General features: G+C 44.0%; 11 protein-coding genes and 1 non-coding gene across 13 annotated transcripts in view; 5 read left to right on the forward strand and 7 right to left on the reverse strand.

Moving 5' to 3' along the window:
* Window positions 1-18,165, forward strand: part of LOC120041005 — a 220,468-nt gene extending 202,303 nt beyond the window's left edge. Inside the window, exon 4 of the mRNA XM_038985972.1 lies at window positions 17,644-18,165. Within this exon, the coding sequence (XP_038841900.1) occupies window positions 17,644-18,150 (507 nt within the window). The 3' untranslated portion in view covers window positions 18,151-18,165. The remainder of the gene's footprint in view (window positions 1-17,643) is intronic.
* Window positions 2,415-13,009, reverse strand: LOC120041023 (tripartite motif-containing protein 16-like). Of its 2 annotated transcripts, XM_038985992.1 has the most exons (6): window positions 12,340-13,009; window positions 11,821-11,916; window positions 4,529-4,762; window positions 3,423-3,582; window positions 3,238-3,297; window positions 2,415-3,006 (listed from the first exon to the last, which is right to left on the reverse strand). In XM_038985992.1, the coding sequence occupies exons 1-6, from the start codon at window positions 12,934-12,936 to the stop codon at window positions 2,486-2,488; spliced, it is 1,668 nt and encodes a 555-aa protein (XP_038841920.1). In that variant the 5' UTR covers window positions 12,937-13,009; the 3' UTR covers window positions 2,415-2,485. The 2 variants fall into 2 exon arrangements, 1 of the variants encoding a protein (XP_038841920.1); XR_005475812.1 differs by lacking the exons at window positions 2,415-3,006; window positions 3,238-3,297; window positions 3,423-3,582; window positions 11,821-11,916; window positions 12,340-13,009 and adding an exon at window positions 9,790-10,290 and having other exon boundaries at window positions 4,713-4,762.
* An 11,755-nt stretch (window positions 18,166-29,920) lies between the features above and the next one.
* Window positions 29,921-41,759, reverse strand: LOC120040993 (tripartite motif-containing protein 16-like). The gene is made up of 6 exons (XM_038985958.1): window positions 41,084-41,759; window positions 40,357-40,452; window positions 32,864-33,097; window positions 30,914-31,073; window positions 30,729-30,788; window positions 29,921-30,492 (listed from the first exon to the last, which is right to left on the reverse strand). Exons 1-6 carry the CDS (start codon window positions 41,678-41,680, stop codon window positions 29,969-29,971), a joined length of 1,671 nt encoding a protein of 556 aa, XP_038841886.1. The 5' UTR covers window positions 41,681-41,759; the 3' UTR covers window positions 29,921-29,968.
* Window positions 41,760-62,763: 21,004 nt separating this feature from the next.
* LOC120041019 (tripartite motif-containing protein 16-like) lies at window positions 62,764-83,772 on the reverse strand. Its single transcript, XM_038985987.1, has 7 exons — window positions 83,326-83,772; window positions 74,008-74,172; window positions 71,954-72,049; window positions 64,187-64,420; window positions 63,703-63,862; window positions 63,518-63,577; window positions 62,764-63,281 (listed from the first exon to the last, which is right to left on the reverse strand). Exons 1-7 carry the CDS (start codon window positions 83,755-83,757, stop codon window positions 62,764-62,766), a joined length of 1,665 nt encoding a protein of 554 aa, XP_038841915.1. The 5' UTR covers window positions 83,758-83,772.
* Window positions 83,773-108,217: 24,445 nt separating this feature from the next.
* LOC120041018 (tripartite motif-containing protein 16-like) lies at window positions 108,218-127,098 on the forward strand. Its single transcript, XM_038985986.1, has 6 exons — window positions 108,218-108,841; window positions 110,925-111,020; window positions 119,557-119,790; window positions 125,932-126,091; window positions 126,217-126,276; window positions 126,513-127,098. Exons 1-6 carry the CDS (start codon window positions 108,245-108,247, stop codon window positions 127,019-127,021), a joined length of 1,656 nt encoding a protein of 551 aa, XP_038841914.1. The 5' UTR covers window positions 108,218-108,244; the 3' UTR covers window positions 127,022-127,098.
* Window positions 127,099-138,322: 11,224 nt separating this feature from the next.
* LOC120041021 (tripartite motif-containing protein 16-like) lies at window positions 138,323-145,156 on the reverse strand. Its single transcript, XM_038985990.1, has 6 exons — window positions 144,533-145,156; window positions 144,021-144,116; window positions 140,131-140,364; window positions 139,339-139,429; window positions 139,154-139,213; window positions 138,323-138,917 (listed from the first exon to the last, which is right to left on the reverse strand). The coding sequence occupies exons 1-6, from the start codon at window positions 145,127-145,129 to the stop codon at window positions 138,400-138,402; spliced, it is 1,596 nt and encodes a 531-aa protein (XP_038841918.1). The 5' UTR covers window positions 145,130-145,156; the 3' UTR covers window positions 138,323-138,399.
* Window positions 145,157-151,754: 6,598 nt separating this feature from the next.
* Window positions 151,755-157,495, reverse strand: LOC120041004. Its single transcript, XM_038985971.1, has 4 exons — window positions 157,451-157,495; window positions 153,158-153,231; window positions 152,857-152,916; window positions 151,755-152,757 (listed from the first exon to the last, which is right to left on the reverse strand). The coding sequence occupies exons 2-4, from the start codon at window positions 153,164-153,166 to the stop codon at window positions 151,864-151,866; spliced, it is 963 nt and encodes a 320-aa protein (XP_038841899.1). The 5' UTR covers window positions 153,167-153,231; window positions 157,451-157,495; the 3' UTR covers window positions 151,755-151,863.
* A 2,321-nt stretch (window positions 157,496-159,816) lies between these two features.
* On the forward strand, window positions 159,817-170,205 carry LOC120041010 (tripartite motif-containing protein 16-like). The gene is made up of 6 exons (XM_038985978.1): window positions 159,817-160,440; window positions 160,872-160,967; window positions 167,684-167,917; window positions 169,060-169,219; window positions 169,345-169,404; window positions 169,641-170,205. Exons 1-6 carry the CDS (start codon window positions 159,844-159,846, stop codon window positions 170,156-170,158), a joined length of 1,665 nt encoding a protein of 554 aa, XP_038841906.1. The 5' UTR covers window positions 159,817-159,843; the 3' UTR covers window positions 170,159-170,205.
* Window positions 170,206-182,726: 12,521 nt separating this feature from the next.
* On the forward strand, window positions 182,727-205,809 carry LOC120041027 (tripartite motif-containing protein 16-like). The gene is made up of 7 exons (XM_038985995.1): window positions 182,727-183,325; window positions 183,749-183,844; window positions 198,244-198,477; window positions 198,794-198,953; window positions 199,079-199,138; window positions 205,131-205,671; window positions 205,719-205,809. The coding sequence occupies exons 1-6, from the start codon at window positions 182,729-182,731 to the stop codon at window positions 205,640-205,642; spliced, it is 1,659 nt and encodes a 552-aa protein (XP_038841923.1). The 5' UTR covers window positions 182,727-182,728; the 3' UTR covers window positions 205,643-205,671; window positions 205,719-205,809.
* trnae-uuc lies at window positions 188,782-188,858 on the reverse strand. The gene has a single exon. It is a non-coding gene; the product is annotated as a tRNA-Glu (tRNA).
* A 20,928-nt stretch (window positions 205,810-226,737) lies between the features above and the next one.
* LOC120040989 (tripartite motif-containing protein 16-like) lies at window positions 226,738-234,809 on the forward strand. The gene is made up of 6 exons (XM_038985956.1): window positions 226,738-227,384; window positions 227,808-227,903; window positions 232,433-232,666; window positions 233,050-233,209; window positions 233,335-233,394; window positions 233,631-234,809. Exons 1-6 carry the CDS (start codon window positions 226,788-226,790, stop codon window positions 234,158-234,160), a joined length of 1,677 nt encoding a protein of 558 aa, XP_038841884.1. The 5' UTR covers window positions 226,738-226,787; the 3' UTR covers window positions 234,161-234,809.
* A 22,535-nt stretch (window positions 234,810-257,344) lies between these two features.
* On the reverse strand, window positions 257,345-276,099 carry LOC120041017 (tripartite motif-containing protein 16-like). Its single transcript, XM_038985985.1, has 6 exons — window positions 275,460-276,099; window positions 274,941-275,036; window positions 263,878-264,111; window positions 258,354-258,513; window positions 258,169-258,228; window positions 257,345-257,932 (listed from the first exon to the last, which is right to left on the reverse strand). Exons 1-6 carry the CDS (start codon window positions 276,054-276,056, stop codon window positions 257,421-257,423), a joined length of 1,659 nt encoding a protein of 552 aa, XP_038841913.1. The 5' UTR covers window positions 276,057-276,099; the 3' UTR covers window positions 257,345-257,420.
* Between the last annotated feature and the right edge of the window lie 12,259 nt (window positions 276,100-288,358).

The following is a 288,358-nucleotide window of genomic DNA, read 5'->3' on the forward strand; positions in this document are numbered from 1 at the left end:
GTGTCCTGCAGGTAAACAAGACACCACTGAATCCTCTGGTCTTCTAGAACCAAGAGGGTGACCTGCAGGTAACAATTACAGAGACAGTAATTCCCCTGAACATCTTCCTCTTCCTCATCTGGTTTCTTGAACAGCCCTTCACTCCTCCCCTCTTCCTCCCCTCCTCCATTTTCATTCTATTCTATCAGCCACACCACTAGCTCACCTCCACACAATACATTTACAAGTTAAAGACACACCTTGGAATAAATAACAAAGGAAAACTATTACTAGATGAAGTTTAGTGTTTTTTATTATTTCCCATCACCATAAATCATATTTAATCACTGAACAGTAGCAGACCTAACTTCATCTGTTCCTGACTCTGGATAGTGGATTAAAAAGACCATCAATCTCCAATGATATTAAAGTACTATTCTGAACATTACTGATATACTGAGTGGCAAGTCAAGATATCTGCTGGTTTTATTGTTTGGTCAATAGCACCACCTGCTGGACAGGTTTAATGTTGCTGGACTGAGCAGTATGGGAGGATGAAAGATGACACATTTAGGGACGGTTTCCTGGACATCTACATTGAACATACTTTTTAGTCCAGGACGAGGATTAATCTGTGTCTGGGAAACCAGTCCATATAGTTTAGTAGAAAGTAAGTGATACCAGCTTGTAGTGGGCTGACTAGTCCTGAATTGTCCTTTAGTTCCTGGACCATTTTCCATGCAGCTCCAGGTGACAGAGAACACATCAATTAGGACCAACAAGCTGATCAATGATACTGAGGAGAATTACATAGAGACAGAGAACCAACTGAGAAAACATATCAATGGTTCTGAATGACAACCAATATACATCAACACCAGACATCATGATTCATGGAAATGTACAAGATTAAAACATTGCAATTACAAAAATATGAAAACATTACATTTTAATCTCTTAAATCAGTTAAATCATTGTAGATAAAACATATAAAACAAAATCATTGAACATAAAACAGAATTAAACCATCACATCTGTGGACCATCACCACCAGCATGACTAGTATCTATGTGGACCCTACTACAGTTTAACCAGCTCAGCTATAGACTACACCAGCATGACTAGTATCTATGTGGACCCTACCACAGTTTAACCAGCTCAGCTATAGACTACACCAGCATGACTAGTATCTATGTGGACCCTACTACAGTTTAACCAGCTCAGCTATAGACTACACCAGCATGACTAGTATCTATGTGGACCCTACTACAGTTTAACCAGCTCAGCTATAGACTACACCAGCATGACTAGTATCTATGTGGACCCTACTACAGTTTAACCAGCTCAGCTATAGACTACACCAGCATGACTAGTATCTATGTGGACCCTACTACAGTTTAACCAGCTCAGCTATAGACTACACCAGCATGACTAGTATCTATGTGGACCCTACTACAGTTTAACCAGCTCAGCTATAGACTACACCAGCATGACTAGTATCTATGTGGACCCTACTACAGTTTAACCAGCTCAGCTATAGACTACACCAGCATGACTAGTATCTATGTGGACCCTACTACAGTTTAACCAGCTCAGCTATAGACTACACCAGCATGACTAGTATCTATGTGGACCCTACTACAGTTTAACCAGCTCAGCTATAGACTACACCAGCATGACTAGTATCTATGTGGACCCTACCACAGTTTAACCAGCTCAGCTATAGACTACACCAGCATGACTAGTATCTATGTGGACCCTACTACAGTTTAACCAGCTCAGCTATAGACTACACCAGCATGACTAGTATCTATGTGGACCCTACTACAGTTTAACCAGCTCAGCTATAGACTACACCAGCATGACTAGTATCTATGTGGACCCTACTACAGTTTAACCAGCTCAGCTATAGACTACACCAGCATGACTAGTATCTATGTGGACCCTACTACAGTTTAACCAGCTCAGCTATAGACTACACCAGCATGACTAGTATCTATGTGGACCCTACCACAGTTTAACCAGCTCAGCTATAGACTACACCAGCATGACTAGTATCTATGTGGACCCTACTACAGTTTAACCAGCTCAGCTATAGACTACACCAGCATGACTAGTATCTATGTGGACCCTACTACAGTTTAACCAGCTCAGCTATAGACTACACCAGCATGACTAGTATCTATGTGGACCCTACTACAGTTTAACCAGCTCAGCTATAGACTACACCAGCATGACTAGTATCTATGTGGACCCTACTACAGTTTAACCAGCTCAGCTATAGACTACACCAGCATGACTAGTATCTATGTGGACCCTACTACAGTTTAACCAGCTCAGCTATAGACTACACCAGCATGACTAGTATCTATGTGGACCCTACTACAGTTTAACCAGCTCAGCTATAGACTACACCAGCATGACTAGTATCTATGTGGACCCTACTACAGTTTAACCAGCTCAGCTATAGACTACACCAGCATGACTAGTATCTATGTGGACCCTACTACAGTTTAACCAGCTCAGCAGTACCATCGAGACAAAACCCAGGATAGAGGGGCTGAGTGAATGTGGTCTGGACTCTGTGGAGGAGGGTCATTGTGTCAGAGACACTGTAGAAGGACAGAGTACCTGCCTTGTGATCCAGGTACACTCCTACTCTGGAGGACTGAGGGCCTGATACTTTAGTCCCAAAATTATTGTGTATGAAACAATAATCACTTCTAGAGCACTTTAAACTCCAGGACTTGTTATTGTATCCAAATATATTACCGTTTCCTGTCTCTGTTCTGCTGATGTCTTTATATGAGACTGCTGTAATAACCCACTCCCCAGTCCACTCCACCTCCCAGTAACAGCGTCCAGACAGACCCTCTCTACACAGAACCTGACAGTAGTTGTTGGTGAATCTGTCTGGATGGTCAGGATATGGTTGGACTTGGCGTGTACGTTTCACCTTTCTGTTCCCTTCAGACAGAGAGAGGTGTGTGTGTGCTGTGTTTGGGTCCAGTGTGAGCTGACAGGAATCTGGGAGAAGAGCAGAGACCAATGAGGGGAGTCAGAACAATAAGTTAAGTCAGATACTGTATCTACCCTGTCTTTGATTAGAGCACAGCAGAGATCAAATCAGAGAAATATGAGGAGTCAGATAGATACCCAGTCTTTGATTAGATCTACTATTGCTATATATTTCTAGAGGGATTGTTAGGAGTGTCAGTAAAAAGAGACTGTTAGTTACTTCACAATAAAGAGACTCACATTGTAACAACTGTTCTCTGGTCTTGGGCTCTGGAGGCAGTACAACATCCACTAGATTCACTACAGACACACAAACACATTGACAGAGAGAGGGAATGTTATCATCAGACCATATTCCACATGTATATGACTAGTAGGGAACTTTCAATGGTCTAAAGTTGATGTTCTTATTGTTTTCAACACACCTGTAGTGGAGATCTTGGTCCATTCTCCTTTAAGGAAGTCTTCTAGGTTCTCTCTCAGTTCAGACACAGTCTTACTCACATCTCCAAAGTACTGAAGAGGACGGACAACGATGCTGGGTAAGTCTGAAGATACACTGATACTGGAGAGAGACTGATAACTCTGGAGAGAGAGAGAGAGAGAGAGAGAGAGGGGGAGAGAGAGAGAGAGAGAGAGAGAGGGACAGAGAGAGAGAGAGGGACAGAGAGAGAGGGAGAGCGAGGGACAGAGAGGGAGAGGGACAGAGACATAAAGAGAGAGAGAGAGAGGGACAGAGAGATAGAGAGGGAGAGCGAGAGAGGGACAGAGAGAGAGAGAGGGGGACAGAGAAGGACAAAGAGGGGGAGGGACAGAGACGGACAGAGGGACAGAGGTAGAGAAAATTTGTGACCTGTTGCCACAAGAAAAGGGCAACCAGTGAAGAACAAACACCATTGTAAATACAACCCATATTTATGTTTATTTATTTTAACTTGTGTGCTTTAACCATTTGTACATTGTTACAACACTGCATATATATAATATGACATTTGTAATGTCTTTATTGTTTTGAAACTTCTGTATGTGTAATGTTTACTGTTCATTTTTATTGTTTATTTGACTTTTGTATATTATCTACCTCACTTGCTTTGGCAATGTTAACACATGTTTCCCATGCCAATAAAGCCCCTTGAATTGAATTGAATTGAATTGAATTGAATTGAATTGAATTGACAGAGGGACAGAGGTAGAGAAAGAGAGAGACAGAGGGAGAGAGTGGGACGGAGAGAGAGAGAGAGAGGCTCGGACAGAGAGAGAGAGAGAGGGACGGACAGAGAGAGAGAGAGGGACGGACAGAGAGAGAGAGAGGGACGGACAGAGAGAGAGAGAGGGACGGACAGAGAGAGAGAGAGGGACGGACAGAGAGAGATAGGGACGGACAGAGAGAGATAGGGACGGACAGAGAGAGAGAGAGAGAGAGAGAGAGAGAGACAGGGACAGAGAGAGAGACAGGACAACTTAATGATGTAGATGAATAGTTTCACATGAAGTTAATTTCATATCACATGTAACAAGACAGTTTAGTTACCTGGAGGAAATGGATGTGATCCTCTGTGTGTGAGAGCTTCTCCAGCTCAGTGCTTCTCTTCCTCAGCTCAGCTATCTCCTGCTTCAGTTGCTCCAGGAGTCCTTCAGCTTGACTCACTTGAGCCTTCTCTTGGGCTCTGATCAGCTCCTTCACCTCAGAGCTCCTTCTCTCAATGGAGCAGATCAGCTCAGTAAAGATCTGATCACTGTCCTCCACTGCTGCCTGTGCAGAGCGCTGTTGAGAGAGAGAGAGACAGAGAGAGAGAGAGAGAGAGAGAGAGAGAGACAGAGAGAGAGAGACAAAGAGAGAGAGACAGAGAGAGAGAAAAAGAGAGAGACAGAGACAGAGATAGAGAGAGAGAGAGAGAGACAGAGAGAGAGAGAGACAGTAGGTACAGTAGCCTCTCTGCACCTCATTGAGTCAGAACGCCTTGTCCCCCCTCCTGGACAGACGGGTACAGAACACCTCTTGGTCCTGCTCTACTCTCCCCCCTCCTGGACAGGCAGGTACAGAACACCTCTTGGTCCTGCTCTACTCTCCTCCCTCCTGGACAGACAGGTACAGAACACCTCTTGGTCCTGCTCTACTCTCCCCCCTCCTGGACAGGCAGGTACAGAACACCTCTTGGTCCTGCTCTACTCTCCTCCCTCCTGGACAGACAGGTACAGAACACCTCTTGGTCCTGCTCTACTCTCCCCCCTCCTGGACAGGCAGGTACAGAACACCTCTTGGTCCTGCTCTACTCTCCTCCCTCCTGGACAGACAGGTACAGAACACCTCTTGGTCCTGCTCTACTCTCCTCCCTCCTGGACAGGCAGGTACAGAACACCTCTTGGTCCTGCTCTACTCTCCTCCCTCCTGGACAGACAGGTACTTAACACCTCTTGGTCCTGCTCTACTCTCCCCCCTCCTGGACAGACAGGTACTTAACACCTCTTGGTCCTGCTCTACTCTCCTCCCTCCTGGACAGGCAGGTACAGAACACCTCTTGGTCCTGCTCTACTCTCCTCCCTCCTGGACAGACAGGTACAGAACACCTCTTGGTCCTGCTCTACTCTCCTCCCTCCTGGACAGACAGGTACAGAACACCTCTTGGTCCTGCTCTACTCTCCCCCCTCCTGGACAGACAGGTACAGAACACCTCTTGGTCCTGCTCTACTCTCCTCCCTCCTGGACAGGCAGGTACAGAACACCTCTTGGTCCTGCTCTACTCTCCTCCCTCCTGGACAGGCAGGTACAGAACACCTCTTGGTCCTGCTCTACTCTCCTCCCTCCTGGACAGGCAGGTACAGAACACCTCTTCTCACTCCTCTCTCAGATAGTAAAACTACATTAAATACAACGTTAACTAGATATCATTTGTGTCATTTATAGCCTGGCACAGATAGTAAAACTACATTAAATACAACGTTATCTAGATATAATTTGTCTCATTTCTAGCCTGGCACAGATAGTAAAACTACATCAAATACAACGTTAACTAGATATCATTTGTGTCATTTATAGCCTGGCACAGATAGTAAAACTACATTAAATACAAAGTTAACTAGATATCATTTGTGTCATTTATAGCCTGGCACAGATAGTAAAACTACATTAAATACAAAGTTAACTAGATAGTTGTACATAGTTGTCTTTGCTGTCCTTGTATCCAAGATAATTGTGTAGTTTAGAGAAATTTAGAGAAATTATCGAGGTTACCTAGCCAGCTACACTTTCAACAACGCAGCCACTGCTAGCCAGCCTACTTCACCAGCCAGCAGTACTATATCATTTTAGTCAATAAGATTTTTTATTTTTTTTTGCAACGTAAGCTTAACTTTCTGAACATTCGAGACGTGTAGTCCACTTGTCATTCTAATCTCCTTTGCATTAGCGTAGCCTCTTCTGTAGCCTGTCAACTATGTGTCTGTCTATCCCTGTTCTCTCCTCTCTGCACAGACCATACAAACGCTTCACACCGCGTGGCCGCGGCCACCCTAACCTGGTGGTCCCAGCCCGCACGACCCACGTGGAGTTCCAGGTCTCCGGTAGCCTCTGGAACTGCCGATCTGCGGCCAACAAGGCAGAGCTCATCTCAGCCTATGCTTCCCTCCAGTCCCTCGACTTCTTGGCACTGACGGAAACATGGCTCACCACAGATAACACTGCTACTCCTACTGCTCTCTCTTCGTCTGCCCACGTGTTCTCGCACACCCCGAGAGCTTCTGGTCAGCGGGGTGGTGGCACCGGGATCCTCATCTCTCCCAAGTGGTCATTCTCTCTTTCTCCCCTTACCCATCTGTCTATCGCCTCCTTTGAATTCCATGCTGTCACAGTTACCAGCCCTTTCAAGCTTAACATCCTTATCATTTATCGCCCTCCAGGTTCCCTCGGAGAGTTCATCAATGAGCTTGATGCCTTGATAAGCTCCTTTCCTGAGGACGGCTCACCTCTCACAGTTCTGGGTGACTTTAACCTCCCCACGTCTACCTTTGACTCATTCCTCTCTGCCTCCTTCTTTCCACTCCTCTCCTCTTTTGACCTCACCCTCTCACCTTCCCCCCCTACTCACAAGGCAGGCAATACGCTTGACCTCATCTTTACCAGATGCTGTTCTTCCACTAACCTCATTGCAACTCCCCTCCAAGTCTCCGACCACTACCTTGTATCCTTTTCCCTCTCGCTCTCATCCAACACTTCCCACACTGCCCCTACTCGGATGGTATCGCGCCGTCCCAACCTTCGCTCTCTCTCCCCCGCTACTCTCTCCTCTTCCATCCTATCATCTCTTCCCTCTGCTCAAACCTTCTCCAACCTATCTCCTGATTCTGCCTCCTCAACCCTCCTCTCCTCCCTTTCTGCATCCTTTGACTCTCTATGTCCCCTATCCTCCAGGCCGGCTCGGTCCTCCCCTCCCGCTCCGTGGCTCGACGACTCATTGCGAGCTCACAGAACAGGGCTCCGGGCAGCCGAGCGGAAATGGAGGAAAACTCGCCTCCCTGCGGACCTGGCATCCTTTCACTCCCTCCTCTCTACATTTTCCTCTTCTGTCTCTGCTGCTAAAGCCACTTTCTACCACTCTAAATTCCAAGCATCTGCCTCTAACCCTAGGAAGCTCTTTGCCACCTTCTCCTCCCTCCTGAATCCTCCTCCCCCTCCCCCCCCCTCCTCCCTCTCTGCAGACGACTTCGTCAACCATTTCGAAAAGAAGGTCGACGACATCCGATCCTCGTTTGCTAAGTCAAACGACACCGCTGGTTCTGCTCACACTGCCCTACCCTGTGCTCTGACCTCTTTCTCCCCTCTCTCTCCAGATGAAATCTCGCGTCTTGTGACGGCCGGCCGCCCAACAACCTGCCCGCTTGACCCTATCCCCTCCTCTCTTCTCCAGACCATTTCCGGAGACCTTCTCCCTTACCTCACCTCGCTCATCAACTCATCCTTGACCGCTGGCTACGTCCCTTCCGTCTTCAAGAGAGCGAGAGTTGCACCCCTTCTGAAAAAACCTACACTCGATCCCTCCGATGTCAACAACTACAGACCAGTATCCCTTCTTTCTTTTCTCTCCAAAACTCTTGAACGTGCCGTCCTTGGCCAGCTCTCCTGCTATCTCTCTCAGAATGACCTTCTTGATCCAAATCAGTCAGGTTTCAAGACTAGTCATTCAACTGAGACTGCTCTTCTCTGTATCACGGAGGCGCTCCGCACTGCTAAAGCTAACTCTCTCTCCTCTGCTCTCATCCTTCTAGACCTATCGGCTGCCTTCGATACTGTGAACCATCAGATCCTCCTCTCCACCCTCTCCGAGTTGGGCATCTCCGGCGCGGCCCACGCTTGGATTGCGTCCTACCTGACAGGTCGCTCCTACCAGGTGGCGTGGCGAGAATCTGTCTCCTCACCACGCGCTCTCACCACTGGTGTCCCCCAGGGCTCTGTTCTAGGCCCTCTCCTATTCTCGCTATACACCAAGTCACTTGGCTCTGTCATAACCTCACATGGTCTCTCCTATCATTGCTATGCAGACGACACACAATTAATCTTCTCCTTTCCCCCTTCTGATGACCAGGTGGCGAATCGCATCTCTGCATGTCTGGCAGACATATCAGTGTGGATGACGGATCACCACCTCAAGCTGAACCTCGGCAAGACGGAGCTGCTCTTCCTCCCGGGGAAGGACTGCCCGTTCCATGATCTCGCCATCACGGTTGACAACTCCATTGTGTCCTCCTCCCAGAGCGCTAAGAACCTTGGCGTGATCCTGGACAACACCCTGTCGTTCTCAACTAACATCAAGGCGGTGGCCAGTTCCTGTAGGTTCATGCTCTACAACATCCGCAGAGTACGACCCTGCCTCACACAGGAAGCGGCGCAGGTCCTAATCCAGGCACTTGTCATCTCCCGTCTGGATTACTGCAACTCGCTGTTGGCTGGGCTCCCTGCCTGTGCCATTAAACCCCTACAACTCATCCAGAACGCCGCAGCCCGTCTGGTGTTCAACCTTCCCAAGTTCTCTCACGTCACCCCGCTCCTCCGCTCTCTCCACTGGCTTCCAGTTGAAGCTCGCATCCGCTACAAGACCATGGTGCTTGCCTACGGAGCTGTGAGGGGAACGGCACCTCCGTACCTTCAGGCTCTGATCAGGCCCTACACCCAAACAAGGGCACTGCGTTCATCCACCTCTGGCCTGCTCGCCTCCCTACCACTGAGGAAGTACAGTTCCCGCTCAGCCCAGTCAAAACTGTTCGCTGCTCTGGCACCCCAATGGTGGAACAAACTCCCTCACGACGCCAGGACAGCGGAGTCAATCACCACCTTCCGGAGACACCTGAAACCCCACCTCTTCAAGGAATACCTAGGATAGGATAAAGCAATCCTTCTGACCCCCCCCCCCCCCCCCCCCCCCTTAAAAGATTTAGATGCACTATTGTAAAGTGGCTGTTCCACTGGATGTCATAAGGTGAATGCACCAATTTGTAAGTCGCTCTGGATAAGAGCGTCTGCTAAATGACTTAAATGTAATGTAAATGTATATCATTTGTGTCATTTATAGCCTGGCACAGATAGTAAAACTACATTAAGTACAACGTTAACTAGATATCATCGCCACATAACTTATGTTGAATTTAAAAGACACCGTTACCGTTACAGTTAGCTAGCTAACAACGTCTGTTACACTGTAACTTACCGGCAGCCTCACATAAAAACGTATTGGTTAACAAAGCTTTGATTCTGACCAAAGTCTATAGTAGTGAAAAGTCTCTCTCTCTATTGTAACTTACCACAAATTGCCATCATAGCCTATCTACATGAATGTGTCCTGTCAGAGTCTTTTCCTCTCCGTTAACCGTTAGCTAGCAGTCTCGAGCCACAGCTGACGTTGACCACAATGAGCTACAAGTAGGACTGACGTCACTACCGGTGCAGCAGCCTCTGCAGCAGCAGCCTCCCCCGGGTCCTAGTGCCCGCCCGGTAACACGGTTAAGATGCGATGGAACGGTTGACGGGAAAACAACAAATCACAGAGAAAATATATTGACTGATATATTGAATTGTTTAGGGTAGCTTTAGCTTTGGCTTTAATAAATTCTGAAAATACTTGAAAACCAAAATAAAAAAGAATAGTAGCCCTCCTCAGGAACCACAAAACCCTCACAGACCAACTTCTTCTTCTATGATATAATGGCGGTCCACAAACCAACGTTAAAGGTGCATGGCGCCACCTACTGTGCTGGAGTGTGTTCAATCACAGTTTACACCATTTCTAAATCCTCCTACCTAACTCAGTACTTCTGAGAAAATAAAACAAGAGTCCTATTAACTTCTAATAGACCCTCCCCCATCCCCCAAATCCCTTCCAACCCTCCCCAACCCCGTCCAACCTCAATGACCCTACACTTCAATCTTTCCCTCTCTTCAACATCCTTACAACAATATAACAACACATGCTCCACCGTTTCATTGACCATACCCTCCAGACACAAACCATTTACATGCTGCCAACCAGATGTAAGGACCAGTTCAATGTACAATGTCCTAAACACAATCGAGTAAACACCACCTCTTCCTTCCTAATGTGACCTTTGATCCTTGGTCCACCGACCTTTAGAGGACATATAAATGCCGTCCCTTGTGCTCAGAGTCCCATCTCTTCTGCCACACATCTATCAAAATGATCTTACATTTGGCCTCACCTCTACCCAGTGGAACATTAATATCAATTATATCTTGTTTCAAAGCTCTTTTAGCTAACTGGTCTACCATTTAATTTCCTTCCACACCTGAATGTGCTGGAACCCAGCAGAATCTCACTACTACACCCATTCTCTCAATTCTCCATAATAACATTGATACCTACAACTGTCCAACCAAAACCACTGCCTTGTCTACTAGTATATTCCCAACAGTCATCTAGAACAGTAGCAGTGGGATGCTCAACCTCACAGCCTTTCAACCCAATAAGCTAATGACAATTTATTACGCCGTATATCCAAAGACATCTCACCTGCCTCCACTTGTAAGACACATACAGATGTTGATTTAAATGCACCAATACATATCCTTAAAGATATATACTGGATTCTGTCCAGCTTCTGAAGACAAGTCTTTGCTGCGGTTCCAAAAACTATACACCTGTAATCAATTGTTGTCCTGATCAGAGCTCTATAAATATCCATCAACGATTGTCTGTCAGCACCCCATTCATAACCAGAGACCCACACAACCAACTACCACGAAAGTGATGGAATGAGAGAGAGAGAGACATTGTTACAACACTGTACATAGACATAATATAACGTTTCTTCTTCTTTGGAGTTTAACGGTGGTTGGCATCCAATATGTTGCATTACCGCCCCCAACTGGACAATAATATAAATCTATTTTACTTTGTGATACAAAATGGGAAAAGGAGAAATTATGATAATACTAAGTAACACCATTCCAACTAACCCTACACTCATTAAAAACCCACTACCCCATTCCACTACTTTGACCCTATCTGCTCCTGCACCATGAGAACGACCTGGGAGGACGGGACACCACCACTCAACACACCCTGGAACTCTTCTGAAGTCAAATCTCGTATGACCAAATAGTTCTCTACAGCTGCCACCACAACATCTATTTTCTGTGATTTAGGGCGGATCCCTCTCAGTATCCTTCACCCCCATCATCCTCTACTTTCTTCACTGCCTCAGCAGTGACAACCTGTTCCCAACAGTGGGGCAGTGGGATTGGATAGGGACCCCTCTCACTCTCTGATTGGAGGAGAGAAGTGAAATGGTGTGTCTCCTCTGGTCAACAATACTCACCTTGAAAGACTCCACAGCCTGTTGGAGCTCCTTCAGCTCCTTCTCTCTCTCCTGGAATCTCTGCTGGACCTTCTGCTGACTCCTCCCCAGCTGCTTCTGTGGAGAATTACTCTTCAATGAGCTATCAAGCTTTATTAGTCCAGTAGATCAATAGTATAGTAATGTGACATAGGACCCATAGAGAGGAAGGTCTACAATCCTGAGGAAGTCCCTTTACAATATGATATTATGTTGCTATGTGAATGATTATAGTTTTTATGGTAGGCCTACATGTATCAGGGGGTTGAGACTGAACTTTGGACTCATAAAAGGCCATTCAGAATGATAATAGTGTTTGACTTTAGAAAATGGTGATACATTTGGAGAATCTGGGTTAACATATCTATATACTCAAGGTTTGTGTTCATATTTGTGGATCCATTTCATTTGAATGATCTCATATTCAAACAGATTTAGTTCCTACTGTATCTTTAATTATTTGTTTATCAGACAGTCACCAACAAGTTGTTCTGGTCTTACCTGTTTCTCAGTCCTCTCTGCTGCAGCTGACACTGTATCATGGCCTTTATGTTCATCCATCACACACAGCATACAGATACACTGCTGATCGGTACGACAGTAAACCTCCAGCAGTTTGTCATGATGAGAGCAGATCTTCTCCTGTAGTTGTGCGGTGGCTTTGACCAGCTTGTGCTTCTTGAAACCAGGAAATTCATAGTGAGGTTGGAGGTGAGTCTCACAGTAAGAGGCCAGACATGCCAGACAGGACATGAGGGCTTTCTGCTTTCTGGTCCCAGTGCAAAAATCACACGCCACATCTCCAGGTCCAGCATAGCACAGAGCAGGAGGGGGAGCAGCCTGGATTCCTGTCTTCTTCAGTTTCTCAACCACCTCAGCCAACATGTTATTTTTCCTCAGATTAGGCCTTGGAGTGAAGGTCTCTCTGCACTGAGGACAGCTATAGACCCCTTTCAGAACATCCTGATCCCAGCAGCCCTCAATACAGCTCCTACAGTAACTGTGTCCACAGGGGATGGTAACAGGCTCTTTCAGTAGATCCAGACAGACAGAACAACAGAACTGGTCCTGGTCCAGCAGAACTCCTTGCTGAGCCATTTGGACGGTTGTTCACTCTCACACAGACAGACGACCGAGAGAATCAGATCAGTTTCGTTTCCACAGAAGAGAGTTTGTGAAGGGGAGGAACTTCCTGGTTCTGCCAGAGGGCTGGGGTTAGAGGAAGGGAAGGAGGGAGTGAGAGAGGGAGGGGTTAGAGGAAGGGAGGGAGAGAGAGAAAACTGCAGGCAAAGTTGAGGAAACAAATATTTTAGTTCCCAGGTTAGGACCCTTAATATGGAATAAATGCAATAGAGTGGTTAGAATATATAAAGGGTAACAGTTTCTATGAAGTACATATCTATAATGCTTTTAATGAATGTTGTAATGTCTTAAACTGATATGCTGTGATACTAACTATAAGCGTCCATAATAACTCATACGTGGTTGTAAAACTGTACAATGTGTTCTAGATAATTAGCTACAATGGGGGGAGGGGGGACTTGAAATGGATACAATGTACTGTAGGTGAAATGAATACTGGATGTATAGACTGATCATTGAGAATGATGTAACACTTTACGTTACAGTGTGTTTATTGGTGTGTAATTGGTCCTGTTAGTACAGTGGTGTAACAGGTACTATGATGCCTCATTCTTCCACTGTACCAGCACCAGTAACCCTAACCAGTAATAAGGCTACTGTCATGGAAAGTGGTACAGCAAATATAAAGTAAGGATTTATACATGTCATCTAGGAAATACTGTATGTAATGATATGTCTTCTAGATGGTGTTCTGTACTGTATGTAATGATATGTCTTCTAGATGGTGTTCTATACTGTATGTAATGATATGTCTCTGTCTTCTAGATGGTGTTCTATACTGTATGTAATTATATGTCTTCTAGATGGTGTTCTATACTGTATGTAATGATATGTCTTCTCGATGGTGTTCTATACTGTATGTAATGATATGTCTTCTAGATGGTGTTCTATACTGTATGTAATGATATGTCTCTGTCTTCTAGATGGTGTTCTATACTGTATGTAATGATATGTCTCTGAGCTTCGTGAACGGAAAGGCACTGGAGCAACGAACCGCCCTTGCTGTCTCTGCCTGGCCGGTTCCCCTCTCTCCACTGGGATTCTCTGACTCTAACCCTATTACAGGGGCTGAGTCACTGGCTTACTAGTGCTCTTCCATGCCGTTCCTGGGAGGGGTGTGTCACTTGAGTGGGTTGAGTCACTAACGTGGACTTCCTGTCCGTGTTGGCGCCCCCCCTTGGGTTGTGACGTGGCGGAGATCTTTGTGGGCTATACTCGGCCTTGTCTCTGGGTGGTAAGTTGGTGGTTGAAGGTATCCTTTTAGTGGTGTGGGGGCTGTGCTTTGGCAAAGTGGGTGGGGTTATATCCTTCCTATATCCTTCCTGTTTGGCCCTGTCCGGGGGTATCATCGGATCCATGCTTCAGGACTACCTGGCATGATGACTCCTTGCTGTTGCTCCAATTTCAACTGGTTTGCCTGCGGCTATGGAACCCTGACCTGTTCACCAGACGTACTACCTGTCCCAGACCTGCTTTTTTTCAACTCTCTAGAGACAGCAGGAGCGGTAGAGATAATTTTTAAGATCGGCTATGAAAAGCCAACTGACATTTACTCCTGAGGTGCTGACCTGTTGCACCCTCTACAACCACTGTGATTTTTATTATTTGACCATGCTGGTCATCTATGAACATTTGAAAATCTTGGCCATGTTCTGTTATAATCTCCACCCGGCACATCCAGAAGAGGACTGGCCACCCCTCATAGCCTGGTTCCTCTCTAGGTTTCTTCCTAGGTTTTGGCCTTTCTAGGGAGTTTTTCAGCATTGCTTGCTGTTTGGGGTTTTAGGCTGGGTTTCTGTACAGCACTTTGTGACATCAGCTGATGTAAGAAGGGCTTTATAAATACATTTGATTGATTGATTATTGATATTTTTTTATTATTTCATCAAAACTGCTTGCGCGCGTCTGCGTAGCCAGGCGCTAAAATAGAACTTGGTTATATTTTTTTGATGCTCTGCAAGTCCCGCCTCTTCCATCTCCTCATTGGTTATTAGGTACATATACCCACGTGGGTGATTGAAAGCTGAACTGAGGTCCACACTCCAGTTCAGTTGGTGGTGGTAATGCACCTTAAAGTTGGTTGCCAACTGACACACATAAAGTCCACAGAAGAAGAAGAAGAGATTACTAGAAACTACATTTCCCCCGTTTATCTGTGGGTTAATTTTCGGAGTAGAGAACAAGATTTTGTGTGACTCAAAATGGGTCAAAATTCTACAAAAGATCCAGGAAAAAAAGTATCTTGTTTTCAAGTGAAATAACAAACCTAGCAACAGCAATCTAGCTAGCTAAATATAACAAATGACCTAGCAACAGCAATCTAGCTAGCTAAATAGGACAAATGACCTAGCAACAGCAATCTAGCGAGCTAAATAGGACAAAATGAGCTAGCAACAGCAATCTAGCTAGCTAAATAGGACAAAATGAGCTAGCAACAGCAATCTAGCTAGCTAAATAGGACAAATGAGCTAGCAACAGCAAGCTAGCTAGCTAAATAGGACAAATGACCTAGCAACAGCAATCTAGCTAGCTAAATGGGACAAATGAGCTAGCAACAGCAATCTAGCTAGCTAAATGGGACAAATGAGCTAGCAACAGCAATCTAGCGAGCTAAATAGGACAAATGAGCTAGCAACAGCAAGAATGTGTATAATTAGGCGATCACTTTGTGGCTGTGGTAACTAGTGACGACCCAGCTCAGCTGATGCTGCCAGTGAATCTGTGGTGCTGTCACTAAATCGCTGAAGCTGGAGACTCATATCTCCCTCACTAACTTGAAGCATCAGCTATCAGAGCAGCTTACAGATCATTGCACCTGTACATAGCCCATCTGTAAATAGCCCATCCAACTACCTCATCCCCATTTTGTTATTAATTTTATTTATATGTATTTTTCTTCCTTCTCCTTTGCACCCCAGTATCTCTACTTGCACATTCCTCTTCTGCACATCTACCACTCCAGTGTTTATTTGCTAAATTGTAATTATTTTGCCACTGCGGCCTATTTATTGCCTCACCTCCCTAATCTTACTTCATTTGTCATTGACTTGGTTCAAATACTAACACACATTCAGTTAATGGCTTAGTGATTACGGTAGTTGAACAGTTGGGTGTGTACTGGCTGGAATAATGAGCCTGTACACCCAGTAGGACCAGGAATGAAGAACGGTAGTGTAAACTGTAACTGTAACTGTAAACCTATGAGCCAACTGGCCCAGAAGCCCTGTTTCCTAGGTTGAAGAATGTGTGGCATTCTAGCCTTTAACTCACTGGCTATCACACTGGGGTTTTTAGTGTATAAAAACAGAACTTGAAGTAGAAGCTAAGGAAAGACAGGAAGCAGTGAAACCATCGTCCAATCAGAGTTATACGTTCAGAAAAGAGAAATGGTGGTGAAATCTCAACTCTGAATCCTGCTCTTGGTCACTCTGGGAACTCTATGGGTTCAGAATCTACTAGATGGTGAGTTATCAGACTCATTTATAGTTAGTGTTATTGTCTTTAGATATTTGAAATATTCTGTGTCTTGAATGCCTTGAGTAGATATCCAGTTACATAATTAGTATGTTATATAATGTGATAGAATACCACAACAGGTTCTGAGTGGAAGTCCAGTTACATAATTAGTATGTTATATAATGTGATAGAATACCACAACAGGTTCTGAGTGGAAGTCCAGTTACATAATTAGTATGTTATATAATGTGATAGAATACCACAACAGGTTCTGAGTGGAAGTCCAGTTACATAATTAGTATGTTATATAATGTGATAGAATACCACAACAGGTTCTGAGTGGAAGTCCAGTTACATAATTAGTATGTTATATAATGTGATAGAATACCACAACAGGTTCTGAGTGGAAGTCCAGTTACATAATTAGTATGTTATATAATGTGATAGAATACCACAACAGGTTCTGAGTGGAAGTCCAGTTACATAATTAGTATGTTATATAATGTGATAGAATACCACAACAGGTTCTGAGTGGAAGTCCAGTTACATAATTAGTATGTTATATAATGTGATAGAATACCACAACAGGTTCTGAGTGGAAGTTCAGTTTGACAATCTTTATCAATATGTAAATGTTCATATGCAATGGTCCTGAGTGGAACAATATTGTTTTTCTCATAATGAATCATTTAAAAGGAACAACATGTTTCTCTCTCAGACGTGTCTGGTGCCGTACATGGCGATCTTCCTACCCAGGGCCAATCCCTCAGTGATGCCAACCTGATGTTTGAGGTTACACTTCTATTAGCCTGGTCCCAGATCAGTTTGGGCTGTCTTACTGACAACGACCATCAAAGTCAGCAAGAAAACACAAACAGGTCTGGGACCAGGCTACACTTTAATGGGCATGTTGTCTTAAACTCTTTGTTTTTCCTCCGCTCACCCATATCAGCTCACTCCTAAACTTCTTTCTTATACATATTTACATTTACATTTAAGTCATTTAGCAGACGCTCTTATCCAGAGCGACTTACAAATTGGTGCATTCACCTTATGACATCCAGTGGAACAGCCACTTTACAATAGTACATATGTTATTATCTACCCACATTTCACTGATCGTTAGTTCCTTTCCTCTCCATACAGTTCTTGTTAGGTGGAGTAGAGATCGACAAAGACAACAACATCATCTTGCTGGACCTGGAGATGGCATCTATGAGGCAGGGACGGGCCTTCCTGGCTCACATCAACCACAACATCCCCAAGACCCTCTCTTCCATGGAGCAGATGGTGAAGGACCTGGAGATGGCATCTATGAGGCAGGGACGGGCCTTCCTGGCTCGCATCAACCACAACATCCCCAAGACCCTCTCTTCCATGGAGCAGATGGTGAAGGACCTGGAGATGGCATCTATGAGGCAGGGACGGGCCTTCCTGGCTCGCATCAACCACAACATCCCCAAGACCCTCTCTTCCATGGAGCAGATGGTGAAGGACCTGGAGATGGCATCTATGAGGCAGGGACGGGCCTTCCTGGCTCGCATCAACCACAACATCCCCAAGACCCTCTCTTCCATGGAGCAGATGGTGAAGGACCTGGAGGACCAGAGAGGGGCTATCCCTCTGGCTGCACCCCGCTTTGAGAGCCTCATCCTGGGCATAGTCTACTCTGCCCACCAGGCCAAGCTCCAGGAGAGAGAGGACCAATACTGATGACCTTTCTGCGCCTTCCTGAACAAAGGAATTTGGGGTCAGGTCATTCCAAGACCTCTCTTTTCACCATAGATATAGCTAGGAACCCCATTTCACCTCTCACAGCCTATTGACATCTAGTGGAAGGCGTATGAAGTGCATGTATACTAATACATTTCAAGCAAGTTAATAGGGAGGCCCTGGAACAGAGCATCAATTTCAGATTTTCCACTTCCTATCAGGAAGTTTGCTGCAAAATGAGTTCTGTTTTACTCACAGATATAATTCAAACGGTTTTAGAAACTTGAGAGTGTTTTCTATCCAATAGTAATAATAATATGCATATTGTACAAGCAAGAATTGAGTACGAGGCCGTTTGAAATGGGCACCTTTCATCCAAGCTACTCAATACTGCCCCCTATATGTTTTAATAAGGTTAGTATCACACCTCATGTAGCCTAGCCCATAGGCCTATATGTTTTAATAAGGTTAGTATCACACCTCATGTAGCCTAGCCCATAGCCCTATATGTTTTAATAAGAATTAGTATCACACCTCATGTAGCCAAGGCCTATATGTTTTAATAAGGTTAGTATCACACCTCATGTAGCCTAGCCCATAGCCCTATATGTTTTAATAAGAATTAGTATCACACCTCATGTAGCCAAGGCCTATATGTTTTAATAAGGTTAGTATCACACCTCATGTAGCCTAGCCCATAGTCCTATAAGTTTTAATAAGGTTAGTATCACACCTCATGTAGCCTAGCCCATAGTCCTATATGTTTTAATAAGGTTAGTATCACACCTCATGTAGTCTAGTCCATAGTCCTATATGTTTTAATAAGGTTAGTATCACACCTCATGTAGCCTAGCCCATAGTCCTATATGTTTTAATAAGGTTAGTATCACACCTCATGTAGCCTAGCCCATAGTCCTATATGTTTTAATAAGGTTAGTATCACACCTCATGTAGCCTAGCCCATAGTCCTATATGTTTTAATAAGGTTGTATCACACCTCATGTAGCCTAGCCCATAGTCCTATATGTTTTAATAAGGTTAGTATCACACCTCATGTAGCCTAGCCCATAGTCCTATATGTTTTAATAAGGTTAGTATCACACCTCATGTAGCCTAGTCCTATATGTTTTAATAAGGTTAGTATCACACCTCATGTAGCCTAGCCCATAGTCCTATATGTTTTAATAAGGTCTGTACCAAAGTGGCCAAATAACTCCTTCAAATGAAGCACATGAATCCTCTTTACAACCGGTGTAGAGTCTAAGACCCCCATTGTTAGGGCGGAGACATGAGCATCTCATCATTATTTACAGATCTCTGGTTTCAGCTTCTTGTGAAATGGAAAGGAAAGTTAGCTCGTTCACAGTGCACAGTTAGGATGCTGGATTGTCCTAAAGTAACGTGATGTTTCACCAACATTATAGAATTACTCCTCTAAATAACATTATAAAAATACTTCACCAGGGAGCATCTTAGCCACAGAGGAACATTCACTTCATTAAAATAAATGCTGTGGATTGTTTCAAATCCCCCCAGTGTGTTTGGGAAGCCTGCGATTTGGGTAGTGGGCATGGCAGTAGGTGTAGTTGATTGAGTTGTGAATGTCAGTGACAATCGCCTTAAACATGTGTGAAGATAATGTGTCATGAGTATAATTTAACATTTTGCCTCAAGAAGAAGGGGAGGTGGTGAAGTTATGGTGTGTCTCTCTCCAGAAGGCATTCAGATGTAGGAAAGTGCACATTTGGCAATGTCTGATTTCTGATTGTCTTAACTCACCATGTACACCACTGGCCTCACAAGTCAACAAAGTCTGTTTTTACATCCATTGCAAATGATACCAGCCCGCTGGACAACAGCGCAACAGGCAGTTCTGGGAAACAGATGAACATTTCTGAGAAGTCACACCGCTAACGTTGTCTTGACATACAGTACCAGTTAAAAGTTTGAACACACCTTCTCATTCAAGGGTTTTTCTTTATTTTCTACATTGTGGAATAATAGTGAAGACATCATAACTTAGAAATAACATATAATCATGTATTAACCAACAAAAAAAAGTTTGAAAAATAAAAAACATATTTTGATTTGTTTAAGTAGCCACCCTTTGCTCTGATGATGCTCTGCAGGATCTATTAGTTGTACCTATATAACTATATCATAGCTTAATAATAGGAGCATAGAGATGGTAAAGAGCTCTCTGCTTTAAGGAATAAAGAAGGCATATTGCTGTGCACATATGGAGGAGTGAAACTATAGTTTCACCCAGGGGCGCCGTCATGGATTTGGGGCCCCATGAAAAGATATGACATTGGGCCCCACCACCACACCAACCCTGCACAACTGCTGTAACCACACACCTCCAGAACACAATCCACCCATTCAAAGATTTAAATAACTCTACCTTTGCAGGCTTGCAACTCTTGTAGTCCAATATTTACTGTAGGATATTTCCTGACAGTGAGCTGTGAAGGTATAACACAGGCAACATTCTGCATGCAGTGGAATTCACTATTTGATGAAATGTGCTGAAAGTGTAACGGGCCTCCTCCTTCTCTTCATCCGAAGAGGAGTAGCAAGGATTGGACCAACGTGCAGCGGGTTGTGAATACATAATGAACTTTATTAACAAGACGAAACTAAACACACGAAGAACACTTGATAATTTTACAAAACAACAAAACGAAGTAGACAGACCTGAACGAGAGAACTTACATAAAACATGAAGAACGCACGAACAGGAACAGACTATTACAAACGAACGCTACAGTCCCGTGTGGTGCGCAGACACAGACACGGACGACAATCACCCACAAACAAACAGTGAGAACAACCTACCTTAATATGACTCTCAATCAGAGGAAACGTCAAACACCTGCCTCTAATTGAGAGCCATACCAGGCAACCCAAAACCAACATAGAAACAGAAAACATAGACTGCCCACCCAAAACTCACGCCCTGACCAATAAACACATACCAAACAACAGAAAACAGGTCAGGAACGTGACAGAAAGGCATCTTTTACAGTCTAAATATAATTTTAATGGACAAATTCTTGAATGTAAAATGCTCTTAACATTAATGAATAACTTAAAATAAATATAACTTAAATATACATTATAGCCTCTTCAATTAAACTTCTTGAGAATATAGGGGGCGCAGTTTCGCATTAGCATAAATTGCTCTCCAGATTAAACGGCCTCGTACTCAATTCTTGCTCCTACAATATGCATATTATTGTTATTATTGGATAGAAAACACTCTCTAGTTTCTATAGCCGTTTGAATTATGTCTCTGAGTGGAACAGAACTCATTCTACAGCACTTTTCCTGACAGGGAGTGAGATTTCAGAAATCTTGGCCTCTGTTCCCAGGTCAGTTTTAATGTCCCTGTAAATGCTATGAGGATACAAACACTGCCCACGCCTTCCTCTAGATGTCAGTAAGAGGTGACAATTTGAATGGAGTCGATTGCGCAATCAGGGCCTGTATAAAAGACCACAAGGCGGAAGTAGCTTTCTTTTCTTCCTGCGCCTGACGCACGATGGACGTCGGGACTGGCCTCCTTCCAAGCTATGGTTTAGGCACTTCTATATCGCCGGTCATGTTTTTACTCGTTATAGGTGTTAAAAACATCATAAGGTAGTTAATTTAAACCGTTTTATAGCAATTTATATCCGTTTAGTGCGATTTTGAGGCATTTCTTTGTGATGCACTTTGAAGCGCTGGGCACGTTTCCAGTACCGGTCGAACGTTAGTGGCCATTTCGACGGGACAAGAGGACATCTTTCGACCAAAAGACGATTAGACCCGAGAAAGGATACATTGCCCAAGATTCTGATGGAAGAACAGCTCATAGTAAGAACTATTTATGATGATAAATCGCTGTTCTGTTGAAAAATGTTAAACGCATATATCGCCATTTTGTTTTGTGTAGCTTCGCTTTGGCGGACCCGGTATTGCACAGTAAGGATAATTTTAGAAATGTAATTCAGCGATTGCATTAAGAACTAATTTGTCTTTCGATTCCTGTCAACCCTGTATTTTTTAGTCAAGTTTATGATTAGTTATCGATTAGGCTAGATCACTCTCAAAGATGGCGCCCGACATTTTCAGACCAGTTTGGCTACTATTCTCATTGTATAACCACGATTTTTGTGGCTAAATATGCACATTTTCGAACAAACTCTATATGTATGTTGTAATATGATGTTACAGGAGTGTCATCGGAAGAATTCTGAGAAGGTTAGTGAAAAAATTAATATATTTTGGCGATGATAACGATATCGCTCTCTTTGGCTTGAATCAATGCTCGGGTAACGTTTGCATATGTGGTATGCTAATATAACGATTTATTGTGTTTTCGCTGTAAAACACTTAGAAAATCTGAAATATTGTCTGAATTCACAAGATCTGTGTCTTTCCATTGCTGTGAGCTGTGTATTTTTAAGAAATGTTTTATGATGAGTAAATTGGTAATACACGTTGCTCTCTGTAGTAATTCTAGTCGCTTTGGGGAGATTTGTGATGGTGGCTGCAATGGCAAACTATGATTTATACATGAAATATGCACATTTTTCTAACAAAACCTTTGCTATACAATAAATATGTTATCAGACTATCATCTGATTAAGTTTTTTCTTGGTTAGTGGCTATTTATATCTTTATTTGGTCGAATTGGTGATAGCACCTGATGGAGTAAGAAACTGATGGAGTTAGAAAAGTGGTGTCTTTTGCTAACGTGGTTAGCTAATAGATTTACATATTTTGTCTTCCCTGTAAAACATTTTAAAAATCTGAAATGGTGGCTTATTCACAAGATCTATATCTTTCATTTGGTGTCTTGGACTTGTGATTTAATGATATTTAGATGCTACTATTTAATTGTGACGCTATGCTAGCGATGCTAATCAGTGTGGGGGGGTTGGGGGGTGCTCCCGGATCCGGGTTTCTGAGTCGCTAGAAGTTAAAATAAATGAACTTGATCATCTATAGAATGATATAACAAACAAAATAACAAAATCAGCAGCAGATATTTTAACTAAGTATACATACCAACGAGACAATAAGCAGATGTAAAAGTGGAAATGGAAAACAACATGGAAATGAAAAGGCCTGATGGTGGCGCTAGAGGAAAGGTCAAGAGGTCACCAAGTCAACAGGTTTCTTTCACTTGGGGTCTTGATTGTGCACAACATATTTTATGACAATCCAGCCATTACTTTGAGATATATCTTGTTCTCTGCCTGTGGGCCTCATGTGTATAGTGATCCAATATCCATAGCCCTGCCATTTAACAGCTGTCACTGGCCCTTGCTCAGCCTTACTCACCAAGAGCCCAGCTTCCTTGCTAGCAAAGTCACTGATCAGCTTGTTTTTCAGCATCCTCATTTTATCTTTCTGTGCACCTTCTCTCATTTGCTCCATCCTCATTGGTTCTGCCAGAACTGTCTTTCACCTCTTCCTCCACACCCTGACAAAACTGTATCACTTGAAGAGATTCCTGGCTCTGTAGAGTACATGACTCATATGATAATATATCCTATAATATAATACTATTTGTAATAACAACCAACATGTCAGTTACTACCATTCTGTTGACTTAGATTAACTGAATGCACCACAGAAAAAATTAACCAGCACTGAATCCTGCAGAATATTGACCCAAATTACCTGCAGTAGCGTATCACCACCACTAGTTGAGAACAAGTTCTCATTTACAAATGCAACCTGGCCAAGATAAAGCAAAGCAGTGCGACAAACACTGAGTTACACATGGAATAAACAAGCGTACAGTCAATAACACAATATAAAAAAAAGGAAAAAAAAAGAAAGTCTATATACAGTGTGTGCAAATGGCGTGAGGAGGTAAGGCAATAAATAGGCCATAGTAGCGAAGTAATTACAATTTAGCAGATTAACACTGGAATGATAGATGAGCAGATGATGATGAGCAGATGAAGGTGTGTAAGTAGGGATACTGGTGTGCAAAAGAGCAGCAAAGTAAATAAAACAATATGGGGATGAGGTAGGTAGATTGGGTGGGCTATTTACAGATGGGCTACGTACAGCTGCAGCGATCGGTTAGCTGATGTTTAAAGTTAGTGAGGGAAATATAAGTCTCCAGCTTCAGCGATTTTTGCAATTCGTTCCAGTCATTGGCAGCAGAGAACTGGAAGGAAAGGCGGCCAAAAGAGGTGTTGGCTTTGGGGATGACCAGTGAAATATACCTGCTGGAGCGCGTGCTACGGGTGGGTGTTGTTATCGTGACCAGTGAGCTGAGATAAGGCGGGGCTTTACCTAGCATAGACTTGTAGATGACCTGGAGCCAGTGGGTCTGGCGACGAATATGTAGCGAGGGCCAGCCGATTAGAGCATACAGGTCGCAGTGGTGGGTGGTATATGGGGCTTTGGTGACAAAACGGATGGCACTGTGATAGACTACATCCAGTTTGCTGAGTAGAGTGTTGGAGGCTATTTTGTAAATGACATCGCCGAGGTGGAGGATTGGTAGGATAGTCAGTTTTACGAGGGTATGTTTGGCAGCATGAGTGAAGGCGGCTTTGTTGCGAAATAGAAAGCCGATTCTAGATTTAATTTTGGATTGGAGATGTTTAATATGAGTCTGGAAGGAGAGTTTACAGTCTTGCCAGACACCTAGGTATTTGCAGTTGTCCACATATTCTAGGTCAGAACCGTCCAGGGTAGTGATGCTAGTCGTGCGGGTGCGGGCAGCGAACGGTTGAAAAGCATTTAGTTTTACTAGTGTTCAAGAGCAGCTGGAGGCCACAGAAGGAGTGTTGTATGGCATTGAAGCTCGTTTGGAGGTTTGTTAACACGGTGTCCAAAGGGCCAGATGTATACAGAATGGTGTTGTCTGCGTAGAGGTGGATCAGGGAAACACCCGCAGCAAGAGTGACATCGTTGATATATACAGAGATAAGAGTCGGCCCGAGAATTGAACCCTGTGGTTTTAGGGCCTCTGTCACAGGCCCTTATAATCCTCCAAACCCCACCCCCCCAGTTCCCAAACCGGCCGTGCGCAAATTGATTTTGTCCCCCCACACCAAACGCGATCACGACACGCAGGTTAAAATATAAAAACAAACTCTGAACCAATTACATTAATTTGGGGACAGGTCGGAAAGCATTAAACATTCATGGCAATTTAGCTAGCTAGCTTGCTGTTGCTAATTTGTCCTGGGATATAAATGTTGAGTTGTTATTTTACCTGAAATGCACAAGGTCCTCTACTTCGACAATTAAGCCACACATAAAACAGTCAACCAATCGTTTCTGATCATCTCTCCTCCTTCCAGGCTTTTTCTTCTTTGGACTTTATATGGCGATTGGGAACTAACTTTCATAAGGTGTATTACCACCACCGACCTCTGTTTGTCTTTCAGTCACCCGAGTAAGTATAACCAATGAGGAGATGGCACGTGGGTATCAGCTAACAAGTGCACATTAACACGGTAACATGCAAGCCGATACAACAGAGCACAAGTACTCACAAGACCAACGGACTTGGTAACAATAACCGACAAGGACAATGGGGAACAGAGGGCACATATTAATCAGGGGGAATGGGAACCAGGTGTGCGTAATGAGAGAAGACAGTCCTATATACACATACTAATCAGGGGGAATGGGAACCAGGTGTGCGTAATGAGAGAAGACAGTCCTATATACACATACTAATCAGGGGGAATGGGAACCAGGTGTGCGTAATGAGAGAAGACAGTCATTTATACACATACTAATCAGGGGGAATGGGAACCAGGTGTGCGTAATGAGAGAAGACAGTCCTATATACACATACTAATCAGGGGGAATGGGAACCAGGTGTGCGTAATGAGAGAAGACAGTCCTATATACACATACTAATCAGGGGGAATGGGAACCAGGTGTGCGTAATGAGAGAAGACAGTCCTATATACACATACTAATCAGGGGGAATGGGAACCAGGTGTGCGTAATGAGAGAAGACAGTCCTATATACACATACTAATCAGGGGGAATGGGAACCAGGTGTGCGTAATGAGAGAAGACAGTCCGGGGTTGGTGGTAATGATCCAGTTCAGTGATGCCATGAAGACCGGTGACGTAGACCTCCGGAGCTGGTGAACTGAATGAGCAGCAGTACCGGGGGAATCCGTGACACCCCTGGCTATCTGTAAATAACAAATAAAATAAAAATGGTGCCATCTGGTTTGCTTAAAGGAAGCCTTCAACACTGCATCCCTTCATCCAGTCATAGTAAACAACCTGTCTGTCTGTCTGATGGTTGTTGCTATCAGTATTAACCTCTCTTGGGCACGTGAGACGGTAGCGTCCCACCTCTTCAACAGCCAGTGAAACTGCTGGGCGCCAAATTCAAATACTGAAATACTCATAAAAATTCACAGACACTTTGGAGAAGTGTTCCACAGGCAGTAAATCTATTGTAGAATAAATGGAACCTGGATCCATTTCATTCTATTAACATGGTTTATGTGTTATAGCAGTAATGGGGTTAAACTGATATTAAAATGACAACTCCATAGGTGGTACCAGGTCAGGGGAGTTCATCTCTGCTCCTAGCATCCCTGGGACAGTACTGATCAACATAGCTGACCTGATGCAGAGGTGGACCAGTGATGTTTTCCTCTCAGTGGTGAGACTTGCCCTTCCATTTGACACACCTTTACCTGATGAGATCATACAAGACGTTACAGGCTTAATGCACATGGAAACAGACCTGCTTTAAAATAATGTTGAATATTTAATAAGCAGTGTGTGATTGAGTTTGTTGTAATGGAACCAATAGAAACGTCCTAAAAGTACAACCAAAACCCGCCCACCTGGAGAAATAAAGGAAATGCTCAAAGTATTTGTAAGATTTCAAATTTTTTTAGGACCTCATCAATACAGGTACTGTATGTAGAACCATAGTAAAGACCAGTATGGACTATCAATACAGATACTGTATGTAGAACCATAGTAAAGACCAGTATGGACTATCAATACAGGTACTGTATGTAGAACCATAGTAAAGACCAGTATGGACTATCAATACAGGTACTGTATGTAGAACCATAGTAAAGCCCAGTATGGACTATCAATACAGGTACTGTATGTAGAACCATAGTAAAGCCCAGTATGGACTATCAATACAGGTACTGTATGTAGAACCATAGTAAAGCCCAGTATGGACTATCAATACAGGTACTGTATGTAGAACCATAGTAAAGCCCAGTATGGACTATCATTTACATTTACATTTAAGTCATTTAGCAGACGCTCTTATCCAGAGCGACTTACAAATTGGTGCATTCACCTTATGATATCCAGTGGAACAACCACTTTACAATAGTGCATCTAACTCTTTTAAGGGGGAGGGGGGGGTTAGAAGGATTACTTTATCCTATCCTAGGTATTCCTTAAAGAGGGGGGGTTTCAGGTGTCTCCGGAAGGTGGTGATTGACTCCGCTGACCTGGCGTCGTGAGGGAGTTTGTTCCACCATTGGGGTGCCAGAGCAGCGAACAGTTTTGACTGGGCTGAGCGGGAACTGTACTTCCTCAGGAGGTAGGGAGGCGAGCAGGCCAGAGGTGGATGAACGCAGTGCCCTTGTTTGGGTGTAGGGCCTGATCAGAGCCTGAAGGTACGGAGGTGCCGTTCCCCTCACAGCTCCGTAGGCAAGCACCATGGTCTTGTAGCGGATGCGAGCTTCAACTGGAAGCCAGTGGAGAGAGCGGAGGAGCGGGGTGACGTGAGAGAACTTGGGAAGGTTGAACACCAGACGGGCTGCGGCGTTCTGGATGAGTTGTAGGGGTTTAATGGCACAGGCAGGGAGCCCAGCCAACAGCGAGTTGCAGTAATCCAGACGGGATCAATACAGATACTGTATGTAGAACCATAGTAAAGCCCAGTATGGACTATCAATACAGGTACTGTATGTAGAACCATAGTAAAGCCCAGTATGGACTATCAATACAGATACTGTATGTAGAACCATAGTAAAGCCCAGTATGGACTATCAATACAAGGTGACCATTTAGAATGAGGCCCAGTTCAATGAGAGGAAGTCTTAACAGAACTGGGGGATGACAGACAGGAAGTGGGAGGGGTGGAGATCTAATATATTTTTGTGCCAAACACTAAAGCATGATATTGTAATAAATCTGCACCCTATTCCCTACGTAGAACACTACTTTAGACCTGGTCAGAAGCACCGTAGTGCACTACGTAGGGAATAGGGAACCATTTGGAACAGAGACAGTAATTCCCCTGAACATCTTCCTCTTCCTCATCTGGTTTCTTGAACAGCCCTTCACTCCTCCCCTCTTCCTCCCCTCCTCCCTTTTCATTCTATTCTATCAGCCACACCACTAGCTCACCTCCACACAATACATTTACAAGTTAAAGACACACCTTGGAATAAATAACAAAGGAAAACTATTACTAGATGAAGTTTAGTGTTTTTTATTATTTCCCATCACCATAAATCATATTTAATCACTGAACAGTAGCAGACCTAACTTCATCTGTTCCTGACTCTGGATAGTGGATTAAAAAGACCATCAATCTCCAATGATATTAAAGTACTATTCTGAACATTACTGATATACTGAGTGGCAAGTCCAGATATCTGCTGGTTTTATTGTTTGGTCAATAGCACCACCTGCTGGACAGGTTTAATGTTGCTGGACTGAGCAGTATGGGAGGATGAAAGATGACACATTTAGGGACGGTTTCCTGGACATCTACATTGAACATACTTTTTAGTCCAGGACTAGGATTAATCTGTGTCTGGGAAACCAGTCCATATAGTTTAGTAGAAAGTAAGTGATACCAGCTTGTAGTGGGCTGACTAGTCCTGAATTGTCCTTTAGTTCCTGGACCATTTTCCATGCAGCTCCAGGTGACAGAGAACACATCAATTAGGACCAACAAGCTGATCAATGATACTGAGGAGAATTACATAGAGACAGAGAACCAACTGAGAAAACATATCAATGGTTCTGAATGACAACCAATATACATCAACACCAGACATCATGATTCATGGAAATGTACAAGATTTAAACATTGTATTTGATCAAAAAAAGTACATTAACATTTTAATTCAACTATATAGTGAGACAAATTATTGTAAAGAAAAACGGACCTCTGGGGACCATCACCATTCGCATGACTAGTCTCTATGTGGACCCTACTACAGTTTAACCAGCTCAGCTATAGACTACTCCAGCATGACTAGTATCTATGTGGACCCTACTACAGTTTAACCAGCTCAGCTATAGACTACACCAGCATGACTAGTATCTATGTGGACCCTACTACAGTTTAACCAGCTCAGCTATAGACTACACCAGCATGACTAGTATCTATGTGGACCCTACTACAGTTTAACCAGCTCAGCTATAGACTACACCAGCATGACTAGTATCTATGTGGACCCTACTACAGTTTAACCAGCTCAGCTATAGACTACACCAGCAAGACTAGTATCTATGTGGACCCTACTACAGTTTAACCAGCTCAGCTATAGACTACACCAGCATGACTAGTATCTATGTGGACCCTACTACAGTTTAACCAGCTCAGCTATAGACTACACCAGCATGACTAGTATCTATGTGGACCCTACTACAGTTTAACCAGCTCAGCTATAGACTACACCAGCATGACTAGTATCTATGTGGACCCTACTACAGTTTAAACAGCTCAGCTATAGACTACACCAGTATGACTAGTATCTATGTGGACCCTACTACAGTTTAACCAGCTCAGCTATAGACTACACCAGCATGACTAGTATCTATGTGGACCCTACTACAGTTTAACCAGCTCAGCAGTACCATTGAGATGAAATCCAGGATAGAGGGGCTGAGTGAATGTGGTCTGGACTCTGTGGAGGAGGGTCATTGTGTCAGAGACACTGTAGAAGGACAGAGTACCTGCCTTGTGATCCAGGTACACTCCTACTCTGGAGGACTGAGGGCCTGATACTTTAGTCTCAACATTATTGTGTCTGAAACAATAACCATCACTAGAACTCAGTAAACTCCAGGACTTGTTATTGTATCCAAATGCACTATCTGTCCCTATATTACCTTTCTCTGTTCTGCTGATGTCTTTATATGAGACTGCTGTAACAACATAACCAGTCCACTCCACCTCCCAGTAACAGCGTCCAGACAGACCCTCTCTACACAGAAACTGACAGTAGTTGGTGAATCTGTCTGGATGATCAGGATATGGTTGGACTTGGTCTGTATAGGTCACCTTTCTGTTCCCTTTAGACAGAGACAGGCGTGTGTGTGCTGTGTTTGGGTCCAGTGTGAGCTGACAGGAATCTGGGAGAAGAGCAGAGCAGAGACCAATGAGGGGAGTCAGAACAATAAGTTAAGTCAGATACTGTATCTACCCTGTCTTTGATTAGAGCACAGCAGAGATCAAATCAGAGAAATATGAGCAGTCAGATAGATACCCAGTCTTTGATTAGATCTACTATTGCTATATATTTCTAGAGGGATTGTTAGGAGTGTCAGTAAAAAGAGACTGTTAGTTACTTCACAATAAAGAGACTCACATTGTAACAACTGTTCTCTGGTCTTGGGCTCTGGAGGCAGTACAACATCCACTATATTCACTACAGACACACAAACACATTGACAGAGAGAGGGAATGTTATCATCAGACCATATTCCACATGTATATGACTAGTAGGGAACTTTCAATGGTCTAAAGTTGATGTTCTTATTGTTTTCAACACACCTGTAGTGGAGATCTTGGTCCATTCTGCTTTAAGGAAGTCTTCTAGTTTCTCTCTCAGTTCAGACACAGTCTTACTCACATCTCCAAAGTACTGAAGAGGACGGACAACGATGCTGGGTAAGTCTGAAGATACACTGATACTGGAGAGAGACTGATAACTCTGGAGAGAGAGAGAGAGAGAGAGAGAGGGACAGAGAGAGAGAGAGAGAGACAGAGAGAGAGAGAGGGACAGAGAGAGAGAGAGAGAGACAGAGAGAGAGACACACAAGAAAAGGGCAACCAGTGAAGAACAAACACCATTGTAAATACAACCCATATTTATGTTTATCTATTTTAACTTGTGTGCTTTAACCATTTGTACATTGTTACAACACTGTATATATATATAATAAGACATTTGTAATGTCTTTATTGTTTTGAAACTTCTGTATGTGTAATGTTTACTGTTAATTTGTATTGTTTGTTTCACTTTTGTATATTGTCTACCTCACTTGCATTGAAAATGTTAACACATGTTTCCCATGCCAATAAAGCCCCTTGAATTGAATTGAATTGAGAGAGACAGAGAGAGGGACATAGAGAGAGACTGATAACTCTGGAGAGAGAGAGAGAGACAGAGAGAGAGAGAGAGAGACACACAGAGAGAGACACAGAGCGAGAGAGAGAGAGACACAGAGACAGATAGAAAGAGAGAGAGAGGGACAGAGAGAGAGACAGAGGGAGAGAGACAGACAGAGAGAGAGAGGGACAGAGCAAGAGAGAGATAGAGAGGGACAGAGGGAGAGTGAGGGACAGAGGGAGAGTGAGGGACAGAGGGAGAGCGAAGGACAGAGCAAGGGATAGAGGGAGAGACCGAGAGAGAGAGAGGGACAGAGAGAGAGTGAGGGACAGAGGGAGAGCGAGGGACAGAGGGAGAGCGAGGGACAGAGCGAGAGACAGAGGGAGAGAGGGACAGAGCAAGAGAGAGAGGGACAGAGGGAGAGAGAGGGACAGAGGGAGAGTGAGGGACAGAGCGAGGGACAGAGGGAGAGACCGAGAGAGAGAGACGGAGACAGAGAGAGAGGGACAGAGCAAGAGAGAGAGAGGGACAGAGCAAGAGAGAGAGAGAGACAGAGCAAGAGAGAGAGAGGGAGAGAGAGGGACAGAGAGAGAGATGGATAGAGAGAGAGAGGGACAGAGAGAGAGAGAGAGAGGGACAGAAAGAGAGAGAAGGACAGAGAGAGAGGGACAGAGAGAGAGAGACAGAGAGAGAGAGAGAGAGAGAGAGAGAGGGACAAAGAGAGAGAGGGACAAAGGGAGAGAGAGACAGAGAGAGAGGGACAGAGCGAGAGAGAGACAGAGAGAAAGGGGGACAGAGAGAAAGAGGGGCAGAGAGGGAGAGAGACGGACAGAGCAAGAGAGAGAGGATCAGAGAGAGGGACAGAGAGAGAGAGGGACAGAGAGAGAGAGAGGGACAGAGAGAGAGAGGGACAGAGAGAGAGAGGGACAGAGAAGGACAAAGAGGGGGAGGGACAGAGACGGACAGAGACAGAGGGGGGAAGGACAGAGGGAGAGAGAGGGACGGACGGTGGGAGTGAGGGACAGACAGTGGGAGAGAGGGACGGACAGTGGGAGAGAGGGACGGACAAAGGGAGAGAGAGAGGGACAGACAGAGAGAGAGTGGGACGGACGGACAGAGAGGGACGGACAGAGAGAGAGAGAGAGAGAGAGAGGGACGGACAGAGAGAGAGAGAGAGAGAGAGAGGGACGAACAGAGAGAGAAAGAGGGACGGACAGAGAGAGAGGGACGGACAGAGAGAGAGAGAGGGACGTACAGAGAGAGAGAGAGAGGGACGTGCAGAGAGAGAGAGAGAGAGGGACAGAGAGACAGACAGGACAACATAATGATGTAGATGAATAGTTTCACATGAAGTTAATTTCATATCACATGTAACAAGACAGTTTAGTTACCTGGAGGAAATGGATGTGATCCTCTGTGTGTGAGAGCTGCTCCAGCTCAGTGCTTCTCTTCCTCAGCTCAGCTATCTCCTGCTTCAGTTGCTCCAGGAGTCCTTCAGCTTGACTCACATGAGCCTTCTCTTGGGCTCTGATCAGCTCCTTCACCTTAGAGCTCCTTCTCTCAATGGAGCGGATCAGCTCAGTAAAGATCTGATCACTGTCCTCCACTGCTGCCTGTGCAGAGCGCTGGAGAGAGAGAGAGAGACAGAGAGAGAGAGAGAGAGAGAGAGAGAGAGAGAGAGACATACATAGACAGAGAGTTAGCTAGCTCACAACGTCTGTTACACTGTAACTTACCGGCAGCCTCACATAAAAACGTATTGGTTAACAAAGCTTTGATTCTGACCAAAGTCTATAGTAGTGAAAAGTCTCTCTCTCTATTGTAACTTACCACAAATTGCCATCATAGCCTATCTACATGAATGTGTCCTGTCAGAGTCTTTTCCTCTCCGTTAACCGTTAGCTAGCAGTCTCGAGCCACAGCTGACGTTGACCACAATGAGCTACAAGTAGGACTGACGTCACTAGCGGTGCAGCAGCCGCTGCAGCAGCAGCCTCCCCCGGGTCCTAGTGCCCGCCCGGTAACACGGTTAAGATGCGATGGAACGGTTGACGGGAAAACAACAAATCACAGAGAAAATATATTGACTGATATATTGAATTGTTTAGGGTAGCTTTAGCTTTGGCTTTAATAAATTCAGAAAATACTTGAAAACCAAAATAAAAAAGAATAGTAGCCCTCCTCAGGAACCACAAAACCCTCACAGACCAACTTCTTCTTCTATGATATAATGGCGGTCCACAAACCAACGTTAAAGGTGCATGGCGCCACCTACTGTGCTGGAGTGTGTTCAATCACAGTTTACACCATTTCTAAATCCTCCTACCTAACTCAGAACTTCTGAGAAAATAAAAAAGAGTCCTACTAACTTATAATAGACCCTCCCCCATCCCCCAAATCCCTTCCAAACCCCCCCAACCCCATCCAACCTCAATGACCCTACACTTCAATCTTTCCCTCTCTTCAACGTCCTTACAACAATATAACAACACATGCTCCACCGTTTCATTGACCATACCCTCCAGACACAAACCATTCACATGCTGCCAACCAGATGTAAGGACCAGTTCAATGTACAATGTCCTAAACACAATCGAGTAAACACCACCTCTTCCTTCCTAATCTGACCTTTGATCCTTGGTCCACCGACCTTTAGAGGACATATAAATGACGTCCCTTGTTCTCAGAGTCTCATCTCTTCTGCCTCACATCTATCAAAATGTCTCTGATCTTACATTTGGCCTCACCTCTACCCAGTGGAACATTAATATATATTATATCTTGTTTCAAAGCTCTTTTAGCTAACTGGTCTACAATTTAATTTCCTTCCACACCTGAATGTGCTGGGACCCAGCAGAATCTCACTACTACAGCCATTCTCTCAATTCTCCATAATAACATTGATACCTACAACTGTCCAACCAAAACCACTGCCTTGTCTACTAGTATATTCCCAACAGTCATCTAGAACAGTAGCAGTGGGATGCTCAACCTCACAGCCTTTCAACCCAATAAGCTAATGACAATTTATTACGCCGTATATCCAAAGGCATCTCACCTGCCTCCACTAGTAAGACACATACAGATGTTGATTTAAATGCACCAGTACATATCCTTAAAGCTATATACTGGATTCTGTCCAGCTTCTGAAGACAAGTCTTTGCTGCTGTTCCATAAACTATACACCTGTAATCAATTGTTGTCCTGATCAGAGCTCTATAAATATCCATCAACGATTGTCTGTCAGCATCCCATTCATAACCAGAGACCCACACAACCAACTACCACGAAAGTGATGGAATGAGAGAGAGAGAGAAATCGTTACAACACTGTACATAGACATAATATAACGTTTCTTCTTCTTTGGAGTTTAACGGTGGTTGGCATCCAACATCCAAGATGGCAGCATGTCAAGTCGTTTGTCTGTGACTAGTACATTTTAACCTACTAATAGTCTATTTATTTATGGTTGCGTAACTTCGTTGTTGTGTAGTGCAAACTATTTCATTTTTGCTGGTGTAAAGATCACGGGTCCTCCTCAACTCGGCACTTCATTACTTGAAGTTTACCAAAGTAACCCTATCTCTGGCTGGCCTGAGTTCCTCGTTCGTCCGCGGAGTGTCTTGTCCAAGCTGCTCCTTTTTGCTCTTCGCCTGGCTGTCAGTGGCAGCTCAACCCGTTCTCTCTATCGCCCTCAACACCCAATCTACTCACACGCGCAAACACTCACATTGACTCACATACACGCTGTCCCTCTCTCCCCTTACCTTCGTTGGCCTCTTATTTTTTGTCAGAGAAAATTACAATTTACGTGGTCTTGGTTTGTGCACTGACTTTACTGAACTCTGGAGAAAACGAACATTGTCGCAGGGTGAGTACATCTGACAATGTGCTCTCCCGTTCATTAGACATTTTGTCTGCAGGAACTCGCTCTTTTTTACTCGGTCCACTCGTCCAAGTGCCGATGCATTTGTGGCATGATGTGAACAGTACGAATTTGTGTCACTACCAAAGTCTAATGGTTTTAAATGACTGTTTTGTATTGTCTGGAAACTCACTTGTAGAATTCGCTTGCAGTAGGTCTCTTAAAAAAGAGAAGCCGTGCAAGGTTATTAAACAGAGGTGCCTAGTTATTCTTCTGTTGATATCAGGTAACGTGCAACCTAACCCTGGCCCTGAAATGCAATGTCTCCAAACCCCCTCTGATTTTAAATCAAGATCTGGTTTAGGTATTTTTCATTTAAATGTACGCAGCCTGTTGTCAAAAATTGATGGGGTTAGGATTTGGGCTAAATCAACTGATGCTGATGTAATTGTGTTTTCTGAAACCTGGCTCAGCAAGTCTATTTTTGATAAGGATATTTGTATAAGTGGTTACAATGTTTATCGCACTGATCGGGTTAAGAAAGGTGGGGGTGTGGCTATATATGTAAAATCTAAATTCCATGTAAGTGTGGCAAAGTCTGAAACTATTTGTAAACAGTTGGAATTTCTTGCTTTGAATATTGAGGTTTCAAAGGGCCTCTCTATAACTGTGATTGGCTGTTATAGACCTCCCTCTGCTCTCGGTGATGCACTTTCTTCTTTGACGCACCTTATGTCTAAACTTCTTTACAGTGAAATGATCTTGATTGGTGATCTCAACTGGTGTTGGTTAAAGCCGGTGTCTGATGATTTAAAAATGTTTTGTAATTCTATGAATCTTACCCAGTTGATAAACTCACCCACTCGCCCAAATCTTAAATGCCCAGATAAATCTACCCTGATTGATTTGATATTGACAAATGTTCCACATAAATATTCTGCGGTTGGTGTTTTTTGTAATGATTTAAGTGACCATTGTGCTGTTGTTGCTGTTAGAAATACTAAGGTTCCTAAGACAAACCCACGTTTTATTCGTAAGAGAAATTTGAAGTGTTTTAATGAGCAGGCTTTCTTTCATGATTTGTTTTATTTTGACTGGAGCAAGATTGAGCTTATCCCTGATGTGGAAACTGCCTGGATATTCTTTCATGATGGTTTTTTCCAAATAGTAAACAAACATGCCCCATTCCGCAGGTTCAGGGTTAAAGGGCGGGATAATCCATGGTTTTCTTCTGATTTGTCTTGTATTATTCACGACCGTAATCTAGCCTGGGCTAAAGCAAGGACATCTTGTTCTGATGCTGATTGGCTTATTTTTAGGCAGTTACGAAACAAGTGTTCTTTTCTTCTCAGGAAGGCCAAGTCTGAATATTTTATGTCTGTTACCACTGATAACCTGAATGACCCTAGAAAGTTTTGGAATGCTATAAAGTCTATGTCTGGTCACAGTAATGTTAATGAATTACCGTCATGTGTTTTGAAGGACTCTGTTGCTATATATGACAAAACTGAAATGCTGAATTGTTTCAATGAGCACTTTGTATCATCTGGTAGGTTGTTTGATTCAGTGTCCTCTGTCTCTGTACAACCCTGTGTGGATGAACCAGTGTCCTCTGTCTCTGTACAACCCTGTGTGGATGAACCAGTAAGAGCCGGTCAAACTTTTAGCTTTTTGCCATTCTCAGTTCAGGTGGTACATAAAGCCCTGAAATCCTTAGATCAAAGAAAGCCTGCAGGTCCTGATCTTTTGGATCCCTGCTTTTTAAATCTGGCAGCTGATTTCATAGCTGAACCACTTACATATCTGTTCAATCTAACCCTGGAATGTAATGAAATTCCAAAGATCTGGAAATCAGCATTTGTCCTACCACTTTTAAAAGGGGGAGATCCAACTCTTTTAAATAATTATAGGCCAATCTCAAAGCTGTCACCCCTGGTGAAAATACTTGAAACCCTTGTAAGTGAACAGCTAAAAGAGTTTTTATTTACTAACTCTATTTTATCAATGTACCAATCGGGCTTCAGGAAGAAGCATAGCACAATTACAGCAGCCATGAAGGTTTTAAATGATATCACTGAAGCCCTTGACAAAAAACAGCACTGTGTCTCACTTTTTATTGATCTCTCTAAGGCTTTTGATACAGTTGATCATGCTATACTAAGGCAGAGATTGTTGAGTGTAGGTCTTTCGGAGCATGCAGTTGCATGGTTTGCTAACTATCTGTCTGATAGAACTCAGTGCACTCAATTTGATGGGCTTATGTCTGTTAAATTGTCTGTCCTGAATGGTGTGCCCCAAGGCTCTGTACTTGGTCCTCTCTTATTCACTATTTATATAAATGATTTAGACAAAAATGTCCAAAATGCACAACTTCATTTTTATGCTGATGATACTGTTATTTACTGTTGTGCCTCATCTCTTACAAAAGCTTTCCAGAACTTGCAAACTGCTTTTTATACTGTTCAACATACCTTGTGTCAATTGAAGCTTATCCTCAATACTGAAAAAACTAAACTAATGGTGTTTTCTAATGCAAGAAATAGACCTCTGAACCTTTCACCTATTACTACCTGTCAGGGCAAGGAGATTGAGGTTGTAACCTCATATAAATATCTTGGAATTCTAATTGATGATGGCCTCTCTTTTAAATTGCATATTCAACAACTTACAAAAAAATTGAAGCTGAAATTGGGTTTTTATTTTAGGAATAAGGCCTGTTTTTCTTTTGAAGCCAGAAGGAGGCTAGTATCAGCTACATTTATGCCTTTACTAGACTATGGGGATATTTTATATATGAATGCTTCCGCTCAGTGTTTGAGATCAATTGACACTCTTTACCATGGCACTTTGAGATTTATTTTAAACTGCAAAACCTTTACGCACCACTGCACTTTGTATACCAGGGTTGGCTGGCCTTCTTTAGTCACTCGTAGGCTCAGTCACTGGTATACTTTTATTTACAAAGCCATTTTGGGTTTACTACCTTTTTATTTGGGCATTTTTATTGTTCAGAAATGTGGTGGGTACTCTCTTCGTTCGCTAGACTTTATCCTGCTAACTGTTCCAAATGTCCGAACTGAATTTGGTAAAAGGTCTTTTATGTACTCTGCGCCATCGTCTTGGAACACCTTACAAAATCATTTTAAACTGGAAGAACTTGTCCCGATTGGTGTTTTTAAATCACTGATGAAGGATTTTGAGGCTGATTCCCTGACCTGTCAATGTTTTTAATGTGCTGTTTTTTATTTTGTTATACTCTTGTGAATTTAATGGTTTTTACTAGATTACTTGTAGTTTTTCATGTTGTCTGTCTGTAATTTTTGTAATGACTTGGTGCTGCCTATCTTGGCCAGGACGCTCTTGAAAAAGAGATTTTAAATCTCAATGAGCCCTTCCTGGTTAAATAAAGGTTAAATAAATAAATAAAAATAAAAATATGTTGCATTACCGCCCCCAACTGGACAATAATATACATCTATTTTACTTTGTGACACAAAATGGGAAAAGGGGAAATTATGATAATACTAAGTAACACCATTCCAACTAACCCTACACTCATTAAAAACCCACTACCCCATTCCACTACTTTGACCCTATCTGCTCCTGCACCATGCCAACTAACCCTACACTGATTAAAAACCCACTACCCCATTCCACTACTTTGACCCTATCTGCTCCTGCACCATGCCAACTAACCCTACACTCATTAAAAACCCACTACCCCATTCCACTACTTTGACCCTGTCTGCTCCTGCACCATGCCAACTAACCCTACACTCATTAAAAACCCACTACCCCATTCCACTACTTTGACCCTATCTGCTCCTGCACCATGCCAACTAACCCTACACTCATTAAAAACCCACTACCCCATTCCACTACTTTGACCCTATCTGCTCCTGCACCATGCCAACTAACCCTACAGTCATTAAAAACCCACTACCCCATTCCACTACTTTGACACTATCTGCTCCTGCACCATGCCAACTAACCCTACACTCATTAAAAACCCACTACCCCATTCCACTACTTTGACCCTATCTGCTCCTGCCCCATGCCAACTAACCCTACACTCATTAAAAACCCACTACCCCATTCCACTACTTTGACCCTATCTGCTCCTGCACCATGACAACTAACCCTACACTCATTAAAAACCCACTATCCCATTCCACTACTTTGACCCTATCTGCTCCTGCCCCATGCCAACTAACTCTACACTCATTAAAAACCCACTACCCCATTCCACTACTTTGACCCTATCTGCTCCTGCCCCATGCCAACTAACTCCACAGTCATTAAAAACACACTACCCCATTCCACTACTTTGACCCTATCTGCTCCTGCACCATGCCAACGAACTGGGAGGACGGGACACCACCACTCAACACACCCTGTAACTCTTCTGAAGTCAAATCTCGTATGACCAAATACTTCTCTGGTTCTGAACTCTTCACCACACCTTCTACCTCACTTAACTCTCCCTCATTCATTTCCATTTCACCTCCAGAACTCAGTCTGGCGCACGACTCACTCTGTTTGCACTTGAATTATAACATTTGAATTGTCTCTATTCTTTTGAAAATAAATGTTGTTTAATGTTTACTGTTCATTCATGATTGTTTATTATCTACTTCACTTGCTCTGGCATAGTAAAGCTATATTTCCCATGCCAATAAAGATATTTGAATTGAATAGAGAGAGAGCTCCATGTTAATGTATAGGGGACATGAGTCAGTCATGGTTACTCATGGTTATGTGATGAGGTAGCCCCGCCTGCTACTTCTAAATCAGTGTCGGTCCAATAGGGAATGTCCTCTTGGTGTAACGGTCAAGATGTTGGTTTCCCCCACGGTAGACCTGGGTTCATATCCCGTCAGTTACATTAAACAGTCTATTCTCTGAAAGGGGTCAAGACAGCCTGTTCTCAACAGTGGGATTGGATAGGGGTCCCTCTCTCCCTCTCTCTGATTGGAGGACAGAAGTGAAATGGTGTCTCCTCTGGTCAACAATACTCACCTTGAAAGACTCCACAGCCTGTTGGAGCTCCTTCAGCTCCTTCTCTCTCTCCTGGAATCTCTGCTGGACCTTCTGCTGACTCATCCCCAGCTGCCTCTGTGGAGAATCACTCTTCAATGAGCTATCAAGCTTTATTAGTCCAGTAGATCAATAGGATAGTAATGTGACATAGGACCCATAGAGAGGAAGGTCTACAATCCAGAGGAAGTCCCTTTACATTATGATAGTATGTTGCTATGTGAATGATTATAGTTTTTATGGTGGGCCTACATGTATCAAGGGGTTGAGACTGAACTTTGGACTCATAAAAAGGCCATTCAGAATGATAATAGTGGTTTGACTTTAGAAAATGGTGATACATTTGGAGAATCTGGGTTAACATATCTATATACTCAAGGTTTGTGTTCATATTTGTGTATCCATTTCATTTGAATTCTCTCATATTCAAATAGATTTAGTTCCTACTGTATCTTTAATTCTTTGTTTATCAGACAGTCACCAACAAGTTTTTAATAGGTAAGTCAGTTAAGAGCAAATTCTTATTTACAATGACAGCCTAGGAACAGCAGGTTAACTGCCTTGTTCAGGGGCAGAACGACAGATTTTTACCTTGTCAGCTCGGGATTCAATCTTGCAACCTTTCGGTTACTTGCCTAATGCTAGGCTACCTGCCACCTCTACACTCTAACCACTAGGCTACCTGCCGCCCCTGTTGTTCTGGTCTTACCTGTTTCTCAGTCCTCTCTGCTGCAGCTGACACTGTATCATGGCCTTTATGTTCATCCATTGTACACATCAGACAGATACACTGCTGATCGGTACGACAGTAAACCTCCAGCAGTTTGTCATGATGAGAGCAGATCTTCTCCTGTAGTTGTGCGGTGGCTTTGACCAGCTTGTGCTTCTTGAAACCAGGAAATTCATAGTGAGGTTGGAGGTGAGTCTCACAGTAAGAGGCCAGACACGGCAGACAGGACATGAGGGCTTTCTGCTTTCTGGTCCCAGTGCAGAAATCACATGCCACATCTCCAGGTCCAGCATAGCACAGAGCAGGAGGGGGAGCAGCCTGGAGTCCTGTCTTCCTCAGTTTCTCCACCAGCTCAGCCAACATGTTATTTTTCCTCAGAGTTGGCCTTGGAGTGAAGGTCTCTCTGCACTGAGGACAGCTATAGACCCCTTTCAGAACATCCTGATCCCAGCAGCCCTCAATACAGCTCCTACAGTAACTGTGTCCACAGGCAGTAGTGACCGGCTCCTTCAGTAGATCCAGACAGACAGAACAACAGAACTGGTCCTGGTCCAGCAGAACTCCCTGTTGAGCCATTTGGACGGTTGTTCACTCTCACACAGACAGACGACACAGAGACTCAGATCAGTTTTGTTTCCTCAGAAGAGAGTTTGTGGGAGGGTTCTGCCAGAGGGCTGGGGTTAGAAGGAGGGAGGGGTTAGAGGAATGGAGGAAGAGAGAGAGGAACTGCATGAACAGCAAGAGGGAGACAAATAGTTGTGTTCCAAGGTTAGAGCCCTTAACATGGAACAAATGACATAATGAATCTTAAAATGTGAGTTGTTAGAATATCTGAAGGGTAACAGTTTCTATGAATTACGTCTGTATCATTATTTTAATGACCTTTATAATGCCTTATAATCCACCTATGTGTTGTAATTAATCAATAAGGCCTGAGGAGGTGTGGTATATGGTTAATATACAGCACCACGGATAAGGACTGAGGAGGTGTGGTATATGGTTAATATACAGCACCACGGATAAGGACTGAGGAGGTGTGGTATATGGTTAATATACAGCACCACGGATAAGGCCTGAGGAGGTGTGGTATATGGTTAATATACAGTACCACAGATAAGGACTGAGGAGGTGTGGTATATGGTTAATATACAGCACCACGGATAAGGACTGAGGAGGTGTGGTATATGGTTAATATACAGCACCACGGATAAGGACTGAGGAGGTGTGGTATATGGTTAATATACAGTACCACGGATAAGGACTGAGGTGTGGTATATGGTTAATATACAGCACCACAGATAAGGACTGAGCAGGTGTGTTATATGGTTAATATACAGCACCACGGATAAGGACTGAGGAGGTGTGGTATATGGTTAATATACAGCACCACGGATAAGGACTGAGGAGGTGTGGTATATGGTTAATATACAGCACCACGGATAAGGACTGAGGAGGTGTGGTATATGGTTAATATACAGTACCACGGATAAGGACTGAGGAGGTGTGGTATATGGTTAATATACAGTACCACGGATAAGGACTGAGGAGGTGTGGTATATGGTTAATATACAGCACCACGGATAAGGACTGAGGAGGTGTGGTATATGGTTAATATACAGCACCACGGATAAGGACTGAGGAGGTGTGGTATATGGTTAATATACAGCACCACGGATAAGGACTGAGGATGTGTGGTATATGGTTAATATACAGCACCACGGATAAGGACTGAGAAGGTGTGGTATATGGTTAATATACACATATTTATCAGATGTTATTGCAGGTGTAGTGAAATGCTTGTGTTCCTGGCTCCAACAGTGCAGTAATATCTAACAATGCTTGTGTTCCTGGCTCCAACAGTGCAGTAATATCTAACAATGCTTGTGTTCCTGGCTCCAACAGTGCAGTAATATCTAACATTGCTTGTGTTCCTGGCTCCAACAGTGCAGTAATATCTAACATTGCTTGTGTTCCTGGCTCCAACAGTGCAGTAATATCTAACAATGCTTGTGTTCCTGGCTCCAACAGTGCAGTAATATCTAACAATGCTTGTGTTTCTAGCTCCAACAGTGCAGTAATATCTAACATTGCTTGTGTTCCTGGCTCCAACAGTGCAGTAATATCTAACATTGATTGTGTTCCTGGCTCCAACAGTGCAGTAATATCTAACATTGTTTGTGTTCCTGGCTCCAACAGTGCAGTAATATCTAACAATGCTTGTGTTCCTGGCTCCAACAGTGCAGTAATATCTAACAATGCTTGTGTTCCTGGCTCCAACAGTGCAGTAATATCTAACATTGCTTGTGTTCCTGGCTCCAACAGTGCAGTAATATCTAACATTGCTTGTGTTCCTGGCTCCAACAGTGCAGTAATATCTAACAATGCTTGTGTTCCTGGCTCCAACAGTGCAGTAATATCTAACAATGCTTGTGTTTCTAGCTCCAACAGTGCAGTAATATCTAACATTGCTTGTGTTCCTGGCTCCAACAGTGCAGTAATATCTAACATTGATTGTGTTCCTGGCTCCAACAGTGCAGTAATATCTAACATTGTTTGTGTTCCTGGCTCCAACAGTGCAGTAATATCTAACAATGCGCGTGTTCCTGGCTCAAACAGTGCAGTAATATCTAACAATGCTTGTGTTCCTGGCTCCAACAGTGCAGTAATATCTAACAATGCTTGTGTTCCTGGCTCCAACAGTGCAGTAATATCTAACAATGCTTGTGTTCCTGGCACCAACAGGACAGTAATATCTAACAATGCTTGTGTTCCTGGCTCCAACAGTGCAGTAGTATCTAACTAAATGCTTGTGTTCCTGGCTCCAACAGTGCAGTAATATGTAACATTGCTTGTGTTCCTGGCTCCAACAGTGCAGCAATATCTAACAATGCTTGTGTTCCTGGCTCCAACAGTGCAGTAATATCTAACATTGCTTGTGTTCCTGGCTCCAACAGTGCAGTAATATGTAACATTGCTTGTGTTCCTAGCTCCAACAGTGCAGTAATATCTAACAATGCTTGTGTTCCTGGCTCCAACAGTGCAGTAATATCTAACATTGCTTGTGTTCCTGGCTCCAACAGTGCAGTAATATCTAACATTGCTTGTGTTCCTGGCTCCAACAGTGCAGTATTATCGAGCTCACAGAGGGCAAATCTAAAAAGTAAAAGAAAATATTAGGACAAACATTGATATATATATATATACTGTGATGTGATGCAGAGACAATTTGGAGTACATCTGTAGTATATCTGAAGAATAGTATATGTACAGTAGTAGTTAAATAGGATAGGCCTTGACTAGAATACAGTATATACATATGAAGTGGACAGTAGTAGTTAAATAGGACAGGCCTTGACTAGAATACAGTATATACATATGAAGTGGACAGTAGTAGTTAAATAGGATAGGCCTTGACTAGAATACAGTATATACATATGAAGTGGACAGTAGTAGTTAAATAGGACAGGCCTTGACTAGAATACAGTATATACATATGAAGTGGACAGTAGTAGTTAAATAGGACAGGCCTTGACTAGAATACAGTATATACATATGAAGTGGACAGTAGTAGTTATATAGGACAGGCCTTGACTAGAATACAGTATATACATATGAAGTGGACAGTAGTAGTTAAATAGGACAGGCCTTGACTAGAATACAGTATATACATATGAAGTGGACAGTAGTAGTTAAATAGGATGAACCAGGACTAGAATACAGTATATACATATGAAGTGGACAGTAGTAGTTATATAGGATGAACCATGACTAGAATACAGTATATACATATGAAGTGGACAGTAGTAGTTAAATAGGACAGGCCTTGACTAGAATACAGTATATACATATGAAGTGGACAGTCGTAGTTAAATAGGATAGGCCTTGACTAGAATACAGTATATACATACAGAGTGGACAGTAGTAGTTAAATAGGATAGGCCTTGACTAGAATACAGTATATACATATGAAGTGGACAGTAGTAGTTAAATAGGACAGGCCTTGACTAGAATACAGTATATACATATGAAGTGGGTAAAACAGTACACATTATTAAAGTGACCAGTGATTCCATGACTATGTACACAGGGCAGCAGCCTCTAAGGTGACTAAAGTTCAGGACAGGGTAGAGTAACCGGGTGGTAGCCGTCTAGTGACAGTGACTAAAGTTCAGGACAGGGTAGAGTAACCGGGTGGTAGCCGTCTAGTGACAGTGAATAAAGTTCAGGACAGGGTAGAGTAACCGGGTGGTAGCCGTCTAGTAACAGTGAATAAAGTTCAGGACAGGGTAGAGTAACCGGGTGGTAGCCGTCTAGTGACAGTGACTAAAGTTCAGGACAGGGTAGAGTAACCGGGTGGTAGCCGTCTAGTGACAGTGAATAAAGTTCAGGACAGGGTAGAGTAACCGGGTGGTAGCCGTCTAGTGACAGTGACTAAAGTTCAGGACAGGGTAGAGTAACCGGGTGGTAGCCGTCTAGTGACAGTGACTAAAGTTCAGGACAGGGTAGAGTAACCGGGTGGTAGCCGTCTAGTAACAGTGACTAAAGTTCAGGACAGGGTACAGGGCGGGGCTAGCTAGTGGTGACTGTTTCACAGTCTGATGGCCTTGAAATAGAATATGTTTTTTTGTCTCTCAGTCCCAGCTTTGATGCACCTGTACTGACCTCGCCTTCTGGATGGTAGCAGGGTAAACAGGCTGTGGCTCGGGCGGCTGAGGTCCTTGATGACCTTCTTGGCCTTCCTGTGACACGGGGTGTTGTAGATGTCCTGGAGGCATTGTTCCACTTCTTTGAGGAAGTGATGTGTTGGGCTGAACGCACCACCCTCTGGAGAGCCCTGCTTTTAACTAGTCTCTTAGTGATAATGAGACCTTTCTAGGTACATGGATCCCTGGTCTACAGTATCTCTGCTTTTAACTGGTCTCTTAGTGATAATGAGACCTTTCTAGGTACGTGGATCCCTGGTCTACAGTATCTCTGCTTTTAGCTGGTCTCTTAGTGATAATGAGACCTTTCTATGTACATGGATCCCTGGTCTACAGTATCTCTGCTTTTAGCTGGTCACTTAGTGATAATGAGACCTTTCTAGGTACATGGATCCCTGGTCTACAGTATCTCTGCTTTTAGCTGGTCTCTTAGTGATAATGAGATCTTTCTAGGTACATGGATCCCTGGTCTATCTGTCTGTTGTAACTCCATGTTGTGCTGCACCTTGAGTTTTCCTCGTCCCTGAAAAACATCAGCATCTGCATCCTCAACATGAGTCATTTCACCATATGAACCCGTTTCACTAGACCCAGTAAGTCACATGACTTTAACCCAATGATGGCTGTTTTTCCTCCCTTTACTATGACAACCTGAACCTTGTGAGATGTCTCATCTCCCTCCAGCACCAATGTTCATGTCCCTGAAGTGACAACTGCTTCACCACTGTAATCTTTCAGTCTTCTCCTTTGTGTTGTGTTCCCCACTGGTTTTACCTGTAACCGTAACGATTCAGTCTCTGGAATGATGTTGACCTGTGATCCAGGGTCACGTTTGAACACAATGTCAGTTCCATTAGTCTTGTAGGTAGCAGTCCAGTCCTCCTCTGGTCCTGTAAGTGTGACTGTTCCCACAAAGAGGTCACCCAAGGACCCCTCACTGTCTGTGGTCTCCTCCACAGTTGTAACACTGTTGTCTATATGCTGGGTACTGGTGAGGTCTGTGTCCTCCTCCACAGTTGTAACACTGTTTTCTATATGCTGGGTACTGGTGAGGTCTGTGTTCTCCTCCACAGTTGTAACACTGTTTTCTATATGCTGGGTACTGGTGAGGTCTGTGTCCTCCTCCACAGTTGTAACACTGTTTTCTATATGCTGGGTACTGGTGAGGTCTGTGTCCTCCTCCACAGTTGTAACACTGTTTTCTATATGCTGGGTACTGGTGAGGTCTGTGTTCTCCTCCACAGTTGTAACACTGTTGTCTATATGCTGGGTACTGGTGAGGTCTGTGTTCTCCTCCACAGTTGTAACACTGTTTTCTATATGCTGGGTACTGGTGAGGTCTGTGTCCTCCTCCACAGTTGTAACACTGTTGTCTATATGCTGGGTACTGGTGAGGTCTGTGTCCTCCTCCACAGTTGTAACACTGTTTTCTATATGCTGGGTACTGGTGAGGTCTGTGTTCTCCTCCACAGTTTTAACACTGTTTTCTATATGCTGGGTACTGGTGAGGTCTGTGTTCTCCTCCACAGTTGTAACACTGTTTTCTATATGCTGGGTCCTGGTGAGGTCTGTGTCCTCCTCCACAGTTGTAACACTGTTTTCTACATGCTGGGTCCTGGTGAGGTCTGTGTCCTCCTCCACAGTTGTAACACTGTTTTCTACATGCTGGGTCCTGGTGAGGTCTGTGTCCTCCTCCACAGTTGTAACACTGTTTTCTACATGCTGGGTCCTGGTGAGGTCTGTGTCCTCCTCCACAGTTGCTGCAGGAGCGCTGGTTCCCTTTACTGTGCTGCTGTCCTCTGCAGTTGGCCGTTTATCTGTAGCTCTTCCTTTGCTAACATAGTCCACTTTACATACTCTGTCACTAAGAACACCACTGTCCATTGACTGTATGTGACTCTGAGTCACTAAGAACACCACTGTCCATTGACTGTATGTGACTCTGAGTCACTAAGAACACCACTGTCCATTGACTGTATGTGACTCTGAGTCACTAAGAACACCACTGTCCATTGACTGTATGTGACTCTGAGTCACTAAGAACACCACTGTCCATTGACTGTATGTGACTCTGAGTCACTAAGAACACCACTGTCCATTGACTGTATGTGACTCTGAGTCACTAAGAACACCACTGTCCATTGACTGTATGTGACAAAGTAACTTGTCTCTCAGCCCCTTGTCTCTCAGCCCCTTGTCTCTCAGCCCCTTGTCGCTCAGCCCCTTGTCGCTCAGCCCCTTGTCTCTCAGCCCCTTGTCTCTCAGCCCCTTGTCTCTCAGCCCCTTGTCTTCACTTCATGACGATTTACATTTCAGTTTCAAGTCCTACAGTATATAGTACTGTACCTAAATAGTATACAGTATATAGTACTGTACCTGAATAGTATACAGTATATAGTGATGTACCTGAATAGTATACAGTATATAGTGGTGTACCTGAATAGTATACAGTATATAGTGATGTACCTGAATAGTATACAGTATATAGTGATGTACCTGAACCTGAATAGTATACAGTATATAGTGCTGTACCTGAATAGTATACAGTATATAGTGGTGTACCTGAATAGTATACAGTATATAGTGATGTACCTGAATAGTATACAGTATATAGTGATGTACCTGAATAGTATACAGTATATAGTGCTGTACCTGAATAGTATACAGTATATAGTGCTGTACCTGAATAGTATACAGTATATAGTGATGTACCTGAATAGTATACAGTATATAGTGCTGTACCTGAATAGTATACAGTATATAGTGCTGTACCTGAATAGTATACAGTATATAGTGATGTACCTGAATAGTATACAGTATATAGTGCTGTACCTGAATAGTATACAGTATATAGTGATGTACCTGAATAGTATACAGTATATAGTGCTGAACCTGAATAGTATACAGTATATAGTGCTGAACCTGAATAGTATACAGTATATAGTGATGTACCTGAATAGTATACAGTATATAGTGCTGAACCTGAATAGTATACAGTATATAGTGCTGTACCTGAATAGTATACAGTATATAGTGCTGTACCTGAATAGTATACAGTATATAGTGATGTACCTGAATAGTATACAGTATATAGTGATGTACCTGAACCTGAATAGTATACAGTATATAGTGATGTACCTGAATAGTATACAGTATATAGTGATGTACCTGAATAGTATACAGTATATAGTGCTGTACCTGAACCTGAATAGTATACAGTATATAGTGATGTACCTGAATAGTATACAGTATATAGTGCTGTACCTGAATAGTATACAGTATATAGTGATGTACCTGAATAGTATACAGTATATAGTGCTGTACCTGAATAGTATACAGTATATAGTGCTGTACCTGAAACTGAATAGTATACAGTATATAGTGTATATAGATACCTGGTGTCTCTTCAAAAGGAGGGAGATTGATGGTAGGCTGATGGACGACACGTTGGCAAAGGTGTCTTCGTACTCCTCAATGGCCTGCTTTATTTCAGACAGCCGTATGTCATTCCTGACCCTCACCATTTCCTCCACTGTCCACTCCTGCTGGTCAGTATATCATTCCTGTCCCTCACCATTTCCTCCACTGTCCACTGCTGCTGGTCAGTATATAATTCCTGTCCCTCACCATTTCCTCCACTGTCCACTCCTGCTGGTCAGTATGTCATTCCTGTCCCTCACCATTTCCTCCACTGTCCACTCCTGCTGGTCAGTATATCATTCCTGTCCCTCACCATTTCCTCCACTGTCCTCTCCTGCTGGTAAGTATATCATTCCTGTCCCTCACCATTTCCTCCACTGTCCACTCCTGCTGGTCAGTATATCATTCCTGTCCCTCACCATTTCCTCCACTGTCCACTCCTGCTGGTCAGTATATCATTCCTGTCCCTCACCATTTCCTCCACTGTCCACTCCTGCTGGTCAGTATATCATTCCTGTCCCTCACCATTTCCTCCACTGTCCACACCTGCTGGTCAGTATATCATTCCTGTCCCTCACCATTTCCTCCACTGTCCACACCTGCTGGTCAGTATATCATTCCTGTCCCTCACCATTTCCTCCACTGTCCACTCCTGCTGGTCAGTATATCATTCCTGTCCCTCACCATTTCCTCCACTGTCCACACCTGCTGGTCAGTATATCATTCCTGACCCTCACCATTTCCTCCACTGTCCACTCCTGCTGGTCAGTATATCATTCCTGTCCCTCACCATTTCCTCCACTGTCCACTCCTGCTGGTCAGTATATCATTCCTGTCCCTCACCATTTCCTCCACTGTCCACTCCTGCTGGTCAGTATATCATTCCTATCCCTCACCATTTCCTCCACTGTCCACTCCTGCTGGTCAGTATATCATTCCTGTCCCTCACCATTTCCTCCACTGTCCACTCCTGCTGGTCAGTATATTATTCCTGTCCCTCACCATTTCCTCCACTGTCCTCTCCTGCTGGTCAATATATCATTCCTGTCCCTCACCATTTCCTACACTGTCCTCTCCTGCGGGTCAGTATATCATTCCTGTCCCTCACCATTTCCTCCACTGTCCACTCCTGCTGGTCAGTATATCATTCCTGTCCCTCACCATTTCCTCCACTGTCCACTCCTGCTGGTCAGTATTGTCACGTTCCTGACCTGTTTTCTCTTGTTTTGTATGTCTTTATTGGTCAGGGCGTGAGTGTTGGGTGGGCAGTCTATGTTTTCTATTTCTATGTTGGGTTTTGTGTTCGGCCTGGTATGATTCTCAATTAGAGACAGGTGTGTATCGTTTGTCTCTGATTGAGAGTCATACTAAGGCAGCCAGGGTTTCACTGGTGTTTTGTGGGTGTTTGTTCCTGTGTTAGCGTTTGGGCCACACAGGACTGTTGCAGGTTAGTCACGTTTGTTGTTTTGTTTATTTGTAGTGTTTGTTGGTTTGCCATTAAAATCATGAATACCTCCTACTCCGCATCTTGGTCCGATCCATGCTCCTCCTCGTCTGAGGAGGAGAACGACATTGACAGCCGTTACAACTATGTCATTCCTGTCCCTCACCATTTCCTCCACTGTCCACTCCTGCTGGTCAGTATATAATTCCTGTCCCTCACCATTTCCTCCACTGTCCACTCCTGCTGGTCAGTATGTCATTCCTGTCCCTCACCATTTCCTCCACTGTCCACTCCTGCTGGTCAGTATATCATTCCTGTCCCTCACCATTTCCTCCACTGTCCTCTCCTGCTGGTAAGTATATCATTCCTGTCCCTCACCATTTCCTCCACTGTCCACTCCTGCTGGTCAGTACATCATTCCTGTCCCTCACCATTTCCTCCACTGTCCACACCTGCTGGTCAGTATATCATTCCTGTCCCTCACCATTTCCTCCACTGTCCACTCCTGCTGGTCAGTATATCATTCCTGTCCCTCACCATTTCATCCACTGTCCACTCCTGCTGGTCAGTATATCATTCCTGTCCCTCACCATTTCCTCCACTGTCCACTCCTGCTGGTCAGTATATCATTCCTGTCCCTCACCATTTCCTCCACTGTCCACTCCTGCTGGTCAGTATATCATTCCTGTCCCTCACCATTTCCTCCACTGTCCACTCCTGCTGGTCAGTATATTATTCCTGTCCCTCACCATTTCCTCCACTGTCCTCTCCTGCTGGTCAATATATCATTCCTGTCCCTCACCATTTCCTCCACTGTCCTCTCCTGCGGTACAGTATATCATTCCTGTCCCTCACCATTTCCTCCACTGTCCACTCCTGCTGGTCAGTATATCATTCCTGTCCCTCACCATTTCCTCCACTGTCCACTCCTGCTGGTCAGTATATCATTCCTGTCCCTCACCATTTCCTCCACTGTCCTCTCCTGCTGATCAGTATATCATTCCTGTCCCTCACCATTTCCTCCACTGTCCACACCTGCTGGTCAGTATATCATTCCTGTCCCTCACCATTTCCTCCACTGTCCACTCCTGCTGGTCAGTATATCATTCCTGTCCCTCACCATTTCATCCACTGTCCACTCCTGCTGGTCAGTATATCATTCCTGTCCCTCACCATTTCCTCCACTGTCCACTCCTGCTGGTCAGTATATCATTCCTATCCCTCACCATTTCCTCCACTGTCCACTCCTGCTGGTCAGTATATCATTCCTGTCCCTCACCATTTCCTCCACTGTCCACTCCTGCTGGTCAGTATATTATTCCTGTCCCTCACCATTTCCTCCACTGTCCTCTCCTGCTGGTCAATATATCATTCCTGTCCCTCACCATTTCCTCCACTGTCCTCTCCTGCGGTACAGTATATCATTCCTGTCCCTCACCATTTCCTCCACTGTCCACTCCTGCTGGTCAGTATATCATTCCTGTCCCTCACCATTTCCTCCACTGTCCACTCCTGCTGGTCAGTATATCATTCCTGTCCCTCACCATTTCCTCCACTGTCCTCTCCTGCTGATCAGTATATCATTCCTGTCCCTCACCATTTCCTCCACTGTCCACTCCTGCGGGTCAGTATATCATTCCTGTCCCTCACCATTTCCTCCACTGTCCACTCCTGCTGGTCAGTATATCCTTCCTGTCCCTCACCATTTCCTCCACTGTCCACTCCTGCTGGTCAGTATATCCTTCCTGTCCCTCACCATTTCCTCCACTGTCCACTCCTGCTGGTCAGTATATCCTTCCTGTCCCTCACCATTTCCTCCACTGTCCACTCCTGCTGGTCAGTATATCCTTCCTGTCCCTCACCATTTCCTCCACTGTCCACTCCTGCTGGTCAGTATATCATTCCTGTCCCTCACTATTTCCTCCACTGTCCACTCCTGCTGGTCAGTATATCATTCCTGTCACTCACCATTTCCTCCACTGTCCACTCCTGCTGGTCAGTATATCATTCCTGTCCCTCACCATTTCCTCCACTGTCCTCTCCTGCTGATCAGTATATCATTCCTGTCCCTCACCATTTCCTCCACTGTCCTCTCCTGCTGATCAGTATATCATTCCTGTCCCTCACCATTTCCTCCACTATCCACTCCTGCTGGTCAGTATATCATTCCTGTCCCTCACCATTTCCTCCACTGTCCACTCCTGCTGGTCAGTATATCATTTCTGTCCCTCACCATTTCCTCCAATGTCCACTCCTGCTGGTCAGTATATCATTCCTGTCCCTCACCATTTCCTCCACTGTCCACTCCTGCTGGTCAGTATATCATTCCTGTCCCTCACCATTTCCTCCACTGTCCACTCCTGCTGGTCAGTATATCATTCCTGTCCCTCACCATTTCCTCCACTGTCAACTCCTGCTGGTCAGTATATCATTCCTGTCCCTCACCATTTCCTCCACTGTCCACTCCTGCTGGTCAGTATATCATTCCTGTCCCTCACCATTTCCTCCACTGTCCACTCCTGCTGGTCAGTATATCATTCCTGTCCCTCACCATTTCGTCCACTCCTGCTGGTCAGTATATCATTCCTGTCCCTCACCATTTCCTCCACTGTCCACTCCTGCTGGTCAGTATATCATTCCTGTCCCTCACCATTTCCTCCACTGTCCACTCCTGCTGGTCAGTATATCATTCCTGTCCCTCACCATTTCCTCCGCTGTCCACTCCTGCTGGTCAGTATATCATTCCTGTCTCTCACCATTTCCTCCACTGTCCACTCCTGCTGGTCAGTATATCATTCCTGTCCCTCACCATTTCCTCCACTGTCCACTCCTGCTGGTCAGTATATCATTCCTGTCCCTCACCATTTCCTCCACTGTCCTCTCCTGCTGGTCAGTATATCATTCCTGTCCCTCACCATTTCCTCTACGGTCCTCTCCTGCTGGTCAGTATATCATTCCTGTCCCTCACCATTTCCTCCACTGTCCACTCCTGCTGGTCAGTATATCATTCCTGTCCCTCACCATTTCCTCCACTGTCCACTCCTGCTGGTCAGTATATCATTCCTGTCCCTCACCATTTCCTCCACTGTCCTCTCCTGCTGGTCAGTATATCATTCCTGTCCCTCACCATTTCCTCCACTGTCCACTCCTGCTGGTCAGTATATAACTCCTGACCCTCACCATTTCCTCCACTGTCCACTCCTGCTGGTCAGTATATCATTCCTGACCCTCACCATTTCCTCCACTGTCCACTCCTGCTGGTCAGTATATCATTCCTGTCCCTCACCATTTCCTCCACTGTCCACTCCTGCTGGTCAGTATATCATTCCTCTCCCTCACCATTTCCTCCACTGTCCTCTCCTGCTGGTCAGTATATCATTCCTGACCCTCACCATTTCCTCCACTGTCCACTCCTGCTGGTCAGTATATCATTCCTGTCCCTCACCATTTCCTCCACTGTCCACTCCTGCTGGTCAGTATATCATTCCTGTCCCTCACCATTTCCTCCACTGTCCACTACTGCTGGTCAGTATATCATTCCTGACCCTCACCATTTCCTCCACTGTCCACTCCTGCTGGTCAGTATATCATTCCTCTCCCTCACCATTTCCTCCACTGTCCTCTCCTGCTGGTCAGTATATCATTCCTGTCCCTCACCATTTCCTCCACTGTCCACTCCTGCTGGTCAGTATATAATTCCTGTCCCTCACCATTTCCTCCACTGTCCACTCCTGCTGGTCAGTATATCATTCCTGTCCCTCACCATTTCCTCCGCTGTCCACTCCTGCTGGTCAGTATATCATTCCTGACCCTCACCATTTCCTCCACTGTCCACTCCTGCTGGTCAGTATATCATTCCTGACCCTCACCATTTCCTCCACTGTCCACTCCTACTGGTCAGTATATCATTCCTGTCCTTCACCATTTCCTCCACTGTCCACTCCTGCGGGTCAGTATATCATTCCTGACCCTCACCATTTCCTCCACTGTCCACTCCTGCTGGTCAGTATATCATTCCTGACCCTCACCATTTCCTCCACTGTCCACTCCTGCTGGTCAGTATATCAATCTTGTCCCTCACCATTTCCTCCACTGTCCACTCCTACTGGTCAGTATATCATTCCTGTCCCTCACCATTTCCTCCACTGTCCACTCCTGCTGGTCAGTATATCATTCCTGACCATCACCATTTCCTCCGCTGTCCACTCCTGCTGGTCAGTATATCATTCCTGTCCCTCACCATTTCCTCCACTGTCCACTCCTGCTGGTCAGTATATCATTCCTGACCCTCACCATTTCCTCCACTGTCCACTCCTGCTGGTCAGTATATCATTCCTGACCCTCACCATTTCCTCAACTGTCCACTCCTGCTGGTCAGTATATCATTCCTGACCCTCACCATTTCCTCCGCTGTCCACTCCTGCTGGTCAGTATATCATTCCTGTCCCTCACCATTTCCTCCACTGTCCACTCCTTCTGGTCAGTATATCATTCCTGTCCCTCACCATTTCCTCCACTGTCCTCTCCTGCTGGTCAGTATATCATTCCTGTCCCTCACCATTTCCTCCACTGTCCACTCCTGCTGGTCAGTATATAACTCCTGACCCTCACCATTTCCTCCACTGTCCACTCCTGCTGGTCAGTATATCATTCCTGACCCTCACCATTTCCTCCACTGTCCACTCCTGCTGGTCAGTATATCATTCCTGTCCCTCACCATTTCCTCCACTGTCCACTCCTGCTGGTCAGTATATCATTCCTCTCCCTCACCATTTCCTCCACTGTCCTCTCCTGCTGGTCAGTATATCATTCCTGACCCTCACCATTTCCTCCACTGTCCACTCCTGCTGGTCAGTATATCATTCCTGTCCCTCACCATTTCCTCCACTGTCCACTCCTGCTGGTCAGTATATCATTCCTGTCCCTCACCATTTCCTCCACTGTCCACTACTGCTGGTCAGTATATCATTCCTGACCCTCACCATTTCCTCCACTGTCCACTCCTGCTGGTCAGTATATCATTCCTCTCCCTCACCATTTCCTCCACTGTCCTCTCCTGCTGGTCAGTATATCATTCCTGACCCTCACCATTTCCTCCACTGTCCACTCCTGCTGGTCAGTATATAATTCCTGTCCCTCACCATTTCCTCCACTGTCCACTCCTGCTGGTCAGTATATCAATCTTGTCCCTCACCATTTCCTCCACTGTCCACTCCTACTGGTCAGTATATCATTCCTGTCCCTCACCATTTCCTCCACTGTCCACTCCTGCTGGTCAGTATATCATTCCTGTCCCTCACCATTTCCTCCACTGTCCTCTCCTGCTGATCAGTATATCATTCCTGTCCCTCACCATTTCCTCCACTGTCCTCTCCTGCTGATCAGTATATCATTCCTGTCCCTCACCATTTCCTCCACTATCCACTCCTGCTGGTCAGTATATCATTCCTGTCCCTCACAATTTCCTCCACTGTCCACTCCTGCTGGTCAGTATATCATTCCTGTCCCTCACCATTTCCTCCAATGTCCACTCCTGCTGGTCAGTATATCATTCCTGTCCCTCACCATTTCCTCCACTGTCCACTCCTGCTGGTCAGTATATCATTCCTGTCCCTCACCATTTCCTCCACTGTCCACTCCTGCTGGTCAGTATATCATTCCTGTCCCTCACCATTTCCTCCACTGTCAACTCCTGCTGGTCAGTATATCATTCCTGTCCCTCACCATTTCCTCCACTGTCCACTCCTGCTGGTCAGTATATCATTCCTGTCCCTCACCATTTCCTCCACTGTCCACTCCTGCTGGTCAGTATATCATTCCTGTCCCTCACCATTTCGTCCACTCCTGCTGGTCAGTATATCATTCCTGTCCCTCACCATTTCCTCCACTGTCCACTCCTGCTGGTCAGTATATCATTCCTGTCCCTCACCATTTCCTCCACTGTCCACTCCTGCTGGTCAGTATATCATTCCTGTCCCTCACCATTTCCTCCGCTGTCCACTCCTGCTGGTCAGTATATCATTCCTGTCTCTCACCATTTCCTCCACTGTCCACTCCTGCTGGTCAGTATATCATTCCTGTCCCTCACCATTTCCTCCACTGTCCACTCCTGCTGGTCAGTATATCATTCCTGTCCCTCACCATTTCCTCCACTGTCCTCTCCTGCTGGTCAGTATATCATTCCTGTCCCTCACCATTTCCTCTACGGTCCTCTCCTGCTGGTCAGTATATCATTCCTGTCCCTCACCATTTCCTCCACTGTCCACTCCTGCTGGTCAGTATATCATTCCTGTCCCTCACCATTTCCTCCACTGTCCACTCCTGCTGGTCAGTATATCATTCCTGTCCCTCACCATTTCCTCCACTGTCCTCTCCTGCTGGTCAGTATATCATTCCTGTCCCTCACCATTTCCTCCACTGTCCACTCCTGCTGGTCAGTATATAACTCCTGACCCTCACCATTTCCTCCACTGTCCACTCCTGCTGGTCAGTATATCATTCCTGACCCTCACCATTTCCTCCACTGTCCACTCCTGCTGGTCAGTATATCATTCCTGTCCCTCACCATTTCCTCCACTGTCCACTCCTGCTGGTCAGTATATCATTCCTCTCCCTCACCATTTCCTCCACTGTCCTCTCCTGCTGGTCAGTATATCATTCCTGACCCTCACCATTTCCTCCACTGTCCACTCCTGCTGGTCAGTATATCATTCCTGTCCCTCACCATTTCCTCCACTGTCCACTCCTGCTGGTCAGTATATCATTCCTGTCCCTCACCATTTCCTCCACTGTCCACTACTGCTGGTCAGTATATCATTCCTGACCCTCACCATTTCCTCCACTGTCCACTCCTGCTGGTCAGTATATCATTCCTCTCCCTCACCATTTCCTCCACTGTCCTCTCCTGCTGGTCAGTATATCATTCCTGACCCTCACCATTTCCTCCACTGTCCACTCCTGCTGGTCAGTATATAATTCCTGTCCCTCACCATTTCCTCCACTGTCCACTCCTGCTGGTCAGTATATCATTCCTGTCCCTCACCATTTCCTCCGCTGTCCACTCCTGCTGGTCAGTATATCATTCCTGACCCTCACCATTTCCTCCACTGTCCACTCCTGCTGGTCAGTATATCATTCCTGACCCTCACCATTTCCTCCACTGTCCACTCCTACTGGTCAGTATATCATTCCTGTCCCTCACCATTTCCTCCACTGTCCACTCCTGCGGGTCAGTATATCATTCCTGACCCTCACCATTTCCTCCACTGTCCACTCCTGCTGGTCAGTATATCATTCCTGACCCTCACCATTTCCTCCACTGTCCACTCCTGCTGGTCAGTATATCAATCTTGTCCCTCACCATTTCCTCCACTGTCCACTCCTACTGGTCAGTATATCATTCCTGTCCCTCACCATTTCCTCCACTGTCCACTCCTGCTGGTCAGTATATCATTCCTGACCATCACCATTTCCTCCGCTGTCCACTCCTGCTGGTCAGTATATCATTCCTGTCCCTCACCATTTCCTCCACTGTCCACTCCTGCTGGTCAGTATATCATTCCTGACCCTCACCATTTCCTCCACTGTCCACTCCTGCTGGTCAGTATATCATTCCTGACCCTCACCATTTCCTCAACTGTCCACTCCTGCTGGTCAGTATATCATTCCTGACCCTCACCATTTCCTCCGCTGTCCACTCCTGCTGGTCAGTATATCATTCCTGTCCCTCACCATTTCCTCCACTGTCCACTCCTTCTGGTCAGTATATCATTCCTGTCCCTCACCATTTCCTCCACTGTCCTCTCCTGCTGGTCAGTATATCATTCCTGTCCCTCACCATTTCCTCCACTGTCCACTCCTGCTGGTCAGTATATAACTCCTGACCCTCACCATTTCCTCCACTGTCCACTCCTGCTGGTCAGTATATCATTCCTGACCCTCACCATTTCCTCCACTGTCCACTCCTGCTGGTCAGTATATCATTCCTGTCCCTCACCATTTCCTCCACTGTCCACTCCTGCTGGTCAGTATATCATTCCTCTCCCTCACCATTTCCTCCACTGTCCTCTCCTGCTGGTCAGTATATCATTCCTGACCCTCACCATTTCCTCCACTGTCCACTCCTGCTGGTCAGTATATCATTCCTGTCCCTCACCATTTCCTCCACTGTCCACTCCTGCTGGTCAGTATATCATTCCTGTCCCTCACCATTTCCTCCACTGTCCACTACTGCTGGTCAGTATATCATTCCTGACCCTCACCATTTCCTCCACTGTCCACTCCTGCTGGTCAGTATATCATTCCTCTCCCTCACCATTTCCTCCACTGTCCTCTCCTGCTGGTCAGTATATCATTCCTGACCCTCACCATTTCCTCCACTGTCCACTCCTGCTGGTCAGTATATAATTCCTGTCCCTCACCATTTCCTCCACTGTCCACTCCTGCGGGTCAGTATATCATTCCTGACCCTCACCATTTCCTCCACTGTCCACTCCTGCTGGTCAGTATATCATTCCTGACCCTCACCATTTCCTCCACTGTCCACTCCTGCTGGTCAGTATATCAATCCTGTCCCTCACCATTTCCTCCACTGTCCACTCCTACTGGTCAGTATATCATTCCTGTCCCTCACCATTTCCTCCACTGTCCACTCCTGCTGGTCAGTATATCATTCCTGACCATCACCATTTCCTCCGCTGTCCACTCCTGCTGGTCAGTATATCATTCCTGTCCCTCACCATTTCCTCCACTGTCCACTCCTGCTGGTCAGTATATCATTCCTGACCCTCACCATTTCCTCCACTGTCCACTCCTGCTGGTCAGTATATCATTCCTGACCCTCACCATTTCCTCAACTGTCCACTCCTGCTGGTCAGTATATCATTCCTGACCCTCACCATTTCCTCCGCTGTCCACTCCTGCTGGTCAGTATATCATTCCTGTCCCTCACCATTTCCTCCACTGTCCACTCCTGCTGGTCAGTATATCATTCCTGTCCCTCACCATTTCCTCCACTGTCCACTACTGCTGGTCAGTATATCATTCCTGACCCTCACCATTTCCTCCACTGTCCACTCCTGCTGGTCAGTATATCATTCCTCTCCCTCACCATTTCCTCCACTGTCCTCTCCTGCTGGTCAGTATATCATTCCTGACCCTCACCATTTCCTCCACTGTCCACTCCTGCTGGTCAGTATATAATTCCTGTCCCTCACCATTTCCTCCACTGTCCACTCCTGCTGGTCAGTATATCATTCCTGTCCCTCACCATTTCCTCCGCTGTCCACTCCTGCTGGTCAGTATATCATTCCTGACCCTCACCATTTCCTCCACTGTCCACTCCTGCTGGTCAGTATATCATTCCTGACCCTCACCATTTCCTCCACTGTCCACTCCTACTGGTCAGTATATCATTCCTGTCCCTCACCATTTCCTCCACTGTCCACTCCTGCGGGTCAGTATATCATTCCTGACCCTCACCATTTCCTCCACTGTCCACTCCTGCTGGTCAGTATATCATTCCTGACCCTCACCATTTCCTCCACTGTCCACTCCTGCTGGTCAGTATATCAATCCTGTCCCTCACCATTTCCTCCACTGTCCACTCCTACTGGTCAGTATATCATTCCTGTCCCTCACCATTTCCTCCACTGTCCACTCCTGCTGGTCAGTATATCATTCCTGACCATCACCATTTCCTCCGCTGTCCACTCCTGCTGGTCAGTATATCATTCCTGTCCCTCACCATTTCCTCCACTGTCCACTCCTGCTGGTCAGTATATCATTCCTGACCCTCACCATTTCCTCCACTGTCCACTCCTGCTGGTCAGTATATCATTCCTGACCCTCACCATTTCCTCAACTGTCCACTCCTGCTGGTCAGTATATCATTCCTGACCCTCACCATTTCCTCCGCTGTCCACTCCTGCTGGTCAGTATATCATTCCTGTCCCTCACCATTTCCTCCACTGTCCACTCCTGCTGGTCAGTATATCATTCCTGTCCCTCACCATTTCCCCCACTGTCCTCTCCTGCTGGTCAGTATATCATTCCAGTCCCTCACCATTTCCTCCACTGTCCACTCCTGCTGGTCAGTATATCATTCCTGACCCTCACCATTTCCTCCACTGTCCTCTCCTGCTGGTCAGTCAGCACACGACCACCACCATGGGGTCTTCTGTCTATTCTGAGGGTAGAACAGAGTTTACTGTCAATAGATCATACTGGAACAATCCTGGAACATGTTTAGTTGACATGCATTACAATATGTCATTTCCTGTAAATGTAAAGGTAAAGCATAGGTCACATCCTGCTGACTTCCCGTTTGTCTTAGTGAAATGTTCTCATGATGGAATAGACAGTTGATCTTTTCAGATTGGGGTGAACTAATGTGTCGGCCTCTGTCATGGTAAGACCTCTGTTGACCACATGATCAAGGACGATGAACTTCATTAGATACAACAGTTCCCTGCCGCCTGCCTCCATCTCTCTGATGTCCACCTCTCTGAGGGTCCTTAGAGAGGGCTTCATGTTTTGACTTTGTACTAAGAGTTGTGAAATGTAGCTTTCCTTCTCTACTCCTCACAAATGTAAAAGCATTGGATTGGTGTTGACACGGGGTAGAGGGAGTTTACATATACCAGTCATTTCCTTTAAATCCATGAAGGGAAGTGGACAAGTTCACACTTAGAAAGGAGAGATAATTGTTACACACCCCATGTGTTCTGATAACTACAGGAATGAAACCATATTGAGGTTGTCTGCTTTCTATACACACACACACACACACACACACACACAGAGACAGACACACACACACACACACACACACACACAGAGACAGACACACACACACACACACACACACACACACACACACACACACACACACACACACACACACACACACACACACACACGGAGAGAGAGACAGAGAGGCAGAGAGAGAACATCAGGTAAAGTTGTGGAGATGAGGGAATATGTGATCAGAAGCCCTCCAGTCTGGTTAACCACAGTCAGGTCCAGTCAACACCAGACATCATGATTCATGGAAATGTACAAGATTAAAACATTGTAATTACAAAATATTAATACATTGAATTTTAATTCATAACATCTTCTGAAGATCAAATCAGTTAAATCATTGTAGATAAAACAGAGCAGAATGAATCATCACATCTGGGGACCATCACCACCAGCATGACGAGTATCTATGTGGACCCTACTACAGTTTAACCAGCTCAGCTATAGACTACACCAGCATGACTAGTATCTATGTGGACCCTACTACAGTTTAACCAGCTCAGCTATAGACTACACCAGCATGACTAGTCTCTATGTGGACCCTACTACAGTTTAACCAGCTCAGCTATAGACTACACCAGCATGACTAGTATCTATGTGGACTCTGCTACAGTTTAACCAGCTCAGCTATAGACTACACCAGCATGACTAGTATCTATGTGGACCCTACTACAGTTTAACCAGCTCAGCTATAGACTACACCAGCATGACTAGTATCTATGTGGACCCTACTACAGTTTAACCAGCTCAGCTATAGACTACACCAGCATGACTAGTATCTATGTGGACCCTACTACAGTTTAACCAGCTCAGCTATAGACTACACCAGCATGACTAGTATCTATGTGGACCCTACTACAGTTTAACCAGCTCAGCTATAGACTACACCAGCATGACTAGTATCTATGTGGACCCTACTACAGTTTAACCAGCTCAGCTATAGACTACACCAGCATGACTAGTATCTATGTGGACCCTACTACAGTTTAACCAGCTCAGCTATAGACTACACCAGCATGACTAGTATCTATGTGGACCCTACTACAGTTTAACCAGCTCAGCTATAGACTACACCAGCATGACTAGTATCTATGTGGACCCTACTACAGTTTAACCAGCTCAGCTATAGACTACACCAGCATGACTAGTATCTATGTGGACCCTACTACAGTTTAACCAGCTCAGCTATAGACTACACCAGCATGACTAGTATCTATGTGGACCCTACTACAGTTTAACCAGCTCAGCTATAGACTACACCAGCATGACTAGTATCTATGTGGACCCTACTACAGTTTAACCAGCTCAGCAGTACCAAAACAGAGACAAAACCCAGGATAGAGGGGCTGAGTGAATGTGGTCTGGACTCTGTGGAGGAGGGTCATTGTGTCAGAGACACTGTAGAAGGACAGAGTACCTGCCTTGTGATCCAGGTACACTCCTACTCTGGAGGACTGAGGGCCTGATACTTTAGTCACAACATTATTGTGTCTGAAATAATAACCACCACTAGAGCACTCTAAACTCCAGGACTTGTTATTGTCTCCAAATCCACCATCTCTCTCTGTTCTGCTGATGTCTTTATATGAGACTGCTGTAACAACAACCCACTTCCCAGTCCACTCCACCTCCCAGTAACAGCGTCCAGACAGACCCTCTCTACACAGAACCTGCCAGTAGTTGGTGAATCTGTCTGGATGGTCAGGATATGGTTGGACTTGGTCTGTATAGGTCACCTTTCTGTTCCCTTCAGACAGAGAGAGGAGTGTGTTTGCTGTGTTTGGGTCCAGTGTGAGCTGACAGGAATCTGGGAGAAGAGCAGAGCAGAGACCAATGAGGGGAGTCAGAACAATAAGTTAAGTCAGATACTGTATCTACCCTGTCTTTGATTAGAGCACAGCAGAGATCAAATCAGAGAAATATGAGGAGTCAGATAGATACCCAGTCTTTGATTAGATCTACTATTGCTATATATTTCTAGAGGGATTGTTAGGAGTGTCAGTAAAAAGAGACTGTTAGTTACTTCACAATAAAGAGACTCACATTGTAACAACTGTTCTCTGGTCTTGGGCTCTGGAGGCAGTACAACATCCACTATATTCACTACAGACACACAAACACATTGACAGAGAGAGGGAATGTTATCATCAGACCATATTCCACATGTATATGACTAGTAGGGAACTTTCAATGGTCTAAAGTTGATGTTCTTATTGTTTTCAACACACCTGTAGTGGAGATCTTGGTCCATTCTCCTTTAAGGAAGTCTTCTAGTTTCTCTCTCAGTTCAGACACAGTCTTACTCACATCTCCAAAGTACTGAAGAGGACGGACAACGATGCTGGGTAAGTCTGAAGATACACTGATACTGGAGAGAGACTGATAACTCTGGAGAGAGAGAGAGAGAGAGAGGGGGAGAGAGAGACAGAGAGACAGAGAGAGAGAAAGAGAGAGAGAGACAGAAGGAGAGAGAGAGAGAGGGACAGAGAGAGAGAGAGAGGGACAGAGAGAGAGAGAGGGACAGAGAGAGAGAGAGGGAAAGAGAGAGAGAGAGAGAGAGACAGAGAAGGACAAAGAGGGGGAGGGACAGAGACAGACAGAGGTAGAGACAGAGAGAGAGAGAGACAGAGGGACAGGACAACATAATGATGTAGATGAATAGTTTCACATGAAGTTCATTTCATATCACATGTAACAAGACAGTTTAGTTACCTGGAGGAAATGGATGTGATCCTCTGTGTGTGAGAGCTGCTCCAGCTCAGTGCTTCTCTTCCTCAGCTCAGCTATCTCCTGCTTCAGTTGCTCCAGGAGTCCTTCAGCTTGACTCACTTGAGCCTTCTCTTGGGCTCTGATCAGCTCCTTCACCTCAGAGCTCCTTCTCTCAATGGAGCGGATCAGCTCAGTAAAGATCTGATCACTGTCCTCCACTGCTGACTGTGCAGAGCGCTGTTAAGAGAGAGAGAGAGAGACAGTAGGTACAGTATCCTCTCTGCACCTCATTGAGTCAGATCGCTGCCACCCTGCTCTGCAGGTCCACCAGGCCTTGTCCCCCCTCCTGGACAGACAGGTACAGAACACCTCTTGGTCCTGCTCTACTCTCCTCCCTCCTGGACAGACAGGTACAGAACACCTCTTGGTCCTGCTCTACTCTCCTCCCTCCTGGACAGACAGGTACAGAACACCTCTTGGTCCTGCTCTACTCTCCTCCCTCCTGGACAGGCAGGTACAGAACACCTCTTGGTCCTGCTCTACTCTCCTCCCTCCTGGACAGACAGGTACAGAACACCTCTTGGTCCTGCTCTACTCTCCTCCCTCCTGGACAGACAGGTACAGAACACCTCTTGGTCCTGCTCTACTCTCCTCCCTCCTGGACAGACAGGTACAGAACACCTCTTGGTCCTGCTCTACTCTCCTCCCTCCTGGACAGACAGGTACAGAACACCTCTTGGTCCTGCTCTACTCTCCCCCCTCCTGGACAGAAAGGTACAGAACACCTGTTGGTCCTGCTCTACTCTCCTCCCTCCTGGACAGGCAGGTACAGATCACCTCATGGTCCTGCTCTACTCTCCTCCCTCCTGGACAGGCAGGTACAGAACACCTCTTGGTCCTGCTCTACTCTCCTCCCTCCTGGACAGGCAGGTACAGAACACCTCTTGGTCCTGCTCTACTCTCCTCCCTCCTGGACAGGCAGGTACAGAACACCTCTTGGTCCTGCTCTACTCTCCTCCCTCCTGGACAGACAGGTACAGAACACCTCTTGGTCCTGCTCTACCAAAAAATGTCTCCCTTTTTATTTGACCACTAAAACCTGTTCTTAGGACCAAACAGGAAAATAACAACTTGTCTCCCCTCCTGGACCGCTTGGTGTTAAGTAGCAGACTGGGTGAAAAAACTGTAAATCGCCTTTTTTAGGCAGATTTAGTCACTTAACCCTGGTGGCTCTGGATAAGAGTGTCTGCTAAATGACTCACATGTAAACTTAAATACAAAGTTAACTAGATATAATTTGTGTCATTTATAGCCTGGCACAGATAGTAAAACTACATTAAATACAACATTAACTAGATATCATCTGTGTCATTTATAGCCTGGCACAGATAGTAAAACTACATTAAATACAACGTTAACTAGATATCATTTGTGTCATTTATAGCCTGGTACAGATAGTAAAACTACATTAAATACAACGTTATCTAGATATCATCTGTGTCATTTATAGCCTGGCACAGATAGTAAAACTACATTAAATACAACGTTAACTAGATATCATTTGTGTCATTTATAGCCTGGCACAGATAGTAAAACTACATTAAATACAACGTTATCTAGATTTCATCGACACATAACTTATGTGGAATTTAAAAGACACCGTTAACGTTACCGTTAGCTAGCTAACAACGTCTGTTACACTGTAACTTACCGGCAGCCTCACATAAAAACGTATTGGTTAACAAAGCTTTGATTATGACCAAAGTCTATAGTAGTGAAAAGTCTCTCTCTCTATTGTAACTTACCACAAATTGCCATCATATCCTATCTACATGAATGTGTCCTGTCAGAGTCTTTTCCTCTCCGTTAACCGTTAGCTAGCAGTCTCGAGCCACAGCTGACGTTGACCACAATGAGCTACAAGTAGGACTGACGTCACTACCGGTGCAGCAGCCTCTGCAGCAGCAGCCTCCCCCGGGTCCTAGTGCCCGCCCGGTAACACGGTTAAGATGCGATGGAACGGTTGACGGGAAAACAACAAATCACAGAGAAAATATATTGACTGATATATTGAATTGTTTAGGGTAGCTTTAGCTTTGGCTTTAATAAATTCTGAAAATACTTGAAACCAAAATAAAAAAGAATAGTAGCCCTCCTCAGGAACCACAAAACCCTCACAGACCAACTTCTTCTTCTATGATATAATGGCGGTCCGCAAACCAACGTTAAAGGTGCATGGCGCCACCTTTTTATTTTATTTTTATATATATTTTTTTATTTTTTATTAATTGAACCCTTATTTTACCAGGTAAGTTGACTGAGATTCTCATTTACAGCAACACCCTGGGGAATAGTTACAGGGTAGAGGAGGGGAATGAATGAACCAATTGTAATAAATAAACTACCCTACTCCTCCTCAACTCTAACCTATAAACAGTGGAAACTAATAAATAAACTACCCTACTCCCCCTCAACTCTAACCTATAAACAGTGGAAACTAATAAACTACCCTACTCCCCCCTCAACTCTAACCTATAAACAGTGGAAACTAATAAATAAACTACCCTACTCCCCCCTCAACTCTAACCTATAAACAGTGGAAACTAATAAACTACCCTACTCCCCCTCAACTCTAACCTATAAACAGTGGAAACTAATAAATAAACTACCCTACTCCCCCTCAACTCTAACCTATAAACAGTGGAAACTAATAAATAAACTACCCTACTCCCCCTCAACTCTAACCTATAAACAGTGGAAACTAATAAATAAACTACCCTACTCCCCCCTCAACTCTAACCTATAAACAGTGGAAACTAATAAATAAACTACCCTACTCCTCCTCAACTCTAACCTATAAACAGTGGAAACTAATAAATAAACTACCCTACTCCCCCTCAACTCTAACCTATAAACAGTGGAAACTAATAAATAAACTACCCTACTCCCCCTCAACTCTAACCTATAAACAGTGGAAACTAATAAATAAACTACCCTACTCCCCCTCAACTCTAACCTATAAACAGTGGAAACTAATAAATAAACTACCCTACTCCCCCTCAACTCTAACCTATAAACAGGAAACCAATAAATAAACTAACCTACTCCCCCTCAACTCTAACCTATAAACAGTGGAAACTAATAAATAAACTACCCTACTCCCCCCTCAACTCTAACCTATAAACAGTGGAAACTAATAAATAAACTACCCTACTCCTCCTCAACTCTAACCTATAAACAGTGGAAACTAATAAATAAACTACCCTACTCCCCCTCAACTCTAACCTATAAACAGTGGAAACTAATAAATAAACTACCCTACTCCCCCCTCAACTCTAACCTATAAACAGTGGAAACTAATAAATAAACTACCCTACTCCCCCTCAACTCTAACTTATAAACAGGAAACTAATATATAAACTACCCTACTCCCCCTCAACTCTAACCTATAAACAGTGGAAACTAATAAATAAACTACCCTACTCCCCCCTCAACTCTAACCTATAAACAGTGGAAACTAATAAATAAACTACCCTACTCCCCCCTCAACTCTAACCTATAAACAGTGGAAACTAATAAATAAACTACCCTACTCCCCCCTCAACTCTAACCTATAAACAGTGGAAACTAATAAATAAACTACCCTACTCCTCCTCAACTCTAACCTATAAACAGTGGAAACTAATAAATAAACTACCCTACTCCCCCTCAACTCTAACCTATAAACAGTGGAAACTAATAAATAAACGACCCTACTCCCCCCTCAACTCTAACCTATAAACAGTGGAAACTAATAAATAAACTACCCTACTCCTCCTCAACTCTAACCTATAAACAGTGGAAACTAATAAATAAACTACCCAACTCCCCCTCAACTCTAACCTATAAACAGTGGAAACTAATAAACTACCCTACTCCCCCTCAACTCTAACCTATAAACAGTGGAAACTAATAAATAAACTACCCTACTCCCCCTCAACTCTAACCTATAAACAGTGGAAACTAATAAACTACCCTACTCCCCCTCAACTCTAACCTATAAACAGTGGAAACTAATAAATAAACTACCCTACTCCCCCTCAACTCTAACCTATAAACAGTGGAAACTAATAAATAAACTACCCTACTCCTCCTCAACTCTAACCTATAAACAGTGGAAACTAATAAATACACTACCCTACTCCCCCTCAACTCTAACCTATAAACAGTGGAAACTAATAAATAAACTACCCTACTCCCCCCTCAACTCTAACCTATAAACAGTGGAAACTAATAAATAAACTACCCTACTCCTCCTCAACTCTAACCTATAAACAGTGGAAACTAATAAATAAACTACCCTACTCCCCCTCAACTCTAACCTATAAACAGTGGAAACTAATAAACTACCCTACTCCCCCTCAACTCTAACCTATAAACAGTGGAAACTAATAAATAAACTACCCTACTCCCCCCTCAACTCTAACCTATAAACAGTGGAAACTAATAAATAAACTACCCTACTCCCCCCTCAACTCTAACCTATAAACAGTGGAAACTAATAAATAAACTACCCTACTCCCCCTCAACTCTAACCTATAAACAGTGGAAACTAATAAATAAACTACCCTACTCCCCCCTCAACTCTAACCTATAAACAGTGGAAACTAATAAATAAACTACCCTACTCCTCCTCAACTCTAACCTATAAACAGTGGAAACTAATAAATAAACTACCCTACTCCCCCTCAACTCTAACCTATAAACAGTGGAAACCAATAAACAAACCCTCCACCATGAAAAATTAAATTCAGAAAACACTTGAAAATCTAAATAAAAAAGAATAGTAGCCCTCCTCAGGAACCACAAAACCCTCACAGACCAACTTCTTCTTCTATGATATAATGGCGGTCCACAAACCAACGTTAAAGGTGCATGGCGCCACCTACTGTGCTGGAGTGTGTCCAATCACAGTTTACACCATTTCTAAATCCTCCTACCTAACTCAGAACTTCTGAGAAAATAAAAAAGAGCCCTAGTAACTTCTAATAGACCCTCCCCCATCCCCCAAATCCCTTCCAAACCCCCAACCTCGTCCAACCTCAATGACCCTACACTTCAAACTTTCCCTCTCTTCAACATCCTTACAACAATATAACAACACATGCTCCACCGTTTCATTGACCATACCCTCCAGACACAAACCATTCACATGCTGCCAACCAGATGTAAGGACCAGTTCAATGTACAATGTCCTAAACACAATTGAGTAAACACCACCTCTTCCTTCCTAATCTGACCTTTGATCCTTGGTCCACCGACCTTTAGAGGACATATAAATGCCGTCCCTTGTGCTCAGAGTCCCATCTCTTCTGCCACATATCTATCAAAATGTCTCTGATCTTACATTTGGCTTCACTTGTACTCAGTGGAACATTAATATCAATTATATCTTGTTTTAAAGCTCTTTTAGATAACTGGTCTACAATTTAATTTCCTTCCACACCCGGATGGACTGGGACCCACCAGAATCTCACTACTACACCCATTCTCTCATTTCTCCATAATAACATTGATACCTACAACTGTCCAACCAAAGCCACTGCCTTTTCTACTAGTATATTCCCAACAGTCATCTAGAACAGTAGCAGTGGGATGCTCAACCTCACAGCCTTTCAACCCAATAAGCTAATGACAATTTATTACACCGTATATCCAAAGGCATCTCACCTGCCTCCACTAGTTAGACACATACAGATGTTGACTTAAATGCACCAATACATATCCTTAAAGCTATATACTGGATTCTGTCCAGCTCCTGAACACAAGTCTTTGCTGCTGTTCCATAAACTATACACCTGTAATCAATTGTTGTCCTGATCAGAGCTCTATAAATATCCATCAACGATTGTCTGTCAGCACCCCATTCATAACCAGAGACCCACCCAACCAACTACCACGAAAGTGATGGAATGAGAGAGAGAGAGACATCGTTACAACACTGTACATAGACATAATATAACGTTTCTTCTTCTTTGGAGTTTAACGGTGGTTGGCATCCAATATGTTGCATTACCGCCCCCAACTGGACTATAATATAAATCTATTTTACTTTGTGATACAAAATGGGAAAAGGGGAAATTATGATAATACTAAGTAACACCCTTCCAACTAACCCTACACTCGTTAAAAACTCACTTCCCAATTCCACTACTTTGACCCTATCTGCTCCTGCACCATGCCAACTAACCCTACACTCATTAAAAACCCACTACCCCATTCCACTACTTTGACCCTATCTGCTCCTGCACCATGCCAACGACCTGGGAGGACGGGACACCACCACTCAACACACCCTGGAACTCTTCTGAAATCCAATCTCACATGACCAAATACTTCTATGCAGCTGCCACCACAACATCTATTGTCTGTGATTTAGGTTCCATTTCTGTGGGACAGTTGATAACCATTGCTATAAACGCTAAGAAGCCAACCTTACTGAAGCATATATCACTCGTTGGCCTTTCCCTCTGTGGTGCACAGATCTACTACTCACAGGGATCCTCTCAGGATCCCTCACCCTTGACCCATCCTCCTCTACTTTCTTCACTGCCTCAGCATACGACGCCTTCTGCACTACTCTGACTCTAGCCAGCTCAACCTGCCTCTCTCTCACCAGACACTTCTGATCCCCAGCAACATGGACACCCCTACAGTCGACACACACAACTTTATCCACCTAAACTACACAATCCTCTATCCCATGACCTCCTGCACACTTCCCACATCTTGGAGTCTCCCTCCTACAAACTGCTGCAACACGACCATAAACGTTGCACCTGAAACAGCTCAGTGGATTCAACACAAAGACTCTAACAGGATAACTGATATATCCTAACATGACTTTGTCGGGTAAAGACTCAAAACTCAAAAGGACTGACAGTGACTCCTCTGTTTCACCACGCTCACCACCGGGTCTGCGTCTCACCAAACGGCGGGCATCACAAACACCAGGAGTCTTCAACTTCAATTGCTCCACCTCCACACTTAACTACCCCAGAAATCACTCATTTCAATGGTGCCCTGTTCCTGAGAGCAAAGAAACAGATCTTGACTCAAGTTGCGTGACACGGAGCGACCACTCCCTCTGGTCAGAAGAAACACAAACAAATATCACAAGTCCCAACCACCCTGAAACCACAAATAAACTATGTTTTCCAATTGAATTATAACATTTGAAATGTCTCTATTCCTTTGAAACTTTTGTGAGTGTAATGTTTACTGTTCATTTCTGTTCATATGTGAACATATGTTTCCCATGCCAATAAAGCCCTTTGAATTGAATAGAGAGAGAGCTCCATGTTGATGTATAGGGGACATGAGTCAGTCATGGTTACTCATGGTTATGTGATGAGGTAGTCCCACCTGCTACTTCTAAATCAGGGTCGGTCCAATAGAGAATGTCCTCTTGGTGTAACGGTCAAGATGTTGGTTTCTCCCACGGTAGACCTGGGTTCATATCCCGTCAGTTACATTAAACAGTCTATTCTCTGAAAGGGGTCAAGACAGCCTGTTCTCAACAGTGGGGTCAGTGGGATTGGTAAAAGAATGAGAAACAAAATATGAAAATATTCACATATGTACATGGCTAGTTTTCTAACAATAGTTTTTAAATCAAGTAAGCAATATCAACTCCTGGCCACTGTTGACTAAGTAATTTCCTTCCTCTCCCTCTCTCTGAATGGAGAAGAGAAGTGAAATGGTGTGTCTCCTCTGGTCAACAATACTCACCTTGAAAGACTCCACAGCCTGTTGGAGCTCCTTCAGCTCCTTCTCTCTCTCCTGGAATATCTGCTGGACCTTCTGCTGACTCATCCCCAGCTGCATCTGTGGAGAATCACTCTTCAATGAGCTATCAAGCTTTATTAGTCCAGTAGATCAATAGTATAGTAATGTGACATAGGACCCATAGAAGATAGGGATACAAAGTGTCTGTCTGAAATTATATCATTATGTAGTCATGTGAATGATTATAGTTTTAACAGTACACAAAACAGAGAGTTGATTGGGTGTTTGATAACGAATGATAATGGTGTTTGATAACTAATGATAATGGTGTTTGATGACGAATGATAATGGTGTTTGATAACTAATGATAATGGTGTTTGATGACGAATTATAATGGTGTTTGATAACTAATGATAATGCTGTTTGACTTGTTGGATTCTAGCTAGAAATATACTTATTGATGTTACCATACTATAACGTACTAATGACTTTACATGTATAAGGAATGTATATGTTGGGGTCAATGACGGGTGGATAGGAACTGGGTGTATGGAAAGTTACTGAGAGAGACAAGGGGAAGTGCTGAAATATTCTGTTCAAACATGTTATTGTTGAATATCAATGTTCCTAAAGAGGGAGACAAAGGGCAACTAGTTTCAGTCTCTGATAAGGCAGGCCAGCTGCAGAAATAGGGAGGAGTCAGGAATTCAACAGTCTAGTTAGTCTATGATAAGACAGGCCAGCTGCAGAACTAGGGAGGAGACAGGAATTCAACAGACTAGTTAGTCTCTGATAAGGCAGGCCAGCTGCAGAACTAGGGAGGAGCCAGGAATTCAACAGTCTAGTTAGTCTCTGATAAGGCAGGCCAGCTGCATTACTAGGGAGGAGACAGGAATTCAACAGTCTAGTTAATCTATGATAAGACAGGCCAGCTGCAGAACTAGGGAGGAGACAGGAATTCAACAGACTAGTTAGTCTCTGATAAGGCAGGCCAGCTGCATTACTAGGGAGGAGTCAGGAATTCAACAGTCTAGTTAGTCTCTGATAAGGCAGGCCAGCTGCAGAACTAGGGAGGAGTCAGGAATTCAACAGTCTAGTTTCAGTCTCTGATAAGACAGGCCAGCTGCAGAACTAGGGAGGAGCGAGTAATTCGTCTTGAGGTCAAGCCACCACAACGACCCTCCTACTACAGTCCTATCTCACACACATACATTTCCACACCCACGAAGGTTTAAGCATCAGACAGGGCCATGACTACACCAGTGAGAGGAACCAATTCAGTTCCTGCCTAGCAACAGAGATGTATTGGCTGTCTAGATGTGTAAGGAGTTGGTCCTGCCTAGCAACAGAGATGTATTGGCTGTCTAGATGTGTAAGGAGTTGGTCCTGCCTAGCAACAGAGATGTATTGGCTGTCTAGATGTGTAAGGAGTTTATCCCGCCTAGCAACAGAGATGTATTGGCTGTCTAGATGTGTAAGGAGTTGGTCCTGCCTAGCAACAGAGATGTATTGGCTGTCTAGATGTGTAAGGAGTTGATCCTGCCTAGCAACAGAGATGTATTGGCTGTCTAGATGTGTAAGGAGTTGGTCCTGCCTAGCAACAGAGATGTATTGGCTGTCTAGATGTGTAAGGAGTTGGTCCTGCCTAGCAACAGAGATGTATTGGCTGTCTAGATGTGTAAGGAGTTGATCCTGCCTAGCAACAGATATGTATTGGCTGTCTAGATGTGTAAGGAGTTGATCCCGCCTAGTAGGAGGTTATAAATATATGTTATTGTGTAATCATACATTGTCTTTGCAGCTGTATGACCCAGTGGGTGAATAAACTTGGTTTGAGTTTTTACTCTGTCTCTTCAGAACATAACAGGCTTTATAAAATGATGATATATTTGAAGAATCTGGGTTAACATTTCTATACACTCAAGGTTTGTGTTCATATTTGTTCTGCCCTTGATCAATTTAACTTGAATGATCTCATATTCAAACAGATTTAGTTCCTACTGTATCTTTAATTCTTTGTTTATCAGACAGTAACCAACAAGTTGTTCTGGTCTTACCTGTTTCTCAGTCCTCTCTGCTGCAGCTGACACTGTATCATGGCCTTTATGTTCATCCATCACACACAGCAGACAGATACACTGCTGTTCGGTACGACAGTAAACCTCCAGCAGTTTGTCATGATGAGAGCAGATCTTCTCCTGTAGTTGTGCGGTGGCTTTGACCAGTGTTAGTAAAACGTTTACTGTTGACAGGAGAACAAGAGGAGACAATAGGACGAGGTGGATAATTTTATAATAAGGCCGTTTAATCACATGTAAAGATATCTTAGTAAAATCTTGCAGCAAGGCTCTTTCTGTCTGATTCCTATTGAATCGTCCGGGAAAGAGGCCAGTTTCCAGAATTGTACAGTACTACATAGACAACAAGCAAAGTAGGTAGATCTGCGAGTCCGGCCTTCCGATTGGTCGATCTGGGTCTTGGGTAGTCCTGATCAGGCCTGGTGTCCACGTTCCATTGGTTCCTGAGAGTTCTTTGTCCTGAGGTCCAACCATGGGTTGGGTGTGTCTGTGTGATTGTCATGGGGGAGGGGAGTTGTGGGTGTCGTGTATATGTCCAATGTGTCCAGCATATGTCCAAGAGAAAGAGGGGGTGTGTATGTTGTGTCAACTATAGCTAATGTTGAGAAGTTGTTAAAACAAGTTACCAATATCTAATACAATTTCTTACAAATCCCCCTCTTCACGTCTCACAAGAGACGTGACATAAAAGTATATAAAAAGACAAAACTGAAGGATAAAATTTGTCAGAAGACAAATTTTTAATTCCCTCTCTTCACGTCTCACAAGAGACGTGACATAAAAGTATAAAAAGACAAAGCTAAGGGATAAAATTTGTCAGAAGACAAATTTTTAATTCCCTCTCTTCACGTCTCACAAGAGACGTGACATAAAAGTATCTTAGTCCTCAAATATATAGACAGGTCCAGCTTCCCCATCCTCAAGCAATGGGAACATTTGGGCCCTTTCCTGATTAGGGTCTATGGCGGCAGTTATAACACGGCTAGCAAGCGTGCGCGCACATGGAATGCAACAGCATCCACAAAGTACAAGAATGGCCGCAAAAACAGAAATTGATACTAGGATGGAGGAAACCAGCGTCTTATATTTACCAAAAGCATCCATCCATGAGTCCCACATAGTAGTGTCCACTCCAGAATGCTGTTTCATCTTACCATTAAGGGTACGAAGTCCCTCCAATGCTACAGTCAGACTCCCATCCGTGGCTGTGTTATTGGGAATGAAAGTACAACACTGTTCACCAAACATTGCACAGACCCCCCCCCGTTCAGCCAATAACATATCAACCGCGATTCTATTTTGAAATGCCATCAGGGACGTAGCTGCCAATTGTCCATGGACCGCCTCGAAGCCTTGTTGAGTCCAATTGCCCAGTTTCTGGACATTAAAATGAATGTAGTTAATTCTGTCCACATTTTTATTAACTGTACACCACCAACAAAATGATGATTCAAACCCAGCTGTCACTTGGTCCACCAGTTTATATTCATCTGGCACCCCCTAGGGACACCAATAGCATCAATGTAAGTTGAGTCGTAACTGAGCAAGGACCAAAAAGGAGACCACTCCAATAACTACACCTGGAGTGGCCAACCACACATTAGTAAACCAAAAAACGAGAATATGTTAAACCCTCCGGTCCATCCCTCTATACAACCTGTACCAGGTGGGCTCGTCGCCACCCGGGAACTTCAAACCTTCACAACAGGGAGGACAAACATCACTTTTTATTCATTGAACAACATCATCTACAGCAAACCAAGGGTCCTCCTCTGTCAGTCCACTCTCCTGCGGAAGCTCGTTTTCGTATCAGCCTCTCCAACTGGAGCATCAAGCAACGGCATCATACCAGAGGCCCCTTACACATCTGTAACAAACTTCTTCAAACAAGGTATGATACAGACAACACAGAAATGAAAAACGACAACTAGTGTCAGAAATCCAGTAATCATCATTGCAGTGTACTTACCAGAACAACCACCCAGCCAGGGGAACAGTCCACTCTCCTCCACACCTGCAAGACCCTTCATCTCCACTGATAACCTTGCCAACCCACTCAGAGCTTTTGAAATGCTCCCATCCGGACTAGTATTGTTAGGAACAAACGTGCAACACTGTTCTACAATCTTTTTACATACACCTCCCTGGTTGGCCAGACTTATGTCCAGTGTTAGTCTATTGTGTCTACTGGTTTGTGAGGTAGCATCCAATTGTTCAGCCATCCCTGTAAGTCCTGTGTGGGTGTGTTTAACAAATCATCATTAATTATAGTAGATATAATTGATCCAGACCTTTTGTTTTAGCATCAACAATAGCTGGGCCAATGATGGGCATCAGATGCCACAGGCCATCATTCCTGGTTAATGTCTGGAATTCGTGGGGGACCCCTATTGGGACCCCCAACAGGTTGGTGTGCATGTTATCTGTACCCTCGGACCAAGGAGCGTCACGTTTCTGCCGTCTCCTGGGTTGGTCCCAAGCCTCTGTGTCCTGTGTAGCTCCCAGAAGTTGATTAGCTATAATAATAGGCAATGGTGGTATCAGACTGGCCAAAACACATGAGCAACGACAATTTCCTTTCAAAAATGGGGTCAACCGCCTGGCAGGTCCACACATCCACCATACATCAGCAACACCTCTAGTTCCTAGTGGTATTAGTGATGCAGGTAGTAGCAGGGAGCCTTCCATAGTCTATACCTCTACCTGTACCAGTGATACAGCTGTTATATCCCCCATATGCCTTAACTCCCCACGGTACCTTCTGGGGAGGGACTACTGGGAACACAAGACTCAGAGTTTTACACAGGGTTGAATTTGGCTTGAACTTTTCCAATATGCACATCCAACCTTCCCCATTACTTAGGACAAATGGGTGAGCAGCCAGAATAGGTCTGGCATGTCCACATACGACACAGTCCTTTCTATTAAGTGTTTTGTAGGCCAACCACATATTCTCCCTTTCCTCATAACCAGTTTCAGTCCCCAAATGTTCACTATCTGAGATGTCTTTTATATTTATTATCTGTACCAGATTGGAGAGCTTAGGTGATGGCGTGGGACTTGGTCTTGAAGTGGTGGAGGAGGCCGGCTGAACCCTGGTCCGTTGGAACTGGTGGTGGTTCTGGCAGCACTGCGATGGTAACATCCCCATCGTATCCTGATCATACAGCTCAGGACTACAAGCAGTCCTGTAAAACCCCACCCTCTCCCAGAGAACACATCATCAGCCAGAGATCAAGCAACACTTTCACTTCTATGAACGTACACAGGGTTGAGAGGTCAGGGTCAGGGATTCTTCATTAAGGAGTTGATCCCCGAGCTCTATTAGCAACGGTTCTTCTCCTTAACTCTGTGATCATTCGGCAGTGTCAGTGTGTCTCACCCTCCAAGTGCGATATGCCCCCAGGTCGAGTGATTCACCTTCTCCCTTAATTCACCTGCAATGCATAAACTCTTGGACATACAGGTTTGGTTAACTAGAAATGTTTAATTTTAAATACGTTTATTATCCAATAGGCCCCATCCTTTCCTAGACCACAATGTACCCTCCTTCGTTTGATACCTGGCTCTGGCCAGGTATCAACCTTACCTAATCTAAATAATGACTTAGTACATCATATTATAAGAATGTCCCTTTTATTCCCCGCATATCCAATTCTCCCTTGGGCGTACATTCATATCTATTCTTTTCCAATTCTCTGTCAAGTGACTTATCTACTTTGAAATGTATCTGCGCTGCTTATATATGTTAACCCTTTTCTCTCCTATCTTATTTCACAGCCTACCTTGCTCATTTCCTGGTCCACCCTCCCTAACCTGCTCTCAAACCTTCAAGGTCTCAACAGTGCGGGGTAGACCCATCTGTCTGCCTTTTTCTATGTGTTCCTTTACAATATTAACTAAGTGTCTCACTGTTTTGACTTTATCTGCATGGATTTAAAAATAACAACAGGTCTTATAGTGTCAATCTTTAAAGTCCTAACATAACCTTAACTAACCTATCTCTATCTTCTAATGGCCAATACAAATGCTTACCTTATGGTCAAGAGTTATAAACTCTATTATAATCAATTTACCTCAAAACTAGTATCCCAAATGACACAATCTCATTATTCTCACTACATTTCCCCGCGAGTGATCAAGTCGCCGGAAAATGCAATGGAAACAGAAAACAGGTCAAAATGTTACACCTACATTCGTGTTCCATATCTAGACATACCAAAAGAACCCTTTATCTTCTCAAAGTCCCTTGCCTAAATAAAACTCAGAAAGTAAAACTCCTATTCCCATATGAGTGTATTCTTTTAAGATATCTTATCTCTGGGTACACGGAAACCCTTAACCTTAATGTTTACTCCAAAAAACAAAATTATGTCACCAGCATTCAACCAGGCCCCCCCGTCGGCTGGGAGACCATTGGGTGCTGCAATACTGCCATCTTCTGTCCATTCTCTGCACAGCTCTCCACCCACTCTTATTCAACCTTCTCAATTTGAGCAATGTTAGTTCCTTATTTTAACTATTGTTTTCCAAATTTTTAATTTTTTAAATTTTTTAAATCTATTATTATCTAGTTAGACTAGAGTGTCCGTGACATACATCCATGGGGATCCGGTTATAGTTATTCTATTAACCATGTGAAAGTGCCCAGGGACACCCCAAATATCAGTAGGAATATCACAAATAAGGGGCCAGATATCCCTAGCCTTGCCCAGGGAGGGAGAAATATCCCTCTAACTGGGCGAGGTTCCTTTATCAGGGGAGGCGGAGTTTGATTCCGCATCACCTGAGTCAGAAATGTCTTCATTTGGAATCGAATTTAAGCTGTTTAAATCAGCTCTGACTTCTGTCAGTGTTCTAGAAGGGATTGGGGCTGGAGTGCAATGTGTGAGGTGGTGCCAAGGTGCGCCTGATTTACCTTTGACCTGGACTGAGTGTGAAGTAACCTCCCTCACTTCGTACAGTCCAGTCCACCTGGGTTCTAGCCACTTTCTCTTGTGGACATTAACCCCACCCAGTCACCAATTTTCCCTCAGTGGTGCCGGATCTCTCGTCAGCTTCCCTGTTGGACCTTGTGAATCTGTGTGAAGAGAGCTGCAGAAAGTTCCGTCAATTATCAGACATTACAATTTGTTGTACATCAAGGGCGGGCATATGACCTCCCTTCCTTGGTGGACCAAGCATGACTCCTCCAGCCATTGTCTCATGAGGAGAGAGATGGGTGCCTGCACCTGGAGAGGCTCTCATGGCCAGCAACGCCAGGGGCAGGACTTCAACCCAAATCAACTTCAAACCTGCACATACATTTGATTGGCGCGTTCCACGAGACTTATGAGATTGTGGCCTGTACACTAACCCCATCATTAAACAACAATCAGTTGACATTTACACATCCGACCCTATTGGTACATGGAGCGTTTGTCATTAAACAATACACATGAGTTCGGTTTGCAGCCACTTAATGACCTATTTTGCATCCTCCCCTGCTGTTGGTATTGCCTCAACCCATTTAGAGAACCTGTCTACCATAACTAACAGGTACCTTTTTCCATTTGTCACATTGTCTTTCCCCATATCTGTGTGTGTTGGTGAGTGGTTCGTTCCCCAGGTCAGGTCTCCGTTTCAGTTCCTGTGCAGCTCTTTCTGCACAGGAGTGGGGTAGACCTTCAGCATTGAGTGCGTCTGCCATGTTTTTGTCAGTGTTGACAAATGTGATGTGTGATTGTGTGCATTTATTCTGGATTTTCGTTTTCCTTTCAGCGCTGAACGTGAATTCTTTGCTCATCAGATATGCTGCAACCCCATGGTGGGTGTGGATTTCCAATGGATGGCACATTATCATGTGGGCTGTTTTTCCAATAGCTTTTGCCACTGCAGCCACATACCTGGAGCATGTGGTTTGCCCTTCTTCAATGTGGTCCAGTTTGGAGGAGTGATACCTCAACACTCTACTCTCCCCCTCTAGGTTCTGGAAAAGGATGGATGATGTAAATCCTTCTTTTTCAGAAACATCCAGATGGAACTTGTTTTTTTTTAGTCAGGTGCTGTTAGGGCTACTGCCACTTAGAGATCTGTTTTCAAGAGTGTAAAAGCCTTTGATGCTTCAGTAGTCCAGGTCAATGATGAGTGTAGGTTAGTGGTGAGCAGCTTCAGGGCCATGGGGCATATTCGTCAGCCATGCCCTGAAAAGGGGGAGGTGATTGCTGATTCGGGTCTGGATTGGGGTGATTGTATGCGGGTTGAAGGGCCGCACATGGTTGATACATCATTGGCCTGACTCCCCCTTGGTCTAGGGGCGTATCCTCGTCCCCTTTTGGCCAGAAACTGGCTTTGGGCCGGGGTTATTGGGTGCGGACACTGTCGCACCATATGCCCAGCTTGTTTACAATTATGACAGCTTCCATAAGATCCAGAGTATCTCTGGGGCTGTCCCCATGTGGGTGAATAGTTTGATTGTGGTAGTGGGTAGTAGGGTTGTAGTGGTGGTTCCGACGAAGGGTATGGCTGAAGCGGGTAGGCATACGGCAGTTGGAATGGCTGCTCCTGGGGTGGGTGTATAGGTGGTCCCTGCTGGGTGAAGATGGGTAGTTGTTGTTGCTGTATCATTCGGGAAACAGTTTTTTCAATAATTTGTGAGATTTCTTGTTGGTCTTCAGCCACCATCTGTTTCTTGGGTTTCTCTCCTTTCTGGGCCTCTTTCAATTGTAGTTTCAAAAGTTGTACCTGTAGGGACTGGATTTGTGTTTCAGCCCCTCCCTTATCCTTATTGTATTGGGTGATGTGGTGATGCACATGGGAGTTGAACTGAGCCTGGGGAATTGCCATTAACCCCACAGTGCCCCTGAGATGGATTGGGGCCGATGGGGCTGCTGTGGTGGTAGGTGGGGCGTCATTATTGTTGAGCCTGCCCTCTTTGGTGTCAGTTGGTGCTCCAGTGCCCACCCCCATCGTATCAGGTTTCCTGTAAGGGAGAGCTTTCCTAATTTCCTCAATCGCCCATAATCCTATTTTCATCTCAGCCTCTGCCTTTTCCCTTTGCTTTGTTCCTGCCTTTTTAAATAAGTGACTCTTATTCTTATCAACTTCACATTCTATCCCTTGCTTCACTGCTTCCTCCAATTCTTTCTCCATAATGAGGAGTTGCCCTTTTGATGGGGCGACTCCACTAAGGAAACCTGCTTGAGTCCATCTCAGCCTCACTTCTTCCCAAATTCTTTTAACGGGTTTGTAGTGTAATTTCCCGCCTGCTCTGTCTTTCATTCTCTGATCTAAATATTCGTTGAATTTGTGTTTGGGGACGATAGTCGTGGTCATTTTGTCGTTAAGCTATGTCTGGGTCTATTATTATCTTTGTATACTTTAGCCCGTCACTGATCGAAACCAGCGATGTATTTTCTTCCTCTAACCTCCCCCAGTCTCGTGTCCGACTCGCGTGGACAAAGAATTTTATTGCCGTGTATTCGATGAATTATTTTCGTTTTCCAACAATATTTCAGCTATATCTTTTTGAAACAATATACGAATATATTCACGCGCTCCTGTTATAATTGGAATGACAGTTTTAGGTACTTATAATAAAAATATTATTGCTTTTCGCTTATTTAATTAATTAAATACTTTGGCAAAATATTTCAGAAGTTTCCTTTGGGGACAATATACTAGTAATTCAGGCGCTCCTGATATAATTGGAATGGCAATTATAAGATATATAATTCGAAAGATATTATTTCTATTAACTTTTCCGATTAATTTGAACTTTTTCCGATTAATTAAATACTTTGCCAAAACATTTCAGAAATTTCCTTTGGGGACAATATACTAGTAATTCACGCGCTTCTATAATAATTTTCAAATTGATTCCAACCCTTAGGGATTTATCAACAGTAGGAGAGGGAAAAATCCGGTCAACTCATCAGCAGAAAATAGTTGCTTCACAGCAATATATACACATCGACACGGCGGTCACTTTAGCACAGCCTCAACTTAGCATATGGCTAGTTAGTAGCAATTGGTCTCGTGGAACGTTCAATCCCCCACATTGCGACAACACAACTTACACATACAATTACAGCACAACTTACACATGCAATATCACATTAGATTCCTCACGTAACACCTAGCTAAGTATAGCTACTGCACGACTATTTGAATCGTATTATATTAATTATGGATTCTTCACGGTACCCCTATCTGATCGACTGTCAAATATGGCCCGACTGTGTGAATCGTTATATATTTTTATTTTTATTTTTTATGGGTCTTCACGGTAACACTTAGCTGATTTGCCAAATCTAACTACTGCCCGGCTATATGGATCCCATCTTTTAATTGTGGATTCTTCACGGTAACCCCTATCTGATCGACTGTCAAATATGGCCCGACTATGTGAATCGTTATAAAGCTTATCCTTCACTGTACACCTACTCGATCAGCATAGTGGTGCCAGACTATGTGAATAAGTCTTTGACCTATTAATACTTAGATATCTGTACACAATGCCTTAAATTCTAAACAATTCCACATAAATTTAGCAACAATTCACACTCACCACAGTACTCCTGATCATTGAATTTAGATATTGGCTATAATACAATATACAGATTTTGGTTAAACGGGCATCTGCTCACCTCTTTAGTTTCGAGCTCTCTGATCAGTTTCCTGTGTGGGTTGAATCGCGATTCTCCCTCGAAAAGGTCACCTCTCCTCTGGAATCTTTCTCCCTCTCGTCTCCTGTCCGATTAATTTTCTATTGGGCCGAATTCAAAGATGAAACCATCCTCTGCTTACCAAGTCTGTTAGTAAAACGTTTACTGTTGACAGGAGAACAAGAGGAGACAATAGGACGAGGTGGATAATTTTATAATAAGGCCGTTTAATCACATGTAAAGATATCTTAGTAAAATCTTGCAGCAAGGCTCTTTCTGTCTGATTCCTATTGAATCGTCCGGGAAAGAGGCCAGTTTCCAGAATTGTACAGTACTACATAGACAACAAGCAAAGTAGGTAGATCTGCGAGTCCGGCCTTCCGATTGGTCGATCTGGGTCTTGGGTAGTCCTGATCAGGCCTGGTGTCCACGTTCCATTGGTTCCTGAGAGTTCTTTGTCCTGAGGTCCAACCATGGGTTGGGTGTGTCTGTGTGATTGTCATGGGGGAGGGGAGTTGTGGGTGTCGTGTATATGTCCAATGTGTCCAGCATATGTCCAAGAGAAAGAGGGGGTGTGTATGTTGTGTCAACTATAGCTAATGTTGAGAAGTTGTTAAAACAAGTTACCAATATCTAATACAATTTCTTACACCAGCTTGTGCTTCTTCAAAGCAGGAAATTCATAGTGAGGTTGGAGGTGAGTCTCACAGTAAGATACCAGACATGCCAGACAGGACATGAGGGCTTCCTGCTTTCTGGTCCCAGTGCAGAAATCACACGCCACATCTCCAGGTCCAGCATAGCACAGAGCAGGAGGGGGAGCAGCCTGGAGTCCTGTCTTCCTCAGTTTCTCCACCATATCAGCCAACATGTTATTTTTCCTCAGATTAGGCCTTGGAGTGAAGGTCTCTCTGCACTGAGGACAGCTATAGTCCCCTTTCAGAACATCCTGATCCCAGCAGCCCTCAATACAGATCCTACAGTAACTGTGTCCACAGGGGATGGTGACTGGCTCCTTCAGTAGATCCAGACAGACAGAACAACAGAACTGGTCCTGGTCCAGCAGAACTCCCTGCTGAGCCATTTTGACTGTTGTTCACTCTCACACAGACAGACGACACAGAGACTCAGATCAGTTTTGTTTCCACAGAAGAGAGTTTTTGGGAGGTATGGACTTTCTGGTTCTGCCAGATAGGTGAGTTTAGAGGGAGGGAAGGAGGGAGGGAGGGAGGGGTTAGAGAGAGGGAGGGAGGGGTTAGAGAGAGGGAGAGAGAACTGCATGCAACGTCGAGAAGGAGAGACATATTTTAGTTCCTAGGTTAGGACCCTTAATATTAAATATAGTGGTTAGAATATATGAAGGGTAACAGTTTCTATGAAGTACAAATTATAATTATTTTAATGACCTTTATAATGCCTTATAATACACGTATGTGTTATAACACTGATTATAATTGTCTATAATAATTAATACGTGGTTGTAATGAGGAGGGAACTTGATATTGATACAATGTACTGTAGGTGAAATGAATACTGTATGTATTGAGTGATCATTGAGAATGAGGTAATACTTTACATTACAGGGTGGTTATTACTGTTAGGTCTAGGGTCAGGGTTAGAGGTACTACATTCAGCAGTAACCCTAGACATATCTAGGACTAAAAAGAGAAGACGTTTTACAATCAGAGTTCTTTGTATCTCTTCTTAGTCATACAGATCCCCACATCTTATAGGTGGACGGGGTTATGGACATATACAATACATTATTTCTGAAACCAGATGAAATGAAACTGTCTTTCAGCAGGAAAAGCTGCTCTAATAATCCTGACCATGGCTGGGTGTCTTCAGAGACTGAGAGGTAGAGAGACACACTGTCAAGGTGACAGGTATCCTAGTGGTTTAGAGACTGAGAGGTAGAGAGACACACTGTCAAGGTGACAGGTATCCTAGTGGTTTAGAGACTGAGAGGTATAGAGACACACTGTCAAGGTGACAGGTATCCTAGTGGTTTAGAGACTGAGAGGTATAGAGACACACTGTCAAGGTGACAGGTATCCTAGTGGTTTAGAGACTGAGAGGTACAGAGACACACTGTCAAGGTGACAGGTATCCTAGTGGTTTAGAGACTGAGAGGTAGGTCCCGTGTGGCTCAGTTGGTAGAGCATGGCGCTTGCAACGCCAGGGTTGTGGGTTCATTCCCCACGGGGGGACCAGGATGAATATGTATGAACTTTCCAATTTGTAAGTCGCTCTGGATAAGAGCGTCTGCTAAATGACTTAAATGTAAAGGTAGAGAGACACACTGTCAAGGTGACAGGTATCCTAGTGGTTTAGAGACTGAGAGGTATAGAGACAGACTGTCAAGGTGACAGGTATCGTAGTGGTTTAGAGACTGAGAGGTATAGAGACACACTGTCAAGGTGACAGGTATCCTAGTGGTTTAGAGACTGAGAGGTATAGAGACACACTGTCAAGGTGACAGGCATCTTATTATTTTCTAGTCATTATATTATATTGTATTATAAGAGTCTCCACTCAGTATAGTGTTAATGATTACTTTTTGTTGTGTACATTGATTGAATGGTTAGGACTATCTCTCTGTATTCACAGTTTAAATCCCAAGAGACCAGGAGACCTAAAGGAAGCCTTCAACACTGCAGCCCTTCATCCAGTCATAGTAAACAACCTGTCTGTCTGTAGTCTGATTGTTGTTGCTATCAGTATTAAAAAGCCTTACAACTCTATGCACAAGGACGACTTTAAACAATAAAACATTTACTTGAAGAACAGAGCAGATGCAAAGTTTAAGACACCAAGAGGGTGACCTGCAGGTAAACAAGACACCACTGAATCCTCTAGTCTTCTCGAACCAAGAGGGTGTCCTGCAGGTAAACAAGACACCACTGGATCCTCTGATCTTCTAGAACCAAGAGGGTGTCCTGCATTTAAACAAGACACCACTGAATCCTCTGGTCTTCTAGAACCAAGAGGGTGACCTGCAGGTAAACAAGACACCACTGAATCCTCTAGTCTTCTCGAACCAAGAGGGTGTCCTGCAGGTAAACAAGACACCACTGGATCCTCTGATCTTCTAGAACCAAGAGGGTGTCCTGCAGGTAAACAAGACACCACTGAATCCTCTGGTCTTCTAGAACCAAGAGGGTGTCCTGCAGGTAAACAAGACACCACTGAATCCTCTGGTCTTCTAGAACCAAGAGGGTGACCTGCAGGTAAACAAGACACCACTGGATCCTCTGGTCTTCTAGAACCAAGAGGGTGTCCTGCAGGTAAACAAGACACCACTGAATCCTCTGGTCTTCTAGAACCAAGAGGGTGACCTGCAGGTAAACAAGACACCACTGAATCCTCTGGTCTTCTAGAACCAAGAGGGTGGCCTGCAGGTAAACAAGACACCACTGAATCCTCTGGTCTTCTAGAACCAAGAGGGTGGCCTGCAGGTAAACAAGACACCACTGAATCCTCTGGTCTTCTAGAACCAAGAGGGTGGCCTGCAGGTAAACAAGACACCACTGAATCCTCTGGTCTTCTAGAACCAAGAGGGTGGCCTGCAGGTAAACAAGACACCACTGAATCCTCTGGTCTTCTAGAACCAAGAGGGTGGCCTGCAGGTAAACAAGACACCACTGAATCCTCTGGTCTTCTAGAACCAAGAGGGTGTCCTGCAGGTTAACTTGTTAGGGATAGCCCTCCCCATTTTCTCAATTTCCACCTGAAAACATTCCATAATCTAACTGCTTGTAGCTCAGGCCTAGAAGGAAGGATATGCATATTCTTGGTATTATTTGAAAGGAAACACTCTGAAGTTTGTGTAAATGTGAATTGAATGTAGGAGAATATAACACAATAGATCTGGTAGAAGAAAATACAAGGAAATCAACAGATGTGTTTTGTTCTTTTACTGTTGTTGCATATTTAAAATCAACAAGAAAGGCCAAACATTCAGTTATGATACTGGGGATCATTTCAAATCAGAAAATAAGTAGGCAACAGTATTTGACCAAAGTTTCAGACAGATACCTTCAGGAATGAGTGAGGTACATGCCATTGAGCATGAAGTCAACCAGGTGTCCCTCACAAGTTTCCCAAATGTACCCAAGTGGCCGAATTGGTACATTGATACAAATAACTACATACAAAATACAAAACAAGTATTCTAACATACCCCAAAACATATATATTTGAAAAATTCAAGAAAAAAAAAGATATATACAAAAAAAAAAGAATAACAAGGGTAACCATTTACACTTCAATGTTCAATCATGTGAAGACTCTCAGTCCTCTACACAATGTTGCGCTCTTGATGCCATATCCCATATGCATAGCAGTCTCTCTCTGGTGTGAAACAGAGGGTCACAGCACAGGTGGTGCAGGTGACAGGGGACTTCTTATGGCACAGGGCACAACGAAGCCGCCCTACTGAGCCCCTTTTTCCCTGAGGCACATTCCTGCCTGCAATGATGAATTTCAGCATGTGCGTACCGCTGGTTGGAGCAGAAGGGACAGAGGTAGAGGGGACAGAAGGTGCTACAGTGTTCTTGCTGTAGCTAGCAAGCTCCTGGATGAGCAGCTTCCTGAAGGCTAGCTGTGAGATGGGGGGCTCAAAAAAGCTGACTAGCATAGCCTAGCCTAACGCCACAGGGATATCATATAACATATTTTTCATGAAATCACAAGTCCAATACAGCAAATGAAAGATAAACATCTTGTGAATCAAGCCATCATTTCCGATTTTTTTAATGTTTTACAGCGAAAACACAATATGTATTTCTATTAGCTAACCACAATAGCCAAAGACTCAACCGCATATTTTCACCATGTTTCTACCGCATTGGAAGACAACATCAAACATAACTCGGTTTAAAATAACTACATTATGATGTTTTTAACACCTATATCGAATAAAATCAGAGCCGGATATATCTAAGGCCTATAACGTGAGCTTTTCAGAATGCCATCCTGAGGTCTGTCTCGCGTCATGGCGAACGTTGAAAAGGCTGCACCCCGCGTTCCAAGAGCCTTTATACGGCCTCAGATCTACCTAGCAACCCCATTCAAATTCTCACTGCTTACTGACATCTAGGGGAAATCGTATGCAGTGCTTGTCGACCAATAGAATAATGGCAAATTAATTAACTGACCCTGGAACAGAGTGCCCGATTTCAGATTTCTCACTTCCTGACAGGAAGTTTGCTCCAACTTGAGTTCTGTTTTACTCACAGATATAATTCAAACGGTTTTAGAAACTAGAGAGTGTTTTCTATCCAATAGTAATAATAATATGCATATTGTACGAGCAAGAATTGAGTATGAGACAGTTTAATTTGGAAACGTTTTTTTACAAAGTGAAAACAGCGCCCCCATATTGACAAGAAGTTAAGTGTTTTTTCCGTCTTCGTTTAAAATAATAAATAAGTATTTATTCAACCCATGCTGCGTTTTGGTCCGATCCTTGCTCCTCTTCAGACGAGGAGGAAGACGAGCGTTACACTGTTTGTTTGTGGGTGATTGTTCCTGTTCGTGTGTTCATGTATTTTGTGTTCCCATGTTCAGGACTGTAGCTTCTTTGGTTTTCGTCTGTTTATTGTTTTTGTTCGTGTTGAAAAAGTATTCCAATAAATATGGAAACGTACCACGCTGCGCTTTGGTCCTCCTCTCCTTCAACCAACGAAAGCCTTTACAAATAAGCTGTAGATGTGTTCATTGTGTTTCCATGCTTCCAGTTCTTAAGCTTCAATTCTGGATCTTATACTTTTGGTTTTCCGTTTTGTTCCTCTAGATCTCCATCTATGTGTTCATTGGCGTTGATGTCAGTGAAGAAGAATCTGTATTTACCCGCACTGTGGCCCCGCCTGGCTCCTCCCAGAAGGAGGTGGAGAAACGTGGGGGATAATGAAGATGCTGATATTTTATTACATTTGATGTTGTCTTCTTTATTTTTTATTTGAGCCCTCCATCACAAACCCCTTCCATGAATGACAACTTCTTCAATAAATGCAGTTGATCAAAGATAATCCATGCTCACAATTCACTGAGAGATTATTTCAGAAAATGTTGCAGGAAATGTTTTTGAAGAAAAAAAGGTTTTCTTGACTTCCAAAGTTGATGTGTTTGTATTTATTATGGATCCCCATTAGTTCCTGTTGCCAAGGCAGCAGCTACTCTTCCTGGGGTTTATTATGGATCCCCATTAGTTCCTGCCAAGGCAGCAGCTACTCTTCCTGGGGTTTATTATGGATCCCCATTAGTTCCTGACAAGGCAGCAGCTACTCTTCCTGGGGTTTATTATGGAACCCCATTAGTTCCTGTCAAAGCAGCAGCTACTCTTCCTGGGGTTTATTATGGATTCCCATTAGTTCCTGTAGCCAAGGCAGCAGCTACTCTTCCTGGGGTTTACTATGGATCCCCATTAGTTCCTGTCAAGGCAGCAGCTACTCTTCCTGGGGTTTATTATGGAACCCCATTAGTTCCTGTCAAAGCAGCAGCTACTCTTCCTGGGGTTTATTATGGATCCCCATTAGTTCCTGTAGCCAAGGCAGCAGCTACTCTTCCTGGGGTTTACTATGGATCCCCATTAGTTCCTGTTGCCAAGGCAGCAGCTACTCTTTGTGGGGTCCAGCAACATTAAGGCAGTTATATAATTTAGATTATGTCAGTGAGAGCAAGAAAGAATTATAGCTTCCTCGATACCTTATTATCTAATGTACTATATGGGACATGATTTAACTGTCTTCCTTTAATATCAGATACGTTAGGTTTTCCTTCCTGAATAGCAGACTCAATATTGTCTTCATTAATTCTGAGCTCGGTTTTAATATAGAAGTCATTCCTATTCATTAAAGAAATATGATATTATATAGAAACGGGTCTGTAACGTTTTTTAAATGTTCCTTATTTTTACAGAAATACACAATTACGTTAACATAATCATACAAACTAGTGATGTAAATCAGTTGCTTTCTTGAAATATTTTTTTATTTTACAGTATTTTCATCAAAATGACCTATAAAGTCTAATATTTGTATACAATTGTCTTTAGAGAAATCCTGGTAAAATGTTTATCTGTATATATATAATATATATATATCTTACCGTACTTAATATACACATAGATAAAAAAAAAAATCAATATCATTTTCCTCAACATTTACTTTAATGCCAAAATGTTATTTTTCATCTTCATTTTCCTAGAAAATCAAACAAAAACAGAATTAGATGAACCTTGTTTTCACATTATCTAACAGGAAGAGGAAGTGAGTGACATGTTTTTCAATCTTCCCATGCAGTAATATGATGACGAAACACGAGCAGTATCTTTAACAGCACCGTTTCAAGGCAGACAACAGATGATGTTCATGATCTTTTGATAAACAGACTATTATAATTACAATATAGGTTAACAAACATTACCTCTTCTGTAAACTTTCATAAAATTATGCTGAAAATTAGTTAAATAATCATACCCTCATCTCATTTTGTGCTCTATAAGATGTCAATATGAACAGACAAAACATTGTGAAATGTTGTCACGCCCTGGCCTTAGTTATCTTTGTTTTCTTTATTATTTTAGTTAGGTCAGGGTGTGACATGGGGAATGTATGTGTTTTTGGGTTGTCTAGGGGTTTTGTATGTTAAATGGGTCAGTTTCTTGTCGAGGTGTTTGTATGTCTATGGCTGCCTAGATTGGTTCTCAGTTAGAGGCAGCTGTGGTTCATTGTCTCTGATTGAGAGCCATATTTAAGGCAGCCATAGGCATTTGGGTTTTGTGGGTAATTGTCTATGTTCTATGTTGCATGTGTGCACTTAGTCATAGCTTCACGTTTGTTGTTTTGTTTGTTCATCTTCCAAATAAAATAAGATGTATTTTTCACACGCTGCGCCTTGGTCCTCTCTCTCACCGCAAGACGATCGTGACAAATGTACTTTAAACTGATGTTGGGACTTTATTAGATTAATCATGTGATCAAACAGGATGTGCGTGTGTAGTGATTAATTTGGATTATTTACAGATCTCTGGTTTCAGCTTCTTGTGAAATGGAAAGGAAAGTTAGCTCGTTCACAGTGCACAGTTAGGATGCTGGATTGCCCTAAAGTAACGTGATGTTTCACCAACATTATAGAATTACTCCTGTCTAAATAACATTAAGAAATACTTCACCAGGGAGCATCTTAGCCACAGAGGAACATTCACTTCATTAAAACAAATGCTGTGGAATGTTTCAAATCCCCCCAGTGTGTTTGGGAAGCCTATGATTTGGGTAGTGGGCATGGCAGTAGGTGTAGTTGATTGAGTTGTGACTGTCAGTGAAAATCGCCTTAAACATGTGTGAAGATAATGTGTCATGAGTATAATTTAACATTTTGCATCAAGAAGAAGGGGAGGTGGTGAAGATATGGTGTGTCTCTCTCCAGAATGCATTCAGATGTAGGAAATATGTAGGACAGTGCCCATTTGGCAATGTCTGATTTCTGATTGTCTTAACCAACAAAAAGAAGTGTTTGAAAAATAAAAAACATATTTTGATTTGTTAAAGTAGCCACCCTTTGCTCTGATGATGCTCTGCAGGATCTATTAGATGTACCTATATAACTATATCATAGCTTAATAATAGGAGCATAGAGATGGTAAAGAGCTCTCTGCTTTAAGGAATAAAGAAGGCATATTGCTGTGCACATATGGAGGAGTGAAACTATAGTTTCACCCAGGGGCGCCGTCATGGATTTGGGACCCCATGAAAATATATCACATTGGGCCCCACCACCACACCAACCCTGCACAACTGCTGTAACCACACACCTCCAGAACACAATCCACCCATTCAAAGATTTAAATAACTCTACCTTTGCAGGCTTGCAACTCTTGTAGTCCAATATTTACTGTAGGATATTTCCTGACAGTGAGCTGTGAAGGTATAACACAGGCAACATTCTGCATGCAGTGGAATTCACTATTTGATGAAATGTGCTCTGCAGGATCTATTAGATCTATTAGATGTACCCATATCATAGCTTAACTTCTTGTCAATACGGGGGCGCTGTTTCCACTTTGGAAAAAATCGTGCCCAAATTAAACTGCCTCGTACTCTATTCTAGATCATACAATATGCATATTATTATTACTATTGGATAGAAAACACTCAAGTTTCTAAAACTGTTTGAATTATATCTGTGAGTAAAACAGAACTCATTTTGCAGCAAACTTCCATACAGGAAGTGAAAAATCTGAAAATGATGCTCTGTTCCAGGGCCTGCCTATTCAATTGCTTTATATTTATCGATATGCATGCACTTCATACACCTTCCACTAGATGTCAACAGGCAGTGGAAGGTGGAATGGGGTGTCTAGCTTGATCTGAGGTGGAACAAGAGCTTTTGGAGTGGCAGGTCAGGAATTTCCTTTCTCTACCAAGACGCGCGAAGCACCTCCATATTGTCTTCTGATAAGCGTTCGGTTTACATGGCGAATATCTCCGGCTCTGATTTTATTTGATACATGTGATAATATCATCGTAAAGTATCTTTTTTCAACCGAGTTTAATCAGATTATTCAACGTTTATTGGGACTTTTGGAGTTTTCCGTTCTTTGCGTCAAGAGAAGATGGGCATGTTCGCGCCACATGGTTGCTAAATCGACAGGAGAAAAGGACATTCTAAAACCAAACAACAATTTATTCTGGACCAAGGACTCCTTGTACAAGATTCTGATGGAAGCTCAGCAAAAGTAAGAACAATTTATGATGTTATTTCGTATTTCTGTGGAAAATGTTGATTACTATTCTCTGCCGTTTTTGCGTGTGCTGTCTCGCAATAACGCAAGCTGTTTGTTATGGTAAAGGTATTTTTAAAAATCTAACACAGCGGTTGCATTAAGAACCAGTGTATCTTTCATTTGCCATACCACAAGTATTTTTATGTAAAGTTTATGATGAGTTATTTGGTCAGATTAGGTGAGTGTCCAAGATAGCTCCGGACATTCTGGTGAATCGATGCTACGTATTCACAATGTACAACCACGGTTTGCAGCTCTAAATATGCAAATTTTCGAACAAAACATAAGTGTATTGTATAACCTGATGTTATAAGACTGTCATCTGATGAAGTTGGTCAATGTTAGTGATTCATTTTATATATTTTGCTGGTTTTTGCGAATGCTATCTTTGCGGTGAATAAATGCGTTTGTGTGTGTGGCTATTGTGGTAAGCTAATATAATGCTATATTGTGTTTTCGCTGTAAAACACTTAAAAAATGTGGAAATATTGGCTGAATTCACAAGATGTTTATCTTTCATTTGCTGTACACCATGTATTTTTCATAAATGTTTTATGATGAGTATTTATGTATTTCACGTTGCTCTCTGTAATTATTCTGTCTGCTTTGGTAATATTTTTGATGGTAGCTGCAATGTAAAACTATGATTTTTACCTCAAATATGCACATTTTCAAACAAAACATAAATGTACTGTATAACATGTTATAAGACTGTCATCTGATGAAGTTGTTTCTTGGTTAGTGACTAATTATATCTCTAATTGGTCGGTTTTGTGATAGCTACCTATGCGGTAGAAACATGGTGAAAATATGCGGATGAGTCTTTGGCTATTGCGGTTAGCTAATAGAAATACATATTGTGTTTTCGCTGTAAAACATTAAAAAAATCGGAAATGATGGCTGGATTCACAAGATGTTTATCTTTCATTTGCTGTATTGGACTTGTGATTTCATGAAAATTATGTTATATGATATCCCTGTGGCGTTAGGCTAGGCTATGCTAGTCAGCTTTTTTGAGCCCCCCATCTCACAGCTAGCTTTCAGGAAGCTGCTCATCCAGGAGCTTGCTAGCTACAGCAAGAACACTGTAGCACCTTCTGTCCCCTCTACCTCTGTCCCTTCTGCTCCAACCAGCGGTACGCACATGCTGAAATTCATCATTGCAGGCAGGAATGTGCCTCAGAGAAAAAAGGGCTCAGTAGGGCGGCTTCGTTGTGCCCTGTGCCATAAGAAGTCCCCTGTCACCTGCACCACCTGTTCTGTGACCCTCTGTTTCACACCAGAGAGAGACTGCTATGGGATATGGCATCAGGAGAGCAACATTGTGTAGAGGACTGAGAGTCTTCACATGATTGAACATTGAAGTGTAAATGGTTACCCTTGTTATTCTTTTTTTTATTTTTATATATCTTTGTTTTTTTCTTGAATTTTTCAAATATATATGTTTTGGGGTATGTTAGAATACTTGTTTTGTATTTTGTATATAGTTATTTGTATCAATGTACCAATTCGGCCACTTGGGTACATTTGGGAAACTTGTGAGGGACACCTGGGTGACTTCATGCTCAATGGCATGTACCTCACTCATTCCTGAAGGTATCTATCTGAAACTTTGGTCAAATACTGTTGCCTACTTATGTTCTGATTCGAAATGATCCCCAGTATCATAACTGAATGTTTGGCCTTTATTGTTGATTTTAAAGATGCAACAACAGTAAAAGAACAAAAAACATCTGTTGATTTCCTTGTATTTTCTTCTACCAGATCTATTGTGTTATATTCTCCTACATTCAATTCACATTTACACAAACGTCAGAGTGTTTCCTTTCAAATAATACCAAGAATATGCATATCCTTCCTTCTAGGCCTGAGCTACAAGCAGTTAGATTAGGGTATGTTTTCAGGTGGAAATTGAGAAAATGGGGAGGGCTATCCCTAACAAGTTAACCTGCAGGCCACCCTCTTGGTTCTAGAAGACCAGAGGATTCAGTGGTGTCTTGTTTACCTGCAGGCCACCCTCTTGATTCTAGAAGACCAGAGGATTCAGTGGTGTCTTGTTAACCTGCAGGACACCCTCTTGGTTCTAGAAGACCAGAGGATTCAATGGTGTCTTGTTTACCTGCAGGCCACCTTCTTGGTTCTAGAAGACCAGAGGATTCAGTGGTGTCTTGTTTACCTGCAGGACACCCTCTTGGTTCTAGAAGACCAGAGGATCCAGTGGTGTCTTGTTTACCTGCAGGACACCCTCTTGGTTCTAGAAGACCAGAGGATCCAGTGGTGTCTTGTTTACCTGCAGGACACCCTCTTGGTTCTAGAAGACCAGAAGATTCAGTGGTGTCATGTTTAAATGCAGGCCACCCTCTTGGTTCTAGAAGACCAGAAGATCCAGTGGTGTCTTGTTTACCTGCAGGACACCCTCTTGGTTCTAGAAGACCAGAGGATTCAGTGGTGTCTTGTTTACCTGCAGGTCACCCTCTTGGTGTCATAAACTTTGCATCTGCTCTGTTTTTCAAGTAAATGTTTTATTGTTTAAAGTCGTCCTTGTGCATAGAGTTGTAAGGCTTTTTAATACTGATAGCAACAACAATCAGACAGACAGACAGACAGGTTGTTTACTATGACTGGATGAAGGGATGCAGTGTTGAAGGCTTCCTTTAGGTCTCCTGGTCTCTTGGGATTTAAACTGTGAATACAGAGAGATAGTCCTAACCTTTCAATCAATGTACACAACAAAAAGTAATCATTAACACTATACTGAGTGGAGACTCTTATAATATAATACAATATAATGACTAGAATATAATAATATGCCTGTCACCTTGACAGTGTGTCTCTGTACCTCTCAGTCTCTAAACCACTAGGATACCTGTCACCTTGACAGTGTGTCTCTGTACCTCTCAGTCTCTAAACCACTAGGATACCTGTCACCTTGACAGTGTGTCTCTATACCTCTCAGTCTCTAAACCACTAGGATACCTGTCACCTTGACAGTGTGTCTCTCTACCTCTCAGTCTCTAAACCACTAGGATACCTGTCACCTTGACAGTGTGTCTCTATACCTCTCAGTCTCTAAACCACTAGGATACCTGTCACCTTGACAGTGTGTCTCTGTACCTCTCAGTCTCTGAAGACACCCAGCCATGGTTAGGATTATTAGAGCAGCTTTTCCTGCTGAAAGCCAGTTTCATTTCATCTGGTTTCAGAGATAATGTATTGTATATGTCCATAACCCCGTCCACCTATAAGATGTGGGGGATCTGTATGACTAAGAAGAGATACAAATAACTCTGATTGTAAAACGTCTTCTCTTTTTAGTCCTAGATATGTCTAGGGTTACTGCTGAATGTAGTACCTCTAACCCTGACCCTAGACCTAACAGTAATAACCACACTGTAATGTAAAGTATTACCTCATTCTCAATGATCAGTCAATACATACAGTATTCATTTAACCTACAGTACATTGTATCAATATCAAGTTCCCTCCCCATTACAACCACGTATTAATTATTATAGACACTTATAATCAGTGTTATAACACATACGTGTATTATAAGGCATTTTAAAGGTCATTAAATATTAATATTTAGGGTCCTATCCTAGGAACTAAAATATGTGTCTCCTTCTCGACGTTGCATGCAGTTCTTTCTCCCTCTCTCTAACCACTCCCTCCCTCCATGTTTTCTCTTGCTAATCCATGCAGGTTTGTCATCTGATTTCCAAGATAGATACCATACTCCAAGGCACGACATGTTTTCTCTTCCATGCAGGATTGTCATCTGATTTCCAAGATAGATACCATACTCCAAGGCACGACATGTTTTCTCTTCCATGCAGGTTTGTCATCTGATTTCCAAGATAGATACCATACTCCAAGGCACGACATGTTTTCTCTTCCATGCAGGTTTGTCATCTGATTTCCAAGATAGATACCATACTCCAAGGCACGACATGTTTTCTCTTCCATGCAGGTTTGTCATCTGATTTCCAAGATAGATACCATACTCCAAGGCACGACATGTTTTCTCTTCCATGCAGGATTGTCATCTGATTTCCAAGATAGATACCATACTCCAAGGCACGACATGTTTTCTCTTCCAGGCAGGTTTGTCATCTGATTTCCAAGGAGTCTGGTTGTAGCCATCTCCACCAGACTCCAGGATATTTCCCCATATCCTTGTTGAGGCTACCAGCAGGAACACGGAGCACCTCACATGTCCTTGTTGAGGCTACCAGCAGGAACACGGAGCACCTCACATGTCCTTGTTGAGGCTACCAGCAGGAACACGGAGCACCTCACATGTCCTTGTTGAGGCTACCAGCAGGAACACGGAGCACCTCACATGTCCTTGTTGAGGCTACCAGCAGGAACACGGAGCACCTCACATGTCCTTGTTGAGGCTACCAGCAGGAACACGGAGCACCTCACATGTCCTTGTTGAGGCTACCAGCAGGAACACGGAGCACCTCACATGTCCTTGTTGAGGCTACCAGCAGGAACACGGAGCACCTCACATGTCCTTGTTGAGGCTACCAGCAGGAACACGGAGCACCTCACATGTCCTTGTTGAGGCTACCAGCAGGAACACGGAGCACCTCACATGTCCTTGTTGAGGCTACCAGCAGGAACACGGAGCACCTCACATGTCCTTGTTGAGGCTACCAGCAGGAACACGGAGCACCTCACATGTCCTTGTTGAGGCTACCAGCAGGAACACGGAGCACCTCACATGTCTTTCAGAAACAATAGGTTTTTGCCTTACCGCTGCAATATGTCACATCTTTTTTGCAACCTGACCAAATCCACGTAGAAATGTGTGTTTTACATCTGTCATTCTCATTTAAAGCAAGTCTAATAATGTCACGTTCCTGACCTTATTTCCTTTGTTTAGTCTTTGATTAGTTGGTCAGGACGTGAGCTGGGTGGGTGTAGTCTATGTTACGTGTTTCTATGTTTAGGTTGTCATTTGGCCTGATATGGTTCTCAATCAGAGGCTTAAGTTTCACTTCTGGATCTTATACTTTTGGTTTTCCGTTTTGTTCCTCTAGATCTCCATCTATGTGTTCATTGGCGTTGATGTCAGTGAAGAAGAATCTGTATTTACCCGCACTGTGGCCCCGCCTGGCTCCTCCCACAAGGAGGTGGAGAAACGTGGGGGATAATGAAGATGCTGATATTTTATTACATTTGATGTTGTCTTCTTTATTTTTTATTTGAGCCCTCCATCACAAACCCCTTCCATGAATGACAACTTCTTCAATAAATGCAGTTGATCAAAGATAATCCATGCTCACAATTCACTGAGAGATTATTTCAGAAAATGTTGCAGGAAATGTTTTTGAAGAAAAAAAGGTTTTCTTGACTTCCAAAGTTGATGTGTTTGTATTTATTATGGATCCCCATTAGTTCCTGTTGCCAAGGCAGCAGCTACTCTTCCTGGGGTTTATTATGGATCCCCATTAGTTCCTGTTGCCAAGGCAGCAGCTACTCTTCCTGGGGTTTATTATGGATCCCCATTAGTTCCTGTCAAGGCAGCAGCTACTCTTCCTGGGGTTTATTATGGATCCCCATTAGTTCCTGCCAAGGCAGCAGCTACTCTTCCTGGGGTTTATTATGGATCCCCATTAGTTCCTGCCAAGGCAGCAGCTACTCTTCCTGGGGTTTATTATGGATCCCCATTAGTTCCTGCCAAGGCAGCAGCTACTCTTCCTGGGGTTTATTATGGATCCCCATTAGTTCCTGCCAAGGCAGCAGCTACTCTTCCTGGGGTTTATTATGGATCCCCATTAGTTCCTGCCAAGGCAGCAGCTACTCTTCCTGGGGTTTATTATGGATCCCCATTAGTTCCTGTTGCCAAGGCAGCAGCTACTCTTCCTGGGGTTTATTATGGATCCCCATTAGTTCCTGTAGCCAAGGCAGCAGCTACTCTTCCTGGGGTTTACTATGGATCCCCATTAGTTCCTGTCAAGGCAGCAGCTACTCTTCCTGGGGTTTATTATGGAACCCCATTAGTTCCTGTCAAAGCAGCAGCTACTCTTCCTGGGGTTTATTATGGATCCCCATTAGTTCCTGTAGCCAAGGCAGCAGCTACTCTTCCTGGGGTTTACTATGGATCCCCATTAGTTCCTGTTGCCAAGGCAGCAGCTACTCTTTGTGGGGTCCAGCAACATTAAGGCAGTTATATAATTTAGATTATGTCAGTGAGAGCAAGAAAGAATTATAGCTTCCTCGATACCTTATTATCTAATGTACTATATGGGACATGATTTAACTGTCTTCCTTTAATATCAGATACGTTAGGTTTTCCTTCCTGAATAGCAGACTCAATATTGTCTTCATTAATTCTGAGCTCGGTTTTAATATAGAAGTCATTCCTATTCATTAAAGAAATATGATATTATATAGAAACGGGTCTGTAACGTTTTTTAAATGTTCCTTATTTTTACAGAAATACACAATTACGTTAACATAATCATACAAACTAGTGATGTAAATCAGTTGCTTTCTTGAAATATTTTTTTATTTTACAGTATTTTCATCAAAATGACCTATAAAGTCTAATATTTGTATACAATTGTCTTTAGAGAAATCCTGGTAAAATGTTTATCTGTATATATATAATATATATATATCTTACCGTACTTAATATACACATAGATAAAAAAAAAAATCAATATCATTTTCCTCAACATTTACTTTAATGCCAAAATGTTATTTTTCATCTTCATTTTCCTAGAAAATCAAACAAAAACAGAATTAGATGAACCTTGTTTTCACATTATCTAACAGGAAGAGGAAGTGAGTGACATGTTTTTCAATCTTCCCATGCAGTAATATGATGACGAAACACGAGCAGTATCTTTAACAGCACCGTTTCAAGGCAGACAACAGATGATGTTCATGATCTTTTGATAAACAGACTATTATAATTACAATATAGGTTAACAAACATTACCTCTTCTGTAAACTTTCATAAAATTATGCTGAAAATTAGTTAAATAATCATACCCTCATCTCATTTTGTGCTCTATAAGATGTCAATATGAACAGACAAAACATTGTGAAATGTTGTCACGCCCTGGCCTTAGTTATCTTTGTTTTCTTTATTATTTTAGTTAGGTCAGGGTGTGACATGGGGAATGTATGTGTTTTTGTATTGTCTAGGGGTTTTGTATGTTAAATGGGTCAGTTTCTTGTCGAGGTGTTTGTATGTCTATGGCTGCCTAGATTGGTTCTCAATTAGAGGCAGCTGTGGTTCATTGTCTCTGATTGAGAGCCATATTTAAGGCAGCCATAGGCATTTGGGTTTTGTGGGTAATTGTCTATGTTCTATGTTGCATGTGTGCACTTAGTCATAGCTTCACGTTTGTTGTTTTGTTTTGTTTGTTCATCTTCCAAATAAAATAAGATGTATTTTTCACACGCTGCGCCTTGGTCCTCTCTCTCACCGCAAGACGATCGTGACAAATGTACTTTAAACTGATGTTGGGACTTTATTAGATTAATCATGTGATCAAACAGGATGTGCGTGTGTAGTGATTAATTTGGATTATTTACAGATCTCTGGTTTCAGCTTCTTGTGAAATGGAAAGGAAAGTTAGCACGTTCACAGTGCACAGTTAGGATGCTGGATTGCCCTAAAGTAACGTGATGTTTCACCAACATTATAGAATTACTCCTGTCTAAATAACATTAAAAAATACTTCACCAGGGAGCATCTTAGCCACAGAGGAACATTCACTTCATTAAAACAAATGCTGTGGATTGTTTCAAATCCCCCCAGTGTGTTTGGGAAGCCTACGATTTGGTTAGCGGGCATGGCAGTAGGTGTAGTTGATTGAGTTTCGACTGTCAGTGAAAATCGCCGTAAACATGTGTGAAGATAATGGTTCATGAGTATAATTTAACATTTTGCCTCAAGAAGAAGGGGAGGTGGTGAAGTTATGGTGCGTCTCTCTCCAGAATGCATTCAGATGTAGGAAATATGTAGGACAGTGCCCATTTGGCAATGTCTGATTTCTGATTGTCTTAACCAACAAAAAAAAGTGTTTGAAAAATAAAAAACATATTTTGATTTGTTAAAGTATCCACCCTTTGCACTGATGATGCTCTGCAGGATCTATTAGATGTACCCATATCATAGCTTAACTTCTTGTCAATACGGGGGTGCTGTTTCCACTTTGGAAAAAATCGTGCCCAAATTAAACTTAAATTAAACTGCCTCGTACTCTATTCTAGATCATACAATATGCATATTATTATTACTATTGGATAGAAAATACTCAAGTTTCTAAAACTGTTTGAATTATATCTGTGAGTAAAACAGAACTCATTTTGCAGCAAACTTCCATACAGGAAGTGAAAAATCTGAAAACGATGCTCTGTTCCAGGGCCTGCCTATTCAATTGCTTTATATTTATCGATATGCATGCACTTCATACACCTTCCACTAGATGTCAACAGGCAGTGGAAGGTGGAATGGGGTGTCTAGCTTGATCTGAGGTGGAACAAGAGCTTTTGGAGTGGCATGTCAGGAATTTCCTTTCTCTACCAAGACGCGCGAAGCACCTCCATATTGTCTTCTGATAAGCGTTCGGTTTACATGGCGAATATCTCCGGCTCTGATTTTATTTGATACATGTGATAATTACATCGTAAAGTATGTTTTTTCAACCGAGTTTAATCAGATTATTCAACGTTTATTGGGACTTTTGGAGTTTTCCGTTCTTTGCGTCAAGAGAAGATGGGCATGTTCGCGTCACATGGTTGCTAATTCGACAGGAGAAAAGGACATTCTAAAACCAAACAACAATTTATTCTGGACCAAGGACTCCTTGTACAAGATTCTGATGGAAGCTCAGCAAAAGTAAGAACAATTTATGATGTTATTTCGTATTTCTGTGGAAAATGTTGATTACTATTCTCTGCCGTTTTTGCGTGTGCTGTCTCGCAATAACGCAAGCTGTTTGTTATGGTAAAGTTATTTTTAAAAATCTAACACAGCGGTTGCATTAAGAACCAGTGTATCTTTCATTTGCCATACCACAAGTATTTTTATGTAAAGTTTATGATGAGTTATTTGGTCAGATTAGGTGAGTGTCCAAGATAGCTCCGGACATTCTGGTGAATCGATGCTACGTATTCACAATGTATAATCACTGTTTGCAGCTCTAATTATGCACATTTTCGAACAAAACATAAGTGTATTGTATAACCGGATGTTATAAGACTGTCATCTGATGAAGTTGGTCAATGTTAGTGATTCATTTTATATATTTTGCTGGTTTTTGCGAATGCTATCTTTGCGGTGAATAAATGCGTTTGTGTGTGTGGCTATTGTGGTAAGCTAATATAATGCTATATTGTGTTTTCGCTGTAAAACACTTAAAAAATTTGGAAATATTGGCTGAATTCACAAGATGTTTATCTTTCATTTGCTGTACACCATGTATTTTTCATAAATGTTTTATGATGAGTATTTAGGTATTTCACGTTGCTCTCTGTAATTATTCTGTCTGCTCTGGTGATATTTTTGATGGTAGCTGCAATGTAAAACTATGATTTATACCTCAAATATGCACATTTTCAAACACAACATAAATGTACTGTATAACATGTTATAAGACTGTCATCTGATGAAGTTGTTTCTTGGTTAGTGACTAATTATATCTCTATTTGGTCGGTTTTGTGATAGCTACCTATGCGGTAGAAACATGGTGAAAATATGCGGTTGAGTCTTTGGCTATTGTGGTTAGCTAATAGAAATACATATTGTGTTTTCGCTGTAAAACATTTAAAAAATCGGAAATGATGGCTGGATTCACAAGATGTTTATCTTTCATTTGCTGTATTGGACTTGTGATTTCATGAAAATTATGTTATATGATATCCCTGTGGCGTTAGGCTAGGCTATGCTAGTCAGCTTTTTTGAGCCCCCCATCTCACAGCTAGCTTTCAGGAAGCTGCTCATCCAGGAGCTTGCTAGCTACAGCAAGAACACTGTAGCACCTTCTGTCCCCTCTACCTCTGTCCCTTCTGCTCCAACCAGCGGTACGCACATGCTGAAATTCATCATTGCAGGCAGGAATGTGCCTCAGGGAAAAAAGGGCTCAGTAGGGCGGCTTCGTTGTGCCCTGTGCCATAAGAAGTCCCCTGTCACCTGCACCACCTGTTCTGTGACCCTCTGTTTCACACCAGAGAGAGTGTCACGCCCTGGCCTTAGTATTCTTTGTTTCCTTTATTATTTTAGTTAGGTCAGGGTGTGACATGGGGAATGTATGTGTTTTTGTATTGTCTAGGGTGGTTGTATGGTTTAGGGGGTTAAGTAGAGTAGATGGGTTTGTGTTTAGTGTAGGTGTCTAGCTGTGTCTATGGTTGCCTGAATGGTTCTCAATCAGAGACAGATGTCATTAATTGTCTCTGATTGAGAGCCATATTTAAGACAACCATAGGCACTAGATTAATGTGGGTAATTGTCTATGTTGTACGTTTGTAGCTTGTGTGTGCACTTACGTCTTTAGCTTCACGATCGTTTGTTGTTTTGGTTTCAGTTTGTTAAAGTGTTCGTTGCGTGTTTTTTTTCCTTTTCTCTAAAAATAAAAGAGAATGTATTTTGCACACGCTGCGCCTTGGTCCACTCTCTCTCAGCAAGACGATCGTGACAGAATTACCCACCAAAGGACCAAGCAGCTTGTGAAACAGCAACAGGACCCACCTACACAGGATTCATGGACATGGGAGGAGATATTAGATGGAAAGGGACCTTGGGCACAACCGGGAGAATATCGCCTCCCTCGTGAAGAGCTGGAGGCAGCTAAAGCCGAGAGGAGGCGATATGAGGAGGCAGCACGGAAGCAAGGCTGGAAGCCCGTGAGTACAACCCAAAAATGTATTGGGGGGGTTAAAAGGGAGTGTGGCGAAGTCAGGTAGGAGACCTGCGCCTACTCCCTGTACTTACCGTGGAGAGCGAGAGTACGGGCAGACACCGTGTTACGCAGTAGAGCGCATGGTGTCTCCTGTACGTGTTCATAGCCCGGTGCGGGTTATTCCACCTCCCCGCACTGGTAGGGCTAGATTGAGGATTGAGCCGGATGTCATGAAGCCGGACCAACGCATCTGGCCACCAGTGCGTCTCCTCGGGCCGGCTTACATGGCACCAGCCTTACGCATGGTGTCCCCGGTTCGGCTACATAGCCCGGTGCTGGTTATTCCACCACCCCGCACTGGTCGGGCTACGGGGAGCATACAACCAGGTAAGGTTGGGCAGGCTCAGTGCTCAAGGGAGCCAGTACGCCTGCACGGTCCGGTATTTCCGGCGCCACATCCCCGCCCCAGCCCAGTACCACCAGTGCCTTCACCACGCACCAGGCTTCCTGTGCGTCTCCAGAGCCCTGTTCCTCCTCCACGCACTAGCCCTGTGGTGCGTGTCTCCAGCCCATTACCACCTGTGCCTACGCCACGCACCAAGCCTCCTGTGTGTTCCCAGAGTCCTGTGCGTCCTGTTGCTGCTCCCCGCACTAGCCTGAAGGTGCGTGTACTTAGCCCGGTACCTCCAGTTCCGGTACCACGCACCAGGCCTACAGTGCGCCTCAGCCGGCCAGAGTCTGCCGTCTGCCCAGCGCCATCTGAGCCATCCGTCTGCCCAGCGCCATCTGAGCCATCCGTCTGCCCAGCGCCATCTGAGCCATCCGTCTGCCCAGCGCCATCTGAGCCATCCGTCTGCCCAGCGCCATCTGAGCCATCCGTCTGCCCAGCGCCATCTGAGCCATCCGTCTGCCCAGCGCCATCTGAGCCATCCGTCTGCCCAACGCCATCTGAGCCATCCGTCTGTCCCGAGCCATTAGAGCCGCCCGTCTGTCCCGAGCCGTCAGAGCCGTTCGTCAGTCAGGAGCCGTCAGAGCCGCCAGTCAGCCAGGATCCGCCAGAGCATCCAGTCGGCCAGGATCCGCCAGAGCCGCCAGTCGGCCAGGATCCGCCAGAGCCGCCAGTCGGCCAGGATCCGCCAGTCGGCCAGGATCCGCCAGAGCCGCCAGTCGGCCAGGATCCGCCAGAGCCGCCAGTCGGCCAGGATCCGCCAGAGCCGCCAGTCGGCCAGGATCCGCCAGAGCCGCCAGTCGGCCAGGATCCGCCAGAGCCGCCAGTCGGCCAGGATCCGCCAGAGCCGCCAGTCGGCCAGGAGCAGCCAGAGCCGCCAGTCGGCCAGGAGCAGCCAGAGCCGCCAGTCGGCCATGAGCTGCCAGATCCGTCAGCCGGCCATGAGCAGCCAGATCCGTCAGCCAGCCATGAGCTGCCGTCCCTCAGTCCGGAGCTGCCGTCCCTCAGTCCGGAGCTGCCGTCCCTCAGTCCGGAGCTGCCGTCCCTCAGTCCGGAGCTGCCGTCCCTCAGTCTGGAGCTGCCCTCCAGTCATGAGCTGCCCTCCAGTCATGAGCTGCCCTCCAGTCATGAGCTGCCCTTCAGTCATGAGCTGCCCTTCAGTCATGAGCTGCCCTTCAGTCATGAGCTGCCCTTCAGTCATGAGCTGCCCTTCCAGTCATGAGCTGCCCTCCAGTCATGAGCTGCCCTCCAGTCATGAGCTGCCCCTCAGTCCGGAGCTACCCCTCAGTCCGGAGCTACCCATCCGTCCAGTGGCGCCCTCTGGGATGGTCTTCAGTCCGGGACTTGCTACAAGGGTCGCCGCTCCAGAGGCGCCACCAAAGCGGGTATTGACTATGGTGGAGTGGGGGCCTCGTCCCGCGCCCGAGCCGACGCCATGATGGGGGCCACCCCGGACCCTCCCCTTCTGTTTCAGGTACTGCGGCCGGAGTCCGCACCTTTGGGGGGGGGGGGGGTACTGTCACGCCCTGGCCTTAGTATTCTTTGTTTCCTTTATTATTTTAGTTAGGTCAGGGTGTGACATGGGGAATGTATGTGTTTTTGTATTGTCTAGGGTGGTTGTATGGTTTAGGGGGTTAAGTAGAGTAGATGGGTTTGTGTTTAGTGTAGGTGTCTAGCTGTGTCTATGGTTGCCTGAATGGTTCTCAATCAGAGACAGATGTCATTAATTGTCTCTGATTGAGAGCCATATTTAAGACAGCCATAGGCACTAGATTAATGTGGGTAATTGTCTATGTTGTACGTTTGTAGCTTGTGTGTGCACTTACGTCTTTAGCTTCACGATCGTTTGTTGTTTTGGTTTCAGTTTGTTAAAGTGTTCGTTGCGTGTTTTTTTTCTCTAAAAATAAAAGAGAATGTATTTTGCACACGCTGCGCCTTGGTCCACTCTCTCTCAGCAAGACGATCGTGACAGAGAGACTGCTATGGGATATGGCATCAGGAGCGCAACATTGTGTAGAGGACTGAGAGTCTTCACATGATTGAACATTGAAGTGTAAATGGTTACCCTTGTTGTTCTTTTTTTTTTAAATATTCTTTTTTTTTTTTGAATTTTTTAAATATATATGTTTTGGGGTATGTTAGAATAATTGTTTTGTATTTTGTATATAGTTATTTGTATCATTGTACCAATTCGGCCACTTGGGTACATTTGGGAAACTTGAGGGACACCTGGGTGACTTCATGCTCAATGGCATGTACCTCACTCATTCCTGAAGGTATCTATCTGAAACTCTGGTCAAATACTGTTGCCTACTTATGTTCTGATTTGAAATGATCCCCAGTATCATAACTGAATGTTTGGCCTTTCTTGTTGATTTTTAAAGATGCAACAACAGTAAGAGAACAAAAAACATATGTTTATTTCCTTGTATTTTCTTCTACCAGATCTATTGTGTTATATTCTCCTACATTCAATTCACATTTACACAAACTTCAGAGTGTTTCCTTTCAAATAATACCAAGATATACATATCCTTCCTTCTAGGCCTGAGCTACAAGCAGTTAGATTAGGGAATGTTTTCAGGTGGAAATTGAGAAAATGGGGAGGGCTATACCTAACAAGTTATTAACCTGCAGGCCACCCTCTTGGATCTAGAAGACCAGAGGATTCAGTGGTGTCTTGTTTACCTGCAGGCCACCCTCTTGGTTCTAGAAGACCAGAGGATTCAGTGGTGTCTTGTTTACCTGCAGGACACCCTCTTGGTTCTAGTAGACCAGAGGATTCAGTGGTGTCTTGTTAACCTGCAGGACACCATATTGGTTCTAGTAGACCAGAGGATTTAGTGGTGTCTTGTTACCTGCAGGACACCCTCTTGGTTCTAGAAGACCAGAGGATTCAGTGGTGTCTTGTTTACCTGCAGGACACCCTCTTGGTTCTAGTAGACCAGAGGATTCAGTGGTGTCTTGTTAACCTGCAGGACACCCTCTTGGTTCTAGAAGACCAGAGGATTCAGTGGTGTCTTGTTTACCTGCAGGACACCCTCTTGGTTCTAGTAGACCAGAGGATTTAGTGGTGTCTTGTTACCTGCAGGCCACCCTCTTGGTTCTAGTAGACCAGAGGATTCAGTGGTGTCTTGTTTACCTGCAGGCCACCCACTTGGTTCTAGAAGACCAGAGGATTCAGTGGTGTCTTGTTTACCTGCAGGTCACCCTCTTGGTGTCTTAAACTTTGCATCTGCTCTGTTCTTCAAGTAAATGTTTTATTGTTTAAAGTCGTCCTTGTGCATAGAGTTGTAAGGCTTTTTAATACTGATAGCAACAACAATCAGACTACAGACAGACAGGTTGTTTACTATGACTGGATGAAGGGATGCAGTGTTGAAGGCTTCCTTTAGGTCTCCTGGTCTCTTGGGATTTAAACTGTGAATACAGAGAGATAGTCCTAACCATTCAATCAATGTACACAACAAAAAGTAATCATTAACACTATACTGAGTGGAGACTCTTATAATACAATATAATATAATGACTAGAATATAATAAGATGCCTGTCACCTTGACAGTGTGTCTCTGTACCTCTCAGTCTCTAAACCACTAGGATACCTGTCACCTTGACAGTGTGTCTCTCTACCTCTCAGTCTCTAAACCACTAGGATACCTGTCTTCTTGACAGTGTGTCTATATACCTCTCAGTCTCTAAACCACTAGGATACCTGTCACCTTGACAGTGTGTCTCCATACCTCTCAGTCTCTAAACCACTAGGATACCTGTCACCTTGACAGTGTGTCTCTCTACCTCTCAGTCTCTAAACCACTAGGATACCTGTCACCTTGACAGTGTGTCTCTGTACCTCTCAGTCTCTAAACCACTAGGATACCTGTCACCTTGACAGTGTGACTCTCTACCTCTCAGTCTCTAAACCACTAGGATACCTGTCACCTTGACAGTGTGTCTCTATACCTCTCAGTCTCTAAACCACTAGGATAGTAAACACACACAATAAACACACTGTAATGTAAAGTAAATCCTCATTCTCAATGATCACTCAATACATACAGTATTCATTTCACCTACAGTACATTGTATCAATATCAAGTTCCCTCCTCATTACAACCACGTACTAATCATTATAGACACTTATAATCAGTGTTATAACACATAAGTGTATTATAAGGCATTATAAAGGTCATTAAAATAATTATAATATGTACTTCATAGAAACTGTTACCCTTTATATATTCTAACCACTCTATTTAATATTAAGGGTCCTAACCTAGGAACTAAAATATGTGTCTCCTTCTCGACGTTGCATGCAGTTCTCTCTCCCTCTCTCTAACCCCTCCCTCCCTCTAAACTCACCTATCTGGCAGAACCAGAAAGTCCATACCTCCCAAAAACTGTCTTCTGTGGAAACGAAACTGATCTGATTCTCTCTGTCGTCTGTCTGTGTGAGAGTGAACAACCGTCCAAATGGCTCAGCAGGGAGATCTTCTGGACCAGGACCAGTTCTGTTGTTCTGTCTGTCTGGGTCTACTGAAGGAGCCAGTCACCATCCCCTGTGGACACAGTTACTGTAGGAGCTGTATTGAGGGCTGCTGGGATCAGGATGTTCTGAAAGGGGTCTATAGCTGTCCTCAGTGCAGAGAGACCTTCACTCCAAGGCCTAATCTGAGGAAAAATAACATGTTGGCTGAGCTGGAGGAGAAACTGAGGAAGACAGGACTCCAGGCTGCTCCCCCGCATGCTCTGTGCTATGCTGGACCTGGAGATGTGGCGTGTGATTTCTGCACTGGGACCAGAAAGCAGAAAGCCCTCATGTCCTGTCTGGCGTGTCTGGTATCTTACTGTGAGACTCACCTTCAACCTCACTATGAATTTCCTGCTTTGAAGAAGCACAAGCTGGTCAAAGCCACTGCACAACTACAGGAGAAGATCTGCTCTCATCATGACAAACTGCTGGAGGTTTACTGTCGTACCGAACAGCAGTGTATCTGTCTGCTGTGTGTGATGGATGAACATAAAGGCCATGATACAGTGTCAGCTGCAGCAGAGAGGACTGAGAAACAGGTAAGACCAGAACAACTTGTTGGTTACTGTCTGATAAACAAAGAATTAAAGATACAGTAGGAACTAAATCTGTTTGAATATGAGATCATTCAAGTTAAATCGATCCAGGGCAGAACAAATATGAACACAAACCTTGATTGTATAGATATGTTAACCCAGATTCTTCAAATGTATCACCATTTTATAAAGTCTGTTAGGTTCTGAAGAGACAGAGTTAAAAACTCAAACCAAGTTTATTCACCCACTGGGTCATACAGCTGCAAAGACAATGTATGATTACACAAGAACATATATTTATAACCTCATACTAGGCGGGATAAACTCCTTACACATCTAGACAGCCAATGCATCTCTGTTGCTAGGCAGGAACTGAATTGGTTCCTCTCACTGATGCAGTCATGGCCCTGTCTGATGCTTAAACCTTTGTGGGTGTGGACGTGTATGTGTGTGAGATAGGACTGTAGTAGGAGGGTTGGTGTGGTGGCTTGACCTCGAGATGAATTACTCGCTCCTCCCTAGTTCTGCAGCTGGCCTGCCTTATCAGAGACTGAAACTAGTCTGTTGAATTCCTGGCTCCTCCCTAGTTCTGCAGCTGGCCTGCCTTATCAGAGACTAACTAGACTGTTGAATTCCTGGCTCCTCCCTAGTTCTGCAGCTGGCCTACCTTATCAGAGACTAACTAGACTGTTGCATTCCTGGCTCCTCCCTAGTTCTGCAGCTGGCCTGCCTTATCAGAGACTAACTAGACTGTTGCATTCCTGGCTCCTCCCTAGTTCTGCAACTGGCCTACCTTATCAGAGACTAACTAGACTGTTGCATTCCTGGCTCCTCCCTAGTTCTGCAGCTGGCCTGCCTTATCAGAGACTAACTAGACTGTTGCATTCCTGGCTCCTCCCTAGTTCTGCAGCTGGCCTGTCTTATCATAGACTAACTAGACTGTTGAATTCCTGACTCCTCCCTAGTTCTGCAGCTGGCCTGCCTTATCAGAGACTAACTAGACTGTTGAATTCCTGACTCCTCCCTAGTTCTGCAGCTGGCCTGCCTTATCAGAGACTAACTAGACTGTTGAATTCCTGGCTCCTCCCTAGTTCTGCAGCTGGCCTGCCTTATCAGAGACTAACTAGACTGTTGAATTCCTGGCTCCTCCCTAGTTCTGCAGCTGGCCTGCCTTATCAGAGACTAACTAGTCTGTTGAATTCCTGGCTCCTCCCTAGTTCTGCAGCTGGCCTGCCTTATCAGAGACTAACTAGACTGTTGAATTCCTGACTCCTCCCTAGTTCTGCAGCTGGCCTGCCTTATCAGAGACTGAAACTAGTTCCCCTTTGTCTCCCTCTTTAGGAACATTGATATTCAACAATAACATGTTTGAACAGAATATTTCAGCACTTCCCCTTGTCTCTCTCGGTAACTTTCCATACACCCAGTTCCTATCCACCCGTCATTGACCCCAACATATACATTCCTTATACATGTAAAGTCATCAGTACGTTATAGTATGGTAACATGGATAAGTATATTTCTAGCTAGAATCCAACAAGTCAAACACCATTATCATTAGTTATCAAACACCATTATCATTAGTTATCAAACACCATTATCATTCGTTATCAAACACCATTATCATTCGTTATCAAACACCATTATCATTCGTTATCAAACACCATTATCATTCGTGCTCAAACATCATTATCATTAGTTATCAAACACCATTATCATTAGTTATCAAACATCGTTATCATTAGTTATCAAACACCATTATCATTCGTGATCAAACATCATTATCATTAGTTATCAAAAATTGTTAGCATTAGTTATCAAACATCATTATCATTCGTTATCAAACATCATTATCATTAGTTATCAAACAGCATTATCATTAGTAATCAAACACCCAATCAACTCTCTGATTTGTGTACTGTTAAAACTATCATTATTCACATGACAACATGATGATATAATTTCAGACAGACACTTCCTCAATATTTGTATCCCTATCTTCTATGGGTCCTATGTCACATGACTATACTATTGATCTACTGGACTAATAAAGCTTGATAGCTCATTGAAGAGTGATTCTCCACAGAGGCAGCTGGGGATGAGTCAGCAGAAGGTCCAGCAGAGATTCCAGGAGAGAGAGAAGGAGCTGAAGGAGCTCCAACAGGATGTGGAGTCTCTCAAGGTGAGTATTGTTGACCAGAGGAGACACACCATTTAACTTCTCTCCTTCAATCCGAGAGAGGGAGAGAGGGGCCCCTATCCAATCCCACTGACCCCACTGTTGGGAACAGGCTGCACGGACCCCTTTCAGAGAATAGACTGCTTAATGTAACTGACGGGATATGAACCCTGGTCTACCGTGGGAGAAACCAACATCTTGACCGTTACAGCAAGAGGACATTCCCTATTGGACCGACACTGATTTAGAAGTAGCAGGCGGGGCTACCTCATCACATAACCATGAGTAACCATGACTGACTCATGTCCCCTATACATTAACATGGAGCTCTCTCTCTATTCAATTCAAAGGGCTTTATTGGCTTGGGAAACATATGTTTACATATGAACAGAAATGAACAGTAAACATTGCACACACAAAAGTTTCAAAGGAATAGAGACATTTCAAATGTTATAATTAAATTGGAAAACAGTGTTTATTTGTGGTTTTACAGTGTGTTTCTTCTGACCAGAGAGAGTCGCTCCGTGTCACGCAACTTGGGTCAAGATCTGTTTCTTTGCTCTTAGTTCATAGCAATGGTTATCAACTGTACCGCAGAAATGGAATGGAATCCACCGTAAATCACAGACAATAGATGTTGTGGTGGCAGCTGCAGAGAACTATTTGGACAAACGAGATTTGACTTCAGAAGAGTTACAGGGTGTGTTGAGTGGTGGTGTCCCGTCCTCCCAGGTCGTTGGCATGGTGCAGGAGCAGATAGGGTCAAAGTAGTGGAATGGGGTAGTGGGTTTTTAATGAGTGTAGGGTTAGTTGGCATGGTGGAGGAGCAGATAGGGTCAAAGTAGTGGAATGGGGTAGTGGGTTTTTAATGAGTGTAGGGTTAGTTGGCATGGTGCAGGAGCAGATAGGGTCAAAGTAGTGGAATGGGGTAGTGGGTTTTTAATGAGTGTAGGGTTAGTTGGCATGGTGCAGGAGCAGATAGGGTCAAAGTAGTGGAATGGGGTAGTGGGTTTTTAATGACTGTAGGGTTAGTTGGCATGGTGCAGGAGCAGATAGGGTCAAAGTAGTGGAATGGGGTAGTGGGTTTTTAATGAGTGTAGGGTTAGTTGTCATGGTGCAGGAGCAGATAGGGTCAAAGTAGTGGAATGGGGTAGTGGGTTTTTAGTGAGGAGCAGATAGGGTCAAAGTAGTGGAATGGGGTAGTGGGTTTTTAATGAGTGTAGGGTTAGTTGGAAGGGTGTTATGTAGTATTATCATAATTTCCCCTTTTCCCATTTTGTATCACAAAGTAAAATAGATTTATATTATAGTCCAGTTGGGGGCGGTAATGCAACATATTGGATGCCAACCACCGTTAAACTCCAAAGAAGAAGAAACGTTATATTATGTCTATGTACAGTGTTGTAACGATGTCTCTCTCTCTCTCTCATTCCATCACTTTCGTGGTAGTTGGTTGTGTGGGTCTCTGGTTATGAATGGGGTGCTGACAGACAATCGTTGATGGATATTTGTAGAGCTCTGATCAGGACGACAATTGATTACAGGTGTATAGTTTATGGAACAGCAGCAAAGACTTGTCTTCAGAAGCTGGACAGAATCCAGTATATAGCTTTAAGGATATGTATTGGTGCATTTAAATCAACATCTGTATGTGTCTTACTAGTGGAGGCAGGTGAGATGCCTTTGGATATACGGCGTAATAAATTGTCATTAGCTTATTGGGTTGAAAGGCTGTGAGGTTGAGCATCCCACTGCTACTGTTCTAGATGACTGTTGGGAATATACTAGTAGACAAGGCAGTGGCTTTGGTTGGACAGTTGGAAAGCTTGCTGATGAGAGTGGTTTGAGGGAGTTGGAGGTTGGCCCTTCTGTGGTGATAGGGGATGTTCCTCCATGGTTACTCCCAGATCCTGTTGTTGATCTAACCCTGGTAGACAAAAGGAAATTATTGGTCAGAAGTCAGTGATGAAGGGAAACTGGTTGACAATTACATTGGTAGAAGTTTCTATGCTTTTTGACCTCTTTTCCCAGATGGATCCAAGGACCCAGATAGTGGGCACACAGGAGCAGGCGTTTACCTTCCGGAATTTGATGTGCAGATATGTAGAAGACTAACAGATGAACTGTCAGTACCCTCAGTTGAACTGTTGGTGATAATAGTTGCCCTCCAGTGGGTGGAGGACGTACAACCTGTTAGAATTATAGGATGCTCAGATTCTCTGTCTGTATTGAATAGTTTATCATCTGGTAAATCTAGTAGGAGTGACCTACTAAATCAAATCAAATTGTATTAGTCACATGCGCCGAATACAACAGGTGTAGACCTTACAGTGAAATGCTTACTTACGAGATCCTAATCAACAAAAAAGAAATATATGGATAAGAATAAGAATTAAAAGTAACAAGTAATTAAAGAGCAGCAGTAAAATAACAATAGCGAGACAATATACAGGGGCGTACCGATACTGAGTCAATGTGGAGGCTATATACAGGGGGTACCGGTACAGAGTCAATGTGGAGGCTATATACAGGGCGTACCGATACTGAGTCAATGTGGAGGATATATACAGGGGGTACCGATACTGAGTCAATGTGGAGGCTATATACAGGGGGTACCGGTACAGAGTCAATGTGGAGGCTATATACAGGGGGTACCGGTACAGAGTCAATGTGGAGGCTATATACAGGGGTGTACCGGTACAGAGTCAATGTGGGGGCTATATACAGGGGGTACCGGTACAGAGTCAATGTGGAGGCTATATACAGGGTGTACCGGTACAGAGTCAATGTGGAGGCTATATACAGGGGGTACCGGTACAGAGTCAATGTGGAGGCTATATACAGGGGGTACCGGTACAGAGTCAATGTGGAGGCTATATACAGGGGTGTACCGGTACAGAGTCAATGTGGGGGCTATATACAGGGGGTACCGGTACAGAGTCAATGTGGAGGCTATATACAGGGTGTACCGGTACCGAGTCAATGTGGAGGCTATATACAGGGGTGTACCGGTACAGAGTCAATGTGGAGGCTATATACAGGGGTGTACCGGTACAGAGTCAATGTGGAGGCTATATACAGGGGTGTACCGGTACAGAGTCAATGTGGAGGCTATATACAGGGTGTACCGGTACAGAGTCAATGTGGAGGCTATATACAGGGGGTACCGGTACAGAGTCAATGTGGAAGCTATATACAGGGGGTACCGGTACAGACTCAATGTGGAGGCTATATACAGGGGGTACCGATACTGAGTCAATGTGGAGGCTATATACAGGGGGTACCGGTACAGAGTCAATGTGGAGGCTATATACAGGGGGTACCGGTACAGAGTCAATGTGGAGGCTATATACAGGGGTGTACCGGTACAGAGTCAATGTGGGGGCTATATACAGGGGGTACCGGTACAGAGTCAATGTGGAGGCTATATACAGGGTGTACCGGTACCGAGTCAATGTGGAGGCTATATACAGGGGGTACCGGTACAGAGTCAATGTGGAGGCTATATACAGGGGGTACCGGTACAGAGTCAATGTGGAGGCTATATACAGGGGTGTACCGGTACAGAGTCAATGTGGGGGCTATATACAGGGGGTACCGGTACAGAGTCAATGTGGAGGCTATATACAGGGTGTACCGGTACCGAGTCAATGTGGAGGCTATATACAGGGGTGTACCGGTACAGAGTCAATGTGGAGGCTATATACAGGGGTGTACCGGTACAGAGTCAATGTGGAGGCTATATACAGGGGTGTACCGGTACAGAGTCAATGTGGAGGCTATATACAGGGTGTACCGGTACAGAGTCAATGTGGAGGCTATATACAGGGGTGTACCGGTACAGAGTCAATGTGGAGGCTATATACAGGGGTGTACCGGTACAGAGTCAATGTGGAGGCTATATACAGGGGTGTACCGGTACAGAGTCAATGTGGAGGCTATATACAGGGTGTACCGGTACAGAGTCAATGTGGAGGCTATATACAGGGGGTACCGGTACAGAGTCAATGTGGAAGCTATATACAGGGGGTACCGGTACAGAATCAATGTGGAGGCTATATACAGGGGGGTACCGATACAGAGTCAATGTGGAGGCTATATACAGGGGGTACCGATACTGAGTCAATGTGGAGGCTATATACAGGGGCGTACCGATACTGAGTCAATGTGGAGGCTATATACAGGGGGTACCGGTACAGAGTCAATGTGGAGGCTATATACAGGGGGTACTGGTACAGAGTCAATGTGGAGGCTAAATACAGGGGGTACCGGTACAGAGTCAATGTGGAGACTATATACAGGGGGTACCGGTACAGAGTCAATGTGGAGACTATATACAGGGGGTAACCACCCTGGACGGTTCCGACCTAGAATATGTGGACATCTATAAGTACCTAGGTGTCTGGCTAGACTGCAAACTCTCCTTCCAGACTCATATCAAACATCTCCAATCCAAAATCAAATCAAGAATCTGCTTTCTATTCCGCAACAAAGCCTCCTTCACTCACGCCGCCAAACTTACCCTAGTAAAACTGACTATCCTGCCGATCCTCGACTTCGGCGATGTCATCTACAAAATAGCTTGCAACACTCTACTCAGCAAACTGGATGCAGTTTATCACAGTGCCATTCGTTTTGTTACTAAAGCACCTTATACGACCCACCACTGCGACCTGTATGCCCTAGTCGGCTGGCCCTCGCTACATGTTCGTCGTCAGACCCACTGGCTCCAGGTCATCTACAAGGCTATGCTAGGTAAAGTGCCGCCTTATCTCAGTTCACTGGTCACGATGGCTACACCCACCCGCAGCACGCGCTCCAGCAGGTGTATCTCACTGATCATCCCTAAAGCTAAAACCTCATTTGGACGCCTTTCCTTCCAGTTCTCTGCTGCCTGCGACTGGAACGAATTGCAAAAATCTCTGAAGTTGGAGACTTTTATCTCCCTCAACAACTTTAAAAATCTGCTATCCGAGCAGCTAACCGATCGCTGCAGCTGTACATAGTCCATCTGTAAACTACCCACCCAATTTACCTACCTCACCCCCCATACTGCTTTTATTTATTTACTTTTCTGCTCTTTTGCACACCAGTACCAATATCTCTTCTTGCACATGATCATCTGATGATTTATCACTCCAGTGTTAATCTGCTAAATTGTAATTATTCGATTTATTGCCTACCTCATGCCTTTTGCACACATTGTATATAGATTCTCTTTTTTTCTACCATGTTATTGACTTGTTTATTGTTTACTCCATGTGTAACTCTGTGTTGTCTGTTCACACTGCTATGCTTTATCTTGGCCAGGTCGCAGTTGCAAATGAGAACTTGTTCTCAACTAGCCTACCTGGTTAAATAAAGGTGAAATAAAAATAAATAAAAAATATACAGGGTGTACCGATACAGAGTCAATGTGGAGGCTATATACAGGGGGTACCGGTACAGAGGCAATGTGGAGGCTATATACAGGGGGTACCGGTACAGAGTCAATGTGGAGGCTATATACAGGGGGTACCGGTACAGAGTCAATGTGGAGGCTATATACAGGGGGTACCGGTACAGAGTCAATGTGGAGGCTATATACAGGGGGTACCGGTACAGAGTCAATGTGGAGGCTATATACAGGGGGTACCGGTACAGAGTCAATGTGGAGGCTATATACAGGGGGTACCGGTACAGAGTCAATGTGGAGGCTATATACAGGGGGTACCGGTACAGAGTCAATGTGGAGACTATATACAGGGGGTACCGGTACAGAGTCAATGTGGAGGCTATATACAGGGGGTACCGGTACAGAGTCAATGTGGAGGCTATATACAGGGGGTACCGGTACAGAGTCAATGTGGAATGTGGTACCGCTTGCCTTGCGGTAGCAGAGAGAACAGTCTATGACTGGGGTGGCTCGAGTCTTTGACAAATTTTAGGGCCTTCCTCTGACACCGCCTGGTATAGAGGTCCTGGATGGCAGGAAGCTTGGCCTTTTTTGTCATTAGCTTATTGGGTTGAAAGGCTGTGAGGTTGAGCATCCCACTGCTACTGTTCTAGATGACTGTTGGGAATATACTAGTAGACAAGGCAGTGGTTTTGGTTGGACAGTTGTAGGTATCAATGTTATTATGGAGAATTGAGAGAATGGGTGTAGTAGTGAGATTCTGCTGGGTCCCAGCACATTCAGGTGTGGAAGGAAATTTAATTGTAGACCAGTTATCTAAAAGAGCTTTGAAACAAGATATAATTGATATTAATGTTCCACTGGGTAGAGGTGAGGCCACATGTAAGATCAGAGACATTTTGATAGATGTGTGGCAGAAGAGATGGGACTCTGAGAACAAGGGACGGCATTTATATGTCCTCTAAAGGTCGGTGGACCAAGGATCAAAGGTCAGATTAGGAAGGAAGAGGTGGTGTTTACTCGATTGTGTTTAGGACATTGTACATTGAACTGGTCCTTACATCTGGTTGGCAGCATGTGAATGGTTTGTGTCTGGAGGGTCTGGTCAATGAAACGGTGGAGCATGTGTTGTTATATTGTTGTAAGGATGTTGAAGAGAGGGAAAGATTGAAGTGTAGGGTCATTGAGGTTGGATGGGGTTGGGGGGGTTTGGAAGGGATTTGGGGGATGGGGGAGGGTCTATTAGAAGTTACTAGGACTCTTTTTTATTTTCTCAGAAGTTCTGAGTTAGGTAGGAGGATTTAGAAATGGTGTAAACTGTGATTGAACACACTCCAGCACAGTAGGTGGCGCCATGCACCTTTAACGTTGGTTTGTGGACCGCCATTATATCATAGAAGAAGAAGTTGGTCTGTGAGGGTTTTGTGGTTCCTGAGGAGGGCTACTATTCTTTTTTATTTTAGTTTTCAAGTATTCTCTGAATTTAATAAAGCCAAAGCTAAAGCTACCCTAAACAATTCTAAATATATCAGTCAATATATTTTCTCTGTGATTTGTTGTTTTCCCGTCAACCGTTCCATCGCATCTTAACCGTGTTACCGGGCGGGCACTAGGACCCGGGGGAGGCTGCTGCTGCAGAGGCTGCTGCACCGGTAGTGACGTCAGTCCTACTTGTAGCTCATTGTGGTCAACGTCAGCTGTGGCTCGAGACTGCTAGCTAACGGTTAACGGAGAGGAAAAGACTCTGACAGGACACATTCATGTAGATAGGCTATGATGGCAATTTGTGGTAAGTTACAATAGAGAGAGAGACTTTTCACTACTATAGACTTTGGTCAGAATCAAAGCTTTGTTAACCAATACGTTTTTATGTGAGGCTGCCGGTAAGTTACAGTGTAACAGACGTTGTTAGCTAGCTAACGGTAACGTTAACGGTGTCTTTTAAATTCGACATAAGTTATGTGGCGATGATATCTAGATAACGTTGTATTTAATGTAGTTTTACTCTCTGTACCAGGCTATAAATGACACAGATGATATCTAGTTAACGTTGTATTTAATGTAGTTTTACTATCTGTCCAGGCTATAAATGACACAAATGATATCTAGTTAATGTTGTATTTAATGTAGTTTTACTATCTGTACCAGGCTATAAATGGCACAAATTATATCTAGTTAACGTTGTATTTAAGTTTCCATGTGAATCATTTAGCAGACACTCTTATCCAGAGCCACCAGGGTTAAGTGACTAAATCTGCCTAAAAAAGGCGATTTACAGATTTTTCACCTAGTCTGCTACTTAACACCAAGCGGTCCAGGAGGGGAGACAAGTTGTTATTTTCCAGTTTGGTCCTAAGAACAGGTTTTAGTGGTCAAATAAGGAGGAGAGTAGAGCAGGACCAAGAGGTGCTCTGTACCTGTCTGTCCAGGAGGGAGGGGAGTAGAGCAGGACCAAGAGGTGTTCTGTACCTGTCTGTCCAGGAGGGAGGAGAGTAGAGCAGGACCAAGAGGTGTTCTGTACCTGTCTGTCCAGGAGGGAGGAGAGTAGAGCAGGACCAAGAGGTGTTCTGTACCTGTCTGTCCAGGAGGGAGGAGAGTAGAGCAGGACCAAGAGGTGTTCTGTACCTGTCTGTCCAGGAGGGAGGAGAGTAGAGCAGGACCAAGAGGTGTTCTGTACCTGTCTGTCCAGGAGGGAGGAGAGTAGAGCAGGACCAAGAGGTGTTCTGTACCAGCCTGTCCAGGAGGGGGGACAAGGCCTGGTGGACCTGGATATCAGGGTGGCAGCGTTCTGACTCAATGAGGTGCAGAGAGGCTACTGTACCTACTGTCTCTCTCTCTGTGTCTCTCTCTCTCTGTGTCTCTCTCTCTCTGTGTGTCTCTCTCTCTCTCTCTCTCTCTCTCTCTGTCTCTCTCTCTGTCTCTCTCTCTCTCTCTCTCTCTCTCTCTCTCTCTCTCTCTCTCTCTCTCTCTCTCTCTCTCTCTCTCTCTCTCTCTCTCTGTCTCTCTGTCTCTGTCTCTGTCTCTGTCTCTCTCTCTCTCTCTGTCTCTCTCTCTGTCTCTGTCTGTCGCTCTGTCTGTCTCTCTCTGTCTATGTCTGTCTCTCTCTGTCCCTCTCTCTCTCTCTCTCTCTCTCTCTCTCAACAGCGCTCTGCACAGGCAGCAGTGGAGGACAGTGATCAGATCTTTACTGAGCTGATCCGCTCCATTGAGAGAAGGAGCTCTGAGGTGAAGGAGCTGATCAGAGCCCAAGAGAAGGCTCAAGTGAGTCAAGCTGAAGGACTCCTGGAGCAACTGAAGCAGGAGATAGCTGAGCTGAGGAAGAGAAGCACTGAGCTGGAGCAGCTCTCACACACAGAGGATCACATCCATTTCCTCCAGGTAACTAAACTGTCTTGTTACATGTGATATGACATTAACTTCATGTGAAACTATTCATCTACATCATTATGTTGTCCTGTCTCTCTCTCTGTCCCCCTCTCTCTCTGTCCGTCCCTCTCTCTCTCTCTCTCTCTCTCTCTCTCTCTCTCTGTCCGTGTCTCTCTCTCTCTCTGTCCGTGTCTCTCTCTCTCTCTGTCCGTGTCTCTCTCTCTCTCTGTCCGTGTCTCTCTCTCTCTCTGTACGTCCCTCTCTCTCTGTCCGTCCCTCTTTCTCTCTCTGTTCGTCCCTCTCTCTCTCTCTCTCTCTCTCTCTCTCTCTCTCTCTCTCTCTGTCCGTCCCTCTCTGTCTGTCCGTCCCTCTCTCTCTCTCTGTACGTCCCTCTCTCTCTCTCTGTCCGTCCCTCTCTCTCTGTCCGTCCCTCTCTCTCTCTCTCAATTCAATTCAATTCAATTCAATTCAAGGGGCTTTATTGGCATGGGAAACATGTGTTAACATTGCCAAAGCAAGTGAGGTAGATATTATACAAAAGTGAAATAAACAATAAAAATTAACAGTAAACATTACACATACAGAAGTTTCAAAACAATAAAGACATGACAAATGTCATACTATATATATGCAGTGTTGTAACAATGTACAAATGGTTAAAGCACACAAGTTAAAATAAATAAACATAAATATGGGTTGTATTTACAATGGTGTTTGTTCTTCACTGGTTGCCCTTTTCTTGTGGCAACAGGTCACAAATCTTGCTGCTGTGATGGCACACTGTGGAATTTCACCCAGTAGATATGGGAGTTTATCAAAATTGGATTTGTTTTCGAATTCTTTGTGGATCTGTGTAATCTGAGGGAAATATGTCTCTCTAATATGGTCATACATTGGGCAGGAGGTTAGGAAGTGCAGCTCAGTTTCCACCTCATTTTGTGGGCAGTGAGCACATAGCCTGTCTTCTCTTGAGAGCCATGTCTGCCTACGGCGGCCTTTCTCAATAGCAAGGCTATGCTCACTGAGTCTGTACATAGTCAAAGCTTTCCTTAAGTTTGGGTCAGTCACAGTGGTCAGGTATTCTGCCACTGTATACTCTCTGTTTAGGGCCAAATAGCATTCTAGTTTGCTCTGTGTTTTTGTTAATTCTTTCCAATGTGTCAAGTAATTATCTTTTTGTTTTCTCATGATTTGGTTGGGTCTAATTGTGCTGTTGTCCTGGGGCTCTGTGGGGTGTGTTTGTGTTTGTGAACAGAGCCCTAGGACCAGCTTGCTTAGGGGACTCTTCTCCAGGTTCATCTCTCTGTAGGTGATGGCTTTGTTATGGAAGGTTTGGGAATCGCTTCCTTTTAGGTGGTTGTAGAATTTAACGTCTCTTTTCTGGATTTTGATAATTAGTGGGTATCGGCCTAATTCTGCTCTGCATGCATTATTTGGTGTTCTACGTTGTACACGGAGGATATTTTTGCAGAATTCTGCATGCAGAGTCTCAATTTGGTGTTTGTCCCATTTTGTGAAATCTTGGTTGGTGAGCGGACCCCAGACCTCACAACCATAAAGGGCAATGGGCTCTATGACTGATTCAAGTATTTTTAGCCAGATCCTAATTGGTATGTTGAAATTTATGTTCCTTTTGATGGCATAGAATGCCCTTCTTGCCTTGTCTCTCAGATCGTTCACAGCTCTGTGGAAGCTACCTGTGGTGCTGATGTTTAGGCCGAGGTATGTATAGTTTTTTGTGTGCTCTAGGGCAACGGTGTCTAGATGGAATTTGTGTTCCTGGCGACTGGACCTTTTTTGGAACACCATTATTTTGGTCTTACTGAGATTTACTGTCAGGGCCCAGGTCTGACATAATCTGTGCAGAAGATCTAGGTGCTGCTGTAGGCCCTCCTTGGTTGGTGACAGAAGCACCAGATCATCAGCAAACAGTAGACATTTGACTTCGGATTCTAGTAGGGTGAGGCCGGGTCCTGCAGACTGTTCTAGTGCCCTCGCCAATTCGTTGATATATATGTTGAAGAGGGTGGGGCTTAAGCTGCATCCCTGTCTCACCCCACGACCCTGTGTGAAGAAATGTGTGTGTTTTTTGCCAATTTTAACCGCACACTTGTTGTTTGTGTACATGGATTTTATGATGTCGTATGTTTTACCCCCAACACCACTTTCCATCAATTTGTATAGCAGACCCTCATGCCAAATTGAGTCGAAGGCTTTTTTGAAATCAACAAAGCATGAGAAGACTTTGCCTTTGTTTTGGTTTGTTTGGTTGTCAATTAGGGTGTGTAGGGTGAATACATGGTCTGTTGTACGGTAATTTGGTAAAAAGCCAATTTGACATTTGCTCAGTACATTGTTTTCATTGAGGAAATGTACGAGTCTGCTGTTAATGATAATGCAGAGTATTTTCCCAAGGTTACTGTTGACGCATATTCCACGGTAGTTATTGGGGTCAAATTTGTCTCCACTTTTGTGGATTGGGGTGATCAGTCCTTGGTTCCAAATATTGGGGAAGATGCCAGAGCTAAGGACGATGTTAAAGAGTTTTAATATAGCCAATTGGAATTTGTTGTCTGTGTATTTGATCAATTCATTAAGGATACCATCAACACCACAGGCCTTTTTGGGTTGGAGGGTTTTTATTTTGTCCTGTAACTCATTCAAGGTAATTGGAGAATCCAGTGGGTTCTGGTAGTCTTTAATAGTTGATTCTAGGATTTGTATTTGATCATGTATATGTTTTTGCTCTTTATTCTTTGTTATAGAGCCAAAAAGATTGGAGAAGTGGTTTACCCATACATCTCCATTTTGGATAGATAATTCTTCGTGGTGTTGTTTGTTTAGTGTTTTCCAATTTTCCCAGAATTGGTTAGAGTCTATGGATTCTTCAATTACATTGAGCTGATTTCTGACGTGCTGTTCCTTCTTTTTCCGTAGTGTATTTCTGTATTGTTTTAGTGATTCACCATAGTGAAGGCGTAGACTCAGGTTTTCCGGGTCTCTTTGTTTTTGGTTGGACAGGTTTCTCAATTTATTTCTTAGATTTTTGCATTCTTTATCAAACCATTTGTCATTGTTGTTCATTTTCTTCGGTTTTCTATTTGAGATTTTTAGATTTGATAGGGAAGCTGAGAGGTCAAATATACTGTTAAGATTTTCTACTGCCAAGTTTACACCTTCACTATTGCAGTGGAACGTTTTACCCAGGAAGTTGTCTAAAAGGGATTGAATTTGCTGTTGCCTAATTGTTTTTTGGTAGGTTTCCAAACTGCATTCCTTCCATCTATAGCATTTCTTAATGTTACTCAGTTCCTTTGGCTTTGATGCCTCATGATTGAGTATTGCTCTGTTCAAGTAGACTGTGATTTTGCTGTGGTCTGATAGGGGTGTCAGTGGGCTGACTGTGAACGCTCTGAGAGACTCTGGGTTGAGGTCAGTGATAAAGTAGTCTACAGTGCTACTGCCAAGAGATGAGCTATAGGTGTACCTACCATAGGAGTCCCCTCGAAGCCTACCATTGACTATGTACATACCCAGCGTGCGACAGAGCTGCAGGAGTTGTGACCCGTTTTTGTTGGTTATGTTGTCATAGTTGTGCCTAGGTGGGCATATGGGGGAGGGAATGCTGTCACCTCCAGGTAGGTGTTTGTCCCCCTGTGTGCTGAGGGTGTCAGGTTCCTGTCCAGTTCTGGCATTTAGGTCGCCACAGACTAATACATGTCCCTGGGCCTGGAAATTATTGATTTCCCCCTCCAGGATGGAGAAGCTGTCTTCATTAAAGTATGGGGATTCTAGTGGGGGGATATAGGTAGCACACAGGAGGACATTTTTCTCTGTTAAGATAATTTCCTTTTGAATTTCAAGCCAAATGTAAAATGTTCCTGTTTTGATTAATTTAATGGAGTGAGTTAGGTCTGCTCTATACCAAATTAGCATTCCCCCTGAGTCCCTTCCCTGTTTCACACCTGATAGTTTGGTGGATGGGACTACCAGCTCTCTGTAACCTAGAGGGCAACCAGTGGGTCCGTCTCCTCTATACCATGTTTCTTGCAGGATGACAATGTCTGCATTACCGATTTCTTTGGTGAAGTCCGGGTTCCTGCTCTTTAGGCCAAAGGCAGATGACCTCAGACCTTGGATATTCCAGGATGATATAGTGAAGGCTTTTTGTTCCTTTTTGTTTTTTGTTGATGCCCTCTCTCTGTCTCTCTCTCTCTCTCTCTCTCTCTGTCCGTCCCTCTCTCTCTGTCCGTCCCTCTTTCTCTCTCTGTTCGTCCCTCTCTCTCTCTCTCTCTCTCTCTCTCTCTGTCCGTCCCTCTCTCTCTGTCCGTCCCTCTCTCTCTCTCTCTCTCTCTCTCTCTCTCTCTGTCCGTCCCTCTCTCTCTGTCCGTCCCTCTCTCTCTGTCCGTCCCTCTCTCTCTGTCCGTCCCTCTCTCTCTCTCTGTCCGTCTGTCCCTCTCTCTCTCCCTTTGTCCGTCCCTCTCTCTCTCCCTTTGTCCGTCCGTCCCTCTCTCCCACTGTCCGTCCCTCTCTCCCACTGTCCGTCCCTCTCTCCCACTGTCCGTCCCTCTCTCCCACTGTCCGTCCCTCTCTCCCACTGTCCGTCCCTCTCTCCCACTGTCCGTCCCTCTCTCCCACTGTCTTTCTCTCACTCCCACCGTCCGTCCCTCTCTCTCCCTCTGTCTCTGTCCGTCTCTGTCCCTCCCCCTCTTTGTCCGTCTCTGTCCCTCTCTCTCTCTGTCCCTCTCTCTCTCTGTCCCTCTCTCTCTCTGTCCCTCTCTCCCTCTCTGTCCCCCTTTCTCTCTGTCTCTCTCTCTCTCTGTCCCCCTTTCTTTCTGTCCCCCTTTCTCTCTGTCTCTCTCTGTCCCTCTCTCTCTGTCTCTCTCTCCCTTTGTCCCTCTCTCTCTTTGTCCCTCTCTCTCTCTCTCTGTCTCTCTCTCTTTGTCCCTCTCTCTCTGTCCTTCTCTCTCTCTCTGTCCCTCTCTCTCTCTTTCTGTCTCTCTCTGTCCCTCTCTCTCTCTATCCATCTCTCTCTCTGTCCCTCTCTCTCCCTCTCTCTCTCTTGCTCTGTCTCTCTCTCTCTCTCTTGCTCTGTCTCTCTCTCTCTCTTGCTCTGTCCCTCTCTCTCTCTCTTGCTATGTCCCTCTCTCTCTCCCTCTGTCTCTCCCTCTGTCTCTCCCTCTGTCTCTCCCTCTGTCTCTCCCTCTGTCTCTCCCTCTGTCTCTCCCTCTGTCCCTCTCTCCCTCTGTCCCTCTCTCCCTCTGTCCCTCTCTCCCTCTGTCCCTCTCTCCCTCTGTCCCTCTCTCTCCCTCTGTCCCTCTCTCTCTTGCTCTGTCCCTCTCTCTCTTGCTCTGTCCCTCTCTCTCTCCCTCTGTCTCTCGCTCTGTCTCTCCCTCTGTCCCTCGCTCTGTCCCTCGCTCTCCCTCTGTCCCTCACTCTCCCTCGCCCTCACTCTGTCCCTCGCTCTCCCTCTGTCCCTCACCCTCACTCTGTCCCTCACTCTCCCTCTGTCTCTCTCTCTCTCTGTCTCTCTCTCTGTCCCTCTCTCTGTCCCTCTCTCTCTCTTTCTATCTGTCTCTGTGTCTCTCTCTTTCTCTGTGTCTCTGTCTCTCTCTGTGTCTCTCTCTCTCTCTCTGTCTCTCTCTCTCTCTCCAGAGTTATCAGTCTCTCTCTCTATGTCTCTCTCTCTCAATTCAATTCAAGGGGCTTTATTGGCATGGGAAACATGTGTTAACATTGCCAAAGCAAGTGAGGTAGATAATATACAAAATTGAAACAAACAATACAAATTAACAGTAAACATTACACATACAGAAGTTTCAAAACAATAAAGACATTACAAATGTTTTATTATATATATATACAGTGTTGTAACAATGTACAAATGGTTAAAGCACACAAGTTAAAATAAATAAGCATAAATATGGGTTGTATTTACAATGGTGTTTGTTCTTCACTGGTTGCCCTTTTCTTGTGTCTCTCTCTCTCTCTCTCTCTCTCTCTCTCTCTCTCTCTCTCTCTGTCTCTCTCTCTCTCTCTGTCTCTCTCTCTCTCTGTCTCTCTCTGTGTGTGTCTCTCTCTCTCTCTCTGTCTCTCTCTCTCTCTGTCTCTCTCTCTCTCTGTCCCTCTCTGTGTGTCTCTCTCTCTCTCCAGAGTTATCAGTCTCTCTCCAGTATCAGTGTATCTTCAGACTTACCCAGCATCGTTGTCCGTCCTCTTCAGTACTTTGGAGATGTGAGTAAGACTGTGTCTGAACTGAGAGAGAAACTAGAAGACTTCCTTAAAGGAGAATGGACCAAGATCTCCACTACAGGTGTGTTGAAAACAATAAGAACATCAACTTTAGACCATTGAAAGTTCCCTACTAGTCATATACATGTGGAATATGGTCTGATGATAACATTCCCTCTCTCTGTCAATGTGTTTGTGTGTCTGTAGTGAATATAGTGGATGTTGTACTGCCTCCAGAGCCCAAGACCAGAGAACAGTTGTTACAATGTGAGTCTCTTTATTGTGAAGTAACTAACAGTCTCTTTTTACTGACACTCCTAACAATCCCTCTAGAAATATATAGCAATAGTAGATCTAATCAAAGACTGGGTATCTATCTGACTCCTCATATTTCTCTGATTTGATCTCTGCTGTGCTCTAATCAAAGACAGGGTAGATACAGTATCTGACTTAACTTATTGTTCTGACTCCCCTCATTGGTCTCTGCTCTGCTCTTCTCCCAGATTCCTGTCAGCTCACACTGGACCCAAACACAGCATACACACTCCTCTCTCTGTCTAAAGGGAACAGAAAGGTGACCTTTACACGCCAAGTCCAACCATATCCTGACCATCCAGACAGATTCACCAACACGTTGCAGGTTCTGTGTAGAGAGGGTCTGTCTGGACGCTGTTACTGGGAGGTGGAGTGGACTGGTAATGTTGTTACAGCAGTCTCATATAAAGACATCAGCAGAACAGGGACAGATGGTGGATTTGGATACAATAACAAGTCCTGGAGTTTACAGTGCTATAGTGGTGGTTATTGTTTCAGACACAAAAATGTTGAGACTAAAGTATCAGGCCTTCAGTCCTCCAGAGTAGGAGTGTACCTGGATCACAAGGCAGGTACTCTGTCCTTCTACAGTGTCTCTGACACAATGACCCTCCTCCACAGAGTCCAGACCACATTCACTCAGCCCCTCTATCCTGGGTTTTGTCTCACTGGTTCTGCTGAGCTGGTTAAACTGTAGTAGGGTCCACATAGATACTAGTCATGCTGGTGTAGTCTATAGCTGAGCTGGTTAAACTGTAGTAGGGTCCACATAGATACTAGTCATGCTGGTGTAGTCTATAGCTGAGCTGGTTATACTGTAGTAGGGTCCACATAGATACTAGTCATGCTGGTGTAGTCTATAGCTGAGCTGGTTAAACTGTAGTAGGGTCCACATAGATACTAGTCATGCTGGTGTAGTCTATAGCTGAGTTGGTTAAACTGTAGTAGGGTCCACATAGATACTAGTCATGCTGGTGTAGTCTATAGCTGAGTTGGTTAAACTGTAGTAGGGTCCACATAGATACTAGTCATGCTGGTGTAGTCTATAGCTGAGTTGGTTAAACTGTAGTAGGGTCCACATAGATACTAGTCATGCTGGTGTAGTCTATAGCTGAGCTGGTTAAACTGTAGTAGGGTCCACATAGATACTAGTCATGCTGGTGTAGTCTATAGCTGAGCTGGTTAAACTGTAGTAGGGTCCACATAGATACTAGTCATGCTGGTGTAGTCTATAGCTGAGCTGGGCTGGTTAAACTGTAGTAGGGTCCACATAGATACTAGTCATGCTGGTGTAGTCTATAGCTGAGCTGGTTAAACTGTAGTAGGGTCCACATAGATACTAGTCATGCTGGTGTAGTCTATAGCTGAGCTGGTTAAACTGTAGTAGGGTCCACATAGATACTAGTCATGCTGGTGTAGTCTATAGCTGAGCTGGTTAAACTGTAGTAGGGTCCACATAGATACTAGTCATGCTGGTGTAGTCTATAGCTGAGCTGGTTAAACTGTAGTAGGGTCCACATAGATACTAGTCATGCTGGTGTAGTCTATAGCTGAGCTGGTTAAACTGTAGTAGGGTCCACATAGATACTAGTCATGCTGGTGTAGTCTATAGCTGAGCTGGTTAAACTGTAGTAGGGTCCACATAGATACTAGTCATGCTGGTGTAGTCTATAGCTGAGCTGGTTAAACTGTAGTAGGGTCCACATAGATACTAGTCATGCTGGTGTAGTCTATAGCTGAGCTGGTTAAACTGTAGTAGGGTCCACATAGATACTAGTCATGCTGGTGTAGTCTATAGCTGAGCTGGTTAAACTGTAGTAGGGTCCACATAGATACTAGTCATGCTGGTGTAGTCTATAGCTGAGCTGGTTAAACTGAATTAGGGTCCACATAGATACTAGTCATGCTGGTGGTGATGGTCCCCAGATGTGATGATTCATTCTGCTCTGTTTTATCTACAATGATTTAACTGATTTGATATTCAGAAGATGTTATGAATTAAAATTCAATATTTTCATATTTTTGTAATTGCAATGTTTTAATCTTGTACATTTCCATGAATCATGATGTCTGGTGTTGATGTATATTGGTCACTCAGTATATCAGTAATGTTCAGAATAGTACTTTAATATCATTGGAGATTGATGGTCTTTTTAATCCACTATCCAGAGTCAGGAACAGATGAAGTTAGGTCTGCTACTGTTCAGTGATTAAATATGATTTATGGTGATGGGAAATAATAAAAAACACTAAACTTCATCTAGTAATAGTTTTCCTTTGTTATTTATTCCAAGGTGTGTCTTTAACTTGTAAATGTATTGTGTGGAGGTGAGCTAGTGGTGTGGCTGATAGAATAGAATGAAAAGGGAGGAGGGGAGGAAGAGGGGAGGAGTGAAGGGCTGTTCAAGAAACCAGATGAGGAAGAGGAAGATGTTCAGGGGAATTACTGTCTCTGTTCCAAATGGTTCCCTATTCCCTACGTAGTGCACTACGGTGCTTCTGACCAGGTCTAAAGTAGTGTTCTACGTAGGGAATAGGGTGTAGATTTATTACAATATCATGCTTTAGTGTTTGGCACAAAAATATATTAGATCTCCACCCCCCCACTTCCTGTCTGTCATCCCCCAGTTCTGTTAAGACTTCCTCTCATTGAACTGGGCCTCATTTTAAATGGTCACTTTGTATTGATAGTCCATACTGGTCTTTACTATGGTTCTACATACAGTACCTGTATTGATAGTCCATACTGGTCTTTACTATGGTTCTACATACAGTACCTGTATTGATAGTCCATACTGGTCTTTACTATGGTTCTACATACAGTATCTGTATTGATAGTCCATACTGGACTTTACTATGGTTCTACATACAGTACCTGTATTGATAGTCCATACTGGGCTTTACTATGGTTCTACATACAGTATCTGTATTGATAGTCCATACTGGGCTTTACTATGGTTCTACATACAGTATCTGTATTGATAGTCCATACTGGGCTTTACTATGGTTCTACATACAGTATCTGTATTGATAGTCCATACTGGTCTTTACTATGGTTCTACATACAGTATCTGTATTGATAGTCCATACTGGTCTTTACTATGGTTCTACATACAGTATCTGTATTGATAGTCCATACTGGGCTTTACTATGGTTCTACATACAGTACCTGTATTGATAGTCCATACTGGTCTTTACTATCGTTCCTCATACAGTACCTGTATTGATAGTCCATACTGGTCTTTACTATGGTTCTACATACAGTATCTGTATTGATAGTCCATACTGGTCTTTACTATGGTTCTACATACAGTACCTGTATTGATAGTCCATACTGGGCTTTACTATGGTTCTACATACAGTACCTGTATTGATAGTCCATACTGGTCTTTACTATGGTTCTACATACAGTACCTGTATTGATAGTCCATACTGGGCTTTACTATGGTTCTACATACAGTACCTGTATTGATAGTCCATACTGGTCTTTTCTATGGTTCTACATACAGTACCTGTATTGATAGTCCATACTGGGCTTTACTATGGTTCTACATACAGTACCTGTATTGATAGTCCATACTGGTCTTTACTATGGTTCTACATACAGTACCTGTATTGATGAGGGCCTCATTCATTTCCACGGAGACCTGAATCATATCCACGAGGCACCAAACTGAAGAAAATGAACTGAAACAGGGAGGGACTAACTGAACTAAAATAAATATGTTGCTAAATGTTTTGCTACAGTGTTCTCTAACGAATACGACCCTGGATTCAAATACTATTTGAAATCTAACAAATACTTTGAGCATTTCCTTTAGTCCTCCAGGTGGGTGGGGTTTGTTTGTACTTTTAGGACGTTTCTATTGGTTCCATTACAACAAACTCAATCAAACACTGTTTATTAAATATTCAACATTATTTTAACGCAGGTCTGTTTCCACGTGCAATAAGCCTGTAACGTCTTGTATGATCTCATCAGGTAAAGGTGTGTCAAATGGAAGGGCAAGTCTCACCACTGAGAGGAAAACATCAGTGGTCCACCTCTGCATCAGGTCAGCTATGTTGATCAGTACTGTCCCAGGGATGCTGGGAGCAGAGATGAACTCCCCTGACCTGGTACCACCTATGGAGTTGTCATTTTAATATCAGTTTAACCCCATTACTGCTATAACACATAAACCATGTTAATAGAATGAAGTGGATCCAGGTTCCATTTATTCTACAATAGATTTACTGCCTGTGGAACACTTCTCCAAAGTGTCTGAAATCAAGATGACTGCAGGTCTGAATCCCAAACTAATGGGGGGAAATGGCTCCATCTAATAAGATGGTATTTAGAGGTATAAACCTTTCTATTGGGGTGATCCATCCCCTTAACATACAGGACCAGTCAAAAGTTTGGACACATCTACTCATTCAAGGGTTTTTCTTTATTTTTACTATTTTCTACATTGTAGTGAAGACATCAAAACTATGAAAACTTGTGTAGGCTTAAACACTGGTAGACACTGATTTATAAGGCCATGTTGGGTAAAATGCCATTTTATCTCTGTTCTTTTTTAGTCAGGTCAGTAAGTAAATATCAATTACTGTCCCATTCTGATTTGCTTCTAACAGAACCAAACATTAGAACAGGTCATGGTAGAAATAGTTTTAGTGACTCAGCTCCGTGGTCCTGGAATTCTCTGCTGAACATTTTAAAATGTGATGATCACTTGATCGATGTATATATCATAGAATATTGTAATTGTTTTTAGGCCAGCTGTTTTTAGTCAAGATGTTTGTGTTTTTAATGTAATATGTAATTGTTGTACTGTATGTGTGTTTATAGTTTTGTTAGTTAGTTTTGTTTAATGTTGTGTTAAATAAAGGTAAAATAAAAACTCAATACATAGTAAAGACCAGTATGGACTATCAACACAGGTACTGTATGTAGAACCATAGTAAAGTCCAGTATAGACTATCAATACAGGTACTGTATGTAGAACCATAGTAAAGCCCAGTATGGACTATCAATACAGATACTGTATGTAGAACCATAGTAAAGACCAGTATGGACTATCAATACAGGTACTGTATGTAGAACCATAGTAAAGACCAGTATAGACTATCAATACAGATACTGTATGTAGAACCATAGTAAAGTCCAGTATGGACTATCAATACAGGTACTGTATGTAGAACCATAGTAAAGTCCAGTATAGACTATCAATACAGGTACTGTATGTAGAACCATAGTAAAGTCCAGTATGGACTATCAATACAGGTACTGTATGTAGAACCATAGTAAAGACCAGTATGGACTATCAATACAGGTACTGTATGTAGAACCATAGTAAAGACCAGTATGGACTATCAATACAGGTACTGTATGTAGAACCATAGTAAAGACCAGTATGGACTATCAATACAGGTACTGTATGTAGAACCATAGTAAAGTCCAGTATGGACTATCAATACAGGTACTGTATGTAGAACCATAGTAAAGTCCAGTATGGACTATCAATACAGGTACTGTATGTAGAACCATAGTAAAGACCAGTATGGACTATCAATACAGGTACTGTATGTAGAACCATAGTAAAGACCAGTATGGACTATCAATACAGGTACTGTATGTAGAACCATAGTAAAGTCCAGTATGGACTATCAATACAGGTACTGTATGTAGAACCATAGTAAAGTCCAGTATGGACTATCAATACAGATACTGTATGTAGAACCATAGTAAAGACCAGTATGGACTATCAATACAGGTACTGTATGTAGAACCATAGTAAAGACCAGTATGGACTATCAATACAGGTACTGTATGTAGAACCATAGTAAAGTCCAGTATGGACTATCAATACAGGTACTGTATGTAGAACCATAGTAAAGTCCAGTATGGACTATCAATACAGGTACTGTATGTAGAACCATAGTAAAGACCAGTATGGACTATCAATACAGGTACTGTATGTAGAACCATAGTAAAGACCAGTATGGACTATCAATACAGGTACTGTATGTAGAACCATAGTAAAGTCCAGTATGGACTATCAATACAGGTACTGTATGTAGAACCATAGTAAAGTCCAGTATGGACTATCAATACAGATACTGTATGTAGAACCATAGTAAAGACCAGTATGGACTATCAATACAGGTACTGTATGTAGAACCATAGTAAAGACCAGTATGGACTATCAATACAGGTACTGTATGTAGAACCATAGTAAAGTCCAGTATGGACTATCAATACAGATACTGTATGTAGAACCATAGTAAAGACCAGTATGGACTATCAATACAGGTACTGTATGTAGAACCATAGTAAAGTCCAGTATGGACTATCAATACAGGTACTGTATGTAGAACCATAGTAAAGTCCAGTATGGACTATCAATACAGGTACTGTATGTAGAACCATAGTAAAGACCAGTATGGACTATCAATACAGGTACTGTATGTAGAACCATAGTAAAGACCAGTATGGACTATCAATACAGGTACTGTATGTAGAACCATAGTAAAGTCCAGTATGGACTATCAATACAGGTACTGTATGTAGAACCAAAGTAAAGACCAGTATGGACTATCAATACAGATACTGTATGTAGAACCATAGTAAAGACCAGTATGGACTATCAATACAGGTACTGTATGTAGAACCATAGTAAAGCCCAGTATGGACTATCAATACAGGTACTGTATGTAGAACCATAGTAAAGTCCAGTATGGACTATCAATACAGGTACTGTATGTAGAACCATAGTAAAGCCCAGTATGGACTATCAATACAGGTACTGTATGTTGAACCATAGTAAAGCCCAGTATGGACTATCAATACAGGTACTGTATGTAGAACCATAGTAAAGCCCAGTATGGACTATCAATACAGGTACTGTATGTAGAACCATAGTAAAGACCAGTATGGACTATCAATACAGGTACTGTATGTAGAACCATAGTAAAGCCCAGTATGGACTATCAATACAGGTACTGTATGTAGAACCATAGTAAAGACCAGTATGGACTATCAATACAGGTACTGTATGTAGAACCATAGTAAAGCCCAGTATGGACTATCAATACAGGTACTGTATGTAGAACCATAGTAAAGCCCAGTATGGACTATCAATACAGGTACTGTATGTAGAACCATAGTAAAGCCCAGTATGGACTATCAATACAGGTACTGTATGTAGAACCATAGTAAAGCCCAGTATGGACTATCAATACAGGTACTGTATGTAGAACCATAGTAAAGCCCAGTATGGACTATCAATACAGGTACTGTATGTAGAACCATAGTAAAGCCCAGTATGGACTATCAATACAGGTACTGTATGTAGAACCATAGTAAAGCCCAGTATGGACTATCAATACAAAGTCATTTGATGTAGGTCGCCACCACCCTTTGGTGCATTTCTTAGATCAAAAGTGCAATTCTTGATACTACTTGTACACATTCCAAATCATCTAGTCACTTGTGCACATCATTAAAGCAATTTCTTATTCCTTTGAACAAATTGCAATTGATAATGTACAAGTGTCAGCTTTTTTCCACATTATCAATTGCTCATGTCATGTTGATCAAAATATAGTAGATGGTTCTCTGTTGAATAGTCTTACCCCTCAAAACATCTAGGCATTAGTTCCTTGCATAAGCCATTACATGCAAAATTGTTGAACTATTTGTCATAAACTGTCAAGCATAGTTTTACACATTTCTATTAGACCTTTTGTACAAAAACGTGAATTGATGAATGGTGCAGGTGAAATTGACCCTCACTCATGAAGGAATGTAAAGTGTTAGTTCAACCAACAATCAACCAGTTGGCTAAATTGCTGAAAGGTGCATCTCATGAAGAATCAAATGGCAAGCATATATAGACAGACCACAACACAGAGTTGCAATTTTCCAATAATGGATGGACCAGGAAACGAACAGGGTCAACAGCCAAGAGGAGGAAGAAGAGGAGCAAGGATGCGTGGTGGAAGGCAAAACAGAGAAAGAGGCAGAAGAGGACATAGGCGCATATCTGATGACATAAGGGCCACTATTGTAGACCGTGTTGTCAATCATGGCCTTACAATGGCTGAGGCGGGTCGAAGGGTGCAGCCGAATATTGGGAGATCAACCGTGTCCTCAATAGTTCAAACGTTTCGAAGAGAGAACAGGTATGTCCACCAATGTGCACTGTTACTGTATATAAGCAGTATACTGTATACTTCCTACAATGCTTCATATTACAGTAGTCCACTTGTATTTCACAGCATACAGAAATATACTCCATACAGATACATACTGCACCTTACATGCACCCGCCTGTATGTTTTACAGTAAAATGTGTGTTCGCATAGTTTTTGTCTATGTGAAAGTGTGCGATGCATCACTGCATTTTCCCCCACATAGGACTGCAAGATTACCTCAAACCGGTGGCAGAGGACGCCTTTTCACACCTCAACAGGAGGAGGCTATTTGCACCATGGTCCGAGCAAACAATGCCATGAGACTCAGGGAAATACAAAGGACCATTAAAGAAGACAACGATGTCTTTGAAAATATCCATACGGTTAGCATCTCAACCATCGACAGGGTGCTGCATAGAAACCAGATGAGTATGAAACAGCTGTACCGTGTACCATTCCAAAGGAATGAGGACAGAGCTAAGGAGCTACGGTACCAGTATGTACAGGTAAAACATATATCTATGTAACTACTTTACAGCAACATTTTATAGTGATACATAGTACAGTAAGCATAAACTGCACACATTTCCATTGCTGTGGAAGGAACATGCAATATATGTACATTTTATGTCACTCTTCCTTACCAAAACAAATTCAACTGTGTGTTCTGGGATATAGCGTATAATGGAGTTGGAATCAAGTGAACCCTCTCACAACTGTGTGTTCTGGGATATAGCGTATAATGGAGTTGGAATCAAGTGAACCCTCTCACAACTGTGTGTTCTGGGATATAGCGTATAATGGAGTTGGAATCAAGTGAACCCTCTCACAACTTTGTATACGTGGATGAGGCTGGCTTCAACCTGACCAAATGCAGAAGGCGGGGTCGGAATATCATCGGTCACAGAGCTACTGTGGATTTGCCAGGCCAACGGGGAGGAAATATCAGCATGTGTGCTGCTATTTCGGAGCATGGTGTCCTACCCCATATCCCCCTTATAGGGCCGTACAACACCCAGCATCTACTCATCTTTTTAGAGACTCTCTACAGGGCTCTCATCCCTGATGATGAGAGGGGTCTGTTTAGAGAGGATTTGACAAAGTATGTGGTCATTTGTGATAATGTGAGTTTCCATCGATCAAACATCATAAGGCAATGGTTTGTGACCCACCCGAGGATGCTCATAGAATTGCTCCCACCTTATTCACCATTCCTTAACCCAATTGAGGAGTTATTTTCAGCATGGAGGTGGAAGGTGTACGATCGTCAGCCACACACAGATGACCCTGCTGGCTGCAATGGATGCAGCATGTGAGGACATCACAGTAGACGCCTGCAGAGGATGGATAAGGCATTCCAAAAGATTCTTTCCACGTTGCATTGGAAGGGAAAATATCCGGTGTGATGTGGATGAGAATATGTGGGCCGACAGACAGGAACGTCTGGATGTGTAGAGACAGCACAACAGACAGGAACATCTGGATGTGTAGAGACAGCACCACAGACAGGAACATCTGGATGTGTAGAGACAGCACCACAGACAGGAATGTCTGGATGTGTAGAGACAGCACAACAGACAGGAACGTCTGGATGTGTAGAGACAGCACCACAGACAGGAACGTCTGGATGTGTAGAGACAGCACCACAGACAGGAACGTCTGGATGTGTAGAGACAGCACAACAGACAGGAACGTCTGGATGTGTAGAGACAGCACAACAGACAGGAACGTCTGGATGTGTAGAGACAGCACCACAGACAGGAACGTCTGGATGTGTAGAGACAGCACCACAGACAGGAACGTCTGGATGTGTAGAGACAGCACCACAGACAGGAACGTCTGGATGTGTAGAGACAGCACCACAGTGCTGCGGGCAAAGTTGTGCCTTAGGGGTGGTTTCCTGTGTTTCTTTCTAATTTAGTTTTTTTTCCCTTTGTGCCCCTTGGGTTGTCCAGTCTCTTTCAATCAATAACCCACATACAGTAATATGTAAATAGTACTGTTGAAATTGATATATGCCATAGAAGTGCAGCCTTGTGCATTTTAATACAGTAACTGTCATCCAAACTGTAGCCTAAGTTTACATCAGGTAATACTGTCAAAGTACACAGTTACATTGACAACATGCCTAAACATTTTGACGACCTTGTTCGTGAACAATGACTTATCATTCTGATGACACTGACATGATCATTGGCATGAATATTTACTTTTGAGAGATGTACTAAGGATTTTTAGTGACTGACTAGCTTTAGAAACATATCTATTGTATATTGCAGTTTGTACAAATTGTTCTGAGAAATGCACTTATTATTTTGCACATGTTAGGGATGATGTGAAAAATGCACCAAAGCGACTGAGAAAAACTGTAACAGAACTGGGGGATGACAGACAGGAAGTGGGCGGGTGGAGATCTAATATATTGTTGTGCCAAATACTAAAGCATGATATTGTAATAAATCTACACCCTATTCCCTACGTAGAACACTACTTTAGACCTGGTCAGAAGCACCGTAGTGCACTACGTAGGGAATAGGGAACCATTTGGAACAGAGACAGTAATTCCCCTGAACATCTTCCTCTTCCTCATCTGGTTTCTTGAACAGCCCTTCACTCCTCCCCTCTTCCTCCCCTCCTCCCTTTTCATTCTATTCTATCAGCCACACCACTAGCTCACCTCCACACAATACATTTACAAGTTAAAGACACACCTTGGAATAAATAACAAAGGAAAACTATTACTAGATGAAGTTTAGTGTTTTTTATTATTTCCCATCACCATAAATCATATTTAATCACTGAACAGTAGCAGACCTAACTTCATCTGTTCCTGACTCTGGATAGTGGATTAAAAAGACCATCAATCTCCAATGATATTAAAGTACTATTCTGAACATTACTGATATACTGAGTGGCAAGTCCAGATATCTGCTGGTTTTATTGTTTGGTCAATAGCACCACCTGCTGGACAGGTTTAATGTTGCTGGACTGAGCAGTATGGGAGGATGAAAGATGACACATTTAGGGACGGTTTCCTGGACATCTACATTGAACATACTTTTTAGTCCAGGACTAGGATTAATCTGTGTCTGGGAAACCAGTCCATATAGTTTAGTAGAAAGTAAGTGATACCAGCTTGTAGTGGGCTGACTAGTCCTGAATTGTCCTTTAGTTCCTGGACCATTTTCCATGCAGCTCCAGGTGACAGAGAACACATCAATTAGGACCAACAAGCTGATCAATGATACTGAGGAGAATTACATAGAGACAGAGAACCAACTGAGAAAACATATCAATGGTTCTGAATGACAACCAATATACATCAACACCAGACATCATGATTCATGGAAATGTACAAGATTAAAACATTGCAATTACAAAAATATGAAAACATTGAATTATAATTCATAACATCTTCTGAAGATCAAATCAGTTAAATCATTGTAGATAAAACAGAGCAGAATGAATCATCACATCTGGGGACCATCACCACCAGCATGACTAGTATCTATGTTGACCCTACTACAGTTTAACCAGCTCAGCTATAGACTACACCAGCATGACTAGTATCTATGTGGACCCTACTACAGTTTAACCAGCTCAGCTATAGACTACACCAGCATGACTAGTATCTATGTGGACCCTACTACAGTTTAACCAGCTCAGCTATAGACTACACCAGCATGACTAGTATCTATGTGGACCCTACTACAGTTTAACCAGCTCAGCTATAGACTACACCAGCATGACTAGTATCTATGTGGACCCTACTACAGTTTAACCAGCTCAGCTATAGACTACACCAGCATGACTAGTATCTATGTGGACCCTACTACAGTTTAACCAGCTCAGCTATAGACTACACCAGCATGACTAGTATCTATGTGGACCCTACTACAGTTTAACCAGCTCAGCAGTACCATAGAGCCTAAACCCAGGATAGAGGGTCTGAGTGAATGTGGTCTGGACTCTGTGGAGGAGGGTCATTGTGTCAGAGACACTGTAGAAGGACAGAGTACCTGCCTTGTGATCCAGGTACACTCCTACTCTGGAGGACTGAGGGCCTGATACTTTAGTCTCAACATTATTGTGTCTGAAACAATAACCATCACTAGAGCACTGTAAACTCCAGGACTTGTTATTGAATCCAAATGCACCATCATTACCTTCCTCTGTTCTGCTGATGTCTTTATATGAGACTGCTGTATTAACCCACTCCCCAGCCCACTCCACCTCCCAGTAACAGCGTCCAGACAGACCCTCTCTACACAGAACTTGCCACTGGTTGGTGAATCTGTCTGGATGGTCAGGATATGGTTGGACTTGGCGTGTAAAGGTCACCTTTCTGTTCCCTTCAGACAGAGAGAGGCGTGTGTTTACTGTGTTTGGGTCCAGTGTGAGCTGACAGGAATCTGGGAGAAGAGCAGAGCAGAGACCAATGAGGGGAGTCAGAACAATAAGTTAAGTCAGATACTGTATCTACCCTGTCTTTGATTAGAGCACAGCAGAGATCAAATCAGAGAAATATGAGGAGTCAGATAGATACCCAGTCTTTGATTAGATCTACTATTGCTATATATTTCTAGAGGGATTGTTAGGAGTGTCAGTAAAAAGAGACTGTTAGTTACTTCACAATAAAGAGACTCACATTGTAACAACTGTTCTCTGGTCTTGGGCTCTGGAGGCAGTACAACATCCACTATATTCACTACAGACACACAAACACATTGACAGAGAGAGGGAATGTTATCATCAGACCATATTCCACATGTATATGACTAGTAGGGAACTTTCAATGGTCTAAAGTTGATGTTCTTATTGTTTTCAACACACCTGTAGTGGAGATCTTGGTCCATTCTCCTTTAAGGAAGTCTTCTAGTTTCTCTCTCAGTTCAGACACAGTCTTACTCACATCTCCAAAGTACTGAAGAGGACGGACAACGATGCTGGGTAAGTCTGAAGATACACTGATACTGGAGAGAGACTGATAACTCAAGCGAGAGAGAGGGACAGAGGGAGAGGGAAAGAGGGAGAGCGAGGGACAGAGGGAGAGCGAGGGACAGAGGGAGAGACAGAGAGAGAGAGGGACAGAGGGAGAGACAGAGAGAGAGAGAGAGAGAGAGAGGACATAGCAAGAGCGAGAGAGGGACAGAGAGAGAGAGAGAGGGAGAGAGAGACAGAGAGAGAGAGGGACAGAGAGAGAGAGGGACAGAGAGAGAGAGGGACAGAGAGAGAGAGGGACAGAGGGACAGAGAGAGAGAGGGACAGAGAGAGAGGGGGGGACAGAGATGGACAAAGACGGACAGAGGCAGGGGAAAGAGAGAGACAGAGATAAAGAGACAGAGGGACAGGGACAGAAAGGGACGGACAGAGGGAGAGAGAGACGGACAGAGAGAGAGAGAGGGACGAACAGAGAGAGAGGGACGGACAGAGAGAGAGGGACGGACAGAGAGAGAGGGACGGACAGAGAGAGAGAGAGGGACAGAGAGAGAGAGAGGGACAGAGAGAGAGAGAGGGAGAGAGAGAGACAGGGACAGAGAGACAGACAGGACAACATAATGATGTAGATGAATAGTTTCACATGAAGTTAATTTCATATCACATGTAACAAGACAGTTTAGTTACCTGGAGGAAATGGATGTGATCCTCTGTGTGTGAGAGCTGCTCCAGCTCAGTGCTTCTCTTCCTCAGCTCAGCTATCTCCTGCTTCAGTTGCTCCAGGAGTCCTTCAGCTTGACTCACTTGAGCCTTCTCTTGGGCTCTGATCAGCTCCTTCACCTCAGAGCTCCTTCTCTCAATGGAGCGGATCAGCTCAGTAAAGATCTGATCACTGTCCTCCACTGCTGCCTGTGCAGAGCGCTGTTGAGAGAGAGAGAGAGAGAGAGACAGAGAGAGAGACAGAGAGAGACACAGTAGGTACATTAGCCTCTCTGCACCTCATTGAGTCAAAACGCTGCCACCCTGCTCTCCAGGTCCACCAGGCCTTGTCCCCCCTCCTGGACAGACAGGTACAGAACACCTCTTGGTCCTGCTCTACTCTCCTCCCTCCTGGACAGGCAGGTACAGAACACCTCTTGGTCCTGCTCTACTCTCCTCCCTCCTGGACAGACAGGTACAGAACACCTCTTGGTCCTGCTCTACTCTCCTCCCTCCTGGACAGACAGGTACAGAACACCTCTTGGTCCTGCTCTACTCTCCTCCCTCCTGGACAGACAGGTACAGAACACCTCTTGGTCCTGCTCTACCCTCCTCCCTCCTGGACAGGCAGGTACAGAACACCTCTTGGTCCTGCTCTACTCTCCTCCCTCCTGGACAGACAGGTACAGAACACCTCTTGGTCCTGCTCTACTCTCCTCCCTCCTGGACAGACAGGTACAGAACACCTCTTGGTCCTGCTCTACTCTCCTCCCTCCTGGACAGGCAGGTACAGAACACCTCTTGGTCCTGCTCTACTCTCCTCCCTCCTGGACAGACAGGTACAGAACACCTCTTGGTCCTGCTCTACTCTCCTCCCTCCTGGACAGACAGGTACAGAACACCTCTTGGTCCTGCTCTACTCTCCTCCCTCCTGGACAGACAGGTACAGAACACCTCTTGGTCCTGCTCTACTCTCCTCCCTCCTGGACAGACAGGTACAGAACACCTCTTGGTCCTGCTCTACTCTCCTCCCTCCTGGACAGAGAGGTACAGAACACCTCTTGGTCCTGCTCTACTCTCCTCCCTCCTGGACAGAGAGCTACAGAACACCTCTTGGTCCTGCTCTACTCTCCTCCCTCCTGGACAGGCAGGTACAGAACACCTCTTGGTCCTGCTCTACTCTCCTCCCTTCTGGTACCCCCTCCAGTAGCCTGCCCCGTAGCAGAGCTAGACCCAGCCTCTGCCCCCTGAGAACTAGTAGGCTGGACAATACAACGAGTCCAAACGGCCAAAGAACGTTGTCTGAGCTGGAACACTAGCGAGGCCATAGCAAATTAATTGAAACTAACCTTCACAGAGCCTCTTCTGACTGGAATGATCCTTAGAATTCCATTTCCCCTAAATGGCACCAAAAAATGTCTACCTTTTTATTTGACCACTAAAACCTGTTCTTAGGACCAAACTGGAAAATAACAACTGGTGTAGAAAGTAAACATCCTCGATGGTGCCAAGTGTGTTTATGTCTGCATTACCAGGAAGTAGGAAATAACTGCAACTTCTGACTATTTCTGGTCTACGATCGATGACATCAGAGGACGCTGCCCAACCTTATGTCATTAGAAAGAGGAGATTCTCCTGATTAAAATGGTGTCTAACATGAAAACATCTAAATATACACATTGTGAGATATTTAGTAAAATAAACAGACAGACCAGAACTAAGCTGCTCAAACTTACATCATTAGAAATAATAGGTTCTCCTGATTAAAATGGTGTAGAACTTCAAACCATTAAAATAAATACATCTATTAGAGATAATTGGAGAAATAGACAGACACGTCCCTATTTCCCCAAAACAACGGCAGTCTGAAAGTTATAACAGCAGTCTTTTATTTAACCAGCTTACCATTTATCTACCACCATTTGACTTTGTGTTTAACATTTAGTGGTTTGTCATCTAGTGGTTAAGAGCGTTGGGCAGCAACTGAAAGGTGGCTGGTTCGAATCCCTGAGCAGACTAGGTGAAAAATCTATAAATCACCTTTTTTAGGCAGATTTAGTCACTTAACCCTAGTGGCTCTGGATAAGAGTGTCTGCTAAATGACTCACATGTAAATGTAAGCTAGACCTTTGTTAAGGGCGGCAGGTAGTCTAGTGGTTAGAGCGTTGGGCCAGTAACCAAAAGGTTTAGTCCCTGAGTTGACAAGGTAAAAATCTGTCGTTCTGCCCCTGAACAAGACAGTTAACCCACTGTTCCCTCGTAGGCCATCATTGAAAATTAGAATTTGTTCTTAACTGACTTGCATAGTTGGATAAAATATAAATCTCTGACCAATCTTTCCTTTTGTCTACCAGGGTTAGATCAACAACAGGATCTGGGAGTAACCATGGAGGAACATCCCCTATCACCACAGAAGGGCCAACCTCCAACTCCCTCAAACCACTCTCATCAGCAAGCTTTCCAACTGTCCAACCAAAACCACTGCCTTGTCTACTAGTATATTCCCAACAGTCATCTAGAACAGTAGCAGTGGGATGCTCAACCTCACAGCCTTTCAACCCAATAAGCTAATGACAATTTATTACGCCGTATATCCAAAGGCATCTCACCTGCCTCCACTAGTAAGACACATACAGATGTTGATTTAAATGCACCAATACATATCCTTAAAGCTATATACTGGATTCTGTCCAGCTTCTGAAGACAAGTCTTTGCTGCTGTTCCATAAACTATACACCTGTAATCAATTGTTGTCCTGATCAGAGCTCTATAAATATCCATCAACGATTGTCTGTCAGCACCCCATTCATAACCAGAGACCCACACAACCAACTACCACGAAGTGATGGAATGAGAGAGAGAGAACAACACTGTACACGTTACAACACTGTACATAGACATAATATAATGTTTCTTCTTCTTTGGAGTTTAACGGTGGTTGGCATCCAATATGTTGCATTACCGCCCCCAACTGGACAATAATATAAATCTATTTTACTTTGTGATACAAAATGGGAAAAGGGGAAATTATAATAATACTAAGTAACACCATTCCAACTAACCCTACACTCATTAAAAACCCACTGCCCCATTCCACTACTTTGACCCTATCTGCTCCTGCACCATGACAACTAACCCTACACTCATTAAAAACCCACTACCCCATTCCACTACTTTGACCCTATCTGCTCCTGCACCATGCCAACGACCTGGGAGGATGGGACACCACCACTCAACACACCCTGTAACTCTTCTGAAGTCAAATCTCATATGACCAAATACTTCTCTGGTTCTGAACTCTTCACCACACCTTCTACCTCACTTAACTCTCCCTCATTCATTTCCATTTCACCTCCAGAACTCAGTCTGGGGCACGACTCACTCTGTTTGCACTTGAATTATAGCATTTGAAATGTCTCTTCTTTTGAAATTAAATGTTGTGTAAAGTTTTCTGTTCATTCATGATTGTTTATTATCTACTTCACTTGCTCTGGCATAGTAAAGATATGTTTCCCATGCCAATAAATATCTTTGAATTGAATTGAGATAGAGAGAGCTCCATGTAAATGTATAGGGGACATGAGTCAGTCATGGTTACTCATGGTTATGTGATGAGGTAGCCCCGCCTGCTACTTCTAAATCAGTGTCGGTCCAGTAGGGAATGTCCTCTTGGTGTAACGGTCAAGATGTTGGTTTCTCCCACGGTAGACCTGGGTTCATATCCCGTCGGTTACATTAAACAGTCTACTCTATGAAAGGGGTCCAGACAGCCTGTTCCCAACAGTGGGGTCAGTGGGATTGGATAAGGACCTCTCTCCCTCTCTCTGACTGGAGAAGAGAAGTGAAATGGTGTGTCTCCTCTTGTCAACAATACTCACCTTGAAAGACTCCACAGCCTGTTGGAGCTCCTTCAGCTCCTTCTCTCTCTCCTGGAATCTCTGCTGGACCTTCTGCTGACTCATCCCCAGCTGCCTCTGTGGGGAATCACTCTTCAATGAGCTATCAAGCTTTATTAGTCCAGTAGATCAATAGTATATTCATGTGACATAGGACCCATAGAGAGGAAGGTCTACAATCCTGAGGAAGTCCCTTTACAATATGAAATGATGTTGCTATATGAATGATTATAGTTTTTATGGTAGGCCTACATGTATCAAGGGGTTGAGACTGAACTTTGGACTCAAAAAAGCCATTCAGAATGATAATAGTGTTTGACTTTAGAAAATGGTGATACATTTGGAGAATCTGGGTGAACATATCTATATACTCAAGGTTTGTGTTCATATTTGTGAATCCATTTCATTTGAATTCTCTCATATTCAAACAGATACTACTGTATCTTTAATTCTTTGTTTATCAGACAGTCACCAACAAGTTGTTCTGGTCTTACCTGTTTCTCAGTCCTCTCTGCTGCAGCTGACACCGTATCATGGCCTTTATGTTCATCCATTGTACACAGATAACAGATACACTGCTGATCGGTACGACAGTAAACCTCCAGCAGTTTGTCATGATGAGAGCAGATCTTATCCTGTAGTTGTGCGGTGGCTTTGACCAGCTTGTGCTTCTTCAAAGCAGGAAATTCATAGTGAGATTGGAGGTGAGTCTCACAGTAAGAGGCCAGACACACCAGACAGGACATGAGGGCTTTCTGCTTTCTGGTCCCAGTGCAGACATCACACGCCACATCTCCAGGTCCATCATAGCACAGAGCAGGAAGGGGAGCAGCCTGGAGTCCTGTCTTCTTCAGTTTCTCCACCAGCTCAGCCAACATGTTATTTTTCCTCAGATTAGGCCTTGGAGTGAAGGTCTCTCTGCACTGAGGACAGCTATAGACCCCTTTCAGATCATCCTGATCCCAGCATCCCTCAATACAGATTCTACAGTAATTGTGTCCACAGGCAGTAGTGACCGGCTCCTTCAGTAGATCCAGACAGACAGAACAACAGAACTGGTCCTGGTCCAGCAGAAGTCCCTGCTGAGCCATTTGGACAGTTGTTCACTCTCACACAGACAGACGACACAGAGACTCCGATCAGTTTTGTTTCCACAGAAGTTCGTTTTTGGGAGGTATGGCCTTTCTGGTTCTGCCAGATAGGTGAGTTTAGAGGGAGGGAAGGAGGGAGGGGTTAGAGAGAGGGAGGGGTTAGAGAGAGGGAGAAAGAACTGCATGCAACATCGAGAAGGAGACACATATTTTAGTTCCTAGGTTAGGACCCTTAATATTAAATAGAGTGGTTAGAATATATAAACGGTAACAGTTTCTATGAAGTACATATTATAATTATTTTAATGACCTTTAAAATGCCTTATAATACACGTATGTGTTATAACACTGATTATAAGTGTCTATAATAATTAATACGTGGTTGTAATGAGGAGGGAACTTGATATTGATACAATGTACTGTAGGTGAAATGAATACTGTATGTATTGACTGGTCATTGAGAATGAGGTAATACTTTACATTACAGTGTGGTTATTACTGTTAGGTCTAGGGTCAGGGTTAGAGGTACTACATTCAGCAGTAACCCTAGACATATCTAGGACTAAAAAGAGAAGACGTTTTACAATCAGAGTTCTTTGTATCTCTTCTTAGTCATACAGATCCCCCACATCTTATAGGTGGACGGGGTTATGGACATATACAATACATTATCTCTGAAACCAGATGAAATGAAACTGTCTTTCAGCAGGAAAAGCTGCTCTAATAAACCTGACCATGGCTGGGTGTCTTCAGAGACTGAGAGGTATAGAGACACACTGTCAAGGTGACAGGTATCCTAGTGGTTCAGAGACTGAGAGGTATAGAGACACACTGTCAAGGTGACAGGTATCCTAGTCGTTTAGAGACTGAGAGGTATAGAGACACACTGTCAAGGTGACAGGTATCCTAGTGGTTTAGAGACTGAGAGGTATAGAGACACACTGTCAAGGTGACAGGTATCCTAGTGGTTTAGAGACTGAGAGGTGTAGAGACACACTGTCAAGGTGACAGGTATCCTAGTGGTTTAGAGACTGAGAGGTATAGAGACACACTGTCAAGGTGACAGGTATCCTAGTGGTTTAGAGACTGAGAGGTGTAGAGACACACTGTCAAGGTGACAGGTATCCTAGTGGTTTAGAGACTGAGAGGTAGAGACACACTGTCAAGGTGACAGGTATCCTAGTGGTTTAGAGACTGAGAGGTATAGAGACACACTGTCAAGGTGACAGGTATCCTAGTGGTTTAGAGACTGAGAGGTAGAGAGACACACTGTCAAGGTGACAGGTATCCTAGTGGTTTAGAGACTGAGAGGTATAGAGACACACTGTCAAGGTGACAGGTATCCTAGTGGTTTAGAGACTGAGAGGTATAGAGACACACTGTCAAGGTGACAGGTATCCTAGTGGTTTAGAGACTGAGAGGTAGAGACACACTGTCAAGGTGACAGGTATCCTAGTGGTTTAGAGACTGAGAGGTATAGAGACACACTGTCAAGGTGACAGGTATCCTAGTGGTTTAGAGACTGAGAGGTACAGAGACACACTGTCAAGGTGACAGGTATCCTAGTGGTTTAGAGACTGAGAGGTATAGAGACACACTGTCAATGTGACAGGTATCCTAGTGGTTTAGAGACTGAGAGGTAGAGAGACACACTGTCAAGGTGACAGGTATCCTAGTGGTTTAGAGACTGAGAGGTACAGAGACACACTGTCAAGGTGACAGGCATCTTATTCTATTATAGTCATTATATTATATTATAAGAGTCTCCACTCAGTATAGTGTTAATGATGACTGTTTGTTGTGTACATTGATTGAATGGTTAGGACTATGTCTCTACAGTCACAGTTTAAATCCCAAGAGACCAGGAGACCTAAAGGAAGCCTTCAACACTGCATCCCTTCATCCAGTCATAGTAAACAACCTGTCTGTCTGTCTGGTTGTTGTTGCTATCAGTATTCAAAATACTTACAACTCTATGTACAAGGACGACTTTAAACAATAAAACATTTACTTGAAGAACAGAGCAGATGCAACGTTTAAGACACCAAGAGGGTGTCCTGCAGGTAAACAAGACACCACTGAATCTTCTGGTCTTCTAGAACCAAGAGGGTGGCCTGCAGGTAAACAAGACACCACTGAATCCTCTGGTCTTCTAGAACCAAGAGGGTGTCCTGCAGGTAACCAAGACACCGCTGAATCCTCAGGTCTTCTAGAACCAAGTGGGTGTCCTGCAGGTAAACAAGACACCACTGAATCCTCTGGTCTTCTAGAACCAAGAGGGTGTCCTGCAGGTAAACAAGACACTACTGGATCCTCTGGTCTTCTAGAACCAAGAGGGTGTCCTGCAGGTAACCAAGACACCACTGAATCCTTTGGTCTTCTAGAACCAATAGGGTGTCCTGCAGGTAAACAAGACACCACTGAATCCTCTGGTCTTCTAGAACCAAGAGGGTGTCCTGCAGGTTAAACTTGTTAGGGATAGCCCTCCCCATTTTCTCAATTTCCGCCTGAAAACATACCCTAATCTAACTGCTTGTAGCTCAGGCCTAGAAGGAAGGATATGCATATTCTTGGTATCATTTGAAAGGAAACACTCTGAAGTTTGTGTAAATGTGAATTGAATGTAGGAGAATATAACACAATAGATCTGGTAGAAGAAAATACAAGGAAGTCAACAGACGTTTTTTGTTCTTTTGATTGTTGTTGCATCTTTAAAATCAACAAGAAAGGCCAAACATTCAGTTATGATACTGGGGATCATTTCAAATCAGAACATAAGTAGGCAACAGTATTTGACCAAAGTTTCAGATAGATACCTTCAGGAATGAGTGAGGTACATGCCATTGAGCATGAAGTCACCCAGGTGTCCCTAACAAGTTTCCCAAATGTACCCAAGTGGCCGAATTGGTACATTGATACAAATAACTATATACAAAATACAAAACAATTATTCTAACATACCCCAAAACATATATATTTGAAAAATTCAAAAATAAAAAAAAAAGAATATTTCAATATAAAAAAAAAGACTCTCAGTCCTCTACACAATGTTGCAATCCTGATGCCATGCATTTCTATCATATAACATAATTTTCATGAAATCACAAGTCCAATACAGCAAATGAAAGATAAACATCTTGTGAATCCAGCCATCATTTCCGATTTTTAAAATGTTTTACAGCGAAAACACAATATGTATTTCTATTAGCTAACCACAATAGCCAAAGACTCAACCGCATATTTTCACCATGTTTCTACCGCATAGGTAGCTATCACAAAACCGACCAAATAGAGATATAATTAGTCACTAACCAAGAAACAACTTCATCAGATGACAGTCTTATAACATGTTATACAATAAATGTATGTTTTGTTCGAAAATGTGCATATTTGAGGTATAAATCATAGTTTTACATTGCAGCTACCATCAAAAATATCACCAAAGCAGCCAGAATAATTACAGAGAGCAACGTGAAATACCTAAATACTCATCATAAAACATTTATGAAAAATACATGGTGTACAGCAAATGAAAGATAAACATCTTGTGAATCCAGCCAATATTTCCAAATTTTTAAGTGTTTTACAGCGAAAACACAATATAGCATTATATTAGCTTACCACAATAGCCACACACACAAACACATTTATTCACCGCATAGATAGCATTCGCAAAAACCAGCAAAAGATATAAAATTAATCACTAACCTTGACCAACTTCATCAGATGACAGTCTTATAACATCAGGTTATACAATACACTTATGTTTTGTTCGAAAATGTGCATATTTAGAGCTGCAAACCGTGGTTATACATTGTGAATACGTAGCATCGATTCACCAGAATGTCCGTAGCTATCTTGGACACTCACCTAATCTGACCAAATAACTCATCATAAACTTTACATAAAAATACTTGTGGTATGGCAAATCAAAGATACACTGGTTCTTAATGCAACCGCTGTGTTAGATTTTTAAAAATAACTTTACCATAACGTACACCTTGTGTTATCGCGAGACAGCACTCGCCAAAACGGCAGAGAATAGTAATCAACATTTTCCACAGAAATACGAAATAACATGATAAATTGTTCTTACTTTTGCTGAGCTTCCATCAGAATCTTGTACAAGGAGTCCTTGGTCCAGAATAAATCGTTGTTTGGTTTTAGAATGTCCTTTTCTCCTGTCGAATTAGCAACCTTAGCTAGCCATGTGGCGCGAACATGCCCATCTTCTCTTGACGCAAAGAACGGAAAACTCCAAAAGTCACAATAAACGTTGAATAATCTGATAAAACTCGGTTGAAAAAACATACTTTACGATGTTATTATCACATGTATCAAATAAAATCAGAGCCGGAGATATTCGCCGTGTAAACCGAACGCTTATCAGAAGACAACTCCAAAAGCTCACTCCAAAAGCTCTTGTTCGACCTCAGATCAAGCTAGACACCCCATTCCACCTTCCACTGCCTGTTGACATCTAGTGGAAGGCGTATGCAGTGCATGCATATCAATAAATATAAGGCAATTGAATAGGCAGGCCCTGGAACAGAGCATCGTTTTCAGATTTTTCACTTCCTGTATGGAAGTTTGCTGCAAAGTGAGTTCTGTTTTACTCACAGATATAATTCAAACAGTTTTAAAAACTTGAGTGTTTTCTATCCAATAGTAATAATAATATGCGTATTGTATGATCTAGAATAGAGTACGAGGCAGTTTAATTTGGGAACGATTTTTTCCAAAGTGGAAACAGCGCCCCCGTATTGACAAGAAGTTATTAAGCTATGATATGGGTACATCTAATAGATCCTGCAGAGCATCATCAGAGAAAGGGAGGCTACTTAAACAAATCAAAATATGTTTTTTATTTTTCAAACACTTTTTGTTGGTTAATACAATCAGAAATCAGACATTGCCAAATGGGCACTTTCCTACATCTGAATGCATTCTGGAGAGAGACGCACCATAACTTCACCACCTCCCCTTCTTCTTGAGGCAAAATGTTAAATTATACTCATGACACGTTATCTTCACACATGTTTAAGGCGATTTTCAATGACAGTCACAACTCAATCAACTACACCTACTGCCATGCCCACTAACCAAATCGCAGGCTTCCCAAACACACTGGGGGGATTTGAAACAATCCACAGCATTTCTTTTAATGAAGTGAATGTTCCTCTGTGGCTAAGATGCTCCCTGGTGAAGTATTTTTATAATGTTATTTAGACAGGAGTAATTCTATAATGTTGGTGAAACATCACGTTACTTGAGGGCAATCCAGCATCCTAACTGTGCACTGTGAACTCGCTAACTTTCCTTTCCATTTCACAAGAAGCTGAAACCAGAGATCTGTAAATAATGATGAGATGCTCATGTCTCCGCCCTAACAATGGGGGTCTTAGGCTCTACACCGGTTATAAAGAGGATTCATGGGGGTCTTAGACTCTACACCGGTTATAAAGAGGATTCATGTGCTTCATTTGAAGGAGTTATTTGGCCACTTTGGTACAGACCTTATTAAAACATATAGTGTTTCCTTTAATTTAGTCAGTTACCTGTCTGCATTTGTCATCTGTTACCTTTTTCTTGTTCAAATCATGTGTTTTATTGAAAATGTTCCATTCCTATTGTTATAAACAGGGACAATCGTGACTTTGACTCCACACAACATAACATCCACAGATGTTTGAAATATATCTCTCAACATTGATCACTTTTCTACAGTGTTTCAAAGATATATCTTGTGTTTCAGATGTTTTATATACCTCTGTTTCTGGTGAATAATTGTTACTTTTTATAAACTTTTTATACTGTATTAAAAAATAGTATTTTGATCTTGAACTTGATTGTGTATTTATTCTTCACCTTAAACCGATGAATAGTTAATCTGGTCCCTTAAACTGATGAATAGTTAATCTGGTCCCTTAAACTGATGAATAGTTAATCTGGTACCTTAAACTGATGAATAGTTAATCTGGTCCCTTAAACTGATGAATAGTTAGCCTGGTCCCTTAAACTGATGAATAGTTAGCCTGGTCCCTTAAACTGATGAACAGTTAATCTGGTCCCTTAAACTGATGAATAGTTAATCTGGTCCCTTAAACTGATGAATAGTTAATCTGGTCCCTTAAACTGATGAATAGTTAGCCTGGTACCTTAAACTGATGAATAGTTAGCCTGGTACCTTAAACTGATGAATAGTTAGCCTGGTACCTTAAACTGATGAATAGTTAGCCTGGTACCTTAAACTGATGAATAGTTAGCCTGGTCCCTTATACTGATGAATAGTTAGCCTGGTCCCTTATACTGATGAATAGTTAGCCTGGTCCCTTAAACTGATGAATAGTTAATCTGGTCCCTTAAACCGATGAATAGTTAGCCTGGTACCTTAAACTGATGAATAGTTAATCTGGTACCTTAAACTGATGAATAGTTAATCTTAAACTGATGAATAGTTAATCTGGTCCCTTAAACTGATGAATAGTTAATCTGGTCCCTTAAACTGATGAATAGTTAATCTGGTACCTTAAACTGATGAATAGTTAGCCTGGTCCCTTAAACTGATGAATAGTTAGCCTGGTCCCTTAAACTGATGAATAGTTAGCCTGGTACCTTAAACTGATGAATAGTTAGCCTGGTCCCAGGTTAGTTTGTGTTGTCTTGCCAACTCCTATGGTATTTTGCAATACAGCACAAACAGATCTGGGACCAGGCTAATGAACAGTCTGTATTCAAATCTCAGTAAATGTTGTGATGGCTTCCGGTCTACGCAGTTCGTTGACTGTAACATTAGCTAAACGTTTCAGCACCTCTCCCCATTTCTCCTGGTCCTCCTCTCTCTCCTGGAGCTTGGCCTGGTGGGCAGAGTAGACTATGCCCAGGATGAGGCTCTCAAAGCGGGGTGCAGCCAGAGGGAGAGCCCCTCTCTGGTCCTCCAGGTCCTTCACCATCTGCTCAATGGAAGAGAGGGTCTTGGGGATGTTGTGGTTGATGCGAGCCAGGAAGGCCCGTCCCTGCCTCATAGATGCCATCTCCAGGTCCTTCACCATCTGCTCCATGGAAGAGAGGGTCTTGGGGATGTTGTGGTTGATGCGAGCCAGGAAGGCCCGTCCCTGCCTCATAGATGCCATCTCCAGGTCCTCCACCATCTGCTCCATGGAAGAGAGGGTCTTGGGGATGTTGTGGTTGATGCGAGCCAGGAAGGCCCGTCCCTGCCTTATAGATGCCATCTCCAGGTCCTCCACCATCTGCTCCATGGAAGAGAGGGTCTTGGGGATTTTGTGGTTGATGCGAGCCAGGAAGGCCCGTCCCTGCCTCATAGATGCCATCTCCAGGTCCTCCACCATCTGCTCCATGGAAGAGAGGGTCTTGGGGATGTTGTGGTTGATGCGAGCCAGGAAGGCCCGTCCCTGCCTCATAGATGCCATCTCCAGGTCCTTCACCATCTGCTCCATGGAAGAGAGGGTCTTGGGGATGTTGTGGTTGATGCGAGCCAGGAAGGCCCGTCCCTGCCTCATAGATGCCATCTCCAGGTCCTTCACCATCTGCTCCATGGAAGAGAGGGTCTTGGGGATGTTGTGGTTGATGCGAGCCAGGAAGGCCCGTCCCTGCCTCATAGATGCCATCTCCAGGTCCTTCACCATCTGCTCCATGGAAGAGAGGGTCTTGGGGATGTTGTGGTTGATGTGAGCCAGGAAGGCCCGTCCCTGCCTCATAGATGCCATCTCCAGGTCCAGCAAGATGATGTTGTTGTCTTTGTCGATCTCTACTCCACCCAACAAGAACTGTATGGAGAGGAAAGGAACTAACGATCAGTGAAATGTGGGTAGATAATAACATATGTATAAGAAAGAAGTTTAGGAGTGAGCTGATATGGGTGAGCGGAGGAAAAACAAAGAGTTTGACAACATGCCCATTAAAGTGTAGCCTGGTCCCAGACCTGTTTGTGTTTTCTTGCTGACTTTGATGGTCGTTGTCAGTAAGACATCCCAAACTGATCTGGGACCAGGCTAATAGAAGTGTAACCTCAAACATCAGGTTGGCATCACTGAGGGATTGGCCCTGGGTAGGAAGATCGCCATGTACGGCACCAGACACGTCTGAGAGAGAAACATGTTGTTCCTTTTAAATGATTCATTATGAGAAAAAATATATTGTTCCACTCAGGACCATTGCATATGAACATTTACATATCGATAAAGATTTTCAAACTGAACTTCCACTCAGAACCTGTTGTGGTATTCTATCACATTATATAACATACTAATTATGTAACTGGACTTCCACTCAGAACCTGTTGTGGTATTCTATCACATTATATAACATACTAATTATGTAACTGGACTTCCACTCAGAACCTGTTGTGGTATTCTATCACATTATATAACATACTAATTATGTAACTGGACTTCCACTCAGAACCTGTTGTGGTATTCTATCACATTATATAACATACTAATTATGTAACTGGATATCTACTCAAGGCATTCAAGACACAGAATATTTAAAATATAACAATAACACAAACTATAAATGAGTCTGATACCTCACCATCTAGTAGATTCTGAACCCATAGAGTTCCCAGAGTGACCCAGACCAGGAGTCTGATACCTCACCATCTAGTAGATTCTGAACCCATAGAGTCCCCAGAGTGACCCAGACCAGGAGTCTGATAACTCACCATCTAGTAGATTCTGAACCCATAGAGTTCCCAGAGTGACCCAGACCAGGAGTCTGATACCTCACCATCTAGTAGATTCTGAACCCATAGAGTTCCCAGAGTGACCCAGACCAGGAGTCTGATAACTCACCATCTAGTAGATTCTGAACCCATAGAGTTCCCAGAGTGACCCAGACCAGGAGTCTGATAACTCACCATCTAGTAGATTCTGAACCCATAGAGTTCCCAGAGTTCCCAGACCAGGAGTCTGATAACTCACCATCTAGTAGATTCTGAACCCATAGAGTTCCCAGAGTGACCCAGACCAGGAGTCTGATAACTCACCATCTAGTAGATTCTGAACCCATAGAGTTCCCAGAGTGACCCAGACGAGGAGTCTGATAACTCACCATCTAGTAGATTCTGAACCCATAGAGTTCCCAGAGTGACCCAGACCAGGAGTCTGATAACTCACCATCTAGTAGATTCTGAACCCATAGAGTTCCCAGAGTGACCCAGACCAGGAGTCTGATAACTCACCATCTAGTAGATTCTGAACCCATAGAGTTCCCAGAGTGACCCAGACCAGGACTCTGATAACTCACAATCTAGTAGATTCTGAACCCATAGAGTTCCCAGAGTGACCCAGACCAGGAGTCTGATATCTCACCATCTAGTAGATTCTGAACCCATAGAGTCCCCAGAGTGACCCAGACCAGGAGTCTGATAACTCACCATCTAGTAGATTCTGAACCCATAGAGTTCCCAGAGTGACCCAGACCAGGAGTCTGATATCTCACCATCTAGTAGATTCTGAACCCATAGAGTTCCCAGAGTGACCCAGACCAGGAGTCTGATAACTCACCGTCTAGTAGATTCTGAACCCATAGAGTTCCCAGAGTGACCCAGACCAGGAGTCTGATAACTCACCATCTAGTAGATTCTGAACCCATAGAGTTCCCAGAGTGACCCAGACCAGGAGTCTGATAACTCACCATCTAGTAGATTCTGAACCCATAGAGTTCCCAGAGTGACCCAGAGCAGGAGTCTGATAACTCACCGTCTAGTAGATTCTGAACCCATAGAGTTCCCAGAGTGACCCAGACCAGGAGTCTGATAACTCACCGTCTAGTAGATTCTGAACCCATAGAGTTCCCAGAGTGACCCAGACCAGGAGTCTGATAACTCACCATCTAGTAGATTCTGAACCCATAGAGTTCCCAGAGTGACCCAGACCAGGAGTCTGATAACTCACCATCTAGTAGATTCTGAACCCATAGAGTTCCCAGAGTGACCCAGACCAGGAGTCTGATAACTCACCATCTAGTAGATTCTGAACCCATAGAGTTCCCAGAGTGACCCAGACCAGGAGTCTGATAACTCACCATCTAGTAGATTCTGAACCCATAGAGTTCCCAGAGTGACCCAGACCAGGAGTCTGATAACTCACCATCTAGTAGATTCTGAACCCATAGAGTTCCCAGAGTGACCCAGAGCAGGAGTCTGATAACTCACCGTCTAGTAGATTCTGAACCCATAGAGTTCCCAGAGTGACCCAGACCAGGAGTCTGATAACTCACCATCTAGTAGATTCTGAACCCATAGAGTTCCCAGAGTGACCCAGACCAGGAGTCTGATAACTCACCACCTAGTAGATTCTGAACCCATAGAGTTCCCAGAGTGACCCAGACCAGGAGTCTGATAACTCACCATCTAGTAGATTCTGAACCCATAGAGTTCCCAGAGTGACCCAGACCAGGAGTCTGATAACTCACCATCTAGTAGATTCTGAACCCATAGAGTTCCCAGAGTGACCCAGACCAGGAGTCTGATAACTCACCACCTAGTAGATTCTGAACCCATAGAGTTCCCAGAGTGACCCAGACCAGGAGTCTGATAACTCACCATCTAGTAGATTCTGAACCCATAGAGTTCCCAGAGTGACCCAGACCAGGAGTCTGATAACTCACCATCTAGTAGATTCTGAACCCATAGAGTTCCCAGAGTGACCCAGACCAGGAGAATGATAACTCACCATCTAGTAGATTCTGAACCCATAGAGTTCCCAGAGTGACCCAGAGCAGGAGTCTGATAACTCACCATCTAGTAGATTCTGAACCCATAGAGTTCCCAGAGTGACCCAGAGCAGGAGTCTGATAACTCACCATCTAGTAGATTCTGAACCCATAGAGTTCCCAGAGTGACCCAGACCAGGAGTCTGATAACTCACCATCTAGTAGATTCTGAACCCATAGAGTTCCCAGAGTGACCCAGACCAGGAGTCTGATAACTCACCATCTAGTAGATTCTGAACCCATAGAGTTCCCAGAGTGACCCAGACCAGGAGTCTGATAACTCACCATCTAGTAGATTCTGAACCCATAGAGTTCCCAGAGTGACCCAGACCAGGAGTCTGATAACTCACCATCTAGTAGATTCTGAACCCATAGAGTTCCCAGAGTGACCCAGACCAGGAGTCTGATAACTCACCATCTAGTAGATTCTGAACCCATAGAGTTCCCAGAGTGACCCAGACCAGGAGAATGATAACTCACCATCTAGTAGATTCTGAACCCATAGAGTTCCCAGAGTGACCCAGACCAGGAGTCTGATAACTCACTATCTAGTAGATTCTGAACCCATAGAGTTCCCAGAGTGACCCAGACGAGGAGTCTGTTAACTCACCATCTAGTAGATTCTGAACCCATAGAGTTCCCAGAGTGACCCAGACCAGGAGTCTGATAACTCACCATCTAGTAGATTCTGAACCCATAGAGTTCCCAGAGTGACCCAGACCAGGAGTCTGATAACTCACCATCTAGTAGATTCTGAACCCATAGAGTTCCCAGAGTGACCCAGACCAGGAGTCTGATAACTCACCATCTAGTAGATTCTGAACCCATAGAGTTCCCAGAGTGACCCAGACCAGGAGTCTGATAACTCACCATCTAGTAGATTCTGAACCCATCGAGTTCCCAGAGTGACCCAGACCAGGAGTCTGATAACTCACCATCTAGTAGATTCTGAACCCATAGAGTTCCCAGAGTGACCCAGACCAGGAGTCTGATAACTCACCATCTAGTAGATTCTGAACCCATAGAGTTCCCAGAGTGACCCAGACGAGGAGTCTGATAACTCACCATCTAGTAGATTCTGAACCCATAGAGTTCCCAGAGTGACCCAGACCAGGAGTCTGATAACTCACCATCTAGTAGATTCTGAACCCATAGAGTTCCCAGAGTTCCCAGACCAGGAGTCTGATAACTCACCATCTAGTAGATTCTGAACCCATAGAGTCCCCAGAGTGACCCAGACGAGGAGTCTGATAACTCACCATCTAGTAGATTCTGAACCCATAGAGTTCCCAGAGTGACCCAGACCAGGAGTCTGATAACTCACCATCTAGTAGATTCTGAACCCATAGAGTTCCCAGAGTGACCCAGACCAGGAGTCTGATAACTCACCATCTAGTAGATTCTGAACCCATAGAGTTCCCAGAGTGACCCAGACCAGGAGTCTGATACCTCACCATCTAGTAGATTCTGAACCCATAGAGTTCCCAGAGTGACCCAGACCAGGAGTCTGATAACTCACCATCTAGTAGATTCTGAACCCATAGAGTTCCCAGAGTGACCCAGACCAGGAGTCTGATAACTCACCATCTAGTAGATTCTGAAGCCATAGAGTTCCCAGAGTGACCCAGACGAGGAGTCTGTTAACTCACCATCTAGTAGATTCTGAACCCATAGAGTTCCCAGAGTGACCCAGACCAGGAGTCTGATAACTCACCATCTAGTAGATTCTGAACCCATAGAGTTCCCAGAGTGACCCAGACCAGGAGTCTGATAACTCACCATCTAGTAGATTCTGAACCCATAGAGTTCCCAGAGTTCCCAGACCAGGAGTCTGATACCTCACCATCTAGTAGATTCTGAAGCCATAGAGTTCCCAGAGTGACCCAGACCAGGAGTCTGATAACTCACCATCTAGTAGATTCTGAACCCATAGAGTTCCCAGAGTGACCCAGACCAGGAGTCTGATAACTCACCATCTAGTAGATTCTGAACCCATAGAGTTCCCAGAGTGACCCAGACCAGGAGTCTGATAACTCACCATCTAGTAGATTCTGAACCCATAGAGTTCCCAGAGTGACCCAGAGCAGGATTCAGAGTTGAGATTTCACCACCATTTCTCTTTTCTGAACGTATAACTCTGATTGCACGATGGTTTCACTGCTTCCTGTCTTTCCTTAGCTTCTACTTCAAGTTCTGTTTTTATACACTAAAAACCCCAGTGCGATAGCCAGTGAGTTAAAGGCTAGAATGCCATACATTCTTCAGCCTAGGAAACAGGACATCGGGTCCAGTTGGCTCATAGGTTTACAGTTACAGTTACAGTTTACACTACCGTTCTTCATTCCTGGTCCTACTGGGTGTACAGGCTCATTATTCCAGCCAGTACACACCCAACTGTTCAACTACCGTAATCACTAAGCCATTAACTGAATGTGTGTTAGTATTTGAACCAAGTCAATAACACAATAGAAACGTCTATATACAGTGTGTGCAAATGAAGTAAGATTAGGGAGGTGAGGCAATAAATAGGCCGTAGTGGCGAAATAATTACAATTTAGCAAATAAACACTGGAGTGGTAGATGTGCAGAAGAGGAATAGGCAAGTAGAGACACTGGGGTGCAAAGGAGAATGAAAAAAAAATACATATAAATAAAATAAATAACAAAATTGGGATGAGGTAGTTGGATGGGCTATTTACAGATGGGCTATGTACAGGTGCAATGATCTGTAAGCTGCTCTGATAGCTGATGCTTCAAGTTAGTGAGGGAGATATGAGTCTCCAGCTTCAGTGATTTAGTGACAGCACCACAGATTCACTGGCAGCATCAGCTGAGCTGGGTCGTCACTAGTTACCACAGCCACAAAGTGATAAACATCGCCTAATTATACAATTTCTCTTCTTAAAAAGTGATTTTAAACCTAACCACACTAATAACCGTATGCCTAACATGCTGTCTACACCGGGATGTTGATTTTGTCCATCCACACCAGACATGATCAGGACATGCAGGCTGAAATATCAAAACTCTTAACCAACTATATTAATTTGAGAACAGGTGGAAACACATGAAACGTTCATGGATATTTAGCTAGCTAGCTTGCTGTTGCTAGCTCATTTGTCCTATTTAGCTAGCTAGAATGCTGTTGCTAGCTCATTTGTCACATTTAGCTCGCTAGCTTGCTGTTGCTAGCTCATTTGTCCTATTTAGCTAGCTAGCTTGCTGTTGCTAGCTCATTTGTCGCACTTCACCCGCTAGCTTGTTGTTGCTAGCTCATTTGTCCTATTTAGCTCGCTAGCTTGCTGTTGCTAGCTCATTTGTCGCACTTCACCCGCTAGCTTGCTGTTGCTAGCTCATTTGTCCTATTTAGCTAGCTAGATTGCTGTTGCTAGCTCATTTGTCTTATTTAGCTAGCTAGATTGCTGTTGCTCGCTCATTTGTCCTGGGATATAAACATTGGTTTGTTATTTTACTTGAAAACAAGATCCTTTTTTTTCCTGGATCTTTTGTAGAATTTTTACCCATTTTGAGTCACACAAAATCTTGTTCTCTACTCCGCCAATTAACCCACAGATAAACGGGGGAAATGTAGTTTCTTGTAATCTCTTCTTCTTCTTCTTCTGTGGACTTTATGTGTGTCAGTTGGCAACCAACTTTAAGGTGCATCACCACCACCAACTGGACTGGAGTGTGGACCTCAGTTCAGCTTTCTATACACTCTATTTAATTTATTCCATATTAAGGGTCCTAACCTAGGAACTAAATTATTTGTCTCCTTCTCAACTTTGCCTGCAGTTTTCTCTCTCTCCCTCCCTTCCTCTAAACCCTCCCTCTCTCACTCCCTCCGTCCCTCCATCTAACCCCAGCCTTCTGGCAGAACCAGGAAGTACCTCCCTCTCCCACAAACTCTCTTCTGAGGAAACAAAACTGATCTGAGTGTCTGTCGTCTGTCTGTGTGAGAGTGAACAACCGTCCAAATGGCTCAACAGGGAGATCTGCTGGACCAGGACCAGTTCTGTTGTTCTGTCTGTCTGGATCTACTGAAGGAGCCGGTCACTATTCCCTGTGGACACAGTTACTGTAGGAGCTGTATTGAGGGCTGCTGGGATCAGGATGTTCTGAAAGGGGTCTACAGCTGTCCTCAGTGCAGAGAGACCTTCACTCCAAGGCCTAATCTGAGGAAAAATAACATGTTGGCTGAGCTGGTGGAGAAACTGAGGAAGACAGGACTCCAGGCTGCTCCCCCTCCTGCTCTGTGCTATGCTGGACCTGGAGATGTGGCGTGTGATTTCTGCACTGGGACCAGAAAGCAGAAAGCCCTCATGTCCTGTCTGGCATGTCTGGCCTCTTACTTTGAGACTCACCTCCAACCTCACTATGAATTTCATCCTTTGAAAAAGCACAAGCTGGTCAAAGCCACCGCACAACTACAGGAGAAGATCTGCTCTCATCATGACAAACTGCTGGAGGTTTACTGTCGTACCGATCAGCAGTGTATCTGTTATCTGTGTACAATGGATGAACATAAAGGCCATGATACAGTGTCAACTGCAGCAGAGAGGAATGAGAAACAGGTAAGACCAGAACAACTTGTTGGTGACTGTCTGATAAACAAAGAATTAAAGATACAGTAGGAACTAAATCTGTTTGAATATGAGAGAATTCAAATGAAATCGATCCACAGCAGAATAAATATGAACACAAACCTTGAGTAAATAGATATGTTAACCCAGAGTCTCCAAATGTATCACCATTTTCTAAAGTCAAACACTATTATCATTCTGAATGGCCTTTAATGAGTCCAAAGTTCAGTCTCAACCCCTTGATACATGTAGGCCTACCATAACAACTATAATCATTCACATAGCAACATAAAATAATGTTGTAAAGGGACTTCCTCAGGATTGTAGACCTTCCTCTCTTTGGGTCCTATGTCACATTACTATACTATTGATCTACTGGACTAATAAAGCTTGATAGCTCATTGAAGAGTGATTCTCCACAGAGGCAGCTGGGGATGAGTCAGCAGAAGGTCCAGCAGAGATTCCAGGAGAGAGAGAAGGAGCTGAAGGAGCTCCAACAGGCTGTGGAGTCTTTCAAGGTGAGTATTGTTGACCAGAGGAGACACACCATTTTACCCTTCTCCTCCAATCAGAGAGAGGGAGAGGGAGAGGGGTCCCTATCCAATCCCACTGACCCCACTGTTGGGAACAGGCTGTCTGGACCCCTTTCAGAGAATAGACTGTTTAATGTAACTGACGGGATATGAACCCAGGTCTACCGTGGGAGAAACCAACATCTTGACCGTTACACCAAGAGGACATTCCCCATTGGACCGACACTGATTTAGAAGTAGCAGGCGGGGCTACCTCATCACATAACCATGAGTAACCATGACAGACTCATGTCCCCTATACAATAACATGGAGCTCTCTCTCTCAATTCAATTCAAAGATCTTTATTGGCATGGGAAACATATCTTTACTATGCCAAAGCAAGTGAAATAGATAATAACCTGATGAGGACCAGGGGGTGCTGTTTTCACTTCGGGGAAAAATCGTATGCAATTTAAATGGCCTCGTACTCAATTCTTGCTAGTACAATATGCATATTATTATTACTATTGGATAGAAAACAACCTCTAGTTTCTAAAAACGTTTGAATTTTTTCTCTGAGTGGAACAGAAGTCATTTGGCAGCACTTTCCCTGACCAGGAAGTAGAATGCAAGATGTCTATGCTCGCTTCAACACTCTGCCTATACATGGTCATGCCACGTATGACCCGAAACACACCTCATACGCCTTCCTCCGGGTGTCAAGAGGACGTCAGAGGAGAAATTTTGTGTTTATCTTGTTCTGACGTGAAATAAGACCTATTTCTTTGACGTGACCGTCCATTTCCGGAAGTCTGAAGCGCGCGACTTGGAAGAGAGATTGTGTTTTGTTTTGCTGCCGTTTCGGACGTCAACTATCTCCGGCTCGGATTTGATTTGATAAATGAGACCATATCATCGTAATGTATGTTTTTTCAATATAGTTTAATCAGATTATTTGAATTTTTTCGGGAGTTTTGCCGTGTTCCGTTCTGTGACTTTGTTTACTTTGGAGAGATCCGTGCCACTCGACTAGTACCCATGCTAAATGAAGAGGGAAAGTTGCCATTCTGAATGGAAAGAACGACTCATCTGGACTAAGGACACCTTGATCAACATTCTGATGAAAGATCAGCAAAAGTAAGACCCAATTTATAATGTTATTTCATATATCTGTCGTGCATGTCAACTGGTCGTGCGCGCCCAAGTGTGTCTGGCTGGCGTGGCTATGCTAATATAGCGCTACATTTTGTTTTCGCTGTAAAACATTTAATAAATCGGAAATATTGTCTGGAATCACAAGAATCCTGTTTTTCAATTGCTGCACAGTATGTATTTCTCAGAAATGTTTTATGAGGAGTAATTAGGTATTTGACGTTGGTGTCTGTAAATGTTATGGCTGCTTTCGGTGCAATTTCTGATTGTAGCTGAAATGTAATTTATGATTTATACCATAAATATGCACATTTTTCAAAAAAAACATATGCTATACAATAAATATGTTATCAGACTGTCATCTTATGAAGTTGTTTCTTGCTTAGTGGCTATATATATCTTTATTTGGTCGAATTAGTGATAGCTGGTGATGGAGTAAAAAACTGATGGTGTTAGAAAGTGGTGTCTTTTGCTAACGTGGTTAGCTAATAGATTTACATATTGTGTCTTCCCTGTAAAACATTTTAAAAATCGGACATGTTGGCTTGATTCACAAGATGTGTACCTTTCATATGCTGTATTGGACTTGTTAGTGTGTGAAAGTTAAATATTTCTAAAAAACATTTTTTTGAATTTCGCGCTCTGCCTTTTCAGTGGAATGTGGGAGGAGTTCCGCTAGCGGAACGGGGGAGTGAGACAGGATAAACAATCATGAATGAACAGTAAACATTACACTCACACAAGTTTCAAAGGAATAGAGACATTTCAAATGTTATAATTCAAGTGCAAACAGAGTGAGTCATGCGCCAGACTGAGTTCTGGAGGTGAAATGGAAATGAATGAGGGAGAGTTAAGTGAGGTAGAAGGTGTGGTGAAGAGCTCAGAACCAGAGCATCAATGGACATGATAAAGAAGAATCTGGTGCAGTAGGAGTTACATTGTTGGAGAAAGTGGATCCATACCTTTTGGCAGATCCATTAGTGGTTTCAGGGTTTGTGGGAAAGGAGTTGGGTCCAGTTGAATCAGTGAAGGTAACCTAGGTAACCTGTAGTGGACTTGTGATATTTGTTTGTTTCTTCTGACCAGAGGGAGTGGGCGCTCCCTGTCACGTAACTTGGGTCAAGATCTGTTTCTTGCTTTGCTCTCAGGAACAGGGCACCATTGAAAGGAGTTTCAGGTACAACGTTTATGGTCGTGTTGCAGCAGTTTGTAGGAGGGAGACTCCAAGATGTGGGAAGTGTGCAGGAGGTCATGGGATAGAGGATTGTGTAGTTTCAGTGGATAAAGTTGTGTGTCGACTGTAGGGGTCCCCATGTTGCTGGGGATCAGAAGTGTCTGGTGAGAGAGAGGCAGGTTGAGGTGGCTAGAGTCAGAGTAGTGCAGAAGGTGTCGTATGCTGAGGCAGTGAAGAAAGTAGAGGAGGATGGGTCAAGGGTGAGGGATCCTGAGAGGATCCCTGTGAGTAGTAGATCTGTGCAGCACAGAGGGAAAGGCCAACGAGTGATATTTGCTTCAGTAAGGTTGGCTTCTTAACGTTCATAGCAATGGTTATCAACTGTACCGCAGAAATGGAACGTAAATCACAGACAATAGATGTTGTGGTGGCAGCTGTAGAGAAGTATTTGGTCATACGAGATATGACTTCAGAAGAGTTCCAGGGTGTGTTGAGTGGTGGTGTCCCGTCCTCCCAGGTCGTTGACATGGTGCAGGAGCAGATAGGGTCAAAGTAGTGGAATGGGGTAGTGGGTTTTTAATGAGTGTGGGGTTAGTTGGCATGGTGCAGGAGCAGATAGGATCAAAGTAGTGGAATGGGATAGTGGGTTTTTAATGAGTGGAGGGTTAGTTGGCATGGTGCAGGAGCATATAGGGTCAAAGCAGTGGAATGGGGTAGTGGGTTTTTAATGAGTGTGGGGTTAGTTGGCATGGTGCAGGAGCAGATAGGGTCAAAGCAGTGGAATGGGGTAGTGGGTTTTTAATGAGTGTAGGGTTAGTTGGCATGGTGCAGGAGCAGATAGGGTCAAAGCAGTGGAATGGGGTAGTGGGTTTTTAATGAGTGTAGGGTTAGTTGTCATGGTGCAGGAGCAGATAGTGTCAAAGTAGTGGAATGGGGTAGTGGGTATTTAATGAGTGTAGGGTTAGTTGGAAGGGTGTTTTATTATTTGTATCACAAAGTAAATTAGATTTATATTATAGTCCAGTTGGGGGCGGTAATGCAACATATTGGATGCCAACCACCGTTAAACTCCAAAGAAGAAGAAACGTTATATTATGTCTATGTACAGTGTTGTAACAATGTCTCTCTCTCTCTCTCATTCCATCACTGTCGTGGTAGTTGGTTGTGTTGGTCTCTGGTTATGAATGGGGTGCTGACAGACAATCGTTGATGGATATTTATAGAGCTCTGATCAGGACAACAATTGATTACAGGTGTATAGTTTATGGAACAGCAGCAAAGACTTGTCTTCAGAAGCTGGACAGAATCCAGTATATAGCTTTAAGGATATGTATTGGTGCATTTAAATCAACATCTGTATGTGTCTTACTAGTGGAGACAGGTGAGATGCCTTTGGATATACGGCGTAATAAATTGTCATTAGCTTATTGGGTTGAAAGGCTGTGAGGTTGAGCATCCCACTGCTACTGTTCTGGATGACTGTTGGGAATATACTAGTAGACAAGGCAGTGGTTTTGGTTGGACAGTTGGAAAGCTTGCTGATGAGAGTGGTTTGAAGGAGTTGGAGGTTGGCCCTTCTGTGGTGATAGGGGATGTTCCTCCATGGTTACTCCCAGATCCTGTTGTTGATCTAACCCTGGTAGACAAAAGGAAAGATTGGTCAGAAGTCAGTGATGAAGGGAAACTGGTTGATAATTACATTGGTAGAAGTTTCTATGCTTTTTTACCTCTTTTCCCAAATGGATCCAAGGACCCAGATAGTGGGCACACAGGAGCAGGCGTTTACCTTCCTGAATTTGATGTGCAGATATGTAGAAGACTAACAGATGAACTGTCAGTACCCTCAGTTGAACTGTTGGTGATAATAGTTGTCCTCCAGTGGGTGGAGGACGTACAACCTGTTAGAATTATAGGATGCTCAGATTCTCTGTCTGTATTGAATAGTTTATCATCTGGTAAATCTAGTAGGAGTGACCTACAAAATCAAATCAAATTGTATTTGTCACATGCGCCGAATACAACAGGTGTAGACCTTACAGTGAAATGCTGAATACAACAGGTGTAGACCTTATAGTGAAATGCTGAATACAACAGGTGTAGACCTTACAGTGAAATGCTGAATACAACAGGTGTAGACCTTACAGTGAACTGCTGAATACAACAGGTGTAGACCTTACAGTGAAATGCTGAATACAACAGGTATAGACCTTACAGTGAAATGCTGAATACAACAGGTGTAGTAGACCTTACAGTGAAATGCTTACTTACGAGATCCTAACCAACAATGAAGTTAAAACATGTTTGGATCAGAATAAGAATAAAAAGTAACAAGTAATTAAAGAGCAGCAGTAAAATAACAATAGTGAGACTATATACAGGGGCGTACCGGTACAGAGTCAATGTGGAGGCTATATACAGGGGGTACCGGTACAGAGTCAATGTGGAGGCTATATACAGGGGGTACCGGTACAGAGTCAATGTGGAGGCTATATACAGGGGGTACCGGTACAGAGTCAATGTGTAGGCTATATACAGGGGGTACCGGTACAGAGTCAATGCGCTGGGGCATCGGTTAGTTGAGGTAGTATGTACATGTAGGTAGAGTTATTAAAGTGACTATTCATAGATGATAACAACAGAGAGTAGCAGCAGTGTAAAAGAGGGGGGGGGGGGAGCAAATAGTCTGGGTAGCCATTTGATTTGATGTTCAGGAGTCTTATGACTTGGGGGTAGAAGCTGTTTAGGTACCTCTTGAACCTAGACTTGGTGCTCCGGTACCGCTTGCCTTGCGGTAGCAGAGAGAACAGTCTTTGACTAGGGTGGCTGGAGTCTTTGACAATTTTTAGGGCCTTCCTCTGACACCGCCTGGTATAGAGGTCCTGGATGGCCGGAAGCTTGGCCCCAGTGATGTACTGGGCCATTCGCACTACCCTCTGTAGTGCCTTGTAGTCGGAGGCCAAGCAGCTGCCATACTATTGGAAGTATTACTGTTATTATGGAGAATTGAGAGAATGGGTGTAGTAGTGAGATTCTGCTGGGTTCCAGCACATTCAGGTGTGGAAGGAAATTAAATTGTAGACCAGTTAGCTAAAAGAGCTTTAAAACAAGATATAATTGATATTAATGTTCCACTGGGTAGAGGTGAGGCCAAATGTAAGATCAGAGACATTTTGATAGATGTGTGGCAGAAGAGATGGGACTCTGAGGACAAGGACAAGGGGCATTTATATGTCCTCTAAAGGTCGGTGGACCAAGGATCAAAGGTCAGATTAGGAAGGAAGACGTGGTGTTTACTCGATTGTGTTTAGGACATTGTACATTGAACTGGTCTGTACAATAACGTTGGTTTGTGTACCGCCATTATATCATAGAAGAAGAAGTTGTTGTGTGAGGGTTTTGTGGTTCCTGAGGAGGGCTTCTATTCTTTTTTCAAGTATTTTCTGAATTTATTAAAGCCAAAGCTAAAGCTACCCTAAACAATTCAATATATCAGTCAATATATTTTCTCTGTGATTTGTTGTTTTCCCGTCAACCGTTCCATCGCATCTTAACCCTGTTACCGGGCGGGCACTAGGACCCGGGGGAGGCTGCTGCTGCAGAGGCTGCTGCACCGGTAGTGACGTCAGTCCTACTTGTAGCTCATTGTGGTCAACGTCAGCTGTGGCTCGAGACTGCTAGCTAACGGTTAACGGAGAGGAAAAGACTCTGACAGGACACATTCATGTAGATAGGCTATGATGGCAATTTGTGGTAAGTTACATTAGAGAGAGAGACTTTTCACTACTATAGACTTTGGTCATAATCAAAGCTTTGTTAACCAATACGTTTTTATGTGAGGCTGCCGGTAAGTTACAGTGTAACAGACGTTGTGAGCTAGCTAACGGTAACGTTAACGGTGTCTTTTAAATACGACATAAGTTATGTGGCGATGATATCTAGATAACGTTGTATTTAATGTAGTTTTACTATCTGTACCAGGCTATAAATGACACAAACGATATCTAGTTAACGTTGTATTTAATGTAGTTTTACTATCTGTACCAGGCTATAAATGACACAGATGATATCTAGTTAACGTTGTATTTAATGTAGTTTTACTATCTGTGCCAGGCTATAAATGACACAAATGATATTTAGTTAACGTTGTATTTAATGTAGTTTTACTATCTGTACCAGGCTATAAATGACACAGATGATATCTAGTTAACGTTGTAAGAGAGGTGAAATGTAATTCTAAGGATCATTCCAGTCAGAAGAGGCTCTGTGAAGGTTCGTTTCAATTCATTTGCTATGGCCTCTGACAGAGGCCATAGCAAATGTACCTACTGTCTGTCTCTCTCTCTCTGTCTCTCTCTGTCTCTCTCTCTCTCTCTCTCTCTGTCTCTCTCTCAACAGCGCTCTGCACAGGCAGCAGTGGAGGACAGTGATCAGATCTTTACTGAGCTGATCCGCTCCATTGAGAGAAGGAGCTCTGAGGTGAAGGAGCTGATCAGAGCCCAAGAGAAGGCTCAAGTGAGTCAAGCTGAAGGACTCCTGGAGCAACTGAAGCAGGAGATAGCTGAGCTGAGGAAGAGAAGCACTGAGCTGGAGCAGCTCTCACACACAGAGGATCACATCCATTTCCTCCAGGTAACTAAACTGTCTTGTTACATGTGATATGAAATTAACTTCATGTGAAACGATTCATCTACATCATTATGTTGTCCTGTCTCTCTGTCCATCCCTCTCTCTCTCTCTGTCCATCCCTCTCTCTCTCTCTGTCCGCCCCTCTCTCCCTTTGTCCGTCCCCCTCTCTCTCTCTGTCGGTCTCTCTCTCTCCCTCTGTCGGTCCCTCTCTGCCCCTCTCTCTCTGTCCCTCTCTCTATGCACCTTTCTCTCTCTGTCCCTCTCTCTCGCTCTCTGTCCCTCTCTCTCGCTCTCTGTCCCTCTCTCGCTCTCTGTCCCTCTCTCGCTCTCTGTCCCCCTCTCGCTCTCTGTCCCCCTCTCGCTCTCTGTCCCCCTCTCGCTCTCTGTCCCTCTCTCTCTCTCTGTTCCTCTCTCTCTCTCTGTCCCTCTCTCTCTCTCTGTCCCTCTCTTTCTCTGTCCCTCTCTCTCTCTGTCCCTCTCTCTCTCTCTGTTCCTCTCTCTCTATGTTCCTCTCTCTCTCTGTCCCTCTGTCTCTCTCTCTCTCTGTCCCTCTCTCTCTCTGTCCCTCTCTCTCTCTGTCCCTCTATCTCTCTGTCCCTCTCTCTATCTCTCTCTGTCCCCCTCTCTCTCTCTGTCCCCCTCTCTCTCTCTGTCCCCCTCTCTCTCTCTGTCCCCCTCTCTCTCTCTGTCCCCCTCTCCCTCTCTGTCCCCCTCTCCCTCTCTGTCCCCCTCTCTCTCTCTGTCCCTCTCTCTCTCTCTGTCCCTCTCCCTCTCTCTGTTCCTCTCTCTCTCTCTGTCCCTCTCTCTTTCTCTGTCCCTCGCTCTCCCTCTCTCTCTGTCTCTGTCCCTCTCTCTCTGTCCCTCTCTCTCTCTCTGTCCTTTGCTCTCTCTCTCTGTCCTTTGCTCTCTCTCTCTGTCCTTTGCTCTCTCTCTCTGTCCTTTGCTCTCTCTCTCTGTCCCTCGCTCTCCCTCTCTCTCTGTCCCTCGCTCTCCCTCTCTCTCTGTCCCTCGCTCTCCCTCTCTCTCTGTCCCTCTCTCTCTCTCTCTCTCTCTGTCCCTCTCTCTCTCTCTCTCTCTCTGTCCCTCTTTCTCTCTCTCTCTCTCTCTCTGTCTCCCCCTGTCTCTCTCTCTCTCTGTCTCTCCAGAGTTATCAGTCTCTCTCCAGTATCAGTGTATCTTCAGACTTACCCAGCATCGTTGTCCGTCCTCTTCAGTACTTTGGAGATGTGAGTAAGTCTGTGTCTGAACTGAGAGAGAAACTAGAAGACTTCCTTAAAGGAGAATGGACCAAGATCTCCACTACAGGTGTGTTGAAAACAATAAGAACATCAACTTTAGACCATTGAAAGTTCCCTACTAGTCATATACATGTGGAATATGGTCTGATGATAACATTCCCTCTCTCTGTCAATGTGTTTGTGTGTCTGTAGTGAATATAGTGGATGTTGTACTGCCTCCAGAGCCCAAGACCAGAGAACAGTTGTTACAATGTGAGTCTCTTTATTGTGAAGTAACTAACAGTCTCTTTTTACTGACACTCCTAACAATCCCTCTAGAAATATATAGCAATAGTAGATCTAATCAAAGACTGGGTATCTATCTGACTCCTCATATTTCTCTGATTTGATCTCTGCTGTGCTCTAATCAAAGACAGGGTAGATACAGTATCTGACTTAACTTATTGTTCTGACTCCCCTCATTGGTCTCTGCTCTGCTCTTCTCCCAGATTCCTGTCAGCTCACACTGGACCCAAACACAGCATACACACACCTCTCTCTGTCTGAAGGGAACAGAAAGGTGACCTATACAGACCAAGTCCAACCATATCCTGACCATCCAGACAGATTCACCAACTGGTGTCAGGTTCTGTGTAGAGAGGGTCTGTCTGGACGCTGTTACTGGGAGGTGGAGTGGAGTGGTGATGTTTTTGTTACAGCAGTCTCATATAAAGACATCAGCAGAACAGAGACAGGGATAGGTAGTGCATTTGGATTCAATAACAAGTCCTGGAGTTTAAATTACTATAGTGGTGGTTATTGTTTCAGACACAATAGTGTTCAGACTAAAGTATCTGGCCCTCAGTCCTCCAGAGTAGGAGTGTACCTGGATCACAAGGCAGGTACTCTGTCCTTCTACAGTGTCTCTGACACAATGACCCTCCTCCACAGAGTCCAGACCACATTCACTCAGACCCTCTATCCTGGGTTTAGTCTCAATGGTACTGCTGAGCTGGTTAAACTGTAGTAGGGTCCACATAGATACTAGTCATGGTGGTTTAGTCTATAGCTGAGCTGGTTAAACTGTAGTAGGGTCCACATAGATACTAGTCATGCTGGTGTAGTCTATAGCTGAGCTGGTTAAACTGTAGTAGGGTCCACATAGATACTAGTCATGCTGGTGTAGTCTATAGCTGAGCTGGTTAAACTGTAGTAGGGTCCACATAGATACTAGTCATGCTGGTGTAGTCTATAGCTGAGCTGGTTAAACTGTAGTAGGGTCCACATAGATACTAGTCATGCTGGTGTAGTCTATAGCTGAGCTGGTTAAACTGTAGTAGGGTCCACATAGATACTAGTCATGCTGGTGTAGTCTATAGCTGAGCTGGTTAAACTGTAGTAGGGTCCACATAGATACTAGTCATGCTGGTGTAGTCTATAGCTGAGCTGGTTAAACTGTAGTAGGGTCCACATAGATACTAGTCATGCTGGTGTAGTCTATAGCTGAGCTGGTTAAACTGTAGTAGGGTCCACATAGATACTAGTCATGCTGGTGTAGTCTATATCTGAGCTGGTTAAACTGTAGTAGGGTCCACATAGATACTAGTCATGCTGGTGTAGTCTATAGCTGAGCTGGTTAAACTGTAGTAGGGTCCACATAGATACTAGTCATGCTGGTGTAGTCTATAGCTGAGCTGGTTAAACTGTAGTAGGGTCCACATAGATACTAGTCATGCTGGTGTAGTCTATAGCCGAGCTGGTTAAACTGTAGTAGGGTCCACATAGATACTAGTCATGCTGGTGTAGTCTATAGCTGAGCTGGTTAAACTGTAGTAGGGTCCACATAGATACTAGTCATGCTGGTGTTGTCTATAGCTGAGCTGGTTAAACTGTAGTAGGGTCCACATAGATACTAGTCATGCTGGTGTAGTCTATAGCTGAGCTGGTTAAACTGTAGTAGGGTCCACATAGATACTAGTCATGCTGGTGTAGTCTATAGCTGAGCTGGTTAAACTGTAGTAGGGTCCACATAGATACTAGTCATTCTGGTGTAGTCTATAGCTGAGCTGGTTAAACTGTAGTAGGGTCCACATAGATACTAGTCATGCTGGTGTAGTCTATAGCTGAGCTGGTTAAACTGTAGTAGGGTCCACATAGATACTAGTCATGCTGGTGTAGTCTATAGCTGAGCTGGTTAAACTGTAGTAGTGTCCACATAGATACTAGTCATGCTGGTGTAGTCTATAGCTGAGCTGGTTAAACTGTAGTAGGGTCCACATAGATACTAGTCATGCTGGTGTAGTCTATAATTGAGCTGGTTAAACTGTAGTAGGGTCCACATAGATACTAGTCATGCTGGTGTAGTCTATAGCTGAGCTGGTTAAACTGTAGTAGGGTCCACATAGATACTAGTCATGCTGGTGTAGTCTATAATTGAGCTGGTTAAACTGTAGTAGGGTCCACATAGATACTAGTCATGCTGGTGTAGTCTATAGCTGAGCTGGTTAAACTGTAGTAGGGTCCACATAGATACTAGTCATGCTGGTGTAGTCTATAGCTGAGCTGGTTAAACTGTAGTAGGGTCCACATAGATACTAGTCATGCTGGTGTAGTCTATAGCTGAGCTGGTTAAACTGTAGTAGGGTCCACATAGATACTAGTCATGCTGGTGTAGTCTATAGCTGAGCTGGTTAAACTGTAGTAGGGTCCACATAGATACTAGTCATGCTGGTGTAGTCTATAGCTGAGCTGGTTAAACTGTAGTAGGGTCCACATAGATACTAGTCACGCTGGTGTAGTCTATAGCTGAGCTGGTTAAACTGTAGTAGGGTCCACATAGATACTAGTCATGCTGGTGTAGTCTATAGCTGAGCTGGTTAAACTGTAGTAGGGTCCACATAGTTACTAGTCATGCTGGTGTAGTCTATAGCTGAGCTGGTTAAACTGTAGTAGGGTCCACATAGATACTAGTCATGCTGGTGTAGTCTATAGCTGAGCTGGTTAAACTGTAGTAGGGTCCACATAGATACTAGTCATGCTGGTGTAGTCTATAGCTGAGCTGGTTAAACTGTAGTAGGGTCCACATAGATACTAGTCATGCTGGTGTAGTCTATAGCTGATCTGGTTAAACTGTAGTAGGGTCCACATAGATACTAGTCATGCTGGTGTAGTCTATAGCTGAGCTGGTTAAACTGTAGTAGGGTCCACATAGATACTAGTCATGCTGGTGTAGTCTATAGCTGGGCTGGTTAAACTGTAGTAGGGTCCACATAGATACTAGTCATGCTGGTGTAGTCTATAGCTGAGCTGGTTAAACTGTAGTAGGGTCCACATAGATACTAGTCATGCTGGTGTAGTCTATATCTGAGCTGGTTAAACTGTAGTAGGGTCCACATAGATACTAGTCATGCTGGTGTAGTCTATAGCTGAGCTGGTTAAACTGTAGTAGGGTCCACATAGATACTAGTCATGCTGGTGTAGTCTATAGCTGAGCTGGTTAAACTGTAGTAGGGTCCACATAGATACTAGTCATGCTGGTGTAGTCTATAGCCTGAGCTGGTTAAACTGTAGTAGGGTCCACATAGATACTAGTCATGCTGGTGTAGTCTATAGCTGAGCTGGTTAAACTGTAGTAGGGTCCACATAGATACTAGTCATGCTGGTGTTAGTCTATAGCTGAGCTGGTTAAACTGTAGTAGGGTCCACATAGATACTAGTCATGCTGGTGTAGTCTATAGCTGAGCTGGTTAAACTGTAGTAGGGTCCACATAGATACTAGTCATGCTGGTGTAGTCTATAGCTGAGCTGGTTAAACTGTAGTAGGGTCCACATAGATACTAGTCATTCTGGTGTAGTCTATAGCTGAGCTGGTTAAACTGTAGTAGGGTCCACATAGATACTAGTCATGCTGGTGTAGTCTATAGCTGAGCTGGTTAAACTGTAGTAGGGTCCACATAGATACTAGTCATGCTGGTGTAGTCTATAGCTGAGCTGGTTAAACTGTAGTAGTGTCCACATAGATACTAGTCATGCTGGTGTAGTCTATAGCTGAGCTGGTTAAACTGTAGTAGGGTCCACATAGATACTAGTCATGCTGGTGTAGTCTATAATTGAGCTGGTTAAACTGTAGTAGGGTCCACATAGATACTAGTCATGCTGGTGTAGTCTATAGCTGAGCTGGTTAAACTGTAGTAGGGTCCACATAGATACTAGTCATGCTGGTGTAGTCTATAATTGAGCTGGTTAAACTGTAGTAGGGTCCACATAGATACTAGTCATGCTGGTGTAGTCTATAGCTGAGCTGGTTAAACTGTAGTAGGGTCCACATAGATACTAGTCATGCTGGTGTAGTCTATAGCTGAGCTGGTTAAACTGTAGTAGGGTCCACATAGATACTAGTCATGCTGGTGTAGTCTATAGCTGAGCTGGTTAAACTGTAGTAGGGTCCACATAGATACTAGTCATGCTGGTGTAGTCTATAGCTGAGCTGGTTAAACTGTAGTAGGGTCCACATAGATACTAGTCATGCTGGTGTAGTCTATAGCTGAGCTGGTTAAACTGTAGTAGGGTCCACATAGATACTAGTCACGCTGGTGTAGTCTATAGCTGAGCTGGTTAAACTGTAGTAGGGTCCACATAGATACTAGTCATGCTGGTGTAGTCTATAGCTGAGCTGGTTAAACTGTAGTAGGGTCCACATAGTTACTAGTCATGCTGGTGTAGTCTATAGCTGAGCTGGTTAAACTGTAGTAGGGTCCACATAGATACTAGTCATGCTGGTGTAGTCTATAGCTGAGCTGGTTAAACTGTAGTAGGGTCCACATAGATACTAGTCATGCTGGTGTAGTCTATAGCTGAGCTGGTTAAACTGTAGTAGGGTCCACATAGATACTAGTCATGCTGGTGTAGTCTATAGCTGATCTGGTTAAACTGTAGTAGGGTCCACATAGATACTAGTCATGCTGGTGTAGTCTATAGCTGAGCTGGTTAAACTGTAGTAGGGTCCACATAGATACTAGTCATGCTGGTGTAGTCTATAGCTGGGCTGGTTAAACTGTAGTAGGGTCCACATAGATACTAGTCATGCTGGTGTAGTCTATAGCTGAGCTGGTTAAACTGTAGTAGGGTCCACATAGATACTAGTCATGCTGGTGTAGTCTATAGCTGAGCTGGTTAAACTGTAGTAGGGTCCACATAGATACTAGTCATGCTGGTGTAGTCTATAGCTGAGCTGGTTAAACTGTAGTAGGGTCCACATAGATTACTAGTCATGCTGGTGTAGTCTATAGCTGAGCTGGTTAAACTGTAGTAGGGTCCACATAGATACTAGTCATGCTGGTGTAGTCTATAGCTGAGCTGGTTAAACTGTAGTAGGGTCCACATAGATACTAGTCATGCTGGTGTAGTCTATAGCTGAGCTGGTTAAACTGTAGTAGGGTCCACATAGATACTAGTCATGCTGGTGTAGTCTATAGCTGAGCTGGTTAAACTGTAGTAGGGTCCACATAGATACTAGTCATGCTGGTGTAGTCTATAGCTGAGCTGGTTAAACTGTAGTAGGGTCCACATAGATACTAGTCATGCTGGTGTAGTCTATAGCTGAGCTGGTTAAACTGTAGTAGGGTCCACATAGATACTAGTCATGCTGGTGTAGTCTATAGCTGAGCTGGTTAAACTGTAGTAGGGTCCACATAGATACTAGTCATGCTGGTGTAGTCTATAGCTGAGCTGGTTAAACTGTAGTAGGGTCCACATAGATACTAGTCATGCTGGTGTAGTCTATAGCTGAGCTGGTTAAACTGTAGTAGGGTCCACATAGATACTAGTCATGCTGGTGTAGTCTATAGCTGAGCTGGTTAAACTGTAGTAGGGTCCACATAGATACTAGTCATGCTGGTGTAGTCTATAGCTGAGCTGGTTAAACTGTAGTAGGGTCCACATAGATACTAGTCATGCTGGTGTAGTCTATAGCTGAGCTGGTTAAACTGTAGTAGGGTCCACATAGATACTAGTCATGCTGGTGTAGTCTATAGCTTAGCTGGTTAAACTGTAGTAGGGTCCACATAGATACTAGTCATGCTGGTGTAGTCTATAGCTTAGCTGGTTAAACTGTAGTAGGGTCCACATAGATACTAGTCATGCTGGTGTAGTCTATAGCTTAGCTGGTTAAACTGTAGTAGGGTCCACATAGATACTAGTCATGCTGGTGTAGTCTATAGCTTAGCTGGTTAAACTGTAGTAGGGTCCACATAGATACTAGTCATGCTGGTGTAGTCTATAGCTTAGCTGGTTAAACTGTAGTAGGGTCCACATAGATACTAGTCATGCTGGTGTAGTCTATAGCTGAGCTGGTTAAACTGTAGTAGGGTCCACATAGATACAATGTTTTAATCTTGTTCATTTCTATGAATCATGATGTCTGGTGTCGATGTATATTGGTTGTCATTCAGAACCATTGATATGTTTTCTCAGTTGGTTCTCTGTCTCTATGTAATTCTCCTCAGTATCATTGATCAGCTTGTTGGTCCTAATTGATGTGTTCTCTGTCACCTGGAGCTGCATGGAAAATGGTCCAGGAACTAAAGGACAATTCAGGACTAGTCAGCCCACTACAAGCTGGTATCACTTACTTTCTACTAAACTATATGGACTGGTTTCCCAGACACAGATTAATCCTAGTCCTGGACTAAAAAGTATGTTCAATGTAGATGTCCAGGAAACCGTCCCTAAATGTGTCATCTTTCATCCTCCCATACTGCTCAGTCCAGCAACATTAAACCTGTCCAGCAGGTGGTGCTATTGACCAAACAATAAAACCAGCAGATATCTTGACTTGTCACGCAGTATATCAGTAATGTTCAGAATAGTACTTTAATATCATTGGAGATTGATGGTCTTTTTAATCCACTATCCAGAGTCAGGAACAGATGAAGTTAGGTCTGCTACTGTTCAGTGATTAAATATGATTTATGGTGATGGGAAATAATAAAAAACACTAAACTTCATCTAGTAATAGTTTTCCTTTGTTATTTATTCCAAGGTGTGTCTTTAACTTGTAAATGTATTGTGTGGAGGTGAGCTAGTGGTGTGGCTGATAGAATAGAATGAAAAGGGAGGAGGGGAGGAAGAGGGGAGGAGTGAAGGGCTGTTCAAGAAACCAGATGAGGAAGAGGAAGATGTTCAGGGGAATTACTGTCTCTGTTCCAAATGGTTCCCTATTCCCTACGTAGTGCACTACGGTGCTTCTGACCAGGTCTAAAGTAGTGTTCTAAGTAGGGAATAGGGTGTAGATGTATTAAAATATCATGCTTTAGTGTTTGGCACAACAATATATTAGATCTCCACCCCCCCACTTCCTGTCTGTCATCCCCCAGTTCTGTTAAGACTTCCTCTCATTGATCTGGGCCTCATTCTAAATGGTCACTTTGTATTGATAGTCCATACTGGGCTTTACTATGGTTCTACATACAGTACCTGTATTGAAAGTCCATACTGGTCTTTACTATGGTTCTACATACAGTACCTGTATTGATAGTCCATACTGGTCTTTACTATGGTTCTACATACAGTACCTGTATTGATAGTCCATACTAGACTTTACTATGGTTCTACATACAGTACCTGTATTGATAGTCCATACTGGGCTTTACTATGGTTCTGCATACAGTACCTGTATTGATAGTCCATACTGGTCTTTACTATGGTTCTACATACAGTACCTGTATTGATAGTCCATACTGGTCTTTACTATGGTTCTACATACAGTACCTGTATTGATAGTCCATACTGGACTTTAATATGGTTCTACATACAGTATCTGTATTGATAGTCCATACTGGACTTTACTATGGTTCTACATACAGTACCTGTATTGATGAGGGCCTCACCATCCGGCTGCACAAAGAAAGCCAGGGACTGCAGTGTGCTCCAGTCTCCAGCAGGGGGCAGTAAAACCCTATGGACCTGAAAGGGACTGCAGTGTGCTCCAGGTTCCAGCAGGGGGCAGTAAAACCCTATGGACCTGAAAGGGACTGCAGTGTGCTCTAGTCTCCAGCAGGGGGCAGTAAAACCCTATGGACCTGAAAGGGACTGCAGTGTGCTCCAGTCTCCAGCAGGGGGCAGTAAAACCCTATGGACCTGAAAGGGACTGCAGTGTGCTCCAGTCTCCAGCAGGGGGCAGTAAAACCCTATGGACCTGAAAGGGAAAGTGAGGAGTAAAAATCAAAGGTGAATTTACATTGATGTTTCCACGGACACCAGAATCATATTCACGAGGCACCAAACTGAAGAAAATTAACTGAAACAGGGAGGGACTAACTGAACTAAAACAATTATGTTGCTAAATGTTTTGCTACAGTGTTCTCTAACGAATACGACCCTGGATTCAAATACTATTTGAAATCTTACAAATACTTTGAGCATTTCCTTTTGTCCTCCAGGTGGGCGGGGTCTGTTTGTACTTTTAGGACTTTTCTATTGGTTCCATTATAACAACCTCAATCAAACACTGCTTATTAAATATTCAACATTAATTTAACACAGGTTAACACAGGTCTGTTTCCACATTCCACATTAGAGGTTTGGAGAAAAACTAGTTTGACAAACTTTACTATTGGGGTGAACAAATTCTTTTAACATACACACAGTGCATTCAGAAAGTATTCAAACCCCTTCCCTTGTTCCACATTTTGTTACGTTACAGCCTTGTTCTACAATGGATGAAATAAACATTTCCTCATTAATCTACCCACAATACCCACACAATATAATCTACCCTATAATAACAAAGCGAAAAGAGATTTTTTGAATATTTTGCTTTTGTATAAAAAAAAATATATATATATATATTTTCAGACCCTTTCATATGAGACTCGAAATTGACCTTAGATGCATCCTGTTTCCATTGAGATATTTAATCGAGTCCACCTTTGGTAAAAATCAATTGATTGGACATGATTTGGAAAGGAACACACCTGTCTATATAAGGTCCCACAGTTGACAGCATGTCAGAGCTTGAGAGGATCTGCAGAGATGTGAAGAACAAGTCACATAAGTTACATGGACTCACTTTGTGGGCGGTAGGTAGTCTAGTGGTTCGAGCATTGGACTAGTAGCCGGAAGGTTGCAAGATTGAATCCCGAGCTGACAAGTAAAAAATCTGTCGTTCTGCCCCTGAAAAAAGCAGTTCACCCACTGTTCCACTGTAGGACGTCATTGAAAATAAGAATTTGTTCTTAACTGACTTGCCTAGGTAAATACAGGATACATTTAAAAATAAAGGTCAAATAATAATATAACTACAGACAAAGTTTTTACTGCCAGGTGACGTAGCCAGGAAAACTCCTGTCCCCTAATAGAAGCTGCAGAGGATTCAGTGGTGTCTTTTTTACCTGCAGGCCACCCTCTTGGTTCTGGAAGACCAGAGGATTCAGTGGCGTCTTGTTTACCTGCAGGCCACCCTCTTGGTTCTAGAAGACCAGAGGATTCAGTGGTGTCTTGTTAACCTGCAGGCCACCCTCTTGGTTCTAGAAGACCAGAGGATTCAGTGGTGTCTTGTTTACCTGCAGGCCACCCTCTTGGTTCTAGAAGACCATAGGATTCAGTGGTGTCTTGTTTACCTGCAGGACACCCTCTTGGTTCTGGAAGACCAGAGGATTCAGTGGTGTCTTGTTTACCTGCAGGTCACCCTCTTGGTTCTGGAAGACCAGAGGATTCAGTGGTGTCTTGTTTACCTGCAGGTCACCCTCTTGGTTCTAGAAGACCAGAGGATTCAGTGGTGTCTTGTTTACCTGCAGGACACCCTCTTGGTTCTAGAAGACCAGAGGATTCAGTGGTGTCTTGTTTACCTTCAGGACACCCTCTTGGTTCTAGAAGACCAGAGGATTCAGTGAATCTCTTGCTTACCTGCAGGCCACCCTCTTGGTTCTAGAAGACCAGAGGATTCAGTGGTGTCTTGTTTACCTGCAGGACACCCTCTTGGTTCTAGAAGACCAGAAGATTCAGTGGTGTCTTGTTTACCTGCAGGCCACCTTCTTGGTTCTAGAAGACCAGAGGATTCAGTGGTGTCTTGTTTACCTGCAGGACACCCACTTGGTGTCTTAAACTTTTCATCTGCTCTGTTCTTCAAGTAAATGTTTTATTGTTTAAAGTCGTCCTTGTACATAGAGTTGTAAGTATTTTTAATACTGATAGCAACAACAACCAGACAGACAGACAGGTTGTTTACTATGACTGGATGAAGGGATGCAGTGTTGAAGGCTTCCTTTAGGTCTCCTGGTCTCTTGGGATTTAAACTGTGACTACAGAGAGATAGTCCTAACCATTCAATCAATGTACACAACAAAAAGTAATCATTAACACTATATGGAGTGGAGACTCTTATAATACAATATAATATTACATTTACATTTACATTTAAGTCATTTAGCAGACGCTCTTATCCAGAGCGACTTACAAATTGGTGCATTCACCTTATGAAATCCAGTGGAACAACCACTTTACAATAGTGCATCTAACTCTTTTAAGGGGGAGGGGTGGGGTTAGGAGGATTACTTTATCCTATCCTAGGTATTCCTTAAAGAGGTGGGGTTTCAGGTGTCTCCGGAAGGTGGTGATTGACTCCGCTGACCTGGCGTCGTGAGGGAGTTTGTTCCACCATTGGGGTGCCAGAGCAGCGAACAGTTTTGACTGGGCTGAGCGGGAACTGTACTTCCTCAGAGGTAGGGAGGCGAGCAGGCCAGAGGTGGATGAACGCAGTGCCCTTGTTTGGGTGTAGGGCCTGATCAGAGCCTGAAGGTACGGAGGTGCCGTTCCCCTCACAGCTCCGTAGGCAAGCACCATGGTCTTGTAGCGGATGCGAGCTTCAACTGGAAGCCAGTGGAGAGAGCGGAGGAGCGGGGTGACGTGAGAGAACTTGGGAAGGTTGAACACCAGACGGGCTGCGGCGTTCTGGATGAGTTGTAGGGGTTTAATGGCACAGGCAGAGAGCCCAGCCAACAGCGAGTTGCAATAATCCAGACGGGAGATGACAAGTGCCTGGATTAGGACCTGCGCCGCTTCCTGTGTGAGGCAGGGTCGTACTCTGCGAATGTTGTAGAGCATGAACCTACAGGAACGGGTCACCGCCTTGATGTGTAATATAATGACTAGAATATAATAAGATGCCTGTCACCTTGACAGTGTGTCTCTATACCTCTCAGTCTCTAAACCACTAGGATACCTGTCACCTTGACAGTGTGTCTCTATACCTCTCAGTCTCTAAACCACTAGGATACCTGTCACCTTGACAGTGTGTCTCTCTACCTCTCAGTCTCTAAACCACTAGGATACCTGTCACCTTGACAGTGTGTCTCTATACCTCTCAGTCTCTAAACCACTAGGATACCTGTCACCTTGACAGTGTGTCTCTATACCCTTCAGTCTCTAAACCACTAGGATACCTGTCACCTTGACAGTGTGTCTCTGTACCTCTCAGTCTCTAAACCACTAGGATACCTGTCACCTTGACAGTGTGTCTCTATACCTCTCAGTCTCTAAACCACTAGGATACCTGTCACCTTGACAGTGTGTCTGTCTACCTCTCAGTCTCTAAACCACTAGGATACCTGTCACCTTGACAGTGTGTCTCTATACCTCTCAGTCTCTAAACCACTAGGATACCTGTCACCTTGACAGTGTGTCTCTATACCTCTCAGTCTCTAAACCACTAGGATACCTGTCACCTTGACAGTGTGTCTCTCTACCTCTCAGTCTCTAAACCACTAGGATACCTGTCACCTTGACAGTGTGTCTCTCTACCTCTCAGTCTCTAAACCACTAGGATACCTGTCACCTTGACAGTGTGTCTCTGTACCTCTCAGTCTCTAAACCACTAGGATACCTGTCACCTTGACAGTGTGTCTCTCTACCTCTCAGTCTCTAAACCACTAGGATACCTGTCACCTTGACAGTGTGTCTCTATACCTCTCAGTCTCTAAACCACTAGGATACCTGTCACCTTGACTGTGTGTCTCTCTACCTCTCAGTCTCTAAACCACTAGGACACCTGTCACCTTGACAGTCTTTCTCTATACCTCTCAGTCTCTAAACCACTAGGATACCTGTCACCTTGACAGTGTGTCTCTATACCTCTCAGTCTCTAAACCACTAGGATACCTGTCACCTTGACAGTGTGTCTCTAAACCTCTCAGTCTCTAAACCACTAGGATACCTGTCACCTTGACAGTGTGTCTCTGTACCTCAGTCTCTAAACCACTAGGATACCTCTCAGTCTCTAAACCACTAGGATACCTATCACCTTGACAGTGTGTCTCTATACCTCTCAGTCTCTAAACCACTAGGATACCTGTCACCTTGACAGTGTGTCTCTGTACCTCAGTCTCTAAACCACTAGGATACCTGTCACCTTGACAGTGTGTCTCTGTACCTCTCAGTCTCTAAACCACTAGGATACCTGTCACCTTGACAGTGTGTCTCTATACCTCTCAGTCTCTAAACCACTAGGATACCTGTCACATTGACAGTGTGTCTCTGTACCTCTCAGTCTCTAAACCACTAGGATACCTGTCACCTTGACAGTGTGTCTCTATACCTCTCAGTCTCTAAACCACTAGGATACCTGTCACCTTGACAGTGTGTCTCTGTACCTCTCAGTCTCTAAACCACTAGGATACCTGTCACCTTGACAGTGTGTCTCTATACCTCTCAGTCTCTAAACCACTAGGATACCTGTCACCTTGACAGTGTGTATCTATACCTCTCAGTCTCTAAACCACTAGGATACCTGTCACCTTGACAGTGTGTCTCTACCTCTCAGTCTCTAAACCACTAGGATACCTGTCACCTTGACAGTGTGTCTCTGTACCTCTCAGTCTCTAAACCACTAGGATACCTGTCACCTTGACAGTGTGTCTCTCTACCTCTCAGTCTCTAAACCACTAGGATACCTGTCACCTTGACAGTGTGTCTCTGTACCTCTCAGTCTCTAAACCACTAGGATACCTGTCACCTTGACAGTGTGTCTCTCTACCTCTCAGTCTCTGAAGACACCCAGCCATGGTTAGGATTCTTAGAGCAGCTTTTCCTGCTGAAAGACAGTTTCATTTCATCTGGTTTCAGAGATAATGTATTGTATATGTCCATAACCCCGTCCACCTATACTATATCTATACATACAGTATTCATTTCACCTACAGTACATTGTATCAAGTTCCCTCCTCACTACAACCACGTATTAATTATTATAGACACTTATAATCAGTGTTATAACATATACGTGTATTATAAGGCATTTTAAAGGTCATTAAAATAATTATAATATGTACTTCATAGAAACTGTTACCGTTTATATATTCTAACAACTCTATTTAATATTAAGGGTCCTAACCTAGGAATTAAAATATGTGTCTCCTTCTCGACGTTGCATGCAGTTCTTTCTCCCTCTCTCTAACCACTCCCTCCCTCCCTCCTTCCCTCCCTCTAAACTCACCTATCTAGCAGAACCAGAAAGGCCATACCTCCCAAAAACGAACTTCTGTGGAAACAAAACTGATCGGAGTCTCTGTGTCGTCTGTCTGTGTAAGAGTGAACAACTGTCCAAATGGCTCAGCAGGGACTTCTGCTGGACCAGGACCAGTTCTGTTGTTCTGTCTGTCTGGATCTACTGAAGGAGCCGGTCACTACTGCCTGTGGACACAATTACTGTAGAATCTGTATTGAGGGCTGCTGGGATCAGGATGTTCTGAAAGGGGTCTATAGCTGTCCTCAGTGCAGAGAGACCTTCACTCCAAGGCCTAATCTGAGGAAAAATAACATGTTGGCTGAGCTGGTGGAGAAACTGAAGAAGATAGGACTCCAGGCTGCTCCCCCTCCTGCTCTGTGCTATGCTGGACCTGGAGATGTGGCGTGTGATGTCTGCACTGGGACCAGGAAGCAGAAAGCCCTCATGTCCTGTCTGGTGTGTCTGGCCTCTTACTGTGAGACTCACCTCCAACCTCACTATGAATCTCCTGCTTTGAAGAAGCACAAGCTGGTCAAAGCCACCGCACAACTACAGGATAAGATCTGCTCTCATCATGACAAACTGCTGGAGGTTTACTGTCGTACCGATCAGCAGTGTATCTGTTATCTGTGTACAATGGATGAACATAAAGGCCATGATACAGTGTCAGCTGCAGCAGAGAGGACTGAGAAACAGGTAAGACCAGAACAACTTGTTGGTGATTGTCTGATAAACAAAGAATTAAAGATACAGTAGGAACTAAATCTATTTGAATATGAGAGAATTCAAATGAAATGGATCCACAAATATGAACACAGACCTTGAGTATATAGATATGTTAACCCAGATTCTCCAAATGTATCACCATTTTCTAAAGTCAAACACTATTATCATTCTGAATGGCCTTTTATGAGTCCAAAGTTCAGTCTCAACCCCTTGATACATGTAGGCCTACCATAAAAACTATAATCATTCATATAGCAACATAACATCATATTGTAAAGGGACTTCCCCAGGATTGTAGACCTTCCTCTCTATGGGTCCTATGTCACATTACTATACTATTGATCTACTGGACTAAGAAAGCTTCATAGCTCATTGAAGAGTGATTCTCCACAGAGGCAGCTGGGGATGAGTCAGCAGAAGGTCCAGCAGAGATTCCAGGAGAGACAGAAGGAGCTGAAGGACCTCCAACAGGCTGTGGAGTCTTTCAAGGTGAGTATTGTTGACCAGAGGAGACACACCATTTCACTTCTCTCCTCCAATCAGAGAGAGAGAGATGGGTCCTTATCCAATCCCACTGACCCCACTGTTGGGAACAGGCTGTCTGGACCCCTTTCATAGAGTAGACTGTTTAATGTAACCGACGGGATATGAACCCAGGTCTACCGTGGGAGAAACCAACATCTTGACCGTTACACCAAGAGGACATTCCCTATTGGACCGACACTGATTTAGAAGTAGCAGGCGGGGCTACCTCATCACATAACCATGAGTAACCATGACTGACTCATGTCCCCTATACATTAACATGGAGCTCTCTCTCTCTCAATTCAATTCAAAGATCTTTATTGGCATGGGAAACATATCTTTACTATGCCAAAGCAAGTGAAGTAGATAATAAATAATCATGAATGAACAGTAAACATTACACAACATTTATTTTCAAAAGAATAGAGACATTTCAAATGTTATAATACAAGTGAAGTGAATCGGGGGCGCTAGAGAGCGTGCTATGGAGTAGACGTGCTCCGCTCAATTTTGAAACAAATTAGTATTTATCTTAACCTCTCACAACCTATAACTTCAAACAAATATGACAAAGGGAAAAGGCATCAAAAAAGGGGGCGCTAAACAAGATAATTGGAATGAGATAGACAACGAACCAATTTCAACGTCGCCGACCCATGAGGAGCTAGCTGAAGAGGCTAGCTTCCAAGAGTCCCCACAGATCCTACTCAAAGTGACATACTGGCTGCGATAAACGCACTAAGCAAGAAGGTGGACACAAGGTTGGCTGATATCTCAAAGAGTATTGGGACTTTGGCCGAAACTGTGAAGGCAACTAAGGGAAGGGTGCACGAGGTTGAGCAGACGACAGTCGATCATGAGGCCAGACTACAGGACATAGAGAAACAGTGCGCAACGTTCAAAAATGACAACAAAACCCTGAAGGCCCGACTGGAAATGCTCGAGTCGCATTCAAGACGCCAGAACATCCGAATATGTGGGATCCAGGAGGACACTGAGAAAGGGAAACCCACTGAATTTGTCTCGGAGCTGATACCGGCATTGCTGGGGAGTGAACACTTCAAAACGGCCATCCTGATCGACCGCGCACACAGATCACAGGCAACGAAGCCGGCCAAGGGCGGGCCACCAAGGCCATTCATTGTAAGGCTGCACTATCCCCACACCAGGGATCTCATCCTCAAGCTGGCTAGTCAACTACAACGGAGCCAGGGTGTCTTTCTACCCAGATCTTACCTTGGAGGTGAGGAACCAACGGAAAGAGTATGATGAGGTACGCAACAAATGCAGGGCGGCCAACATCCGATATGGATTCCTCTTCCCAGCCCGGTTTAAGGTGACAGTCGAGGGATCAACACGTACGTTTGACAACGCAAAAGAGGCCGATCTGTTCTTGACAAGCAAGCTCCCCGGCTGAGGATACAGAACGGCTGTGCCAGCAGGCTAAATGGCCAAATACAGGCCAGGAATGTGTGTGAATTGAATTTCCGGCCTATGTCTTTTCGATCAGAAGATCAGAAATTGGGACTTATATGATAGGTGAGATGTTGTGGCTAATATAGCATTGTTTGGCATGTCATGTTTTAGCGCCACTCACCCCCTAACGTGAGAGTTAAGTTAAAACTTCTTGAGAATACAGGGGGTGCTGTTTTCGCATTAGCATAATTTGCTCTACAGATTAAACTGCCTCTTATTCAATTATTGCTCTTACTATATGCATATAAATAATACCATTGGAAAGAAAACAATCTCTAGTTTCTAAAACCGTTTCAATTTTGTCTCTGAGTGATACAGAAGTCATTTCACAGCACTTTCCATGACCAAGAACATAAAAGCAAGATGTGTTATGCTGGCTTCAAAGCTCTGCCTATATATGGTGGTGCCCCCTATGACCCGAAACACAACTCATTGGCCTTCCTCTGGGTGACAAGAGGACGTCAGAGGAAAAATGTCTTGTCTATCTGGGACTGACGTGAAATGAGAGCTAAATCTTTGGCGTGACCGACAACTTCCGGTTCTCTATAGCATGCGAATTGGAGCTACGTTTGTCTTCTGTTGTACGGCCATTATTATCTCCGTCTCGAAGTTTGTTTGATACATGTGACCAGATCATCGTAATGTATGTTTTTTCAATATAGTTTAATCAGATTATTTGAATTTTTTCGGGAGTTTTGAGGTGTTCCGTTGTCTGATTTTATTATCGTTTGAGAAATCCGTGCCACTCGACCGGTACCTGTGCTAAATGGAGTGGGAAAGTAACAATTCTGAACGGAACCAACGACTCATCTTGACAAAGGACACTTTGATCAACATTCTGATGAAAGATCAGCCATAGTAAGACCCAATTTACGATGTTATATCATATCTGTTGTGCATGTGAACTGGCCGTGGGCGCCTAGCCGAATCTGCCTGGTATAGCTATGCTAATTTAGCGCTACATTTTGTTTTCGTTATAAAACATTTAATAAATCTGAAATATTGTTTGGATTCACCAGATGTTGGGCTTTCAATATCTGTACGCTGTGTATTTTTCTGAAATGTTTTAAGATGAGTAATTCGTTATATGACGTTGGTCTCTGTAATTGTTCTGGCTGGGTCAGCACTATTTCAGATTGCAGCTGCAATGTAGAACTGTGATTTATACCTGAAAAATGCACATTTTTCAAAAAAAAAACTATGCTATACCATAAATATGTTATCAGACTGTCATCTTATGAAGTTGTTTCTTGGTTAGTGGCTATATATATTTTTATTTAGTTGAATTAGTGATAGCTACTGACGCAGGAAAAAACTGTTGGGAGTAAAAAAATCGTGTCCTTTGCTAACGTGGTTAGCTAATAGATTTACATATTGTGTCTTCCCTGTAAAACATTTTAAAAATCTGAAATGGTGGCTTTATTCACAAGATCTGTATCTTTCATCTGGTGTCTTGGACTTGTGATTTAATGATATTTAGATGCTACAATTTACTTGTGACGCTATGCTAGCTATGCTACTCAGTGGGGGGGGGAGTGGGGGGTGCTCCCGGATCAGGGTTGGTGACTCGTGAAAGGTTGTTATTTAATATTAGTTTATATGCGGAGCATCTTTAGATGACGAGTTAGTTCAAGCTTTATGTCTAGACACCCTAAGGTTTGTGTGTAAGCCAAGGAGTGCTTCGTTTGGGGAAGTCACTCAGTAAAGGGACGGGAGGGGGGATGGGGTCTGTGTTTAATGTTCACGTTTATTAATACAGGTGGCATGACAAGCTCCCGCACGGCGGGACGTTTTTCTTCTGGGTTTTGTATGACAGCAGCAATTTGCTTTAAAATAAGAAATGCCACATAGTGACCGAGCACAGAGTAGACCAGGTGGAATAAAGATAGTCAGCTGGAACTGTAATGGATTAGGGCATGTCGTGAAACGAGCTAAGGTTTTTTCTCATCTTAAATCACTGGGTGCTTACATAGTGCTTCTTCAAGAAACTCATATTAAACGCTCCGCGCAGGCCAAGCTACGAGTCGGCTGGATCGGTCAGATATACCAGTCTAACTTTGATGCAAAAGCGAGAGGGGTAGCAATCCTGATAAGGAAAAACATTCCTTTTGTTTACTCAACCTCGATTTCAGATCCTAATGGTCGGTATATTATTGTGGCTGGTACACTGAATTCGAAACCAATAACCTTGGTCAATTTATATGGACCCAATTTCGATGATCCATTATTTTTTCAAAGGGTATTTAAGGCCATACCAAATATCTCGGATACAAGTGTTATTGTTGGAGGTGACTTTAACTGTACGTTAGATCCTCTTTTAGATAAACAGCTCTCAAGGTCACTTCAACAATCAAATGCCAGTGTCTGTCTAAATACATTGATGACAAACCTTAACATTGTCGATATTTGGAGACTGACGCACCCAACAGACAGGGATTATTCTTTCTTTTCTTCAGTTCATAAATCATATTCCAGAATTGACTATTTTTTGTTGGACTCCAAACTAATTTCAGCAGCTGAGTCGGTTACCTATCACCCCATTCTAATTACGGACCACTCTCCTCTGTCCATGGTGCTGAAACTCGACAATATGTCGACAAGTCGGCGACCGTGGCGCTTAGACGCATACCTGTTGAAAGATGAGGCTTTTTGTCAGTATTTGAAGGAGCAGATTGCCTTTTTCCTCAGTACTAACGACACGGGGGATGTTGACGACTCCACCCTTTGGGAATCTCTAAAGGCTGTGATTAGAGGTTACATTATTTCTTATACATCAGAGAGGAAGAAACGTGCCAATACTAGGCTGAGAGAAATTGAAAGAGAGTTAGGGGAACAGGAGATCGTTTTTAGGACAAATTCCTCGTATACAGTCCTTGAGAAGATCACAAAGTTAAAGTATGAATACAATACCATCCTTTCGAAACGGGTGGGCTCTTTACTTGCTAGAACGCAACAAAGTTATTTTGAACTGGGGGACAAACCACATAAATTATTAGCAAGACAGCTAAGGCATGTACAAGCATCTAGAGCTATTCACAAAATAAAAGACAAGAAGGGTAAAATAGTAACAGACCCGCAGGACATTAATAAATGCTTTGCGCAGTTTTACTCAGAGCTATACCAATCAAAATGCGATGCTACTGATCCACAAACTATGGAACGCTTTCTCGCTGAATGTGAACTTCCTAAACTAGACAGGGGGGCAGCTGCCGCACTCGATGCAGGGATAACCTTAGATGAAATTAACACAGCGAAGGCACAATTTCCAAACAGCAAGACCCCTGGGCCCGATGGATATGTAATAGAATTCTATAAGAAGTACTGCGCTAGTCTATCTCCACTTATTTACATTTACATTTAAGTGATTTAGCAGACGCTCTTATCCAGAGCGACTTACACATTGTAAAGTTCATACATATTCATCCTGGTCCCCCCGTGGGAATTGAACCCACAACCCTGGCGTTGAAAGCGCCATGCTCTACCAACTGAGCCACACGGGACCATGCTGCGAATGTTTCAACAATCCAAAGAAAATGCCAAACTCCCGCAAACACTGTATGAGGCTACAATAGCCCTGATCTTGAAAAAAGATAGAGATTCCATGGAGATGTCGTCGTATCGCCCCGTGTCGTTACTCCCCATAGAAAACAAGGTGTTGACAAAGATATTGGCAAACCGATTGAAAAAATATATTTCCGACATCATACACCCTGACCAGACAGGTTTTATCCCGGGCCGACATATATACTACAATTTGAGACGCCTTTTCAACGTAATGTATCATGATCATAAAGTTGAGGCAGTGGTAATAGCTCTCGATGCAGAGAAGGCGTTTGATCAGATTGAGTGGAAGTATATGATGTCGGTTCTGGAGCATTTCGGGTTTGGAAAGGAATTTATTAATTGGATAAGAATTATTTATGCACACCCAATGGCGTCCGTGGTGACCAATCAGGAAATGTCGCAGTCATTCCGCCTGTTCAAGGGGTGCCGACAGGGGTGCCCTATTTCGCCTGCTCTCTTCGCTATAGCCATGGAACCCCTTGCTACTCGCATTCGGGCATGTGCCGATATAGCTTCTGTTAAAATAAAAGACACACAGCACAAAATTTCCCTATATGCAGACGATGTTCTTTTGTTTTTGTCCAAGCCTAAAACTTCTATTCCACCCTTACTTAACTTGATAAACACATTCAGCTCCTTCTCTGGCTACAAGATAAACTGGCAAAAAAGTGAGTTGATGCCAATATCACGGCCTGTGGATATGCAATTTCTGCAATCTACCCCGTTTAGAACAGTGAGGGACAAGTTCACAAGCCTTGGCATTGTAGTGACAAGAGACCTTGATCAGCTATTGAAAGTGAATTGGGACATGAACATATATCAGCTTAAACAAAATATAGATTTCTGGAAAACTCTGCCTATTTCCTTGGTTGGTCGTATAAACGCTATTAAAATGGTTGTCCTACCCAGGTTTCTTTACCTCTTCCAATGTCTACCCAATTTCATACCACAAAGCTATTTTAAGAAACTGGATTCAATAGTAACTCCATTTTTATGGGATAACAAGGCAGCCAGAATTTCAAAGAAGCATTTATGCAAGTACAAGATAGAGGGGGGCTTTGGCCTTCCTCACTTCAAACTGTATTATTGGGCTGCTAATCTGAACATTGTGTCTTTCTGGAGGGAAAGTTTACCTGCGATGAGACAGAAGGATATGCCTTCATGGCTTTTGATCGAGCAGGCCTCCTGTCAACGTTCCTCACTCCCTGCACTTGTTAATAGCCCATCATATGTGAAAAAAGCCACTTATGACTCCAATCCAGTCATTTGTCATACGCTTAGGATCTGGAAACAGATTAGGGATTTTCTTAACATACCCATTGTTTACATAGACAGCCCGATTAGCCTGAATCATGCTTTCCACCCTGCATTGGATGATGTGGTGTTTTCACAGTGGAGGGAGAAGGGGCTCACAACAATTGGTAATTTATACATAGATGGTCAGTTAGCTTCATTTCAACAATTACAGGCAAAGTTCAACATGCCAACAACACATTTTTTCAGATACCTCCAAATCAGGAATTTCTTAAGGACACATATCCCACAGTATGGCATGAAGCCAAATAGTCCTACATTAGATAGCTTGATCCTTGTCAAACCCCATTCAAAAGGGTCGGTCTCTAGACTGTATGATGTGCTACAGGCCCACATAGAGGTATCCACAGACACCATTAAAAGGGCTTGGGAACAAGAACTTGGTTCAGAAATCTCAAATGAGGACTGGATAGAAGCTCTCAGGAATATAAACCACAGTTCAGTGAATGCCAGACACAACCTTGTACAGTTTAAGGTGATACACAGGTTACACTACTCAAAAGTAAAATTGCATAAAATATTCCCGGGCACCTCACCACTGTGTGAGAGATGCAAGCAGGAGGAGGGGACGTTGACCCACTTATTCTGGACATGCCCTAAATTACATGCTTACTGGGCTCTCATTTTTAATTACTTATCTAAGGCCTTTGATAGAGTTCTAGCCCCAGACCCATTGATCGCTCTGTTTGGTACAGTTGATGGGAATAACCAGGAAGGGAAAGCTGTCTCTCTTTGTACTCTATTAGCCAAAAGGCTCATATTGCAATTTTGGAAATTGGAGACTGTACCTACCTTTGAAATGTGGTTACGGGATTTAGGGAATGTAATACATATGGAAAAGATTCGATACAACACCTCCAATAGAAGTCCATTGTTTTACAAAATATGGCAGCCGATACTGGATAAATGGTCTAGTCCCGCTTCATAACTGGGCTGATGATCTGCTGCTACTCTGTGCTGTACTCCACTTAATATTTATTTTTGGCTGAACTACACTGCTTGTAATGACTATATGCTGTCTTCTTATACATGTACCACCTAATAGGATTTTGTTTTATTTTGTGTATGTGTGAGTTAACTTTTGTTTTGTCCTCTAAACTGGCCATCCCATTCAACAGTACAATGAATGTCATTGTTTGTATTGCTGTCTTTTTTACTTTATTTTTATTGGAAAATAATAAACATATTATAAAAATAAAAAAAACAAGTGTCAAAGTAGTGGAATGGGGTAATGGGTTTTTAATGAGTGTAGGGTTAGTTGTCATGGTGCAGGAGCAGATAGGGTCAAAGTAGTGGAATGGGGTAGTGGGTTTTTAATGAGTGTAGGGTTAGTTGGCATGGTGCAGGAGCAGATAGGGTCAAAGTAGTGGAATGGGGTAGTGGGTTTTTAATGAGTGTAGGGTTAGTTGTCATGGTGCAGGAGCAGATAGGGTCAAAGTAGTGGAATGGGGTAGTGGGTTTTTAAGGAGTGTAGGGTTAGTTGTCATGGTGCAGGAGCAGATAGGGTCAAAGTAGTGGAATGGGGTAGTGGGTTTTTAATGAGTGTAGAGTTAGTTGGCATGGTGCAGGAGCAGATAGGGTCAAAGTAGTGGAATGGGGTAGTGGGTTTTTAATGAGTGTAGAGTTAGTTGGCATGGTGCAGGAGCAGATAGGGTCAAAGTAGTGGAATGGGGTAGTGGGTTTTTAATGAGTGTAGAGTTAGTTGGCATGGTGCAGGAGCAGATAGGGTCAAAGTAGTGGAATGGGGTAGTGGGTTTTTAATGAGTGTAGAGTTAGTTGGCATGGTGCAGGAGCAGATAGGGTCAAAGTAGTGGAATGGGGTAGTGGGTTTTTAATGAGTGTAGAGTTAGTTGGCATGGTGCAGGAGCAGATAGGGTCAAAGTAGTGGAATGGGGTAGTGGGTTTTTAATGAGTGTAGAGTTAGTTGGCATGGTGCAGGAGCAGATAGGGTCAAAGTAGTGGAATGGGGTAGTGGGTTTTTAATGAGTGTAGAGTTAGTTGGCATGGTGCAGGAGCAGATAGGGTCAAAGTAGTGGAATGGGGTAGTGGGTTTTTAATGAGTGTAGAGTTAGTTGGCATGGTGCAGGAGCAGATAGGGTCAAAGTAGTGGAATGGGGTAGTGGGTTTTTAATGAGTGTAGAGTTAGTTGGCATGGTGCAGGAGCAGATAGGGTCAAAGTAGTGGAATGGGGTAGTGGGTTTTTAATGAGTGTATGGTTAGTTGGCATGGTGCAGGAGCAGATAGGGTCAAAGTAGTGGAATGGGGTAGTGGGTTTTTAATGAGTGTAGAGTTAGTTGGCATGGTGCAGGAGCAGATAGGGTCAAAGTAGTGGAATGGGGTAGTGGGTTTTTAATGAGTGTAGGGTTAGTTGGAAGGGTGCAGGAGCAGATAGGGTCAAAGTAGTGGAATGGGGTAGTGGGTTCTTAATGAGTGTCGGGTTAGTTGGCATGGTGCAGGAGCAGATAGGGTCAAAGTAGTGGAATGGGGTAGTGGGTTTTTAATGAGTGTAGGGTTAGTTGGCATGGTGCAGGAGCAGATAGGGGCAAAGTAGTGGAATGGGGTAGTGAGTTTTTAATGAGTGTAGGGTTAGTTGTCATGGTGCAGGAACAGATAGGGTCAAAGTAGTGGAATGGGGTAGTGGGTTTTTAATGAGTGTAGGGTTAGTTGTCATGGTGCAGGAGCAGATAGGGTCAAAGTAGTGGAATGGGGTAGTGGGTTTTTCATGAGTGTAGGGTTAGTTGTCATGGTGCAGGAGCAGATAGGGTCAAAGTAGTGGAATGGGGTAGTGGGTTTTTAATGAGTGTAGGGTTAGTTGGCATGGTGCAGGAACAGATAGGGTCAAAGTAGTGGAATGGGGTAGTGGGTTTTTAATGAGTGTAGGGTTAGTGTAGGGTTAGTTGTCATGGTGCAGTAGCAGATAGGGTCAAAGTAGTGGAATGGGGTAGTGGGTTTTTAATGAGTGTAGGGTTAGTTGGCATGGTGCAGGAGCAGATAGGGTCAAAGTAGTGGAATGGGTAATGGGTTTTTAATGAGTGTAGGGTTAGTTGGCATGGTGCAGGAGCAGATAGGGTCAAAGTAGTGGAATGGGGTAGTGGGTTTTTAATGAGTGTAGGGTTAGTTGGCATGGTGCAGGAGCAGATAGGGTCAAAGTAGTGGAATGGGGTAGTGGGTTTTTAATGAGTGTAGGGTTAGTTGGCATGGTGCAGGAGCAGATATGGTCAAAGTAATAGAATGGGGTAGTGGGTTTTTAATGAGTGTAGGGTTAGTTGGCATGGTGCAGGAGCAGATAGGGTCAAAGTAGTGGAATGGGGTAGTGGGTTTTTAATGAGTGTAGGGTTAGTTGTCATGGTGCAGGAGCAGATAGGGTCAAAGTAGTGGAATGGGGTAGTGGGTTTTTAATGAGTGTAGGGTTAGTTGGCATGGTGCAGGAGCAGATAGGGTCAAAGTAGTGGAATGGGGTAGTGGGTTTTTAATGAGTGTAGGGTTAGTTGGAATGGTGCAGGAGCAGATAGGGTCAAAGTAGTGGAATGGGGTAGTGGGTTTTTAATGAGTGTAGGGTTAGTTGGCATGGTGCAGAAGCAGATAGGGTCAAAGTAGTGGAATGGGGTAGTGGGTTTTTAATGAGTGTAGGGTTAGTTGTCATGGTGCAGGAGCAGATAGGGTCAAAGTAGTGGAATGGGGTAGTGGGATTTTAATGAGTGTAGGGTTAGTTGGCATGGTGCAGGAACAGATAGGGTCAAAGTAGTGGAATGGGGTAGTGGGTTTTTAACGAGTGTAGGGTTAGTTGTCATGGTGCAGTAGCAGATAGGGTCAAAGTAGTGGAATGGGGTAGTGGGTTTTTAATGAGTGTAGGGTTAGTTGGCATGGTGCAGGAGCAGATAGGGTCAAAGTAGTGGAATGGGGTAGTGGGTTTTTAATGAGTGTAGGGTTAGTTGGCATGGTGCAGGAGCAGATAGGGTCAAAGTAGTGGAATGGGTAATGGGTTTTTAATGAGTGTAGGGTTAGTTGGCATGGTGCAGGAGCAGAATGGGTCAAAGTAGTGGAATGGGTAATGGGTTTTTAATGAGTGTAGGGTTAGTTGGCATGGTGCAGGAGCAGATAGGGTCAAAGTAGTGGAATGGGGTAGTGGGTTTTTAATGAGTGTAGGGTTAGTTGGCATGGTGCAGGAGCAGATAGGGTCAAAGTAATAGAATGGGGTAGTGGGTTTTTAATGAGTGTAGGGTTAGTTGGCATGGTGCAGGAGCAGATAGGGTCAAAGTAGTGGAATGGGGTAGTGGGCTTTTAATGAGTGTAGGGTTAGTTGGCATGGTGCAGGAACAGATAGGGTCAAAGTAGTGGAATGGGGTAGTGGGTTTTTAATGAGTGTAGGGTTAGTTGTCATGGTGCAGGAGCAGATAGGGTCAAAGTAGTGGAATGGGGTAGTGGGTTTTTAATGAGTGTAGGGTTAGTTGTCATGATGCAGGAACAGATAGGGTCAAAGTAGTGGAATGGGGTAGTGGGTTTTTAATGACTGTAGGGTTAGTTGGCATGGTGCAGGAGCAGATAGGGTCAAAGTAGTGGAATGGGGTAGTGGGTTTTTAATGAGTGTAGGGTTAGTTGGCATGGTGCAGGAGCAGATAGGGTCAAAGTAGTGGAATGGGGTAGTGGGTTTTTAATGAGTGTAGGGTTAGTTGGCATGGTGCAGGAGCAGATAGGGTCAAAGTAGTGGAATGGGGTAGTGGGTTTTTAATGAGTGTAGGGTTAGTTGTCATGGTGCAGGAGCAGATAGGGTCAAAGTAGTGGAATGGGGTAGTGGGTTTTTAATGAGTGTAGGGTTAGTTGTCATGATGCAGGAACAGATAGGGTCAAAGTAGTGGAATGGGGTAGTGGGTTTTTAATGAGTGTAGGGTTAGTTGGCATGGTGCAGGAGCAGATAGGGTCAAAGTAGTGGAATGGGGTAGTGGGTTTTTAATGAGTGTAGGGTTAGTTGGCATGGTGCAGGAGCAGATAGGGTCAAAGTAGTGGAATGGGGTAGTGGGTTTTTAATGAGTGTAGGGTTAGTTGGCATGGTGCAGGAGCAGATAGGGTCAAAGTAGTGGAATGGGGTAGTGGGTTTTTAATGAGTGTAGGGTTAGTTGGAATGGTGTTAGTTAGTATTATCATAATTTCCCCTTTTCCCATTTTGTATCACAAAGTAAAATAGATTTATATTATTGTCCAGTTGGGGGCGGTAATGCAACATATTGGATGCCAACCACCGTTAAACTCCAAAGAAGAAGAAACGTTATATTATGTCTATGTACAGTGTTGTAACGATGTCTCTCTCTCTCTCATTCCATCACTTTCGTGGTAGTTGGTTGTGTGGGTCTCTGGTTATGAATGGGGTGCTGACAGACAATCGTTGATGGATATTTATAGAGCTCTGATCAGGACGACAATTGATTACAGGTGTATAGTTTATGGAACAGCATCAAAGACTTGTCTTCAGAAGCTGGACAGAATCCAGTATATATCTTTAAGGATATGTATTGGTGCATTTAAGTCAACATCTCTATGTGTCTTACTAGTGGAGGCAGGTGAGATGCCTTTGGATATACGGCGTAATAAATTGTCATTAGCTTATTGGGTTGAAAGGCTGTGAGGTTGAGCATCCCACTGCTACTGTTCTAGATGACTGTTGGGAATATACTAGTAGACAAGGCAGTGGTTTTGGTTGGACAGTTGGAAAGCTTGCTGATGAGAGTGGTTTGAGGGAGTTGGAGGTTGGCCCTTCTGTGGTGATAGGGGATGTTCCTCCATGGTTACTCCCAGATCCTGTTGTTGATCTAACCCTGGTAGACAAAAGGAAAGATTGGTCAGATATTTATATTTTATCCAACTATGCAAGTCAGTTAAGAACAAATTCTAATTTTCAATGATGGCCTACGAGGGAACAGTGGGTTAACTGTCTTGTTCAGGGGCAGAACGACAGATTTTTACCTTGTCAACTCAGGGATTAAACCTTTTGGGTACTGGCCCAACGCTCTACTCTACTCTACCACTAGACTACCTGCCGCCCTTAACAAAGGCCTAGTTTACATTTACATGTGAGTCATTTAGCAGACACTCTTATCCAGAGCCACTAGGGTTAAGTGACTAAATCTGCCTAAAAAAGGTGATTTATAGATTTTTCACCTAGTCTGCTCGGGGATTCGAACCAGCCACCTTTCAGTTACTGCCCAACGCTCTTAACCACTAGATGACAAACCACTAAATGTTAAACACAAAGTCAAATGGTGGTAGATAAATGGTAAACTGGTTTAATAAAAGACTGCTGTTATAACTTTCAGACTGCCGTTGTTTTGGGGAAATAGGGACGTGTCTGTCTATTTCTCCAATTATCTCTAATAGATGTATTTATTTTAATGGTTTGAAGTTCTAAACCATTTTAATCAGGAGAACCTATTATTTCTAATGATGTAAGTTTGAGCAGCTTAGTTCTGGTCTGTCTGTTTATTTTACTAAATATCTCACAATGTGTAAATTTAGATGTTTTCATGTCAGACACCATTTTAATCAGGATAATCTCCTCTTTCTAATGACATAAGGTTGGGCAGCGTCCTCTGCTGTCATCGATCGCTAGACCAGAAATAGTCAGAAGTTGCAGTTTTTTCCTACTTCCTGGTAATGCAGACATAAACACACTTGGCACCATCGGGGATGTTTACTTTCTACACCAGTTGTTATTTTCCAGTTTGGTCCTAAGAACAGGTTTTAGTGGTCAAATAAAAAGGGAGACATTTTTTGGTGCCATTTAGGGGAAATGGAATTCTAAGGATCATTCCAGTCAGAAGAGGCTCTGTGAAGGTTCGTTTCAATTCATTTGCTATGGCCTCGCTGGTGTTCCAGCTCAGACAACGTTCTTTGGCCTTTTGGACTCGTTCTATTGTCCAGCCTACTAGGACTCAGGGGGGAGAGGCTGGGTTTAGCTCTGCTATGGGGCAGGCTACTGGATGGGGTACCAGGAGGGAGGAGAGTAGAGCAGGACCAAGAGGTGTTCTGTACCTGCCTGTCCAGGAGGGAGGAGAGTAGAGCAGGACCAAGAGGTGTTCTGTACCTGTCTGTCCAGGAGGGAGGAGAGTAGAGCAGGACCAAGAGGTGTTCTGTACCTGTCTGTCCAGGAGGGAGGAGAGTAGAGCAGGACCAAGAGGTGTTCTGTACCTGTCTGTCCAGGAGGGAGGAGAGTAGAGCAGGACCAAGAGGTGTTCTGTACCTGCCTGTCCAGGAGGGAGGAGAGTAGAACAGGACCAAGAGGTGTTCTGTACCTGTCTGTCCAGGAGGGAGGAGAGTAGAGCAGGACCAAGAGGTGTTCTGTACCTGTCTGTCCAGGAGGGAGGAGAGTAGAGCAGGACCAAGAGGTGTTCTGTACCTGCCTGTCCAGGAGGGAGGAGAGTAGAGCAGGACCAAGAGGTGTTCTGTACCTGCCTGTCCAGGAGGGGGGAGAGTAGAGCAGGACCAAGAGGTGTTCTGTACCTGCCTGTCCAGGAGGGGGGACAAGGCCTGGTGGTCCTGGAGAGCAGGGTGGCAGTGTTCTGACTCAATGAGGTGCAGAGAGGCTACTGTACCTACTGCCTATCTCTCTCTGTCTCTCTGTCTCTCTCTGTCTCTCTCTCTCTCTCTCTCTCTGTCTTTACTTTCTACACCAGTTGTTATTTTCCAGTTTCGTCCTAAGAACAGGTTTTAGTTGTCAAATAAAAAGGGAGACATTTTTTGGTGCCATTTAGGGGAAATGGAATTCTAAGGATCATTCCAGTCAGAAGAGGCTCTGTGAAGGTTCGCTTCAATTCATTTGCTATGGCCTCGCTGGTGTTCCAGCTCAGACAACGTTCTGTGGCCTTTTGGACTCGTTCTATTGTCCAGCCTACTAGGACTCAGGGGGGAGAGGCTGGGTTTAGCTCTGCTACGGGGCAGGCTACTGGATGGGGTACCAGGAGGGAGGAGAGTAGAGCAGGACCAAGAGGTGTTCTGTCTCTGTATCTCTCTCTTAACAGCGCTCTGCAAAGTCAGCAGTGGAGGACAGTGATCAGATCTTTACTGAGCTGATCCGCTCCATTGAGAGAAGGAGCTCTGAGGTGAAGGAGCTGATCAGAGCCCAAGAAAAGGCTCAAGTGAGTCAAGCTGAAGGACTCCTGGAGCAACTGAAGCAGGAGATAGCTGAGCTGAGGAAGAGAAGCACTGAGCTGGAGCAGCTCTCACACACAGAGGATCACATCCATTTCCTCCAGGTAACTAAACTGTCTTGCTACATGTGATATGAAATTAACTTCATGTGAAACTATTCATCTACATCATTATGTTGTCCTGTTTGTCCCTCTCTGTCCGTGTCTCTGTCTGTCCGTCTCTCTCTCTCTCTCTCTCTCTCTCTCTCTCTCTCTCTCTCTCTCTCTCTCTCTCTCTCTCTCTCTCTCTCTCTCTCTCTCTCTCTCTCTCTCTCTCTCTCTCTCTCTCTCTCTCTCTCCCCCTCCCTCCCTCCCTCCCTCCCTCCCTCCCTCCCTCACTCCCTCCCTCCCTCCCTCCCTCCCTCCCTCCCTCCCTCCCCAGAGTTATCAGTCTCTCTCCAGTATCAGTGTATCTTCAGACTTACCCAGCATCGTTGTCCGTCCTCTTCAGTATTTTGGAGATGTGAGTAAGACTGTGTCTGACCTGAGAGAGAAACTAGAAGACTTCCTTAAAGGAGAATGGACCAAGATCTCCACTACAGGTGTGTAGAAAACAATAAGAACATCAACTTTAGACCATTGAAAGTTCCCTACTAGTCATATACAAGTGGAATATGGTCTGATGATAACATTCCCTCTCTCTGTCAATGTGTTTGTGTGTCTGTAGTGAATATAGTGGATGTTGTACTGCCTCCAGAGCCCAAGACCAGAGAACAGTTGTTACAATGTGAGTCTCTTTATTGTGAAGTAACTAACAATCTCTTTTTACTGACACTCCTAACAATCCCTCTAGAAATATATAGCAATAGTAGATGTGTGGCAAAGAAGGGGGTCGAGTGATAAATGGCAGATATGTGAGAGCAGAACTAATAAACGGGCTCTGCCCGATCACTAAAATGGCCACCCCGATCAGAACTACAGATCACAAAATGGCCGACTGTCAAAACTACAAATCCCAGAAACAAGAGGAAACCTCAGAAGGTGGAGCCGACACACAGTTAAAGAGTCAAGAAAAACCAGGAAGAAGAATGGGTGGAAGGATCTATGAACCGTAGAGAAAGAGACAATAGATATTGGCTGGATTTACCGTGTATGAGCTGGACTGTTTTGGACTTACCTGTTGGCGTTTGGACCTGGACATACCGAGAACCCGATTCGTGTACCGAACCCTGCTATCCTTGACCTTGCCTACGACCTTGGGTGGACCAGGACGGAGAAACAAACACACAGGTACTGTCCTGTTCGAAAGAACTCTCATTCTGGGGGTAATTTGATGACAGTTTCCCACTTAATTTGTGACAAACGCTCATAACCTTGAAGAGGTTTGCCACACGATCTAATCAAAGACTGGGTATCTATCTGACTCCTCATATTTCTCTGATTTGAAGAGGTTTCGTGAGTTTCGAGAATGTGGGCATATGGACTAACCGCTGGTTAGGTAAAAAAAATTAAAGTTCAGTTAGCACTCCAAAGGGGAGTCAGGTTTTTTGTTTGTGGCTTTGTTTGGTTAGGACAGTTTCTCAGGGAAATGAGTATGGAGGGAGCCATACAAGCCCTGTTACAAGTGGCGGCCACCCAACAAGAGGCAACTCGAGCTCAACAAATAGCTCATCAGGATGCAATGCGAATGTACCAGGACACGTTACAGGTCCAGCACCTCACCAACCAGCTGCTCAGAGAAGAGCAAGAGAGAAACAACCGGGAGTTAAGAGAAGGCCTAAAGGGGCTAGCGGACCAAATTGGGGCTCAATTACCAGCTGCAAATACCCAGAGGCGGGACAATCATTTTCTTCAAAAAATGACAGCACAGGATGATGTGGAAGCATATCTTACCACCTTCGAAAAGGAGAAGTGGCAGAAAGAAGAATGGGCAGGGCTTCTGGCAGCATACCTGGCATGGGACGCTCAAAAAGTGTATTTCAACCTGGAGTTGACAGATGCACAGGATTACGATAAACTGAAGGGAGAGATTCTGGCTAGACTGGGAGTGACCGATACCGTGAGGGCACACCGCTTCCACCAGTGGTCCTTCCGATCTGGACAACCTCCCCGAACACAGATGTTCGACTTGATTCACCTGGCATGGAAATGGTTGCGACCGGAGACCCGTTCCTCCGCCGAGATTGTCGAGACCATCGTACTCAACCAGTTTCAGCGAGGTCTGAGACCATAGTACTCAACCAGTTTCAGTGAGGTCTGAGACCATCGTACTCAACCAGTTTCAGTGAGGTCTGAGACCATAGTACTCGACCAATTTCAGTGAGGTCTGAGACCATCGTACTCAACCAGTTTCAGCGAGGTCTGAGACCATCGTACTCAACCAGTTTCAGCGAGGTCTGAGACCATCGTACTCAACCAGTTTCAGCGAGGTCTGAGACCATCGTACTCAACCAGTTTCAGCGAGGTCTACCCCAAGAAGTGCGACGATGGGTTGGCCAGAACGAGGTACTTTCCGCCGACCATCTCGTGGGGCTGGTTGAACGGTATTGTACGGCAGGAACAGCTGAGCAGGCACAGGAGGAAAGATTCCCATTCCCCAGGCCTGGGCGAACCAGCGGACAGGGTAAGACTGTCCCAACAGGTGGAGGGGGAAGAGAGCAGCGTGGGGCCATGAGGAAAGAATCAGAATCGGGCCGAGACACTAAGGGAGAAAACGGAAACCGGGACCGGGAGTTGAGGGGGTCTCCCCCCCCGAACCCCTATTATCTGTTACAATTGTAATCTACCAGGACATATTGCAGCCTACTGCCCTATTAAAGAAGAACCAATGCAATGTAACCTCGGTGAAAAAGAAGATGATATGTGGTATGCATGTCCTGTTGTAACCACTGTACTTGAAAGATCAAGAAACAAACATATGTGCAGGATGACGGTTGAAGGGAAAGAGGTTGAAGCACTGCTGGATTCCGGCAGTATGCTAACCCTGGTCGTTGCAAACCTAGTGCCAACTCATAAACTGGATACAAGTCAGGATATCAGTGTTACATGCATTCGTGGGGATACCCGTCTGTACCCCACAGCCTTGGTGAGCATACAAACAGAGGACGGTCTGCTGGATTGTGAGGTCGGCGTGGTCCCAAAGATGCCATATGATGTAATATTGGGTAGATACTTTCCTAACTTTGAAGTTAAGCCAAAAAAATGGCATATTTGAGAAGCCAACAACCCTGACCAAGCAGGAAGAAGCATGGGGCCTTCAATCAAAGCCAAGAAAAGAGGTCTCCCAGGGGCCAACCTCACAGGTGCTAGTAGGGGAGGATGAGGATGAAGTGGCAAACCTCGTTGACAATGAACAGCCCGGTACTAGCGGGGCTGGGGTCGATCTGAATCCAGAGGATGACGATCTAGAACCAGCAGACCTGGCAGGGTCCTTGACTAATTTCGGGACGGCCCAAAACCAGGATCCAACCCTGCAGCAAGCCAGAGCAGACGTGCAGGTCGTCGATGGTACTCCCATAAATGATGGGATGAGGCCTAATAGTTTTCCCCACTTCATTATGAAAAAGGGTTTGGTATACAGAGTCTCAAAAAATAGGGGTTGATGTGGTTGAACAGTTGTTGGTCCCCACCCAGTACCGGAGGACAGTATTGGATCTATCTCATGGGCACATTCTAGGTGGACACCTTGGTATCGATAAAACCCGAGACCGGATTGTAAGGAGGTTTTACTGGCCAGAAATTCAGGCTGAAGTGGCTCGGCATTGTGGAGAGTGCCCGGAGTGCCAGTTAACAGCTCCCCGACCAGCTGTTAGAAGCCCGTTAGTGCCACTCCCCATAGGTGAAACACCATTTGAGAGGATAGCGATGGATATAGTGGGCCCACTACCCAAGTCCGCCAGAGGACACCAATACATTCTGGTCATTCTAGATTATGCCACTCGCTACCCAGAAGCCATTCCCCTTCGGACGATGACTTCCAAAAATATCGCCAAGGAATTAGTGCTCTTGTTCACCAGGGTAGGGATTCCAAAGGAGATCCTTACTGACCAGGGGACCCCCTTTATGTCCCGCCTTATGGCGGACCTTTGTAAATTCTGGCAGGTGAAACAGTTGAGGACATCGGTTTACCATCCTCAGACGGACGGGCTGGTTGAGAGATTCAACAGGACCCTGAAGTCAATGCTCAGGAAGGTAATCGATAAGGATGGGAAAAACTGGGATTGCATGTTGCAGTATCTGATGTTTGCCATTAGAGAGGTTCCTCAAGCCTCGCTGGGGTTTTCTCCCTTTGAGCTGGTATATGGGAGGCACCCCCGGGGAATCTTAGACATCGCCCGGGAAACCTGGGAGCACCAATCCACCCCGTATACTAGTGTCATAGAGCACGTCACGGCAATGCAAGACAGGATAGCCAAAGTCATGCCCATCGTCCGAGAGCACATGAGACAAGCACAAGAGCACCAGTGGCACACTTATAACCGGCAGGCTACCCTGAGGGAATTTCAACCGGGAGATAAGGTGTTAGTGATGATCCCCACGGTAGAGTGAAAACTACTAGCCACATGGAAAGGACCATATGAAGTACTGGAGAGAATAGGAGAAGTTAATTATCGGATCCGACAGCCAGGTCGACGGCCACAGGAACAGATCTATCACATAAACCTGTTAAAATCATGGAGAGAGAGAGAAATACTAATGGTCACATACCCTACACACACTCAGGAGACAGCCAAAGTAAATATTTCACCTACTCTGTCCCCAGCACAAGTACAGGAAGTAAAGACCCTGATCCAGAAAAACAGAGATGTGTTTTCAGAGATACCCGGCCGAACTGAGGTTACGGCTCATGATATCGTTTCCCTACCAGGGAGAAAAGTGAGCATGAGGCCATATCGGGTACCCGAGGCTCGAGCAGAGACAGAGAAAATGTTGACAGCTGGAGTGATCGAGGAGTCATATAGTGAGTGGTCTAGCCCAATTGTGATGGTCTCCAAGCCCGATAGGTCTTTGCGGTTCTGTAACGACTTTCGGAAGGTAAATGAAATCTCCAAATTTGATGCCTACCCCATGCCCCGAGTAGACGAACTACTGGAGAAAATTGGTAAAGCTTGGTACATTACGACCCTGGACCTGACAAAAGGGTACTGGCAAATTCCTCTGACCCCCAGGGCCAAAGAAAAGACAGCCTTTGCTTTTAAATACACCGTCATGCCATTCGGCTTACACCTTTCAACGGCTCATGAACAAGGTCCTAAAACCGCACCAGGCATACGCCACAGCTTATTTAGATGACGTGGGGATCTACAGCCCAGATTGGGAATCCCACTTACCCCAGGTACAGGCGGTGTTAGACGCCCTTAGAAAGGCAGGGCTCACGGTGAACCCTGCCAATTGTTACGTGGGGTTAGGGGAAACAGAGTATCTGGGATACACCGTGGGAAGAGGGTTAATAAAACCCCAACGTAAGAAGGTGGAGGCAATTAGAGAATGGCCGAAATAAATAAGAACTAAATAAGAAGCAGGTTCGAGCCTTCCTAGGGCTGACCGGTTACTACCGGAAGTTCATCCCAAGTTATGCCACAGTGGCCGCCCCACTCATCGACATGACTAGAGCCAGACATGGTCAAATGGGATGAAAGGTCCAACAAAGCATTTAGGACATTACAGGAGGCTCTCTGCTGTAATCCAGTGCTGGTGGTACCAGACTTTGAGAAAGAGTTTGTGGTTCAGACGGATGCCTCAGAGGTCGGCTTGGGAGCAGTGCTATCCCAAGAGGTAGAAGGGGTGGAAAACCCCATCCTGTTTTTAAGCAGGAAGCTGAAACCACGGGAAACCAACTACGCAGTCGTTGAGAAAGAGGCGCTGGCAGTAAAGTGGGCTCTAGAAAGCCTGAAATACTACCTGCTGGGGCCCCACTCACCTGGATGCATAGGGCTAAAGAGAAGAGCGCTCGGGTGATGCGGTGGTTTTTGAGTCTCCAACCGTTTCACTTTGACTTGAAACACAGAGCAGGGAAGGAAATGGGATGTGGATGGGTTATCCCGCATGCACGCATATTTTGCTGCGGTAGCCCGACCTAGGGGGTCAGATCTAGGGGGGGAGATGTGTGGCAAAGAAGGGGGTCGAGTGATAAATGGCAGATATGTGAGAGCAGAACTAATAAACGGGCTCTGCCCGATCACTAAAATGGCCACCCCGATCAGAACTCCAGATCACAAAATGGCCGACTGCCAAAACTACAAGTCCCAGAAGCAAGAGGAAACCTCAGAAGGTGGAGCCGACACACAGATAAAGGGTCAAGAAAAACCAGGAAGAAGAAGAGAGGGGTGGAAGGATCTATGAACAGTAGAGAAAGAGACAATAGATATTGGCTGGATTTACCGTGTATGAGCTGGACTGTTTTGGACTTACCTGTTGGCGTTTGGACCTGGACATACCGAGAACCCGATTCGTGTACCGAACCCTGCTATCCTTGACCTTGCCTACGACCTTGGGTGGACCAGGACGGAGAAACAAACACACAGGTACTGTCCTGTTCGAAATAATTCTCATTCTGGGGGTAATTTGGTGACAGTTTCCCACTTAATTTGTGACAAACGCTCATAACCTTGAAGAGGTTTGCCACACGATCTAATCAAAGACTGGGTATCTATCTGACTCCTCATATTTCTCTGATTTGATCTCTGCTGTGCTATAATCAAAGACAGGGTAGATACAGTATCTGACTTTACTTATTGTTCTGACTACCCTCATTGGGCTCTGCTCTTCTCTTCTTACAGATTCATGTCAGCTCACACTGGACCCAAACACAGCATACACACACCTCTCTCTGTCTAAAGGGAACAGAAAGGTGAAACGTACAGGCCAAGTCCAACCATATCCTGACCATCCAAACAGATTCACCAACACGTTGCAGGTTCTGTGTAGAGAGGGTCTGTCTGGACGCTGTTACTGGGAGGTGGAGTGTAGTGGGATGTGGGTTGTTACAGCAGTCTCATATAAAGACATCAGCAGAACAGAGACAGATAGTGGATTTGGAGACAATAACAAGTCCTGGAGTTTAAAGTACTGTAGTGGTGGTTATTGTTTCATACACAATAATGTTGAGACTAAAGTATCAGGCCCTCAGTCCTCCAGAGTAGGAGTGTACCTGGATCACAAGGCAGGTACTCTGTCCTTCTACAGTGTCTCTGACACAATGACCCTCCTCCACAGAGTCCAGACCACATTCAATCAGCCTCTATATCCTGGGTTTAGGCTCTATGGTACTGCTGAGCTGGTTAAACTGTAGTAGGGTCCACATAGATACTAGTCATGCTGGTGTAGTCTATAGCTGAGCTGGTTAAACTGTACTGGTCAAACTGCTGGTGGTGATGGTCCCCAGATGTGATGATTCATTCTGCTCTGTTTTATCTACAATGATTTAACTGATTTGATCTTCAGAAGATGTTATGATTTCAATGTTTTCATATTTTTGTAATTGCAATGTTTAAATCTTGTACATTTCCATGAATCATGATGTCTGGTGTTGATGTATATTGGTTGTCATTCAGAACCATTGATATGTTTTCTCAGTTGGTTCTCTGTCTCTATGTAATTCTCCTCAGTATCATTGATCAGCTTGTTGGTCCTAATTGATGTGTTCTCTGTCACCTGGAGCTGCATGGAAAATGGTCCAGGAACTAAAGGACAATTCAGAACTAGTCAGCCCACTACAAGCTGGTATCACTTACTTTCTACTAAACTATATGGACTGGTTTCCCAGACACAGATTAATCCTAGTCCTGGACTAAAAAGTATGTTCAATGTAGATGTCCAGGAAACCGTCCCTAAATGTGTCATCTTTCATCCTCCCATACTGCTCAGTCCAGCAACATTAAACCTGTCCAGCAGGTGGTGTTATTGACCAAACAATTAAACCTGCAGATATCTTGACCTGCCACTCAGCATGTCAGTAATGTTCAGAATAGTACTTTAATATCATTGGAGATTGATGGTCTTTTTAATCCATAATAGTGAAGACATCAAAACTATGGAATAACACATATGGAATCATGTAGTAACCAAAAATGTGTTAAACAAATCAGGTGGAGGCCAGGTCATCTGATGCAGCACTCCATCACTCTCCTTCTTGGTCAAACAGCCCTTACACAGCCTAGAGGTGTGTAGGGTCATTGTCCTGTTAAAAAACAAATGATAGTCCCACTAAGCTCAAACCAGATGAGATGGCGTATTGCTGCAGAATGCTGTGGTAGCCATGCTGGTTGTGTGCCTTGAATTCTAAATAAATCACTGACAGTGTCACCAGCAAAGCACCATCACACCTCCTCCTCCATGCTTCACAGTGGAAAATACACATGCAGAGATCATCTGTTCACCTACTCTGCTTCTCACAAAGACACGGCAGTTGGAACCAGATATCTTAAATTTGGACTCATCAGAACAAAGGACAGATTTCCACCGGTCTAATGTCTATTGGCCGTGTTTCTTGGCCCAAGCAAGTCTCTTCTTCTTATTGGTGTCCTTTAGTAGTGGTTTCTTTGCAGCAATTGATAGTGTGGGTGTTTTCTGTTAAGAGAATGTGTTTCTTGTTAAAAGGCTGAATATCACTAAAGGGAGTAAGCAAAGCCACTATGTGTAGTCCTGGGATTGAGTGTACTTATTGGTATAATTCTATAATGGACTATAGTTATCTGTACTTAATCCTATAATGGCCCGTAGTAATATTATAGTCCGATAATGGCATGTAGCAATCTTATAATTTCATATAGTAATCTGTACTTATTATTTTCTGGAAATAATGTATAGGTGCGCCACTAATATAATTGATCCAAGGAACTAGAGGGGAGGGGAACCCCACCTAGAGGAGAGGGGAACCCCACCTAGAGGAGAGGGGAACCCCGCCTAGAGGAGAGGGGAACCCCGCCTAGAGTAGAGGGGAACCCCGCCTAGAGTAGAGGGGAACCCCGCCTAGAGGAGAGGGGAACCCCGCCTAGAGGAGAGGGGAACCCCGCCTAGAGGAGAGGGGAACCCCGCCGAGAGGAGAGGGGAACCCCACCTAGAGGAGACGGGAACCTCACCTAGAGGAGAGGGGAACCCCACCTAGAGGAAAGAACTTAGATTTGGAAACAATGGTGGAGTAAAGCCGAGGGGATCTGGTTATTAGCATAAAGGGGAGGGACTATGACACTTGTATAAGCATGAAACTGTATAAAAGGAGTGGACGGAGTCCGGCAGTTGGTCCATTGCCCAGCTCGGCTTGTTACTTTGTAATAAAGTCTATTTGAATTCACAAGTTCTGGTCTCTGAGAAATATGATTGAGCGAATATTTCCAGGACATAAATGTCGAGCTTGCCAGGAGTGGCTACAAGGGACCAGCAAATGGTGGAAAACTCTGTGACTGCAGATGGGTCTTTCTGGACAAATTGCGCAAACAGGTGGCCACCTAGATGAGAGGTAAGCTTTTTATCTAACTAGGCAAGTCAGTTATTAAGAACAAATTCTTATTTACAATGACGGCCTAGGAACAGTGGGTTAACTGCCTTGTTCAGGGGCAGAACGACAGATTTTTGCCTTGTCAGCTCGGGGATTTGATGTTGCAACCATTATTAGTCCAATGCTCTAACCACTCGACTACCTGCCGCCCCAGTTCTTACTTATAGTTAAAACTTCTTGGTGACGGGGGCAGTATTGAGTAGCTTGGATAAATAAGGTGCCCAGAGTAAACTGCCTGCTACTCTGTCCCAGATGCTAATATATGCATAGTAGTAGTAGTATTGGATAGAAAACACTCTGAAGTTTCTAAAACTGTTTGAATGATGTCTGTGAGTATAACATAACTCATATGACAATTCTACAATTCACAACCTCTCTTTCGCCATCCGGCTTGGATTCTCTGTCGACACGACCACGTCTGAGCAGACCCCCTCCGTCTGAGCAGACCACCCCCCGGGCTACTAACTTTAAACGCCGCGTGCTAGCTTAGTGGAGGCCTCCCTGCTCCATCTACGGCTGCCCCCTGGACACTATGATCACTTGGCTACATAGCTGATGCATGCTTGACTGTCCATTAATTCACGGTACTCCATTCTGTTTATTTGTGTTTTATCTGTCGGCTCTGTGCTTTAACTCAGGATCTGTGTGTAGTTAATCCGACCCTCTCTGCCTAGTCGTCGCCATTTTTACCTGTTGTTGCTGTGTTAGACTAGCACACTGTTATTGCTGCTGTTATCTTACCTGTTGTTTTAGCTAGCTCTCCCAATCAAGACCTGCAATCACTTTATGCCTTATTGTATGTCTCTCTCGAATATCAATATGCCTTGCATACTGTTGTTCAGGCTAGTTATCATTATCATTGTTTTGGTTTGCAATGGACCCTGTAGTTCCACTCTCCGTACCTCTGATACCTCCTTTGTCCCACCCCCCACACATGCGGTGACCTCACCCATTGAGACCAGCATGTCCAGAGATACAACCTCTCTTATCATCACCCAGTGCCTGGGCTTGCCTCCGCTGTACCCGCGCCCCACCATACCCCTGTCTGCACATTATGCCCAGAATCTATTCTACCACGCCCATAAATCTGCTCCTGTTATTCTTTGTCCCCAACGCTCTAGGCGACCAGTTTTGATAGCCTTTAGCCGCACCCTCATCCTACTACTCCTCTGTTCCTCGGGTGATGTGGAGGTAAACCCAGGCCCTGCATGTCCCCAGTCACCCTCATTTGTTGACTTCTGTGATCGAAAAAGCCTTGGCCTCATGCATGTCAACATCAGAAGCCTCCTCCCTAAGTTTGCCTTACTCACCGCTTTAGCACACTCTGCCAACCCTGATGTCCTTGCCGTGTCCGAATCCTGGCTTAGGAAGGCCACCAAAAATTCTGAGATTTCCATACCCAACTATAACACTTTCCGTCAAGATAGAACTGCCAAAGGGGGAGGAGTTGCAATCTACTGCAGAGATAGCCTGCAAAGTTCTGTCATACTTTCCAGGTCTATGCCCAAACAGTTCGAACTTCTAATTTTAAAAATTAATCTCTCCAGAAATAAGTCTCTCACTGTTGCCGCCTGCTACCGACCCCCCTCAGCTCCCAGCTGTGCCCTGGACACCATCTGTGAATTGATCGCTCCCCATCTAGCTTCAGAGTTTGTTCTGTTAGGTGACCTAAACTGGGATATGCTTAACACCCCGGCAGTCCTACAATCCAAGCTTGATGCCCTCAATCTCACACAAATCATCAAGGAACCCACCAGGTACAACCCTAAATCCGTAAACATGGGCACCCTAATAGACATTATCCTGACCAACCTGCCCTCCAAATACACCTCTGCTGTCTTCAATCAAGATCTCAGCGATCACTGCCTCATTGCCTGTATCCGCCACGGGTCCGCGGTCAAACGACCACCCCTCATCACTGTCAAACGCTCCCTAAAACACTTCTGCGAGCAGGCCTTTCTAATCGACCTGGCCCGGGTACCCTGGAAGGATATTGACCTCATCCCGTCAGTTGAGGATGCCTGGTCATTCTTTAAATGTTACTTCCTCACCATATTAGACAAGCATGCTCCGTTCAAAAAATGCAGAACCAAGAACAGATATAGCCCTTGGTTCACTCCAGACCTGACTGCCCTCGACCAGCACAAAAACATCCTGTGGCGAACTGCAATAGCATCGAAGAGCCCCCGCGATATGCAACTGTTCAGGGAAGTCAGGAACCAATACACGCAGTCAGTCAGGAAAGCAAAGGCTAGCTTTTTCAAGCAGAAATTTGCATCCTGTAGCTCTAACTCCAAAAAGTTCTGGGATACTGTAAAGTCCATGGAGAACAAGAGCACCTCCTCCCAGCTGCCCACTGCACTGAGGCTAGGTAACACGGTCACCACCGATAAATCCGTGATAATCGAAGACTTCAACAAGCATTTCTCAATGGCTGGCCATGCCTTCCTCCTGGCGACTCCAACCTTGGCCAACAGCCCCGCCCCCCCCGCTGCTACTCGCCCAAGCCTCCCCAGCTTCTCCTTTACCCAAATCCAGATAGCAGATGTTCTGAAAGAGCTGGAAAACCTGGACCCATACAAATCAGCTGGGCTTGACAATCTGGACCCCCTATTTCTGAAACTGTCCGCCGCCATTGTCGCACCCCCTATTACCAGCCTGTTCAACCTCTCCTTCGTATCATCTGAGATCCCCAAGGATTGGAAAGCTGCCCCGGTCATCCCCCTCTTCAAAGGGGGAGACACCCTGGACCCAAACTGTTACAGACCTATATCCATCCTGCCCTGCCTATCTAAGGTCTTCGAAAGCCAAGTCAACAAACAGATCACTGACCATCTCGAATCCCACCGTACCTTCTCCGCTGTGCAATCCGGTTTCCGAGCCGGTCACGGGTGCACCTCAGCCACGCTCAAGGTACTAAACGATATCATAACCGCCATCGATAAAAGACATTACTGTGCAGCCGTCTTCATCGACCTGGCCAAGGCTTTCGACTCTGTCAATCACCATATTCTTATCGGCAGACTCAGTAGCCTCGGTTTTTCTAATGACTGCCTTGCCTGGTTCACCAACTACTTTGCAGACAGAGTCCAGTGTGTCAAATCGGAGGGCATGTTGTCCGGTCCTCTGGCAGTCTCTATGGGGGTACCACAGGGTTCAATTCTCGGGCCGACTCTTTTCTCTGTATACATCAATGATGTTGCTCTTGCTGCGGGCGATTCCCTGATCCACCTCTACGCAGACGACACCATTCTATATACTTCCGGCCCTTCCTTGGACACTGTGCTATCTAACCTCCAAACGAGCTTCAATGCCATACAACACTCCTTCCGTGGCCTCCAACTGCTCTTAAACGCTAGTAAAACCAAATGCATGCTTTTCAACCGTTCGCTGCCTGCACCCGCACGCCCGACTAGCATCACCACCCTGGACGGTTCCGACCTAGAATATGTGGACATCTATAAGTACCTAGGTGTCTGGCTAGACTGCAAACTCTCCTTCCAGACTCATATCAAACATCTCCAATCCAAAATCAAATCAGGAATCGGCTTTCTATTCCGCAACAAAGCCTCCTTCACTCACGCCGCCAAACTTACCCTAGTAAAACTGACTATCCTACCGATCCTCGACTTCGGCGATGTCATCTACAAAATAGCTTCCAATACTCTACTCAGCAAACTGGATGCAGTTTATCACAGTGCCATTCATTTTGTTACTAAAGCACCTTATACGACCCACCACTGCGACCTGTATGCCCTAGTCGGCTGGCCCTCGCTACATGTTCGTCGTCAGACCCACTGGCTCCAGGTCATCTACAAGGCTATGCTAGGTAAAGTGCCGCCTTATCTCAGTTTACTGGTCACGATGGCTACACCCACCCGCAGCACGCGCTCCAGCAGGTGTATCTCACTGATCATCCCTAAAGCCAAAACCTAATTTGGACGCCTTTCCTTCCAGTTCTCTGCTGCCTGCGACTGGAACGAATTGCAAAAATCTCTGAAGTTGGAGACTTTTATCTCCCTCAACAACTTTAAAAATCTGCTATCCGAGCAGCTAACCGATCGCTGCAGCTGTACATAGTCCATCTGTAAACTACCCACCCAATTTACCTACCTCACCCCCCATACTGCTTTTATTTATTTACTTTTCTGCTCTTTTGCACACCAGTATCTCTTCTTGCACATGATCATCTGATGATTTATCACTCCAGTGTTAATCTGCTAAATTGTAATTATTCGATTTATTGCCTACCTCATGCCTTTTGCACACATTGTATATAGATTCTCTTTTTTTTTTTTCTCTTTCTACCATGTTATTGACTTGTTTATTGTTTACTCCATGTGTAACTCTGTGTTGTCTGTTCACACTGCTATGCTTTATCTTGGCCAGGTCGCAGTTGCAAATGAGAACTTGTTCTCAACTAGCCTACCTGGTTAAATAAAGGTGAAATAAAAAATAAAAAAATATGGCAGGTGAAAACCTGAGAAAAAATCCAAACAGGAAGTGGGAAATCTGAGGCTTGTAGTTTTTTAGCTCAGCCCCTATTGGAGATATTAGCAACTATGACTGAGGAGCAGGCCGTTTACTCTGGGCACCTCTGTGCACCTTTCATCCAAGCTACTCAATACTGCCCCTGCAGCCATAAGAAGTTAAAAAAGGGTTCTATAGAACTGTAGAGAGGATCATCTCAGAGTTGAACGGACTCCTAAATCTGAACAAATTGGAAATACTATTGATCTACAACCCTATTCATAAATGTGTACAAATCTCAGGCGATGCTGGTGGGGGTATAAAGACCAGCGGTAATTTAGCCTACATGTTGGGGATGGACGTATGTGAAAGATAAATTATTCCCATTCCCTGCGGATATACATGCAGAGTTTTACAACATATTTGTGTACAGACATCATATCCTATCAAAGGGTAGGAGACAGTTATGTGCCCCTCCTGAGAACAGTTCATATAGAGGGAAAGGATAGTGATGTAGTCACTGTTAACTATGACAAGCCACACTACGTACCTGTAAGAAGAAATATATTGAAAAGATTCTGGTTGAGCTTAAAACGGATCAGAACAAAAATATAAAATTTACTTTTGGTAAAACGATTGTAAAACTCCACTTTAGACCCACCAAAACCTCTCTACATATCTAATATATTATTAGTGTTAGATATATATTTTTTATAAACATAATACAAATAAATAAAAAATGGTGATGGTACACAACCACCACCTCGACCCGAACCGATATGTCTCATACTATGTTGATCAAATGGGTAATAGATTACCCGGCTATCATGGATCCCCGACCATGTATGGTTCAGGGATAGGAGGTATATTCCCTAACCGATATGTCTCATACTATGTTGATCAGGTGGGTAATAGATTACCCGGCTATCATGGATCCCCGACCATGTATGGTTCGGGGATAGGAGGTATATTCTGTAACCGATATGTCTCGTATACTATGTTGATCAAATGGGTAATAGATTACCCAGCTATCATGGATCTCCGACCATGTATGGTTCGGGGATAGGAGGTATATTTCGTAACCTCTTTAGGATGGTTTTACCATTTATGAAGAGAGGCCTCAGCATAGCCAAACGACATTTAAAATCAGCGGCTTAACATTTTGTGAGGTTGTAGCCAATACTATGCCCAGACGGGCTTCATCATATTCCGAACATCAAGAAGGATCGGGTCTTATGCTGTTGTCTCGAAGACCAAAAAAGAGCCCTCAGGGTATAAGGCGCAGGCCTGCCCCTAAAAAGCGGAGGTTAACGGCTAAAAGAAACTCAGGAAGTCAAAGACGACGTAAAGTGAGGAGGTCTGGACCAAAAACTACAAAAAGAATACTCAGAAGTATTTTCTAAAAGAACAAGCAACACAGCATGTCCTCTGAAGCTGTAAAGACAGAACTCGATCTTTTCACGGCCCCCTTAACCCAACATTCAATAGAGAGGTCCAGTTATGTGGAGATAGCCCCACTCTCTGCCATTACAGACAACGGTCCTATAGAGTGTTTCTCCTTAACACAACATTCAATAGAGAGGTCCAGTTATGTGGAGATAGCCCCACTCTCTGCCATTACAGACAACGGTCCTATAGAGTGGTTCTCCATAACACAACATTCAATAGAGAGGTCCAGTTATGTGGAGATAGCCCCACTCTCTGCCATTACAGACAACGGTCCTATAGAGTGGTTCTCCATAACACAACATTCAATAGAGAGGTCCAGTTATGTGGAGATAGCCCCACTCTCTGCCATTACAGACAACGGTCCTATTGAGTGGTTCTCCATAACACAACATTCAATAGAGAGGTCCAGTTATGTGGAGATAGCCCCACTCTCTGCCATTACAGACAATGGTCCTATAGAGTGTTCTCCTTAACACAACATTCAATAGAGAGGTCCTGTTATGTGGAGATAGCCCCACTCTCTGCCATTACAGACAACGGTCCTATAGAGTGTTTCTCCTTAACACAACATTCAATAGAGAGGTCCAGTTATGTGGAGATAGCCCCACTCTCTGCCATTACAGACAACGGTCCTATAGAGTTGTTCATCCCAGGCCATGGTGACAACTACCTGGACCTCAACAACACCCTATTGCATTTAGTCTCATAGTGACCAAAATAAATGTTGGTAATATTGCAAGCGATTCCCAAGTCTCATTAATTACCCCTTGGTGACCATCTTCTCCCAAGTCTCATTAATTACCCCTTGGTGACCATCTTCTCCCAAGTCTCATTAATTACCCCTTGGTCACCATCTTCTCCCAAGTCTCATTAATTACCCCTTGGTGACCATCTTCTCCCAAGTCTCATTAATTACCCCTTGGTGACCATCTTCTCCCAAGTCTCATTAATTACCCCTTGGTGACCATCTTCTCCCAAGTTTCATTAATTACCCCTTGGTGACCATCTTCTCCCAAGTCTCATTAATTACCCCTTGGTGACCATCTTCTCCCAAGTCTCATTAATTACCCCTTGGTGACCATCTTCTCCCAAGTCTCATTAATTACCCCTTGGTGACCATCTTCTCCCAAGTCTCATTAATTACCCCTTGGTGACCATCTTCTCCCAAGTCTCATTAATTACCCCTTGGTGACCATCTTCTCCCAAGTCTCATTAATTACCCCTTGGTGACCATCTTCTCCCAAGTCTCATTAATTTACCCTTGGTGACCATCTTCTCCCAAGTCTCAATAATTACCCCTTGGTGACCATCTTCTCCCAAGTCTCATTAATTACCCCTTGGTCACCATCTTCTCCCAAGTCTCATTAATTACCCCTTGGTGACCATCTTCTCCCAAGTCTCATTAATTACCCCTTGGTGACCATCTTCTCCCAAGTCTCATTAATTACCCCTTGGTCACCATCTTCTCCCAAGTCTCATTAATTACCCCTTGGTGACCATCTTCTCCCAAGTCTCATTAATTACCCCTTGGTCACCATCTTCTCCCAAGTCTCATTAATTACCCCTTGGTGACCATCTTCTCCCAAGTCTCATTAATTACCCCTTGGTGACCATCTTCTCCCAAGTCTCATTAATTACCCCTTGGTGACCATCTTCTCCCAAGTCTCATTAATTACCCCTTGGTGACCATCTTCTCCCAAGTCTCATTAATTTACCCTTGGTGACCATCTTCTCCCAAGTCTCAATAATTACCCCTTGGTGACCATCTTCTCCCAAGTCTCATTAATTACCCCTTGGTCACCATCTTCTCCCAAGTCTCATTAATTACCCCTTGGTGACCATCTTCTCCCAAGTCTCATTAATTACCCCTTGGTGACCATCTTCTCCCAAGTCTCATTAATTACCCCTTGGTCACCATCTTCTCCCAAGTCTCATTAATTACCCCTTGGTGACCATCTTCTCCCAAGTCTCATTAATTACCGCTTGGTGACCATCTTCTCCCAAGTCTCATTAATTACCCCTTGGTCACCATCTTCTCCCAAGTCTCATTAATTACCCCTTGGTGACCATCTTCTCCCAAGTCTCATTAATTACCCCTTGGTGACCATCTTCTCCCAAGTCTCATTAATTACCCCTTGGTGACCATCTTCTCCCAAGTTTCATTAATTACCCCTTGGTGACCATCTTCTCCCAAGTCTCATTAATTACCCCTTGGTGACCATCTTCTCCCAAGTCTCATTAATTACCCCTTGGTGACCATCTTCTCCCAAGTCTCATTAATTACCCCTTGGTGACCATCTTCTCCCAAGTCTCATTAATTACCCCTTGGTGACCATCTTCTCCCAAGTCTCATTAATTACCCCTTGGTGACCATCTTCTCCCAAGTCTCATTAATTACCCCTTGGTGACCATCTTCTCCCAAGTCTCATTAATTTACCCTTGGTGACCATCTTCTCCCAAGTCTCAATAATTACCCCTTGGTGACCATCTTCTCCCAAGTCTCATTAATTACCCCTTGGTCACCATCTTCTCCCAAGTCTCATTAATTACCCCTTGGTGACCATCTTCTCCCAAGTCTCATTAATTACCCCTTGGTGACCATCTTCTCCCAAGTCTCATTAATTACCCCTTGGTCACCATCTTCTCCCAAGTCTCATTAATTACCCCTTGGTGACCATCTTCTCCCAAGTCTCATTAATTACCCCTTGGTCACCATCTTCTCCCAAGTCTCATTAATTACCCCTTGGTGACCATCTTCTCCCAAGTCTCATTAATTACCCCTTGGTGACCATCTTCTCCCAAGTCTCATTAATTACCCCTTGGTGACCATCTTCTCCCAAGTCTCATTAATTACCCCTTGGTGACCATCTTCTCCCAAGTCTCATTAATTTACCCTTGGTGACCATCTTCTCCCAAGTCTCAATAATTACCCCTTGGTGACCATCTTCTCCCAAGTCTCATTAATTACCCCTTGGTCACCATCTTCTCCCAAGTCTCATTAATTACCCCTTGGTGACCATCTTCTCCCAAGTCTCATTAATTACCCCTTGGTGACCATCTTCTCCCAAGTCTCATTAATTACCCCTTGGTCACCATCTTCTCCCAAGTCTCATTAATTACCCCTTGGTGACCATCTTCTCCCAAGTCTCATTAATTACCGCTTGGTGACCATCTTCTCCCAAGTCTCATTAATTACCGCTTGGTGACCATCTTCTCCCAAGTCTCATTAATTACCCCTTGGTGACCATCTTCTCCCAAGTCTCATTAATTACCCCTTGGTGACCATCTTCTCCCAAGTCTCATTAATTACCCCTTGGTGACCATCTTCTCCCAAGTCTCATTAATTACCCCTTGGTGACCATCTTCTCCCAAGTCTCATTAATTACCCCTTGGTGACCATCTTCTCCCAAGTCTCATTAATTACCCCTTGGTGACCATCTTCTCCCAAGTCTCATTAATTACCCCTTGGTGACCATCTTCTCCCAAGTCTCATTAATTACCGCTTGGTGACCATCTTCTCCCAAGTCTCATTAATTACCCCTTGGTGACCATCTTCTCCCAAGTCTCATTAATTACCCCTTGGTGACCATCTTCTCCCAAGTCTCATTAATTACCCCTTGGTGACCATCTTCTCCCAAGTCTCATTAATTACCCCTTGGTGACCATCTTCTCCCAAGTCTCATTAATTACCCCTTGGTGACCATCTTCTCCCAAGTCTCATTAATTACCCCTTGGTGACCATCTTCTCCCAAGTCTCATTAATTACCCCTTGGCGACCATCTTCTCCCAAGTCTCATTAATTACCCCTTGGCGACCATCTTCTCCCAAGTCTCATTAATTACCCGTTGGTGACCATCTTCTTCCAAGTCTCATTAATTACCCCTTGGTGACCATCTTCTCCCAAGTCTCATTAATTACCCCTTGGTGACCATCTTCTCCCAAGTCTCATTAATTACCCCTTGGTGACCATCTTCTCCCAAGTCTCATTAATTACCCCTCGTTGACCATCTTCTCCCAAGTCTCATTAATTACCCCTTGGTGACCATCTTCTCCCAAGTCTCATTAATTACCCCTCGGTGACCATCTTCTCCCAAGTCTCATTAATTACCCCCTGGTGACCATCTTCTCCCAAGTCTCATTAATTACCCCTTGGTGACCATCTTCTCCCAAGTCTCATTAATTACCCCTTGGTGACCATCTTCTCCCAAGTCTCATTAATTACCCCTTGGTGACCATCTTCTCCCAAGTCTCATTAATTACCCCTTGGTGACCATCTTCTCCCAAGTCTCATTAATTACCCCTTGGTGACCATCTTCTCCCAAGTCTCATTAATTACCCCTTGGTGACCATCTTCTCCCAAGTCTCATTAATTACCCCTTGGTGACCATCTTCTCCCAAGTCTCATTAATTACCCCTTGGTGACCATCTTCTCCCAAGTCTCATTAATTTACCCTTGGTGACCATCTTCTCCCAAGTCTCAATAATTACCCCTTGGTGACCATCTTCTCCCAAGTCTCATTAATTACCCCTTGGTCACCATCTTCTCCCAAGTCTCATTAATTACCCCTTGGTCACCATCTTCTCCCAAGTCTCATTAATTACCCCTTGGTGACCATCTTCTCCCAAGTCTCATTAATTACCCCTTGGTCACCATCTTCTCCCAAGTCTCATTAATTACCCCTTGGTGACCATCTTCTCCCAAGTCTCATTAATTACCCCTTGGTGACCATCTTCTCCCAAGTCTCATTAATTACCCCTTGGTGACCATCTTCTCCCAAGTCTCATTAATTACCCCTTGGTGACCATCTTCTCCCAAGTCTCATTAATTACCCCTTGGTGACCATCTTCTCCCAAGTCTCATTAATTTCCCCTTGGTGACCATCTTCTCCCAAGTCTCATTAATTACCCCTTGGTGACCATCTTCTCCCAATTCTCATTAATTACCCCTTGGTGACCATCTTCTCCCAAGTCTCATTAATTACCCCTTGGTGACCATCTTCTCCCAAGTCTCATTAATTACCCCTTGGTCACCATCTTCTCCCAAGTCTCATTAATTACCCCTTGGTGACCATCTTCTCCCAAGTCTCATTAATTAACCCTTGGTGACCATCTTCTCCCAAGTCTCATTAATTACCCCTTGGTGACCATCTTCTCCCAAGCCTCATTAATTACCCCTTGGTGACAATCGTCTCCCAAGTCTCATTAATTACCCCTGGGTGACCATCTTCTCCCAAGTGGATGTGACTTTGGGTGAACGCCTTATCAGTCAGAGTAGTGCCACCTATCCTTATAGGGCCACCCTGGAATGTTTACTAAACTATCCTTATAGGGCTATACTGGAATGTTTACTAAACTATCCTTATAGGAATATCCTGGAATGTTTACTAAACTATCCTTATAGGGCCATCCTGGAATGTTTACTAAACTATCCTTATAGGGCCATCCTGGAATGTTTACTAAACTCTCCTTATAGGGCTATCCTGAAATGTTTACTAAACTATCCTTATAGGGCCATCCTGGAATGTTTACTAAACTATCCTTATAGGGCTATCCTGGAATGTTTACTAAACTATCCTTATAGGGCCATCCTGGAATGTTTACTAAACTATCCTTATAGGGCCATCCTGGAATGTTTACTAAACTATCCTTATAGGGCTATACTGGAATGTTTACTAAACTATCCTTATAGGGCCATCCTGGAATGTTTACTAAACTATCCTTATAGGGCTATCCTGGAATGTTTACTAAACTCTCCTTATAGGGCTATCCTGGAATGTTTACTAAACTATCCTTATAAGGCCATCCTGGAATGTTTACTAAACTATCCTTATAGGGCTATCCTGGAATGTTTACTAAACTATCCTTATAGGGCCACCCTGGAATGTTTACTAAACTATCCTTATAGGGCCATCCTGGAATGTTTACTAAACTATCCTTATAGGGCTATCCTGGAATGTTTACTAAACTATCCTTATAGGGCTATACTGGAATGTTTACTAAACTATCCTTATAGGGCTATCCTGGAATGTTTACTAAACTACTCCGAAGACATTCTGAAGACACAATTCAGCCCTGGGCTGTATAGCAGGATACTGCAGGAGCATCTATGGAAGACATAGACCCCACCACCGGTGAAAACAAAGGACTGGAGGCACGTGCTCGCTACTGTGCTGAACCTCCAGAGTTTCATCTGCTAGGGCCTATACACTCTGACATTTTCTTTCAAGAACATTTACTCTTAAATTCGGTTGATTTCAGGCTGAAATTAACCAGGGCCAAGGATGATTTTTGGCTGATGTCTGCCCAAGACGGTGACTTTAGTTTGAAAGTGTTGGGGGCTACGCTTTTTTATAAAAAAGTGTTGAAATCTCCGGCCGTTCGTCTGGGTCATTCACAGGCTTTGATGAAAGGAAAAGGAAACGCCCTTTACCCTCTCCAAAGAATTACCATGAAAACCTTTAGCATACCGGTGGGAAGTAGAATCTGTAGTCAAGAAAACCTGTTTCTAGGCCCTTTACCCCGCTACCTGGTTATAGGCTTGGTTGATCACGCCTCTAATATGGGCAGCTTACATAAAAAAACTTTAATTTTCAACATTTCAATGCAGAGTATGTAGCTCTTGTGGGAGCTAACCATTAAGGAGAGCTCAGCATTAAATATAGATAGGTTTAGTTGCTAGGCTAAAGTAGCAAGGACATGCACATTAAGAGAAGATGACACCCAGGCCATATGACACCAAGGCTATACTCTATATCTGAAAAGGGTAACAGGCCAAAGCGTACATTAACCAAGGCCACACGTACATTTATGACAGCTGGACGTACTATGGTCAGAAGGATACAGGAAAAAGGATGGTAGCAAAATGACTGATGACTAACAGGTGAAACGTAAGCATGCAATGCATAAAAAAAAATGTCAACGTGAAAATGGTTCTGTCATCATTAAAACCAAAAGCAGATATGAGCGATAGTGGGCGTGAACAAGCAAAGAAGTCAGATTAGGAATATAATGGTGGCAGACGAACTAAGGGGAAGTAACTTCATTTACATATGGGATGTACACAAATGCTATGTATGTATAAAAGCAGAGCCAGTGCTAAGAAGGGTCGGCTGTTCCGCGGACCAGCACGGCTCTTGATACTTTATATTAAAAGCCAATATTGAATTCACAAGTTCTTGTAAGAGTGTTATATTTCTGAGACAATTCTCCACGACATATTTGGCGAGCTTGCCAGGAGTTGTAGGGACCTTGAATAGTGGCGTTCCTGGCTGATGACAGTTTCTCTGGACAATCTCGCAAACAGGTGGCCATCCAACTATAAGCAGGTAAGCATGTTCTTACATAGTTGTTTGTGTAAATTGCTTCAGAGATTCTGTCTGAGCGGGAAAGGCGTCACGTAGGTCTCTCTTTAAATTCCTAAAAATCCAGTAATGCTAAGAACTTTTGAGTTCAGTAAATTGCATGTATGCTTCAATTTTGGGGGTTGTTAAATGTAAATGTATAGATACATTTGTGAGAACTAGGTGGGGAGGGGCTGTGAGCCTTGCCGGTGTCGGGTGTTTAGCGGAGGGGGCTTGCGCTTGCGCTGGTTGGACCGTTTGAACGGACCCACGTGTCTGGGCTGGTTGGGTGTGGTTGTCCCGTCTGATTCTGCTTGGCCAAGCTCGACTGTTTCAGGACCTGTTTTGGGATGTGTGTCAACACAGCCCAATCAACCTGAGCAGGCGACTTGTGTTGAGTGTGCGATTCGGGTTGCTCCTCTCGCCGGACCATCTGGGGACCTTGTGTGGCCTGACTGGTGCGGATGTTTGCTCTCTCTGACTGAGCTGCCTGGTGTGGGGCTGCTGCTGCCTGCCCATATGGTCAAAACAAATCAATAAGTAGTTAGAAAGCCCACGATACAGCTCTTAAAACGATTAGAGGTCTGCTTGAGTGGCCTATTCATGGTTACCGCCCCAATAAAACGGGGGTCTGCTCGGATGAATAGAGAGAGTGCAGAAAAACGTCGGCCCGATTTGGCGAGGTTAAACTGCAGAACAAATCCTGCGGATAAAACGCTCCGTCTGTCTGAACGGGGGTCTGTAAATCAGCAGGTCACGCCATAATACAGCTCTGAGAGAAAAATAAACAAATAAACAACAGAGGTCTGGATGGGTGAACAGGGTATAAGGAAAGACTCCATGAAAATCCTGTAGAATAACGTCGGCTTATGTTGAAAAGGTGAATTAAGGAGGAAAAAAGTTATAGGTCGTTTTAGGTAAAACGTAGTGTGTGAATGAACAAATGTGAATAAAAATCTGAATGAGTGCAAATAAACGCCTGAATGAAGGTTTCTCTGTGTTAAGAAAGTGTATCAGAGCAAGCTAGAATTGTGAAGAGAGCAAGGAGGAAAAATAGGTGTGACAACCTCTTCTCTTTCTTCCGTCATTTCTACTTCCCCTTTTATTTCCATGTGTCCAGTTATCATTGGGAATTGTCCATGGGAATAAGGTGGGGGGTTAGTCACCCACTCTTCTTTTCCTTGTTTTTCTTTGTCATCCTTCTTCAGCATTTCTCTTGCTGTCTTCACGCTTTTTAGCAAACCAACTCCTTCTTCTTTGAACATTTTTAGTATTTAATTTTCTCTTTCTCGTTTCTTTTTTGTTTCTTATCATTTGGTTTATGATTCTTTATCAGAGTCTCCATTTCCTCACACACAGAGACATCCAATGTCCCATTTTATAGAAGTTTTTATTATTTATTTTTTGCTTAGGGTGTGACTAGCCCCTAAGATCTCTACTGGTGTTCTATTCATGTTTCCAGTTGTCTACTCTGCTACTTTACTAAGATCTCTACTGGTGTTCTATTCATGTTTCCAGTTGTCTACTCTGCTACTTTACTAAGATCTCTACTGGTGTTCTATTCATGTTTCCAGTTGTCTACTCTGCTACTTTACTAAGATCTCTACTGGTGTTCTATTCATGTTTCCAGTTGTCTACTCTGTTACTTTTAACTTTACTAAGTCTTTTAATTGTTTCTGATGCTTTTTCCTTTTAATTTAATTATTTATAATATATATTTGTTATATTATTTTTTATTATTATTATTTTTTAATATTTTTTTTTTTTTTTAATATTCTATTCTACTGTTACTTATTGTTTTTATTCCTAATTTATCCTTTCCCGTATCTTGTAGAGTTTCTCCAGTCTCACTCTCTTCTGGCCTCTGTAACCTGACACCTCTGCCTTTCCTTCAGGCTATAATTATCCTGCAGGCTCTGCTGCTACAGAGCCCTTCAGTTGCCCGCTGTTTCCTCCTACCGTCCTTCACGGTGCTGTAATGTCTCCAGTATATATTCTAGGCTATACCACGTTACTATGTTTATGTATTTGTTTTCACTATTTATTCTAAACAGCCTAGGTTTATTTGAACCCAATAGTATAATTTGTGCTTATCTGTATGTTTTTTCTCTCCACTCACACACACCGTTATATACTATATGTGCCTTGTTTAATACTTTAACAAGTTCTATGCATTCCAGAATAGTTATTAACACATTTATTATGTCAATGTTCTATCTTTACATAGCTTATTTTGTCCAACATCTATTGATTTTATTCCCTCTTCCCAGTGAGAGTTAAATGCACTCTCCTTCTCAAATTACACTCAGTTAACTGTCACAGAGGGGCTTGCACATTCCTTTCCCTTGACCAGTTGGACATAGATTTGTGTCCTTGACAAATCTATTGCTGTCTATTGCTGCAGGTTGTGGTGAGAACAGAACACTGGAAGATACACTACAGTTTATTCAGGAAGTATTGAGAAAGTATTCAGAAAGTATTCAGAAGTATTCAGAAGTATTCAGAAAGTGTTCAGAAGTATTCAGGAAGTATTCAGAATTATTCAGAAAGTATTCAGAAAGTATTCAGGAGGTATTCAGGAGGTATTCAGAAGTATTCAGGAATGATTCAGAAAGTATTCAGAAAGTATTCAGAAAGTATTCAGGAAGTATTCAGAAAGTATTCAGGAAGTATTCAGAAAGTATTCAGGAACTATTCAGAAAGTATTCAGGAACTATTCAGAAAGTATTCAGACACCTTCCCTTTTTAAACATTTTGTTACGTTACAGTCTTATTCTAAAAAGGATTAAATATAAAATGTTCCGAATCAATCTACACACAATACCCCATAATGACATCGCAATACCCCATAATGACATCGCAATACCACATAATGACATCACAATACCCCATAATGACATCACAATACCACATAATGACATCACAATACACCATATTGACAAAGCGAAAAACAGGTTTTTAGAAGAAAAATTTAAACAAAACTGAAATACCTTATTTACATAAGTATTCAGATCCTTTGCTATGAGACTCGAAATTGAGCTCAGGTGCATCCTGTTTCCATTGATCATCCTTGAGATGTTTCTACCACTTGATTGGAATCTACATGTGGTAAATGATTTGGAAAGGCACACACCTGTCTATATAAGGTCTCACATTTGACAGTGCATGTCAAAGCAAAAACCAAGACATGAGGTCGAAAGAATTGGCCGCAGAACTCCGAGACAGAATTGTGTCAAGGCACAGATCTGGGGAAGTTACCAAAAGATTTCTGCAGCATTGAAGGTCCACAAGACACAGCGGCCTCCATTATTCTTAAATGGAAGACGTTTGTAACCACCAAGACTCTTCCTAGAGCTGGCAGTCCGGCCAAACTGAGCAATCAGAGGAGAAAGGCCTTGGTCAGATTTTCACTCTGAAAGAGCTCCAGAGTTCCTCTGTGGAGATGGGAGAACCTTCCAGAAGGACAACCATTTCTGCAGCACTCCACCAATCAGGCCTATATAGTAGAGTGGCCAGACGGAAGCCACTCCTCAGGAAAAGACACATGACAGCCCGCTTGGAGTTTGCCAAAAGGCATCTAACATGAGAAACAAGATTCTCTGGTCTGATGAAACCAAGATTAAACTCTTTGGCCTGAATGCCAAGCGTCACGTCTGGAGGAAACCTGGCACCATCCCTACGGTGAAGCATGGTGGTGGCAGCATCAGGCTGTGGGGATGTTTTTCAGCGTCACGGACTGGTCAGGATCGAGGGAAGATGAACAGAGCAAAGTACAGAGAGATGCTTGATGAAAACATGTTTCAAAGCACTCAGGATCTCAGACTGGGGCGAAGGTTCACCTCCCAACAGGACAACAACCCTTAGCACACAGTCAAGACAACTCAGGAGTGGCTTCGGGACAAGTCTCTGAATGTCCTTGAGTGGCCCAGCCAGAGTTGAACCCGATCTACCATCTCTGGAGAGACCTGAAAATAGCTGTGCAGCACTGATAGCAGCAACAACCACCGCAGAGAAGTTGGCTGTATTTACAGCTGTCACAGTAGACCAGGGGTGTCAAACATACGGCCCGCGGGCCGGAACCGGCCCCCAAGGAGGTTCGATCAGGCCCGCAGGATAATTTGAAAGTGGAAAAAATGCATAAAAGACATGGAATTAATATTTTTAATTCGCTGCAATTCATGGATTATCCGCTAAGGGGCGCACTCTTTCCATCAGAGTAGAAGACAAGCCGCATCACTGAGACAGACTGAAAACAGCAGACGGTATCAATGCGCCATCTGCTGCTTGTTACGACGTTGTTAGGACCACGTCCTATTTATTTACAGAGATGCACGGAAAACCTTCGTGCTTGGTGTGTTTGCAACAAGTTTCGGTATTGAAGGAATATAATATTCGACGCCACTACGAGACTCATCACAGCGAAAAATATGACGGCTTGCAAGGACAACTGAGAAGAGATAAGATTAACGAATTGCTGGCGGGTCTGAGGAAACAGCAGTCAACTTTCATCCAGAGCCGAGAAGTCAGTGAAGCAGCGGTAAAAGCCAGCTACCTAATTGCTAGCGAAATAGCATTAGCATCGAAGCCGTATTCCGACGGTGACTTTGTTAAACGATGCATGATGAAGGCGGCTGAACTTGTATGTCCCGAGAAGCGACAAGCTTTTGCCAGTAAATTGTAAATTGCACATTTGTCTAAGGAAATATGAGGTGTTTCATGAAATGTTTTGTAAAAGGATAGTTCATTAAATTTCAATATTTTCCTAATGTTCTTGTGCTTCTTTACACCAAAACAAAGGAAAGACATGATATTTTGGTTATTTATAGCAGAGTATGGTATAATTTTAATGGTCCGGCCCACTTGACATCTCCCTAGGCCGTATGTGGCCCACGATGCGAAATGAGTTTGACACCCCTGCAGTAGACAGACAGACAGACAGACAGACAGACAGACAGACAGACAGACAGACAGACAGACAGACAGACAGACAGACAGACAGACAGACAGACAGACAGACAGACAGACAGACAGGTTGTTTACTATGACTGGATGAAGGGATGCAGTGTTGAAGGCTTCCTTTAGGTCTCCTGGTCTCTTGGGATTTAAACTGTGACTACAGAGAGATAGTCCTAACCATTCAATCAATGTACACAACAAACAGTCATCATTAACATGTAGTACCTCTAACCCTGACCCTAGACCTAACAGTAATAACCACACTGTAATGTAAAGTATTACCTCATTGTCAATGATCAGTCAATACATACAGTATTCATTTCACCTACAGTACATTGTATCAATATCAAGTTCCCTCCTCATTACAACCACGTATTAATTATTATAGACACTTATAATCAGTGTTATAACACATACGTGTATTATAAGGCATTATAAAGGTCATTAAAATAATTATAATATGTACTTCATAGAAACTGTTACCCTTTATATATTCTAACCACTCTATTTAATATTAAGGGTCCTAACCTAGGAACTAAAATATGTGTCTCCTTCTCGACGTTGCATGCAGTTCTCCCTCCCTCTCTCTAACCCCTCCCTCCCTCTAAACTCACCTATCTGGCAGAACCAGAAAGTCCATACCTCCCAAAAACTCTCTTCTGTGGAAACAAAACTGATCTGAGTCTCTGTGTCGTCTGTCTGTGTGAGAGTGAACAACCGTCCAAATGGCTCAACAGGGAGATCTGCTGGACCAGGACCAGTTCTGTTGTTCTGTCTGTCTGGATCTACTGAAGGAGCCGGTCACCATCCCCTGTGGACACAGTTACTGTAGGAGCTGTATTGAGGGCTGCTGGGATCAGGATGTTCTGAAAGGGGTCTATAGCTGTCCTCAGTGCAGACATACCTTCACTCCAAGGCCAACGCTGATGAAAAATAACATGTTGGCTGAGGTGGTGGAGAAACTGAGGAAGACAGGACTCCAGGCTGCTCCCCCTCCTGCTCTGTGCTATGCTGGACCTGGAGATGTGGCGTGTGATTTCTGCACTGGGACCAGAAAGCAGAAAGCCCTCATGTCCTGTCTGGCGTGTCTGGCCTCTTACTGTGAGACTCACCTCCAACCTCACTATGAATCTCCTGCTTTCAAGAAGCACAAGCTGGTCAAAGCCACCGCACAACTACAGGAGAAGATCTGCTCTCATCATGACAAACTGCTGGAGGTTTACTGTCGTACCGATCAGCAGTGTATCTGTCTGCTGTGTGTGATGGATGAACATAAAGGCCATGATACAGTGTCAGCTGCAGCAGAGAGGACTGAAAAACAGGTAAGACCAGAACAACTTGTTGGTGACTGTCTGATAAACAAAGAATTAAAGATACAGTAGGAACTAAATCTGTTTGAATATGAGAGAATTCAAATGAAATGGATTCACAAATATGAACACAAACCTTGAGTATATAGATTTGTTAACCCAGATTCTCCAAATGTATCACCATTTTCTAAAGTCAAACACTATTATCATTCTGAATGGCCTTTTATGAGTCCAAAGTTCAGTCTCAACCCCTTGATACATGTAGGCCCACCATAAAAACTATAATCATTCACATAGCAACATAATATCATATTGTAAAGGGACTTCCTCAGGATTGTAGACCTTCCTCTCTATGGGTCCTATGTCACATTACTATACTATTGATCTACTGGACTAATAAAGCTTGATAGCTAACTGAAGAGTGATTCTCCACAGAGGCAGCTGGGGATGAGTCAGCAGAAGGTCCAGCAGAGATTCCAGGAAAGAGAGAAGGAGCTGAAGAATCTCCAAAAAGCTGTGAAGTCTTTCAAGGTGAGTATTGTTGACCAGAGGAGACACACCATTTCACTTCTCTTATCCAGTCAGAGAGAGAGAGAGGGGTCCCTATTCAATCCCACTGACCCCACTGTTGGGAACAGGCTGTCTGGACCCCTTTCAGAGAATAGACTGTTTCATGTAACTGACGGGATATGAACCCAGGTCTACCGTGGGAGAAACCAACATCTTGACCGTTACACCAAGAGGACATTCCCTATTGGACCGACACTGATTTAGAAGTAGCAGGCGGGGCTACCTCATCACATAACCATGAGTAACCATGACTGACTCATGTCCCCTATACATTAACATGGAGCTCTCTCTCTATTCAATTCAAAGATCTTTATTGGCATGGGAAACATATCTTTACTATGCCAAAGCAAGTGAAATAGATCATAAATCATAAATCATTAAATCATTAAATCATAATGAACAGTAAACATTACTCAACATTTATTTTCAAAAGAATAGAGACATTTCAAATGTTATAGTTCAAGTGCAAACAGAGTGAGTCGTGCGCCAGACTGAGTTCTGGAGGTGAAATGGAAATGAATGAGGGAGAGTTAAGTGAGGTAGAAGGTGTGGTGAAGAGTTCAGAACCAGAGAAGTATTTGGTCATACGAGATTTGACTTCAGAAGAGTTCCAGGGTGTGTTGAGTGGTGGTGTCCCGTCCTCCCAGGTAGTTGGCATGGTGCAGGAGCAGATAGGGTCAAAGTAGTGGAATGGGGTAGTGGGTTTTTAATGAGTGTAGGGTTAGTTGTCATGGTGCAGGAGCAGATAGGGTCAAAGTAGTGGAATGGGGTAGTGGGTTTTTAATGAGTGTAGGGTTAGTTGTCATGGTGCAGGAGCAGATAGGGTCAAAGTAGTGGAATGGGGTAGTGGGTTTTTAATGAGTGTAGGGTTAGTTGGCATGGTGCAGGAGCAGATAGGGTCAAAGTAGTGGAATGGGGTAGTGGGTTTTTAATGAGTGTAGGGTTAGTTGTCATGGTGCAGGAGCAGATATGGTCAAAGTAGTGGAATGGGGTAGTGGGTTTTTAATGAGTGTAGGGTTAGTTGGAATGGTGTTACTTAGTATTATCATAATTTCCCCTTTTCCCATTTTGTATCACAATGTAAATTAGATTTATATTATAGTCCAGTTGGGGGCGGTAATGCAACATATTGGATGCCAACCGCCGTTAAACTCCAAAGAAGAAGAAACGTTATATTATGTCTATGTACAGTGTTGTAACGATGTCTCTCTCTCTCTCATTCCATCACTTTCGTGGTAGTTGGTTGTGTGGGTCTCTGGTTATGAATGGGGCGCTGACAGAAAATCGTTGATGGATATTTATAGAGCTCTGATCAGGACAACAATTGATTACAGGTGTATAGTTTATGGAACAGCAGCAAAGACTTGTCTTCAGAAGCTGGACAGAATCCAGTATATAGCTTTAAGGATATGTATTGGTGCATTTAAATCAACATCTGTATGTGTCTAACTAGTGGAGACAGGTGAGATGCCTTTGGGTATACGGCGTAATAAATTGTCATTAGCTTATTGGGTTGAAAGGCTGTGAGGTTGAGCATCCCACTGCTACTGTTCTAGATGACTGTTGGGAATATACTAGTAGACAAGGCAGTGGTTTTGGTTGGACAGTTGTAGGTATTAATGTTATTATGGAGAATTGAGAGAATGGGTGTAGTAGTGAGATTCTGCTGGGTCCCAGCACATTCAGGTGTGGAAGGAGATGAAATTGTAGACCAGTTATCTAAAAGTGCTTTAAAACAAGATATAATTGATATTAATGTTCCACTGGGTAGAGGTGAGGCCAAACGTAAGATCAGAGACATTTTGATAGATGTGTGGCAGAAGAGATGGGACTCTGAGCACAAGGGACGGCATTTATATGTCCTCTAAAGGTCGGTGGACCAAGATTCAAAGGTCAGATTAGGAAGGAAGAGGTGGTGTTTACTCGATTGTGTTTAGGACATTGTACATTGAACTGGTCCTTACATCTGGTTGGCAGCATGTGAATGGTTTGTGTCTGGAGGGTATGGTCAATGAAACGGTGGAGCATGTGTTGTTATATTGTTGTAAGGATGTTGAAGAGAGGGAAAGATTGAAGTGTAGGGTCATTGAGGTTGGACGGGGTTGGGGGGGTTTGGAAGGGATTTGGGGGATGGGGGAGGGTCTATTAGAAGTTAGTAGGACTCTTTTTTATTTTCTCAGAAGTTCTGAGTTAGGTAGGAGGATTTAGAAATGTTGTAAACCGTGATTGGACACACTCCAGCACAGTAGGTGGCGCCATGCACCTTTAACGTTGGTTTGTGGACCGCCATTATATCATAGAAGAAGAAGTTGGTCTGTGAGGGTTTTGTGGTTCCTGAGGAGGGCTACTATTCTTTTTTATTTTGGTTTTCAAGTATTTTCAGAATGTATTAAAGCCAAAGCTAAAGCTACCCTAAACAATTCAATATATCAGTCAATATATTGTAATGAAACAGTAGGGAGCAGGTCTCGAACCCTCGAACTTCTAGCCCGAGGTCCGGCGCGCTATCGACTGGGCCGCAAAAGCATGCTCGTGCGGCAGAGTCGATTTCCGCGCTTATAACCCCAGGGTCGTTACACTACTCCCTCCTTTCAAAGAGCGCGTCCTCGCGCTAGCTTGCGACTCTACGTCTTACAGGAACGCGTTCACCGGCCAAGCACACACACTGTCGTGGATGCAAGGTCCGATCCCACTTCTGACACCAATGTAATGAAACAGTAGGGAGCAGGTCTCGAACCCTCGAACTTCTAGCCCGAGGTCCGGCGCGCTATCGACTGGGCCGCAAAAGCATGCTCGTGCGGCAGAGTCGATTTCCGCGCTTATAACCCCAGGGTCGTTACAATATTTTCTCTGTGATTTGTTGTTTTCCCGTCAACCGTTCCATCGCATCTTAACCGTGTTACCGGGCGGGCACTAGGACCCGGGGGAGGCTGCTGCTGCAGAGGCTGCTGCACCGGTAGTGACGTCAGTCCTACTTGTAGCTCATTGTGGTCAACGTCAGCTGTGGCTCGAGACTGCTAGCTAACGGTTAACGGAGAGGAAAAGACTCTGACAGGACACATTCATGTAGATAGGCTATGATGGCAATTTGTGGTAAGTTACAATAGAGAGAGAGACTTTTCACCACTATAGACTTTGGTCATAATCAAAGCTTTGTTAACCAATACGTTTTTATGTGAGGCTGCCGGTAAGTTACAGTGTAACAGACGTTGTGAGCTAGCTAACGGTAACGTTAACGGTGTCTTTTAAATTCCACATAAGTTATGTGGCGATGATATCTAGATAACGTTGTATTTAATGTAGTTTTACTATCTATGCCAGGCTATAAATGACACAAATGATATCTAGTTAACTTTGTATTTAAGTTTACATGTGAGTCATTTAGCAGACACTCTTATCAAGAGCCACTAGGGTTAAGTGACTAAATCGGCCTAAAAAAGGCGATTTACAGATTTTTCACCTAGTCTGCTACTTAACACCAAGCGGTCCAGGAGGGGAGACAAGTTGTTATTTTCCAGTTCCGTCCTAAGAACAGGTTTTAGTGGTCAAATAAAAAGGGAGACATTTTTTGGTGCCATTTAGGGGAAATGTAATTCTAAGGATCATTCCAGTCAGAAGAGGCTCTGTGAAGGTTCGTTTCTATTAATTTGCTATGGCCTCGCTAGTGTTCCAGCTCAGACAACGTTCTTTGGCCGTTTGGACTTGTTCTATTGTCCAGCCTACTAGGACTCAGGGGGCAGAGGCTGGGTCTAGCCCTGCTACGGGGCAGGCTACTGGAGGGGGTACCAGGAGGGAGGAGAGTAGAGCAGGACCAAGAGGTGTTCTGTACCTGTCTGTCCAGGAGGGAGGAGAGTAGAGCAGGACCAAGAGGTGTTCTGTACCTGTCTGTCCAGGAGGGAGGAGAGTAGAGCAGGACCAAGAGGTGTTCTGTACCTGCCTGTCCAGGAGGGAGGAGAGTAGAGCAGGACCAAGAGGTGTTCTGTACCTGTCTGTCCAGGAGGGAGGAGAGTAGAGCAGGACCAAGAGGTGTTCTGTACCTGTCTGTCCAGGAGGGAGGAGAGTAGAGCAGGACCAAGAGGTGTTCTGTACCTGCCTGTCCAGGAGGGAGGAGAGTAGAGCAGGACCAAGAGGTGTTCTGTACCTGCCTGTCCAGGAGGGAGGAGAGTAGAGCAGGACCAAGAGGTGTTCTGTACCAGTCTGTCCAGGAGGGAGGAGAGTAGAGCAGGACCAAGAGGTGTTCTGTACCTGCCTGTCCAGGAGGGAGGAGAGTAGAGCAGGACCAAGAGGTGTTCTGTACCTGCCTGTCCAGGAGGAGGGACAAGGCCTGGTGGACCTGGAGAGCAGGGTGGCAGAGTTCTGACTCAATGAGGTGCAGAGAGGCTACTGTACCTACTGTCTCTCTCTCTGTCTCTCTGTCTGTCGCTCTGTTTCTCTCTGTCTCTCTGTCTCTGTCTCTGTCTCTCTCTCTCTGTCTCTCTCTCTCTTAACAGCGCTCTGCACAGGCAGCAGTGGAGGACAGTGATCAGATCTTTACTGAGCTGATCCGCTCCATTGAGAGAAGGAGCTCTGAGGTGAAGGAGCTGATCAGAGCCCAAGAGAAGGCTCAAGTGAGTCAAGCTGAAGGACTCCTGGAGCAACTGAAGCAGGAGATAGCTGAGCTGAGGAAGAGAAGCACTGAGCTGGAGCAGCTCTCACACACAGAGGATCACATCCATTTCCTCCAGGTAACTAAACTGTCTTGTTACATGTGATATGAAATTAACTTCATGTGAAACTATTCATCTCAATCATTATGTTGTCCTGTCTCTCTCTCTCTGTTTCTCTCTCTCTGTCTCTCTCTCCCTGTGTGTCTCTCTCTCTGTGTCTCTGTCTCTCTCTCTGTCTGTCTGTCTCTCTCTCTCTGTCTGTCTCTCTCTGTCTGTCTCTCTCTGTCTGTCTCTCTCTGTCTGTCTCTCTCTGTCTGTCTCTCTCTGTCTGTCTCTCTCTGTCTGTCTCTCTCTGTCTTTCTCTCTGTGATTCTCTGTCTCTGTGTCTCTCTCTCTCTCTCCCCCTGTCTCTCTCTCTCTCTCTGTCCCTCTCTGTCTCTCTCTCTCTTCTCTCTCTCCAGAGTTATCAGTCTCTCTCCAGTATCAGTGTATCTTCAGACTTACCCAGCATCGTTGTCCGTCCTCTTCAGTACTTTGGAGATGTGAGTAAGACTGTGTCTGAACTGAGAGAGAAACTAGAAGACTTCCTTAAAGGAGAATGGACCAAGATCTCCACTACAGGTGTGTTGAAAACAATAAGAACATCAACTTTAGACCATTGAAAGTTCCCTACTAGTCATATACATGTGGAATATGGTCTGATGATAACATTCCCTCTCTCTGTCAATGTGTTTGTGTGTCTGTAGTGAATATAGTGGATGTTGTACTGCCTCCAGAGCCCAAGACCAGAGAACAGTTGTTACAATGTGAGTCTCTTTATTGTGAAGTAACTAACAGTCTCTTTTTACTGACACTCCTAACAATCCCTCTAGAAATATATAGCAATAGTAGATCTAATCAAAGACTGGGTATCTATCTGACTCCTCATATGTCTCTGATTTGATCTCTGCTGTGCTCTAATCAAAGACAGGGTAGATACAATATCTGACTTAACTTATTGTTCTGACTCCCCTCATTGGTCTCTGCTCTGCTCTTCTCCCAGATTCCTGTCAGCTCACACTGGACCCAAACACAGCACACACACACCTCTCTCTGTCTGAAGGGAACAGAAAGGTGACCTATACAGACCAAGTCCAACCATATCCTGACCATCCAGACAGATTCACATACTTCTGGCAGGTTCTGTGTAGAGAGGGTCTGTCTGGACGCTGTTACTGGGAGGTGGAGTGGAGTGGTGCTGTTTATACAGCAGTCTCATATAAAGACATCAGCAGAACAGAGGAAGGTAATGATGGTGGATTTGGAGACAATAACAAGTCCTGGAGTTTACTGTGCTATACATGTGGTTATTGTTTCAGACACAATAATGTTGAGACTAAAGTATCAGGCACTCAGTCCTCCAGAGTAGGAGTGTACCTGGATCACAAGGCAGGTACTCTGTCCTTCTACAGTGTCTCTGACACAATGACCCTCCTCCACAGAGTCCAGACCACATTCACTCAGACCCTCTATCCTGGGTTTAGGTTTGGATATTTTCACCTTTTCTCTGGTTCTGCTGAGCTGATAAACTGATTTGTTAATAATTAAAATTCAATACAATGTTTTAATCTTGTACATTTCCATGAATCATGATGTCTGGTGTTGATGTATATTGGTTGTCATTCAGAACCATTGATATGTTTTCTCAGTTGGTTCTCTGTCTCTATGTAATTCTCCTCAGTATCATTGATCAGCTTGTTGGTCCTAATTGATGTGTTCTCTGTCACCTGGAGCTGCATGGAAAATGGTCCAGGAACTAAAGGACAATTCAGGACTAGTCAGCCCACTACAAGCTGGTATCACTTACTTTCTACTAAACTATATGGACTGGTTTCCCAGACACAGATTAATCCTAGTCCTGGACTAAAAAGTATGTTCAATGTAGATGTCCAGGAAACCGTCCCTAAATGTGTCATCTTTCATCCTCCCATACTGCTCAGTCCAGCAACATTAAACCTGTCCAGCAGGTGGTGCTATTGACCAAACAATAAAACCAGCAGATATCTTGACTTGCCACTCAGTATATCAGTAATGTTCAGAATAGTACTTTAATATCATTGGAGATTGATGGTCTTTTTAATCCACTATCCAGAGTCAGGAACAGATGAAGTTAGGTCTGCTACTGTTCAGTGATTAAATATGATTTATGGTGATGGGAAATAATAAAAAACACTAAACTTCATCTAGTAATAGTTTTCCTTTGTTATTTATTCCAAGGTGTGTCTTTAACTTGTAAATGTATTGGGTGGAGGTGAGCTAGTGGTGTGGCTGATAGAATAGAATGAAAAGGGAGGAGGGGAGGAAGAGGGGAGGAGTGAAGGGCTGTTCAAGAATCCAGATGAGGAAGAGGAAGATGTTCAGGGGAATTACTGTCTCTGTTCCAAATGGTTCCCTATTCCCTCCGTAGTGCACTACGATGCTTCTGACTAGGTCTAAAGTAGTGTTCTACGTAGGGAATAGGGTGTAGATTTATTACAATGTCATGCTTTAGTGTTTGGCACAACAATATATTAGATCTCCACCCCCCCACTTCCTGTCTGTCATCCCCCAGTTCTGTTAAGACTTCCTCTCATTGACCTGGACCTCATTCTAAATGGTCACTTTGTATTGATAGTCCAGACTGGTCTTTACTATGGTTCTACATACAGTACCATATATACAGTGGGGCAAAAAAGTATTTAGTCAACCACCAATTGTGCAAGTTCTCCCAATTAAAAAGATGAGAGAGGCCTGTAATTTTCATCATAGGTACACTTCAACTATGACAGACAAAATGAGAAAAAAAATCCAGAAAATCACATTGTAGGATTTTTTATGAATTTATTTGCAAATTATGGTGGAAAATAAGTATTTGGTCACCTACAAACAAGCAAGATTTCTGGCTCTCACAGACCTGTAACTTCTTCTTTAAGTTGCTCCTCTGTCCTCCACTCTTTACCTGTATTAATGGCACCTGTTTGAACTTGTTATCAGTATATAATACACCTGTCCACAACCTCAAACAGTCACACTCCAAACTCCACTATGGCCATGACCAAAGAGCTGTCAAAGGACACCAGAAACAAAATTGTAGACCTGCACCAGGCTGGGAAGACTAAATCTGCAATAGGTAAGCAGCTTGATTTGAAGAAATCAACTGTGGGAGCAATTATTAGGAAATGGAAGACATACAAGACCACTGATAATCTCCCTCGATCTGGGGCTCCACGCAAGATCTCACCCCGTGGGGTCAAAATGATCACAAGAACGGTGAGCAAAAATCCCAGAACCACACGGGGGGACCTAGTGAATGACCTGCAGAGAGCTGGGATCAAAGTAACAAAGCCTACCATCAGTAACACACTACGCCGCCAGGGACTCAAATCCTGCAGTGCCAGACGTGTCCCCCTGCTTAAGCCAGTACATGTCCAGGCCCGTCTGAAGTTTGCTAGAGAGCATTTGGATGATCCAGAAGAAGATTGGGAGAATGTCATATGGTCAGATGAAACCAAAATAGAACTTTTTGGTAAAAACTCAACTCGTCGTGTTTGGAGGACAAAGAATGCTGAGTTGCATCCAAAGAACACCATACCTACTGTGAAGCATGGGGGTGGAAACATCATGCTTTGGGGCTGTTTTTCTGCAAAGGGACCAGGACGACTGATCCGTGTAAAGGAAAGAATGAATGGGGCCATGTATCGTGAGATTTTGAGTGAAAACCTCCTTCCATCAGCAAGGGCATTGAAGATGAAACGTGGCTGGGTCTTTCAGCAGGACAATGATCCCAAACACACCGCCCGGGCAACGAAGGAGTGGCTTCGTAAGAAGCATTTCAAGGTCCTGGAGTGGCCTAGCCAGTCTCCAGATCTCAACCCCATAGAAAATCTTTGGAGGGAGTTGAAAGTCCGCGTTGCCCAGCAACAGCCCCAAAACATCACTGCTCTAGAGGAGATCTGCATGGAGGAATGGGCCAAAATACCAGCAACAGTGTGTGAAAACCTTGTGAAGACTTACAGAAAACGTTTGACCTCTGTCATTGCCAACAAAGGGTATATAACAAAGTATTGAGATAAACTTTTGTTATTGACCAAATACTTATTTTCCACCATAATTTGCAAATAAATTCATTTAAAATCTTACAATGTGATTTTCAGGATTTTTTTTTCTCATTTTCTGTCATAGTTGAAGTGTACCTATGATGAAAATTACAGGCCTCTCTCATCTTTTTAAGTGGGAGAACTTGCACAATTGGTGGCTGACTAAATACTTTTTTGCCCCACTGTATATATATATATATTAATATTAATATTATAAGAGTCATTGAAGTGTTGGATGAGACCCTGCCTTCACAGGGGGATATTTGTTGGATCTGTCACAACAGGTGATGAGGGCCTGATCCTCAAGCTGCAGACTGGTCTTTACTATGGTTCTACATACAGTACCTGTATTGATAGTCCATACTGGTCTTTACTATGGTTCTACATACAGTACCTGTATTGATAGTCCATACTGGTCTTTACTATGGTTCTACATTCAGTATCTGTATTGATAGTCCATACTGGTCTTTACTATGGTTCTACATACAGTATCTGTATTGATAGTCCATACTGGTCTTTACTATGGTTCTACATACAGTATCTGTATTGATAGTCCATACTGGTCTTTACTATGGTTCTACATACAGTATCTGTATTGATAGTCCATACTGGTCTTTACTATGGTTCTACATACAGTACCTGTATTGATAGTCCATACTGGTCTTTACTATGGTTCTACATACAGTACCTGTATTGATAGTCCATACTGGGCTTTACTATGGTTCTACATACAGTACCTGTATTGATAGTCCATACTGGGCTTTACTATGGTTCTACATACAGTACCTGTATTGATAGTCCATACTGGGCTTTACTATGGTTCTACATACAGTACCTGTATTGATAGTCCATACTGGTCTTTACTATGGTTCTACATACAGTATCTGTATTGATAGTCCATACTGGTCTTTACTATGGTTCTACATACAGTACCTGTATTGATAGTCCATACTGGGCTTTACTATGGTTCTATATACAGTACCTGTATTGATAGTCCATACTGGTCTTTACTATGGTTCTACATACAGTATCTGTATTGATAGTCCATACTGGGCTTTACTATGGTTCTACGTACAGTACCTGTATTGATAGTCCATACTGGGCTTTACTATGGTTCTACATACAGTATCTGTATTGATAGTCCATACTGGGCTTTACTATGGTTCTACATACAGTACCTGTATTGATAGTCCATACTGGGCTTTACTATGGTTCTACATACAGTATCTGTATTGATAGTCCATACTGGTCTTTACTATGGTTCTACATACAGTACCTGTATTGATAGTCCATACTGGACTTTACTATGGTTCTACATACAGTACCTGTATTGATGAGGGCCTCATCATCCGGCTGCACAAAGAAAGCCAGGGACTGCAGTGTGCTCCAGTCTCCAGCAGGGGGCAGTAAAACCCAATGGACCTGAAAGGGACTGCAGTGGTCTCCAGTCTCCAGCAGGGGGCAGTAAAACCCTATGGACCTGAAAGGGACTGCAGTGTGCTCCAGTCTCCAGCAGGGGGCAGTAAAACCCTTTGGACCTGAAAGGGACTGCAGTGGTCTCCAGTCTCCAGCAGGGGGCAGTAAAACCCTACGGACCTGAAAGGGACTGCAGTGTGCTCCAGTCTCCAGCAGGGGGCAGTAAAACCCTATGGACCTGAAAGGGACTGCAGTGTGCTCCAGTCTCCAGCAGGGGGCAGTAAAACCCTATGGACCTGAAAGGGACTGCAGTGTGCTCCAGTCTCCAGCAGGGGGCAGTAAAACCCTATGGACCTGAAAGGGACTGCAGTGTGCTCCAGTGTCCAGCAGGGGGCAGTAAAACCCTATGGACCTGAAAGGGAAAGTGAGGAGTAAAAATCAAAGGTGAATTTACATTGATGTTTCCACGGAGACCTGAATCATATCCATGAGGCACCAAACTGAAGAAAATGAACTGAAACAGGGAGGGACTAACTGAACTAAAATAATTATGTTGCTAAATGTTTTGCTACAGTGTTCTCTAAAGAATACGACCCTGGATTCAAATTCTATTTGAAATCTTACAAATACTTTGAGCATTTCCTTTAGTCCTCCAGGTGGGCGTGGTTTGTTTGTACTTTTAGGACGTTTCTATTGGTTCCATTACAACAAACTCAATCAAACACTGCTTATTAAATATTCAACATTATTTTAACGCAGGTCTGTTTCCACGTGCAATAAGCCTGTAACGTCTTGTATGATCTCATCAGGTAAAGGTGTGTCAAATGGAAGGGCAAGTCTCACCACTGAGAGGAAAACATCACTGGTCCACCTCTGCATCAGGTCAGCTATGTTGATCAGTACTGTCCCAGGGATGCTGGGAGCAGAGATGAACTCCCCTGACCTGGTACCACCTATGGAGTTGTCATTTTAATATCAGTTTAACCCCATTAATGCTATAACACATAAACCATGTTAATGGAATGAAATGGATCCGGGTTCCATTTATTCTACAATAGATTTACTGCCTGTGGAACACTTCTCCAAAGTGTCTGAAATGAAGATGACTGCAGGTCTGAATCCCAAACTAATGGGGGGAAATGGCTCCATCTAATGAGATGGTATTTAGAGATATGAACCTTTCTATTGGGGTGAACCATCCCCTTAACATACAGGACCAGTCAAAAGTCTGGACACATCTACTCATTCAAGGGTTTTTCTTTATTTTTACTATTTTCTACATTGTAGTGAAGACATAGTGACATCAAAACTATGAAATAACACATATGGAATCATGTAGTAACCAAAAACGTGTTAAACAAATCAGGTGGAGGCCAGGTCATCACTCTCCTTCTTGGTCAAATAGCCCTTACACAGCCTGGAGGTGTGTTGGGTCATTGTCCTGCTGAAAAACAAATGATAGTCCCACTAAGCTCAAACCAGATGGGATGGCGTATCACTGCAGATCGCTGTGGTAGCCATGCTGGTTAAGTGTGCCTTGAATTCTAAATAAATTACAGACAGTGTCACCAGCAAAGCACCATCACACCTCCTCCATGCTTCACGGTGGAAATACACATGCAGAGATCATCTGTTCACCTACTCTGCGTCTCACAAAGACACGGCTGTTGGAACCAGAAATCTTAAATTTGGACTCATCAGACCAAAGGACAGATTTCCACCGGTCTAATGTCCATTGATCGTGTTTCTTGGCACAATCAAGTCTCTTCTTATTATTGATGTCCTTTAGTAGTGGTTTCTTTGCAGCAATAGATAGTAATTCACATTTCACTTGATAAGAGGTGGTGTGATGGTGTGGGGGTGCTTTGCTGGTGACACTGTCTATGATGTATTTAGAATTCAAGGCACACTTAACCAGCATGTCTACCACAGCATTCTGCAGCGATACGCCATCCCATCTGGATTGAGCTCAGTGGGACTGTCATGTTCTCACCTGATTGTCTATGTCAGGTGTGTCCCAGTGAGCTCAGTGGGACTATCATATGTTCTCACCTGATTGTCTATGTCAGGTGTGTCCCAGTGACCTCAGTGGGACTATCATATGTTCTCACCTGATTGTCTATGTCAGGTGTGTCCCAGCTTTTGATTGGTCCTGTAGTTTCTGTAGAGCAGAAAGTGTGATGCTGTCGTAGTTGTGCTCTGTGTTCCTGCTCCAAGGAAAGACTCATCTCTGGACACTCTCACATCCCCTGTTACCTGGTGCACCAGGTACCTGGTACCTAGCCAGCAGCTAGCAGCTAGCCAACGTCTACCGTCTACCGAATAGCAGCACTGTTGGAGCGAGTGGTCGCATTTCGCTCCGCAGGTAGTATTACATCTCATTACAGTACAACGGTTTGACTTGTCTGATCTTAGCTAGCTACATAGCCGTCTTTGTATCAAAGATAATTGTGTAGTTTAGAGTAATTATCGTAATTACCGAGGTTAGCTAGTCAGCTATTTTCGTCCTAGTCAACACTGCTAGCTAGCCAGCAGCTAGCAGCTAGCCAACGTCTACCATCTACCGAATAGCAGCACTGTAGAAACTATTACATTAGTTTCTACATTACAACGGAACGACTTGATTAGTGTAGTGTTAGCTAGCTACATAGTTGTCATTGCTGTCTTTGTATCCAAGGTAATTGTGTAGTTTAGAGTAATTATCGTAATTACCGAGGTTAGCTAGCCAGCTATTTTCGTCCTAACGTAGGCAACACTGCTAGCAAGCCAGCAGCTGGCCAACGTCTACCGTCTACCGAATTGCAGCACTGTAGAAACTATTACATTACAACGGAACGACTTGATTAGTGTAGTGTTAGCTAGCTACATAGTTGTCTTTGCTGTCTTTGTATCCAAGATAATTGTGTAGTTTAGAGTAATTGTCAAGGTTACCTAGCCAGTTACCGAGGCTACCTAGCCAGCTACACTTTCAAACTAAGTCAACAACGCAGCCACTGCTAGCTAGCCTACTTCACCAGTCAGCAGTACTGTATCATTTTAGTCAATAAGATTTTTTGCAACGTAAGCTTAACTTTCTGAACATTCGAGACGTGTAGTCCACTTGTCATTCCAATCTCCTTTGCATTAGCGTAGCCTCTTCTGTAGCCTGTCAACTATGTGTCTGTCTATCCCTCTTCTCTCCTCTCTGCACAGACCATACAAACGCTTCACACCGCGTGGCCGCCGCCACTCTAACCTGGTGGTCCCAGCACGCACGACCCACGTGGAGTTCCAGGTCTCCGGCAGCCTCTGGAACTGCCGATCTGCGGCCAACAAGGCAGAGTTCATCTCAGCCTATGCTTCCCTCCAGTCCCTCGACTTCTTGGCACTGACGGAAACATGGATTACCACAGATAACACTGCTACTCCTACTGCTCTCTCCTCGTCTGCCCACGTGTTCTCGCACACCCCGAGAGCTTCTGGTCAGCGGGGTGGTGGCACTGGGATCCTCATCTCTCCCAAGTGGACATTCTCTCTTTCTCCCCTGACCCATCTGTCTATCGCCTCCTTTGAATTCCATGCTGTCACAGTTACCAGCCCTTTCAAGCTTAACATCCTTATCATTTATCGCCCCCCAGGTTCCCTTGGAGAGTTCATCAATGAGCTTGACGCCTTGATAAGTTCCTTTCCTGAGGATGGCTCACCTCTCACAGTTCTGGGTGACTTTAACCTCCCCACGTCTACCTTTGACTCATTCCTCTCTGCCTCCTTCTTTCCACTCCTCTCCTCTTTTGACCTCACCCTCTCACCTTCTCCCCCTACTCACAAGGCAGGCAATACGCTTGACCTCATCTTTACTAGATGCTGTTCTTCCACTAATCTCATTGCAACTCCCCTCCAAGTCTCCGACCACTACCTTGTATCCTTTTCCCTCTCGCTCTCATCCAACACTTCCCACACTGCCCCTACTCGGATGGTATTGCGCCGTCCCAACCTTCGCTCTCTCTCCCCCGCTACTCTCTCCTCTTCCATCCTATCATCTCTTCCCTCTGCTCAAACCTTCTCCAACCTATCTCCTGATTCTGCCTCCTCAACCCTCCTCTCCTCCCTTTCTGCATCCTTTAACTCTCTATGTCCCCTATCCTCCAGGCCGGCTCGGTCCTCCCCTCCTGCTCCGTGGCTCGACGACTCATTGCGAGCTCACAGAACAGGGCTCCGGGCAGCCGAGCGGAAATGGAGGAAAACTCGCCTCCCTGCGGACCTGGCATCCTTTCACTCCCTCCTCTACATTCTCCTCTTCTGTCTCTGCTGCTAAAGCCACTTTCTACCACTCTAAATTCCAAGCATCTGCCTCTAACCCTAGGAAGCTCTTTGCCACCTTCTCCTCCCTCCTGAATCCTCCTCCCCCTCCCCCCCTCCTCCTCCCTCTCTGCGGATGACTTCGTCAACCATTTTGAAAAGAAGGTCGACGACATCCGATCCTCGTTTGCTAAGTCAAACGACACCGCTGGTTCTGCTCACACTGCCCTACCCTGTGCTTTGACCTCTTTCTCCCCTCTCTCTCCAGATGAAATCTCGCGTCTTGTGACGGCCGGCCGCCCAACAACCTGCCCGCTTGACCCTATCCCCTCCTCTCTTCTCCAGGCCATTTCCGGAGACCTTCTCCCTTACCTCACCTCGCTCATCAACTCATCCTTGACCGCTGGCTACGTCCCTTCCGCCTTCAAGAGAGAGAGAGTTGCACCCCTGCTGAAAAAACCTACACTCGATCCCTCCGATGTCAACAACTACAGACCAGTATCCCTTCTTTCTTTTCTCTCCAAAACTCTTGAACGTGCCGTCCTTGGCCAGCTCTCCTGCTATCTCTCTCAGAATGACCTTCTTGATCCAAATCAGTCAGGTTTCAAGACTAGTCATTCAACTGAGACTGCTCTTCTCTGTGTCACGGAGGCGCTCCGCACTGCTAAAGCTAACTCTCTCTCCTCTGCTCTCATCCTTCTAGACCTATCGGCTGCCTTTGATACTGTGAACCATCAGATCCTCCTCTCCACCCTCTCCGAGTTGGGCATCTCCGGCGCGGCCCACGCTTGGATTGCGTCCTACCTGACAGGTCGCTCCTACCAGGTGGCGTGGCGAGAATCTGTCTCCGCACCACGTGCTCTCACCACTGGTGTCCCCCAGGGCTCTGTTCTAGGCCCTCTCCTATTCTCGCTATACACCAAGTCACTTGGCTCTGTCATATCCTCACATGGTCTCTCCTATCATTGCTATGCAGACGACACACAATTAATCTTCTCCTTTCCCCCTTCTGATAACCAGGTGGCGAATCGCATCTCTGCATGTCTGGCAGACATATCAGTGTGGATGACGGATCACCACCTCAAGCTGAACCTCGGCAAGACGGAGCTGCTCTTCCTCCCGGGGAAGGACTGCCCGTTCCATGATCTCGCCATCACGGTTGACAACTCCATTGTGTCCTCCTCCCAGAGTGCTAAGAACCTTGGCGTGATCCTGGACAACACGCTGTCGTTCTCAACTAACATCAAGGCGGTGACCCGTTCCTGTAGGTTCATGCTCTACAACATTCGCAGAGTACGACCCTGCCTCACACAGGAAGCGGCGCAGGTCCTAATCCAGGCACTTGTCATCTCCCGTCTGGACTACTGCAACTCGCTGTTGGCTGGGCTCCCTGCCTGTGCCATTAAACCCCTACAACTCATCCAGAACGCCGCAGCCCGTCTGGTGTTCAACCTTCCCAAGTTCTCTCACGTCACCCCGCTCCTCCGCTCTCTCCACTGGCTTCCAGTTGAAGCTCGCATCCGCTACAAGACCATGGTGCTTGCCTACGGAGCTGTGAGGGGAACGGCACCTCCGTACCTTCAGGCTCTGATCAGGCCCTACACCCAAACAAGGGCACTGCGTTCATCCACCTCTGGCCTGCTCGCCTCCCTACCTCTGAGGAAGTACAGCTCCCGCTCAGCCCAGTCAAAACTGTTCGCTGCTCTGGCACCCCAATGGTGGAACAAACTCCCCCACGACGCCAGGTCAGCGGAGTCAATCACCACCTTCCGGAAACACCTGAAACACCACCTCTTTAAGGAATACCTAGGATAGGATAAAGTAATCCTTCTAACCCCCCCCCCCCCTTAAAAGAGTTAGATGCACTATTGTAAAGTGGTTGTTCCACTGGATATCATAAGGTGAATGCACCAACTTGTAAGTCGCTCTGGATAAGAGCGTCTGCTAAATGACTTAAATGTAAATGTAATGTAAATGTGCACTGCTCCCCGCCTGCCCTGGTCTGTCTCTCCCAGTCTGGTACAGGTGTCCTCTCCTGCTCTGGTCTGTCTCTCCCAGTCTGGTACAGGTGTCCTCTCCTGCTCTGGTCTGTCTCTCCCAGTCTGGTACAGGTGTCCTCTCCTGCTCTGGTCTGTCTCTCCCAGTCTGGTACAGGTGTCCTCTCCTGCTCTGGTCTGTCTCTCCCAGTCTGGTGCAGGTGTCCTCTCCTGCTCTGGCCTGTCTCTCCCAGTCTGGTACAGGTGTCCTCTCCTGCTCTGGTCTGTCTCTCCCAGTCTGGTACAGGTGTCCTCTCCTGCTCTGGTCTGTCTCTCCCAGTCTGGTACAGGTGTCCTCTCCTGCTCTGGTCTGTCTCTCCCAGTCTGGTACAGGTGTCCTCTCCTGCTCTGGTCTGTCTCTCCCAGTCTGGTACAGGTGTCCTCTCCTGCTCTGGTCTGTCTCTCCCAGTCTGGTACAGGTGTCCTCTCCTGCTCTGGTCTGTCTCTCCCAGTCTGGTACAGGTGTCCTCTCCTGCTCTGGTATGTCTCTCCCAGTCTGGTACAGGTGTCCTCTCCTGCTCTGGTCTGTCTCTCCCAGTCTGGTACAGGTGTCCTCTCCTGCTCTGGTCTGTCTCTCCCAGTCTGGTACAGGTGTCCTCTCCTGCTCTGGTCTGTCTCTCCCAGTCTGGTACAGGTGTCCTCTCCTGCTCTGGTCTGTCTCTCCCAGTCTGGTACAGGTGTCCTCTCCTGCTCTGGTCTGTCTCTCCCAGTCTGGTGCAGGTGTCCTCTCCTGCTCTGGCCTGTCTCTCCCAGTCTGGTACAGGTGTCCTCTCCTGCTCTGGCCTGTCTCTCCCAGTCTGGTACAGGTGTCCTCTCCTGCTCTGGTCTGTCTCTCCCAGTCTGGTACAGGTGTCCTCTCCTGCTCTGGTCTGTCTCTCCCAGTCTGGTACAGGTGTCCTCTCCTGCTCTGGTCTGTCTCTCCCAGTCTGGTACAGGTGTCCTCTCCTGCTCTGGTCTGTCTCTCCCAGTCTGGTACAGGTGTCCTCTCCTGCTCTGGTCTGTCTCTCCCAGTCTGGTACAGGTGTCCTCTCCTGCTCTGGTCTGTCTCTCCCAGTCTGGTACAGGTGTCCTCTCCTGCTCTGGTCTGTCTCTCCCAGTCTGGTACAGGTGTCCTCTCCTGCTCTGGTCTGTCTCTCCCAGTCTGGTACAAGTGTCCTCTCCTGCTCTGGTCTGTCTCTCCCAGTCTGGTACAGGTGCCATTGCCACACTCTCTCTCTCTCCGCGGAGCTTTGCTTGCCAACATCATACTTACCTGACTTGTTTACTGATCTGCTGTTGGTCTATTTGATCAGTGATTGTTGCTATGTTTGTATTAATATTTAGGAAAAAATAATATTTGAATACGTAGCTCATTTAGCCTTTTTTTGTATTAATAGCGGAACCCCCCCAACATTCCACTGAAAAGGCAGTGCGCGAAATTCAAAAAATATATTTTTAGAAATATTTAACTTTCACACATTAACAAGGACAATACAGCAAATGAAAGATAAACATCTTGTGAATCCAGCCAACACGTCCGATTTTTAAAAATGTTTTACAGTGAAAACACAACATATATTTATGTTAGCTCACCACCATATCCAAAAACACACAGCCATTTTTTCACAGCAAAGATAGCTTTCACAAAACCCACAAATAGAGATAAAATTAATCACTAACCTTTGAACAACTTCATCAGATGACAGTCATATGACATCATGTTATACAATACATGTATGTTTTGTTCGATAATGTGCATATTTATAGCCACAAATCGTGGTTTTACATTGGCGCCATGTTCAGAAATGGCTCCAAAATATCCGGAGAAATTTTAGACAGCCACGTAATCTAACAGAAAAACTCATCATAAAACTTTGATGAAAAATACATGTTTAACATATAATTAAAGATACACTGGTTCTTAATGCAACCGCTGTGTTAGATTTAAAAAATAATGATCTGAGGTACAGCAATAATCTGAGACAGCGCTCAGCCATTCTCCGCCATGTTGGAGTCAACAGAAATACGAAATTACATCATAAATATTCCCTTACCTTTGATGAACTTTCATCAGAATGCAGTGCCAGAAATCTTAGTTCCACAATAAATCGTTGTTTTGTTTTATAATGTCCATTACTTCTGTCGAATTAGCAACTTTGGCTAGCATGTGTAGTTCACGTGTCCATCCAAATTTACGCTAATGAACAAAAACTTCAAAAAGTGATATTACAAATCGAATAAACGGGTCAAACTCAGTTGAGAATCAATCTTCAGGATGTTTTTCACATATATATCCAATAACGTCCCAGACGGAGCATTTCTTCATGTCTATATAACTCATTGCAGACAAGGACATGACATTCCCTGTGTGCGTGGCCAAGAACTGCCAATATGCCTGACCTGTCACTCCAATGGCTCTCATTCGGTCCCACATCAGGCTAGACACTTCATTCCACGTTCTACTGCCTGTTGACATCCAGTGGAAGGCGTATGAAGTGCATACAGATCCATAAATATAAGACATTTAAATAGGCGATGCCTTTCACAGCGACCCATTTCAGAATTTTCACTTCCTGTTTGGAAGTTTGCCTGCCATATGAATTCTGTTTTACTCACATATATAATTCAAACAGTTTTAGAAACTTCAGAGTGTTTTCTATCCAATAGTAATAATAATATGCATATCATATGATCTAGGACAGAGTACGAGGCCGTTTAATATGGGCACCAATTCATCCAAAAGTGAAAATGTCGCCCCCTATCCCTAAGAAGTTTTAATGAGGGTTCAGCATTGTGTTGGCTACATGTCTTAGATTGATGCTGTGTTTCTCTCAGGTCAAAGATGAGGCCATAGAGGAACATGTTGCTGTTGTTCAAAGGTGTGGGAGAAACCACACGCCTGCTCTGTGAATGAGGAAATATATGACTGTTTCTCCTTCGAGTTTTGGGAGAAACTACACGCTTGCTCTGTGAATGAGGAAAAATATACTGTTTCTCCCTCGAGATTTGGGAGAAACTACACGCCTGCTCTGTGAATGAGGAAATATATGACTGTTTCTCCCTCAAGTTTTGGGAGAAACCACACGCTTGCTCTGTGAATGAGGAAAAATATACTGTTTCTCCCTCGAGTTTTGGGAGAAACCACACGCCTGCTCTGTGAATGAGGAAAAATATACTGTTTCTCCCTCGAGTTTTGGGAGAAACCACACACTTGCTCTGTGAATGCACGTGAGATCTATGCACATACATCCCAAACAACAATGGAGAAATCGAACTCTTGCTCTTACATGTCAGGACTGTTTTCTTGGTACTTAACCATGTCTCTGGACTTTACACATCTCCTGAATGTTGTGGCGTTAAAGATTCTGGTGACTATGGATTGTCCTTCAAGTGCTGTCTATAAATCCAAATGTTGTAACCCCCGATCTAGACTGGCCATTATCTTGCTGCTTCTACTGTCTGGAAATGTGCAATCTGACCCAGGTCCTGACATTCTTCCCCCTGCCCAATTAAGTAGTCAGAGCTGAAGTTTCTGCGTATGAATGTAATACGTCTGCTGCTGAAGCTTCATGTTGTGGATATATGGATAAAAACTGACCACTCTGATGTATTTATGCTTTCTGAAACCTGGCTCCAAAAATATATTGCAGACTAACATATTGGCATAAATGGTTAGAATGTTTTTAGTGCAGATGGTAAATCTAAGGGTGGTGATGTTGCTGTTTACGTAAAACACAAGTTCTCAGCGGTCTGACTTCTACTAAACCTCAGCAAGTTGAATATCTGTGGTTGAACCTTAACCTTGGCTCCTGTTTAAATATTGTTGTATCTTGTTGTTATAGACCATCTGCTCCTGTTTAAATATTGTTGTGTCTTGTTGTTATTGACCATCTGCTCCTGGTTAAATATTGTTGTATCTTGTTGTTATTGACCATCTGCTCCTGGTTAAATATTGTTGTGTCTTGTTGTTATTGACCATCTGCTCCTGTTTAAATATTGTTGTATCTTGTTGTTATTGACCATCTGCTCCTGTTTAAATATTGTTGTGTCTTGTTGTTATTGACCATCTGCTCCTGTTTAAATATTGTTGTATCTTGTTGTTATAGACCATCTGCTCCTGTTTAAATATTGTTGTATCTTGTTGTTATTGACCATCTGCTCCTGTTTAAATATTGTTGTATCTTGTTGTTATTGACCATCTGCTCCTGTTAAATATTGTTGTATCTTGTTGTTATTGACCATCTGCTCCTGTTTAAATATTGTTGTTATTGACCATCTGCTCTGTTTAAATATTGTTGTATCTTGTTGTTATTGACCATCTGCTCCTGTTTAAATATTGTTGTTATTGACCATCTGCTCTGTTTAAATATTGTTGTATCTTGTTGTTATTGACCATCTGCTCCTGTTTAAATATTGTTGTATCTTGTTGTTATAGACCATCTGCTCCTGTTTAAATATTGTTGTTATTGACCATCTGCTCTGTTTAAATATTGTTGTATCTTGTTGTTATTGACCATCTGCTCCTGTTTAAATATTGTTGTTATTGACCATCTGCTCTGTTTAAATAGTGTTGTATCTTGTTGTTATTGACCATCTGCTCCTGTTTAAATATTGTTGTTATTGACCATCTGCTCCTGTTTAAATATTGTTGTATCTTGTTGTTACAGACCATCTGCTCCTGTTTAAATATTGTTGTATCTTGTTGTTATTGACCATCTGCTCCTGTTTAAATATTGTTGTATATTGTTGTTATAGACCATCTGCTCCTGTTTAAATATTGTTGTATCTTGTTGTTATTGACCATCTGCTCCTGTTTAAATATTGTTGTATCTTGTTGTTATTGACCATCTGCTCCTGTTTAAATATTGTTGTATCTTGTTGTTATTGACCATCTGCTCCTGTTTAAATATTGTTGTATCTTGTTGTTATTGACCATCTGCTCCTGTTTAAATATTGTTGTATCTTGTTGTTATTGACCATCTGCTCCTGTTTAAATATTGTTGTATCTTGTTGTTATTGACCATCTGCTCCTGTTTAAATATTGTTGTATCTTGTTGTTATTGACCATCTGTTCCTGTTTAAATATTGTTGTATCTTGTTGTTATTGACCATCTGCTCCTGTTTAAATATTGTTGTGTCTTGTTGTTATTGACCATCTGCTCCTGGTTAAATATTGTTGTGTCTTGTTGTTATTGACCATCTGCTCTGTTTATATATTGTTGTGTCTTGTTGTTATTGACCATCTGCTCCTGGTTAAATATTGTTGTATCTTGTTGTTATTGACCATCTGCTCTGTTTATATATTGTTGTGTCTTGTTGTTATTGACCATCTGCTCCTGTTTAAATATTGTTGTGTCTTGTTGTTATTGACCATCTGCTCCTGTTTAAATATTGTTGTATCTTGTTGTTATTGACCATCTGCTACTGTTTAAATATTGTTGTATCTTGTTGTTATTGACCATCTGCTCCTGCTGTCTCTCTGGATTGTATTTTCAGATTATCACAGCATGTCAACTCTGACTTTGTCCTGATGGGTGATCTGAATCAGGACTGGTTAACATCTAGCTCTGATCATCTCTAAATTCTATACAAAACCTATAATCTCACTCAGATTGTCAACAGTGTAACGAGGTTGAATATAAAGGATCCTCTGAAATCCTCTTTGATTGATTTGATCTTAACCGATACTCTTCATTGTTTTAATGCTTCTGGTATGTCTGCAAATGACTTAAGTGATCACAGTGCTATTTCCTGTGTGAGAGTTGGTCAAATTCCTGAGCATTCTTCACGTGTCATTACGAAAAGACACCGGAAGCTGTTTGTTTTAATATACACGAAGACAAGACACTATACAAAATAACAAACGAACTAACCGTCACAGTCCCATGTGGCACAAACACTGACACAGGAAACAACCACCCACAAAATCCCAACACAAAACAAGCCTCCTATATATGATTCTCAATCAGGGACAACGATTGACAGCTGCCTCTGATTGAGAACCATATTAGGCTGAACACAGAAACAGACAAACTAGACACACAACATAGAATACCCACCCAGCTCACGTCCTGACCAACACTAAAACAAGCACAACACATAAGAACTATGGTCAGGACGTGACAGGATGGCTTTTAAACGTCTTTGAAATATGGGTGTGGCTATGATCTGAAAAGTGAAAGCAGACCACTCCCTGAAATCTACTACAGATCATTATGATCTGAAAAGTGAAAGCAGACCACTACCTGAAATCTACTACAGATCATTATGATCTGAAAAGTGAAAGCAGACCACTACCTGAAATCTACTACAGATCATTATGATCTGAAAAGTGAAAGCAGACCACTCCCTGAAATCTACTACAGATCATTATGATCTGAAAAGTGAAAGCAGACCACTACCTGAAATCTACCACAGATCATTATGATCTGAAAAGTGAAAGCAGACCACTCCCTGAAATCTACTACAGATCATTATGATCTGAAAAGTGAAAGCAGACCACTCCCTGAAATCTACTACAGATCATTATGATCTGAAAAGTGAAAGCAGACCACTACCTGAAATCTACTACAGATCATTATGATCTGAAAAGTGAAAGCAGACCACTACCTGAAATTTACTTCAGATCATTTAAATAATCCCTCCACATTTTGACAAGTAGTGAAAGGTTTGGAGTGAACAGAAGATTCACAGCTTCCCAAACTATTGTTGGTCGACACTCAGGTTGTAACTGAGAGAACCTCCATTCTGAAAGCCTTGAATCAGCATTTTATAGATGCAGGCAGTTTATTTAAAAATGTTAAACCGCACTGTGAATTTACCTGAGACCCCTGTGCACTCCTTCACCAGGTTCTCCTTCTCCTCCCTGACACCCCTGTACACTCCTTCACCAGGTTCTCCTTCTCCTCCCTGACACCCCTGTGCACTCCTTCACCAGGTTCTCCTTCTCATCCCTGACACCCCTGTACACTCCTTCACCAGGTTCTCCTTCTCATCCCTGACACCCCTGTGCGCTCCTTCACCAGGTTCTCCTTCTCATCCCTGACACCCCTGTACACTCCTTCACCAGGTTCTCCTTCTCATCCCTGACACCCCTGTACACTCCTTCACCAGGTTCTCCTTCTCATCCCTGACACCCCTGTGCCCTCCTTCACCAGGTTCTCCTTCTCATCCCTGACACCCCTGTGCCCTCCTTCACCAGGTTCTCCTTCTCATCCCTGACACCCCTGTGCACTCCTTCACCAGGTTCTCCTTCTCATCCTTCTCTGTTTCAGAAGTGTGTAAATCCTTGAAATAAATTGATAGAACAAAATCCCCTGTCCCTGATGAACTAGACCCCCGCTTCCTACCCCTAGCTGCTGACATCATTGCTCTCCCCTATATTTTTCACCTCAAGCTTGACGTGAAGGAAATCCCCAAGTTATGTAAATCTGCTTTTGTACTGCCTCTCCTGAAAGGTGGAGATCCTTCGCTACTTGACAACTATCGACCCATATCAACATCGTCTGTACTGCCTCTCCTGAAAGGTGGAGATCCTTCGCTACTTGACAACTATCGACCCATATCAACATCGTCTGTACTGTCTCTCCTGAAAGGTGGAGATCCTTCACTACTTGACAACTATCGACCCATATCAACATCGTCTGTACTGCCTCTCCTGAAAGGTGGAGATCCTTCACTACTTGACAACTATCGACCCATATCAACATCGTCTGTACTGTCAAAGGTACTGGAGTCCTTAGTTAGTAGGCAGCTGAAAGCCTACCGCCAAGAAAACAACTTCTTTAATGGAATGCAGTCAGGCTTTAGGTCTGGCCACAGCACTGTTTCAGCAACATTGAAGGTTTTAAATGACATTCACTGTGCTCTTGACAACAAGTGTGTCTGTCTTTATTGATTTGTCGAAGGCGTTTGACACCGTGGACCATGCTGTGTTAGTGAAAAGGTTAAAATGTTGTGTAATTACAGGTCATGATCTAGATTGGTTTATAAATAACCTATCAAATCGTACACAATGTGTAATGGAGGATGGTTGTAAATCTGAGTCCATAGAGTTGTGCTCAGGTGTTCCACAAGGTTCTATTTTGGGCCCATTGTTGTTCCTTTTGTATATCAACAACATTGGGGATCTTAATGAAACAGCGGATGTTCATTTTGTATATCAACAACATTGGGGATCTTATTGAAACAGCGGATGTTCATTATGTATATTAACAACATTGGGGATCTTAATGAAACAGCCGATGTGTCACGTCCTGACCATAGTTCTTGTGTGTTTTGCTTGTTTAGTGTTGGTCAGGACGTGAGCTGGGTGGGAATTCTATGTTGTGTGTCTAGTTTGTCTGTTTCTGTGTTCAGCCTAATATGGTTAACAAACAGAGGCAGCTGTCAATCGTTGTCCCTGATTGAGAATCATATATAGGTGGCTTGTTTTGTGTTGGGGATTGTGGGTGGTTGTTTCCTGTCTTTGTGTTTCTCTGCACCAGCTAGGACTGTATCGGTTTGCCACTTTTTGTTATTTTGTATCGTTGTAAGTGTTCACTGTTTCGTATAATTAAACATGTTGAGCACTGGCTACGCTGCGTGTTGGTCCGATCCCTGCTACACTCTCTCTTCTAGTGAAGAGAGGGAAGGCTGCCGTTACACAATGTTCATTTTGTATATCAACAACATTGGGGATCTTATTGAAACAGCGGATGTTCATGTTTATGCAGATGATACTGTTCTTTATACAAGTGGTAGTAGTTTATCTTTAGCTTTTGAAAATGCCCAAATAGCATTTAACATCATACAACAGAATCTGTATGATTTAAAGCTGGTTCTGAATTTCAAATGCCAGGCATGTTACTAATCATGTCATTGCTACATTGTCTGGACATACTATAGAGCAAGTCAAAGTGTACCTATATTTGGGTGTGTGGGTTGATGATAAGCTGAGCTTCACTGTTCATGTAGAGAACTTGATAAGGAAGCTCAAGCTGACAATAGGTTTTTATAACCGGCATAAGGCTTGTTTTTCTCTGGAGGCCAGGAAGGAGCTGGTACGATGTACATTACTGGCGGTTTTAGATTTTAGTGATGTTATATATATGCAGCCCTCAGCCACTACCCTGAGAGCACTTGATTCAGTGTATCATGCAGCCCTCAGCCACTACCCTGAGAGCACTTGATTCAGTGTATCATGCAGCCCTCAACCACTACCCTGAGAGCACTTGATTCAGTGTATCATGCAGCCCTCAGCCACTACCCTGAGAGCACTTGATTCAGTGTATCATGCAGCCCTCAGCCACTACCCTGAGAGCACTTGATTCAGTGTATCCTGCAGCCCTCAGCCACTACCCTGAGAGCACTTGATTCAGTGTATCATGCAGGCCTCAGCCACTACCCTGAGAGCACTTGATTCAGTGTATCATGCAGCCCTCAGCCACTACCCTGAGAGCACTTGATTCAGTGTATCATGCAGCCCTCAGCCACTACCCTGAGAGCACTTGATTCAGTGTATCATGCAGCCCTCAGGTTCATTGAGTAGTCTTAAACACTGGTATACACTGATTTATAAGGCCATACTGGGTAAAATGACATTTTTCATTCTGATTTGCTCCTAACAGAACCAAACATTAGAACAGGTCATGGTAGAAATAGTTTTAGTTACTCAGCTCCGTGGTCCTGGAATTCTCTCCTGAACATTTTAAAATGTGATGATCTAGTTTCGTTGGTGGAGTTTAAACACTTGATCGATGTATATACACTGCTCCAAAAAATAAAGGGAACACTTTTGTGGCCTGCTGGAGGTCATTTTGCAGGGCGCTGACAGTGCACCTCCTTGCACAAAGGCGGAGGTAGCGGTCCTGCTGCTGGGTTGTTGCCCTCCTACGGCCTCCTCCACGTCTCCTGATGTACAGGCCTGTCTCCTGGTAGCGCCTCCATGCTCTGGACACTACGCTGACAGACACAGCAAACCTTCTTGCCACAGCTCGCATTGATGTGCCATCCTGGATGAACTGCACTACCTGAGCCACTTGTGTGGGTTGTAGACTCCGTCTCATGCTACCACTAGAGTGAGAGCACCGCCAGCATTCAAAAGTGACCAAAACATCAGCCAGGAAGCATAGGAACTGAGAAGTGGTCTGTGGTCACCACCTGCAGAATCACTCCTTTTTGGGGGGTGTCTTGCTAATTGCCTATAATTTCCACCTTTTGTCTATTCCATTTGCACAACAGCATGTGAAATTTATTGTCAATCAGTGTTGCTTCCTAAGTGGACAGTTTGATTTCACAGAAGTGTGATTGACTTGGAGTTACATTGTGTTGTTTAAGTGTTCCCTTTATTTTTTTGAGCAGTGTATATCATAGAAGATTGTAATTGTTTTTAGGCCAGCTGTTTTTAGTCAAGATGTTTGTGTTTTTAATGTAATATGTAATTGTTGTACTGTATGTGTGTTTATAATGTTGTTTAATGTTGTGTTAAATAAAGGTAAAATAAAAACTATAATAAAAAATCAATAGAGGTACTGTATGTAGAACCATAGTAAAGACCAGTATGGACTATCAATACAGGTACTGTATGTAGAACCATAGTAAAGACCAGTATGGACTATCAATACAGGTACTGTATGTAGAACCATAGTAAAGACCAGTATGGACTATCAATACAGGTACTGTATGTAGAACCATAGTAAAGCCCAGTATGGACTATCAATACAGATACTGTATGTAGAACCATAGTAAAGACCAGTATGGACTATCAATACAGATACTGTATGTAGAACCATAGTAAAGACCAGTATGGACTATCAATACAGATACTGTATGTAGAACCATAGTAAAGACCAGTATGGACTATCAATACAGGTACTGTATGTAGAACCATAGTAAAGACCAGTATGGACTATCAATACAGGTACTGTATGTAGAACCATAGTAAAGACCAGTATGGACTATCAATACAGGTACTGTATGTAGAACCATAGTAAAGACCAGTATGGACTATCAATACAGGTACTGTATGTAGAACCATAGTAAAGACCAGTATGGACTATCAATACAGGTACTGTATGTAGAACCATAGTAAAGACCAGTATGGACTATCAATACAGGTACTGTATGTAGAACCATAGTAAAGACCAGTATGGACTATCAATACAGATACTGTATGTAGAACCATAGTAAAGACCAGTATGGACTATCAATACAGATACTGTATGTAGAACCATAGTAAAGACCAGTATGGACTATCAATACAGGTACTGTATGTAGAACCATAGTAAAGACCAGTATGGACTATCAATACAGGTACTGTATGTAGAACCATAGTAAAGACCAGTATGGACTATCAATACAGGTACTGTATGTAGAACCATAGTAAAGACCAGTATGGACTATCAATACAGGTACTGTATGTAGAACTATAGCAAAGACCAGTATGGACTATCAATACAAAGTGACCATTTAGAATGAGGTCCAGTTCAATGAGAGGAAGTCTTAATAGAACTGGGGGATGACAGACAGGAAGTGGGGGGGTGGAGATCTAATATATTGTTGTGCCAAACACTAAAGCATGATATTGTAATAAATCTACACCCTATTCCCTACGTAGAACACTACTTTAGACCTGGTCAGAAGCACCGTAGTGCACTACGTAGGGAATAGGGAACCATTTGGAACAGAGACAGTAATTCCCCTGAACATCTTCCTCTTCCTCATCTGGTTTCTTGAACAGCCCTTCACTCCTCCCCTCTTCCTCCCCTCCTCCCTTTTCATTCTATTCTATCAGCCACACCACTAGCTCACCTCCACACAATACATTTACAAGTTAAAGACACACCTTGGAATAAATAACAAAGGAAAACTATTACTAGATGAAGTTTAGTGTTTTTTTATTATTTCCCATCACCATAAATCATATTTAATCACTGAACAGTAGCAGACCTAACTTCATCTGTTCCTGACTCTGGATAGTGGATTAAAAAGACCATCAATCTCCAATGATATTAAAGTACTATTCTGAACATTACTGATATACTGAGTGCCAAGTCAAGATATCTGCTGGTTTTATTGTTTGGTCAATAGCACCACCTGCTGGACAGGTTTAATGTTGCTGGACTGAGCAGTATGGGAGGATGAAAGATGACACATTTAGGGACGGTTTCCTGGACATCTACATTGAACATACTTTTTAGTCCAGGACTAGGATTAATCTGTGTCTGGGAAACCAGTCCATATAGTTTAGTAGAAAGTAAGTGATACCAGCTTGTAGTGGGCTGACTAGTCCTGAATTGTCCTTTAGTTCCTGGACCATTTTCCATGCAGCTCCAGGTGACAGAGAACACATCAATTAGGACCAACAAGCTGATCAATGATACTGAGGAGAATTACATAGAGACAGAGAACCAACTGAGAAAACATATCAATGGTTCTGAATGACAACCAATATACATCAACACCACACATCATGATTCATGGAAATGTACAAGATTAAAACATTGCAATTACAAAAATATGAAAACATTGAATTATAATTCATAACATCTTCTGAAAATCAAATCAGTTAAATCATTGTAGATAAAACAGAGCAGAATGAATCATCACATCTGGGGACCATCACCACCAGCATGACTAGTATCTATGTGGACCCTACTACAGTTTAACCAGCTCAGCTATAGACTACACCAGCATGACTAGTATCTATGTGGACCCTACTACAGTTTAACCAGCTCAGCTATAGACTACACCAGCATGACTAGTATCTATGTGGACCCTACTACAGTTTAACCAGCTCAGCTATAGACTACACCAGCATGACTAGTATCTATGTGGACCCTACTACAGTTTAACTAGCTCAGCTATAGACTACACCAGCATGACTAGTATCTATGTGGACCCTACTACAGTTTAACCAGCTCAGCTATAGACTACACCAGCATGACTAGTATCTATGTGGACCCTACTACAGTTTAACCAGCTCAGCTATAGACTACACCAGCATGACTAGTATCTATGTGGACCCTACTACAGTTTAACCAGCTCAGCAGTACCATTGAGCCAAAACCCAGGATAGAGGGGCTGAGTGAATGTGGTCTGGACTCTGTGGAGGAGGGTCCTTGTGTCAGAGACACTGTAGAAGGACAGAGTACCTGCCTTGTGATCCAGGTACACTCCTACTCTGGAGGACTGAGGGCCTGATACTTTAGTCGCAACATTATTGTGTCTGAAACAATAATCACCTCTATAACACTCTAAACTCCAGGACTTGTTATTGTATCCAAATCCACCATCTCTCTCTGTTCTGCTGATGTCTTTATATGAGACTGCTGTAACAACATAATCACCAGTCCACTCCACCTCCCAGTAACAGCGTCCAGACAGACCCTGTCTACACAGAACCTGGTACCGGTTGGTGAATCTGTCTGGATGGCCAGGATATGGTTGGACTTGGTCTGTACAGGTCACCTTTCTGTTCCCTTCAGACAGAGAGAGGTGTGTGTGTGCTGTGTTTGGGTCCAGTGTGAGCTGACAGGAATCTGGGAGAAGAGCAGAGCAGAGACCAATGAGGGGAGTCAGAACAATAAGTTAAGTCAGATACTGTATCTACCCTGTCTTTGATTAGAGCACAGCAGAGATCAAATCAGAGAAATATGAGGAGTCAGATAGATACCCAGTCTTTGATTAGATCTACTATTGCTATATATTTCTAGAGGGATTGTTAGGAGTGTCAGTAAAAAGAGACTGTTAGTTACTTCACAATAAAGAGACTCACATTGTAACAACTGTTCTCTGGTCTTGGGCTCTGGAGGCAGTACAACATCCACTATATTCACTACAGACACTCAAACACATTGACAGAGAGAGGGAATGTTATCATCAGACCATATTCCACATGTATATGACTAGTAGGGAACTTTCAATGGTCTAAAGTTGATGTTCTTATTGTTTTCAACACACCTGTAGTGGAGATCTTGGTCCATTCTCCTTTAAGGAAGTCTTCTAGTTTCTCTCTCAGTTCAGACACAGTCTTACTCACATCTCCAAAGTACTGAAGAGGACGGACAACGATGCTGGGTAAGTCTGAAGATACACTGATACTGGAGAGAGACTGATAACTCTGGAGACAGAGAGAGAGAGACAGAGAGAGAGAGAGAGAGGAACAGACAGAGAGAGAGGGACAGAGAGAGAGGGGGACAGAGAGAGAGAGAGGGACAGAGAAGGACAAAGAGGGGGATGGACAGAGATGGACAGAGACAGAGGGACAGAGACAGAGGGAGAGAGAGGGACCGACAGAGGGAGAGAGAGGGACGGACAGAGGGAGAGAGAGGGACGGACAGAGGGAGAGAGAGGGACGGACAGAGGGAGAGAGAGAGACAGACAGAGGGAGAGAGAGAGAGAGGGAGAGAGAGGGACAACAGAGGGAGAGAGAGGGACAGACAGAGAGAGAGAGAGGGACGGACAGAGGGAGAGAGAGAGACAGACAGAGGGAGAGAGAGGGACCGACAGAGAGAGAGAGGGACAGACATAGAGAGAGAGGGACCGACAGAGAGAGAGGGACGAACAGAGAGAGAGAGATAGAGGGACGGACAGAGAGTGAGAGGGACCGACAGAGAGAGAGGGACGAACAGAGAGAGAGAGATAGAGGGTCGGACAGAGAGAGATAGAGGGACGGACAGAGAGAGATAGAGGGACGGACAGAGAGAGAGAGAGGGACAGACAGAGAGAGAGAGAGGGACAGACAGAGAGAGAGGGACAGACAGAGAGAGAGGGACAGACAGAGAGAGAGGGACAGACAGAGAGAGAGGGACAGACAGAGAGAGAGGGACAGACAGAGAGAGAGGGACAGACAGAGAGAGAGGAACAGACAGAGAGAGAGGGACAGACAGAGAGAGAGAGGGACGAACAGAGAGAGAGAGAGAGGGTCGGACAGAGAGAGATAGAGGGACGGACAGAGAGAGATAGAGGGACGGACAGAGAGAGATAGAGGGACGGACAGAGAGAGAGGGACAGACAGAGAGAGAGGGACAGACAGAGAGAGAGGGACAGACAGAGAGAGAGGGACAGACAGAGAGAGAGGGACAGACAGAGAGAGAGGGACAGACAGAGAGAGAGGGACAGACAGAGAGAGAGGGACAGACAAAGAGAGAGGGACGGACAGAGAGAGAGAGACGGACAGAGAGAGAGAGACGGACAGAGAGAAAGAAGAACGGACAGAGAGAGAGAAGAACGGACAGAGAGAGAGAGAGACGGACAGAGAGAGAGAGACGGACAGAGAGAGAGGGACGGACAGAGAGAGAGAAGAACGGACAGAGAGAGAGAAGAACGGACAGAGAGAGAGAAGAACGGACAGAGAGAGAGAAGAACGGACAGAGAGAGAGAAGAACGGACAGAGAGAGAGAAGAACGGACAGAGGGAGAGAAGAACGGACAGAGAGAGAGAAGAACGGACAGAGAGAGAGAAGAACGGACAGAGAGAGAGAAGAACGGACAGAGAGAGAGAAGAACGGACAGAGAGAGAGAAGAACGGACAGAGAGAGAGAAGAACGGACAAAGAGAGAGAAGAACGGAAAGAGAGAGAGAAGAACGGACAGAGGGAGAGAAGAACGGACAGAGGGAGAGAGACGGACAGAGAGAGAGAAGAACGGACAGAGAGAGAGAAGAACGGACAGAGAGAGAGAAGAACGGACAGAGAGAGAGGGGGACAGAGAGAGAGAGGGACAGAGAAGGACAAAGAGGGGGATGGACAGAGATGGACAGAGACAGAGGGACAGAGACAGAGGGAGAGAGAGGGACGGACAGAGGGAGAGAGAGGGACGGACAGAGGGAGAGAGAGGGACCGACAGAGGGAGAGAGAGAGACAGACAGAGGGAGAGAGAGAGAGAGGGAGAGAGAGGGACAACAGAGGGAGAGAGAGGGACAGACAGAGAGAGAGAGAGGGACGGACAGAGAGAGAGAGAGAGACAGACAGAGGGAGAGAGAGGGACCGACAGAGAGAGAGAGAGGGACAGACATAGAGAGAGAGGGACCGACAGAGAGAGAGGGACGAACAGAGAGAGAGAGATAGAGGGACGGACAGAGAGAGAGAGGGACCGACAGAGAGAGAGGGACGAACAGAGAGAGAGAGATAGAAGGTCGGACAGAGAGAGATAGAGGGACGGACAGAGAGAGATAGAGGGACGGACAGAGAGAGAGAGAGGGACAGACAGAGAGAGAGAAAGGGACAGACAGAGAGAGAGGGACAGACAGAGAGAGAGGGACAGACAGAGAGAGAGGGACAGACAGAGAGAGAGGGACAGACAGAGAGAGAGGGACAGACAGAGAGAGAGGGACAGACAGAGAGAGAGGGACAGACAGAGAGAGAGGGACAGACAGAGAGAGAGAGAGAGGGTCGGACAGAGAGAGATAGAGGGACGGACAGAGAGAGATAGAGGGACGGACAGAGAGAGATAGAGGGACGGACAGACAGAGAGAGAGGGACAGACAGAGAGAGAGGGACAGACAGAGAGAGAGGGACAGACAGAGAGAGAGGGACAGACAGAGAGAGAGGGACAGACAGAGAGAGGGGGACAGACAGAGAGAGAGGGACGGACAAAGAGAGAGGGACGGACAGAGAGAGAGAGACGGACAGAGAGAGAGAGACGGACAGAGAGAGAGAGACGGACAGAGAGAGAGAAGAACGGACAGAGAGAGAGAAGAACGGACAGAGAGAGAGAGAGACGGACAGAGAGAGAGAGACGGACAGAGAGAGAGGGACGGACAGAGAGAGAGAAGAACGGACAGAGAGAGAGAAGAACGGACAGAGAGAGAGAAGAACGGACAGAGAGAGAGAAGAACGGACAGAGAGAGAGAAGAACGGACAGAGAGAGAGAAGAACGGACAGAGGGAGAGAAGAACGGACAGAGAGAGAGAAGAACGGACAGAGAGAGAGAACGGACAGAGAGAGAGAAGAACGGACAGAGAGAGAGAAGAACGGACAGAGAGAGAGAAGAACGGACAGAGAGAGAGAGGGACGAACAGAGAGAGAGAGAGAGGGTCGGACAGAGAGAGATAGAGGGACGGACAGAGAGAGATAGAGGGACGGACAGAGAGAGATAGAGGGACGGACAGACAGAGAGAGAGGGACAGACAGAGAGAGAGGGACAGACAGAGAGAGAGGGACAGACAGAGAGAGAGGGACAGACAGAGAGAGAGGGACAGACAGAGAGAGGGGGACAGACAGAGAGAGAGGGACAGACAAAGAGAGAGGGACGGACAGAGAGAGAGAGACGGACAGAGAGAGAGAGACGGACAGAGAGAGAGAGACGGACAGAGAGAGAGAAGAACGGACAGAGAGAGAGAAGAACGGACAGAGAGAGAGAGAGACGGACAGAGAGAGAGAAGAACGGACAGAGAGAGAGAAGAACGGACAGAGAGAGAGAAGAACGGACAGAGAGAGAGAAGAACGGACAGAGAGAGAGAAGAACGGACAGAGGGAGAGAAGAACGGACAGAGAGAGAGAAGAACGGACAGAGAGAGAGAAGAACGGACAGAGAGAGAGAAGAACGGACAGAGAGAGAGAAGAACGGACAGAGAGAGAGAAGAACGGACAGAGAGAGAGAAGAACGGACAGAGAGAGAGAAGAACGGACAGAGGGAGAGAAGAACGGACAGAGAGAGAGAAGAACGGACAGAGAGAGAGAACGGACAGAGAGAGAGAAGAACGGACAGAGAGAGAGAAGAACGGACAGAGAGAGAGAAGAACGGACAGAGAGAGAGAAGAACGGACAGAGAGAGAGAAGAACGGAAAGAGAGAGAGAAGAACGGACAGAGGGAGAGAAGAACGGACAGAGGGAGAGAGACGGACAGAGAGAGAGAAGAACGGACAGAGAGAGAGAGAGACGGACAGAGAGAGAGAAGAACGGACAGAGAGAGAGAGACGGACAGAGAGAGAGAAGAACGGACAGAGAGAGAGAAGAACGGACAGAGAGAGAGAAGAACGGACAGAGAGAGAGAAGAACGGACAGAGAGAGAGAAGAACGGACAGAGAGAGAGAAGAACGGACAGAGAGAGAGAGACGGACAGAGAGAGAGAGACGGACAGAGAGAGAGAAGAACGGACAGAGAGAGACGGACAGAGAGAGAGAGGGACGGACAGAGAGAGAGAAGAACGGACAGAGGGAGAGAGACGGACAGAGAGAGAGAAGAACGGACAGAGAGAGAGAGACGGACAGAGAGAGAGAGACGGACAGAGAGAGAAGAACGGACAGAGAGAGAGAAGAACGGACAGAGGGAGAGAGACGGACAGAGAGAGAGAAGAACGGACAGAGGGAGAGAGACGGACAGAGAGAGAGAAGAACGGACAGAGAGAGAGAAGAACGGACAGAGAGAGAGAAGAACGGACAGAGGGAGAGAAGAACGGACAGAGAGAGAGAAGAACGGACAGAGAGAGAGAAGAACGGACAGAGAGAGAGAAGAACGGACAGAGGGAGAGAGACGGACAGAGAGAGAGAAGAACGGACAGAGGGAGAGAAGAACGGACAGAGGGAGAGAAGAACGGACAGAGAGAGAGAAGAACGGACAGAGGGAGAGAAGAACGGACAGAGAGAGAGAAGAACGGACAGAGGGAGAGAAGAACGGACAGAGAGAGAGAGACGGACAGAGAGAGAGAAGAACGGACAGAGAGAGAGAGACGGACAGAGAGAGAGAAGAACGGACAGAGAGAGAGAAGAACGGACAGAGGGAGAGAGACGGACAGAGAAAGAGAAGAACGGACAGAGAGAGAGAAGAACGGACAGAGAGAGAGAAGAACGGACAGAGAGAGAGAAGAACGGACAGAGAGAGAGAAGAACGGACAGAGGGAGAGAGACGGACAGAGAGAGAGAAGAACAGACAGAGGGAGAGAGACGGACAGAGAGAGAGAAGAACGGACAGAGAGAGAGAAGAACGGACAGAGAGAGAGAAGAACGGACAGAGAGAGAGAAGAACGGACAGAGAGAGAGAAGAACGGACAGAGAGAGAGAGAGAGACGGACAGAGAGAGAGAAGAACGGACAGAGGGAGACAGAGATTGCCACAAGAAAAGGGCAACCAGTGAAGAACAAACACCATTGTAAATACAACCCATATTTATGCTTATTTATTTTAACTTGTGTGCTTTAACCATTTGTACATTGTTACAACACTGTATATATATAATATAACATTTGTAATGTCTTTATTGTTTTGAAACTTCTGAATGTGTAATGTTTACTGTTAATTTTTATTGTTTATTTCACTTTTGTATAATATCTACCTCACTTGCTTTGGCAATGTTAACAAATGTTTCCCATGCCAAAAAAGCCCATTGAATTGAATTGAATTGAATTGAATTGAATTGACAGAGAGAGAGACAGGGACAGAGAGAGAGAGACAGGGACAGAGAGACAGACAGGACAACATAATGATTGAGATGAATAGTTTCACATGAAGTTAATTTCATATCACATGTAACAAGACAGTTTAGTTACCTGGAGGAAATGGATGTGATCCTCTGTGTGTGAGAGCTGCTCCAGCTCAGTGCTTCTCTTCCTCAGCTCAGCTATCTCCTGCTTCAGTTGCTCCAGGAGTCCTTCAGCTTGACTCACTTGAGCCTTCTCTTGGGCTCTGATCAGCTCCTTCACCTCAGAGCTCCTTCTCTCAATGGAGCGGATCAGCTCAGTAAAGATCTTATCACTGTCCTCCACTGCTGCCTGTGCAGAGCGCTGTTAAGAGAGAGAGAGAGAGAGAGAGAGAGAGAGAGAGAGAGAGAGAGAGAGAGAGAGAGAGAGAGAGAGAGAGAGACAGAGAGCGAGAGAGAGAGAGCGAGAGAGCGAGAGAGAGAGAGAGAGAGAGACAGAGAGACACAGAGAGAGAGACAGTAGGTACAGTAGCCTCTCTGCACCTCATTGAGTCAGAACGCTGCCACCCTGCTCTCCAGGTCCACCAGGCCTTGTCCTCCCTCCTGGACAGACAGGTACAGAACACCTCTTGGTCCTGCTCTACTCTCCTCCCTCCTGGACAGACAGGTACAGAACACCTCTTGGTCCTGCTCTACTCTCCTCCCTCCTGGACAGACAGGTACAGAACACCTCTTGGTCCTGCTCTACTCTCCTCCCTCCTGGACAGACAGGTACAGAACACCTCTTGGTCCTGCTCTACTCTCCTCCCTCCTGGACAGACAGGTACAGAACACCTCTTGGTCCTGCTCTACTCTCCTCCCTCCTGGACAGACAGGTACAGAACACCTCTTGGTCCTGCTCTACTCTCCTCCCTCCTGGACAGACAGGTATAGAACACCTCTTGGTCCTGCTCTACTCTCCTCCCTCCTGGACAGACAGGTACAGAACACCTCTTGGTCCTGCTCTACTCTCCTCCCTCCTGGTACCCCCTCCAGTAGCCTGCCCCGTAGCAGAGCTAGACCCAGCCTCTGCCCCCTGAGTCCTAGTAGGCTGGACAATAGAACGAGTCCAAACGGCCAAAGAACGTTGTCTGAGCTGGAACACTAGCGAGGCCATAGCAAATGAATTGAAACGAACCTTCACAGAGCCTCTTCTGACTGGAATGATCCTTAGAATTCAGTTTCCCCTAACTGGCACCAAAAAATGTCTCCCTTTTTATTTGACCACTAAAACCTGTTCTTAGGACGGAACTGGAAAAGAACAACTTGTCTCCCCTCCTGGACCGCTTGGTGTTAAGTAGCAGACGAGGTGAAAAATCTGTAAATCGCCTTTTTTAGGCAGATTTAGGCACTTAACCCTAGTGGCTCTGGATAAGAGTGTCTGCTAAATGACTCACATGGAAACTTAAATACAAAGTTAAAGGTGCATGGCGCCACCTACTGTGCTGGAGTGTGTTCAATCACGGTTTACACCATTTCTAAATCCACTCTAAAACCTTGTGAAGACTTACAGAAAACGTTTGACCTCTGTCATTGCCAACAAAGGGTATATAACAAAGTATTGAGATAAACTTTTGTTATTGACCAAATACTTATTTTCCACCATAATTTGCAAATAAATTCATTAAAAATCCTACAATGTGATTTTCTGGATTTTTTTCTCGTTTTGTCTGTCATAGTTGAAGTGTACCTATGATGAAAATTACAGGCCTCTCTTATCTTTTTAAGTGGGAGAACTTGCACAATTGGTGGCTGACTAAATACTTTTTTGCCCCACTGTAAATGCTGTCCCTTGTGCTCAGAGTCCCATCTCTTCTGCCACACATCTATCAAAATGTCTCTGATCTTACATTTGGCTTCACCTCTACCCAGTGGAACATTAATATCAATTATATATTGTTTCAAAGCTCTTTTAGATAACTGGTCTACAATTTAATTTCCTTCCACACCTGAATGTGCTGGGACCCAGCAGAATCTCACTACTACACCCATTCTCTCAATTCTCCATAATAACATTAATACCTCCAATAGTATGGCAGCTGCTTGGCCTCCGACTACAAGGCACTACAGAGGGTAGTGCGAATGGCCCAGTACATCACTGGGGCCAAGCTTCCTGCCATCCAGGACCTCTATACCAGGCGGTGTCAGAGGAAGGCCCTAAATATTGTCAAAGTCTCCAGCCACCCTAGTCATAAACTGTTCTCTCTGCTATTGCACGGCAAGCGGTACCGGAGCGCCAAGTCTGGGTTCAAGAGGTATCTAAACAGCTTCTATCCCCAGGCCATAAGACTCCTGAACATCAAATCAAATGGCTACCCAGACTATTTGCATTGCCCCCCCCCCCCCTCTTTTACACTGCTGCTACTCTCTGTTGTTATCATCTATGCATAGTCACTTTAGTAACTCTACCTACATGTACATATTACCTCAACTAACCAGTGTCCCTTCACAATGACTCTGTACCGGTACCCCCTGTATATAGTCTCACTATTGTTATTTTGCTGCTGCTCTTTAATATCTTGTTAATTTTATTTCTTATTCTTATCTGTATTTTTTAAAACTGCATTGTTGGTTAGGGGCTCTTAAGTAAGCATTTCACTGTTTGGTCTACACCTGTTGTATTCAGCATTTCACTGTAAGGTCTACACCTGTTGTATTCAGCATTTCACTGTAAGGTCTACTACACCTGTTGTATTCAGCATTTCACTGTAAGGTCTACACCTGTTGTATTCAGCATTTCACTGTGAGGTCTACTACACCTGTTGTATTCAGCATTTCACTGTGAGGTCTACTACACCTGTTGTATTCAGCATTTCACGGTAAGGTCTACACCTGCTGTATTCAGCATTTTACAGTAAGGTCTACACCTGTTGTATTCGGCGCATGTGACAAATACAATTTGATTTGATTTTGTAGGTCACTCCTACTAGATTTACCAGATGATAAACTATTCAATACAGACAGAGAATCTGAGCATCCTATAATTCTAACAGGTTGTACGTCCTCCACCCACTGGAGGGCAACTATTATCACCAACAGTTCAACTGAGGGTACTGACAGTTCATCTGTTAGTCTTCTACATATCTGCACATCAAATTCAGGAAGGTAAACGCCTGCTCCTGTGTTCCCACTATCTGGGTCCTTGGATCCATCTGGGAAAAGAGGTCAAAAAGCATAGAAACTTCTACCAATGTAATTATCAACCAGTTTCCCTTCATCACTGACTTCTGACCAATCTTTCCTTTTGTCTACCAGGGTTAGATCAACAACAGGATCTGGGAGTAACCATGGAGGAACATCCCCTATCACCACAGAAGGGCCAACCTCCAACTCCCTCAAACCACTCTCATCAGCAAGCTTTCCAACTGTCCAACCAAAACCACTGCCTTGTCTACTAGTATATTCCCAACAGTCATCTAGAACAGTAGCAGTGGGATACTCAACCTCACAGCCTTTCAACCCAATAAGCTAATGACAATTTATTACGCCGTATACCCAAAGGCATCTCACCTGCCTCCACTAGTAAGACACATACAGATGTTGATTTAAATGCACCAATACATATCCTTAAAGCTATATACTGGATTCTGTCCAGCTTCTGAAGACAAGTCTTTGCTGCTGTTCCATAAACTATACACCTGTAATCAATTGTTGTCCTGATCAGAGCTCTATAAATATCCATCAACGATTGTCTGTCAGCACCCCATTCACAACCAGAGACCCACACAACCGGTGCTCCTGCACCATGCCAACTAACCCTACACTCATTAAAAACCCACTACCCCATTCCACTACTTTGACCCTATCTGCTCCTGCACCATGCCAACTAACCCTACACTCATTAAAAACCCACTACCCCATTCCACTACTTTGACCCTATCTGCTCCTGCACCATGCCAACTAACCCTACACTCATTAAAAACCCACTACCCCATTCCACTACTTTGACCCTATCTGCTCCTGCACCATGACAACTAACCCTACACTCATTAAAAACCCACTACCCCATTCCACTACTTTGACCCTATCTGCTCCTGCACCATGCCAACTAACCCTACACTCATTAAAACCCACTACCCCATTCCACTACTTTGACCCTATCTGCTCCTGCACCATGCCAACTAACCCTACACTCATTAAAAACCCACTACCCCATTCCACTACTTTGACCCTATCTGCTCCTGCACCATGCCAACTAACCCTACACTCATTAAAAACCCACTACCCCATTCCACTACTTTGACCCTATCTGCTCCTGCACCATGCCAACTAACCCTACACTCATTAAAAACCCACTACCCCATTCCACTACTTTGACCCTATCTGCTCCTGCACCATGCCAACTAACCCTACACTCATTAAAAACCCACTACCCCATTCCACTACTTTGACCCTATCTGCTCCTGCACCATGCCAACTAACCCTACACTCATTAAAAACCCACTACCTCATTCCACTACTTTGACCCTATCTGCTCCTGCACCATGCCAACTAACCCTACACTCATTAAAAACCCACTACCCCATTCCACTACTTTGACCCTATCTACTCCTGCACCATGCCAACTAACCCTACACTCATTAAAAACCCACTACCCCATTCCACTACTTTGACCCTATCTGCTCCTGCACCATGCCAACTAACCCTACACTCATTAAAAACCCACTACCCCATTCCACTACTTTGACCCTATCTGCTCCTGCACCATGACAACTAACCCTACACTCATTAAAAACCCACTACCCCATTCCACTACTTTGACCCTATCTGCTCCTGCACCATGCCAACTAACCCTACACTCATTAAAACCCACTACCCCATTCCACTACTTTGACCCTATCTGCTCCTGCACCATGCCAACTAACCCTACACTCATTAAAAACCCACTACCCCATTCCACTACTTTGACCCTATCTGCTCCTGCACCATGCCAACTAACCCTACACTCATTAAAAACCCACTACCCCATTCCACTACTTTGACCCTATCTGCTCCTGCACCATGCCAACTAACCCTACACTCATTAAAAACCCACTACCCCATTCCACTACTTTGACCCTATCTGCTCCTGCACCATGCCAACTAACCCTACACTCATTAAAAACCCACTACCCCATTCCACTACTTTGACCCTATCTGCTCCTGCACCATGCCAACTAACCCTACACTCATTAAAAACCCACTACCTCATTCCACTACTTTGACCCTATCTGCTCCTGCACCATGCCAACTAACCCTACACTCATTAAAAACCCACTACCCCATTCCACTACTTTGACCCTATCTGCTCCTGCACCATGCCAACTAACCCTACACTCATTAAAAACCCACTACCCCATTCCACTACTTTGACCCTATCTGCTCCTGCACCATGCCAACTAACCCTACACTCATTAAAAACCCACTACCCCATTCCACTACTTTGACCCTATCTGCTCCTGCACCATGCCAACTAACCCTACACTCATTAAAAACCCACTACCCCATTCCACTACTTTGACCCTATCTGCTCCTGCACCATGCCAACTAACCCTACACTCATTAAAAACCCACTACCCCATTCCACTACTTTGACCCTATCTGCTCCTGCACCATGCCAACTAACCCTACACTCATTAAAAACCCACTACCCCATTCCACTACTTTGACCCTATCTGCTCCTGCACCATGCCAACTAACCCTACACTCATTAAAAACCCACTACCTCATTCCACTACTTTGACCCTATCTGCTCCTGCACCATGCCAACTAACCCTACACTCATTAAAAACCCACTACCCCATTCCACTACTTTGACCCTATCTGCTCCTGCACCATGCCAACTAACCCTACACTCATTAAAAACCCACTACCCCATTCCACTACTTTGACCCTATCTGCTCCTGCACCATGCCAACTAACCCTACACTCATTAAAAACCCACTACCCCATTCCACTACTTTGACCCTATCTGCTCCTGCACCATGCCAACTAACCCTACACTCATTAAAAACCCACTACCCCATTCCACTACTTTGACCCTATCTGCTCCTGCACCATGCCAACTAACCCTACACTCATTAAAAACCCACTACCCCATTCCACTACTTTGACCCTATCTGCTCCTGCACCATGACAACTAACCCTACACTCATTAAAAACCCACTACCCCATTCCACTACTTTGACCCTATCTGCTCCTGCACCATGCCAACTAACCCTACACTCATTAAAAACCCACTACCCCATTCCACTACTTTGACCCTATCTGCTCCTGCACCATGCCAACTAACCCTACACTCATTAAAAACCCACTACCCCATTCCACTACTTTGACCCTATCTGCTCCTGCACCATGACAACTAACCCTACACTCATTAAAAACCCACTACCCCATTCCACTACTTTGACCCTATCTGCTCCTGCACCATGCCAACTAACCCTACACTCATTAAAAACCCACTACCCCATTCCACTACTTTGACCCTATCTGCTCCTGCACCATGCCAACTAACCCTACACTCATTAAAAACCCACTACCCCATTCCACTACTTTGACCCTATCTGCTCCTGCACCATGCCAACTAACCCTACACTCATTAAAAACCCACTACCCCATTCCACTACTTTGACCCTATCTGCTCCTGCACCATGCCAACTAACCCTACACTCATTAAAAACCCACTACCCCATTCCACTACTTTGACCCTATCTGCTCCTGCACCATGCCAACTACCCCTACACTCATTAAAAACCCACTACCCCATTCCACTACTTTGACCCTATCTGCTCCTGCACCATGCCAACTAACCCTACACTCATTAAAAACCCACTACCCCATTCCACTACTTTGACCTTATCTGCTCCTGCACCATGACAACTAACCCTACACTCATTAAAAACCCACTACCCCATTCCACTACTTTGACCCTATCTGCTCCTGCACCATGCCAACTAACCCTACACTCATTAAAAACCCACTACCCCATTCCACTACTTTGACCCTATCTGCTCCTGCACCATGCCAACTAACCCTACACTCATTAAAAACCCACTACCCCATTCCACTACTTTGACCCTCTCTGCTCCTGCACCATGCCAACTAACCCTACACTCATTAAAAACCCACTACCCCATTCCACTACTTTGACCCTATCTGCTCCTGCACCATGCCAACTAACCCTACACTCATTAAAAACCCACTACCCCATTCCACTACTTTGACCCTATCTGCTCCTGCACCATGCCAACTAACCCTACACTCATTAAAAACCCACTACCTCATTCCACTACTTTGACCCTCTCTGCTCCTGCACCATGACAACTAACCCTACACTCATTAAAAACCCACTACCCCATTCCACTACTTTGACCCTATCTGCTCCTGCACCATGACAACTAACCCTACACTCATTAAAAACCCACTACCCCATTCCACTACTTTGACCCTATCTGCTCCTGCACCATGCCAACTAACCCTACACTCATTAAAAACCCACTACCCCATTCCACTACTTTGACCCTATCTGCTCCTGCACCATGCCAACTAACCCTACACTCATTAAAAACCCACTACCCCATTCCACTACTTTGACCCTATCTGCTCCTGCACCATGCCAACTAACCCTACACTCATTAAAAACCCACTACCCCATTCCACTACTTTGACCCTATCTGCTCCTGCACCATGCCAACTAACCCTACACTCATTAAAAACCCACTACCCCATTCCACTACTTTGACCCTATCTGCTCCTGCACCATGACAACTAACCCTACACTCATTAAAAACCCACTACCCCATTCCACTACTTTGACCCTATCTGCTCCTGCACCATTCCAACTAACCCTACACTCATTAAAAACCCACTACCCCATTCCACTACTTTGACCCTATCTGCTCCTGCACCATGCCAACTAACCCTACACTCATTAAAAACCCACTACCCCATTCCACTACTTTGACCCTATCTGCTCCTGCACCATGCCAACTAACCCTACACTCATTAAAAACCCACTACCCCATTCCACTACTTTGACCCTATCTGCTCCTGCACCATGCCAAATAACCCTACACTCATTAAAAACCCACTACCCCATTCCACTACTTTGACCCTATCTGCTCCTGCACCATGACAACTAACCCTACACTCATTAAAAACCCACTACCCCATTCCACTACTTTGACCCTATCTGCTCCTGCACCATGCCAACTAACCCTACACTCATTAAAAACCCACTACCCCATTCCACTACTTTGACCCTATCTGCTCCTGCACCATGCCAACTAACCCTACACTCATTAAAAACCCACTACCCCATTCCACTACTTTGACCCTATCTGCTCCTGCACCATGCCAACTAACCCTACACTCATTAAAAACCCACTACCCCATTCCACTACTTTGACCCTATCTGCTCCTGCACCATGCCAACTAACCCTACACTCATTAAAAACCCACTACCCCATTCCACTACTTTGACCCTATCTGCTCCTGCACCATGCCAACTAACCCTACACTCATTAAAAACCCACTACCCCATTCCACTACTTTGACCCTATCTACTCCTGCACCATGCCAACTAACCCTACACTCATTAAAAACCCACTACCCCATTCCACTACTTTGACCCTATCTGCTCCTGCACCATGCCAACTAACCCTACACTCATTAAAAACCCACTACCCCATTCCACTACTTTGACCCTATCTGCTCCTGCACCATGCCAACTAACCCTACACTCATTAAAAACCCACTACCCCATTCCACTACTTTGACCCTATCTGCTCCTGCACCATGCCAACTAACCCTACACTCATTAAAAACCCACTACCCCATTCCACTACTTTGACCCTATCTGCTCCTGCACCATGACAACTAACCCTACACTCATTAAAAACCCACTACCCCATTCCACTACTTTGACCCTATCTGCTCCTGCACCATGCCAACTAACCCTACACTCATTAAAAACCCACTACCCCATTCCACTACTTTGACCCTATCTGCTCCTGCACCATGCCAACTAACCCTACACTCATTAAAAACCCACTACCCCATTCCACTACTTTGACCCTATCTGCTCCTGCACCATGCCAACTAACCCTACACTCATTAAAAACCCACTACCCCATTCCACTACTTTGACCCTATCTGCTCCTGCACCATGCCAACTAACCCTACACTCATTAAAAACCCACTACCCCATTCCACTACTTTGACCCTATCTGCTCCTGCACCATGCCAACTAACCCTACACTCATTAAAAACCCACTACCCCATTCCACTACTTTGACCCTATCTGCTCCTGCACCATGCCAACTAACCCTACACTCATTAAAAACCCACTACCCCATTCCACTACTTTGACCCTATCTGCTCCTGCACCATGCCAACTAACCCTACACTCATTAAAAACCCACTACCCCATTCCACTACTTTGACCCTATCTGCTCCTGCACCATGCCAACTAACCCTACACTCATTAAAAACCCACTACCCCATTCCACTACTTTGACCCTATCTGCTCCTGCACCATGCCAACTAACCCTACACTCATTAAAAACCCACTACCCCATTCCACTACTTTGACCCTATCTGCTCCTGCACCATGCCAACTAACCCTACACTCATTAAAAACCCACTACCCCATTCCACTACTTTGACCCTATCTGCTCCTGCACCATGCCAACTAACCCTACACTCATTAAAAACCCACTACCCCATTCCACTACTTTGACCCTATCTGCTCCTGCACCATGACAACTAACCCTACACTCATTAAAAACCCACTACCCCATTCCACTACTTTGACCCTATCTGCTCCTGCACCATGACAACTAACCCTACACTCATTAAAAACCCACTACCCCATTCCACTACTTTGACCCTATCTGCTCCTGCACCATGCCAACTAACCCTACACTCATTAAAAACCCACTACCCCATTCCACTACTTTGACCCTATCTGCTCCTGCACCATGCCAACTAACCCTACACTCATTAAAAACCCACTACCCCATTCCACTACTTTGACCCTATCTGCTCCTGCACCATGCCAACTAACCCTACACTCATTAAAAACCCACTACCCCATTCCACTACTTTGACCCTATCTGCTCCTGCACCATGCCAACTAACCCTACACTCATTAAAAACCCACTACCCCATTCCACTACTTTGACCCTATCTACTCCTGCACCATGCCAACTAACCCTACACTCATTAAAAACCCACTACCCCATTCCACTACTTTGACCCTATCTACTCCTGCACCATGCCAACTAACCCTACACTCATTAAAAACCCACTACCCCATTCCACTACTTTGACCCTATCTGCTCCTGCACCATGCCAACTAACCCTACACTCATTAAAAACCCACTACCCCATTCCACTACTTTGACCCTATCTACTCCTGCACCATGCCAACTAACCCTACACTCATTAAAAACCCACTACCCCATTCCACTACTTTGACCCTATCTGCTCCTGCACCATGCCAACTAACCCTACACTCATTAAAAACCCACTACCCCATTCCACTACTTTGACCCTATCTGCTCCTGCACCATGCCAACTACCTGGGAGGACGGGACACCACCACTCAACACACCCTGGAACTCTTCTGAAGTCAAATCTCATATGACCAAATACTTCTCTGGTTCTGAACTCTTCACCACACCTTCTACCTCACTTAACTCTCCCTCATTCATTTCCATTTCACCTCCAGAACTCAGTCTGGCGCACGACTCACTCTGTTTGCACTTGAATTATAACATTTGAAATGTCTCTATTCCTTTAAAACTTTTGTGAGTGTAATGTTTACTGTTCATTTCTGATTGTTTATTTCACTTTTGTTTATGGTTTATTTCACTTGCTTTAGCAATGTAAACGTATATTTCCATGCCAATAAAGCCCTATGAATTAAATTCAATTGAGAGTGAGAGACAGCTCCATTTTAATGTATCGGGGACATGAGTCAGTCATGGTTACTCATGGTTATGTGATGAGCTAGCCCGTCAGTTACATGAACCAGTCTATTCTCTGAAAGGGGTCCAGACAGCCTGTTCCCAACAGTGGGGTCAGTGGGATTGGACCCCTCTCCCCCTCTCACTCTCTCTGACTGGAGGAGAGAAGTGAAATGGTGTGTCTCCTCTAGTCAACAATACTCACCTTGAAAGACTTCACAGCTTTTTGGAGATTCTTCAGCTCCTTCTCTCTCTCCTGGAATCTCTGCTGGACCTTCTTCTGACTCATCCCCAGCTGCCTCTGTGGAGAATCACTCTTCAATGAGCTATCAAGCTTCATTAGTCCAGTAGATCAATAGTATAGTAATGTGACATAGGACCCATAGAGAGGAAGGTCTACAATCCTAAGGAAGTCCCTTTACAATATGATATTATGTTGCTATGTGAATGATTATAGTTTTTATGGTAGGCCTACATGTATCAAGGGGTTGAGACTGAACTTTGGACTCATAAAAGGCCATTCAGAATGATAATAGTGTTTGACTTTAGAAAATGGTGATACATTTGGAGAATCTGGGTTAACATATCTATATACTCAAGGTTTGTGTTCATATTTGTGGATCCATTTCATTTGAATGATCTCATATTCAAACAGATTTAGTTCCTACTGTATCTTTAATTCTTTGTTTATCAGACAGTCACCAACAAGTTGTTCTGGTCTTACCTGTTTCTCAGTCCTCTCTGCTGCAGCTGACACTGTATCATGGCCTTTATGTTCATCCATTGTACACAGCATACAGATACACTGCTGATCGGTACGACAGTAAACCTCCAGCAGTTTGTCATGATGAGAGCAGATCTTCTCCTGTAGTTGTGCGGTGGCTTTGACCAGCTTGTGCTTCTTCAAAGCAGGAGATTCATAGTGAGGTTGGAGGTGAGTCTCACAGTAAGAGGCCAGACATGCCAGACAGGACATGAGGGCTTTCTGCTTTCTGGTCCCAGTGCAGACATCACACGCCACATCTCCAGGTCCAGCATAGCACAGAGCAGGAGGGGGAGCAGCCTGGAGTCCTGTCTTCCTCAGTTTCTCCACCAGCTCAGCCAACATGTTATTTTTCCTCAGTGTAGGCCTTGGTGTGAAGGTCTCTCTGCACTGAGGACAGCTATAGACCCCTTTCAGAACATCCTGATCCCAGCAGCCCTCAATACAGATTCTACAGTAATTGTGTCCACAGGCAGTAGTGACCGGCTCCTTCAGTAGATCCAGACAGACAGAACAACAGAACTGGTCCTGGTCCAGCAGATCTCCCTGTTTAGCCATTTGGACGGTTGTTCACTCTCACACAGACAGACGACAAAGAGACTCAGATCAGTTTCGTTTCCTCAGAAGAGAGTTTGTGAAGGGGAGGGACTTCCTGCTTCTGCCAGAGGGCTGGTGTTAGAGGGAGGGAAGGAGGGAGTGAGAGAGGGAGGGGTTAGAGGAAGGGAGGGAGAGAGAGAGAGGGAGGGGTTAGAGGGAGGGAGGGAGAGAGAGAAAACTGCAGGCAAAGTTGAGAAGGAGACAAATATTTTAGTTCCTAGGTTAGGACCCTTAATATGGAATAAATGAAATAGAGTGGTTAGAATAAAGGGTAACAGTTTCTATGAAGTACATATCTATAATGCTTTTAATGAATGTTGTAATGTCTTAAACTGATATGCTGTGATACTAACTATAAGCGTCCATAATAACTCATACGTGGTTGTAAAACTGTACAATGTGTTCTAGATAATTAGCTACAATGGGGGGAGGGGGGACTTGAAATGGATACAATGTACTGTAGGTGAAATGAATACTGGATGTATAGACTGATCATTGAGAATGATGTAACACTTTACATTACAGTGCGTTTATTGGTGTGTAATTGGTCCTGTTAGTACAGTGGTGTAACAGGTACTGTGATGCCTCATTCTTCCACTGTACCAGCAGCAGTAACCCTAACCAGTAATAAGGCTACTGTCATGGAAAGTGGTACTGCAAATATAAAGTAAGGATTTATACATGTCATCTGGATATACTGTATGTAATGATATGTCTCTGTCTTCTAGATGGTGTTCTATACTGTATGTAATGATATGTCTCTGTCTTCTAGATGGGGTTCTATACTGTATGTAACGATATGTCTTCTAGATGGTGTTCTATACTGTATGTAATGATATGTCTTCTAGATGGTGTTCTATACTGTATGTAATGATATGTCTTCTAGATGGTGTTCTATACTGTATGTAATGATATGTCTTCTAGATGGTGTTCTATACTGTTGTCGTGTCTTTGCTATCGTTAAATTGAAGACTTATAGTTTTTATCATAGATTCCTATAATTAGGGATTACGCGATCACTTGAGTAATAACGTAATTAATTAACTATGAATTCGAGGGCACCAGGGAAAGTTATTAGATTACAAAGTTATAATTTCCCAATATAACCTTTCAGATATTTTCATATCTGATCAATGGTCTTCTAATTAATGATTTATTTACTCTACCTTACGTCAGTCTCATTCCAAACGTCGTAAATCGCTGATCTGCACGAACCCAGTCTTCACTATGAGTCATCCATACATCAATTGTCTTAAATCATTTATTTATTACTAACTAATTAATTCACAGAAATGCATAAAAAAACAAACAAACCCAAAATAGTTACATGAAATGATAGGAGGAAATATGCCCTAGTGGGCTAAACCGGCATGGCGGCTGTTAGACAAAAGGGAAGTGGGGGGTCGATTCAGAAGTCACTACAGAGTCCATAATTATAACAATTGACATGCTAATCCTTACACATGAACGCTCACTCATTCGGGAACAATTGCAATCAATATATATATAGTTACGTTCAGTGTGTGTGTCGCCTTGGTCGTTGGAGAGAAGTTCGTTTTGGTTGGAGTGAAGTTCTGTCTCGGTTGTGGATTGTTCAGAGTGTCATTCGTTAGAGAATGGATGTTTCGGCGGTTGTCTTTCTTCGCGTTCAATGATACCGAATTCCTAGCTGCAGACTAGTAATTCATATCAAAGACTTGTTCTTATTCTGTCGGTAACGATAGTCTAAGAGTTTAACCACGTGGGATGGTTAAAAGATTCAGCAGTCTGGTCTCAAACCTTGGCCCTCTCTTCATCGAGGTAAGCTGGTCTGCAACCTTTGTCCTCTCGTGATTGAGAGAAACATGGTCTAAATTGGTAATTTCTTAAAGTTGGCTTTTATTCAGATAGCAGAGAGGGGTGGTCCCATGGTCTCTGACCCATACTGGGCTCAGGGCGGTCCTTGGATTTAGTTCAAATACAACAGGGAGTTGTATTTTCCTTCATTAAACAGTTCAAAATCATATTACACACTTATACAAACAGTATCATACTCACTCATTCATTTTATACAACACACAGATGTAAACCTCATATCTGAGGTTATTATATAAACAGCGGTATGGTAATGTGGTCCCACAGTCTCACGTGAGTTTCCCACGTGGTGACCAATGGACATGTTAATAGCTGGATTGTCCACCGATCTTTCCTACTTGTGCAGGAATATGAAATATGTTCGTACCTCAAGTTCTGTGAGGTGGAAGAGAATTCCTTTGTCCTGAAAGTTTACCCTCTCTCTTAATACTGTTTGTGGTGGGGGGATTCTCAGGAATTTACGACATCTCTCTGTGATCACCGCATGGGTTGTGGTGGAAAGGGAGAGGCAGGGAGAGGGGGATGGGGTTTGCAGTACCCAAGCAGGCAACATCATGACACTGTATGTAATGATATGTCTTCTAGATTGTGTTCTATACTGTATGTAATGATATGTCTGTCTTCTAGATGGTGTTCTATACTGTATGTAATGATATGTCTCTGTCTTCTAGATGGTGTTCTATACTGTATGTAATGATATGTCTCTGTCTTCTAGATGGTGTTCTATACTGTATGTAATGATATGTCTTCTAGATGGTGTTCTATACTGTATGTAATGATATGTCTTCTAGATGGTGTTCTATACTGTATGTAATGATATGTCTTCTAGATGGTGTTCTATACTGTATGTAATGATATGTCTTCTAGATGGTGTTCTATACTGTATGTAATGATATGTCTTCTAGATGGTGTTCTACACTGTATGTAATGATATGTCTCTGTCTTCTAGATGGTGTTCTATACTGTATGCAATGATATGTCTTCTAGATGGTGTTCTATACTGTATGTAATGATATGTCTCTGTCTTCTAGATGGTGTTCTATACTGTATGTAATGATATGTCTTCTAGATGGTGTTCTATACTGTATGTCATGATATGTCTCTGTCTTCTAGATGGTTTTCTATACTGTATGTGATGATATGTCTCTGAGCTTCATGAACGGAAAGGCACTGGGGCAACGAACCGCCCTTGCTGTCTCTGCCTGGCCGGTTCCCCTCTCTCCACTGGGATTCTCTGCCTCTAACCCTATTACAGGGGCGGAGTCACTGGCTTACTAGTGCTCTTCCATGCCGTCCCTGGGAGGGGTCTTTGTGGGCTATACTCGGCCTTGTCTCAGGAGGGTAAGTTGGTGGTTGAAGATTTCCCTCTAGTGGTGCGGGGGCTGTGCTTTGGCAAAGTGGGTGGGGTTATATCCTTCCTGTTTGGCCCTGTCCGGGGGTATCATCTGATGGGGCCACAGTGTCTCCCGACCCCTCCTGTCTCAGCCTCCAGTATTTATGCTGCAGTAGTTTATGTGTCGGGGGTCTTGGGTCAGTCTGTTATATCTGGAGTATTGCCCCTGTCTTATCCGGTGTCCATTGTGAATTTAAGTATTCTATCACTATTTCTCTCACTAGTTCTCTCTCTCTCTAAGAAGGGCTTTATAAATACATTTGATTGATTGATTTTTGATATTTTTCAATCATTTCATCCAAACTGCTCGCGCGCGTCTGCCAGGCGCTAAAATAGAACTTGGTTCTATTTTTTGATGCGCTGCAAGTCCCGCCTCTCCCATCTCCTCATTGGTTATTAGGAGCATATACCCACGTGGGTGATTGAAAGCTGAACTGAGGTCCACACTCCAGTCCAGTTGGTGGTGGTGATGCACCTTAAAGTTGGTTACCAACTGAGACACATAAAGTCCACAGAAGAAGAAGAAGAAGAGATTACTAGAAACTACATTTCCCCCGTTTATCTGTGGGTTAATTGTCGGAGTAGAGAACAAGATTTTGTGTGACTCAAAATGGGTCAAAATTCTACAAAAGATCCAGGAAAAAAAGGATCTTGTTTTCAAGTAAAATAACAAACTGTTTATATCCCAGGACAAATGAGCTAGCAACAGCAAGCTAGCGAGCTAAATAGGACAAATGATCTAGCAACAGCAAGCTAGTGAGCTAAATAGGACAAATGAGCTAGCAACAGCAAGCTAGCGAGCTAAATAGGACAAATGAGCTAGCAACAGCAATCTAGCTAGCTAGATAGGACAAATGAGCTAGCAACAGCAAGCTAGCGAGCTAAATAGGAAAAATGAGCTAGCAACAGCAAGCTAGCGAGCTAAATAGGAAAAATGAGCTAGCAACAGCAAGCTAGCTAGCTAAATAGGACAAATGCGCTAGCAACAGCAAGCTAGCGAACTAAATATGACAAATGACCTAGCAACAGCAATCTAGGTAGCTAAATAGGGCAAATGAGCTAGCAACAGCAATATAGGAAGGTAAATAGGACAAATGAGCTAGCAACAGCAATCTAGCTAGCTAAATAGGACAAATGAGCTAGCAACAGCAAGCTAAATAGGACAAGTGAGCTAGCAACAGCAATCTAGCTAGCTAAATAGGACAAATGAGCTAGCAACAGCAAGCTAAATAGGACAAATGAGCTAGCAACAGCAATCTAGCTAGCTAAATAGGACAAATGAGCTAGCAACAGCAAGCTAGCGAGCTAAATAGGACAAATGAGCTAGCAACAGCAAGCTAGCTAGCTAAATATCCATGAACGTTTCATGTGTTTCCACCTGTTCTCAAATGAATATAGTTGGTTAAGAGTTTTGATATTTCAGCCTGCATGTCCTGATCATGTCTGGTGTGGATGGACAACATCAACATCCCGATGTAGACAGCATGTTAGACATACGGTTATTAGTGTGGTTTAAAATCACGTTTTAAGAAGAGAAATTGTATAATTAGACGATGTTTATCACTTTGTGGCTGTGGTAACTAGTGACGACCCAGCTCAGCTGATGCTGCCAGTGAATCTGTGGTGCTGTCACTAAATCACTGAAGCTGGAGACTCATATCTCCCTCACTAACTTGAAGCATCAGCTATCAGAGCAGCTTAGAGATCATTGCACTTGTACATAGCCCATCTGTAAATAGCCCAAATAGCCCATAAATAGTCTACTCTGCCCACCAGGCCAAGCTCCAGGAGAGAGAGGAGGACCAGGAGAAATGGGGAGAGGTGCTGAAACGTTTAGCTAATGTTACAGTCAACGAGCTGCGTAGACCGGAAGCCATCACAACATTTACTTAGATTTGAATACAGACTGTTCATTAGCCTGGTCCCAGATCTGTTTGTGCTGTATTGCAAAATACCAGTTGGTAAGACAGGAGTTGGCAAGGCAGCATAAACTGACCTGGGACCAGGCTAACTATTCATCAGTTTACGGTACCAGGCTAACTATTCATCAGTATAAGGGACCAGATTAACTATTCATCAGTTTAAGGGACCAGATTAACTATTCATCGGTTTAAGGTACCAGGCTAACTATTCATCAGTTTAAGGTACCAGGCTAACTATTCATCAGTTTAAGGTACCAGATGAACTATTCATCAGTTTAAGGGACCAGATTAACTATTCATCAGTTTAACGGACCAGATTAACTATTCATCAGTTTAAGGGACCAGGCTAACTATTCATCAGTTTAAGGTACCAGATTAACTATTCATCAGTTTAAGGGACCAGATTAACTATTCATCAGTTTAAGGGACCAGATTAACTATTCATCAGTTTAAGGGACCAGATTAACTATTCATCAGTTTAAGGGACCAGGCTAACTATTCATCAGTTTAAGGTACCAGGCTAACTATTCATCAGTTTAAGGTACCAGGCTAACTATTCATCAGTTTAAGGGACCAGGCTAACTATTCATCAGTTTAAGGGACCAGATTAACTATTCATCAGTTTAAGGGACCAGATTAACTATTCATCAGTTTAACGGACCAGATTAACTATTCATCAGTTTAAGGGACCAGGCTAACTATTCATCAGTTTAAGGTACCAGGCTAACTATTCATCAATTTAAGGTACCAGATTAACTATTCATCAGTTTAAGGGACCAGGCTAACTATTCATCAGTTTAAGGGACCAGGCTAACTATTCATCAGTTTAAGGTACCAGGCTAACTATTCATCAGTTTAAGGTACCAGGCTAACTATTCATCAGTTTAAGGTACCAGGCTAACTATTCATCAGTTTAAGGGACCAGGCTAACTATTCATCAGTTTAAGGGACCAGATTAACTATTCATCAGTTTAAGGGACCAGATTAACTATTCATCAGTTTAACGGACCAGATTAACTATTCATCAGTTTAAGGGACCAGGCTAACTATTCATCAGTTTAAGGTACCAGGCTAACTATTCATCAGTTTAAGGGACCAGGCTAACTATTCATCAGTTTAAGGTACCAGGCTAACTATTCATCAGTTTAAGGTACCAGATGAACTATTCATCAGTTTAAGGGACCAGATTAACTATTCATCAGTTTAACGGACCAGATTAACTATTCATCAGTTTAAGGGACCAGATGAACTATTCATCAGTTTAAGGGACCAGATTAACTATTCATCAGTTTAAGGGACCAGATTAACTATTCATCAGTTTAAGGAACCAGATTAACTATTCATCAGTTTAAGGTACCAGATTAACTATTCATCAGTTTAAGGGACCAGGCTAACTATTCATCAGTTTAAGGGACCAGGCTAACTATTCATCAGTTTAAGGGACCAGATTAACTATTCATCAGTTTAAGGGACCAGATTAACTATTCATCAGTTTAACGGACCAGATTAACTATTCATCAGTTTAAGGGACCAGGCTAACTATTCATCAGTTTAAGGTACCAGATTAACTATTCATCAGTTTAAGGGACCAGATTAACTATTCATCAGTTTAAGGGACCAGATTAACTATTCATCAGTTTAAGGGACCAGATTAACTATTCATCAGTTTAAGGTACCAGATTAACTATTCATCAGTTTAAGGTACCAGGCTAACTATTCATCAGTTTAAGGTACCAGATTAAATATTCATCAGTTTAAGGTACCAGATTAACTATTCATCAGTTTAAGGTACCAGGCTAACTATTCATCAGTTTAAGGTACCAGATTAACTATTCATCAGTTTAAGGTACCAGGCTAACTATTCATCAGTTTAAGGTACCAGATTAACTATTCATCAGTTTAAGGTACCAGGCTAACTATTCATCAGTTTAAGGTACCAGGCTAACTATTCATCAGTTTAAGGGACCAGGCTAACTATTCATCAGTTTAAGGGACCAGATTAACTATTCATCAGTTTAAGGTACCAGGCTAACTATTCATCAGTTTAAGGTACCAGGCTAACTATTCATCAGTTTAAGGTACCAGGCTAACTATTCATCAGTTTAAGGTACCAGGCTAACTATTCATCAGTTTAAGGGACCAGATTAACTATTCATCAGTTTAAGGTACCAGGCTAACTATTCATCAGTTTAAGGTACCAGATTAACTATTCATCAGTTTAAGGGACCAGATTAACTATTCATCAGTTTAACGGACCAGATTAACTATTCATCAGTTTAAGGTACCAGGCTAACTATTCATCAGTTTAAGGTACCAGGCTAACTATTCATCAGTTTAAGGAACCAGGCTAACTATTCATCAGTTTAAGGGACCAGGCTAACTATTCATCAGTTTAAGGTACCAGGCTAACTATTCATCAGTTTAAGGTACCAGATGAACTATTCATCAGTTTAAGGGACCAGATGAACTATTCATCAGTTTAACGGACCAGATTAACTATTCATCAGTTTAAGGGACCAGGCTAACTATTCATCAGTTTAAGGTACCAGATTAACTATTCATCAGTTTAAGGGACCAGATTAACTATTCATCAGTTTAAGGGACCAGATTAACTATTCATCAGTTTAAGGGACCAGATTAACTATTCATCAGTTTAAGGTACCAGATTAACTATTCATCAGTTTAAGGTACCAGGCTAACTATTCATCAGTTTAAGGGACCAGGCTAACTATTCATCAGTTTAAGGTACCAGATTAACTATTCATCAGTTTAAGGTACCAGGCTAACTATTCATCAGTTTAAGGGACCAGGCTAACTATTCATCAGTTTAAGGGACCAGATTAACTATTCATCAGTTTAAGGGACCAGATTAACTATTCATCAGTTTAAGGGACCAGGCTAACTATTCATCAGTTTAAGGGACCAGATTAACTATTCATCAGTTTAAGGTACCAGGCTAACTATTCATCAGTTTAAGGGACCAGGCTAACTATTCATCAGTTTAAGGGACCAGGCTAACTATTCATCAGTTTAAGGGACCAGATTAACTATTCATCAGTTTAAGGTACCAGGCTAACTATTCATCAGTTTAAGGTACCAGGCTAACTATTCATCAGTTTAAGGTACCAGGCTAACTATTCATCAGTTTAAGGTACCAGGCTAACTATTCATCAGTTTAAGGGACCAGATTAACTATTCATCAGTTTAAGGTACCAGGCTAACTATTCATCAGTTTAAGGTACCAGATTAACTATTCATCAGTTTAAGGGACCAGATTAACTATTCATCAGTTTAACGGACCAGATTAACTATTCATCAGTTTAAGGTACCAGGCTAACTATTCATCAGTTTAAGGTACCAGGCTAACTATTCATCAGTTTAACGGACCAGATTAACTATTCATCAGTTTAAGGTACCAGGCTAACTATTCATCAGTTTAAGGTACCAGGCTAACTATTCATCAGTTTAAGGGACCAGGCTAACTATTCATCAGTTTAAGGAACCAGGCTAACTATTCATCAGTTTAAGGTACCAGATGAACTATTCATCAGTTTAAGGGACCAGATTAACTATTCATCAGTTAAATGGACCAGATTAACTATTCATCAGTTTAAGGGACCAGGCTAACTATTCATCAGTTTAAGGTACCAGATTAACTATTCATCAGTTTAAGGGACCAGATTAACTATTCATCAGTTTAAGGGACCAGATTAACTATTCATCAGTTTAAGGGACCAGATTAACTATTCATCAGTTTAAGGTACCAGATTAACTATTCATCAGTTTAAGGTACCAGGCTAACTATTCATCAGTTTAAGGTACCAGATTAACTATTCATCAGTTTAAGGTACCAGGCTAACTATTCATCAGTTTAAGGGACCAGGCTAACTATTCATCAGTTTAAGGTACCAGGCTAACTATTCATCAGTTTAAGGTACCAGGCTAACTATTCATCAGTTTAAGGGACCAGATTAACTATTCATCAGTTTAAAGGACCAGATTAACTATTCATCAGTTTAAGGTACCAGGCTAACTATTCATCAGTTTAAGGTACCAGGCTAACTATTCATCAGTTTAAGGTACCAGGCTAACTATTCATCAGTTTAAGGTACCAGGCTAACTATTCATCAGTTTAAGGTACCAGGCTAACTATTCATCAGTTTAAGGTACCAGGCTAACTATTCATCAGTTTAAGGTACCAGGCTAACTATTCATCAGTTTAAGGGACCAGTGTCACGATCTATCACAAGGATGACGCTGGAGAGACGAAGCAGGTACGGGGAGTAACATTTAATAAATAACGGACATGGAACGAGACATAAACAGCTTAGCAAACAGAAAAACAATCAATGCAGAAGCAGGGAACAGAGCTGGGGAACTGACACATATAGGGGAGGAAATGAACAGGTGATAAGAGAGTCCAGGTGAGTCCAATAACGCTGATGCGCGTGACAAGGAAAGGCAGGTGTACGTGATGGATGGCAGGAGTGAGTGATGCAAGGCATTCTGGCGCCCTCAAGCGCCAGGGGGAGGGAAAGAGCGGGAGCAGACGTGACAGTACCCCCCCACTAGGGGCGCCACCCGGCGTCCCACCTGGGCAAACCGGCCGAGACATGGGCGCTGGGCAAGCCGGTTGAGGCGTGGAAGCCCGACGAACCGGCTGGAGCGTGAGAGCCTGGCGAGCCGGCTGAGGCATGGGAGCCTGACGATCCGGCTGAGTCCAGACGCCTGTCGATCCCGCTGAGGAAACCCGATGATCCGGTGGATTGTGACGTGGGATGGGAAGCCACCGAGCCAACCGAGGCAATGAAACCTCTCGAGCCAGCCAGGGCATGAAAGCTCGACGGGCTGGCTTAGGCACCCCCGGTTCCATCGGCGGCAGAATCCACCCCCGACGTCACCGACAAAACAAACAAACAAACAAAAAAAAACTCCTGGACAGGCTGGGCAGACAAGAACTGACGATCCAGCTGAGGCCCGACGTGGGATGGGCGCCATCCGAGCCAACCGGGGCAAGGAAACCTCTCGAGCCTGCTAGGGCGTGGAAGCCCGACGAGCAGGCTAGGCACCCCCGGTTCCATCGGTGGTGACCCAGAGCCGATGCCACTATACCAACCAGAACGCCAGTACTCCCCGATGCTTCGTGTGATGGCTTCTGCATTCTGTCACGATCTATCACAAGGATGACGCTGGAGAGACGAAGCAGGTACGGGGAGTAACATTTAATAAATAACGGACATGGAACGAGACATAAACAGCTTAGCAAACAGAAAAACAATCAATGCAGAAGCAGGGAACAGAGCTGGGGAACTGACACATATAGGGGAGGAAATGAACAGGTGATAAGAGAGTCCAGGTGAGTCCAATAACGCTGATGCGCGTGACAAGGAAAGGCAGGTGTACGTGATGGATGGCAGGAGTGAGTGATGCAAGGCATTCTGGCGCCCTCAAGCGCCAGGGGGAGGGAAAGAGCGGGAGCAGACGTGACAACCAGGCTAACTATTCATCAGTTTAAGGTACCAGGCTAACTGTTCATCAGTTTAAGGTACCAGGCTAACTATTCATCAGTTTAAGGGACCAGATTAACTATTCATCAGTTTAAGGTGAAGAATAAATACACAATCAAGTTCAAGATTAAAATTATCTTTTTTAATACAGTATAAAAAGTTTATAAAAAGTAACAATTTATCACCAGAAACAGAGGTATATAAAACATCTGAAACACAAGATATATCATTGAAACACTGTAGAAAAGTGATCAATGTTGAGAGACATATTTTAAACATCTGTGGATGTTATGTTGTGTGGAGTCAAAGTCACGATTGTCCCTGTTTATAACAATAGGAATGGAACATTTTCAATAAAATACATGATTTGATCAAGAAAAAGGTAACAGATGACAAATGCAGACAGGTAACTGACTAAATTAAAGGAAACACGAGTAAATGAGGGATACAACGTATATTGAAAGTAGGTGTTTCCACACAGGTGTGGTTCCTGAGTTAATTAACAAATTAATGGCCAATCAGAGTTGCACACCTCATGTAGCCTAGTCCTATATGTTTTAATAAGGTTAGTATCACACCTCATGTAGCCAAGTCCTATATGTTTTAATAAGGTTAGTATCACACCTCATGTAGCCTAGCCCATAGTCCTATATGTTTTAATAAGGTTAGTATCACACCTCATGTAGCCTAGCCCATAGCCCTATATGTTTTAATAAGGTTAGTATCACACCTCATGTAGCCTAGCCCATAGTCCTATATGTTTTAATAAGGTTAGTATCACACCTCATGTAGCCTAGCCCATAGTCCTATATGTTTTAATAAGGTTAGTATCACACCTCATGTAGCCTAGCCCATAGTCCTATATGTTTTAATAAGGTTAGTATCACACCTCATGTAGCCTAGTCCTATATGTTTTGATAAGGTTAGTATCACACCTCATGTAGCTTAGCCCATAGTCCTATATGTTTTAATAAGGTCTGAACCAAAGTGGCCAAATAACTCCTTCAAATGAAGCACATGAATCCTCTTTATAACCGGTGTAGAGTCTAAGACCCCCATTGTTAGGGCGGAGACATGAGCATCTCATCATTATTTACAGATCTCTGGTTTCAGCTTCTTGTGAAATGGAAAGGAAAGTTAGCACGTTCACAGTGCACAGTTAGGATGCTGGATTGTCCTAAAGTAACGTGATGTTTCACCAACATTATAGAATTACTCCTGTCTAAATAACATTATAAAAATACTTCACCAGGGAGCATCTTAGCCACAGAGGAACATTCACTTCATTAAAAGAAATGCTGTGGATTGTTTCAAATCCCCCCAGTGTGTTTGGGAAGGCTGCGATTTGGGTAGTGGGCGTGGCAGTAGGTGTAGTTGATTGAGTTGTGACTGTCAGTGAAAATCGCCTTAAACAGTGTGAAGATAATGTGTCTGTCACGGCGTGTGGAGAGACGGACCAAGGTGCAGCGTGATTGTGTGTAGATAATGTGTCTGTCACGGGCGTGTGGAGAGACGGACCAAGGTGCAGCGTGATTGTGTGTAGATAATGTGTCTGTCACGGCGTGTGGAGAGACGGACCAAGGTGCA

This window comes from Salvelinus namaycush, unplaced genomic scaffold (genome assembly GCF_016432855.1).
Source record: "Salvelinus namaycush isolate Seneca unplaced genomic scaffold, SaNama_1.0 Scaffold4, whole genome shotgun sequence".
NCBI classification, from domain to species: Eukaryota; Metazoa; Chordata; class Actinopteri; order Salmoniformes; family Salmonidae; genus Salvelinus; species Salvelinus namaycush.

What these genes read in the sequence shown, in the direction of transcription:
- LOC120041017 (XM_038985985.1), bottom strand. Translation starts at nt 276,056, where the DNA reads ATGGCTAAACAGGGAGATCTGCTGGACCAGGACCAGTTCTGTTGTTCT. An exon ending in CAGAGAGGACTGAGAAACAG is followed by an intron (nt 275,037 to 275,459) that starts GTAAGACCAGAA and finishes GATTCTCCACAG; the next exon opens with AGGCAGCTGGGGATGAGTCA. An exon ending in AAGCTGTGAAGTCTTTCAAG is followed by an intron (nt 264,112 to 274,940) that starts GTGAGTATTGTT and finishes CTCTCTTAACAG; the next exon opens with CGCTCTGCACAGGCAGCAGT.
- LOC120041023 (XM_038985992.1), bottom strand. Translation starts at nt 12,936, where the DNA reads ATGGCTCAGCAAGGAGTTCTGCTGGACCAGGACCAGTTCTGTTGTTCT. An exon ending in CAGAGAGGACTGAGAAACAG is followed by an intron (nt 11,917 to 12,339) that starts GTAAGACCAGAA and finishes AATTCTCCACAG; the next exon opens with AAGCAGCTGGGGAGGAGTCA. An exon ending in CAGAGAACAGTTGTTACAAT is followed by an intron (nt 3,007 to 3,237) that starts GTGAGTCTCTTT and finishes CTCTTCTCCCAG; the next exon opens with ATTCCTGTCAGCTCACACTG.
- LOC120041027 (XM_038985995.1), top strand. Translation starts at nt 182,729, where the DNA reads ATGGCTCAGCAGGGACTTCTGCTGGACCAGGACCAGTTCTGTTGTTCT. An exon ending in ATCACATCCATTTCCTCCAG is followed by an intron (nt 198,478 to 198,793) that starts GTAACTAAACTG and finishes CTCCCTCCCCAG; the next exon opens with AGTTATCAGTCTCTCTCCAG. An exon ending in CAGAGAACAGTTGTTACAAT is followed by an intron (nt 199,139 to 205,130) that starts GTGAGTCTCTTT and finishes CTCTTCTTACAG; the next exon opens with ATTCATGTCAGCTCACACTG.
- LOC120041021 (XM_038985990.1), bottom strand. Translation starts at nt 145,129, where the DNA reads ATGGCTCAGCAGGGACTTCTGCTGGACCAGGACCAGTTCTGTTGTTCT. An exon ending in AGGCTGTGGAGTCTTTCAAG is followed by an intron (nt 140,365 to 144,020) that starts GTGAGTATTGTT and finishes CTCTCTCAACAG; the next exon opens with CGCTCTGCACAGGCAGCAGT. An exon ending in ATCACATCCATTTCCTCCAG is followed by an intron (nt 139,430 to 140,130) that starts GTAACTAAACTG and finishes CGTCCTCTTCAG; the next exon opens with TACTTTGGAGATGTGAGTAA.
- LOC120040993 (XM_038985958.1), bottom strand. Translation starts at nt 41,680, where the DNA reads ATGGCTCAACAGGGAGTTCTGCTGGACCAGGACCAGTTCTGTTGTTCT. An exon ending in AGGCTGTGGAGTCTTTCAAG is followed by an intron (nt 33,098 to 40,356) that starts GTGAGTATTGTT and finishes CTCTCTCTCCAG; the next exon opens with CGCTCTGCACAGGCAGCAGT. An exon ending in ATCACATCCATTTCCTCCAG is followed by an intron (nt 31,074 to 32,863) that starts GTAACTAAACTG and finishes CTCTCTCTCCAG; the next exon opens with AGTTATCAGTCTCTCTCCAG.
- LOC120040989 (XM_038985956.1), top strand. Translation starts at nt 226,788, where the DNA reads ATGGCTCAACAGGGAGATCTGCTGGACCAGGACCAGTTCTGTTGTTCT. An exon ending in ATCACATCCATTTCCTCCAG is followed by an intron (nt 232,667 to 233,049) that starts GTAACTAAACTG and finishes CTCTCTCTCCAG; the next exon opens with AGTTATCAGTCTCTCTCCAG. An exon ending in GACCAAGATCTCCACTACAG is followed by an intron (nt 233,210 to 233,334) that starts GTGTGTTGAAAA and finishes GTGTGTCTGTAG; the next exon opens with TGAATATAGTGGATGTTGTA.
- LOC120041010 (XM_038985978.1), top strand. Translation starts at nt 159,844, where the DNA reads ATGGCTCAACAGGGAGATCTGCTGGACCAGGACCAGTTCTGTTGTTCT. An exon ending in ATCACATCCATTTCCTCCAG is followed by an intron (nt 167,918 to 169,059) that starts GTAACTAAACTG and finishes CTGTCTCTCCAG; the next exon opens with AGTTATCAGTCTCTCTCCAG. An exon ending in CAGAGAACAGTTGTTACAAT is followed by an intron (nt 169,405 to 169,640) that starts GTGAGTCTCTTT and finishes CTCTTCTCCCAG; the next exon opens with ATTCCTGTCAGCTCACACTG.
- LOC120041004 (XM_038985971.1), bottom strand. An exon ending in TCATCTTGCTGGACCTGGAG is followed by an intron (nt 152,758 to 152,856) that starts ATGGCATCTATG and finishes AAGGACCTGGAG; the next exon opens with ATGGCATCTATGAGGCAGGG.
- LOC120041019 (XM_038985987.1), bottom strand. Translation starts at nt 83,757, where the DNA reads ATGGCTCAGCAGGGAGTTCTGCTGGACCAGGACCAGTTCTGTTGTTCT. An exon ending in ATCACATCCATTTCCTCCAG is followed by an intron (nt 63,863 to 64,186) that starts GTAACTAAACTG and finishes CTCTCTCTCCAG; the next exon opens with AGTTATCAGTCTCTCTCCAG. An exon ending in GACCAAGATCTCCACTACAG is followed by an intron (nt 63,578 to 63,702) that starts GTGTGTTGAAAA and finishes GTGTGTCTGTAG; the next exon opens with TGAATATAGTGGATGTTGTA.
- LOC120041018 (XM_038985986.1), top strand. Translation starts at nt 108,245, where the DNA reads ATGGCTCAGCAGGGAGATCTTCTGGACCAGGACCAGTTCTGTTGTTCT. An exon ending in AGGATGTGGAGTCTCTCAAG is followed by an intron (nt 111,021 to 119,556) that starts GTGAGTATTGTT and finishes CTCTCTCAACAG; the next exon opens with CGCTCTGCACAGGCAGCAGT. An exon ending in ATCACATCCATTTCCTCCAG is followed by an intron (nt 119,791 to 125,931) that starts GTAACTAAACTG and finishes CTCTCTCTCCAG; the next exon opens with AGTTATCAGTCTCTCTCCAG.